The following is a 288,358-nucleotide window of genomic DNA, read 5'->3' as shown; positions in this document are numbered from 1 at the left end:
CCAACCACCAGCTATGAATGTTCTCACATTGAAAGTGTCCCTTAAATGTTAGAAATGATAGACCATAGAATCTACAAACTAAAGGATTGATAGAATTTCCTAACCTGGACAAAAAATAAGACAGACTAAAATACAGGGAAAACATATTCACCTGAACCTGCTGAACAGTAACTAGACAGATCAGTCTTTGATGTTACTGAAATCCTGGATAAATATTCACTTATTTTATAGGTGCAAAGCAAAGTCTAACAGAGTAGATTCAGAGGGTTATATTCCAAGGCAAAGTATAAGTAAATTTTTGAAAACTAAATTAAATAAAAATAATCATAAAAGAACTGAGAGAATAACATTACTTCTAAGGTGAACAGATATTGACTTACGAACAGTTTTCCCACCTGAAAGCAAAAAGAACCTAAGTAATGAAATGTTTTATAGATGCTGAAATGCTGACAATAATTGATATGTTACCTTATAAACTATCTTTTTTCAAAAAAATGATTTTACTTATTGTTTATGATTTTTACATGCTACATTTTTAGCATTCACTTCTCTCCTACCATTCCTTTCAGACCTTGCCATATCTCTCTATCTACCCAACTTTACATGTTCTCCTTTTTTTCTCTTAACTGAAAAGGAAAAGTAATGTATGGGAGTCACTTCGTGTTGACCGATTACTGTTGGGCAACAGACGTGTCCTGGCAGAGTATGGTCGGTGTAACAAATGTCGTCTTGTTAAGGGGAACTGAAGGCAGCAGAATTCACCTAGCAGCAATCAAATTTCAATAGCTCTGTAGATAGTAGAGTTATCTTTAAGACATGAATGGAAAATAATGCTGTACTAAAAAGAAAGAAAGATGAAGATATTTTCAGCAGCATATCTAGTCTTCTTCCTGTACTGAGCCTAAAAGAATTTCTTAAAACAGAGAGAATAAATGTTAAATAATAATACAGTCTTGAAACATAAGACATGCTGGAAGAAGAAATATGGGTAAACATAAATTTGAGAAAATGTGTTTTTTTTTTTCCTATGGAAAAAGGGAAGCTTATTTTTAAAACATAAGGTAGTAAAACTTTAGGAAAACTGGTGAGATCAGAAGTAAATATGTCACTTTGTAGCTGCTGTGAGAAGTATTCTAATGTCTTCAGAAAACAAAAACTTATCCCTATAACTATACCACTAAGAAAAAAATGATATCAGATTGCTGACTTGCAGGAAGACCTGAATGAGCTAGAGTCTAGCCAGTCCATACAGCAAAACACTGGTTATTAATTCTTGAGAGGTTTGAAGGACAGACATCTGCAACCAATGCTATTCACAAAAGCATAAGAAAATTACCTAACTGATGACAAAAATAATATAATAATAAGAGTAAATGGTGGTGTTTTGTTTTCTATTTTTTGAGCTCTGGGACTTATAAATATTATCTTTATTTCTAGAAGAGACAATCCTATTTATGAGTCAATACTAGACATCTGTGGCACTCTTCCAGCTTCATTTTGACATCAGAAGAAGTTTTTGTATGAGATTGTCTTGGGCTCAGTTTAACTTATGGAGCCAGTGGATGGGAACTGATGGGGTGAATAGGGAGGAGGGAATTAGGTTAATGCCCCATTTCTCTCTGGTTGATGAGTTATATCCTATAAGTTATAACTTGCATCTCCTCTTGACAATGGCTCCCTGTGATTTATATCATGCTAACTGCTTGTTAGGGGTTGTCTTGGGATCTGGGTTCTCTTTTCTGTTTTGGGGTCTAAAGTAGTTGCCATGCTTTTGCCATGTTATGGGTTATCAATATTCCCATGTACAACTTTTGTATAGCCTTTGAATCATAAGACTATTCTCTGAATTTAATTATTCATGTGTCTTATTTATTTTCTTATTTAGACCTTGTCACATATACCTTAAAATTATGAATAATCAGATAATAAAATCATTATCTAGCTCAATTCAACTTCATTTCCTGTAAAATGCCTTCTTATTTTTCTTTTGAACTATCTTTAAAAATCAAAGTTTAAACGAAGAAGCATGTATTTTAGAGTAAGAAAAAGTAAAGAACATGATATATTATTTGGTTATGCCTGGATATTATGAGATTTTGGTCAAATGATAAAATTTCATGCCAGAGTTTAGGTAGTCTACCACCTGAAATTATCTCTAAGGTTTTGGAGATTCTTTCATTACTCCAAAACCTTCTCATACTCAGCTATTAATGGTATGCCTCATACATGAACAACAGATTTATTCAATGATTATGAAAGAATTAATGAATGGCCAAAGTGGTCAATGAGTACATTTATATTTTACATTATGGCATTAATTTACTAACTGGATGGATTCAAACATCAGGATTTTGAAATATTACTAAAAGAAGCTCTTTGAGGACTATGAAAAGATCCCCAAACTACACAAGGGAGTGGAGAGCACTTAAAAGCTCAAAACAGCATAATCCGCACCGTGGTATCTCTGTGCACCACAGGGTATCTTGAGAAGTTGCTAATAAGAACTATTCCCAGGCATTAACATAAAATCAGTAGAACTGGAAAAGTTATATGTAAGCATTAGTGAACAGGTATTGGACAATGCAATACATCTAGAAATTAAGCAAAATAATATATGACAAACTGTATGAATGCTTTTAAGGCTGGCATTTTTAATGTTTCCACAATTGTCTTGAGTATCACACATAGTCATCCTTTTATAAAAATATTAAATTCAATTTAATTGTTGTCTTGAAAAATTGTTTGAGAGAGAAATACATTATAAGTCCATGGTAGTTACAGCTTTGCTCAGGTACCATACAATATTGACATGGGCAAAGTGATAAAATATTGTCTTCATTTTGTGAATGGGGGAGAGAAATACATAAAAATGAGGTATCCTAAACAATAAATGTAATTAAAAGATTTAAATATAAACATTGCAGGTAGATAAGAAATGCATGTGAAATAAAGTTTATGAGATTAAAAACCTTTTTATTATATATTTGAATAACAAAGAAACTCTTTAAAAATAGCAGACTGAAAACTGAAAACAATATATAAAAGCATCAGGTATACTTTTAAAACATGAACATTTGGTGGAAGAAAAAGGTAAGTTAATCTATTGACTTATTTACTATTTAAACGTTTTCTTCATAAAAGAAATATAATTAAGCTTAAAGGAACCCAAAGATAAGAGATATTTCATTTCTCTCAGAGACATTTCTTTAGTTGAGTTAGTTTTGAGCACTTTGTACATGAATCTATTTTTCAGCGTATAAGCTATAACAAAGTTAAAATCCAGGGCTCTCTTTCTCTCATTCCACTACCATTTCCATTTCAGTGCAGCGAGTGACCTCCCCCTTTCATCTAGAGATGTCCTGGAGTGCAGTCTTTCCTACCAGGAAGGAGGAATTGATAGTACCAACTACCAGGGGAGAAGAAAATTCATAGAAAAATAACTGTCTGATTGCAATCTCTGTAATTCTTTCCTTGAATCGGGAGGCTCACTAAGAAGAGGAATCTCTAACTGTGACACTGAGAGGAACCCTACAATCGCATAGCTTTTCAGGTGCTTACAAGCACTGCTCAAACCAACCCTGCAAGCTCATGCTAAAACAGAACAGAGCTTAGTTCCCAGAAAATCAGCAATGCCTTCACTTTTGAACATCAGGTTATGACTCTTAACTGGTGCTACCACCTTTGTAGAAAAACTACCAAACTGTGTGGTGGATTTGGATTTACATTTTATGTATACTCTAGACATTCTCTGATATCTATATGTACCACTCATACTTTGTATCTCCTCTAAGTCCTCAGCTACTTTTGGAAATTAAGGAATGATGCTATGGAAGCCTCAATTGACTAATGGTCCTTGAACTTCAACTGTATCATTTTCTCCACATTATTCTATATCCTGGATCACCCTTTTTAAAAGAAATCATATGCTAGAGGATGAACTACAAGAATATTCTTACTGTTCTTCTAATACATTAAACTGTACACTCACTGTTAAGGAATAACCTTAATTTTATAAGTTCTATATAAATACAGGGCAATTATTTAATTTGTATAGTTTTTAATTCTATAAAAAGATAATAGAGTTAAGTATTTCAAATAACTCTAAGTGTAAATAATATAATTATAACTGTACAAGCTTTAAATACTGTCTGACAAATGTATATTTTTTACAAAATAATAATTTATTTTTAGGATGTTTGTGAACATCCAGCATCCAGAAATTTACATATTCAAAATCCTCTATGGAAGAATTTTCTTTCTCATGAATAGGACTTTTTATTTGTCATTAAATACATCTGGAATTTCAACACGTTCTTGAACTGGTTGATTCCTATCCATCAACTCCTTCAGCTTTAGCACGTCTTTTGTCAGCAGCAGTCTTCCAAGAACTACACTTGTCACTGGGAAACTCCATGAATTTTGATAATGCAAAGGGTAGCTTCTTCCAAATTTCACTTTTCTAACAAAAATGCTTTGAAGAGGATCAATGGTAAGCGTTTCTCCATGCTTTCCCAAGGCAGACTGGATTAATTTATCAAGCACTCCTTTCTATTTAATAGTGTGCACTTAACTATCCACGATCTCCTTCATCTTTTCCAGATCTGGCAGACCCATGAGTGCTGCAAATAAGAGGTCTTCTACTTGTATTTGCTAATTTTTTTAGTAAAATCAACACAGAAAAGAAAAAGAAATAACTGTAGGTTGTCTTAACATCGACATGTGCTTAAACCATGGTTTGCCATTTTTTGACCATGACCACACAATACAACTTGTTCCAGGTAAGATCCAAGTTATGCACGGCAATCAGTAGGTTTTTATCATGGAATCCTTAGTAATTAGACTGAATTTTTAAACACAACTTTGTCATTTGTCGATCAATAAGGCTCACTACAAATACATCAGATGCAACTTTTGGTTATTTGAGTTTTTGTAAAGGTCTTTCTTCAGTGTTTGTAATATTGAATATAATTGGAGTTTTCATACCAATCACATCTTTCTTGGCTACCTTCCTGCCATTTTTCTCAGGGGCTTGTTCATACCAACCGTCACAGTGCCTTCAGAGAATCAAAAGGTATATAAAGGAAACATTGCTCCTATGCATCTACTTTGCTTGGTGGGAACTTGAGTACATTATGGAAGCCTTGCTCCTTTTTTTCCTTCCTTCCTTCCTTCCTTCCTTCCTTCCTTCCTTCCTTCCTTCCTTCCTTCCTCCCTCCCTCCCTCCCTCCCTCCCTCCCTCCCTCCCTCCCTCCGCCCCTCCCTCCCTCCCCCTCCCTCCCCCTCCCTCCCTCCCTCCCCCTCCCTCCCTCCCTCCCTCCCCCTCCCTCCCTCCCTCCCTCCCTCCCTCCCTCCTTCCCTCCCTTCCTTTCTTCCTTCCTTCTATTTCTCTTTTTTTCTATTTTAATCTGTGAAGCCCTGGCTATCCTGGATTTCACATTTGTACACCAGGATGAGTCAAGTTCAGAGAATCCAACTGTCTCTGCTTCCTGAGTGCTGAGATTAAAGGTACACACCACCACAGCACAACATAGCACAACACAGCTTTTTTTTTTCCATTACAATCTTGACCCTATTTGACTGGAACCCTTGTTTTTAGTATGTAAAGTTGTAATATTCAGGAAAATCCCTTTCTCCTAGGAAATAGGGGCAATTGGCGACATTATACCTACCATCAATCACATTTTGAAAGATCTATTGCTCTTATTTCATCCAACCATAGTGTATTAGCATTCATTTCTATTAAAAGATAACTATCAGATATATTGCTAGCTAATTAAGAAACAAAGTAATCAAAACTAACAGCAGGTAAATGTATAGTGCTATATTTATAATGATTCTTGATAGATACAAATTGGTTTGTTACTCTCTTCCTCCAATTCATGTCTATGTGATTCTAGATTGAATAACGATCACCCCCTTTATCCTCCTGAATTATTATATGGTAATAACTACTTCTAAAACACTAACATAATGGATGGTGCTGTAGCTCAGTGGTAGAGTTCTTGCCTAGCATATCTAAAAGCCTATGTTCAATCACTAGTATTGCAAAACAACCAATAAAATAAAATATACAAAACACAGTTTTAGTACTGAATTCTTCCCTTGTTGAATAATGAAACTGAAGTTGGACCTAGATTCATATTAATAGTGATGCTATGTTTTTTAGCAGATAATCTTGGTGTCTGAAACTCTGAAATTATGACAAAATGTGCAAGCCAGATTCTTAAACTCAAGCACCAAGTATAAAGAGTGTGTGCTTTCTTTGTAATGTTCATTATTTAAGTCCAATTCCTTCTCGGTGGTACTTCCTTTACTCTTTCCAATGGTGAGTTCATCCTTGTGAGAAATCAATAATAACCAATATTTGTGGGGTGCTCATTATATGCTAACATCTGTGATAAGTACTTGACATTGATTGCCTCATTCAGTGTTCAACTAGACTCTACAGGAAGAACCCACAGTGTTTTCAAGTACAAGGATGAAATTGAGATTTAAATTAGATAACTTATGCAGAATCTTGTGATTTGAAAGCTTTGAAAAGGATACTTAAATTTAGGTTCTTCAGTCTCCTAACTCTATCCCTAGCAGAGGCAAGATGTAATTAGAGGTTTCATGTTTTCTTTCAGATTTAAGCATTCTTTGTATCCAATACTTATACCATCTTTTATTTTATTAATTTGTAAAAGTACTCACTTGATAAGATGCTTGAATTTAATTTGAAAAGTGTTTAAATTTAAGTATATATTTTTTGCATAAATATTTATTTGTTTCAAAAATGCTTCATTAATTTCTTCTTAAACCTATGTCTTTTGAATCATGAATAGGTTGATGTATGACTGCATTTCATGGAGTTTAAGTGTAATTATGCCTATTTGTGTTTTCATTTATGAAGATAAAAGTACCTATACAAGTATATGTGAGAGCATCTATAATTTATGTAAACAAAAATTCCTCAAAAGTAAAATAAATTGAGGCATAGTAACATAATGAATTATAGACTAAGTAAACATCAACATTTAGAAGGGATTGTTTGGGTTTATAGTTTCCTGTTTATAGTTTCACAGAAGTCATAGCAGCAGGATCTGGGAGCAGCTGGACACATGGCACAGGCAGTCAGGAAGCAGAGGGTGCTGTGTGCAAATTCTCCTTTACTTTCTCCTTTTGATCCAGCCCAGGACCTAACCCATTCAATTGTTTAACCATTGTAAGGGTGTGTCGTTATAATTCAGTTTACCTAATCTGTATGATCCCTCACAGGCCTCACAAGTGGCAATTTTAAGCTAGATAATCTCTCACAGCTGTGTTGGATGTTTGTCTTCCAGGTAACTCTAGCTGTTGTCCATTAAACAATCAGCATTAACCATCACGTCAAACCACTAACCGAGAAAACACGAAACACAAAACATAATGGGGAGGGAGTGAAGGTGGATCTGGGAGAGGTTAGAAGGATAAGGGAGGATAGCTTAAATACGATCAAAATACATTTTATACATATGACATCCTCAAAACTTGAGAAAATATTATTTATTTACAAGGACAGAAAATAATAAGTAGGCAGAAATAACAAAAGCAACACGAAATAAAATGTATCTTTGGGGAAATGACTCAGTAGATAAACTGCTTGTGTATACAAGAAAGAAGACACGAGATAGGATTCCACAAGGGTGGCCAAAACAACTGTAACTCTATACTGTAGGAGGCTTAGAGGGTGATAGAATGATTCGGGAGAAGATTGGGGCATCCAGTCTAAGTAAAATGGTGAGTTCTAGGTATAGTGAGAGACCCTGTTTCTACAAAGAAGGTAGAGAGTGATAGAGGAAGATCCTTGGCATAAACCCCGGTGTCTATATGTGAAAGCATTGACAAGTGCATCTGCAAACATATATACTCATGTGCATATAACCACATATATACATTCACACAATAACAAATTAACTAATTAATTAAACTTATATTTAGTATGCTGCTCATGGAGAGATTTTTCATGTTGTATTCAATCCTCGTGTATGATTTATTTCCTAAGAATAACATAATAAATTACTTAGGAGTGGTCCTAGGTGATTTAAAGCAATGTAATGTTTTAGTTAAGGAGAGAATTCCAAAATCAATGAGTTAGAATACTTAGGTTTTTCCAGAAAGCTCTGAAGATGATGCCCCAGGTCAATTTCTCAGCAGGTGACTACAGTACTTTTTCTTCTTTGGTTGGAGATGCATCAATACAATCCAGGCTTTCATCCTCATTTAACTTCCTTCATTGAATGCCTGAACATCTTCACACTTTTCAGCGCTGTAAGTTCACCAGTCACTAGATTTAGAAACAGACCTCTTGTAGTCTGAGCTCATTTTAACAAATTGCAACTACAAGTAAGTATATCCAATTAAATTTATATTCAGTTGTTCCAAGGAGATATGAATTTGAAAAGGATGTTACTGAGCCCGGTACATTATGTTACTTGCTTTGATCAATAAAGTACATACAGAAGTGCCTCACGTGATGGTAAGCTTCAGTTTTATGAGCCAACCCTGAGTTTACCATCTTCTCATTTTTCTCCTGACTCCTCTAATGTGTTAAAATGCAATCACCATCAGCATGGAAAGAGCCCCTCTGCTAACCTGTGATGTAACACACCTCATCAGCAAGACAAAGACAGTCTCGTTTCAAGAAGATGAGATTTTCATTTTCACAGAATAACTGGGTCACTCATGACAGGCACAAGTCTTAGTACTTAGATCGGGGTCCTTAATTGCTAATCTAAACACGTGACATCAGGCTATAGGACAGATATTCATTAGCAATGATTTTTTTGTTAGAGACTGGAAAGATATCTACAGGGTACGGTGTGAAACACAGTCTAGTTGCTGGGACTATTTTAGCAAGTGGCCACAGAAATGGGACATACCTAAGGAACTGGATCATTGTGTGTGGGCCTAGGATAGTTATACCTTGTCCTGTGTCCCTTCTTACACCTCTGCACTTCACGAGATAAAGGATTTTCTCTGCCTTATCCCCACTATAATGATGATGTCATCCACAGTGCATGAGACTAACCAGTCATGGATTGAACACTCTGAAGCTCTGAGCCAATATAAAGTTTTCTTCAATTAGACTGCTTCTTTCACACATTTTGTTCCAGTGATTAAAGTACTCAACATATTACGCAGATTGAATGTAGGAAAGAGACGTATCTCAAAAAATCTTTGCTATACGCAAAGACATGGGTCTTTCACTGATCTCAAATTGATTACATATCAAATAATGTTTGAGACTGTGTAAGTCAATAAACATGTATCCAAACTAAAATCATTGTTAAACCGAAGATTGAGATTCCTATATTCTATGAATTCAAAAAATATTGATAACAACAAAGTAATACAACTTATCAAAATTATCTTAATCTTCTTATTGGCAAAATGAATTTGTCCTCTTCCTTCTTGTTAGTTATTTCTTTAATTTTTGTAACTGAAGATACACAAAATTAATTGCAAGCATAGACTTAGAATTCTTCAGAATTGTGTTCTTTTTAGTTTTTACATTATTAATAAAGCATAAAGGTGTGGAAATGCCTAAAATATATTTCAAAATAAAAAAACTTTTGGACAATACAAAAACTAAAAGTTCTTTCAAAGTTTCAACACTGAAAAAAGAATTCCTTCTATTTTCTTGTTCTTTCCTACAAGATAGCATCATCTCTCTTCCAACCATGTTAATTTTAGCAGCAGGTACATTAGAGTATTTTAAGGAGAATGTTTACATAAATATGCCCACAATGCAAAGTTGTTTCATGTTGCTAAGACTAACTGAAATGGTCTGTGAGCTCAACTCTTCTTCACAGCAGTAGATAAAATAATAAAACAAAAGACAATGGGGGGGGGGACAAAACATAGGACTTTATACCACATTGTGTATAAAATCAACTAAATCTGACAATGCATTGTCGGCTATTTCTGTACAGGAAAGCAATTTTGTAAAGAAGTAGGGAGTGATGAGGGAGTAAACATCAAAGAAAAGAAAACTAAGAAAAGGGTTTTAATTTTAAATATAAAGATGCCTGTTCAGACAGCATTCTGAAAGTTCTGAAAACAAGTAAACTAAATGTTAAGTGCATGTTTTTACACCCAAATAATGGTATGAAGCTCGTCAGCATTAAATTGTACAATTTTCATAGGTCTTTACTTCTTGAAAAACAGTAACTTAGAACAATACCTTTTGACATCATTTTAAAGTAAAATCTGTGGGTTTTGTTAAAATAATTATGAGCAATGTATCAAACAATGACTTAGTCAAACATAGCCATGAAAATAAATTTCAGAAGTACTGTCAAGAGTTCAAAATAAGCTTAAAAAGGACTCAGGGACTAAAATTAGTACAGGTAGCAAGAATCTGTAGAGATACAGTGTACTGAAAACTATGGCAAAATTGTCTGTACTTTAAAATATAATGCTTGTCATGTTTTGCCTAAGAAGAAAAATACATTGCTTGTGATAAACTTCATGTAAGGTTAAATATGATAAATGTTAGTATCAGGTGTGCTGTCTTAAAGTCTTCACCAATTTTATATTTAATTTTTATCATATGGCAATGAAATTGTGACTGATATATACAGGCAGATTAAAAAAAAATCCACTAGGCATTATCAGTTCCTATGACATTGCCAGTGTTACACTAGGCAGATGGAGTTAGAGGGTAATGGAGCAGTATTCAAACCACTGGAGTGGTGCACAACAGTTGTTGCAAAAGACAAGTGAGTGGAGGGAAGGGCTTCATGAATAATATTGGAAGAATTTGATTAAATGTCTTAGGTCAGTTTTAACCACAGGGAATACACATGAAGAGAAGCAAACTGCCTGAAGGTTCTGGGGTAAGTGGTATAAATACTCCCTATAGTTGATATAGTTGAATATATAGTCGAAGATATAGTTGAATCCTTAGTTGCTGATCCTAGTGTAAATGTTATCTTTGTCTGAGGATCTTCTAGGACTTCAGATTCTTAGTTTTTCTAGCAGCCCAGCGCTCTGTTGTACTTGGGCCAAGATGTAACTAGAATGTATGTGATCAGAAAGATTAGATCTTTGACAATGTGATGATTGAGACCGGTACAGAAATGTACAGAAGTGTATTTACTTCAAAGGAGTGGGATGAAGACAGAATCAGATGTCCACACTACAGTAAATTTAAAGGACTCAAGATAGATAACGATATGTAAACGTTATCAAAGATAGATCAAGGAATTGCAAAATGAAGTAAAATAAAACACTAAGAGTTGTATTTAATAAAATAAAATGTATTTTGTTTTCAGAAATATTTCATTCATTTTAGCATTCATTATTTTTGCTTTCTGTTTGTTCAGAAAGTGATCCAAAGACTGAAGAAGAAGGGAATTAAAGAAAGACTGCTTGAAAAGTCTGATCTATCTCAGGAAGTTATCCTGAATCATATGAGCAGGCTGTGAGAATTTAAGGAAGCTTTTTGTCCTCTGTCCTTTTTTTATTCTTTTTCTTTTCAAATGTCTATTGAGCCTCTCTTCTCTGCTAGGCATTGCAGTGGGGACTGAAGATGAAATGGCCTAGAAGGGAAGCATATTGCTGTCCTTATGCAATTGTGGAAAAGAAAAGTCAGGAGGAATTTTCAATAAAATGTTATAACTAGACTGTTAAAGGGTATTGAGTTGCCATGGGAAAAAAAGAAAAAAAGAGCATCTGTCTTAAGTTAAACAGTATCTCTCACGAATTTACATCTCTATGGAATTTCAGATTGTGACTTTATTTAGAAATAAGATAAAAATATATTTTATTATTTCATTTTAATTTTGGGTGTATTGAATTAGAGTATTATGTAAGTGGGGTTGGCCACAAAATCCTACCTGCTTCTATCTCCTGAGATGGTGGATAGTAGGTATGTTCTGTTGGGATTGAGAATTTTGTAGATGCAAGTAACATCAGGATAGGGAAAAAGTCATGAAATGTTTTCTCCCCAGGGCTCTTAGTGGGAAAATGGTTGCATTGCAGTGTAAGTTTGAATAATGGTCTGCAGATATGTGAAAGAACAGATCTTGAAGCAAGTCTATTGTGCTGTTTTTATTGTGGCTCTAGAAAACTCAGGGGGACTCATTAGAACCCGAGGAAAATTGAAGTAAATGGTTGTTAAAGGGATAATATTGGACAAAGCATATGAAAGTCCAGAATAGAAAGAATAATTTGGTTGAAAAACTAATTCTTGTAAGAAGAAATGTTGAAATGGGTGGTGAAACAACTAAGCTAAGGAGAAATGAATGAATATTCAAGGTATACATAAAACTGTATTTTTAAGGCAATTAGGGACTATTAGTTTTGGTTTTGTTTATTTTTATTTTGGAAAAGCAGTAAATCTTGATGATAGTTTGTGAAAAACAATGGGAAAGTACTGTGTTTTCCTTAATCAAATATGCATTGGGGAACAAATCTCATGGAAGGAATGTCAACAATGAAGTTGTCTCTCAACTCCGTACAAAAGTAAAAATTTACTCAATTAGGTGTCTGCCTGTGTGAACTAGAAGTCATGGATGTATCTGAAGGGCAGTTATGAAAGAAAATTTTTACATCACTATCTGCTGTGGTTTGAATAATTAAACAAATGTTCCCGAGAGGACTCATGTATTTGAATAGTTACCAACTAATGTGTCTACATGGGGAGCATATGGTCTTTTAGATGTGGATTATTGCTGAATAAAGTACATCTGTGGGACTAGTGCTCTCTCTGCTTTCTGTGTGCTGGTGCAATGCAACTTCCTTCTCTTTGTTCCATGCCTTCCTCATCATTGCACACTACTATCCCCTGAAACTGTAAGCCAAAATAAACTCTTTTGTAAGTTGCTTTTAATCATGATATTTTATAACAGTGTCAGAAATGCAACTCATACAGAATATTATTTATTTGTCCTGTCTCTGTGATCAAATATCCTGACAAAACCAATTTAAGGGAGAGTGGACTTATTTTGATCCAGAGCACAATTACAGTCCAGCATAGAAGGGAAATCATGGCACCAGGAGCTTGAAGCAGCTGTTCACATCACATTCACAGTTAAGAAGCGAGAGGGACATGCTGGTGCTCAGCTTGCTTCTTATTTTTATGTAATCTAGCACTCAAGCCCAGGGATGGTGCTCCTCACATTCAGGGTGGTCTTCTATTAAAATTAACCTAAAGAAGATACTCTTTCCTAGACATGATCAGAGGCTAACCAAACAAAAATACCACCTCATAGAAGAGCCCAAAGGCATTTTGTTTTTATTCTAGATCCTGTGAAGTTGTTAATCAATAGTAATCAAACAGGAAGGATAATTAGTAGAATGTAGAATGCAAAAGAAAATAAAGGATAAATACCCGTTTTCATAATTGCATTAATATATAATGGTGTGAGGAAGATATGATTTTAATTTGGGATATTTCGAAGTGAAGTTTGGGGTATATGGATACTCTAATGTATCGCTAAATGGGAGAATCTGAAGGCCAAAAAGAAGATATTTATGAAGTGGTGTTGGAGTGAAAAGTTGATGAGAGAAATATTCCAAAGATTATTGTAGTAATTATAATAACAAGTAGGAAGGAATAGCAGTAATAAGGATTTAAATGGTAGGACAGATTAGTGACATACTAATGTGTGAAATATACAGAACTTATTTCTTATTGGTAGCAAGAAACTTGTCTATTAGAGGGAGGAAAGTTCTAGAACACAAGTTCTGAAATTTTGTGTCTGATCTTGGGAAAAAGCTGAGTATATGTGTGATAAGAGAAGAGATAAGAAAGAAAATATTAAAAGGAAATTTGACTAATAGGAGATTAAAGGATCATAAGATGGGTTTTTTATAAACTAATCCTGATTTGTTGCTATAGCTCCAACAACAAAATGATATTTGGACTTTTCAGGGTTTGCTAAATATAAAAATTATACAGGGATTATTGGGAATATTTTTGTTTTGTACAAAGTCAGATCTGTTCCATTTATCTCTTTATCAAGATCACTTAATAGTGAAGATAAAATTTAATGATAGATTTTATGGGACTAGGAGAATCATATATGAAGAGATACTTAAACAAAGAACATGCTTATGGAAATATTTGTAGTGGATTTTCTAATAACTATGTTTGAACAGCATTTCACAGAGTTAAAGGCACTAGAAAAAATTTCAAATTTACCAAATTTTCAATATCGTTTGTGTTTAGCTCTTTATCCTATAACTCTATATGCCACCAGATGTGAGCAGGAGCGGTACTTGCTCTAGTTTTCAGTCACTCATAAAAAGAGAGACATACAGAATATATAGGTGAAAATTAAGATGGGTTTGAAGGTGTGGGATGTATGAATTAAAAAAAGTGTGGTCTGAGGGTGTACACTTTCTTTTCAAGGTAAGGTTAATTGCTGAGAATTTGTACAGCAGGGAGTGCCTACAGGACTTGAAGAGGATGGTGAACTCTTTTAATAACTCATTTATCATAAAAATGTCAATACATAGAAAATTGTAAAGAACTTTGGAAGACCTCATAGTAATCCCATAGTGGTGTGTCAGAACTAATAGGAGGTAGTAGTGACAAGATATTGTGATTCATAGGAAGCTAAGGATTTTAGGTCTAAGCCTCTGACTTAGTGAAGGAGTAAAGTTTGTTGTAATCCTTAAAGCTACTTTGGCTCAGTTGCCTTTTTTAGTAGATTATTGATTAAACCCAATGATCCCCCAGAGATGGTATAAAGTGATTCATGTAAACTTAAATTTTTAAAGCATTGATTTTTCTTTATAATTTTTGAGTATTTTTTTCTTACTCTCCTGTCCCTTCTCTTGTTTGCTGCTGCTATTTTAGTTTGGGTATTATAATATAAACCTATCACTATTCCTTCCTTTTGGTTCCTCCAAAACATTGCATATACCCTTTTGGGCTCACTTTCAAGTTCACTTCCTCTTTGCTATTGTTATTGCATGTATATATGTATATGCACATAAACATACATTTTAAGTATAACTTGCTCTGTCTGTATAATGTTATTTGTATGCATATATTTAGTGCTTATTGTTTGTTGTTGAATAACTAATTTGTGTACTCTTCCTTAGAGGAGATCATTTCTCCCACCCTTCACATTTCTTAGTTACATGTATTTCATTATGTATGGCTTTCCTCCATTTTGTCAGCATGTCTATTGCTGATTTTATTGATCAGCATATGTTTAGAAAGTCTTGTTGTTGAGACTTTATGGGTATAGCTTTTGACATTTCTAGGAGGCACATTCTCACAGCAAGCTACTATTCATCTGGCCCTTAAAATCTTTCTTCCCTCTATTAGACAACGATCCTATTAGGCATATAAACTGTGTTGCAGATATATCCATTGGGATTAATCTACACAAGGAGCGCTTTGAGTGACTCTGGTTGTCTTGTCCATAATGGTCTTCATCTGGTGCAAAGAAAAGTGTTCTTGATGAGCTATAAAGACAACACTTATCTGTAGCTATATGAACAAGTATTTAGAAGACAGTTGTGGATTATGGTTTTGTAAAGTAGTCCTTGTATTTTCTCTTCCAAAATCCATGACTTAATTAAACCTGTATAGTTAGCTATGCTTCCAGTACTAGGCATGATTTATATCTCATTAAGAAGGACCTCAATCTGAGACAAATATGCCAGCTTTATAACATATTCTTCCATGAATTTTTATGTTTATCATTAGTGACTGATTAGCTAAGTCATTCAGAAAAGTACTGATGAAGAGACCAGAAAATAATATATAAAGAACATTAGGTGATGAGCTTGAGAAAAACCTCAGGGGTTTTCAGCAGTCACGTAGAGTCAAGAATGTTTGTAACTCCAGATCCAGAAGATCTTATTTTCTCTTCTGAACTCTGCATGTTATAGTCTTATGGGTTATACATAGATGTAGATAGAGATACTCACAAATACACATAAGATAACAAGAGATTAACAAAAATAACATTAAAAAGAACAATATATAGACATACTCACTGCTGTGAAAGAGGATGTAAAAATAAATATAGTGTTTAACTGTTGGTCAAGATATGAAGATAGCTCCGGGCTGTCTGTGTGTGTTTAAACATGACAAGGACAATAATCGGCAGTAGTTTCTAGCTGGTCCAGTTCATAGTAAGTGAAGACTCCATGCCAAGAACAATATACATAGAGTGTTATTACCTTTTTTCCTACACTTCAAATTTGATAACTTAATTTTTTGTACATATATGTACCTAGTGTTTGTACTGAAACTGATTTCAAGGTAAAATAGACTTGGTATTTTATTTTATTTTTTTGAATGTATTTTTATTATTATTATTATTATTTTTTTTTTTTTTTTTTGGTTTTTCGAGACAGGGTTTCTCTGTGGTTTTGGAGCCTGTCCTGGAACTAGCTCTGTAGACCAGGCTGGTCTTGAACTCACAGAGATCCGCCTGCCTCTGCCTCCCAAGTGCTGGGATTAAAGGTGTGCGCCACCACCGCCCGGCCTAGACTTGGTATTTTAAAAAGTCTATATTCTGGATCTTCCCCTCCATGGGAAGGCACATGAGAGAATAAACAGGAGTAGGAGAGATTTAAGCAAATCTGTATGGGAAGAAAAAGCCAAGGAATATGAAAAACTGTATGCCTGCAGCCTGATAATGGCCTTAAAACAAATCCCTGACCCTCTGTCCTACATTCTCCCCCTTAGAACAGATCCAGGCTAAGTAAACATCTTAAACTAATACCTTGTAATCAGAGGTTGTAAATCTTGACTCTGGGGATATACTCCATAGAGGTTGTAAGTCCTGACCCCAGAAATGTACTCTTCTTTAGCTATAAATGCCGACTTCAGAGATGTACTTCCTCCTCTCGAAGTGCTATAAAAAGACACTTGAGGCCCCTCATCAGGGTCAAAGAGTCAAATGATTCTCTTTGGCCCTAACTAGTTAGAAGTTTTGGTACCCTGTGCTCTTTGAAATTAAGTTTGCTTCTGGTTATTCGATTTTGGTGGTATGGTCTCCATCATTTACCCAACTCCAGAACCCAAGTCAGGAACTGGTGCTGTCATTGCTCTTGTCAGACCTCCATTTTCCTAGAGTGTGCCTTTGCATCCTTACTTGCTTTAATTAAACTTCATTTATTATAGTGTTCTGTCTCAATTTCTTTAGGAGCTTATAATGTGAGACATCTGCTCCAGTCAATACTAGAGAAAACCAGAACCGACCCTCTCCCCACCATACCAGATACTTCTTGGCCTGCATGTTTTATACTCCCTGAGTATAGTTCAGCAAAAATTCTGAGATAGAAAACTTTGTTCCTTATAGTATATTGTAACTCATCTAAAAATGGCATATTTCTTATATGAGTTTAATGTTTTTGTTTCTCTCCCCAGTAAATTATTGGGTTAAAGCTCTAATCCTCAAGGTAATAGTATATGGAGGTAAGTAAGACCTTTGGAAGGAAATAATATTTAAATTAATTCATGAGAATGTGACCCTATAATGAAATTAAAGATTTTATAAGAAGAGACAAACAGATCTATTTATTCCTATTGGCTGAATCTTTCTCTTGTTTCTCCTGGCTCGCAAGGGAAGACCAAGAAAATACAGAGATCAGGGAGCTGTCTAGAAACCAGAACACGGAACATCACCAGAAACTCTTAAGTCTTAGAATTTCTAGACTCCCAAATTATAACTCACACAAAAAACGGGGGGGGGGGGGGGCTATTCCTTAAGTCACCCAATCTACAGTATTTAGTTTTTTGTTGAAGAATCTGAATAAATATGTCATCTCTCTCAACATATTTTGACAATCTCAGTTTCTGCAAAGGTCATCTTTGGCATTGAAGGGATCTAGCCATCCAAAGCATGGCAAAGATGGCTAAGACAGACCTTGCCCTTCTGCATTGCATCTCCCTTGTTAAAAACAGATTACATTCCTAAAGGTAGCTTCCAGGGTCTGTTTCCTTATTTGGTCACTTTGTCCTCCCGAGGCTGACTACCAAGTTCCAGAAATCAAAAGGCCCTTTTAACTCACCTAACCAACATGTTTAATTAAAGTTGAACATCTCATCCTAACATGGGATTTCCCATTTAACCTTTATAAAGCACTATTTTTACTATGTTCCATGTTTGTCTCCTCTCTATGGCAATCCTTATAAGTCCCCCTCAAAATATCCCTGCTCCTTGTTCACTTCCTGTTCTTCACTATCATCTATCTCCTGTCTCTCTGTCCTTTGTCACTCCAGAACAAATAAATCTCTTTGTGCTGAGAACTCGGCTTTGGGGTATCCTGAGCTGATACAGATTCTTTCATGTATTGTCTTGACGAACTGGTGGAGGTTTTATTTATATTTTTTCCTGGTACATGTCCTATTTTGCATGCTATGTCTTACACCCTCGTTTTTAACACAATCTGTAATTATTTTCTTGTTTCATTTCATATTGATTTAACTGAAAATCTCAATAAAAATAGTTTAATGGAGAAAAGATTGATGTGCCTGCAGTTCCTAGATGAGACAAACTTGAACTAGCTAGTTGCACTGAGAGCTATGAATTGGTGTGCATATTCGCATGCTCAGGCTGCTGTATCTTTGTCATGCAGTCCATGACCGACCAGCCCATAGGATGATGCTCCCACATCCGTGGACAGTCTTTTCAATTAACTCAGTTGGGAAAATCCTTTATGGACATCCACAGGCCTATCTAATCTAAAACAGTCCTTATAGACATGCCCTTTCTGTTACACCCAAATCTGTGAAGTCCCTGCAAAAGCCAACAAAAAAAACCGAGTCTTATATGTAAAAGCAAAGAGCCTTTATTTTAATCAGGTTTGCAAACTTAGTCTATCTACATGTCCCATATATTGGAATAACCAGAGAGCCCTGAGCTCAATTAGAATTGGGATTTTATAGTTGTAAAGATGGGGGTGAGGGGTTTCTGAGGTTTTAAGACTCAGGATTGGTTGACATTTGTTTAGGGTGTCTTGGTGAATGTGTACTGGCAGGTATTCCTATCTACAGTGCTTGGAATGCCAGGAATTTCCTTTGAATGGTCTGTTCTTGTGTGGAGTCCGGTAATCTCATTTTGTGGTTTCTCCTGTAGGTAGGCATTGTCTCAGGGTAAACTACTGAGACTCTGGCCTCCATTTAAATTCACTGATGGCCAGAGTCCCAGGTGATAATAGTTGGAAGTAAAGAACTTCCTTTGGGTGACCTGACCAGACTTAGCTTTTCATGGCTGGCCCCTACACTTTCCAGATGATTTTATTTCACATCATGATGACAATCAAAATTAATCATCAATTTCATGTACAGGGAAAAATCAAACATCTAAGATTTAAAGAAGCTAAGTAGACTGACCCAAATCTAGTCTGTGGCCAACTTCACTAAAACAAAGAAATTGAAATTTTTTCTTTTGAAAATTTGGTGAGGAGATCCGAGCCTGATAATTGGTTTTATTTAAAGGACAATTAACTCTTCATGCTTTATAGCAGGAAGTAGTTTTACAAGTGGGAGGAAGGCACCTGCTGGGAAACAGAGATAGGGATTCTTTCTTTTTTGGTGATTAAATCTTAAGGAGATGATTTTCAGACTTTAAGAAAGAAATTTCTGGACTATGAAAATGGTTATTCTCTTAATCAAAACGATTTATTTCTTAAGAGGGCAGAGAAATAATTCACAATGACAATGTTTCTGAAGTAAGAACTCTAAGAAGAAAGGTCAAGAACCTAGGCCAGAGAGAATATAAAAAAAGTATAATAGAGACAAGAGGCACATGAGGCCTCCCTCTTCAGTAGCCACATTGCAGTACTTTGCTTATGTCTAATAATATTTTCAAACTCTTTGAAATATAGCATTCATAGACTTGACTATTTTGATGTAGAATTTCAGATTGCATGCAGGTTTGCTCCAAACCAAGAGGACACTTTCTATTGCATTCTGGTGCTTGGAAGAAGTCAAATACTATTTTCAATCTGGACATTCTATATACACAAACTTGTCTCCTCCATTTTTAATTTTTTCCTCAAACATTACATACCCTCTGCAGTTTGCCCTTCCCCGACTCCTCCTTGCTCATCCACTTCCCCTTCCTGTTATATCCACTCTTTCTGTTTCCCTTCAGAAAAGAAGCATGCCTTTCAGGGATATGAAATGAACAGGGAATAAGAATAGGTAGAATTATACACTATATTTTCAAATGCATAAACACAGCACCCTCAACAAGAGTAGAACTATGCATATATAATAGCAAAATTAACTTTAAATTTATCTCAATATATGAAATCCATACCAGTATAAAATATTTTGAGATTAATAGTTGGTTTTGGGTTAAAGTAGATTCAATAATCTACCTTTAACCTCATCAATTCTTTATCATAGCTCTCTTTTTTGTTTTAGAAAGAGATTTTTGAACTTAGCTTTTTTTTTCTGACAATGAACAATAAGAACTTGTAACAAATCTACCTAAATGGTAACAAATATCTGTAATCTACCTTATCAGAATGTGGCTGCTTTTTTTTTTTTTTTCTAGACTGCTTCCTGCTGTCTTGGGGTGCTGGAACGTTGGGGGAAAATTTGAGAAAATCCAGAAAATTGTTAAATCTTGGCTGGAATATTCTTGAAGCTGTTATGGATACTGAATCACCTGGTCTACCCATTTTTAATGGTTTTATGGTCTCTTTGCTCTGAAAATATATAAACACAGCATACTATCTGTGTTAGTACAAGTATAGACTGCATTGTGCATAAGTCAGCCAAAGATGATTTTTCTTGTTTTGTTTTGTGTTTGAACAGGTAAAATGTACATAATGTGTTTTGCAGCTCTTCTAGGTTTATTTATTTATTTATGTAGTCAGGATTTTAAGGGGCTCTTCAAACCTGATCCATATCAAAGTAGAGGTTCCAATTTACATGAATATATGTAATAATTAGTTTATAAAGAGTTCTTTCCCATAAATATAAAAGAGTAATGGTAAGAAAAACTTAAATTGGATGTTTATGACTTAAATAATTGGAGTTTTAGTGAGTTAAATCTGTCTTAATTTATCATGATGAGAAAAGATGCTATTTGAAAATCAAACTCCTTTGAACATATAATAAAAAACAATTATGTTGAGCTCTTTTAAATAACAATCTTTGGAATGCATAATGCACGGAAGACTCATTTTCTATGGTCCCAAAGCAATACTCCGTATTCTTACTCACAGAATACTGGCTTGGGTTCTGTGACCGTTACTACTTCTAGACATATTGAATACATTTAAATTCCTCAAGGAGACACTCTTCCAGGTGTATTTATTGGGATGTTCCCAGAAAACTTCAACTGGGGAGGAAAGACTCACCCTGAATTTAGATATCACTATGCCATGGGATTGAGCCCAGGACTATATAAAAAGGAGACAGACAGAGGAGTAACCAGCTTTCATCTTTCTGTTTAATGATTCAGGGTACATTAGGACCAGCTATCCCATGGTGACCTAACTATAACTATAACTGTGAGATAAAATATTATTTTCCTTTCTTAAGTTGTTTTTTGTTTCAGCATTTTGCCACATCAATGATGAAAATAACTAATGTAAGCCTCGTGGAACTCTCAGAAAGAAAGATTTGTGATCGATTTTCCATGCTATTTCATCTGGTCTAAATTCATTTTTTGTTCAGGGAATTGGAACTCTTCAAGGGTCACTTATTGTAACACTTGTCCCATTTAGTGTTAGATTTTAACTAGTTAATCTTTTAACTCAATTGTGCTGTTTATCCTCAGCATGAATTCTCTATAAATAAATAGACATCCCCTCGTCTACCCTTTTGATATCCACTGCACTCTGAGGTATATGAGTGTGTCTACCCCTCTGTTTTGTACTTTTGTCTCTGGAAGGGTTGACAGAGAGGACAAGCGCATCCCTCACAATGTGCCTAGTGAAAAGCTCTGCAGAACTCTTTCTGCTTTCTAGTAGGTGGATGCCTCACCTGTCACACACTAGTGAAAGACATCAGTTCTCATCAGAGGATCTTGACAACACGGAAAGAATGAGTCACCTGAAGGAAGCAGAGTGCATAGCATTTCAAAAGTGATCTCCAAAGACTGATTATTTCTTGTCCGTGACATCCTGCCAAGGGCTAGATGCAGTGAACATTTGGATGGAACCAGGCCTACAAATCACAAGTTGCCTAGAGCCCCCAACGGCCTGCAACAGAATAGCATGCTTAACTTTTGTTCAGTTCTTTATTGCAAGTTGTAAACTTTTGACTGTTCTGATATGCCTTGCTATTGATATGCCAAGATTGAATTGTGACAGGATGTCCCACCTGATTGAAATCTTTTGGAAAATAATGAAAAAGCATCTATTTTAGGATACCAGACAGTAGAATATATTTTCCTAATCATGTCATTGAGAAATTACAGAGACTCATCTTAATAGAAATAAATAGGATTTTCCTGGCCTCGTATAATTAATATAAAATCACACACAATAAAAAAAATCACAAAACTATCAAGTCACAAGTTAAAATTTTTTATTTTCAGAAGTGCTAACTTTGCTGGTGAAAATATGTCTGTTTAGTCCTCACTGCTATCTGGAACTTGACTGCTGTTTTTACTGCGGCTGCTGTAAATGGTTTCTTTAGTAAGCAAGAGAAATCACAACAGACTTGTTATCAAACCCACGATAACCCTGCTTTTGTTATTCTAACATTCAAAGTGCTCACTTGATGATATTTTGAAAGTCCTTTATGAGTGCTGCATGAGATATAGTTTTGAACAATACGATCTCTCTCCATAAGAACATTATCAATGATAAACTGGCTTACCCTGCAGAGATCAGATTGGGGATCAAACTGTTTCTTTCTTCTCAAAAGAAATTTTATGGTCATCAAAGGTAGCATACAGAAAGATAAGAGTCTTATTTTAGCCAGAGAGAATTCTAATCAAAGCAACTAAGTTCTGGCACAATGGGGAGCTCTAGAGACGGCTTCACGCTGATTGTGTCCTGTCTCGGGACAGTGTCCGTTCCCAGATTAAAAGATGTAGTTTCTATCTCCCCCACAAATTCGAGATTTTGAAGAAGTAAACAACCATATCTCTCTGTTCCACTGTCGGAGAGTTTTCTCCAGTCTCCTGCTGGTGTATGAAATGAAAGATTACATTCCAAGCTTACATTTAAGGCATCTTCTCAATTAAAGCAGGAAACCCTGTGGATATAAAATAGCATTGCTCTCAAAATGCATCAATTGTCTCTGGTTTCTCAGTCCTGCGTGAGGAACCAAGAGTGAATCCAGGGTCATGTAAGATTGTTAAACAATTCATACAATATGGGAAACCACTAATCCTACATTTGGCCAACAAGGGGGACTGGCTTGCCATCCCAAATGCTCTGTCCTTCAGAATCATCTGAGTACACGAAACTCCAAAGTATAAGCAGTTCCAGACATTTTCCACCAAGTGATGAGTACATGAGCTTCCACTGGTGATACAATAAACACAAATTTAAGGAAAATTTAAGCAAAAACTCAATCTTCAAGTCCATAAAATGTATGGCCATGGGTCATGGATTTAATAAACTTTTAATAACATATAATTTATTATAAAAAGTTAATGTAATTCAGTGTTCTTCAGTAAATAGTCTTCTTTTCAACACCTCTTGGCTGGTAAAAAGAACATACCAAATACAAGTGGATTTCACTCACAAGTTTACCAACATTGTTTCTGGCATACACACTTTTACTGTATCAAATGCCTCTTTCTTTTTCTCGTTCTTTCGCATTTGGTTTTGTTTGTAGCTGCAGGTACATGTGTGTAGGCATGTTCACATGTGCGGCATATGGGGCAGTGAGTGTTTATGTACATCCTGTGAGTCTGGAGGACACAGGGCAATCTCAGATATTCTTACTCAGGCACTGCCCACCCTGGGTTTTTGAGACAGCGATTCTCACTTAATATCTCCGGTGATTTAATTTATTGTGCTGTGACAAAACACCCCGACCAAAGGCAACTTTGGTGAGAAAGAGATTATTTTAGCACACAAACGTAGGCTACAAATGTCTTCCCTACTATATCTAGGCGGAACAAGGTATCCATCCAAAGAGAATAGGATCCAAAACGCCAGTACCAGCAGTTGGTATAAATCCTGGTGGTCCTGCAGTCTGCCCGAGCCACACAACTATCACACTCCATTGAGAGGTTCTAGTTATGTTTGTTCCTTCCCAATCCAGCTGGAATTGGTGAGCTTCCATTAGCTCACCTAATGAAAGGTAAACTCTTTCAGTGGGTGTTGATTTTCTTTTCAATGATAGGCTTTTGTGATGCTTTAACACCTTCCATGCCTTCACTACCTGTACAACTAAGGATTTAATATTCTTCTTCACTGTCCTGACTGGTTTTGTTGTCAGTTTGACACAAGCTAGCTGCTAGAGTCATCTTAGAGGAGGGAACCTCAATTGAGATTATTTCCATAAGATGAACAAGTCTGTAGGTGAATTTCTTAATGAGTGAGTATTGTAGGGGGTCCTAGCCTGTTTCAGATAATTTCACTTCTAGGTCAATTGTCTATGGTTCTATAAACAAAAGAACAAACAAACAAAACAAAACAAAACAGACTGAATCTTCCACGGTCCCTGCATTAGTTCTTGTCTCCAGGTTGCTGCCCTGCTTGACTTCCTGTTGTAATTGTTTTATAAACTATTATATGAAAGTTTATGCAAAATAAACGTTTTCCTCTCCAAATTCCTTTTGGTGATGGTGTTTTATCATAGAAATAGTCACTCTAACTAAAATATTCACATCATTATAGAAATCATATTATGAAATATGTCTTTATTGTTCATTTACTTATTTATTATTTGCTTGTTTGTGTTTGTTAAGGGGGTCTGATGATGTAGTACTTGCTATCCTGGGACTTTCTAGATAGATCAGGATGGCCTTAAACATACACCTGCCTTCCAAGTGCTGGGATTAAAGGCAAGGATTACAGCCCCTGAAATCTTTTAATTGTTTTACATTCTCATTTCTTCTCTTATTGTGCCGTTCCCCATTGTCATGCCACTTCTGGTTAAACTTAACATTTATTCTTTTCTATGGAGAATTACTGTTTAAAATTTTACCTTTGCCCCACTGGAATGTCTACGAATAAATGAACAGTGGAATAATTATCTGTTTACAGGTCTCTCCTACATGCTGTTCATTTACTGGAGAAGGAAGCCTTGGCTTTCTTGGTGCACTTACTAATTTTATGTGTCAACTTGACAACTCAAGATGTGCCTACATTAAATCTTGTTTCAGGGAGTGTCTATGGGTTTTTCTGGACCAGCAATTGAATGAATCAACAGTGTAGAGAAAAAGAGTGTCTTCACTAATACAAGTAGGCATCACCTGACCCATTTAGTATCTGGCTAAAAAAGGGGGGTTATGAGATTTTCACTACTGCTGATTTTACTAATTTTGTTGATTTGTTATGTGTAATTAATGCACACTGTACCTATTTGCATATTGATGAACTTAGATTACTGTGTACACACCAATGTATGAATGTCATTTTATGCATGCTATATTACAATTTATATATATATATGTATATATACATATAAGTATATAATAATATATACATAATTTCCCTTCAAACCATTTCTTACATTATATTTCATTTTAATTCATGTACTTTCTAAAATATTGTACATTGTTACTAAATAATGTGTTTCTAGGGTATTTTAAGAGCTCTTCTAGTCTTTTGATCATTTCTGCTTTCAACGTATTAAATGCTGTCTTTAAAATACAGGATGATCCCCCTGAGTCTACATGGAGAGCTGAGTTTCTGAAATTGAAAGAGTATGTATGATTTCTATCAAGAGCACTGCTGCATGTGAATCTCACAGGCATGAGGAAGATTAACTGGAAACGCAGTGTGGGGCACAGGCATCTGAGGAGCAGTAAGAGCTCATACTTGACCTTTTGAGGTTCTTGGGGGGATTGAAGTTAAAGAAACTCCAGGTGGTCTTCAGAATCACTTGACATTTTCTGTAAGTGATGGACCAAACCAAAGGGAAAAAAAAAGCCAGAAAAAGTCAGTAAAATAAAGTTTCATTTCACCAGTTTATTGAATATATTTATTTCATATACCTCTTTGGCTCAACAATTTATGAAGCTAAAAGGCCTCCTGATGTCTCATCACAACAATTAACACGGCCTCATTTTTCTCAAAATTTACTTTAGTGTCTTTTGCTTCATGTTACTCTCAGAGCTTTCTCAATCCCAAAGTCTTAATGATTATGTCTGTGTTGATGACCTAAATCTTTGTTACCAACCCAATATTTGTCCTATAGGTGTCTGTGTACTAGTGTGTGTGTGTGTGTGGGGGGGGCTTGGATAGAAGGTAGATTTCTGGAGGTGGGTTTTGACAGCATTTTATGTATAGCCAAGACTTGACTTAACTCTTGATTCTCCTTCTTCCACCTCTGAAAAATGATGAGCTACGAGGAATAAACCATAATGTCCAGCTCAAGGCCATATATTACATGTCTGCTTTTAAACTGCCTCTTTCATATATCCATTTCAGTACTGTATTGGTACCCAAACTCTTCTCTCTCTCTATCACTATGTAGCCTAAGTTTATCACCAATTCTTGATAAGCCCACTTCAACCTCCTGAGCTCTAGGATTGTATGGTATGAGCAATGAGTGACTTATGTTCTCCTAATATAAGTATATTAGTTTCTGTCAACATAATTAAATCTGCAATTTAATGGGCTCACTGTGTTTCTTTGATAATCCTTTCTTTGAGGAGTTTGCCAACAAAGTCTTCTAAGAAAACAAAATAAAACAACAGATGCAACTTACAATAGAAGCTGATAAGCCATCTTTAATATATAGTGGCAGTAACCGGCAAACTGTCCCTAAGTCTAGTTTATATCACACAATAAGAACTATATATAACTAATTATTGTATTCAATAGAGTCTTAGACTTCCTTTATACTTGTGGCTGACTAACAGCAAACTGTAGACCAGGTCTCCAGAGAGCTGTCTTGACAACTAAATAGTATGTATGCCTAGTTTTTTATTAAGGGAGAATTAGTTAAGGATGGTGCCTAAATATTTACTATTCATACAGTTGCTGTATTATTTATTGTAAGGCCTGAAGAATTATGTAACATCACCATGAGAAATGATTATTTTGTGGGGCATTGTGCTTAGGCAGAGTCTCAGGAATATGGGCACAATTTTGTTAGACATTGGTTTTCTTGAATATTTTGTTGAGGATGATGCATCAAGATCATTCTTAAATTTTAGAATATTGTTTGAACAACCAAATTGAATAACTGGAAACATCTTGCACAATATATATCAAAGCATAATGCGAGCATGCTAAATTCTAGATTTTCATCTGAGATTTTATTTCTTCACTAGCCATAATGCAGTGGTGAGCTCCTCCAGGAAAATAAAAATTGCCAATGAATTTTGGTCTCTGCCCCATTAAAGTCATTATATAGTTTCCTTTAAGACTTCAGCACTGATGAAATAGACAGATTATGGTTACTTGTCTATTTGTCTTCTTCATCTACTGTAAAAACTTGATTTGTCCTTTCTTTAATTTAAAGAAAGAGAATTTTCCTGAATGTACATCATAGAAGTAAATGTTAAGCTTAATATTAATTAATTAATTTTAATTTAAAATTGTCTCTATGACACCAAAACCATGATTGAAATATACCCTCTCCTGTTTTTTTTTTTGTTTTTGTTTTTGTTTTTTTTTTTTTTTTTTTTTTTTTTTCAGAGCAGTACCAAGATAGTCTCTGGTAGTTTCCCTTTCTCAGTTGTCAATTACATATTAATAATGACTATGACTGGACTCAAGTGAAAAACCTCCTTCTTATATAGATATATGAAAACACTGTTTAGCTTATATAAATATATTCTGTCTATTGACACCAATTGGAAAAAAATTTAGATGCAATCATATTGACAGTTTCATCTTCTTACTACCTACTTTTTCCATTATAATTAAAAAAGCTTCCAAAGTCCAACTTTCCCTCAATACCATTGGCATCCTGACTGTCAGATCCTGAAACTACAGTTAACAAGCCTGACAATATATGTTAAAATCTAGAGTGAAATCTATCCTCTCTCATACTCTTCAATGGTAAAAGAACAGTGTGGAACACAGGAAGGCATGTTGCACACACTACAGTAAATGCACCCACATAAGAAATTTTATAAATCAGCTTGGGCTAAAGAGGATGCATGTGTGCTCTGGATAGAAGCATGAGACTGTTTTGTAGGGTTTCGGTCAGGATGAAGCAATTAAAAAATCGTACATCTTGTGTACTTTAACTAGACATCATACCTTCTTCGCAGTTCATCATACCCATATACGGCTACACTGTTTTTATATCATCATGTTCTTTCCCCTAAATAAACAAATGTGTGACATCTGACTATTGCTATGAATAGTGTTCAATCACAGAAAACTCATTAGATGAAAACAATTGCATTGGGTTTTATATGATACTAAATAAAATGCAATTTTCAATGTAAATATTGTTGGGAGATATTCAGATGACAATGATGTAAAGATATTTAACCCCTGCTCTCTTCACAAACACCCAGCAGGCATTTTTACTGCTTCCTAACTCTTAAGACAAATGTTGAATGTTTTGAAGTAACACAACTGCTGTGTTAGGTTATATATGTCTACCTGCATCAATCCATTCAGGCTTCTGTAACATAATACCACACCCAGAATGGTTTAAATAGAGCAGAAGCATATTTCTCACAGTGCTGAATGTATAGAAGCTCCAGAAAAGGCTCAGGATATTTGTCACCGGATAAAGACTAACTTTCAAGTTTATTTTTGTTATATCTTCATATTATGGAAGGTGAAGGGAACTCTATGGAGCCTCTTTTTGAAAGACACTAATCATATTTACTCTATCCTCATGACCTAAACACCCCACCGAAATCCTATCTCATCTCATGATTTTATATTATCAGTGTATAGGATTTTGACATATTTATCTACTGGATGGGTATAAGCATCCGGTCAACTAAACGGACTTAGACGTACTTGTGATTGTAAGAGGACCCATAAGAGAAACTTCTGTTGCTACTGATAATCACTACTCTACTTCAACTGGTTATTATTATCATGTCATGATTTTATTTGATTGAATTAATACATTTTCATGTAGTTTCAATGTTTTCCTTCCTTTTCCAGAAGTTAGGCCAAACATCCTGCAACTTTTTATCAGGGACTACAATTTAATAAGGAAGGAAATATGTACTATTTTTCCTCCTCTTGCAAACTTATACAAGCCTAGCCTTCTTCTCCTCTAAACCCAAGACCAACAACAACCTTGAATGAAACCTAGTTCTTCCAGGTGATTTGCTGACTTCTGTATTGTAGGTAAGGTAAAGCTATAATCTATAGTATGGAACTTGAAACCCCTGCATTTGCACTGGAAACCTATAGCAATCAAGAAGCTTTTTTCTTCTCTGGGAGTGAAGGGTGGGCCTTGCCCTTCAGGAGTCCTCTGTTCTGTCTAGAGTGAAATATCCTCATTCTTCTTGTATCATGGGATTTGAAGGAAAGTCTCTCCACTCCCATGAAGTACCAATTATGTATACCTATGGTTATGCGGCTACATGTCTTCTAACATTTTTCTACTTTAATTCTTAATTATGGTTCCCTGTGGTGGTGCTGCTAGCTCTCTTAACATAGCTCATCTGAGAATAAATTTGAGTCAGTCTCTTTCAATGATCCTGCTTATTAAATCCTAATAAATAGCTGTGGTGTTTTGTTTTTTATTTTTCTTGGTGGAGAGGGAATATATATTGGATGCCTCAGTTGCTGACTATGATGACTCCTCATTGTTAAATTCAAGACCCGGGGCAGCCTTCCAGTCACACCATCATTACCTCCCTCAGTTGTTACCACACAGGGAGGCAAGTGTTATAGTGTTATTCTTTACACACACACACACACACACACACACACACACACACATATATATATATATATGCATACACATTTATATATATATGGGGAGGAGTAACACACTGAAGGTTAGAACATTAGAATGGTCCAGAATGGAATAACCTTTGCAGGTTTTCAGACTGCTGAGATTTTTTTCATATTTTTATGTAAACATTTTCTTATAGGTTATTTGAGAAAAGATAGAACCATTTAGTTTTTTACATTCAGTTAATGTGGAAAGAGGTAAAATTAAGGTCAATCATTCATTTGGTGAGTATTTTCCTGCGTGGGGGAGGGGGCAGACAAACCAAACAGACACTTTAGTATCTCGGCAAGGCCAGGGAAGTCATAGTCTTGGGTTAAACAGAACTTCAAAGAATTCCTTACAGGAATAAATATAAATGAGAGAGAGAGGGATACACAGGATATGAATAGAGGGACCTTTAGCATGTCATTTGAAATGGTCACTGAGGTCAAAAACTATGAAGGTAAATATTTGGCATGTTAGAAAATTTTCTATCCTTTATTTGTAAAATTGTTAAAATGAATAACAGTAAGTATGTTTCAAGACTGACTTTGGGATTGCTAAATAATAAAGCAATCTTTGAGGAACTATGGAACACTTTGACACTCAATCTGTACTGTTCTAGCTCCTATTGAAAATGAGGGTATCTTACCCTGCACATTATGAGAGATTTATTCTACTTAAAGGAAACAAGAAGGAACACTGTTGTTCCTTGCATGTCAAGAATCATCTAATTGAATATTAGAAAGCACATTAAACTCAAGCATTAAACCCTGAGTTTATGAGGGAGAACAAAAACGAAGATCATATTGTATTTTCTACATTTCCAGGAAAAAAATATGAGCTAGGACTTTATTAATATAAAGATCCTAACGATTGAAATTCTTCAAATTAGAAGCATTTCTAAATTATTTGATGTTTTTTCTTAAAGAATCTTTATATCATTAAAATGAATGTTTCGGGATGAATTACCTATAAAAATGGTTTGTTTTGGTTCATGATTTCAGATGCTCCTGACGATGTTCCAGGGCATGACAGATTGGTCCTGTTGCTATGTGTCTTTGGAAATGCAGTCCTGGGTGGAGGACATGTGATAGAGCAAACATCACACATCACAATACAGGGGGTTTCTGTCTTATCTGTGGTGTGGCAGCTTCACCTGAACCTGATGCTGTCTCCGTTGATGACTATGATTTCCCAAGGCTGAGGTAAAGGTAAGGGGCAGCCTTTCAACCTCACCTCCGCCTCTTCTGCTCCCCCAGCTGTCACCACACAGGGCACAGGGAGGCAAATGCTGTTGTTGTTCTTTATTCTAAGTCTCTTTTTATTTTATGAAAAAAGACTCAGGAGTCAGGCGCCAGGCTGAAAGCCTACAAGCTCAGAGATACAGAGAAAGCAGCTGGCTGACTTTTCTCCTCTGATGTCATCTCAGGAAGAGGACTCTCCTCCATGCCATGTAAAAGAAAATTTCTCCAAACAGATGTCCCTCCCTACTACTTTCTCTCCTCTCTCTCTCTCTCTCTCTCTCTCTCTCTCTCTCTCTCTCTCTCTCTCTTGACATTCCCCTTACACTGTATGGTTACACTTCACACTTCACTGACCTAACTGTTTGCTTGCTTTGTGGTTGATTTTATTTAAATAGTGCCATCTTGGGGTTCACAGAGTGATCAAATGTCCTGCCATACTTATCTCATTTTGTCTGAATAAAAAGGAAAAGGTTTTACGTGTAACAGAGTGAAACTTTTATAACAATAAAGCTATTTTCCTACGTTTTCTATAATGTCCAGCACGGTTATTTTTGGCAGATTTAGAATTAAGTATTTCTGAGTTCAAAGTTCTGTAAAGTGTTTCTGTCAGTCTCATATGAGCTCAGCAATTTGAATGTCCTGTGCAGTTTGTAGTCTGAAGCTGATCTTTGTGTAGTGGTACTGTTAGGAACAAAAATCCTAAGATGAGTGACGCCACCAGCCCATAGGAATGCAATTAGGTCAGATCAAACCACATGAAAATTCCCATCCTTTATTAAACACGGCACTCTAGGGTAGCTGGATGCGTGGTGGGGAGACAGGAAAGCAGGGAGCACATGCAAACCTGGAACCACTTGTTTCTCCTCTGGGAGCCCACTTAAATACACTGTTGGTGTGGTCCTGACCTGGCATGCTGGGATTTGTAGTTCAGACCAATGCAACGCCCAGGCCAGGGGGCTGGGATGGATACCAGGGGCTGGGGTTACACTCCTACCTTAACAGGTACCACCATAATTGAGGTAGATTGTCATTGCATGGCCCCATCTTCCTGGAGACCTCAAAGATGTTGACTGTTTTTGCGCAGAAATGCGAGCAAATGGGGCTGGAGTTGGGAAATAACACTTGGCCAATTTACTCTTTTCCTGAGACATTTTCTCTGTCCTTCTTCAGATGTCTCCATATTCCTTAGTTGGATGCCTTTCTTCTTTTGTAAGGCCAAAAACAAAACCTTGCCCCACCCCTAAATTTCAGGAGTTCTTTTTTTTGGTCCATTACATATTTGCTAAAGCAAAACATTATTTTGACAGCCAAAAAATGATAGGCATTATTACTTCTATTAATAAATTGAGCATACAGTAAACAAAACAAATAGGGTAAACATTTTGAGTCCTATATAGAAAATATCTCTATTACTATCTAAAGAGATTAGATTTTGCTAGCAACTCCACAAACACAAACTGGAATATAAGATTAGACGATACTCTGGCGACATTATGTTGATCAATAGTAGGCACTTACTACAAGTTGTAATGCTACAAAAGAAAAAAAAAACATTTGCCAGATTTTATCAATTGTTTTCATTTATCAAAATAAATAACTACTTCTCTAAGGATCCTTCACAAATTTAAGTGTGTGTATGTGTGTGTTTGTGTCTTTGTGTGTGTCTTAGATTTGTTTATCTCATTAAAAGTTTGATTAAATAGTCACAATGTTAAAACACTAATTAAAAATATTATATGTAGATATATGTTATGAACAATTTTGTCAAAATTGATAAGCTAATTATGTAATACAATGTTAATGATTAAAAATAATTACCACTTACCATTTTTTCAATAATTTTAAGCAACTGCATTTATTATTGAGTCAGTAAATCTTCTGATTACTGATAGACTCATATCAGTAAGTCCAGATATGTAAGTCTATTTGCATATTCTCCATGGTCATAATACTCATATTCTTTAAAAATTTGAGATTATGGTTTCATTGAAAGATCTATTTGACAAGAACTTTAAGTCTTTGAAGAAAGAAATTGAAAAGGACACCAGAAAATGGAAGGATCTCCCTTGCTCTTGGATTGGGAGGATCAACATAGTAAAAATGGCAATTCTACCAAAAGCAATCTATAGATTCAATGCAATCCCCATCAAAATCCTATCAAAATTCTTCACAGATCTGGAGAAGACAATAATCAACTTTATATGGAAAAACAAAAAACCAAGGATAGCCAAAACAATCTTATACAATAAAGGATCATCTGGAGGCATTACCATCCCTGACTTCAAACTCTATTACAGAGCTACAGTATTGAAAACAGCTTGGTATTGGCATAAAAACAGAGAAGTCGACCAATGGAATTAAATAGAAGACCTGGACTGTAACCCACAAACCTATGAACACCTGATTTTTGATAAAGGAGCTAAAAGTATACAAAGGAAAAAAGAGAGCATCTTCAACAAATTGTGCTGGCAAAACTGGATGTCAATCTGTAGAAGAATGAAAATAGATCTATATCTATCACCATCACAAAACTCAAGTCCAAATGGATAAAAGACCTCAATATCAGTCCGAACACACTGAACCTGATAGAAGAGAAAGTGGGAAGTACTCTACAACACATGGGCACAGGAGACCACTTCCTATGTATAACCCCACCACCACAGACATTAAGGGCAACATTAAAAAAATGGGACCTCCTGAAACTGAGAAGCTTCTGTAAAGCAAAGGACACTGTCACTAAGACAAAAAGGCAACCCACTGACTGGGAGAAGATCTTCACCAACCCCGCAACAGACAAAGGTCTGATCTCCAAAATATATAAAGAACTCAAGAAACTAGACAGTAAAAGGCTAATCAAGCCAATTATAAAATGGGGCACTGAGCTGAACAGAGAATTCTCAACAGAAGAAGTTCAAATGGCCAAAAGACACTTAAGGTCATGCTCAACTTCCTTAGCGATCAGGGAAATTCAAATCAATACAACTTTAAGATACCATCTTACACCTGTCAGAATGGCTAAAATCAAAAACACCAATGATAGCCTTTGCTGGAGAGGTTGTGGAGAAAGGGGTACACTCATCCATTGCTGGTGGGAATGCAAACTTGTGCAACCACTTTGGAAAGCAGTGTGGTGGTTTCTCAGGAAATTCGGGATCAACCTACCTCTGAACCCAGCAATACCACTCTTGGGAATATACCCAAGAGATGCCTTATCATACAACAAAAGTATATGCTCATCTATGTTCATAGCAGCATTGTTTGTAATAACCAGAACCTGAAAACAACCTAGATGCCCTTCAATGGAAGAATGAATGAAGAAAGTATGGAATATATACATATTAGAGTACTACTCAGCAGTAAAAAACAACAACTTCTTGAATTTTGCATGCAAATGGATGGAAATAGAAAACACTATCCTGAGTGAGGTAAGCCAGACCCAAAAAGAGGAACATGGGATGTTCTCACTCATATATGGTTTCTAGCCATAAATAAAGGACATTGAGCCTATAATTCGTGATCCTAGAGAAGCTAAATAAGAAGGTGAACCCAAAGAAAAACATATAGGCATCCTCCTGAATATTAAACTTCGTCAGGCAATGAAAGGAGACAGAGACAGAGACCCACATTGGAGCACCGGACTGAAATCTCAAGGTCCAAATCAGGAGCAGAAGGAGAGAGAGCACGAACTTTCTCTCACTACTTGTCCTGTAGGATTGTATGGTACACCTGTAATATGCTTTTGTTGTAATATGCAAAAACTGTTTCATTTTCCTAGAGACCTCATGCTGTACTATTGTCAACTTTAATGTGCAAAGATATCCCTAATATAAGCATAACTTCTAAGAAATGAGTAATTACAGAGTCAGTCTTTTCAGAACTTAAAGCTGTTTCATTGAAATGCTGAATACGTATCTATGATATGATCCAATAGTTTAATTTTCTAAATCCTGAAAAATTTTATCAATTTATTTATCAATTTTACTTCTTGGGTACCTCTTGGGTTATCTCCTGCAGATAATGAAGTTTGGTTATCGAAAGAACAAGTAAAACATTTCCTTTGCTTGTTGCTAAGTAATAGAAAACTAGTTCTTCAAACTTTTGATATTAACATGTTGTTTCTTACAAAATTCTGAGCCTTCTAGCACATTTTCTATTAATAGAAGAGAAATTTCTTTGTTGCATTGTCCTGGAGGGCCTGGTAGACCTGTATGAAACCTGATATGTTTCATATACAATGGATGACTTCTATTTCTGCTTGCTTGTTGTAACAGAATAAATAGCAAAGTTATTTCTGAATCACTTGGAATAAGTTTCATGATTTCAATATGTAAAACAACTCTTTGCATATTGAAACTATGTAACGATATTAAGAAGTTCTAGAAAATCTAATAATACCATGAGAATAGGATATAACTCTGATTTTTGAACTGAATCATAAGGGATTTGGGTCACTTTTTAATTTTTTTCTTACTTGTAGTTTGCTTTTCCTGACTTATTTGCATCACTATAGCATGTTGGGACCCCAGAAACTGGTGTCTGTTTTACTATATGAGGAAGAATCCAATTACTTTATATATATATAAATATAGTGAAACTTCTCCATTTTGGGACATTTGTTGCTAATATCTCCAAAAAAAAAAAAAATTACTGCAAGCTCCTTGCCAATGTTCATTTTCTTCCCACAATGAGGCAATTTTAGCATTAGTAGAAAGGTACTACAATTTCTCCTGTGTCTATCCCTGCTAATAAACAAAGCCTCAATTATCCTTTCAAAATCAATTCAGAAACCTTTGCTATATATGTCTTTAGTTTTTACTCTTGTTTTGTGGTAAAATATCCTTTATAAGATATTCTTGGGACTGGAGAGATGGTTCAGAGGTTAAAAGCACTGGTTGCTCTTCCAGTCATCCTGAGTTCAATTCCCAGCAACCACATGGTAGCTCACAACCACTTGAATGAGATATGGCGCCCTCTTCTGGAGTGCAAGCATACATGCAAGCAGAACACTGTCTACATAATAAATAAATAAATAAATAAATAAATAAATCTTAAAAAAACATGTTATCTTTTCTGTGGGAGAATAAATAGAAGGTAAATTAGTTAAATACAATCAAACTTTTGATCCAAGTGGTCCACATATGTGTACTCTTATTTCTTTTCTACCAGAGCCAATTCTCTCTCAACCTTGGTTGATAATTTTGTTGGACTATTTAAGTTGTTAATACTTTTTAATATTTGAAATAAATTAATTAGCATTTGAGTAGTTAACTTAGTGTGGGCTATAGCCAATTTCTGTCTCCATTTATTTTTTTGAAAATTATTAAGAGTTTGTAACTGATGTCTCCTGATTTTGTTTCTGTGGTTGAATTTTCTGCAAGAATATTTTGTATCTTAGATAATTGATAAAATCCCTTTGTATTTTTTAGGAGCAATTTGTGTTGCCCCCAAAATCAAAATTCTCTTTACTTCATCAATCTTTTTAAAGGTATTTTTGTCTGAATTAGCCAGTAAGATATCATTATTATATTGATGAATTTTAGATTGAGGAAATAGTTTGCAAATTATTTTTAATGTCTGTTGTACAAAATATCAACACAAAGTGGGGCTGCTTGATATTTTTTGTGGAACAATTTTCCACTGATATATTTTAACAGGGTGAACATCATTATAAGTAGACAATATGATGGAAAAGATTTTTTTTATCCTGTTCTTGTAAAGGTACAATAAAATAGCAGTCTTTTAAATTAATCACTATAATAGATTATCCTTTAGATAATAAAGAAACAAAAGGGAATTTCTGGCTACAAATTACCCACTGACTGAATCACCTTATATAGCCCTTAAATCTGTTACCATTCTCTATTAAATTCATGACTACTGTATTTCATGCACTCAACCAATCTTGCTTTTTTTTTTTTTTAACCTGAGATAAAGTTCCAAGTCTGAGAAGCTGAAATATTAACCCCTTGAAGAGGCCAATCTGGATGCCAAGATTTTGCTGAAATTGTTGTTACATCTGTTTCTATGTCTACAAAATTTTCAATTTCAATTAGCTTCAGCTTTGGTCTCTGATCATTTACAGCAAATGTTTGTTTTCTGATCTTGCCAGAAGTCTTTGTTTTATCTATTGAAGCTCTTCTGCGCTTGATACATCCAGAGAAATATTGTTTTTAACAATAGGCAATAAAATCTTTGTTCTGTGGATGAGTTTTTTGAGATAGAATGATTGAGTCAAAATTGATATTGGGGTCTGTGGGAGGCCCCCTAAAGTAATTCTCAGTGGCAAAAGTTTACCTTGCCTGTCCATTATTGATCTGTACCCTTTAGTCCAATGCCTAGCTTTGCTACCCTTTATGCATACTACAGAAGACTAGGGTCTACTCTTTTTTTTTCTTTTAGAAAAAACAAAAACAAAAAACAAAAAAAACATTGTTTCTAGTAATGCATTGCCTAGAATCCCTTTTCAAATGACCTTGCTTACCACAATTAAACAATTAGCCATTTGACGTCTTTATTTTTCTCTAAACTATTAGAAATAACTTCTATTAGAGTAGTATCATAAGCATAAAATGCAATATCAGTTATATTTCTAATCAATTCATATATTGGTGAAGATCTTGCCTTTAAAGCCTAATCACTTTTTTGCATTTTCAAAACCCAGAAGTTTGATTGGTGCTTACCTGACTTTTCAATGTCATAATATTTTTTTTACAGTTACAATCAATCTTTGCAGAAAAAAAAATCACTGAATGCTTCTTTTGGGCCTTGTATAATTCGGTAAATGATCCCGCTCCCTTTTCTGATCTTGGGAAATATTAATACCTCTAGTCCTATTTTTTTATTCTATGATGCCAGCTTCCTCTTGCCACCATCTTTGCCTTTTTATCTGAGGACCATCTTTCAATATAGCTCTCGCCAAGTCTTTCTGGTATTTGTGGATAATTTTTCTTTGAGTTGCCCATAAATTTATTATCTCTTCAGATAGGGTGAATGCCTACTATATGAAATGACAACTTTCATAAAATTCCTATAATATTCCTTTTAATGTCTTTATTACTTTGGGGGTGTCTATTGTCTTCTGCTAGTTCTTGCATAGTAACTGGATAAACTAAGGCTGATTTTTTTAATAACCTTGCTTTGCACCACTTCAGTTTCATGATGAAGGGGCAAATTCTTCTCCAAATTCCTTTGTATGTGTCTGAATATCTTTCTTATTTTTATTTATAATTCTTTCTAAGGCTTGAATCTTACAAGTCAACTTCTCATTTTCGCCATAGAAAACTACTATGGTCATTAAGAACAAAATAGGAATTACCTTTTTTATAGTATTTATAATCAGCATTAGATCAATACCAGTTAAGTCAAATGTCTTCTCATTTTCTCATTATATTTTCAAGATATCTAAAATAGCACTATACTGGGTCCTTATGCCCTGCATCATGATATTTCCTATCCTTAATGTAGAAAAGTTTTTTTTTTAATTATACATAAGAACTTCCTAGGTGTTTTACCAAATCTGATGACTGCTCAGTTTACCTGCTGCTGGCATGATTTTTCATCATGTGTGTTCATGCCATGTTGTGGAGCACCAAATGCTGTTTTATCTGTGGCACAGCATTTGCACCTGACAAAACACTGCCTCATCTTCTGACTATGCTTCTGTAGCTGCTGCTACCTTGCTGCTGAGTTTTTGGACTGAGACAGCTTCCCATCTTTCTGCTGCCACCTCTTGTCTTTCTTCAGCTGCCTCCACATAGGGAGGAAAATACTGTTTTTGACTAAGTCTATATCATTTAGTTTACCAATAAAGATTTGGGAGTAAGATGTTGGGGTGAAAACCTATAAGCTCAGACAGGCAGAGAAAGCAGCCACCTGGCCTTCTTCTTTGACACCATTTCAGAAAGAGTGCTCTCTCCTATGCCACTTGAAACAAAACTCCTCCAACCAGATATCCCTTCCCTATCCTTCCTGTTGCCCCCCCCCCCACTCTTTTTGACCTCCTGACTTCCCCTCATTATCTATGGTTTCTCCCAAGGAGCTGGTTTCTTGCTCTACCACTTGACCTACTGTTGGTTCATTTTAAATAATGCAATTTCTGGGCTCATAGTGTGATCAAATATCCTGCAACAGGGAATGAAGGCAGATATACACATGCCCTCTGATGGCATGTTCAAATTATGATGACCTGCCACTCAACTTCTTCTCCAAATAATGCCACCTTGGGACCTAAAAGTTTAATATGAGATTGTGTAACATGGGGTAGTGGTGGCACATGCCTTTAATCCCCACATTTGGGAGGCAGAGGCAGGTAGATATTTGTGAGTTCAAGACCAGCCTGGTCTAAAAGACCTAGTTCCAGAACAGGCTGAAAGCTACAGAGAAACCCTGTCTTGAAACAAAAAATAGAAGAAGAAAAAGAAAGAGATAGTGTAAGATACCTAACACTTAAACAATACTGTGTTCCAAAGTATAAGTTGTCTTATTTTCTATGATAAAACTATATTGCCTTTTAATTAATTTTACCTTCATTTCTGTAATTTGTCATTCTTTAAATCATGATAATATTGACTCAATAATCTAAGAAATTAACTTTTCCCTGTAATCAATTTGTAATTGAAGTTGAAATTATGCCAAAACTGCTGATTAGAGATATAAATATAACCTGGGAATGACAGCTAGTTCATGTCTTTGCAACCAGCAATTTGGGAGTAGAGGCTCAAGAGTAACGATGAGTCTAAAGCCAGACTAGATTGTAAGACATCATCAAAATCAAAACTAAAATAAGTGTGAATAGCATCTTTCCCATGTATTTAGGAGAGTCACATTTTGCTTAGCCATAGGTATAATTTTTCTACTTCATATTTATTATATGTCTGAAACAGTGGCAATCTTTCTTCATTGCATAGAAAAGAAAAAAAGGTCAGTGCTGATTCTTGCATCTAGAAATTTTCCAAAAGAGAGGTTGTGGGGTAAAAGGAACACTCCTGCATTTCTGGTGGGAATGCAAGCTGGTACAGTCCCTTTGGATGTCAGTGTCGCAATTTTTCAGAAAATTAGGAAACAACCTCCCTCAAGACCCAGTAATACCACTTTTGGGTGTATATCCAAAAGATGCTCAATCATGCCACAAAAATATATGCTCAACTATGTTCATAGCAACATTTTTTATCATAGCCAGAACCTGTAAACAACCTAAATGCCCCTTGGCTAAAGAATAGATAAGGAAAATGTGATACATTTATACAATGGAGTACTACACAGCAAAAACAAAACAAAACAATAAAAAAAAATGACATCTTGAACTTTGCAGGAAAATGGATGGAGTGAGAAAACATCATTTTGAGTGAGGTAATCCAGACCCAGAAAGACAATTATCACCTATACTTACTCATAAGTGGTTTTTAAACATAAATAAAAGAAAACCAGCCTACAAACCACAATCCCAGAGAATTTAGACAACAATGAGGACACTAAGAGCGACTTACATAGATCTAATCTACATGGCAAGTAGAAAAAGACAAGATCTTCTGAGTAAATTGGAAGTATGGGGACCTTGGGAGAAGGCTGAAGAGGAGGGGAGAGGCAGGGAGGGGAGCAGAGAAAAGTGTAGAGCTCAATAAAAATCAATAAAAAATTTTTTTCCAAATGATAGTAAATACTGAATAGTGAAAAACTTTGGTAAGAGTAGGCTAAAAATATCTTCTTTCATATATGCTTTGTCACTAAAGTTGAGAGCATAGCATGTAGGTCTTTGTGCCAGTGGATTTTCAGAGAAACCAGGAATGTTAAGTACATAATATTGTGTTTCCTATGTGAAAGATGTAAAACCTGTTCTTCCACTGAGAAAGCTCTGTAATGGAATAGACTGGTGGTCTATACTGACTGTTGGTCCAGTTCATATCAAGCTCCTACAACTAGGACTTGAGATGGCTAGTAATCTAACTGACCCTTATAATCAGGGGTTCTCTTAGGTTGAAAAAGTGAGGGCTAATAGCCCAAATGAACTCTAGGCTATCTGTATGCCCAAGTCCAAGGCAGACCCTTAGACTTTTAAATCAATATAGCTAACATGTGTTTAGAACACATCTTTTTGGAAGAAATGATATGTACCCTGAGTTGAATTTCAAAGTAAATATGTTTTCTTGTACAACAGAGGTTCATTATACTAGAATTTTTTTCCAAACTACACTGGGGTTAAAAACATTGTGAATAAACTACCTGTTGTTAGACTTCCCGAAGTATGATCCAAGTTGATGAAGTCAATGTGCACAAGGTTTTTCTTCTTATCTCTTTATGTGCTTCTATTCTTCATAGGACACCAGCATGGCCCCCTTAACGTCAGGTATCTGTGGGCCTGTAACTTTCTTCTGCTACCTGGAAAACACACCTGACACTACTAGCCCTACCTTGATTCTTCCGAGTAACTTTTCAAAACTGAAATCATATGGAATATCCTCTGACAGCTTTTTTCTAGGATATATGAAACAGTAGACCTTTTGTTTTTCATATTGCTCCATATCCTTTTACAAAGTAGTACAAATGGTTTTAAGTACCATGGTAGCTGTTTATCTACTGAATTGATGTTCACTCTGAATTAGAATGTGCTTTCTGTGGAAAGAACTGAGTTCAGCTTGCTCATTTCTAAACTCTCATTATGCATCATAATGCCTTACCTAATAATAGTTGAAAGAATGAATCAATGAGAAAACCCGAAACTAAATGTAGAACTTGCTATTATTTTCTTCATACTACACATATTTACCCAATAGGTTAGGCTAATCATGTGAGCAACTTTTATAAGAGAAACACTTAATTTATCTGCACATAAAGTGCACTTTCTAATTCCAGAATGACTTTCAATTACTCCTGGGAGATTAAAGCATGAAGAAGCAAGTTTTGATCTTTAAATGCCATTATGTTAATCATTATCATAACTCTTTAGTACTCGGTGAGACCAAAGTGACATTAAATTAGCCATTGTACTGCCCTTAATGTATGAAGAATAAGTTGCTGGTATTAAGCATTGCAGAACTCTCCCAGTAGGGTATCACTCTTTTATTCAAAATGATTTCAGAAAATCAGTAGTGGATCAAACATTTACCAGTAATGTGTAGTTGCCTATGATTTTTGTTGTTGTTTATTGTGTGTGTGTATGTGTGTGTGGTGTTTGTGTGCATGTATGTTTGTGTGTTTTTAATCATACAAAATTTCCCATTCTCTAGCAGGGTTCTAATTGGCTAATGATAAAAAATGAAATACATATCATTCACTGAATAATATGATTACATACAATTTTAATACTTCAGGTCAAAAAGTAGTTTATGGCATTAGGATTAGTTGACAGACTTGAATTTCCTATATGTTACATCATAAAATGGTATTTTTATGAGTGGGTTTTTGCTACTAACATGCATTTGAAGATTTCTAGAGACTAAAACAAAAGACACAAATAATCTATTTATAAATATAGTAAATGTCAAACATAAAGGTAGATATGTAGTCCATGTCAATTTCATCTGGTTTCTGTTGGGACAGAGAAACCTTTCTAGGGCAAAGATTATACCATTTCGAATTTGGAGAGGGGAGTCATTAAAATGTCTACAGACTACTAATTCTAGCCTTCTAATCCTTTTTTAATGTTATATATCTTCTTGAAGTGCATGCTAGTTGTAAAAATGTGGGATGAGTCTGTGCCACAACAGGAGTGGTTTCACTGCTTAATGTGTGTATATAATATAGTAAGGTGATCGATCATATGATGTGCACAGCAATCATCGATATATTGCTTCAAATTAAATTTGCTCTCCAGTGTGCATACTCTGGGCAAAACAGCTTCAAGAATGCCATGTTTTAAAATAAGAGCAATTTTAGCTCTGTCAACAAAAGGCTCTGAAGATATGCTGCAAATGGGAAGGGCAGCCCATTCCTGGTTAGGGTATGTATTATTTGGCACTTTCCTGTTTTTTTTTTTTTTTCTTCTTCTTTTTTTTTTTTTTTTTTTTTCTATTTCTAGCAAAGTACAATTGCATGGGACATGTTTTCAGGCTCTTCTAGGAACCTAGAATACAAAGTATCATGGTCCACCCTGCACTTCTCCTCTCTGGCAGCCTTCCTGCAAACATAGAGATGCACACTATCTTGGTTTAGGTATAGGGACGTAAGGGTAGTACTACTGGAGAATGTTATAGCTTTATTCACTTTTTATTTTTTACTGAAAATTATGTTTTCTTTATTGTGTTTAGCTATTGTTCCTGTCTGTATGTCTGTGCAGGACATACTTGCTTGGTGCCTGGGGAGGTCAAGAGAGGGTATCAGATCCCCTGGAACTAGAGTTACAACTAGTTGTAACCCACCATGTTGGTGGTGAGAATTGAACATGGGTCCTCTGGAAGAATATTCAGTGAGAACCATAGAGCTATTACCTTAGTCCTACATTATGCTCTCTTATAAATAATATTTATTCTTCTCATAAATCTAGGGTGACGGAATGCATTAAGTCATTTTTTAATATTTTAATCTCCAATTTAGATACAATTCTCTGATGATCTGGAAATCATTGTTTACATTAAAATATCTCTACTTAAATTATTACTTGTCTGTCTCCTGATTTGCACCCAGACCAAAATTTTGACCATATATAATATATGAACTACATTAAAAAAATTTGCAAGTTTATTTGTAAATTTGTAAATGATGACAGTAGCTGGCATACATATTTTGTGATTGCTAAAACATCATTGGCCAGCAATCCAGCTTGGAATTATTAAACTTGTTATTTTTTCCCAAGAAGAAAACATCAAATTATTTAAGTTAATACTCTTTTTGTTTTATAGATAAAGTTAGTGTGGAAGTAGTTGTGTTCTTTTTGCATTTATATATAAACAATGATGATGATATTATTTAAGAGGAAGCATGAAAATAAACATTTTCACTTGAATAATATATGATTCTAAAGTCAGACATTTTGTAAATATATGTGCATCAAAGATATGGTGACTCACTTTGTGAGTCTGTGATATTCAGTTACTATTCTATCAAAGACTGGAAATGATGCATACAATATATTGGACTAAAATACATGGAGAGACATTTGAAAAATAGTGGTACAACTGATTCAAGATGCATTCTTATTTGTTTATTCATTTGTTTATTTTGTGTGTATGCATGTGTTCATGTGAGTATGTGAATGGGTGCACAAGGATGCATATTGTGTGTGTGTATGTGTGTGTGTGTGTGTGTGGTATAGAAGCTAGAAATTGTTTTATGACTCTTCCTAAAACATTCTCCTCCTTTATTACAGACATGGTACCACAGTGAACCTCCATTTCATCAATTCATTTAGACTGGTTATTGCCAAACTCTGTGGATCAACCTGTCCCTGTCTCTCCAACAGCTGGAATACAGATGTGTGCCACCACATTTGACTTTCATATGGGTTCTTGGGGAGGGGTCTGGCCACTTCTGTATCTTGAGGAGCATACATTACCCATTTTTCTGTTTACTATTGATAAACAATCAGGTTATCAGAAAGGGGCAATGTTATAATTAGATTATTTACTGCTGAATCAGAGTGTTGAAGCTTTTGAACAAACTTAATCCTCATCCTCAGGGTATAGACAGGAGTCACTGGCCTCTGGTTCTGTAGCTAGAGGCTATAAAAGCAACTGATTAAAAGTCTGGTTAGAAATAATTTGAATCTGTGTTGGAGAAATCTAGATGAAAAATTTATAAGGCAGGGTGTGACTAGGAGGATGAAGAAAGAATAAGAAAGGGGGTTAAGAAAGGTGATATTTGATTCCATTTTGGATTATCAGTGATCCACCGGCCAGAAGCACTGAGTTTTTCTTACATTTTTGGAGATCTGGCTGGTTTTCAGGTCTTGTCTTTTACTATATTTGACTGGTGTAAGTAGAAGCAACATTCTTCCCTGAGGAAGAGACAAAGATCACCTCCTTCAGTTGTTAGTAAATCTATTCCTCATTGATTTTGTAGCACATGTGGCAGCCAATGAATCTATTCGGCCCTGGAGGGTAAGGATGCCACCTGTTGGAGATCCTGGATGAACTGAGAGGAAAACTGATGGTAAATACCTGGGGACATAGTCAATCCTACTGCTCCAATAGTGATGCTGGTGGTTATACCAGGATTGCTAGAGAGAGCATGACCGGAACCACTATAAACCCCGTGGTGGGAGTCTGTAAGGGTTCTTCATCAGGTATTCCCTCTAGTTTTGAAAAAAGGAACCCCAGAGCATAAGTCCCCAGGCCATCCATTAGGCAGTGATACCTTTGAGTGCTGCAGAGAATTGAGGCATTGCGGAATTTTGGGCATAGAGGCTTAGTGGTAGCACTGTTAAGGAATTATTGCATTCTGCAGAATCCAGTGTGCGTCTAAAGCATGTTCCTGAGGAGTTAAAGCAGCCTGTGATATTAAAAAGAGAGATGTGGGAGAGATAAGGGGTGGTTGTAGTATTCGGCTTAGAGCAGTTAGCAAGAGGGAAGGCGAGAGAGCCTAATAAGACAATAGGTGAGACCACAAATGCTGATTGTGAGTTTGATTGAGGAGAGACACACAGCCAACATACTCCAAGGCGGTTAGGCAAATCATTATTCAATAAATACGCAGAGGTTGATGTCTGAACGAATAGATGGTGTGATAGGGATGTAGAATCAACATAATTAAAAAGGGGTGATATTTGGGTTGTAATATCTTTGCGGAACTTTGAAGAGTTTTGGATAACTTCTCTTGTGCTTATTCCTAGGAGTTAAGAGAATAGGCTGTGCACTCTGCATTTTGATTGTGCCTGATGGGCAGCTACAAAAAGTGCTATGGTAAAGTTTACTGATGACCCTGTCTCTCAGCTGGGGTGCCATGGGTCATTAATTAGAATAAAAAGATTGGTTATTGTTGTAGGAATTTGGTCCACTTAAAGAGTAGTATTGGGGTGACTAGCACTATTGGCGTGATCTGCTCAGGATATGTGACTGGATAAGAATGGAGGACAGGGCTCACACTCCCTCTTGACTTCCTCACTCCCTGGCTCAGTGACCTGGTCTAGAACATTCCTCACTCTTCCCTGGTGAATAAAGAGGTGGTGGTACTCTCTCATCCTATATTGTTGAGTGAGTTATTTCCATTCCATCTCTTAACAAAGAGACTTCTGTGGATTCTTGCATATAGGTCATTTGGTGTAAGATGTAGAAAGTCTTTCTGAATATGTACCATGTATCCTGCAGGACCAATAAAGGCAGCCTTCATAAGTCTTTAACCAATGTTGACAGAAATCTCTAGTTTAATCATCGAGAAAGCAAGCATGGGGTCAGGTGTTTTAGAAGTTGATGGAGAAGTTATAGGGACAAGTATCTAGTTTTGGCAGCCTTTTGATTACAGTCTCCAGACCCACCGTGCATGTGGTCTGGATTCAATCATTTAAGTGTGGGTTTCATTAGGTATAAGTTTCTGAACCTTTGATATCTTTACATAAAAAAGGGTGGAAATCTGAACATTTTTTATTACATTTAATCACTTTCCTATACAGTCAGAACTTTCACTTATGTGGCTTAATCATGTACTCACTCATAGGGGTGGTTTTTAAACATAAAGCAAAGAAAGCCAGCCTACAAACCACAATCCCAGAGAACTTAGACAACAATGAGGACCCAAAGAGAGACTTACATAGATCTAATTTACATGGGAAGAAGAAAAAGACAAGATATCCTGAGTAAATTGGGAGCATAGGGACCTTGGGGGAGGGTTGAAAGGGGGAGGGGAAAGGCAGGGAGGGGAGCAGAAAAATGTAGAGTTCAATAAAAATCAATAAAAAAAGAAGGAAAATTCTTTGATTAAAAAAAAGAACTTTCTTTTACCTTCAGAATTCACCTAAGATTTTATATCCTCAGACACTACTCACTTTCTTAGACTCCTGGAACTCGCTCATGGATTCACAGTCTCAGACCTTCACTAACATTTTTTAAGTTTTCATTGCAACTGGATTGTATTTTTACCAACAGTATGTCCTGGGCTCTCTTTAGAAATTTCAGTAGTGCCTCAAAGTGCCAAATCTCAATTTCTCTTTAAGATCCATTCATGTCTTTCTAAAACTAATACAACCTTGGTGACTCTCATATTACAAAGTTCAGCTGCCAATCTTAGGTACAATCTTTTATGAATACATGGAGGTGCAGCTTTAATGCAAGATTTGTTTAATATATCTCATAATAATCCCTGTTTTATGATTTTTGGTTTCATGACAGGAAATACCATACCAAACAATAACAAAACAGGTATAGGAATGAGGCCTGGTGAAAGACAGATGGACAAAGGCATTAAAGGAAACTGAATCATCTGACAGCCTGATATGTAACAATTTCCCAACTCTATTAAGTCAAGCACTTACTTAAAGGTGTGGTTCTCCTGAATAATAAGCATATATATGTAAGAGCTACCCTAGACAGATATTTTTGGAAGAAATGGAAGAAGAGAGAGCACGTTTGGGCATAAAAGATTTTCAAATCATTTTGTGTGTGTGTGTATGTTTGTGTTGCTACAAACTGAAAATTGAGCATTCCAATTTAGGCCACCAAAATTTACTTAGGCTAAGCTATTTGTAGTGACAGAGTAAGGCTTTAATAAAATCTGGATTTATGGAGAAGAGAAGACAGGGTCATAAAATGAAATACACTGGAGGCAGTTTCTCTAAGATGCAAGTGGGAGCAGACAGGCAAGAGAGAAGCTCAGGAGGACATAGTCGATCTGTGGGATTCCCAGGATGGAGTTGGCCATTCTTAGGAAGGATAGAATTCATCTTTGGTGGTGTGGGAACTGTGAGTGACTAAATTAAGTGAGATTTATCTATGGTAATGACCTTATGAGTTGGAGTGATAGCTAAATCAAGATAAGGAATCTGAAGGATTGACAGGTAGGCATTAGAGGGTAATACCATATATCCCTGACTAGAAAAAAAAAGTTTAATAAGATTGAGTTATCAGCCTGGCTAATACACAGGGATGGGTTACAAGGAGAATAGCATTTATGTGTTGTGTAAGTTTGGATTTAGGAAGAGACAGAGATAGTAAGTCAGGGCCTAGAAGCTGGTAAAATTGAAGTGGGATGTCCCAGAACCCCTGGGGTATGTCAATCCAGGAGTGTTGGTAAGACGATGACTATCCAGGTCAGTCCAAATACAGATAATAATATTTTGTGACTGAGGATTGAGAGGTATGGAAATGGAGGCATCCTTGAGGTCTAGGACAGAGAAAAACCAGGAGTGTGACTGCCTCTGCTTAGGCAAGAAACAGAAGAAAACTCAGCAGAAGACATGGATTACATAGCTTTTTGGGGGGGTGGATGGATCAGAATTTTCCAGGATGAAGCTTTCCAGAATGGGGATTTGTGGGATTTCAAGTTCAGAGTTTGGAATTTTTACTCTGCAGTGCAGGGACTGAATTGAGCACTTAGAACCATTAGAATGTTCTGTGGGTGGAATCTGGTAGCTGGTGGTCCTGGTGGGAGTGGTGTGACTTGAATGGCACATGTCTGTGTGTGTATGTATATTATATACACATACATATATGGAGAGACATATATATATATATATATATATATATATATATATATTCGTTCTACAAGTTCTTATTTTATTCTGGAGAAGACTAACTAATACAGTCAGCCTTGGTAATTTTGTAAGACATTGCCTCAAAGTAAAAATAAATACAAGGGATTGGAGATCAGAGATGGGGCTGAGTGCTACAGTACAGACGTAAGATACATAACCTTTCTTTTACCCAGAAAGAATTTATGACATCTCTCAGAAGTTCGTGTGTGTGTGTGTGTGTGTGTATGTGTGTGTGTGTATTTGTGTCTTAGCCAGAGGTAAAGAGAACATTTAATTGGGACTTGCCTATAGTTTCAAAATGCTAGTTTATTCTTATCATGACAGGGAGCATGGTGGTACACAAGCCAACATACATCTGTGAGTTCTACATTTGAATCTGGAGGCAGCAAGAAGAAAGAGATTCTGAAATTGGAATAAACTGTTTTGAGAACTCAAGGCCACACCCAAAAGACAGAGACACCTCATAATCCTTATATTGTCACTCATTATGAGGCTATGGAGGTCAAACTACTACAGTCTGTATATGAACATATACATGAAATTTTCTTCAAGTCTCCTATACTTGTCATCCCCAGGTTCCTCGATATATATATTTTATGTCAACTACACACAAGTTATAGTCCTCAGAGAGAAGGGAGCCTCAATTGAAAAAAAAATGCCACTATAAGATTTGGCTGTTGAAAATCCTGTAGCTCATTTTCTTAATATGTGATTGATGTGGTTGAACCCAATCCATTGTTGATGGGGCCATCCCTAGGCTGTGCTTCTAGGCTTCTCAGTAAGCCATGCCAAACAAGCCAGTAAGCAGCATCCCTCCATGGCTTCTTCATCAGTTCCTGCCTTCTGGATCCTGTCCTGCTTGAGTTCATGTCCTTACTGCTTTTGATGATGAACTGCTCCATGGAACTGTGAGTGAAATCCTTTCTTCCATTTATTAACTTTGGTCAGGTTGGTTTATCATAGCAGTAGTAACCTGATAAAAAATATTTCTGAAGCAATATTGAATTAAGAGTATATCATAATTTTGTTAATGATTGATTCACCAGCTCCAGATGAGTATTTTTTTTCATGTTCCTATAAATAAAGTACTTCAGAGGTCTCCGTTATCAAACTGGTTTCAAATTCACATGGAAGATGCCTTCCATTGAAGGGCATCTCAGTTGTTTCCACATGAAGCCTCTCTGAGAATAGCTAGAAGCTGGCCTCATCTGGAATCAACCAACCAGCATTCCTTCACAATCCATACTTATCACTTCTTCACAAAGAAGAACAAAAACAATTTTTAGTTCTTGTTTGAATGTGTTAGGACAGATAATTCCGAAAATATATCTGAAAAATGTCTTTCACAAACAATAAAGATTTAGCAAAAATTGTAAGCATCAAAAACTGATGAATATTAAATATTCTACAGTATTTAATGTCTCAAAAATTGGTTCCAAATGTAACCTTGGACCATTCAGATATTTATCAGAGAAACTTTTAGCAAATGCTTAAAAATATATAACCTAATATATATATTTGAAGACACCATGACTTATAACTTCTTGACAAGTTGGTCAACTGATTAATATAAGAACTATCTGATAGGATAGTTTCCAAAACATAAATACCATGGCATTTCTTCCTTGTTAATAAACCTTCTGTGGACTTCTGCCTCAATATAGAGTTAATTCTCCATAGCTACAAGTAAAGCTCCAGCGAATAACTAGCTCTCGTCCTGATAATGAGCTATTTTACCTAGGCTTCATGTACCCATCAGTACTGAAACTACATCGAGAATTTGCAGAGATTTACATACATTCATTTATATTACCCGAGGTTAACATAAGTGTTTCCTTTTTAAAATTTTATTCTGTTATATAATTACGTCCTGACTGCAGTTTCTCCTCCCACTCCTCCTCTCAATCCTACCCCTATTTCTTCTCTCCCCTAGACCCATCACTCCTCTGTTCCCCTTCAGAAAAGGGTAGGACTCCCAGGGATATCAAGTAAACATGGCATATCAAGTTATAATAAAACTAGGCACTTTGCATCATATTAAGGCTGGACAAGCGAGTAACCCATTAGAAGGAAAAGGACCCCCCAAATAGGCAAAAGAGAGACAGCCCCCACTCCCACTGTTTGAAGTCTCACAAGAACAGGAGCTCCACAAACTTAACACAAGTAGAGGACCTTGGTCAGACCTGTGCTGGCTCCCTCATCTTGGCCAGCCCTCAAGAGTCCCAGACAGCTGATTCTGTGGGTTGTCCTTGTTCCATCTATCCTCTATCATCCTTCCTCCCCCTCGTCCTTAGAATTCTCCAAACTCACTCAGGATAGTGTTTTCTATTTCCATCCATTTGCATGCAAAATTCAAGAAGTCATTGTTTTTTACTGCTGAGTAGTACTCTAATATGTATATATTCCATACTTTCTTCATCCATTCTTCCATTGAAGGGCATCTCGGTTGTTTCCAGGTTCTGGCTATTACAAACAATGCTGCTCTGAACATAGTTGAGCATATACTTTTGTTGTATGGTAGGGCATCTCTTGGATATATTCCCAAGAGTGGTATTGCTGGTAAGCCAGACCCAAAAAGAGGAACATGGGATGTACTCACTCATATTTGGTTTCTAGCCATAAATAAAGGACATTGAGCCTATAATTCGTGATCCTAGAGAAGCTAAATAAGAAGGTGAACCCAAAGAAAAAAATATAGACATCCTCCTGGATATTAACCTTCATCAGGCGATGAAAGGAGACAGAGACAGAGTCCCACATTGGAGCACCAGACTACAACCCCAAGGTCCAAACCAGGAGCAGAAGGAGAGAAAGCACGAGCAAGGAACTCAGGGCCATGAGGGGTGCACCCACAAACTGAGCCAATGGGAATGTCCTTTCGGGAACTCACCAAGGCCAGCTGGACTGGGTCTGAAAAAGCATGGGATAATACCGGACTCACTGAACATAGCGGACAATGAGGACTGCTGAGAAGTCAAGAACAATGGCACTGGGTTTTGATCCTACTGCACATACTGACTTTGTGGGAGGCTAGGCTGTTTGGATGTTCACCTTAATAGACCTGGAAGGAGGTGGGAGGTCCTTGGACTCCCCACAGGGCAGGGAACCCTGACTGCTCTTAGGGCTGATGAGAGAGGGGGAGTTGATTGGGGGAGGGATATGGGAGGCGGTGGCGGGGAAGAGACAGAAATCTTTAATAAATAAATAAATTAATAATAAAAAAAAGAATTCTCCAAACTCTACCTAGTCGTTAGCTGTGGGTCTCTGCATCTGCTACTTGAGACATGGTTTTAAGTTAAACTTTATACGCAAAATTGAAGACTAAGATTATTAAAGTATTTTCAATTATTCAGTTAGTAGAAAATACTAATGCTGTGGTTAAACATGTCGAATTACTTAAGGTAAGTTTACCCAAATCAATAAATTATTTATTGATATGGCATTATGTGATAGTTGAATTGGTAAATGTATGAAGATAAAAAACAGTCTTAGACATTTTGGTAGCTAAGTCCTTTTAGACACTGCTGAGAAAACTGAACTCCACAGGGAGAGAGATGCTTGTCTAAGGTCTCTTAACTGGTTAATGGGGAGAGTCAAGGGCTCTTTCTGAGACTATCATAGAAAAAGCTAACTGCACTCATGAGAGACATAAGCAGCTCAAACAACAGGATAACTCCCTGGCAGTTTGTGAGTTCGTTAATTTTCTTTAACTGTTCTTTTTTTTTTTTAAATCTGTTATACATAATTTTAAAGCCATGTTTCTCCAGTTAAAAATATTCTAAAAATATTTATAAAAATAATTAGACACTTCTAAATACAATATGGGCTCATTGTTTTATTTCTTAGAAGAATATTTAAGGAAGCTTAAGTGTCCTTATGAAAAGTTAACTTGAAGTTAGTTTGCCTTTTTACTTATGTTTGGGATTATAGTCTAATCTAATATAATGAAATACATTATATTTCAATGTATGAATATAATCATTTGAGAATGAGGCCTTCCAGTAGGAAAGTGTTCATAGTTGGTATGGAGTTTAAAATAAAAATTGGAATTGCTATCATATTCTAATATATCCACCATTTACATCTAATATCAATACCTCATATCTATTGCAAATCCTGTTTGGGTAAATAAAAACCTTCACCATAAATGTTGTTCCATACTTTAACTGTATTCTTTAAACACAAAGACAAGATAAAGTGATGTCTGTTTCAGAAGTTAAATGTACAGCTTTTCCAAAACTAACACAAGTCTGAAATAAAATATAAACAAATGGAGGAGGTATATGCTATATAGTACAATGGAAGAGGGAGGTAAAGTCATATATTTCAGAACCAAAACTACATCTCAAGCCTGTGATTCTAGCCTAGGGTGGTTGAGGCAGAAGGAAAAAGACCTCACTTAAGGTCATACCTGGTTTGTATAATCCTTTTAAGGCCACCCTGGGCTGTATATTATGATTAAGTCTCATAAATCAAAGTGATAAAATCAATTCACTACAACAGAAATAACTATGTATCTGAAGAGGTTTGGATACAGTTAACTTCCACTGTTCTAAAATGGTGGTAGATGCTTCATTGTAAGTAGAGACTGCTCATTCATTTCCCTGTTGCTCAGACCCAGATAATCATACAGACTACACTAATTACTTTTTTGTTTGGCCAATGGTTTAGGCTTCTTATTAACTAACTCTTACATCTTAAATTAACCCATTTCTCTTAATCTGTGTATCACCACGAGGCTGTGCCCTACCAGTAAGGGTCCAGCCAGTGTATCCTTCTTCAGCAGCTACATGGTTTCTCTTTCCTTTGCAGATATGGCCTCAACTCAACTCTGCCTATTTTCTGTATCTTTGTTTGGATTTCCCACCTGGCTTTACTCGGCTAAGCCATTGACCAAATCAGCTTCTTTATTAACCAATGGTAGGTAATAAAACATTGATAGCATACAGAGGGGAATCCCACATCACATCATTTATTTTACTAGCCCTCCTTTATCCTTTGTCTATGTACAAAACAGACTTCTAATAAGAATATTTGAGTTACAAAATTTGTCATATGAAATTGGAAAATATAGGGACTGATCTATTGGGAGCTCACCAAGGCCAGCTGGACTGGAACTAAAAAAGCATGGGATAAAACCGGACTCTCTGAACACGGCGGACAATAAGGGCTGATGAGAAGCCAAGGACAATGGCACTGGGTTTTGATCCTATTTCATGTTCTGGCTTTGTGGGAGCCTAGCCAGTTTGGATGCTCACCTTCCTAGACCTAGATGGAAGGGGGAGAACCTTGGACTTTCCACAGTGCAGGGAACCCTGACTGCTCTTTGGACTGGAGAGGGAGGGGGAAAGGAATGGGGGGAGGAGGAGAGGAGTGGGAGGAAGGGGAGGGAAATGAGAGGCTGGGAGGAGGAGGAAATTTTTTTTTCAATAAAAAAATAAAATAAAAAAATAAAAAATAAAAAAAGAATAATTATGCGTCAGTAGTAGTACCTCCCACAAAATTCCCAAACACACACACACACACACACACACACACACACACACGTATATATAAAACTTAATGCCTGACTTTTATGAATCAACAGATTTAAATTGGGGACTTTACTTGCATTTATTTGTTTGCATCACTAATTTTTAATATTTCTTAGCAAGTGAAACTTTCTCTTCTGGAAGGAAAATAGTTTGGAGCTGAGAGGGTAGTGAACTAAATTTTTATAATCTTGGTGAAATTATCTATCTATCAACATGTGTATACTCAGGCCATGCAATTCCATGTGAACATTGTTCCCATACTGTCACTAGTATTGTGAATCCCCTGTCTAATAACATTTTCAGACGCTCATTGTGTTGTGTGATTCTACATGCAATGGTTCTCTCTGATGCATACATTGTTTCTCTCAGTTCCCACATGCTTAAATATTATTTATATTTGAATGAATTCTCACATACTAAGAATTCCTTAACAATGAGGATATTTTATATATTTTTTATTTGTGTTTGGTTGTTTTGCCTGCATATCTTTATGTATATGCAGTGTCCATAGAGAGTAGATATGGATACTTGATGCCTTCGAGTTGCAATTACAGAGAGTTGTGAACCTGCGCATGAGCACTGGGAATCAAAACCAGATACTCTACAAGAGCAGCTAGTACTTTTCAACCTTTGAGTCATCCATCTAGCCTCTTGTGTACCTATTGTAAGTAAGTAAATTTAGCCATATGGCAAGCAGACCTCCATGCCAACTATTGTATTCAATTTTAATAGTTTGATACGATTTATAATCATTTCATTGTGTTGTAAGAGTAGAATGTTCTTCCTCCTGAGACCAGACCCGCATAGTGCTGTTCTGTCATGTTTACCTTTCAAAATATCAAGTATGTCATTCGTTTCACTTTAATAAAAATATCCCTACAATGACACTCTAAGTATCTTTGAGTCCCTATTATACCCTTCATAGACAAACAGACATTCGTTATATTAAAATTCTTTAAGTGTCAAGTGTAATTAATGTCTTTTCTTGTAGGGTTTGTATTAATGCCATGTTTGTTTTAGTTTGCTTTTCCATCAAAAGTGTTTTCAAATTATAAAGTTTTAATTTATCTTTTTAAAGTTAAAACCCGTTATCTAGAAACAAAACCTTGTCTTTTGCTTTCCTCATGTGTAATGTATTTCAGCATAGAGTTTGACTTTTTTGATATTGCTTTGCAAAGTGTGATATACATGAAATATTCTAAAATAAATGTTTGGTCCTAGAATATTGGATTTTTGGTAAATGTCAGATCATAGTGGAAAATAATATAGTAATTTGTGATTTATTCAGGACATGGGTTGAATAATTTTTCATTTCTATGCTCAGATTTACAGAGACATGTCTTTTTGGTTATCTTTAAAAATTACTCAAATATCTTATTGTAAACACATCTGGATATTTATTATCTTTACGCAAAGCATATCATGAGAACAGAAAAATTAGACACACTTATTGGGTTTTTGTAAAGTGCACCATATTCAAAGTCTTAGTTATAAGTAGTTGTCATATCAAAGTCAATATACGAAAAGAAATGATTCTATTCTCAAAAGATCAGGCTTTATATTTTTAGATAAGTACATTCTTCTATAAGTACCTTTCTCTAATAACATATGATGAATAGTTTTCCAAGTGGTATTTGTATGCATGCTATTTTCCATTAGAGTTATATATATTCAACTCTATATACACATTAATACCTTGAGATTTTTATATGTATTTTCTACACTACTGCACCACAAAATTGGTGTAATATCATTTCCCTGTTGTAGCCTCACAATTCTATATATTGATACCATTACTGAGATGGCTCTATTTCTCATGACTATGAGCCACTCTAAAATTTTCTTTCTTTGCACAATTACTATAAATGGATGGAAAACAATTTATCATAGATTCTAGTAGATGAGTAAAGTACTGTCATTTTCAAAGAAACTGTTTCTGAAATGTACAAGAGTTGCTTTAGTATACTATTCACCCTACCGTGATGATCATTATCTTCATCTGATTTTGTGTATGGCTGTCATAAGAAACTAAAAGGGGATACATCTAATTTTTTAAGTTGTGAAAGGCATTGTTCTTTTTGCTGCCAATTTATTCCTATAAATAAAATAGAAATTTGGAAATTTTAAAGGAATATACTTCTTTCAGTTAGCCAGACATAATAGTAGCCCTGCTGTATTTTTATTTTCAATTAAATATATTGGGCTGGATAAGAAACTGGAACTTCTAGAACTATAGCTGGTCAGATCAGAATTTTATGGCCTCATTTGAGTTCAATGAACTGACCTCATTTTTGTTTTTGCCTGTGTAAATTCTGAACATGCTCTGTGCTAGGAATACTTCCCAGTGCTCATGGATATTTAAGTCTATTCTTGTAATCCTCCCAGATCAACATTTTTTTTTATGTAACCTGTACATAATTTATAACATCACACATCTAAATCTTTTCTTGTTCTGAGGTAGCATAATTATAGTCCACAGTAATAATTATTTTATGTTTCTTTATGCTGCTGTGCCTATTTGAGTAAGATACATGGAATTAGAGTTTTGATTACATTAGATCATTCTGGTTTTGATTCCTTTTATTTACGCCCTGTTTCTAAAGGTACGTGATGGCCGTGTAGCCAGCTTCAATTTAATTATCTTCTGAAGTCCATCATTTTTCATTCTGTTGAAATTTACTTGTTGGTCCATGTCTGAGTTCCTTGCTACCATGACCTTTGGTTTTACCTTTATCAATTATTTTTTCCAACTTATCCTCCTTTTATGGGTCTTCCTCCTCCAAAAATGTATAATGATATCATCCCTTTGACTTAACATTAACTCTTATAGGTATTATAAGTATTGAGAAAAAAAGATGACAATGGAAAGACTTTAGACGTACATAATAATAGCTTCGCTTTTATGATGTTTATCCTTGGACTCTATAGTTAATATTTATGATTTTGCTGTTAATCATAGTCTTTTGGAGCTAACCTTAAATCTGAAGTCAAATGATATATTCAAATTTCTGTATTTTTATAAAGAATAAATAAATAATATTTAAGAGTTAATTCTTTTTTCTTTCAGAATATTCTATGTCTAAAGAAAATAAAAATAGAGATTATTAGAGATAATTATTCATTTAAATTGAATTTTCTTTGTTAAAATAAACCTTTATTAGACAGAAAGACTGTCATATTGAAAAAAGACTCTGAATTTGTTCATGTCTAGACCCACTGACTCTTTCAGTAGCTAACTAAATTGGCTACCTGGATCACCTTTCAGAATTTTCTTTAAACCCACTGTAAAATATTTTACATGCCATTAAATATCTAAAAATTCCTTTTTTTCTTTAACACTAAGGTACATATTAACTTTGGAAGAATAATGACAATAAATAATGAATAATAATAATAAATAATAATGACATTAGGTGACAGGAAATATTTGAGTCTCTATGTTTGAAGTATGCCTTTGCATTGTTACTTTCTTTCTATGGAGGTTTGTGTTTTAGTACATTCCTCCTTGACATTGTAAACTATTTTTCATTCAGATTCACAGGATAAAATAAGGGAATACAATTTTCTCTAACTGCTGATGCCTACTTACAGTCCATATTTATTAGCAAACTAAAATACAGGGACAACATTTATGTCCATTTGTTTGCTTTCCTTACAGCAAGTTTAATTACACATACAATTCTACTATTTCCTGAAATCAATTCTGTTTCCAAGTTTTCCACGAATGGATACCATTGTTAAACCAATTTAGAGGAGAATATGGCATTTTTTTTTTGCTATTGTTTGAAGCTGAACTTCCCAATACAACTTATATATTTGAAGTAGCAGAAACTTCTTTAGTATTTCCCCACATCCTGGTTTATAGCAAAATGTAGTTATGTTAACGACAGCAATAATTTAAATTTAAGAAAATTGAGAATTAGGGATAGTGAAGTAGGCAAAAAGAATCAGGAAGCTGATGAATCATGGGAGGGGACTCACTGAAAGCAACCTGATTCTGATTTCTTTTCCTCATTGAATTTCTACTTAGCCATGTTGTTAGGATACGCATTACCTATAAAAATTCAGGGATTTCATATGGACACACACATAGAGTTGTGCAATTAGTTATTATTTCTTCTCTTTTTGAATTACTTTGAATTTAAAAATTAAGCAGACCTAAAATTTTGTAGATAGAACAGTAGGAGACCAGACATCTGTTTTATTTTAAGTCCCATCTCTATTTGATTTCAACAGAGAAAAACGACCTCTGATAATGTGAAATTTATATGGAGATCTACTTTATTTTTCTTGTCCCTTGAGTGTGTGTCTGTGTGTTTGAGTGATTGCGTGTGAAGTTTGTTATTGCATATAATTTTATTTAAATAGTAAAAGCTTTTTATTATTTATCAGTTTTATAAAATTAATAGATATTGTAGAGCTTAAAATGTTTAACTGCTACACTAAATTACTTCCTTTATATGTATTTGATACTGATGAAATAACATAACATTTTAAATTGAGAGTGGGAACATGAAAAGTAACTAAAGTTGATATCTGCAGCATGTGATATTTAAGATTCTCTAACAACACGTATTTTGAAAACGGAAATATTTGAATGACTTTTACTTTATTTGAATGGCTAAAATTATATTATTATATTATATTAAATTATTATATTGTGATGTGGGATTCCCCTCTGTATGCTACGAAATGTTTTATTACCATTCATTAAAAAAAAAAAAAGCTGCTTTAGCCTACAGCATTGCAGAATATAGCCAGGGTCGAAGAGAGATATATATATAGAGAGAGTAGGTAGAGTCAGAGAGATGCCATGTAGCTGCCTAAGGGGAAAGACATGAGTTGCCAGCCAAAACCTTGCTGGTAGGCCAGGACCTCTTGCTGATGCACAGATTAGTAGAGATAGATTGATTTAAGATGTAAGAGTTAGCTAGAAATATGCATAAGCTAATAGGCTACGCAGTGTTGTAATAAATAAGCTTCTGTGTGATTATTTTGGATCTGGGTGGCCTGGAATGAACAAGCAGCCTCCACCCACAATTTGTTTTAAAAAATTGTATAAATAGTTTTATGGATTAATGATAAATTCAGGTAAAATCTACAAATGTCCATGAAAAGCCCAAAAGAGGTCTGGATTTAGAAGAAAGAAAAATAAACAACCAGTATTCTATAAACAGTTATTTTACTTGCTAAATAAAGTTTAATTCAGTGTGGTCCATGACCTTTCCATTTCACCTTTTTCTATTTATTATGTTCTGGTATGAGCAGCAAAGACCACATACTATTTTATTTTATAATTTTTGCACTATTACCACACTAATTACACAGACAATAAACAACACTATAGATATTTACAATAGCAGAATTTTATCTTTGTTATTTTCCTATTTCTCATACAATGCAGTACTAATTTTGCTTTGTATTTTTCTTCTTGAAAGTGATTTATATTTGTCTATTTGAAGCATAAATTAAACAGCTGTATTTACAATTATAATAAATTATCTTTTATTGATTCACTAGTAAGGGTGCAATATGATTCCAACTAATCCATAATACTCTCAAAGTTCTGTAATCTGAAAGCAATTGCAAGTTTTAAATAAAGCAGATCATATTTCTTAAATATTTTAAAAAGATAGATGATTCCATTTTTGATAATGAAACTTAATTACTCTAACTTTGTAACTTGAATTTTGTATAATTAATACATTATTAATTATAATAATATAATATTATTATATAATAACATATAGTTATATAACTATATATAGTTAATACAATTTTTCAATGAAAACTTTCAATTAATTTCCTACTATTGTCTTAAGTAAAACAGATGGCAGTTCTCTTGACATTGTGAAATTTTCTATAATTCTTTTAAAAAAGTATTCCATGTTTTTATAAGGAGTAGTACTATACTATACATGTAACCTCTCCTAAGAAAGCATATTTCATGATAAATGTTCTACTCAAAATATGAAATTAAAAAACTTACTTTCATGCAGACTTATAATTTTATATTTGTGATAAATATCCAAATACATAGAGGAACAACAGTGTATATATTTTACTTAATATATATTACATGTTAAATAGATAGATAGATAGATAGATAGATAGGACATATACTAAACATATCTCATATCTTTGGTTTAAATTATTAAAATAGAAGGCTCATGGACAATAAATAAGCCTAGCTTATTTTCTCTTACATTTGGGCTACAGAAGCTTAACGATTTTTGAATGGTCCAGGATAATTCAATGATTAATTGCACTATTCACTTGTACTTGTATTACCATGTAAACATTAATTCTTTATTACTACTAATTAATTCTGTGCCCCATGTAAAGCTCCAATATTACCTAATTTTTATTTAATAGTGAAACTGAACATTAGGAAAGTAATTAAATGTGTGTACTTGAGAAGTTTAAGTTTTTCAGCTTAACTATATTATTTACATAATATTTTATAAAAAAAAAATAAGGCATCCCTCTTAGTGAAAAAGCCTAAAACAGACAAAAGGTAAGGGGAAATAGCAGGACATATTTGATCTGCTGGGGGAAGGGAAAAAAGGATTTTTAAAAAATGATAGAGGGAGAAATATTGGCTAAGGAATAAGTGCAATTACACAACAATAATTTTGGCTGGAAAAATCACAGGAAATCACATTACTATTAACTAAAAGATAATATGCATAATTCCCTGCATGAATATACATAAATAGATTTAAGGAACTTTTATTATTTTGCCTGAGGTGCTCCTCCGAGAGCATGTAAACAGAAATCCAATACCAGCCATGAGAATTCTTCTTTTGAGTTTTTGGCTAGGGCTGCCTGAGAGACTCCACAAATATACAGCCTTTTGCTATTGCTCTTAATTATCCCTTAGACATGATAGTAGTTGTCTATTGCTGAAGATACTGTGCACTTCAAAAAGAGGGTATAGAGGACCTTGAGCTGGAACTGAACTGAATGCCCCATACATGAGAACCAGCTTTCATGACCTGAAAGTGCTATTCAAGCTTCCAAAGAAGAGAATCAACCAATAGTCCCACTCAGCTATGATACCTGTGGACTACAGCAACTACCAGCATGGCATGAAACCCTAAGGTTGCATAATGTCACACATATTATGTAGATAATGAAGTTATTTATTTGGACTCAATAACTGTTCCACAAGAGAAAAGTTATTCCTGTTATTGGATACATAGTTAACTAAGAGGGTCTGGTGAAATCCTGTTTCTTCAAAGAGAATGTACATCCAAAATTTTGCTAAACCAACATAATCATTAACAGTAATATATAAACTTTCATCTTTATACCCACAGGTAAGTATTATCTTCACCCCTCATCATCTTCTCTTTGCAACAGACAAACATAGAAAACCAAAGTCAATCAGTATTCAGAGTTGGGAAATCAAGTCCCAACTGATAAATTTATAACACGTTCTGAATATCTGACAAAAATCCTAGTGCTGGGCATCGGAATCTCCCTTTTTGTTGTTCACAAGTGGGCATCCAAGAGACTCTGAAAATTATAGAGGTTCTTTGTTGCACACCGTGCCCCCCATCTGCGCTCTATGCGCTAGAACCCAGTTCGCGAGATTCGGGCAAGGGGCTGGAGGTTGAGAATACACACGCAGAGACAGACAGACACACAGACCTTCCAACACTCGTACCAAAAATTCCTCTTTAATAGCTCCATGGGGGTTTAAATACCCTGCAGTCAATCGCCAACAGGTGAAAATCCCATCCTCTGATCCTCTAGGCAAAGCACAGCTTTTAATAACTTTCATTAGAAGGCTCTAGACAGGGAAGAGCAGCTGAAGGCCAGGACTCAATTAGTCCCAACAGTTCTTGCTATTGTCCATGATTGCCTCCCAGAAAAGCAGGATAAGTCCACATTGCTAAAGGATACCACATGATTTGGATGTGGAAACCTTCTCTCTGGGAATGGATTGTCATTGTAATGGGTGCTACCATTCACACTACCAAGGAAGAAAAATAATTAGGTGAAGTACTGTTTTAGCCAGTGTTTTATTGCTGGGAAGAGACACATTGGCCCTGGAAACTCTTATAATATCAAGCTTTTAATTGGGGCTTGTTTACACTTTCAAAGGTTTAGTCCATTGTCATGACAGCAGGAAGCATGGTGGAACAAAGGCGCGCGCACACACACACACACACAAGATACTGGAGGAGTATATGAGGATTCTACATCCAGATATTGAGGCAGTAAAAGACAGAGTGATTTGGGGCCTGACTTGGTCCTGTGCTATGTCAGTTCCATTAACACTAGTGACACACTTCCTCTAACAAAGACATATCAACTCCAGAAAGGTGACATGACACTATTTTCTCATGTAGTGTCATTCACTGATACCTAAGCATTCAAATATGTGAATCTATGGGCACATTCATATTCAAAGCCCCACAACCACCCAGCTAATAAAGCCTGTTAGCCATGATGACCAGCACAAAGATGTGTCTACAAGGAAACAAGGACAGCAATAATATTCTGGGGACTGTCAACAGTTCAAATTGGATTTAAACCCTGTTCAAAAGAATGAATTTCAAGTCTGTTACTGTAAACACCCATAGGTGGTGAGTATCTGGAACCTAAAAAAGAACACAGGAGAGTCACCTTCATGAACCAGTAAATTTTCCTAAATTTTTATCTTTATACCCCATATATGTATAAATGTCATCCTTCTCAAGTTACCTAGTTTTGCTGCAAAGATAGAAAAAAAAAAAACACAACTGGTCAAAATGCAGTGAATTGGCAAGCATGTAATGCCAAAATCAACGGATACATCTACAACACAAACCCTTTAAGTTGTGGAAGAGAGGGTGAGAACATTATAAGAGCAAGCTGTCTGCTCTAAGACATGACAGAACTACTGTACCTATGAGATCTCAACGATATAATCACCTAAATAAGACTCAGTTTCTGTTCCATGGCTGTAAACAGACACTTTGACCAAGTCAAAGAATAGAAGAAAGCATTTAACTGGGGGATTGATTACCATTTCAGAAAGTTAAGCTATTATTTTCAGTGTGGAATGTATGATTACATGCAGGCAAGCAGACTTGGTGTTAGAAAAGAGGCTAAGAACTACATCCTGGTATGAAAGATCCTTCTCTCTATGTGTTGCTTTTATTGGTTAATGAATAAAGGAAACTGACTTGGCCTATATTAGGTCAAAAGAATAGAGATAGGCAAAGAAAACTAAAGTGAATGCTGGGAGAAAGAAGGGTGGAGAGAAAGAGATACCATTGAGCTGCCCCCATAGTAAGACGTGCTGAAACTTTGCCGGTAAGCGATACACAGATTAATGAAGATAGGTTAAATTAAGATCTAAGAGTTAGCCAATAAGAAGATAGAGCTAATGGACCAAGCAGAAATTTAATTAACACAGTTCCTGTGTGATTATTTCAGGTCTAAGCTAGCTGGGTGGTTGGGATGAATAAGTGGGACATCCTCCTACAAATTGGCAGCAAAAGCAGAGCAAACCAAATCCATGTAAAACCTGAGAGGACTTGAAAAGAAATTCTAGACAAAGAAAAAAATACAGAGTTTAACACAGCTTCTTGATGTTTGCTGGTGATGTGCTGCAGCTCCTTTAAGAGAGACTTTGATGACACAGCTACAGCAGTAGAAAAAAATGCCACAGAGTTTTGAATTGCAGGATTTCTGGTACTTGTTGCCAGCGCGACCTCTGGCTCTTATGGGAGACCAAGTATTTGGATGGGGTTCATGAGCGGTGTGCTGCGTGCAGCTTGCTTGATGGCAATTTGCACTGGCTGTGTTCCTGGAAGTAGGATGGGGTGCATGGCTCAGAGGCACAAGTGGTTCTGGGAAGGGCAAGTATGCAGTACCATATTTGACCTAGTAATGCTGCTGCTTAAGTTTTAAGAAGGGCTTAACATTTTAAAAAGTGTTCCTGGACAGTAAAGAATTACAGATATGTAATAAAGACAAATCCAGATGAATCATAGTGTTGGATAAATGTAGGCTTTGCTGAGAGAAGAAAAATGTTACAGAGAGTTATAAATAGAAGTGAAAATAGTCTTTAAAGAAAGAGACAGAGTACAGACAGTCATAGATTAAAAGAAGTAAAGAAAAATAAGCCACATGAAGATGGGCTATACACAGAGAGCCTGGATTATGTATAATATTGTGTATATTTGAATTTTTGACTGTGAAGTATTTAAGTACATAGAGATTTCATTGTATGTGCTGCAAAGATAAACCAGCTTATATATTATAAAGGTATCATGATTTCCAAATTTGGCTCCAAAGATATGTTGCATTAGAAAAGAGGTTCTGCTCTTGTTTCCACAGAGGATGAAAACCTGTGGATTGCATCCAGATTGGTGTTTTTTGATGGAGCAAGACCCCCTGAAAGTTTGCTGTAAACACTCCCACGAAGAAAATACTTCATCCAATAAACAGCAGAAAGCAGTTTGGAGAAACTATGCCCATATTTCCAAATATTGTCTATTAATGTTTTTTTTTTTCACTTAAAGGGGGATGTGACATAGATATGAATAATTTGCATTGGTATAGATCTTGATTTATTGATATAAAATTTAAGTCAATCTTGTTATATGTATCCTTCTACTCTTGATTAAGGTGTTATGATTGAGTAGTTCATTTAAAAATGTAATGTATAATTAAGAATATATGTTAATAAATAATCATCAATAATAGTCAAGCTTGTAGTCATGTTAGATTTTCTAGATGTATAGAGAAAAATTTCTGTTAGATAAGTATTCTTCAAATCTTTCAGAGACTTTCAGAATATGGCATTTAAAATGTTTAAGAACTTAAGACTTTTCATGACAGTGAGACACATCTGCTCCTGGGAGCACCAGTTACTTCAAGAGGAAGATGGACATTGAAGAGGCTCCTTATGGAGTTTGCTAGCCATTTGGGTAAGAAACTGCTCTTGCCTGGATTGATAAAGTGCACATGCAAGACCCACATAGATATGACTGCTGAACTTGCCTAACCATGAGACACAATCCTTCAGGGGTTCCTGCTTCATGAAAGAGCCTGCCAGAAATTCTGCAGGACACAGAATAAAGTGACTGACAAACTGCTGATGTAGGTGGAACTTTCTTTGAAATTTCCTGCTTCATAGAAACGTCTGTTGGATACTATGGGCCTATAGGCTGAATATGCCTCCAAAATGGTACAGAAAAACTTTGGGTGACTGTCCAGGCAGTGAGATGTCTCTGTCAATCCTAGAGTTTTGAAAATTGCTTACAATGTACTTTCTGTTTACTTAGGTAACATCATATAGTTATAGTTTTCCTTACTATATAGTAGATATAAATATTGTAACTGTAATTCTTGCTTTATAACTGTTTTGTTATATGTAATTTTACTATGTTAAAGTTAAAGCCTTCCTTTCTGTTTAAACAGAAAAGGGGAAATGGTGTGGGAGGGTCTTTTGTCTATATGTGGCTTTTATTGGTTAATGAATAAAGAAAATTGTCCTGTCTTGTGATAGGGCAAAAGAACAGCACTAGACAGGGAAAACTAAAGTGAATACTGGAAGAAATAAGGGCAGAGAGAGAGACACGATAGAGCCACCTCTACAATAAGATATGCTGAAACTTTGCCAGTCGCCACTGCCACATGACAATACATGGATTAATGGAAATGGGTTAAATCAAGATGTTAGAGTTAGCCAATAAGAAGATAGAGCTAATGGTCTAAGCAGTGATTTAATGAATACAGCTATTTTGTGATTTTTTTCTGGTCTAAGATATCCGGGCAGCTAGGCTGAACAGGCAGAGAGAGAAACTGAGCATGGCTTTTGAAACCCAAATACCACCACCAGTGACATACCTCCTCCAAGGTCTCACCTATTCCTTCTAATCTTTCCCAAAGAATTCCACTAAATGAAGATTTAGAATTTAAATATTTAAAGCTAAGGTAGAAGTGGCATTTTTATTTAAACTACCACATAAGAAATCAACATGGATAGAAGAAACTTCACAAGGTTCTACATCTACATGAAGAGTTAAAGTAAAATAATGATGGTTTAGAGAAGGAGAACCAGTTTCTCCAGGGACAAGTCTTTGATAGACTGTTTAATCACAGGTGATTCATCTTAAAAACACACACACGCACACATATACACACATGCACACAGACACTTGAACAAAACTAACTATATGCATGTATCTGTAATAATAATAATTAAATAAAAAGAAGTTATGAATTTTAGAGGCAGTGAGAAGCATAAGAGACATTAGTGGCTGGTGAGGGGTTTAGGAGAATTATGTAAATATAGTATATGCATATATAATACTCAAAATTTAAATACATTTAAATAAAGAATAAGGCTACTAAGCATAGGTCTTAACCAATAAATATAGAGGCAGTGAGTCACAGGGACGATAAAATGGAGACTCCTGAGAAATTTTTGCACACTTTATCCTTTTTATGAATGATAAACTGTGTCTGTAGAAGTTTCTAAAGCAATTACAGGGCTTCTTGGACCAAAAGAAAGAGTTTTTTCATGCCTGTGTACAGCTGGTAACTTGGTTAAGTTGGAGATGTGGAGAGTTTCCCAAGGTAAGTAATGTAGCATAACCCTTGAGAAACATCTTAGGCTTAGGGTGGAAATACAGGCAAAGTTATAAAAGTACCTAAATATATGTTATGTTACAACATAGATACTTTTTAACACTTTTTATTCATTTTTTGTGACTTTTACATCATTCATCTTGATCCCATTTATCTCCCTGTCCCTATGTAACGATTCTCTGCCTTTGTAACTTCCCCATAAAATAAAATATATATTATAGTGATATAACATGAAATATGTTTTAATAACAGATTGTATCTTCATCATATATACATATTATGTCATATTACATAGACATGAGCCACATGCCATAGAAGAGCAGATATCTATTAAAAGTGAAATGGGATCCTAGTGATTTTGACGTAGGCTTCATTCAGCCTTGCATTGCTTTTGCTGTCAACAGTGTGAATGGCCTGGCTGTGAGCCCAGGCTTCTCACACAATGCTCAACCTGAGAATAGCACAGGACCGTCTGGTAGTGTCTCAGGTATGGAATACTTGAAAAATTTCTTCCAATTTATTCATTCAATCCAGAAATCTTAATAGTAGAAGTCAGTAAATAACAATTTCTGTGATGGAGCCATGGGCAGTCTTGCAAATAAATGAAATGGGTCATATTTGTTCTTGTTTGGTCAAAAAGTTCAAAAAGGTAAAATATAGAGAATATATAATGAATAATTATATATTCTCTACATTATATATATATATAATTTATATATATATAAATTTATATATATAATTATATATATAAATTTTTTTCATAGAATCAGAATTTGAAATTAACCACCAACTTCCAATATGGTTAGGCTGTGGTTTAGTTACACAACTAGGAACAGTCAAGTAAAAGATAAAAAAATTAATATTATTTGGTATTGTTTAAAAACAAAAGAATAAAAAAATAAACTTCTAATTTTAAATTAAATTTTTTCCAACTGAAACAGAAGAACTGTGCATAGTCATGAGATGCTATGCTATATTGTAAAAAGTGTGTGTTGTATACAAGTAAAATCAGTTAAAAATTAAATTAAAATGTGCAACTTCTCACTTCTCATAGTGAAAACTCTCAAATACTTTTTCTTAAGTCTTCTGTGTACATTTGTGTATTTGTGTATAATTGTGGGTGTGTTTGTGCACTTGTGCATGATTGATTGTGTGCACATTTATGTGCTGGCCAGAGATATAATTCAGCTGCCTTCCACCATTGCTCTCCATCGTATTTTGAGACAGGGTGTGTTGCTTCCGCCATCGCTCTCCATTATATTTTGAGACAGGGTGTGTTGCTTCCGCCATCGCTCTCCATCATATTTTGAGACAGGGTGTGTTGCTGAACGTGGTCCTCACTGAATTGCTGGACTGGCTAAACACCATGTTCTGTAGACACACCTATGCCCTTCACACAAAAGATGGGATTGCAGGTGGCATCCCTATGGCTAACATTTCTTCAGCCCTAGAGATCTGAACATGTGTCCTTAATCTTGCATAGCAAGCACTTTACAACTGGAGCCTTTTCCCAATGCATTTGAACTTTTTGAAATACAGAGTACTAACATAATTTGAAATACAGAGTACACACAGTCTACTGTGGTGTAGTAGAACTGGTCTTCTTATACCAATACAGTTAAAATCAAATTTCCATTTGTCCTCCCATCTCTCCAATTTTGACTTATCTGGCCAGTCCATGGGATTACTATTTCATGAAATTAAGTTTTTCTACATACTACATAAAGTGGCTTCTAGGAAAATTTCTATTTTTTATCTATCTTACCTGGCATAATTATCTACATGTTTTCAGAGGAATGAAGAGGAGTAGGAAAAAAGTATAACTCAATAAAAACATATATTTATTGCCTTCATGTTATTTTTGTAGGGATATTTTATTTATATTGTAATAAATAAAGCTAGCCTGAAGATCAGAGAGTGAAACAGCCCCACTAGTCAACCTTACAGGCTAGGTAGTAGTGACACATAGCTTTAACCCAGTAGCCACACTAGTTTGCCATTGAACCATGACAATAGTGGAACATGCCTTTCATCCCAGACCTAGAGAGCAATATAAGACGGGAGAAGACAACTCTCAGACATAGTCTCATTCGGAGATTCCTGGATGAAGGAATGCCATCTCACACTGAGTTAGTGGTAAGAACAGTAGCTTGCTGTTTAGCCTTTCTGGCTTCAAGTTGAACCACAATATCTGTCTCTGGGATTTTATTCATTGTGCTGAATTATATATTTATTTAAATAAGTATTTATCTACTTTTCTTGCTTGAACACATGAGAATATCTGATCCAAATAATGATCTGTTCTTCCTCTGTTTCATTGCACAACTATTATGTGTTCAACATTTCACTTTATACCAGATGATTAATTATTTATATATTTTTTTCCATTATTTTAAAACATTTAGGGAATGACAATCTTTTTCTGAATCTGTTGCAGTGAAGATACCAGGAACATGACACAATCAATTATCATAAAAGAAAACTTTTATTTGAGGGCATGCTTACACTTTCAGAGGCTTAGTCCATTGTCATGTCAGAAAGCAAGGTGGCAGGCAGTCAGGACTGGTTCTGGAGAATTAACTGACAGCTACATCCTGATCCACAAGCAGAGAGAGGGAGAGCTAGGAGAGAGACAGGAAGGGGGAGAGATGGAGGAGGGAGGGAGAGAGAGAGAAAGAGAAGAGAGAGAGAGAGATATTGAGATTGAAATTCTGTGCTTGCATGGACGTTTAAAGCCTCAAAGGCCAACATTTGTGATATACTTCCTCCAAGAAAGCTACGTTTTCTTGACTCTAAAGCCAGGCCAGTGTGACTGAAGCTGCCAAGTTCTACTGCTTTCTGGGGCTGGTACCTGGCCTCCTCCCTCAATTACATCTGGATTAGCTTTCTGTTGCTGACAGTTTCTTCCACTGCCTAAGCTTTATTTAATTCCCTTTCCTTCAGGCTATAGTTCCCTTTATTTGATTTAGCATCACTCTTTCATTGTATTTGGTTGGTGTTTCTTGGAAGCCTACTCTTAAGAGGAAATGGAAGGGGAGTGGATCTGGGGAAGGAAAGACCTTAGAGAAATAGGAGTGGAAAATGTGGTTGGGAGTTTCATGAGAATCTTCATTAGTCTTTTTATTTTTAGTAATGCTTGTAGCAATTAAAAAGCACTATGACCAGTCAAGGTATCAGTAAATGATTATCATTCATATGGTTCTATAGACATAATTAAAAAATATCTTCTTTTGTTTATGTCTTAACTTATTCGTACTTGTGTAAACAATTGGACATCGGGGTATGCATAACATGGTCAAGACCATACTAGCTTGCTGTAGGTTAGAAAATGTTGTTACTGAACTTTTCCTTGTATTTTTCTAATAAATCCCATTGGAGAAATTTTGAGATAGAAAGACCTCAAACAAAAATTTTCCTTACTAGGTTATGTTATAGTAAATACAGGTCATTTAGATATGAATTTTTCAGTTTACTGTTTCCTTTGTTTGCCAAGCTATAGAGTTTCTCCAAACCAGAAAACCATTTTCCCCAAATCTACTGTTATATCAATTTTTATAAAAGTTGAAGGTTAGCCAAATCTCTAGCCTTGGTGGAAATGATGCTGTTGGTACAGTTTTCTCCATTAAACTCATAATATTTATCTCATAGTTTTCCAGAAGACTTGTGATGTTAGCTACTGCTTCCAACTGTTTGGAACACTTTTCAGATACATACACCACCTGGGGAAATCGACACTATATTTAATGCTGAAATTTTTTAAATTGTCTCTTGTATGGTCTATGCTTTCATGTAACACTAGAAAGTTTAAGCAGTTTTTAACTTAAATGGGTCATTTAATTAAATAATATCAATAGACAGAAATAAAACAAAAGTAAACATTCTATATACTTTAGAAATATATAATGACATTTTTATCCTAGAAAACACAAAAGTTTTAATTTTGAAGATTAAAATGAGATTGTAATTCCTATAAAAACATAGCATTCACTTTAATTAGTTTGGTTTTGTGTTACATGTATTAAGATAGTAAATTGTGTATTACTATCTTATAAAATTTAAATATTACCTATATTTGCAACATTTTGCATGGGTGGGTGTCTCATCTGCAACCCATGTTAAGTTTGTCAAATTTTTGAGAAAATTCTAGTTCATCTTCTGAGAAACTTTCCTTGCTTCTATTTAAAATTACTGCGCAAACTGATGGAAGTTGTCATGTTTAACTGACAAGGGTCTCAGAACTGTAATTAACATTGCAGATAAAAATGGCAAAAGACAAAGTTCCGCTAAATCTATATGGTTATCCAAACTTTTAAATAGAAATTATGGAAAGCTTGCTTCTCAGTTGATGTTTAATTTCACTGTAAGGGAATGGCAAGAGCACAAGGAAGAAAGTTATTTTTTTTTTAATAAATCTATAGATTCATTTTTATTTAGAGTAAAAAAAACTTTGAGGTGAAAAGAAACATTTGGTTTTGTCTTTTTAATAGTCTTATAAGTACTTCACCTTTCAGCAAATGATGATACTTTGGAATTTTACTAATTTAATAAAATTTTGTGGATTATCCTTGAGGTTTTATACAGGTGAATGGAACATTAAGAACACAAGCAATTTCTATGTGGAAGCAACTCTACCCCTTTTAATATGAAAAAGACTCATTCAGGAAAGGTCTGTATTCTAGTATCTGTAAATATACAAGGCAAATAACAAAGCTGTTCAGTTCAGATCTACATTTTATTGTTGTGTGGGTGCTTTCTATTATCCAAACAAATCAACATGCTGGATGCCTCAGATATTTTAAACTGAATATTGCAGGTACACATCACTGTAAAATACTGTTTTCATTTTAAGCTCAACACCGATCTTGTATACTTTTTAGTGAAACACACAATATTTATAGAAAAATAAATTTTAAAGAAGCTTAGAATCCAATCCCATTACTGGTTAAAGGAAGTTATATCTGATGTTCATTATTATTATGGACACTAAAGAGTGCTGAGGGACCATAGAACACACTTTTTTATATCCCATATCCAGTTTGCTGTGGAGTTTGGGCAATTTTCTAACTTTTAATTTATTTGTTTAGCTAAGCTAATAATAATTTAATGTTAGACAATAGGAAGAGAATAAAGAACTGTTTTAATTCTCTCTCAAGATTTTCAAAATAGAGATAAACCTGGCATATTTACGTAGGTTTTCAGCTACTGTTTACAAAAGGTAAATATTTCTTTCCAAGTAAGCAAAAATTTTTTTTAAACATTATGGTTTTCCCCCTATACCTTTTAGGGTATTGTGATAGTCCAACTCAGTTGGGTACCTTTCTGCACAGTTACAACTCTGTAATTCATCTCCAGCATGCCAATCAGTCATTGCTCTTACAAAATAAGATACATTAGGAAATCATGGTGAAACAACTGGATAATTACAATACTGAAAGACAGCAATTGTTTGTGTGGATTAACTCAGTACAATAAAAATGATAGGCATTATTACTTCTATTAATAAATTGAGCATACAGTAAACAAAACAAATAGGGTAAACATTTTGAGTCCTATATAGAAAATATCTCTATTACTATCTAAAGAGATTAGATTTTGCTAGCAACTCCACAAACACAAACTGGAAAATAAGATTTGACGATTCTCTGGTGACATTATGCTGATCAATAGTAGGCACTTACTTCAAGTTGTAATACTACAAAGGAAAAAAAAAACATTTGCCGGATTTTATCAATTGTTTTCAATTATCAAGATAAATAACTACTTCTCTAAGGATCCTTCACAAATTTAAGTGTGTGTATGTGTGTGTTTGTGTCTTTGTGTGTGTCTTAGATTTGTTTATCTCATCAAAAGTTTGATTAAATAGTCACAATGTTAATACACTAATTAAAAATACTATATGTAGATATATGTTATGAACAATTTTGTCAAAATTGATAAGCTAATAATGTAATACAATGTCAATAATTAGAAATAATTACCACTTACCATTTTTTTCAATAATTTTAAGCAACTGCATTTATTATTGAGTCAGTAAATCTTCTGATTACTGATAGGCTCATATCAATAAATCCAGATATGTAAGTCTATTTGCATATTCTCCATGGTCATAATACTCAGATTCTTTAAAAAGTTGAGATTATGATTTCATTGAGAAACTACAATCTGTGAAGATTATTTATGATAGACTATGATATGGTCATCAGTGAATAAACTTTGCTCTCTGTATCTACTGAAAATATTTTTGTAACTACCGCCTGACAATTCTATGCATGGTAAACCCACAGGAAAGTCAAAGGACTACTATAACTTCTTAGACACAGACAAAATCAATCACAAAATAGATATGAGTGATAATAATATCTTTTACTTTAAAAAGATTCATATAAATATATTTAGCTTTAGATTACAAGGGTAAATATGAGTTTGAAGAAATTTATATACGGCAGATCTCTAGTATGAAAAGCCAACAAAATACACTAATTAATACACTAATTAATGTATTAGTTACATTAATTACACAAAAGTGCTTCAGTTACACTAAGGGGGAATGTGACACTAGGAAAATATTAATTACATTAATATATTTTGTATAAATTTTGGGACTTGAGTCAAAATTTTGATTCTACAACCATATGACATTAAATAATTCATGTCATTTTGAGCTAGATATTAGAGAACAGGCTGGGCAGTGGTTGCGCATGCCTTTAAACTCAGCACCCGGGAGGCAGAAACAGGCAGATCTCTGTGAATTTGAGGCCAGCCTGGTCTACAAGAGCTAGTTCCAGTACTGGCTCTAAAACTACAGAGAAATGTTGGGAGCTGTGAACCCCAAGATCCTTAATTTCTTCTAAACAACATGTTATGCTTGCAGCTGCTCTGAGCACGAGACCCTCAGGAGTTTCTGATGGCAGGGGAGTGGTTTCTGGTAGGTTTGGCTGGGTTGTGGCTTCAGTTAAGGATCCATATATAAGCTGCCCCTGGACACAATAAAGGGGGCATTCCTGTTTCAAGGATGACCATGTCGTGTCTCTGTCTGTGTGTCTTTGTGTGTTTAAATCTCCAGGCCCTTGCCTGGCTCACGAATGATCCTGTAGCTCAGGCACCGCAATACAGGAGTAGTACCATAATGTCACATAGTTCAGGCGGGTGGTATAGAGAAACTCTGTCTCACAAAACAAACAAAAAGAAAGAAAGAAAAAAGAGAAACAAACAAACAAATAATTAGAGGACAGCCATTCTCTGACTTTGGATTTGTATACTTCAAGGAAAATAACATTCAATATTTATAGTTTTTTATTACAGTTTTAATGTTTAAAAGTGATTAACAAAAATGAGAGAAAAAAATCTTTGCTTCATAAGCTCATGGTTTTTTTTTTTTTTGTAGAGATTTCCAGCATTTTAACTTTTATGATTAAGAGGTCAAACTTGAGGCATGCATAGAAAAACAAATTCTCCATGCAGAAAAGTAGTTACAACACAATATTTCAAAATGATTGTTAATGTTAAATTCACCTTTCAAGTTGTAAATAGTAGAAAAATGTTTGTTGCTTTTGCCTCTTCTTTTCCTTGTATTGAAAATGGTTACTATTTCATACACTATATAATGATGAAGGTTTTCCCTTTACCAACCTTCCTAAGATCCTTTCCATCTCCCTTCACATCACTATCCAGTCACTGTCTTTCTGTCTCTCCTTGAAAAAAAGAAAAAGGTTGCCCTTTTGTCTTATTGTTTATGTTGTTTGCCTTATAGAAGCTTCTCAGTTTTAGGAGGTTCGTTCCATTTATAAATTGTTGCTTTCAATGTCTGTGCTACATGTGTTATATTTAGGAAATGATCTCCTGTGACATGCATTCAAGGCTCCTTTCCAATTTCTCTTGTATGAGTTTCAGTGTAACTGTACTAATGTTGAAGTCTGATGAGCTTGGACTTGAGTTGTGTGCATGGGGGTAGATATGAATCTATTTGCATTCTTCTACATGACGACATCCAATATGCCAACACCATTTGTTGAAGATGCTTTCTTCCCCACTGTATAATTTTAGCTTCTTTGACAAAAATCAGGTGTTCTTAGGTGTGTGAATTAATATCAGCATCTGCAATTCAATTCCATTGGTCCACCTGTCTGTTTTTTTATGCCAAGACCAAGCTGTTTTCATTACTGTAGCTCTATAATAGAACATGATTTTAGGTTTGATGATGTCTCCAGAACTTTCTGAATATAACACCACTAGGGAAAACGCTGAGATTGACAATTTATAAGTGAGACCTCCTGAAACCGAGAAGCTTCTGTAAGACAAAGTACACAGTCAACAAGACAAAACAGCAGCCTACAGAGTGGAAAAAGATTTTTATCAACCCTACATCACACAGTGGATTGACCTCCAAATTATAACTGAGAAACTTCTATAAGGCAAACAACACAATCAATAAGACAAAAGGCCAATCTTTTTCTTTTTTTCTAAAGAGAGACAGAAAGACAGTGACTGGATACTGATGTGAAGGGAGATCACAGCTAGACTTCCTCATGTTCAATCAGTTGTGTAGTTATTGTAGTTATTGTCTTAGAAATAGGGCTTCACCATCAGTTTGTGGAAAGCAAACAATAGTATTGGTAATAGCGTTGATTGTTTGGAATTCTCCATCAGTCTCTTTATTTGACAATAAATCAATTAAGTGTAATCCATTCCTGATACTGGAAGTATCAGTTGATATTAAGAAGTATCTAATTGTGGCTCTGTCTCCCCCATTATTTGGCTATTTCATTTAGCTGACCTTCAAATATATATGTTATAGGAAGCTAATACTGTATTATGGTTTTATATGACCCATCAAGTGGCCTGTAGTTTCAGTTTTTACTCCCTCATGGTCCCCTCCCACCTCCCTTTTCAGTTGCTTCCCTACCCATGTCCAGCCATAACAATCAATTCTATCTCAATCCTACTTGCTTACTCTAAAACTAGTCATTGTGGCTATATACATTATAGCATTATAGTGGAAGTCATAATAGCTAATGACCATCTCTAAGAGAATAATGTCATATTTGTCTTCCTGAGTTTGGTTTATATCATTCATGAGGATTTTTTTCTTGTTCTATCCATTTTGTAACAAATTTTATGATTTTACTTTTTCATGATGGAGCAATAGTTCATCATGTAATTATATCACATTTTTATGATGAACATATATTCTGTTTTGAATTTCTGCCTATTTTGAATTGTGGAGCAGAAATGAACATGACTGAACAAGTGTTTCTGTGGCAGGATGAAACATCCTTTGGATTTATGTCCAAGAGTCATACAGCTTGATCCTGAGGTAGATCAATTCCCAGTTTCCTGAAAAATTGTCACACTGATGTATTTAACGAATACATAAGTTTGCCCTCCCACCAGTAATGAATGGGTGTTACAATTACTCCACATCCTTACTAGCAGGAGCTGTCATCCAGTGGTTTCAGGTGTATATGATAGCACAGTTTTTAATCTTAGCACTCACAGTTGAGAGATAGTGTCAAGTGTATGTCTGTTATTTTTGGGAGAGCCCGCTATATAGATTTCTAAACCAGTCAGAACTACACACTGTGACTCTATCTCAAAAACAAACAAAAAAAAAATAAATACAATAAAAATCCTCTCTACTCTTCAAGATATTGAAGGATTTGACTTCATTTAAACAAATATGGGTAGAAGTCCCTTCAAATATAAATAATTCTCCCAATGATAAATATTAAGCAGTATGTCACCATTGAAAATAACATTCCTCACGACAAAGCATATAGCTCCTGGACACGTGACCTAGCACGTGCAAGGGTCTGGGTTCAGTTTTCAGTTTTTAGAAAACAAAATGAAAATGACACCATTAAAATAATATTTAAAACTGTGTGTCAGAAGAAAAGGGAAATAGAAGGAAAAAGGAGGAAGAATGAAAATTAGAATCTCAGCAACCTCCAACAGTAAACTCATACATTTGTATCATTTGCTATAGATTGCACACAGTGTTGTATTTCGCCATAGTGCACATCACGAGTTGCTTTCTAGCTAAACTTAAGGAGCACCCTTAAAACATGTCAGCTTCCTTAATTTGGCACCATTTTATATAACTATAAATTCTCACAGCTTATTTTTGACATACTTCACATCACAGAAGTCCATAGAATGCTGGTCTAGCTTATTATAAGCAATGATTAGAGTAATTATTGCTAAGAGTAAATTTTATAAATGAGTAACAAAAAAAGCCACACGTAATTCAACAGAGTTTTCATGATACTCTGTTGTTAATCAGGAAGCTCCATTAAAAAAAAACTTTACCAAAATACTTATAATCTAGAGTCCAAATGATTACATTGTGCTCAAAAATTATGAAATTCAAATTCCATTAGAATACCACTAGCAGAATGGATTTGCTTTTCAACAGCTTATTAACTATTTGCTTGGGGTTGATTTGCTTTAAGAAAAGGGGAAAACTCAACAACCCATTTTGTGCCAAAATTAATTCTAACAGTAATACATTTTGTGCTCCACTGACTTTCAATTTATTACCAGTGGAGCTTGGTTGATTGTTTTGATCTTCAGTTTATTAGCAATGAAGTAGGATTTACTGTGCCATCGCCTTTCAGTAACATAAATGTTACTTCACTGAGCTGGGGCCTCATTGTCAAGCACTACAAGAACATAATTTAATTGTCTGACTTTGCTTAAACTCATGATTCTTTTGAGTGAGGTAGAATGTTTGATGTCAGATTTGTCTTACTGAATATTTATTTCTGAATTTCAGCTATAAGCATGAGAATGCAGTCTAAAGAGCTGCCTTTGCAGTTCAGGTATCCTGACACCAGAGGGAGGTAAGTCCTAAGGTTGTAGATACTGAAACAGAGGAGCCGTTATATTCAAAAATCATTTATTTTTTGAAAGATATACTAGCTATTTTTGGGAATTCATGTACTGTCTCAAATACTTTAATTGATAGCTACTTGCTTTCACAGACAAATTTAAAACTGAAGATTTTTGTTATAATTACAGATTTTCATGATAATACAATTTTTTTTACAAAGATTTTCTTTTGAAATGTAGCTTGAGAGGCCCAAAATAAACTTTTAATATTTTCTCCTTGTTTGGAATTTTGATTAATTTTCTATTACTTCACTTCTTCAGTATCAACACTATGGTAATTCTTCACTAAGTTCAGACTTGGGCTTTACCTTTTCCCTCTCAATTTTTAGTCATGATTTTTATCCAGTCTAGACACAAACTAATGTAGACAGTTTCACCTTTAGTTATCATAGGCTTCTTTCCAAAATTACTTTATTTGGAAGGTGTTTTCAAGTCAGCAATTGTCTGGAAGGCAGAAACATATTTTTTTTCACATATTCTAGCACAGAGCTGTTATGTCTCTAACAAGAATTCTAGAAAAAATTCTCTTAGGTAAAAATGGAACTGTGTTAGCAGTTCTACATGTAAAAGCTGGGAGCCCAAATATGAACAACTCACAGAGTAGATGCTTGGTAAAGGAATAATAAGGATTCCCTAAAAATCTTAGGTAGGCAGACACCTGGCTGATGTTCTTAGTAACTCAGATAGAAATCTATGTAGAAAAATAGAATGTAAGTGTTGAAAGACAATAATAGAATATCTGTGATATTTGATAGGTTTACTTTTTCTGTGATTTCTATTCAATACTATAAAATAGTTTGTTTTTTTTATTATTTTAAATGTTCTGCAAAGGTTCTTAATTAAGAGTAAAAACTATTGGCCTGGAGAGATGCCTCAGTGGTTAAGAACACTGGCCACTCTTTCCAAGAACCTGCCTTCAATTCCCAGCACCGACATGGCAGTTCAGACCTATCTGTTGCTCCAGTTCTGCGAAAGGTGGCATCTTCACACAAGCATATATACACACAAAATACCAATGTATATAATAAAGAATAAGAATTACAATTTAAAATAAGGCATCCATGAACATATAGGTAGAAAGTGATCTTTTTTAAGGTAGATAATAAACCACAGCTTTTCATGAACAGAAAATGAAAGGAAAGTAAATAAAAGAGATCAATTAGTAGTATCCTAGAACATAAATTCTATAGGAGAACAAATTTTTAGGCAGAGGAAGTAACTGTACCATTTTCTATAGAGTACTGAAGTATGAAAGGGAAAAATGTCATCTTTTAAGTTTATCAATAAATGATTCATCTGTTGCCTCAGTAAAACTTGTGTCTTTGAAGTGGTGAATATGAGTGTAATAGAAAACAAAAATACTGAAGTGAGAACATCAGTGGGAGGACCTTGCTGTTTTATTTGTTTATCTTTGAGCACACTGCAGACCATACAAGAAAATCACGGTTGCATATGCAGAAGTACAAGCTGCTGAAGCCCCTCTTGTGTCTGAACGTGGCTTGTGGTGAGACTCATGTTACGTTAATTTGACTTTTTGTATGTTGGAAATGTTCCGTTATTTCTTGTATTTTCATGAAAAAATGGTTTGAATCTCTGCTGAGGTTCTGTACATGAAGGAAGTTACATATTTTTGGATAAGTTTATTCATCATTCATGCATTTCATAGTATCTACCAATATTTCTGTCCATTTCTGTGCTGACATCTTTGCCTTGATCTCTTTCACATACACACATGCATATGCAAATGCATATACATATAGTTGTCCATACACACACAAATAAAATGACATACCCAAAGCTTTGCTTTAGTTACCCCAGATTATCTCTTACTCCATGCTCTATACCACATCCCTGTCCCTGAGGCAGCCTATATTTTTATAACATTTCTTCCAAATGAAAACTAGGTAATTGGTAGTTGAGAATTATAGGTAGAAATGACTTAAGATCTCACATTTATGTGGTATTATCTAAACCTTGGTAGAAAAGATAAATTTTTATATGTAATATTCTACATAGTCTCAAACTAATCTAAAATTCTGGAGTAGAAATGTGCACATTTAGTAAAAAATAAAATAAAATAAACCTGGTATTAAGGATGGTGGGAGTACTGTTGATCCTTTTCTGTATTTTGTCAATTTATGACTTTGCTGAGGTGCAGCTATAACTTGTATGTAATTTCTACACACACTGGGAGTCGGTCTTCACAAGTCCCTTAGTCATCCTATCCACATTCGCTGCCTGCCGCTGCTCCAGAGTCCAAAACACTGCTCGATTTACACATTCGATGATAGAGTCTGGTTCCCAGAGGGGGCCACAGAAAGGTGTTACCTTTACCTCTCTGAGTTGACATGTTCTGTATTTTATATAACACATTTCAGAGACTAATCCTCAATAGCTGTGAATTCATGTTTAATTCAGTTATTCTTTAAGATGCTTTTATAAATAGATAAATGATTCCTTTTAACTTATAAATTCACAAAAATAAAATCAGTAATTTATATATCTGTCTCTATCTATCTGTCATCTCTATATATCATCTATCTATATTCATGTATCATCTATCTATATCTATTTAACTATATCTGTCTATCTACTTACCTACATCGCTCTGCAAGCAATGTTATGTATTTATTGTTGGTTCTGAGTCAAGATCTAATACAATATAGCCTGCCTTCCAGGTCTCTGTTTAGGTAAGGTGATCATAAAACTCTTGAACTTTCTCCCTCTGGTTTGTAAGCCCTAACATTATAGGTGTGTGACACCATGCCTGGATGCAACAGCTTTTTAAATAGGAATCTGTGGTGGTTGGAGACTTCAGTATATTGGGATATATGATTTCTCCACACTTTTGAAAATCATCTGTAAAATATCAGTTTGCCCCAAAAGGAAGAGTTTGTAGAACTTTTGGTGTGTGTGTAGCTGTGGGTGTGTGTGCATTGAGAGCATGTGTGTGTGTGAGGGTGTGTGTGTGTGTGTGTGTGTGTGTGTGTGTTTGTCATGGTTAATTATTAGGTGAGTTCAGCCGGGCGGTGGTAGTGCACGCCTTTAATCCCAGCACTTGAGAGGCAGAGCCAGGCGGATATCTGTGAGTTCGAGACCAGCCTGGTCTACAAGAGCTAGTTCCAGGACAGGCTCCAAAACCACAGAGAAACCCTCTCTCGAAAAAGCAAAAAAAAAATTATTAGATGAGTTCTAACTCTTAGTCTTGACCAAAATAAAGCTGTAAATTTGATAAAACACTTCTTACCTTATCCCAGTGATTTGGGGGCTGACACTGGAAACTTGAACAAATGATGCTGTTTCCCAGTGTTTCTTTTCTTTCCTTTTTCTCATTTCTTTCAGTTTGGAGGTAGGTTTACTAGAGCTAAAAATGCAGTACCCATGGGATACTCTTTCAAACCTCTTTGTGTCTTTCCTTACTTAACAGGATATGAAAGAAATATTCAGAGTATAATTCCTTCAAGATAATTGATTATCCCCCTGCCTCTCTCTCTTACACACACACACACACACACACACAGAGAGATAAACAGAGACAGAGATACATAGAGACACATAGAGACAGAGAGAGGCAGACAGAGAGAGAGACAGAGAGGGGCAGAGAGAGAGAAAACAAGAGGGACAGACAGACACACACACAGTTTTAAATGTTCAAGTGATTCCAAAATTCCTTTCTGAAGTAAATTTTTTTTTTTTTTTTTTTTTGGTTTTTCGAGACAGGGTTTCTCTGTGGTTTTGGAGCCTGTCCTGGAACTAGCTCTTGTAGACCAGGCTGGTCTCGAACTCACAGAGATCCGCCTGCCTCTGCCTCCCAAGTGCTGGGATTAAAGGCGTGAAGTAAATTTTTTAATTTTTTGTTTCTTTTCATTTATTCTCTATGTACTCACACAAATTTTTAAGACTCTTGTCATTTCCCTTATTCACAAGAACCACCTTGTCATGCTAAACACTGGCAAATATGTTATTTTCATTTTGTCATAGAGCAAACGAAGTTCTCTCTCTCTCTCTCTTTCTCCATATGTATATATATAGTGACAAAACTGTGTGTCTATTTTCCTTTAATTTTTTGTGATATCCTTGATGAAGATTTTAGCCAGAGCTGATGTGAATATTTTACAGTATGTATAGTTGGAGAAGCCCACTGGATATTTCTTAGAAGCACATAGAACAGCCCAGAAAACCATGTCATTCTCATTCCAATATTTTTACCTGGAAAGAGGCCTAAAATATGGAGCTCGTTAGAATTACTAGTGGAGCAACTTTGAGCAGTTCTGTCTGCACAGTGAGATGTCTTACACCCAGGGTCAGGACTTCAAGAAAGGGTATCCCAAGGATACTGCATTTTTAGCCATCTTCTGAGTTCAGAAACTTCCTAACTTCTGCAACATTTATCACAGATGCTGTTAAGGACTTTTGCACAACGTCAAGAGGAATGGAATTAATCTATCTGTTATGTCCAAATCTTCAAAATCCCCTCAAGGCCAATAAGTAAACCGAGTCCCATATGTGAAAGCAAAGAGCCTTTATTTTAATCAAGTTCGCAAACTCGGTCTCTCCGCACGTATAACGTATTGGAATAACCGGAGAGCCCTGTGCTCAATTAGAATTAGGTTTTTATAGTAGTAAAGGTGGGGGTGAGGGGTTTCTGAGGTTCAGGACCCCTGATTGGCTGACATTTGTTTAGTGGTGTCCTGGTCAGGCATTCTGGCAGGTGTTTCTATTTACAGCGCTTGGAATGTCAGGCATTTCCTTTGAATGGTCTGATCTTGGGTGGGAGTCAGGTTATCTCAGCTTGTGGTTCTTTCCTGCTACCAGGTATTGCTTTAGGGTGAACTACAGATACTCAGTCCTCTTATTAGATTTATTGAGGGCCAAGTTCTACTCTGGCAGGTGATAATGATTGGAAATAAGGAATTTCCTTTGGGTGACCTGTCTATACTTAGCTTATCATGGCTGGTCCCCACATCTACAGCATCCCTCTTCCCTCAAAATTATTTTGATGTTTATCTTCTTTAAAAATTTTCAGATGACTATGCTCTGGCTACTTCAACCCATCTTTTTTTGAGGGGGGGGCTAAAAATCTGTATTTCAGAAAACTTAGTATCCTGACTTCATTTTTATTTAACACTTATATAGAAACTATTCAAAATACTCCATATGTACCAATCAAAACTGTCTTCATTATTACCTCATCATAAAAATAAGAAAGTGTGGCATATAGAGTTTACTTAACAATTCCCAAATTTTGGCTTAGGAAGTTGTAGAGTTGCATCTTAATCTATAGCATGTGGTCTTAATACATTTCCTCCTCAACTATCTTTAGCAGCTGAAAACTATCTTTCTAATTAATATAAATTCTAATCATTGAGTTAGTCATGTCTGAAAGTTAGAGTTTTTGCAATGCCAGCCTTAGTATTACTTTCTTTTAGAGTTGTCCTTTGAATATCTCGTGTACAGCTCCTTTAACAATGATCTTCTTCCTTTGTTTTATACTTTGTCTTTGTGTAGGTTAGAGAATAATAAGTACAAACTTGCATTTTCATCCTTCAAATCCCAGAGTGATAGCAACCATGTGATTGACACCTATATAATTATGGAATGAGCGGATGACTAATGATATCTTAAATCAATGTTCATTTTTCTATGGATTTTGAATGATAATGCTGAAGTATGGGCATATTTTTGCTGTTATAGTTATACTATACCATAATTTAAGAGTACTTATGAAGAGATGGGTAATTTCTCTGCTTTGGTTTGAATCATAGTATACACATTTTATAAGTCTTATACTATTTCTTCATGCTAGGAATACTTGAAATGTTCCATTTTGAAAGGAATATTTTATTTTAGGAGCTCTCACTTTGTGTAGAAAGATCATAAATGTCATAAGTGTCTAGCTGAGCTTTCACAGTGAGACACTGACTTTATAAAAATTCAATGGCATTGGAGAATACTAAGACTATTATTATAGTTAGTGTAGCTATCTAGAGAATGAGTTAAGTAGAAAAGAAAATCCATATTTAATTAAAACTAAAATAGCTAGGCATTTTATGTGCAAGAATGAAATGATATCCATGCATGGTATTCATTTAATGCTTAATGAGAACATCTGGTCAGATTTCTAGATTTTACATTTAGACTGCAGAATGGGGAAAGGCCTTCTTTCCCAGAGGCTACACTATAAAGTCAAAGCTTAAATGATATAATGAGTAGATTTATGCAATTTAATTGTAGTGTCTCTAAACCTTAACATAAAATTATACTGCGTAGGATGAAAGGTGCTCAAAGAAGATAGGAACCATTATTTATCTGGTAATCAAGGAACTGGGAGAATGAACAATGAATAACTAAGAAAGAAAGACCCTCATCAGATCATTTCTTTTGGCTGAAAAGCCTTCATATAAAGGGCATAATTTCAAAAAATTTAGTAAAATATAAAGAGGAGAATTCTGAAGTATATTCCAATAATAGTGATGTAAAAAAATTATTGAACTTACATGTTTGCAAAGTATATATTCATTTATACTCCAATAAGCTCAAGGGGGATGTCTGTAAACACCAAATAAATTTTAGAAAAAATAATTCATGTAATTACTGTTAATTTACATGTAGAATAAAAATGATGGTGGCACATACAAGATAATTTAATATGAGTTGACAAAATCTTATAATTTTTTTCTCAAGACATCTTATATCATTTAAAGCAAAGTGTTAATTTACAAAATAAATAAACATTCAAAGATGACTTTTCTAATAAATAATCTCTCTCAAAACAAAAAGGAAAGCAAAGAAGCAATCAGTAGCCTTCTTGTATCTACATGAAACCATGAAAGAACACTACAATGAAAATTTGAAGATACAAAGAAGGCTTGAGAAAAACTCTGGAAAAGTTTTTTACCCACTTTCATGCACCAAAAATAATCATCTGTAAAAAAAATGACCATCCTACCAAAAGCAAATTACAGATTCATTACAATCACAGTAACAATTATAGATAATCTCTTCAGAGATGTAGAAAAACATCCCAAATTTGTGTGAATGTACCAAAAAGAGCCAATGCAATCATGAACAACAACATCAACAAAAATGGAACAGAGGGTATCAACCTGTCATATTTCAAATTATAGTACAGAGCCATTGTAATAAAACCAACATGGTCCCAGCCCAAAAAAAAGATATAAAAATAAATTAAATAGGAAAGAAAACTAAATGTAAGTATATACACACACACACATAAACACGCATACTCTCTTTCATGCACACACACACATAAACACGCATGCACACACACACACTCACACATTGGAGATAAGATAGAATCTTCAACCAATTGTTTTGCAAAATTGGCTTTGAAAACACAGAAAAACAAAATTCAATTCTTATGTCTCAAACTGCACTCAATCCATAACTGCAAACAGATCAAGACTCTAAACCTTCAAACTATCACTGAAACTGCCAGAATGAAAACTAGAGACTATGATTCAGCTCATAGGCATGTGTAAGAACTTTCTTAATAGACTCCAACAGCACAGAAAATAAGACAACAATTGTCTGATAGAACTCAAAACTAAAAATCTTCTGTAAAAGCTAAGGAAGCTATTGACATCAAAAGGCAACATACAGAATACAAAAGAGTCTTTAACAATAATCCATTCATGTAAGAGATGATTATGGTCTATAATATATAAATATTTCAAAACATTAAACACTAATGTTTTGAAACATTAAACACATTTACAGTTGTGCTAGGTTGGAAAACTAGGAATGAGATGTATGTTTCAGTGAGGTTGGCATAGAGTATAGATAGTATGAAGGAGGGATGAGGGATAATGGTGAAAGGAGAGTTAAGTGGAGTGGGGAAATGAGAACAGATTAAAGAGAGACATCAGGATAGACAATGGAACCGACTACTGCATAAACCTACGATTGTTGTGTCACTTAAATCTGACAAATATCATAGGCTACGTCACTGCTCTTGACCACTTTTCAGAACTTGAAAGTAGAATTCTACTGAGGGATAAACCTCTCACCTGCTTCATTATAAGCTTTAGAAATCAAACTGGTACTGACTAAAAACTTTATCCTTAATGGTTAGGTTTAATAGCAATGGAATCGCCTATTTAAACCCCCCTGGACAGAAGAAGAATCTATCTGGCACAATAATGAAGTTTGGGTGCCACACTAATGCGACATTGACAAGATATGACTATTGGGAATATATTGGCAAATGCTCCTTCAGTAACCAACATTTTTTGGAACAAATATAAGACCTTCTTTTCTGATTTAATTCATGCTTGGTACCCTTAATAGGCCAAGATCTTATGACACAAGGTAGGTGCTAGATCTTAGGAAGTAGCTGTAAAATATATTCCGTTAGATGTGCATAACATATAACTGATCCATAACGATTTATCATAATATCCTAAGATCAATGCATCTCTTAATTCTCATCAGACAGGATTTCGTTTTTAGTAGATGATGATTAGCACAGTGTCCTACACCTGGACAATGTGCAAAGAATAAAAGACTGGGAAATGCTCATCCTTAAATGCAACATTTCTCATACCAATGTACAGGGATCATTGAAGACTATGAAGCAGAAAGGTTATAAGAGCCATAGGCAGTCAGATAAATGTAGTGAAACAATGTTTTGTCAGATACAACAATATATATATATATATATATATATATATATATATATATATATATAAATGTTTGAGATCACAGTGGTGGTGACAACATGAAGAAGACTTAAGATCAAGAGAGAAAAAGATCACCATGGTGGTAATAGTTGGTTATATATTCTCATTCCTATCTAATACATTTTTTTGGCAATTGATGATTTCTTTGAGATTGTATACATAATTTTCTTCAAGAATTTAGCCACTGAGAAGCAAGTCATGACACAGTGGATGCTCTAAATCCATGCACATAGTGACAGCACTAAGTGAACTCAATGAGTTAAAAAGTCAAGACATATTCAATAGGGAAGGAATAGAAAGGTTTTTGGAAGATAGGCAGTGGGGTTGTACAATGAATAAAAATTGTACAAGCATGAAATTCTGAAGCAGTAAAAAGATAAAAGAAATTGGCTATGGAACTGATCAGAAAATTCTTTAAAAAGGAAGAAATACAAATGGCTAGTAGAAGCTTTAAAAAGTGTTCAAAATCCTTGGCAACGAGGAAATTGCATATTAAAACTAAGATGCCTTCTCACTGTAGTCAGAATACTAATCATCAGGAATAAATAAATACTAGATTGGATGATGTGAAATGAGAAATACTTATACACTGGTGGTGAGAGAAAGACTCTTGTAGCGACTTTGGGAAATCGTTTTGACTTCTCAAATACTAGAACAAGAACAAGTGGTGACTCATAAGTGTCATATATCCAAAGTTTAGATTCTACTATAGCAATGCTTGCCCTGGTGTTCATTTGTAGGTGAAGTTTTTGGCCAGGACTGCAGACTCCCGAAATAACCACACAGAGATTTATTATTAATTGTAAATGATCTGCCCATAGCTTAGACTTGCTACTAACTAGATCTCACATTTTAAATTAAATCATATATTTATCTATGGTCTACCATATTGCAGTACCTTTTTCAGCATGGCATGTTCATCTTCCTGTTTCCTCTGTCTCACTGGAGATTCTGCCCTCCTATTACCCAGAATTTTCATAGTTTGGCTCTTCCAACTAACCTCTTCCTACCTAGCTATTGCCCATTCAGCTATTCATTATCAACGAGAAAAACGCATCTTTACAGTGTACAATATTATTATTCGACAGTGTTCATTGATGCTCAATCCAGAATAGCTGGGAAATGGAATTGACATAGTCATTAGCAGATAAATGGATATGCAAATTGGGATACATATACACAAGTGAACATTATTCAACTAAAAAAAACTTAAATAATGCAATTTGTAGGTTAATATGGGCACTTGCAAAAACTTTTTTGCTGAGTTAGGAAACTCAAACCTCAAAGATAAATGCCTCATGTATTCTCTCATTTACAGATCTTAATTTTTTATTGTTATCCTGAACAAAGGTAGAAGTCAAGAAATTAAAGATTATTGTTGTAGGAATAACAATACATTTATTATTTAATAAATACATTAAAGGAAGTGGGATAGCAGATTGTAGGTGAAGTAAGAGAAGAGACATGGGGTAATAAGGTTGGAAGTAAATAACCTCTAAGAGTCAAAGGAGGATTTAATGTAAAGGAAGAGGTACAAAAGACCTCATGACCTCTTACGATCTCAAACTCAATAAAAATTCTTAGTAAAACTATAATTGGTGTTTGTAAACCATATGTGGAATGACACAGGGGATAAAGGTTTAAATTAGTGGAAATGGGTGTAAGGGCAGGGGAAAGAAGAAGGGAAGGGAATATATCAACACTAACATGCGTGTATTAAAAGTTAATCTATTAAATTGTAAGCTATTCTCAATATATAATTTTGGCAAATCGAGTGTGAATAGAGGTGTCTCACATTGGTACTCTTAGCAGACTATTGTCATTGCTCTTGGTTCCCTACCATAACTAAATGATGCACCCCTATCACTGAAGACACACCACATATGCTGGCAACTGTCCATAACAAAAACAGTTTCAAACTGACCTGGAAATTTTTCCCCTTCTGGCTAGATTTCAGAGTGTTCTTTGAGAAGAAAAACCTTAGTGGTCTTACCTAGCATTAGACCCTGCATACTCCAATACAGATAAACCAGGAAAGATTTTTCAAAAACAATACAGTAGTGGAAAGACTCATAAAGCAACCAACCATTTCCTAATTGGATTTGAAACCTGTTTCCCAGGAAAGAATTAATATCTGAATACATTCATCACTAAAAATAAAATAATTCTCTAAAAAAAACTCCATTAGTAAGATTTTGACATTATGTTTCTTACTGTACATACTAATTTCCTAGCATAGAGGTTGGAATCTTTTCCAACAGATATTCTCCATGGAACTACTATCAATGCTGCTGTTTGTAATACTTATGAAGGGAAGATATACTACCCAAGTGTGGTATCACTGCAACCCCAATTTTAGTGGCCACATAAGATGGGACATTTCTAATTTATTTCTCTGGCCCATAGGAATAGAAACTAGAAACCAAAACTGGCATTTTCATTATCTATATGAAAGTGAAACTCTATCTAACAGGGTGAGCAATTTCTCAAATGTAAGTACTCAGAAGCTGGCAGACAAATGATCTACATTCCTTTATTGCCTGGACTTTACAGTCTTCTTTGCATCACTTTGACCCTACATCTTCATAGAAAGAAACCTAGTGGGAGTTTATTAGTTTCACGATGCAGTACCAACTTTCGGGTGATTTACTTGAAACTGTGCTTCTGAGAGGCTATTGACAACCTATCAGATCAGTTACCAGTCCAACAGCAATTGAAAGGCCTGGTAGCAAATGAGTGAAGTGTTTTTAATAAGACTTCTTTTGCTTATTGAGTGGCTGCCTGCATCATTTATTTTAAAGTGTCTTCCGGACCCTTTAGCTGCAGGTGTACTTTATATCGGAGGAAGAATAAAGAAGACAGAAGAGGGCTGTTATCTCAGAAAATGTGTTAATATCATAGTCCTATTGATGGAACCTGACACATTATTTATATTTGATATACTTAGGCTTGTCTAGTCTTAAGACTTACCTTGGAAACTTGTCACGAAGACATCCACAGTGATTTCCAGCATAAACACAGGGCAGATGAAGCAATTGCTCTGAAGAACTTGCTGTGTTTATTTTCTACATTTCAATATGTGCTCAAAATGACTTACACTTAGGTTAATTTAGCAAGTTCTGGATAGACAGAATATAGCTGTGAACATTAGATTTCTGATTGCAGACAGTTAACACAGTTGTTGCTTCCGTATGTGGCTCTGTGTTACTTTTCTCGTAAGTAGACAGCTGTCATTGAACAGACTAAAAGTTGCCTCTTTGGCTAATACCTTAAGAAAGTTTTAGCTTAAACAACTTCTTTTAATACCCAAATAATTCTCTGAGAGACATATTAACTATGTTGTCCATTAAGATATATTACAAATTAACTTCTGTAGGAGTTACAGCTTAAATTCCTTTCTGACTTATCAGCTTTTAAAACCCTTCAGCCATGAAAGCATGCTATATGCTATATATCTGATTAATAAGATTTTAGTTTTCTGACTGACTATTTGCCTCTATAACACATTTTAAAATGTCTTCCATCTATTGATCCACATACTGAGGCTAAAGATATACCTTAAAAATCATAAGGGTAAACATGTCATTAACAGTTTATAGCTATTTAATATTCAGATATAGAAAATAACCGTATTCTACAAAAAAGAGACAATGAACTTTTTAATTGAAATGATTGATTTGATTTTACAAACAATTCTCTTTCCCTGTACAGTTGGAATGAACGGTATATCTGTATTTTTGACCCTTAATCATTTTTGAAATGGCCAGTGTGTGCAACGTGATATGATAGTTTTCCCTTTGTGTTGAGTGTGCAGTATATGCATATTTGAGTGATTCTGACTTCATTTGAACATGGTGTGTATGTATGTGTGTGAGAGAGTGTGTGTGTTTGTGTGTGTAACACGTGTCTCTGTTTTTCCTCATATTTTTACACAAGATTTTACACAGTCTTTGCTCCCAGTACTCACAGGGGTTGACATGTTACATCTGGCACTCTTTCTGTTCTTAATAGATCCCCCAGGTGTTTGCACAATGTTCACCTGTCTCCTTGGCACAGACAAGAATTTCTGATTTCTTTGTTTTCCTTTATTGTTCTTTATCTAGTTGATTTTTAAGAGCATAAATAAAAATTACTGGGAATTATGTAAAGATCTTGAGATATATTAAGCAAGTTTCATTTGAAAAAGACCTGCAAAACTTTTGATAGCTTATTTGTAGCCACAATCCTTGCTTCAAATACTGGACACTTTTACGTTTTAGCTCTAGTGAATCTGTCCATTGTTTCAGTTGTGCTGGAAAGCTTTTACTTGGTTCTGGCTATGTCATTTCCATTTGGTGACACAGTGTTGTTATCTTTATCCTTGATAACATTTTGTAATATATAATCTACATAATGACTACTCACTTAAATACATATATTAATGCCAATAGTTTGACTATGTTTTTATGGCCATGTTTTGTTTTTCTGAAGTAAAATAGCAAATATATTTCAAGAACATAGACTTCCTCAAGTTCTGCTTTGATTAACTCTTTCATACCTAAAAAAGTGAAGTGTTAAGCATGAACTATTCTACCAATGCCTAATGATGGCTCTCAGTTGTAAGGATGAATTATGCTTTCTTTTTATATATGTATGGATGACATCTTTGGCCTGGGTTCATTGAAAAGTATGTGTGACTTATAGAACTCTGATAAACTACCTTTTTATCACACACACACAAAAAATCTCCTTGGAGATAGATGCAGTGTAGTTCAAATATACACCCTGTAAAATATAGGTTTATCCAGAATAAAAGGCACCTCCTCATGAATTTTCAAGCATATTGATAATAAACTGAAATAAAAAATAAAAGAATATTATAACTATTTGAGTGAGGGCCAGGAAGTTTGTTACAAGATAGGGTCTTCTAGATGTGACAAGGAAGTTACACCTTAAATTCCAGCAATATTGCTTTATAAACATAACCTGAACAAAGATAGCACGAGTTTACATGCCAATATGAATAAAGAAAGTCTCACAAATCTTTATCCTCTGATGAGGAGTTATAAACATTTAATAACTACTCAGACAGGGAGAGTTAGGTTTCCCTCTCTAGGATGTGTTTTGTAAGTGATTATACTATATATGTCTTACAAACATCCTTAAAAGCAATACTGTATAGAATCAGCAGGTTGGACTCACATATTACATGTATGAAATAAAATTTTTTAAAGAAAAATAGTCCATGAATTTGAGAGAGTTACCTGGAGAAAACAGACATGGAAGAGTTTGGAGGGAGGAGAAATATAGTGAGATGATGAGTTTTTTTAGATTTAGAAATAAGAAAAAGATGAAATACTTATTAAATCATAAGAGAAAACCAGTAAACAAGAAACACAGGCAAGTCAGGCTGGGAAATTAGCTTCAATGATAGTGTTTGCACAGCACATGTGCAGCCCTGAGTTTGAACATCAGCACCAATATAAGCCAGGTGTGGTGGTACATTCCATTTATGACAGTACTCTGGAGGGGGCACAAGATTATCAGACACTCAAAGTTATTTCAAATATGAAGTTAGCTTTAGGCCAGCCTGGAATGTGTAAGACCTTGTCTGCAAAGAGAAAGTATAAGGAAGAAGTTGGGAAATTTAGTATCTAAAACCTCTAATGACAGAACCCCAAAAAGATTATCAAACTATACATTACTTTGAAGAGTACCTGAATAGTTCAAAGAAAATTAAAAGTAACAACTTGGGGTTGTTACTAAGCTTAAAGGATTTGAAAGAAGCACCAATATATTGATTGATTAATTAACTAATTAAGGGAATTTCAGATGAAAGGACTAGCAAGATTAAAGATATGACAGCTTAAAATAGGTGGGGTATATTGTCTGTTTACGTGAAAAATTCATACTTTCTTTTACTTTTTTAATTGAAAATTTTTCATGTATTATGTCAAGGTTTCTAAATTTTCATTTCTCCCAGATCTTTACCACTCCCCAGCTACTCAATTTCATGATTTTTTTTGAATTATCTTTAGAAAGCAAACATGTTGAGAAACAAAGAGACAAAAAAGAAAACCAGAAAAAAAAAATAAAACAAAGAAGAAGAATAAAAAAATGTATGGTCATGTCCACACATCCACAAACAAAACACCTAACAATAAAAACTTGAAATCGAATTTTTATAACTTTTCTTTTGCTGTTGTAACATTTGATGGTTTTTTGCCAATTTTAACATTTGATGAAGCTCTCAACAGGACACTGGCATTACTGTGGCATCCAGCATGGGGAAGTTTTAGGGAAAGGCATATTTTTCCTGCATAGGAGATATTATGAGGCCACAGAATACCTGAAGGATGTCTCTGGAATTCCCCATCATTCTCTTCTCTATATATAAACAAAACAGAAAAACTGAGGACCAGATTGATTGAACTACACTGTTATGTCTTTTTAAAATTGTCAATAACTTTCATCAATAAACAAAGTTATAAATTAGAATTGGTCTCCTTGAGAAATGATAGTGAGTAGGGAAAAATACAGAATTAATCCAATTTTATCTCTTCCCATTGTGTGTTTGATATAAGAATAATTAAAAATATATACTTAATAGGCCTGCTACTCCTCCTCCTCAGTAACACGTAAAGAGAAATTGGCTTTGGTTTTGGGCATTATCAGGATTTTATGAACATTTAATCATATTAGAGCAGTTTGATGCTTTTTGTCTTAGTCAGGGTTTCTATTGCTGTGAAGAGACAGCATGACCATGGTAACTCTTATGTAGGAAAACATTTAATTGTGGTGCATTCTATGAATTCGTGTTCTTTTAAACATGTTTTGAAATGTAGTACAAATATGTACATAATAAATATTCATGTGTAATGCTTTGAAGGAAATCATATATGATAAAAATCTACATCAAACTTCCTGCATTTATTTTCTATACTGTCTAGAAAATTAAAAAGTTTACTGTTTGCACATGGCCCACCTAGTATTGCACATTTTTTGTGACTGTGAAGTCTAATCTCATAGCCTTAGTTAGAGTTGCAATCAGGATGACAGACAACACAAGAGCCTCATGTGGAGGCTCAAATTAGATACTCTGTGTACAATTTCATATAAGTTATTGATTAAATCTTTTTTTCCAGATTTGATCATCATGACATTCTCCTACAAAACTAATAATGACAACACAATTAGACATTGTACTAAAATGGCTCTTTTGTAGCATTATAACTTATAGTTGCAGAAGTAGTAAGAAGCATGTCCCAAGTATCCATCTACAGTTAGCAGTATCAAGGGTTGTTCAGGAGTGAATATACCAGGAGATCAGCTTCATGGGAGCGCTTTAAAATCTGTCTGCCACATCAGCTAAATAAAATGGTTAATTTGTCTGTCTATGCTAATGAAAAGGTGTAAATATAGGCTTACATAATAGCTGGTCACGGGAAACTTTGTCCTTTTCAAAGATGACTGCAAGTTAGGTAAAGAAAACTAGATTAAAAAGATGTGCATGCAGATGAAAGATTATCTGAAATTCCAGCAATGGAAGATAGAATAAGACAGATCCCTTGAGCTCACTAACTACTTGTTTGTAGCTTATCAGTGAGCTCCAGGTTACGTGAAAGCTTTAAATCTAAAAATAATGTGAAGAAACTGAGGAAGTTCCCCAAGTTCTTACCCACCTCAAATCATCTACAGAGGCCACCAACCACACACATACACAGACATATATACTACACATATACACATAAGCACCAAGTTATGTTCAAATTTTGTTTTCATTATGTTTAAATTCCATTGTTTTCATAAATAATGTCACTTAGTTCACTTAGTATTCTGCTGTTGAAAAATACAAAAGATTTGTAGCTCTTTTTAACCCACGGATGATAAATACATGGGAGGATTAGCACCAGAAAGAAATCAACACATTCTCAAGAACTGCCTAGCAATGTCCTTTCTCAACCCACTGATTTCTTTCTCCATCTGAATTCTGAGACTTATAGTTTGATAAACCATGTCTTATTTTCAGACATGATAACTCCTTGCCACTAGTTTACTGAGGAGTGTTTTGGTACTAGGAGTTAGTCATCATCACCAATGAGTCAGAGTGAATTGTTAAACTGTGTCTCTCTCTATACTCGAGGCCACTGCTTCTAATGGAGCTTGGATTTTAAACAGATATTTAAAATTCATCTAACGGGAAGTCATAAACAATAGTGCCAAGAGCGAAATGCTCTAAAAGATTTAGACCAAGATGGGACCAGGTCTCAGGGTCCTGAAAAAGAAAAATCTGTCTTTATGAAAAGAGATTCTGTGGTGAAACATACTAGCTTGTAATCAACTCTATTCAAAAGGAAACTCGAGCATTCTGAAAATGCAGAAGAATAATGGAAAAAGAGATACCATAATCAGTTTACTACGGTAAGGAAAAACATCCTAACAGAGAATGTGTACTGACCCTAGAGAGATACAAAATACAACCCTTCTGAATGGGCAAATGGTTTAATGAGAAACTACTGAGCTTGGCAATGAAAGCTTATGGATAAGCTTATGGGAGTATTGTGGTTACCCCTAAATAAATCTCAGGGGAATTCTCAATGATAAAGTGCAATTTGTGCAGGTGCTCCCTCATTTTAAGGTCCCACAGGTAAGCACAAATATTTACCAAATGTACCAAATGCTGCAGGGCACTGGGACTAGAAACCTATTTCAGTTACTAGGAGTTTATTGATAAGAAGTTAATGGATGCTACCTATAAAGAAAGCTCACCTAAATGCTGGGGTGGAACACCTCTGGAGTATGAAGTACAAGTCTCCTGGAGAACCCTTTAGAAAACTGTTTTATAAGAGAAACTGAAGCCTGGTCCTTAATTTAACCCTGCCAAAGACAACACTTATTGTACATGAGCAAAGATGTATTTCATTAGTGTAATTGTCAAACTATATTTGATTGATTTTAGCAAATGCTCTTTTACTACTATTGAACAACAATGAAAAGAAATAGAAATAAAAATAAAAATACTCTCCTGTGATCACCATTTTCCATTTGTTGTAGCAAATGTGGATGAGTATGTGTATCGATCTAAGTTATTTGTGACACTTTCTAAATGTTAGGGATGTAGGCATCCTTGACAGACAAAACCAATATTTCATAATCATCAGGTGGCTCTAATAGAGATGTTAAATGTTTGCCATCTTTGGCCTCCAAAATATACGATGTGGAGAGTGGTGCTTGTTGGCACGGCAACTGCATAAAATTGGGCAACTAAAGATGTTTTGAGCTCTAGGGACCTTCAAAGTGAAAAAAGGAAAACAAACAAAAAGTTACAATAGTTTGACTCATAGTCAAGGTAGAAACTGTCATACATGGTCTTGAGGACCTTTCCAATCAGGCGCATGCCATTGGCTTTTTTGTGCTTCACAGCATTGTGTGAGGCAACAAAGCTGAACTGGAGGGAGAATTGTTACACCCTGACATACTCTCAGAGTCCCATTGAGATGGTCTTATTATAATAAAGGGAAAAACATTGACCTGTTGATCTGCTTATTTTCTTTGTCATTGGGAACAGCAAGTGAAAACTGGAAGCATTTTAAAAAGATATCCTTTACAGTATTATACAAATAGGGCAGAGATAAAATCGTATATAAAGCATAGGACCTAATTCTAAGAAATAAAAGAGGTTCATGCACGTGACTATGCAATGAGACTAATTACATCAATTAGACAAGATGGGTTATGCAGAAAAGCAGTACGGCTAGAGAAGGAAAATAGTAGCCAAGACGCACAATTCTCTATAGTTGCCTGATTTGTACTTGAAAAGCAGACTTGCATACAGCTTAGAGATTTCCAGATTCCTGGGTTTTAGTTAAATCAACTATCCAAATATCATAAAAATTAAGTAGAAATAGAGATAAACAAAATCACAAATTTGAACTATCTTTTGGATTTTAAGTCTCTGTTTCATTTTGTATACAAGATTTAATAGTCAGGATATATTTTAAGAATACATTTTGGGAATTTTGGAAGAAAAAAAATTACTAAAAGCATACAGTGCATATGCACCTTGATCTCTAATAAAGCAAATAATTAAAACAAAATACTAGAGCTGGGTGGTGGTGGCGCATGCCTTTAATCCCAGCACTTGGGAGGCAGAGGCAGGCGGATCTCTGCGAGTTCGAGACCAGCCTGCTCTACAAGAGCTAGTTCCAGGACAGGCTCCAAAAACCACAGAGAAACTCTGTCTTGAAAAACTGAAAAAAAAAAAAGAAAAAAAAATACTATTTAAGCATACCACTTCTAAAGGTCATTAATAGTTTATTTTCTAAATTATCATTTTCAATAATTAGTCACCAGAGAAAACATAAAAATTAGAAAACATTCTATTTATGTTTCAGTTTTATTATCTATAATAATTATTAGTATTTTACATTTCAAAAAAGTGCAAAGCTACATAGATATATAGAGATTACAGTTGCTTAACGGTGAAATAATTAGAATAATTACAGCTGTATGTATGTTTAATTGTTCGTGAAGATGTTATTAGTGAACAAACATGGACAGTTTTATCAGTGTGTGGAGTTTCATTTCAGTTTAGCAAGATATTTTCATAAATCTGCTTGCATTTTAAAGTATTTGTTTTTTTTGTGTATGAATGAATGTTTGTGAGAATGTATGTATGTGCACTTCATGAATGTTTGGTACAGTCGTAGAATTAGAGTTAGAGACAGTTATAAGCTATTATGTTAGTGTCGGGAATCTGGGAATGAAACCTAAGTCCTCCACAAGAGTAGTAGGGTTACTTAACTACTGAGACATCTCTCTAGCCCCAAGATGATGAACTTTTCTGATTAATAAAATGAATCAAAATGTATCAAGAATAAAAGTAGGCAATATACAGAGTATACATGCTAAAAGACTCTTAAGCAAAGCTGTGCATCATGCTTTATCTTGATTTCATTATTTAAAAAATCAAAACAATATTCCTATACCATTTTAACACCATAACTTCAGTTTTCATGGAAATGAAGAACATGAATATGGTTGGTTTGAGTACTTAGAATGTAGAGATAGGAGGATACGAATTGAAAGTCATTCTTGGATACAAAGAGAGTTCAAGGTCATATGAGAGAATGTGTGTCCAATTTCTTTCCTACCTCTACAAAAAATCTTACTTTAAAATGAAATAATTTCACTAGTTGTTACTTTTTAATATTATGGATTCATATTTACCAAAAGTATTTATATTTTTGGAAAAATCTAGAAAAACAAATATATCCTAGATCATAGTTCATCGATTTAGAAGCCAGTGAAACAAAGAAAGAATTCTTTATTTGGATTTGGACAAAAAAAAGTCTTATGAGATGTATACTGTTTTATAAATCTTGTAGCAGTAATCATTTAAAATAATAATAGAGCTCCAAGACAATGGCCCAAGTATCATACCTATGCAGTGTCAGAAATTCTATGTGTCCTGGTGTCTCTATGTGCATACAGTCATGGTGTATGTATTTGTGTGTGTTTGTGTACATGTGTGTGTATGCATACATGTCTTTGAGGATGGAAGGAAATTATTTTAATACAGACATTAATTGTGTATAACACCACAACTAACTAAAGATTTAGGAATAATCACTTTTTTTATGCAGCTATTTTATGTGATTGAAATATGTCATTTAGTGTAATTTTTATGGTGCTAGAGACACTGACAGGAAATGGTTATGCATTGTGCTTTGTTCTGTATAAGGCCCACAATTCATTTAACTTACCTTGCAGTCACTTCTTTCAGATCACGAAGTTACATCATATAAAATTAAAACAAAGACATTAGATGGAACTCACATGTAATATGTTCACTAAAAAGATTAATAAAGCAGTACACACATTCTCTCCTCTCCTTAATCTATCATCTGTTATATTATTATGGAATTATATAAAGAAAGTAATAGAGATGCAAAATCATCTTAATTAGCAAACATTATTTCTATTTCTGACTTATTTCAAGAGTCGTCAGAACTTTTTTGTAGATAAAACTATATTTTGTATGTATATAATATTCTTTTCTCTCTAGCGATCACTACCTTCTGCACATTAATGCCATTTAAAACATGTCCGGAAAAAATGTTAACTACTCCATAATTATAATATTCTTATCATTAAGAAAAAGAATAAATTATGTGTAGCCATCATCCCCCATGAAAGATGCTTCTTTATGGAACTGAAGGAGACTCTTACAGAGATCTACGACTCATCAAAATGTGAAGAATATGTGTCCATATTGTGTAGAATGTAAATATACACATGGGCAATAAAACTCCTACACCCAACGCCAGGGAAACAGTGTAAAAGAAGTGGCAGAAAGATTGTATGAACCTTCACCCTGGAATTCCTGCTGCCATATAATGACTCATTTGTCAAACTACTCTGGATGGTGCACATTCCACAAAGTCCCGATTGTACACTAAGGACCATTAAGAATGGGAAAGTTCAGTTTTTGTTTTCATTTTTGTGGATGAACTCCCACAATGCAGTCCAATTCCAAGTGGTTAACTCTGGACACATGGACATATAAGCAATGATAAATGGACTCAATAGGTTGTATATACATTATTGTGTGCACATATACACATGTAACAAAGAAGAAGAGATAATGAATTTTGGAGGGTGAAGAAAAGAGGGAGGGATAAATGATGTAAATGTAGAACTCACATAAAAAATTCTCACTCCCACTTCTCTAATTTATTTTTTTATTATTATTTTTCGAGACAGGGTTTCTCCATAGCTTTTGGTCCCTCTCCCGGAACTAGCTCTTGTAGTCCAGGCTGGCCTCGAACTCACAGAGATCCACCTGCCTCTGCCTCCCGAGTGCTGGGATTAAAGGCGTGCGCCACCACAGCACAGCTTCCACCTCTCTAATCTTAGTAGACTAATAACATCAATGGAAGGAGGCTCTCTAAAGTCAGCAGAGCAAAGCACATATGAACTCATGGAAAATAAAGTAGCAAGTACAGACTGACACCTCTGAACATGTCTGTACCAAGTCCTCTGTATAGTATATATTATAGCTTTCAGTTTAGTACTTTTATGGGATTTCTGGATGTGTAAACAAGTGGGTCTCTGATTCTTGTGCCTTCTCTTGAGGCTCTTTTCCTTCTGTTGGCTTGCCTTCTCCAGTTTTGATATGATAATTTTGTTTTATCTTATTTTATTCTAAAAAAAATACTGTTGAGACAAAAAATAGAAAAGCAACATGATGACAGTAGAGCAATGTTAATACTTGTTATATTTGTAGAAGAAAACATGCCTACATATATGGATATATGCATGCATAAATGTATATGTATATAAACATGTATACACTGAATGTTTTGTTTAAATTTCTAATCACTTGAGAATACAATTCTGAGTATATAATTTATATATTTACCTTGTAGACTGTGGAGCTAAATATAAAATTAGACCATCAGGCTAGTACATACATCATATTCCCAGATGTCCACACATTTATGAACTTGTTAAGCAGTTCAAGCCAATTTTATACTGAACTATTTGCAGTTTACATAGGCTAATTTAAACTTGAAAAATTATACTCTAAACAATTTCAAAGGCCAAACCTTTAAAACTATCAGTTTTTTTTTTAGATTTTTCAACCTGTTTCTATATATGTGTTTTTACTGTTTTAGTCCTGTTAATTTAGAATTTGAATATCAGATCATGTAATTGTTGATGGATTCATTTAAGCAAATTGGTAGCCACACCAATATTCATTGATAATTCAATCAGCCCTATGATTGAATAAAAGTTAGTTTCACTTTGCCATCTATGGCCCTGGTGCTTATATTTTGCTAACTTTATTGAAATATAATTTCTGTGTCTTGGAATTCTCCCACTAACGTTTAGATGTAAATATTTTAGTGGATTCTTGGCCATGAATCTAGCTTCACAATATTGTCCAGTTTCAGAATATACCCACAATTCCAAACTAAGTCCCCTAACCTTTGGAAATAATCTTTATTCTCCTCTTATATTAAAAAAATAATAATATTTCAAACATATTTTAAAGTTAAGATAGCAAAATATTTTGTTTAAAATACTAGACAAATAGCCTATCCCATACAAGATATTTCCAAAATATTCTTAACAATGTGCAGTTATTTGTACTAGGTCGCATGCATGTATAGATACACATTTCTTAAATAATTTCTTGTGTCTCGTTTATGGGCTGTTAGTTATTATTTTTAAAGTGTTGAAAGAAATCAAAACTTTTTTTCTGAATTATGTTTTGTATTTTGTTGGAAGAGTTTAAATAAGAACCTACTTTATAATTTCAGGCAAACAGCTCAGATAGTTAAGTTCTTTAATAAGAGTCTGAAATTCCGCATTGTATTGAAAACTATAATGTTGACAGTTATTGTATTAGAAAATGACATAGTTGCAATGGTTTAATAGCATACACATGCTTTTATCTGTTTGCAGATAACTACTATTAGCAGTTATGACATTCACTAACTCCATTTTTTGTCATTTTTTATATTTTCACTATTGACTTTCTCATGATCTTTCCTCTCTGTCAAGTTTCAGCCTCTGTGAAGTTCTTTCAAGTTTACTCCATTCCTAACAACTGTTCTCTACTGTTTGAAATCTTTAAAAGCAGATAGATAAGCCTTCCTTTTGGACTTTATGTTATAAAGTACCATTTATAGCAGGCTTTGGAGAGGTGAAGAAGTTCATAGTACAGTCTCAGGAGCAACTCACAATTGGGTACTTGACGTACATTTAGCTTCTAAGCTAGTAAACCTCTTCTGTTTACTTGAGCTCTGCCATTCAGTCCTTTCTACTTTTATCGCCTTTCTTTCCTTTTCCTTGTCTTTGCCCTTCAGCTCTCCCAAAACAAAAGGAGATGATGAAAACAAACTTCCCTATCATATAGAAAAACAACTCTTAAGATCTAGGATTCTAAGCATTTGAACTTAACAAATCAAAACAAACTAATGTCTTAGTCCATGTTTGCTGACTTTAGCTCTCAATCCTTCCACACTCTTTCTGTAAGGAAAATGGGACTAGGAAAAGAGTACAGGATCTCTTCTTTTTTTTTTTTTCTGTTCTGATTTCTCTGTATTTAGTATTTTAAAATTTATTATTTAAAACAATCTCTTCTCATTTTACATACTAAACCAGTTCCCCATCCCTGCTCTCCTTCCTATCCCCTCACCTTCCAACCACCCAACCACTCCTCATCCACTCCTCAGAGAGGGTAAGGCTTCCATGAGGAGTCAACAAGTTCTGACACATCAATTTGAAGCAGGACCAACGTTCTCCCTGTTGTATCTAGGCTGAACAAGGAGATTGTAACACTAGAGATAAATTCTGCTCCCCCTTCCAGTGTCCCCACATACTGCACCAGCCACACACTGTCACCCATATTCAGAGGGCCTAGTAGTTTGCTCCAATGCAGGCTTGCCCCCTGTCAGTTCGAAGTCAGTGAGCACCCAACAGTTTAGGTCAGCTGTTTCTGTGGGTAACGTCATCATGGTCGTGATACCTTTGCTCATATTATCACTCCTCCCTCTTTTTTCGTGGACTCTGGGAGCTCGGCCCAGTGCTTAGCTGTGGATCTCTGCATCTGTTTCCATCAGTTGCTGGATGAAGGTTCTTTGATGAAAATTGAGGTAGTCATCAACCTGATTATAGGGAAAATCCAGTTCTGGTAGCTTCATTGCTTAGGGTCTTAGCTGGGGTCATCCTTGTGAATTCCTGGGAATTTCTCTAGTGCCAGGTTTCTTGCTAGCCACATAATGGCTCCCTCAATAAAAATACCTCTCGCCTTGTTCTCCATCTCTATCTTTCCTCCATCTTGACTATCCATTCTCCTCCACTTTTCCTTTCTCCCCTCCTCCTCTCCTTCCATCCTCCTTTCTCCCCTCACCCCCATGCTTCCAATTTTCTCAAGAGTTCTTGTCTATTTCTCCTTCACAGAGGTATCCATGTATGTCTCTTCTAGCTCCTCTGGTGTCGTGGACTATAGGATGGTTATCCTTTGATTTATATTTAATATATCCTTATGAGTGAATATAAACTGTCTTTGTATTTCTGGGTCTGGGTTACCTTACTCAGGATGGTTTTTTCTATATCCATCCTTCAAGATGTGTTGTTTTTTTTTTTTTTTTTTTTTTTTTTTTGCTTTTGAGTAGTACTCCTTTGTGTAAATGTATCACATTTTCATTAGCCAGCCTTCAGTTGAGGGGTATCTAGGCTGTTTCCAGGTTCCAACTATTACAAATAATGGTTGTATTAACACAGTTGAGCAAATGTCCTGGTGGTATGAGTGTACATTCTTTGAGTATATTTCCAAGAATATTATTTCTGGTTCTGGAGGTAGATTTGTTCCCAATTTTCTGAAAAACTGCCATACTGATTTTCAAAGTGGCTGTACAAGTATACATTCCCATAAGCAATGGAGGAATGTTTTCCCTTACTACACATCCTCTCCAGCATAAACTATCAGCAGTGTTTTAGATCTTAGCAATTCTGACAGGTGTAAGATGGTATCACAGCGACAATTTCCATTTCCCTGATGGTTAAGGATTTTGAAATTTTCCTTAAATGTTTTTTGGCCAGTTGACATTCTTCTGTTGAGAATTCTCTTTTGAGATCTGTACCACATTTATTGAGTTATTTTGTATTTTGATGTCTAGTTTCTTGAGTTCTTTATATATTTTGGCAATCAATCCTCTGTCCCATGTGAGGTTGGTGAAGAACTTTTCCAATTCTGTAGGCTGCTGTTTTGTTTTGTTGATTGTGTCCTTGGTGTTACAGAAGTTTCTCAGTGTAAGGAGGTCTCATTTATTAATTATCGTTCTCAGTGTCTGTGCTACTAGTGTTATATTCAGGAAGTTCTGGAGACATCACCATCCATGATATGATGTTCCATGATAGAGCTACAGTAATGAAAACATCTTTTTTTTTTTTTTTTTTTTTTTTTTTTTTTTTTTTTGGTTTTTCGAGACAGGGTTTCTCTGTGGTTTTGGAGCCTGTCCTGGAACTAGCTCTTGAAGAGATCCACTTGCCTCTGCCTCCCAAGTGCTGGGATTAAAGGCGTGCGCCACCACCGCCCAGCCGAAAACATCTTGGTATTAACATAAAAACAAATAAGTGGACCAGTGGAATCAAATTGAAGACCCTGGCATTATCCACATACTTATGAACACCTAGTTTTTAGCAAAAAGGCTAAAATTATATAATGGAAAAAAGAAAGCATCGTTAACAAATGGTGCTGGCATAACTCGTTGTCAACATGTAGAGAACGCAAATAGATTCATATCTATCTGTTATATCATATCTATCCCCATACACAAAGCTCAAGTCCAAGTGGATCAAAGACTTCAACATCAGTATGGTTACACTGAAAGTTTTGAACACAGTGGCACTGGAGACCACTTCCTAAATATAACTCCAGTACCACAGACATTGAGAGCAACAATAAATAAATGAAACCTCCTAAAGCTGAGAAGCTTTTATAATGTAAACAACACAATCAATAAGACAAAATGGCAGCCTTTCTTTTTTCTAAAGAGAGACAGAAAGAGAGTTAATAGATACTGATGTGAAGGGAGATGGAGAGGATCTCAGGGGGTTGGGAAAGGGAAAACCTTAATCATTATATAGTGTATGAAATAGTAGCTATTTTCAGTAGAAGAAAAAGAAGAGAAGAAAGCAACAAACATCTTGAAGGGTGAATTTAAAATTAACAATCATTTTGAAATACTGTGTTGTAGCTACTTTTCAGCATGGAGAATTTGCTTTCCTATGCGTATCTCAAGTCTGACATCTTAATCATAAAAATTAAAACACAGGAATTGTCTACAAAAAAGAAGCCATAAGCTTCTCAAGCAAAGATATTTTTCTTTCTTTTTGTTAACCACTTTTAAAACATTAAAACTTTGACAAAAATGTTATAATTTATAAAAAAGCATTGTTTTTTCAGAAGTACATAAATCCAAAGTCAGAGAATGTTTAATATCTAACTAAAAATGACATGAATTACTCGAAATTGTATGACTGTAGAATCAGAATTTTGACCCAGATCTTAAAATTTACATGAGGCACCATTTATTTACTGTTTAAGGCTACTTTCTACTTTCTCTTTAATGAGGGTAAGTGTGGCTGGATTTATGTCAAGGTCTTTGATCCATCTGGACTTTACTTTTGTGCGTGGGGATAGATATGGATCTATTTGCATTATCTACTCCTCCTGGGTTAGTCTGTTTCTTTCTGTTCTATAACTTTCAGGTGTGCTGTTAAGTCGCTATTGTGAGGCCTCTCCTCTTTCCTTCTGTAGCCACTTTAGTGCTATGAAATTTCCTCTTACCACTGCTTTCATAGTGTCCCATAGGTTTGGGTATGCAATATATTCAAGACTTTAATTTCTTTTTTCATTTCTTCCTTGACCTAGTGTGGGTTCAATTGAACATCGTCCATCTGTTGCTGTGATGAAGTATTCTGATTAAAAGCATCTTAGGGAAAGGAAGATATATTTGACTTACACTTCCAGGTTCAAAGCCACCATGGTAGGAAGTCAGAATAGGAAAACAAATGATAAATGGAACAGAAAGCATCAAGGACTTCTCTTTACTGGCTTAATTTTTGAGCCAAGATAACCTGAAATAGACCAAGACCCTGTGCCTAGAGATGCACATGGTGGGTGATACGTCCTACACCCATTAGAAATCAATACAATAGCGCATACACATGCTCACAGGCCAATCAGCACATCTGATCCAAGTACTTCTTCAGTTGGAGTTTCTTCTTTCTAAGTTCAGTCAAGCTGTCAATAAAAACTAATAAAGAAAGCAATCCAAATGTAATCACACACACACAGAAGGATTTGCACTCTTAAGCAGAAATCAACTGCCAATTGCTCCTCAGTTAGGAGTGAATCCACAAGATCATCTCCTCAGTCCTTGCTGAAATGCAAGCTGATTTATTTTCTGTTAGTCTTACATAGGTAGCACAGTTGTAATACCAAGATTTCAATGGTCATGGCATACCCAGAAGACCGCTTTAATAGCATTCTTTCCTTTCCTCTTGCTCTAGAATTGTTCTACCACCTCTTCTACTATGGTAAAAAATTTTCTTTTAGGGAAGGGCACTCAAAACTGTTGAATCTTAACCTTTGACCTTAAAATGAAATTCTGCTTTAAATTTATGATTATTTTTGCTTGCATTTCACTTTAAATGGAAAAAAGCTTGCAATCCGATCATTTCACAGTCCTTTTTGCTTTTATATTATATTTGTTTCATTGTGTATTTACCATATTAATTATATATTAATAAGCTGAATATAAATTTCCATACAAACATATGGCGTGCACAAAAAAGAATTCCAACCCGCCCCTTTTCCATCTACTCATACCCACTCTTAAAATCAATATCTATTAATCACTACTTTCAGGTTGACATATTTTAGACTCTGTTTTAATTACTTTCCTTATCGCTGTAACAAAATACCAAACAATAGCCACCAAATCAGTCAGCGAACATGCGATATTTGTCTCTCTAGTTCTGCCTTACTCACCTGATCACAGCTATTTTTCAAGTTCATATGGTTTGGCTCATAAAACATCCTTCATGCTTATTTTTGGATAAATAATACTCCTTTGTCTACATAGGCCATTTTCGCCTTTATCCCTTACTTTCTTGCACTCCAGTATGCCAATCGCACATATAAGCTCTTGTAAAGACTGTCACGATGAGAATCATCTTGAGAGTGTTTCTTGGTGGATTACTTTTCATTTGGGCATATAACTCAAAATTGGATTGCTAGGTCTTTAATATTTCTAACTATAGTTTTTGAGGACTTTTGAAATTGTTCTCAATAATTTTCATACTTATTTAAATCTCTGAGGATGACATGATAAAAAGCTTCCCCCCTTTTTTTTTTCCCTACTTCTTCACTAGGATGTATTAATTTCTGTAGTTTTTGTTAGAACAGATAGTCTACCTGAAAAAAGAATAGTCTGCTGTTATGGATCTTAAATGCTTATCTGTGACCGTTCAAGAAATCAATACCCATTTTAGTTCATAAGTTATTTAATTCTTTTGTGAGGTGTCTTTCAAATCCTATCTATTTCTTTTGCCAGAATGCTTTTTCTCTTCTTAAGTATTATTGAGTATAATTATTGATCAACAATTCAGAGTGCTCTATATTTACATCTGGATAATAGTTTACTTTTTACTTGATTCTATCCTAAGTTGAATTTTAAATGTTTTTATATTAACATATAGAAATAAATTCCATTGCACCTACAATTTTGTGGGAATAATCTTGGATGAGTGATAATACTGAAAACTGCCATGTGGCTTTGCTAATAAATACTAGTACTATCTTAAAACATCAAAGAGAAGATCCCAGAGATGGCATGAAGAAAGAAGTTAGAGATGGCCCAAGACAAAGATCAATATAGATCTATATAGTCCAAGCTAGCCTTAAACTCACAGAGATTCACTCACTTCTGCTTTCCAAGTATTAGAATTAAAGATACTTGCCACTAGAACCTGCAAGTCTTTCCTCTCAAAACAGATAGGATGATTTCAACTCCATACGAATTCAAAACAGGGATTTTCAATAGATTTAGCCTCTTTTGCCCTCTTCCTGAATGTGTATATAAGCCATGTTATGGTCCTTTTTCTTTTCCAAGACAGAAGCCTTTAACTTTGCCATTTTTCAGATTAGAGAATTGGGGTTGTAATGGCTCCAAAATGTTAAAAATATCAGGAATCACTATTTTGAAAGACTGTTTCTGGTTTTCAGAATACTACATGGAATGATTTTCTTTATGAGTACAACCCATTGAGAATGACAAGCGGAGAAAGTAAATTAAAATTTTCAGTTATTAGTCAAGTACATTGATTTTATTTCTGTTAGGATATATGTTAGTGACACCACAGATGGAGTTAGCTCGAATATGCAAATTTGTTTTAAATGATAGTTATTTATAAAATTAAAAAAATAAATGGCATTAATATAATCATGTACCAGTGAACAGTAATTAAAACCAGATCACTGACACTATTTAAGCCAAAGACATATGGACATCTAGGGGGATGGGTGGCATGTGATGTCAGTGACGGTGAATGATCTCCAAGGCCCACTTTAGTTTCATGATGATAACAACACAAAACTGTGAGAAGAATTGTAGTAAGACCTGTACCAATTGCCTCATACAAAATATTCAATTTTCCAGTAAAAGAGTCAATGTTCCAGATAATTAACAGATAAGTAACTAGCAAAATAATCAACCTGATCCTCTGTCATTTTAAAGTTACACTGCCACACAAGGAGAACTGCAATGCTCCAAATGTTATGTTATATATTTCTACACACTAAAGGCAAATGTAATAAAGGTATAAATCCTCTTGAAATCTAAATATTAAATTCACATTGAACCTAGACAGCCCTCTGCAACAGGCTCACTTACAAGGACAAGGAATTGTGCTTAGAAGCCCATCCCACTGTTTCCAAAACCAAAAATCACCACTCTCAGTCTCCCCTGCCTCGATTCAGCTATGTGGCACCCGGTGCTCTTTCCAGGTACACAATATACAGTTTCCTGTACCAGGTCCCGCAGGCAGCATCTTATGGACCTACTCATATGCACAAAGCAGAAGTTGACTCTCAGAGAAAAGCTATTGACCGGAGTTTAGGCAGTCCAGAAAGGATAAAAATATCTCAAACACAATACTTAGTCCCTTCATGACACTCTGCACACTTGCACTGAAAGAAAGGATGAAACAACAAAGAAAAGAAAAGAAAAGAAAAGAAAAAAAATTTGTAACATACTACCCCAGCTACACAAGTATAATCCCAGAAAGTAAAAACAGCACAACAAAATACACAACTTATTTATGAATTTAGGAGTATATATGTATAGTAAAATTTTCATACACACATATGTTTGTACACACATACACACATATGCACATATATGCAACAACAGTTAAGGGAAAAAAGACCATGAACTTGAAAGAGAACAAGGAACTCTATCTGGGAGAGTTTGGTGGGAGGAAAGGGAAGAGTGAAAAATGATATAACTACAGTATAATCACAAAAAATAAAAGAGACAATAAAAAGTACAAATTCTTTAATAGCACTCCCAGTGAGAATTACTTGGAAGAAGTTCCAGAAAAATAATTAAAAGGAATGATCATAGCACATTCAAACAACGGAAAGAATGCAAGAATATTCCAAAAAATTGCACATAAAAAGATGACTGAAACAAGGATGTCAGAAAAAGACATTAAAAATTCAATAAAAGCTAGAATTACTAAAAAAAAAAGCTCAAGATAAATGATAATAGAGCAAAATGATCATACATAAAATATATGTAACAGACATCTATATGAAATATGACCAAGACACCAAAAGAAAACCCAAAATCCTACTTCTAAGTAGTCTATGGAAATTTTACCAAAATTGAGCACATATTAGTACGCAGAATGAATCTCAACAAATGCAAGAATATTGAAATAATATCTTCCATTTTCTCTGACCACAATGGAATAAAAGTATACATCAATATCATTACATGCTACAGAAAGTACTCATAGAGACTGTACAAACCACAAATTATTGATAATTTTGTCACTGAGAATGTTGAAAAGAAAAAAAACTTTGTATTTTAATGAAAGCATAATATAAAAGAAATCTATTGTGCCCGTTTGTTGCATTATTCATATACACGAGAAAAAAAAACAAAAAGAAGTTTCAACCTATAAAGGTACCTAAAAACTTTAGTAAAAAATAATAAATAATACCCCCAAACCGAGATGAAACAAGAGAAACAAAAATGACCAAAAACAATAAAATAATACAAAGAAGCAATTACATAAAGATTTTTTATTTCTTGCAAAGAATAATAAGACCACACTTTAGCCAAACTAACCAAAAGAAAGATAGAAGATGCAAAGTTATGAAATTAGACATGCAAATGGAGACAGTACAGAGATACCAATGAAGTTCAGAGCATCAAGAGGGCGGTAGCAGAACCTCCTGGGCCTTCTACAGAGGACATTTTAAAGAGACCTCTATTCAATGGCACCAGTGGAAATGCTAGCATGGAACGGGGCGCTTAGATGAACTCAGCCTTAGGCAGAGACCTATGGGCAACCGAGGAGAACTGAGAGGAAGAAAAATGATCACCCCCAGGAAAGACTCTGGCATTTGTTATCAAACATCAAATGGTTAGCCCTGAAAATGTTTATAATATGTATTTGATACTTATATGCATTTTAATGGACAAGCCACATTAAAGTATCTCTTTGTTTTTATGATAAAATCAATCATATTGTCTTCATTTCTTAAAACTACAAAATTCTATCACTATATGCAGTTACCAAGCTGTGCAGTAACATAGCAAACCTTCTGATTCCCTATTATTATTTAGTACTCATTAACCAACATTTTTCATTTTCCCTCATTCCCAAGTATGTTAAACACCATTTACTGTTGAAGTCTATATATCAATTTTTCTATATCCTATACAAGAGTAAGAATGTATGTCTGTTGCTGTGCCTGGTTTATCTCTGTAAATGCAATGATCTTAGTTCTGTTCACATTGTTGTAAATATTAGCATTCCATTCTTTTATATCTAAATATTATTCTACTGTGCATTTGCCCGGAATTTACCTATAACATTTGTCAGTTGATACACATTCACATTCTTTCTAATTTTGATGAGTGTGAATAGTGTTGAAGAAGGAGGAGAACAGTGTGGAGGTCCAAAAATGTGAGCTTATTCCATCTTATCTGAAGGTCAGAGAGTTTGAGTTTATTAAAAGTTGTTGACAACAACTGTGGCTACACACCCTTACCTAGGGTGTGATTACTTGACATTTTGGACATTAAGATGGCCCACAGAAGTAGATCCACTCCACCAAAGGTCAGACAATTCAAGTATACTTCTGTTTTTTCTTTTGAAATAGGTGGGTTGACCTAGCAAGTGGTTGTCAACAGGATTCTTGGTCTAGGGTGCTTTCACTGCATACACAAAAGTATGCTTTTCTCAAGAATTAATGACTTGATCTCTCAAGTATTGGGGCAAATAATTGTTCTGGTTGTCCTTTGTATCATGTTAAAGCAGTCTTTTGCTTTCCTCTCCTTATGTATTGGGATATAAAAGTATAATGAAAACAAACACAGGTGAATTCAACTTTCAGGATCTGCTGAGTTACCTCCTGATATATCCTATGTGCTCCCACAGGTGGTAGTGATTCAAACATTGAGTGAATATGCATTCTATGGCTGAGATTGATAAATATGCAGGATTAGTGGCAGCACTGCAGCAAAACTCAGGAATGCATCCCAATTAATCAATTTCAACTGTTCTAAACAACTTTAAACACATTAGAACTTATATTTTATGATGTAATATAGAACATATACATAAAATTTGATATTATATGCATCTAAATGAAATTAAGTTTAGTAATTCAATTTTTGTTCATATTGTGAATTATCCATTCTGATAATTTCTGTTCCATCTTGTCTCATTCTCTCTCTCATTCATATATATATATATAGGAGACAGGGTTTCTCTATAGCTTTGGAGCCTGTCCTGGAACTAGCTCTTGTAGACCAGGCTGGCTTCGAACTCACAGAGATCAGCCTGCATCTGCCTCCCGACTGCTGGCATTAAAGGCCTGCACCACCAGCGCCCAGCTCTCTCTTTTTATGTTGCTATTTATGACTCTCAATTATTCACAGTTACTATGTGATTAAACAACCGAAAAGTCTATTTATTCTCTCATATGAATCAGCTGAGATTGCAGCAGTATAGTTTGATTTTTGTTGGCCTTCACTCAAATCTGGATTTTGTATCTAGTCTACTCCATGATTTGATGAATCTGTAACTAGAACTGATGGACATGATGAGAATGTTTTATTAATAGCAAAGAAATAAAGAAGCAAATGTTCTGTATCTGAATAATCTACGTAATTATTTTTTTATAAGAGTGGCAAAAGATTAAAAGTTGACTATAGCTGCACAATATATACTTTTGCATAAAAAATTTACTAGAATCTCATTCATCAAACCACATATCTGGGAAAGAGTTAGAGTTCAGAAGTCTGTTTTTCTTGCCATATAGCCAAAGTAAGTGTAATATCATTGGCAGAATTATATTCCCACTGTGAAAATGTTAAGAATAAATAAATGTTTGTGAAATGACATCTCATATTTTACCCCATCAAAATAATAACACAATTAACAATGGGTAGTTTATGAGATATTATCAACAGGTCCCCACTGATGCTTATCAGGGATTAACAGCTATGAAATTATTTATCAAAACACCAGAAAGTGTTGTAAATTAATTCACAGTAAGCCACTGTCATGACATATTGACATATTATTCTTGATAAGTTTGTACATTTATACAATGGCTTAAGATCTTAAACACCATTTATTCATCTCTTCACTATTCAATATGCTCCTCCCACTGCCCCTCTAAACTCTCTTTAGTCAATGTCATTTGTTTTATTGCTCACTAAGTGCAGTTAGGACTGTCCGCATGTGGATAGGTTTGGGGCCACACACTGGAGCATGAGAATCTTACGAATGGCTACACCACTTTAGTACATACAGTTCTCTCCAATATCTCATATATATCTAATATTTTGTTTAGCAATCTTTTATAAAAGCACAAATTACTAATGTGGTTACATTTGAATCACATGTGCTTCAAGTAAAGTGACTCACTTAGCTTTTTTCTCGTAAAGATTTTGCTACCCTTAGCTCCCTTTTCAAAATGTCAAGTTCAGTGCATCTGTATTTTTTCCATTGGAAAATGGATTATTAAAGAAAGTAGGCAAGTTTTCAAATGAGAACTTAGCCACTTTTAATGTATATTTCTTTTTTACCTTGTTGAAATTATAATATAGATAGACAATTAAAAATGTTCTAAGCATGTTTTCTTGATTCTGCTGTAGTTCTTAAATTTGATGAAAAATATTAACAAGGTGTTTGCAAAAATTTTGATTAATATAATTCATGTTTTTCATAATGTCTATTTTTGATATATATGTAATAATTCTGTATATAGTGCATAATACATTATTTTTCATGTCTACATATAAGTGAAACCTTGATTCTATGAGTGCTTAAATTTATTGTGATCATTGCTGCTGAACAGATTTGGTAACACACTACAGCACATTTGATGTATTGGAAAGTGCTTAGGAGATACATTTCAATATTGTATTTTAGTTTGCTTCTGTAAAAAGTATTTCTGGTTTTCAATAGAAAAGAAAATGCAAAATGTGGCAATGAATTTCCCCCTGCATAATGGATCACAGCAATCAGTCAGGTTGAGAGTGTGAATGGTTTTCCACAATGGAGTGATGTAAGTGACTGGAAGTTTAATGTGCTGGTTAGTGCCTAATAGTTACCTTATATGTTTTTTAGTAATATATATATATATATATACTTGTATATAATAAAATAACAAATAAACATATATATTTTTATATAGATCAAGAAAACTGTGTGAATAAACTTGGATTTGTAGTAGCCATAAATACCAACTTTGGATGTCAGTTATAAACAAGATAAGCAAAAAGGCTAGATTCAGAAAGTTTCATTAGATAAGGCATGGTCTGATTGGATGATTCCTCCATACTGCTGTAAATATGACTCAGCAACAGTAGGTTTTTATATCAGAAGCATTATAGTCAAGCTCATTGTAGTTTCTCATTTTTCAACACTGATGATTCTTGTGTTATTCCATATCTCTACTTGTATTTTTTGCAATGTTTCTGAGACTGCAATATAAATTCCTATATATAAATCAATATTTTCACACGTACGCACACACTCTTTCTACTATGATAAGGATATTGACTTTTATTACCACTACAACCCAGGTCTGAATTTTTAAGATAATACTGGTGTAGGAGGTCCTTCTTTCTATGTATTGCTTTTATTAGTTAATGAATAAAGAAACTGTATTGGCCCATTGATAATGCAGAACCTAAGTAGGTAGGGAAGATCTGGATTGAATATGTGAGACATTTTGCAGGATATAGACGAAAGTGACTGGTGAACTGCCAATATAGGCATTCCTGTCTTTGAAATTTCCTGCTTCGTGGATAAGTCTGCTGGATACTATGGGTCTGTAGGCTGAAGATGGATGCCCCAATGGTACAGAAGAATTTGGGGTAAATATCCAGGCAGCAAGATGTCTCTGTCAATTCTAGAGTTTTTGAAGTTGCTTACAATGTACTTCCTGCTTACTTAGGGTATATTATATTCTTCTGGGATCTTTGATGGGGTTGAATAATTTATAGTCATAGTTTTCTTTAGTTATGATAAAAGATAAAGTAGATATAAATATTGTAACTGTAATTCTTGCTTGATAACTGTTTTGTTATATGTAATTTTACTATATTAAAGTTAAAGCCTTCCTTTTTATTTAAACAGAAAAGGGGAAATAGTGTAGGAGATCCTTCTTTCTATGTGTTGCTTTTATTGGTAAATAAATAAAGAAACTGCCTTGGTTCATTGATAGGGCCAATTTTAGGTAGGCAGGGAAGACAGAACTGAATGCTGGGAGAAAGAAGGGTGGAGGGAGAGAGATGCTATGGATCCACAGGAGACAAATGCCAGGAATTTTACCTCATAAGCCACATGGCAATATAAAGATTAATAGAAATGGGTCAAATTAATGTAAGAGTTAGCCAATAAGATGCTAGAGCTAATGGGCCAAGCAGTGTTTTAATTGATGCAGTTTCTGTGTGGTTATTTCAGGGCTAAGATAGTCAGGCATCCGGGAAGTGCAAGCGGCCTGACTCTCCTTGCAACCATTGGCACGGGGCTCCACCTACATAATATGATAATACTTATTCCCCGGTGTGTGTCTGTGTGTGTGTGTAATATATTTACTATATGCATTCATATGTTATACATATTCATAATATCAGGAGTACACATTATATACAACATGAGTTGAAAAGTATCATCTTATTTCAGCCTCTGATTTCCTCTTTTGTGATATATTGTTCATTCTCTGTTCTTAAATGTTCTTCAACATGATATTTTCTGTCTTCTTTATTATTAGGTTTTAGAACTTAAAATAGCTATTTTCTCCACCTTCACTTATGTTGCTTATAACACTATTTCAATGTTCAGGCTACCTTGTTTCCAGGCAAAATTGTTGTTGGTCTTTGAGAAAAAAGTAATTTGATTCTTACATTGTTGTGATGATCTTCAGTTATGGCCAAGAGACTGAAATACTAGTCATTGACATTTCGTATCCAACCACTCATTTTCTCAATCTCATTTTTCAAATGACATATTTGAGTGTCTAAAGTGTGTGCCTCGCATTCTTACACTTCTGTAAAACACAAAGGAAAGCTTGTGTTGTTGTCCATGATGCTGTGTCTAATAGGAATCCCTTCATTCTTTTCGCATGAAAATCTTTCAAAAATCCCTATGACTCAAAATATTTTACTTTTTAAAATCTACTCAACATGCTGGATTTTCCAGTTTGTCACTATTAAAACATATCCTATTCTGAAAGACCTCCACTCAAAGACCACTTCATCTTTAGCTCAAACCCAATCAAGTCTGTCTCTACTGGTTTACCTGCTCACTCAAGCAGTAATTCTTTATTTGTTATAACCATTACTCCAGAAAACAAGTACTATTCATGGCCGATGTGCTGTGTTTGCTGTACAGATCCTTTTCATGTTTTCAAATAACTGCCTAGATTTGGAGATTGTAAGAAATGTTGCAAAAATCCTTTATTTAAAATATCTGCAAATTCTTCAATCCTCTCAATTCCCTAACGTTTTTCTCCACAGTGATAAAACTTTGGAATCACTCCAGTTGCTCATCTTCATAGTCAGACGGACACTTTCATTTATCCTATACCTTCACTTCATTATATTTCATTATTAGTCTAATTCTTCACATGTATGTTTTTTTTCTTTCTCTCATTCTATTCACTTAGTTAAACTACCAACCTGGATAAACTCAATTCCATTTTATTTTGTTTCTCCCATAATTATGATGTTTAGAAATATAAGACCACACATCTTTGGATGCTTTTTTAAATAATAAAACTTGTGTAACCATGAAGATTTCATATTGCAAAACAAAAACTACATTTTCTTTTAGAATTTTTTCAAAATTCAGTGTATACATTCTTCCTCCTCTATAGAATCCTTAGCTCACAAGTGTGCAGGCTCAATTTCTCCTGTTCAATTAACTTGTTAACATAAATAAAATTGATGAGGAATCTGGCTCTATGATGACAGTTCTCAGGAAACAGACATGTTATGGTTAACCTGGAAGATTAGAATTCATTAAAATTTGTGTACTCATGATGTGTGATAAACAACCATTTACTACATTATTATAGTGTAGTTGAAAACTAATTTGTATCTAAAATACAATGTATAGCTTTTGAAGAAACTGAGATGCAAAAAGGTCAGTGGTATATCACTTACATATTGTGATAATACAGGAAAATGTATTTACTAATCTTTATCTGATAAATACATGTATTTTAAAAGAAAATAAATTATTTTGTGAACAAGATTTGTAGTAAATACTTTATGAGCATTCCTAATACTTGCTTCTACACAAAATATTTAAAGAATCAAAGAAAACTGAAATTTCAAAATTTACTTACACAAATAGTTTACATAAACAACAATTGACACAAAATTGTGAAACTTTTATATCAGTTATAATAAAACAGAAAAGTCATAGGCTTTTATAATAAAAATAATGGTTAAAAAACTTATAAGACCAAATTAAAAATGAAACAAAATGTGATAAATGTGCAGGTCAAAACATAAATCAAATAACCTAAGCATAAAAACAAAAATAACTAAAATATTAAAACATAAACTCATAGTTCAAAACAATTAGTTTGAAACTATAATAAACTCTTAAATCTATTTTATTCCAATTATGAAGTAGTGATAATTTCATTCATTTATTTTATGAGTATTAGTCATTTTCCTGTCAACAGGGAAGCTAGGGAGACATTGTCATGAATGAATAATGAGAACTGCACACAAAAACAGACATCAAAATTGGTATTGCCTGTGCAAGCTTCTAATACCGAACTTAATGCAGAATCTAGAAATGCATTCAAGAACAATGCAGTCCAACAATGAGCATCTTCCATCTATGGGAATTTTTCATTTTGGAAAGTTAGAAGAATTTTTAGGAGACTAAGAAGGAAAACATGTAATCATCTTCCAAGAGGATGCAAACTAACTTGACAAATTTTAAAACCTATTTTCTTGGCTTTTCCTTTAAACACCAGCATTATTCAAAGCTGTTGCCACATATATTTGTCTTATTCTCCATCTTTCATCACTTTTCAGCATTTTGGAACAGAGCAGATTGCCCTTTGAAACAGCTTGTACAATGCAATAAATGTAATTTAAGTGAAATAAGCTGGAATGTAACTAGATTATACAGAATTTAGTATGCATGCCTTCTAATCTTATCATTTTTGGCTCCATAGTCTTTCAGTTTTACCCTCCAAATATGTCAGTGATAGAATAAATTATTTGAAAATCTTTTTGTCATATTATTTTTATTGATTATTTGTGAATTTCAGTTCATAAACCCAATCACACTCACTTCTCAGTCCTCCTGGGTCTACCCCTCATCCTTGTTATCTAAATCCTTCCCTCAAGGAGAAAACGTCTAAAAATCTTTTTGATAATTTTACATGACAATTGCAAATTAAAACATAAATATAAAATATACTTGTCCAATTCTGTTTTGGAAGATGGTCTCAACAAAGGCCAGTACACATAAATGAGTCTATCAGAACTTTACATATCTTGTCTATTACTTACGCTTGGAATTGACAAAGACATGTTCATTTTTCTTTATGTTTAATTTGTAAGAGTGCCATCAGGAGATTTCTGTGTTTAATTCTGTCTTCTGAGTAGTTATATAGCTATCAAAGCCTTATAGGCACTTGAACATACTAATTATACATTATCTCTATGTCATTGGTCTTTCTTGTAACATGTATTTGATTTTTTTCTATATATTATCTACTAAGAGACTGATCTGTTTTTCATCATGACTCATGCAAATACAAAAGAGTTTAAGTCAATTTAGTTACTTTGACCTTCAAAAGTCTCTGACATTTTGTAATACCATAATAAAAGACAGTGACTACCATTGTTTTAATTAATGTTGTGAAGAGCTGGACTATGTTATAGTTTGTTTAACATATTTCTGGCTGTTTGACTCTTTAAGCTTGGTATTTTTAACTGAGACAGCATCTTATCAGGAAACTTATCGGTTTCAGGGAAATCGGTTTCATGGAAATGTTAATTGATTTCTCAAAGAAAATACAATAACATTTCAGATATTCTTCTCATAAATTTATCTGTAAATATTACAGATTTAAAATTTCTCAGTTAAAATTCAATTTTTTTCTAAGCTTTAAAATGCATATTTTTATTTTTCAAGGACATTTTGTCTCATTTTTATTTGTATAAAATCTCACAAAAGTTTACCTTGTTATTATCAAGTTTAATATTTTTACTTATTACCATCGAATTGCTCAACTCTGCTAAAAACTCATGATTTATAGAATCTGGTGTTCCAGGATTAACATATTTTCCACATGCAAGCTGTTTTGTTTCAAAATACCTACATGTCCGGGATGGTGTTTCATATGTTTAGAGCAGTTTCAGGCCTTTTATGCCACTCAGGTAGATGGCAACATTACAAATATTTCCCAAGAACTTCTGTGGGCTTCAGAGTTGCAGATGGCTCCCAATGGAGGTTTTTCCTCTTCAAAGCACAAAATAAACTTCAAGAAGATGGGCAAAGTCTTATGGATAGAAGAATCAAGAGAAAGAAAATGCAATAAAATCTGAAGACAACATTGATTCAAGGTGTTTTGGGGCTCCCAGTTTCACAGACTTATTTCCTCTCGTTTGCCTAAGCCGTATAACTTCAAAAGTTGTTGTAAACCCGATAAAGAAAGACATATAATCAAACACAATATGGCAAATTTGTTTCCAGGAAATTGATTCCACAGAGTTTGAGGGGAATGGAGAATTACCTGGTTAGTCGTCCAAATTTCCCCATGCAACTTATGAGAATATGGACATGTCCCTTCCATGGAGTCACCTTATGAAAGGGCAAACCACTGGTTTTAAGGCTCAGCATTGATTAACCTGAGCTCACTAAATTCTTTGAAGCCCTAGGTCCTTTTTAAAGGGGAATAATTACTATGGTTTCATATGTTTGCCAGGACTACTGATTTAGGAAATTTTGCCATTTACTTAGAATAAAGCCAACAAAGATTAAGTGTTCAATAATGGCAATTATCATTTGAAAGCTTGAAGAGTTTGGTTTTCATAAAAATCTGACTCTTGCTCCATGCAGACATTCACTTTATAACTTTTCCACCAGGATCAGCCAAACTGGTTCCAGGATTAACTGGATGACGATGATATCACCATTTCATGAGATCGTGCAATATATTCCTATTCTATTTTCAGCATTGCTCCTCAAAATTTGCCTGCCTGTCACACCTACTGCTTCTGTTTCTTTGTCATTGTCTATGAAAGGCATATAGAGCATAGGCTAATTTGAAATGAGTTTGCATTGCTTGACAAATATATATTTATAAATGTCAATTTTATCTGTTGCTTTTAAATTTTTTATTACCTAAATTAATAAAATTTAAATGAACACAAAACTCTGAGTCACCTTGACTTGTCACTGCCGTAATGTCAATGCAGAGGTGTTGAACCATACACTGTCACTCTGGATTCTCTAAGGTGGTTCTGAGTCCTGCAAAGATGATTGAAGGCTGATGTGTGTCAGGTTCTTAGGCACCAGGCATTTTATTACAGAGATATGAGGAAAAGCGATGAATGTCAAGGTGGTATAAAGGCTATGTCATTGCTCTAAGGAGCTTAAGGTGAGGGATGTCTTCAGAATCCCAGCAGCATCAGGTCCTGTAACCTCTCAGCCACTACTGACTGTTGACTTGGACAGTGCAAATAATAGTCATTGGACACTCTTGCTTCAAGGATTTGTTGAATGCTCAGAGTATAAAGAGCTACAGCTGATACTGAATCATCACGTGTCTCATAGATGGAGAAAAAGTACTGGACTGTTTATTTTGTCATTCTTTGTAAGTGCAGGAGAAATATGTTTGCAAACCTTTAAAACCAGCCACTCAAGCAGAATGACAGCTTCTACAACTGTGATTTTGTTGCTTTTGTCTCATCCTCTGTCTCTTGATCATATGTGATCTTCTTTTATTTTTGCTTGTTTGTTATTAGAATAACTTGTTTGTTGGGATAACTTGTTATTAGAATAACTGTTATTTCTTAAAGCACACAGCCAGGTTTACTCAAGATGACCTACGCTTTCCTTAAACACACATTTTCCCCAATTTTTTTTTTGTTTGTTTATTTGTTTTTTCAAGACAGGGTTTCCTGTGTGGTTTTTGAGCCTGTCCTGGACCTCGCTCTGTAGACCAGGCTGACCTGGAACTCACAGAGATCCATGTGCCTCTGCCCCCCGGGTGCTGAGATTAAAGCATGTGCCATCAATGCCTGGCAGTTCCTCCTTCTATAAATCGATTGTGCCCCTGCTTTCTCTCTCCCTTCCTTTCACGCTAAATATGTCCTGACTACCTTACTTCTATCACTTTGGTCTCATTGTTTCTCCAGCACACCTTGTACTCTATCATACATGGCAATAACTTCAATAGACTTTCTTGATAAAACACGGAGCAGCTGTCATGATTTTAGTAGATGTTGTCTTTTCTGCCAAGTGGAGTTTCTAACTGTTGGGAGTTTTGTTTTTTTTTTTAATGAAAAAGTGGTAGAAATATGATTGAACTTCAGACTTCAAAAATTCATTTCTATACTACTATGTTATAAAAAAAAAACAACAAAATGGCAATATCACCTGCTCAAAAAATAAGAAGAATTCAGTAGCCGGGCGGTGGTGGCGCACGCCTTTAATCCCAGCACTCGGGAGGCAGAGGCAGGCAGATCTCTGTGAGTTCGAGACCAGCCTGGTCTACAGAGCTAGTTCCAGGACAGGAACCAAAGCCACAGAGAAACCCTGTCTCGAAAAACCAAAAAAAAAAAAAAAAAGAAGAAGAATTCAGTGTGTGTAAACTACAGACTCATTTAAAATGGCAATGGTTCCTTTTGTGGAAGAATAGAGAAAATGATAGCAGCCCTTTGTTTACAAAGTATTGTGCTAGTCATCAAACAGGCAGATAATTTCACAGACACACAATATAGAATTACACACACACACATACACAATGTAAAATGAAAATGAACATTGAGATGACTTTTGACAAAAGAGAGTTGTGTTCATAACATTTGGAAGTAAAACTTCATCATTATTCCAGAAGCTCCCCAACATTAACCACATTTGAACTCTCTTTTATCTTATATTTGAGTTTGGTCTTCTGAACTAACTGTGACAGAGAACTCATTACTCGTGGTTATTTTTATTCAAAACAGTGATTGAAAAGTTGGTTAAAAATTCCATGTGGGAGTTATTCATTCCCACTTATTGTTTTGTTTGTTTTCTTGGGGGAGGCTGCAATGTATCTTTATTATCCCTTCTATTATTGATGCATATTTATGGTATGTGCCATTTGAATTCCTTTGACTAATGCTGACACTCATGAGAAAAACAAACTTTGTGTGCGTGTGTGTGAGAGAGAGTGTGTGTGTGCTATAATTACAGAAACAATCAGATTTAATAGATACCATTAAATTCCCCCAAAGTAATTATATCATTTACTTTTCAACAGAGTATGAGAGCCTAATGTTCAAATGTTACTAATACTTGGCATATTTCATATGGTTTATAAATTTCTCCATTTGTGTAATATTTACAAGATTTTTTTTCTTCTGCAACTTGTATTTGTACCTTTATAAGGGGGTTATTGATTATTTCCTGTTTTAATTGAATATAGTGTAGCTGTTGATTTTGTAGACATTGCTTAAACAAGTTCCATAAGGACCCACAATGTTACCATTTTTTTTCCAGAATAGATTCTGACATCAACACTTCATATTCGATACATATTTATTCATTACTTTAATAATGACATTTTTATTTTGAAAATATTGCCATGTACAATAATTCAAGACTCTGAAATTATAATTTCTAAATGTACAGAGTCTAGTCAGCCTCACCTACCTGAAGTTGGAATGACAAGCACATTGGTAAATGAAACAATCCAGCTGCTGTTCCTCTTTATATGCAACACATTCACTGAGATATCAGAACGTGGAAAATATAATGTTCCTACCAACATCTCTTGTTGAATTAATGCCCAGGTGAGTTATTCTGCAATACTGCAGTTGTATCTTAGCAAAAACAAGAAGCGCTAAATCATCATCCTTATTAGGATCCAATTTGCCACAGCAGCAGTCAAGTGGTTCAATTTCTCCCAGTGGTGACTGGAAGGGAAGAGCAGGGCTGAAAAATTTTAAATTAAATTCATAGTGCAATGCACATGTGGAATTAAATATTGACAGCTCTAATTAGATCAGCCTTATTATCACAAGTTCATTAAGTGACAGTAAAGAATTAACAATTACCTTACATATTTACTTTTTAAAAAATACCATTCTCTTAATATTTAGGTTTCATCACGCATTATCCCATTATTTTAATCTCGATGGAGATGATTTGAGTTTTGAAAAAGTGTATTTATTATTACTTATATATATGCATAAAAATATATACAAACCAAAAGAAAGGTATCCTATAGACAAATATGTGGTTACAAAACTTTCAGCATAAAATATTAGCTCAGATATCTGCCAATCTTTATTTGAATTTCCATGGATTACCCAGTGTAAAAAACAACCCATCAACTACACTGCAGATAAAAATTATTCATTAAACAAAAATCTCAGTTTTTTTCCAAACTAAAAGCATAACTGTTTTGCAATAGAAAACATTACACTACTCCTACATATAAGTCATCAGGCTTAAACTAAATATGAGTTACACTGTGGCTCAAGACTGCTTACCCTGCAAAAGTTCTTATCTACTATTAGGAACCCTATATAATAATGCCATCTCAAAACAGCAAGGCAGATGCTACAAAGTGCGTCTAAATCATAGGAAAGTGTGATCTATTAATTCAATCCATTTTGAGGTCTCTAGAAAGTAAAATATATTAAAGATTTAATATTTGATGTCTATAAAATTCTGGCATTGGGGTTTTTGATCCTACTGCACGTACTGGCTTTGTGGGAGCCTAGACAGTTTGGATGCTAACCTTAATAGACCTGGATGGAGGTGGGGGGTCCTGGGACTTCCCACGGGGCAGGGAACCCTGATTGCTCTTCGAGCTGATGAGGGAGGGGGACTTGATTGGAGGAGGGGGAGGGAAATGGGAGGCGGTGGAGGGGAGGAGGTAGAAATCTTTAATAAATAAATAAATAAAAAAATTCTGCCATTGGGATTCTCAGAGAATAATCACTAAAGTTTTCAAACCTCTAAAATTTTCCAGACCACTGTACAATGTTTGGAGAGTGAGTTCTCAGGAACTTGAGTCTATTATCTGTACAGTTAAATAACTTAAAAATATTCACTTTCTAGATATTAGCATATGTCAATTGATTAAGAATCGGTTTTCTGATTGCCATGGTGTGAGATGGTGCATGAGAAGTGCTGAAAATCCCATAGTCCCTACCTCCATAGAATTTGTGAGGAAGGCAGATGATCACACGTGTACTTTTAAACAATTTTAATTTCTATTGCAGTACGAGACCAGCCTGGTCTACAAGAGCTAGTTCCAGGACAGGCTCCAAAACCACAGAGAAACCCTGTCTCAAAAAAAACCAAAAAAAAAAAATAATAATAATTTCTATTGCAGTAGTGGAAATAGCTTGAAGACACATATGCAAGAGACCTAAAAGGTAAGTACAGTGATCAGAGAATTTCATTTGGAAGATGAAACCTCTATCAGGCCTCAAGACTGAACAGGTCGGGGATAAGCCATTGGAAGAGACTGTTAAAGAGCAAGCAGCATTTCGTTTCAAAAAAGAAGTACTTGACATTAAATGAGAATACTGCACATTTGAGAAAATAAGCTCAGTAGAACTGTGCTTAGTCTCCGATATGAAGAGAGACAAGATTAATAGTTTGTAACAGTGAACAATCTAACCTGGCACAGCACTTTGAACTGATGCCCCCAGAAAATGCTGGATGTCAGCAAAAGTTGAATACACTTGTTTTCAAAAGAAGTCAATACATACTGTGTGGAAGAGGCACGCCCTTTGATGAAACTATGAAAATAAAACAGAGGAGTATCTTAGTGAGAAATAGCAGGCAAAACAAACAAATAAACACACCAACTAAAACAGAACTGTGGTATATAGCTTTACATTGTGTAAATATATATATCACTATCTGGCTTATTAAAGAAGCTGACAGTCTAAGAGCTGGACGGGGTAATATTAGGTGGACAAACCAGACTAAAGACACCGGCAAGAAAAAGGATGGAGTGAGAGGAGTCTCCAGCCAGACATGGAAAGAAAACAGGAGATGCAAGATGGAAGAGAGGTAATGCCACATGCCAGAATGTAGATAAATATAAATGGGTTGATTTAAGTTGTAAGAGTTGTTTAGTAATAAGTCTGAGCTATTAGCTGAACATTTATAGTTAATATTAAGTATTAAGTCTCTATGTAGGTTATTTGGGAACTAGTGGACAAAAAGAAAAGTCTATCTACATTGAACTTTATAATTTATTTTCAAATTTTAAGTGAATTGAAAAAATTCCCCAGAGTTTTCAATATTGCCTTATCAAAAAATATATCAAACCATCAATCACTTTCAGTTACAACTGAAGGAAATCAAGAATGTGAATATTTAGGGAATAAGTTTACATGAAGAAATAACTTATTTTCTCTAATTCAATTTGAATTCAAATTGATCATATTATATCTATCTTTGTGGTTTGTTCTAAAGTGTTGCAATTAGGTACAATTTGTAACAAAGGTCTTGATACTGAACACAATACATCAAAGGTAATTATAAAGTCATTCACTATCTGCTACTTAAAAGGTAAATGAAGCATCCTCCTTATAACGAATATGGGAAAATATGTCTAAATCTAGTTGTTATTCAATATTTACTTATTTATTGTGAAATTTTCCACATTTAGCTGTATTACTTTAATAATATTATTACATGTAATATATATTTAAATTTTTCTTCTATTGCTTAGAAATATTTTTCTTATTAGGAAATAAACTTATACAATTAATCATAGAAATCAAATCTGCCAAGTTATATTTATTTAATAATTGGCAATTTTTTGGTTTTTTTGGCAGGTTCTCTCTGTAGTTTTGTGGACCAAGCTGGTCTCAAACTCAGAGATTCGCCTGTCTCTGCCTTCTGAGTGCTGGGACTAAAGGCATGTGCCACCACTGCCATGGCCAAAATTACTGATACATAACGTTTCCACAATTGTATTAATCTTAGAATAAAATTAAAAATCAATAGTATCTGATAAATCACATTGTTTTTATTTTAAAATAGAAATGACTCATTCACAGCAGCTACATAGAGTTAACATATCTACAGTTAAATTTACCAAAAGAGATGAAACAATTCTAAAATGATCAATATAAAATGTCCTGGACTAAATTAAGAAATAAAAAATACAGACCCATACATAAACATGCATACACACACAAACAATAACAAGTCATTGTATTTCTGTGCTTTAAAATTTCACTTTTGTTAAAATACTTTCAGTACCCAAAGCATGGTATAAGTGAAGTTTCTATAAAACATCAATAAAAGACCTCAAAAAATCAGCTTAAAATTTGCATGAAACCATGATAAAGCAGCCAAATCATTAAAGTAAATAAATAAACGGGAAAGATTATATTATCTTGACTTCAAAATGTACTAAAAAAAGCATAGTAAAAATACCAAAACATTGGCATAATAACATATATAAAACAAAGAAGAAACATCAGACCAGACAAATATCTGAGGTTATTACCAAAGTTATCGGTAGCCTTCCATAAACTTATGGTGAGGCCTTATTGCTGAAGACAACACATGCATTTCTCATTAAACATGAAGACATCAAGCTGGTGCCCAACAAGAGCCTTAATAGTGTTCACAGAACTGGAAGGTATGCTCAATGTTACCAGAGAAAAAAGAGAAGTAGACATCAAACAAGCTACAGGCTCTTTGATTTACAATGGTGACATACCAGCACTATACATGGGTGCAATGGAGGCACAAATTCTGTGGGAGCAACTGGCCCTATCTGATTGGATATAAGGGCTATCATGAAGTGGAACTCATGCATGACACTACTTGGTTGGACAAGAACCTGAAAAATGGCCAAGGACCTAGGGAAAAACCAAATACTATTGTGTGGCAATATTTCATACTAAATGGGATGTCTTCATCGTATTCCTCCCCTCAAGGTTTATGTGTGTTAAAAGAATTAAACACCAAGGAAATAGTGTGTTTCAGACACAATGGAAGAGATGGACATATGAACTCACAGATAATGTGGTAGTATGCACAAGACCTTCACAGGTAAGATGGGAAGTAGACACAGCCTACCACTCCTATCCAAGAAGCTATCTCGAATTAGCAAACATTTGCAAAGGAAAAATCAATTTTCTTCAGTAGATTCTCATAAATAATACAAACCATACGTAGGGCAGGCAGCAAATCCATCAGTCAATATTTAAGACAAAGTAAATTCAAGGACACTTTTGTAAGTATAAACTGTGTTTTCATTTTTTGGGCAATCCAGACCCAAATAATCACACATAACTATATTAATTACAACACTGCTTGTCCAGTGGCTCAGGCATATTTCTAGCTAGCTTACATCTTAAATTAAGCCATTTCTATTAATCTGTATATTGCCCCAAGACTATGGCTTACTGGTAAATTTCTGGTGTCTTTTCCTTTTGCAACTACATGGCATCTGTCTAACTCTGCCTTCTTTCCTCCTCTATTTCTGCTTTGATTTCCTGCCTTACTATATACTACCCTGCCATAGGCCAAAGGAGATTCTTAATTAAACAATGATAATAAAACATATTCACAGCATACAGAGGGGAATTCCACATCATATGTTTGGAGACTTTTTTCCTCAAATTTCTTTGTTTGTGTGTTTTAAAATTATTTTTATCTTCCTGGTATTTTGCTTGTTTATTTTTGCTGATTGCTGTTTTTATGGTTGCGTTCATATGTATGAATGTGAACTATATGAACATATCTATATGTATTTCTTATACTTTTTTGTTTATTCTGATTTACTTACCTGTTTGTTTTTATTTGCATTTTTGTTTTTTTTTTTTTAAGAGAGAAAGAAAAAATGGATTTGAGTGGGTAGGGAGGATCTGAGAGGATATAAAAGAAAGGAAACCATAATCGGAACACATTATATAAAAATATTTTCACTTAAAACCTCCCATATTCATAACTCACACAGCCCACAAATTTTCCAAGACTATTCTCTGGAGAAAGAATAGACTTCAAGAGATGATGCTGTGAAAATTGACATTTATTTTCAAGAAAATGAAACTAGCTTACTGGTTTAAAAAGATCAATTGAAAATAGAATGCACACTTATAGTAAGATGTAAAACAAAGAAACTACTAGAACACACTATTGAGTAAACATTTCCAGACACTGGAGTGTGAAAACCATGTTATTTGGACAAGCTGCCCATAGACAAGGAATATAAGCAGCAATAGATAAGATCCAATTGAAAAGCTTCACGTAACAATCGAACTAATTAAGTCAATCAAGAAGTGACCTACAGAATGTAATGAAATATAAAAAAATCAAATATCTGACACTGGGCTACTTGAGAGTATAGTAGTAACTCCTATGACTATGAAATCATTATAATTATGTTTAAAGGAATACATACTCATTATTATGAAAGTTTCACAGATAATAAAAACATTATATAAAAAATGAATAAATGAGCAATAGGTTTGTTTTAGTTAGGATTTCTATTGCTGTGACTGATATCATAACCTGTTGGGACCATTTGGACTCCTGGCCTCCAACTGCTCTTCCCTGCTAGAAATCTTTACTTCTAATTTGAGTTACTGAAAGCTGTGTCAAAGTTGTTTACCAGCTCTGCTTCACGAGTACGTGTTGCCTTGGCTTTGAGGATCAGAGGATAAAGTTTTCACCTGTTGGTGAACCTGACTGTTGGGTATATAAGCTTCCCTGGCGCTACTGAATAAAGGGCTTCTTACCAGTGACGAGAGGTCCTTGTCTCTGTCGGTGTCTTTGTGTGTTTCAACCTCCAGCCCCTTGCCCGAAGCTCACAAAGTGTATTTGTAGCGCATAGAGAGCAGAAGGGCTCTGTGCACTGCAATAACCAATAATATCATTAGTATAATGTCCAAAAACAATTGAACAGGAAATGGGTTTATTTCTTGTCAGGCTACATTCCATCACTGAAGGATGTTAGAACCGAAATTCATAGCAGGAACCTCAAAGCAGGAACTGAAGCAAAAGTAATTAAAGAATACTTCTTAGAGGTTTGCTCACCATGGCTTTCTCATACAATCTAGGACTAGCCTCCAAGGTTGAAACTGTGCACATTAGCCCAAACTCACACAAATCAGTTACAAAGTAAGAAAAATGTCCACTGAACTGTCTACAAGAAACATGATCGAGGCATTTATTCAGTTGAAGTTCCTCTTCGCAGAGGCTTCTATCTTGTGTTAAGGTGACAAAAACTCACAAGCACAAGATGCACAGGTATATTAAAACATTCTCAACATCAACAACACCAAAGGAATAAATCAAAGAGTGTGACAAGTTCTTGCACTAGCAGGAATAAACATTGTTAAATAAACGAGATCAAGCACATGAACAGATGTAGCAAAAGTCTATACATTGCTGATGAAAATATACCTTATTATACTCATTATTATAAAAGTTTGCCAAATAATAGAAATGAGAAACTAGTGTTAATTTTATGATAATTATATATTTAGACTGAATAATAACGCAACCAGAAAAACTATAGGTTAGCTTGGCATTAATTGTGCATGTTTTTAATCCCAGCACTCGGAGGCAGAAGCAGGCAGATCTCTGTGAGTTTGAGACCAGCCTGGTCAAGAACTAGTTCTTGTTCCAGGATAGCTAGGACTGTAACACAGAGAAACACTCTCTCAAATTTAAAAAAAGGAAAAGAAAAGAAAAACTATAGCCTAATTTCTCACAAAAACATGAAATGAAAAGCTTCAACAAGTATTATGGAAGTTTCTATATATAAAGAACTCACATACGTTTAAACTAAATACCTCCTTCCCTCTGACTAAGTTTGCCTCTCACTGAAGCAGCGTGGGATTGTGTATCGTGAGCAAGTGAGTAAGTTTAACATGGCACAAATGGGATCAAAAGCAGACATTGTTACACAATCGTCATGCAATTACTAACAGTAATCTTAAAAAATAGGAACAAAAGGAAGTTTTTTTTTTTTTTTGCGGGGGTGTTGAAGGATATTTACAACCTATAACGAGTACTATACTTAATGTAGGGTATAAAAGCAAACTTTACTCTAAAACCAATAATAAAACACATAGACTCAGTATCTATTGTTATTTAATATAGTTCTTGACTTCTCAGCCAGAGTACTTAGAAAAGAGAAGTAAATAAAATAATTAAAGTAGGAAAGAAAGGAGTCAAATTGTTTGTTATTTTCATTTAATATAATCCTATATGCAAGAGACAGTAAATACTTCATCAGAAAATTCTTATAATTGAAAACTACTTTCACAAAGTAGTGGTTACAGCATCAGTAGTGTTCCTAAATATGAAGAATAAACTGAAAAATAATTCAGTGTAAATCATCCCATTTAAAAATATTTTAAAAACTTCTTTGCTGGAGCCTAGGCTGTTTGGATGCTCACCTTACTAGACCTGGAAAGAGGTGGGAGGTCCTTGGACTTCCCACAGGGCAGGGAATCCTGACTGCTCTTTGGGCTGCTGAGGGAGGGGGAGTTAATTGGGGGAGGGGGAGGGAAATGGGAGCCCGTGGCGGGGAGGAGGCAGAAATCTTTAATAAATAAATTAATTTAAAAAAGAAATAAACAAAATGATATACCAAAAAAAAAAAAAGAAATAACACTAATCATCAAGGTAAAAATATAAATACTAAAAAGCCTCTACTATTAAGTCTTTAAAATAACAAAGAGAGAAGATGAGGAAGAAATAAGAAGATGGAATACTGCACATTGAAGGTGAAGGCGTAAGTCACAAACAATCCATTGATCTGCAAAATTAATATTGTGGATATGGCTATACTTCAAATGCAACTTATAGAGTCAAATCAGACCCCTCCTAAATTCTAAATTTCAATGCCTTTCTTCACAGAAATTGAAAGAATTTCTAAAATTAATAAAAGCACAAACTTTAGATGTATTCAAACCAAACTTGAATAAAATAAAATAAAAAAGAATGCAAAATGAAGTTATCAATATACCTGCTGTCAATTTATGCTGCAGAGTCAGAGGAACAATAACAGCATGGTATTGGTTCAATCACACACACGCACATACACACATACTGGGGAGAAGAGAAAGAGAAAAGGGGAAAACAAAACTCTATGCCTATTTACCTAATTCTTAAAAAAGGTGTCAAAGATATACTTTAGGAAAGACAAACACAAATGGTGTTTAGCAAACTTGCATACGAATGTGGAATAATAGAATATCTCTAATTTTACCTTGTAGAAAAACCAAATTCAGAACAAAATAGAGAGCATAATGTACAGCATGAACAGTTGAATGCAGATGAAAGCATAAGGAATATTTCAAATTGTAAGTATAGGTATGCAATTTGTGATAAGGGTTCCATTTGCCAGGGAAATAATCACGAAGTCGATCCATGAGATTACATAGAATGAAACAATCATCAGGGTAAAGAAAAAGATTAAAGTTTTGCTAACCTCATTAGGCAGAGGATTAATGTCTAACAGAGATACAACAATGAAATATATATGGTATATCACACATATGATAAATAGCCAATATATGTATAAAACAAAATTACTATGAGACTAAACAATCCAGTAAAGAAATGGAAATCTAATATGAAAAACAATCATTAAAAATATGAAAGATATCTAGTTAAGATGCACGGAAAAAGAATCCTGATAAACTGTTGTTGTGCATACAAATTAATTCAGAAATTATGCAAATCACAATGGAATGTCCTGATGAAACTGAACATTAAACCTTCACAACATTCAGTGCATGTACTCTTGGACAAACTCAAATTAATTTAATTCAGCAAAAGAGGAAGAGAGATGTTGATTCTTCTAATTCTATATTTTTCTCTGGCACTCTTTACTATAGCCAAGTTGTGAATTTAATCTAGGCTCTAATAGTTAGATGAAAATGGAAGTTGAGATCAATATACTCAGTAAAATAAACCATTCTTCAAGAGAAATATCACATTTTTCAATCATGGCTGGTCCCTAAAAATCTCTCTCTCTCTCTCTCTCTCTCTCTCTCTCTCTCTCTCTCTCTCTCCCTCTCCCCCCTCTTTCTACACACACACACACACACACACACACACACGTGTGTGTGTGTATATATAAAATCAGATATGTGACATAAAATCATATGGAGACTATTAAATAAAATGGAATATTTAGAGTGGAAACAGCCAACGTACATTATATACCAAAAAGAAAATGTCTTTATGAAGCTTATAATTAGGTACAGTGAACATATGCTAATAAAAACTACAATATGATTACTCTCAGAGCCAGTAGATCATTTAGCTAGAGAAAGGAAAGCAATGTGTCTAAGATGCATTTGTATTCCCATGTTTGTTGTAGCACTTTTCCCAAAGACAAGATGTCTACCATCAGAATATGGATGGAAAAAAAAGTGTTTGCACAATGTAATAATATTTAGAGTTAAAAACAAATGAAATCCTGTCATTTACCATATTATAGCAAATGAATGCATATTTGAAAATGAAAAAAATATGTTTACAATTGTCCTCATTTTTCAGTTAACGACCCTAAGGCTGTGAGCTTGGAGGGTCCCAAGGTCACAAAGATCGTGAGGAACTTTGGGTAACATGATACAAGTTGTCTTAGCTTCCTAACCTGCACCAACAAGATATAAGAAAAGAAAGTTATAAACCCAAGTGTTTTTCAAATGCTGTATATGAAAGAGCACTATGTTCATGATGAATAAATTAAAACAGAAAGCAGGAAGCAGGAAGATGAGGACATGTCTTTCTATGCCCACATCTTCTCTTCATGTGGAGCCAAATGAACACGCAATTAAATTCATGGGTTTTGTAGAGTGTTGCTGATTGGTTTATAAAAAATGCCTCTGAAAATAATTAGACCAATTGGACCAATTTTGGTCATGATTTATGTCGTATTTGTCCTGTAATGATCATTGAATACTAATCAAAAATTTGGACAAATTGCTTTAAATGAAATCAGAAATTAACTTAATGGTGAGATAGGACAATGGATCACCACTCATATTAACATAAAAATCATGTATATGCCAATTTTTAATTTATTTTTGCATGGGGTCAGAGCATATTAGCCTTATATCAGGTTATATTTCAGAGAAATTATAGCTACATATAGTAAAGCTGAAGTTTATTATTCTTACTGTACTATGATGTAGAAACACCACTTTAAGATATTCATTTTTTCGATAACATTTCTTCAAGGCACAATATTTTCAAAAGATTTAAGCTTAATGTAGTATTTCTACAAAAGACCGGAACTGCTAGCAAAAATGCATTCATCATTACTTATTGTGTGTCATTCTCATGAAACAAATTTTAAACAGACTTTGGATTTCAGGAGACACCTGCGAAGTCTGAACACAGGGGAAACGAGCTATCTGGGTCACCTCCCACCTCATTCAAAGCAGCTCTTCATCTGCCAAGAAAGAGGTGGGCCCTCCTCATTACTGCAAACAAAGCACATTCAGGATCACACAGAATGTGTAGTGCAATTGCAGCATCCTGTTTGCTCAGGTCACAGCTAAATGCACAATGTTTTTAAGCACCAGTTTTTGTTTTCTACCTACTTCTGCTTATTCTCCTGTAACTTTCCCCCAATAAGCTAAGAAGTGTAATGTAGATAAAATTAAAACAGACAAAACAATAGTTCATCCCATTTATTGTGGTAATTCATTGTAGGATGTTCGACCAATTTGCTATTTTCAGTGGGGCAATATATTACAAATGTACACAGTGAAATGTGGTTAATATAAAAAGCTGTATGTAAACATAGATAATTGAAAACACCTAAGGTTAGTCTTTCCCCTCCCTCAAGATCAAGACATGCCTGACACATAGCTCATGTAACAAAAAATGGTGTTAAATACCATCATGGAAAATGAATGAAAAACAGTTCTTTCTGTGGGGAGACGAGGGTGGGAAATACAAAATCTCAGAATGCCAGTGTTTTCTAAATTAAAAAAAAAATCTCAGAGAACAAGTTTTATATTATGTTTTATTACCAATACAACAATACATTCAAAAGTATATTTTCCCTCAAAAATGTATCCATGCCAATAGGATAATGGATAATTTAAGTATATTCTAATTTCACTGAGCACAAATAGAAGCATAAAGAACATTTTTATTAATAATCTTGCATCTCTCTTCAGGATTTTATTAATCATTAAATGTATCACACATAAAAGTACATAAAAGTTAACGTAGCAGTAATGAATTATAAAGTGAACTGCTACAGAGTGAACCAACACACAAAACATTAAATTGAACAATGCCAACACACACACATACATACACACACACTATTTCCAGTGCACACGCAGGTACACGTAGATAAATAAAATGGTAATTATTTATTTTTCTAAATTTCATTATGTTCTAAAGACTCTTTAATTTCTAGTTTTTTAAGTTTAGATTTTGTATTAAGTTCTTTTGATTAAGCAATTTGTATTTATCACTAGTTCATCTGTATTTTTATAACAGACATTTTATAAGTTTTATTCTTAGTATTTCTAAGAATATTTCATATATCACAGTGCTCTCTACCTTATACATGCAAAATAATATACCTTTAAAATCTCTTGATGTTTATGTCTGCCACACATTTTGTGTTTGATGACTATGCTATGAATCTGTGTATGTAGGCATACTTTTTCTGTGTACACATTATTGGCCCATATATCTTATCTAGCACAAATATATTCTTGTGTCACAATTACCTGTTTTTCATTTAGTAGAAAATATTTTAACCTGTCTTCCTTTGAGGGGTTATTAGTTTCCATTTGGCTTGTGTGTATGATATTTATTCTGTTCCACATCCAACAACGTTTATCTGTATGGACATATTCTAATTACTTGGAGAATAACTACCTAATATTCAAATGTATACATCCTAAATTTTAAAATAAACTTCTTGTTTTTGTTCCAGAGGAAATTGTATGACTACATATTCTTCTGTATCACACTTACCAAATTTCACTAATTTCAGCACTTTTCCTACTTTGTAGATGTATTAGCTACCTATTCTTTGCAATGTGCTTGTTGATCATTTATGGGAAAAAAATTCATTGTACAGGAGTGTTTTGGCTATCCTGGGTTTTTTTGCTTTTCCGTATGAAGTTGAGTACCGTTCTTTCAAGGTCTGTGAAGAATTTTATTGGGCATTGCATTATATCTGTAGATTGTTTTTGGTAAGATTGCTATTTCTACTATATTAATTCTACACAACAAAGACCATGGGAGATCTTTCCACTTTATGGTGTCTTTTTCAATTTTTTTCTTCAAAGATTTAAAGTTATTGTCATACAAGTCTTCCACTTGTTTGGTTAAAGTTATCTAAACTAACAAAATCAGAAATGAAAAGGGGAAAACAACAGACACAGAAAAAATGCAGAAAATCATGAGGTCATATTTTGAAAACCTGACATCTAATCTCAGTGTTTTTCAGTTTTGTTAACCTACCCCATCTATGGTCCATTTATTGAAAGACTCTGCTATCTTATGTTGAAGAGATTTTCAAATTGTGTCTGAGTAGAAAGTTCAGTGTTTGGAGTCAATAGTCAGTCTTTGACTTGGTAGAAAAACATCTGGTAGCTACAGATACCATTTCCTCTAAATTGCATTTTTCCTCTGAGGACATACTTTTATGTTTGTTCCTTTAATGATTCCATGCAGCTTGCTATGAAAAGTTTTCTGAACTCTATTAATTATTTTTATCAATTCTCTAAAATATGTATCAAATATCATTAGAAAATGTAAATTTGTCATAAATTATCATGCCTTCCTAGACCAAACCTTTTCAGTGCTTTTCAGGTAGAGTATGGTTTTAAAAATGGACTGTTCTTTTTCTTCTGCATCCACAATAGCAATTCCAGGTGCATATGAAGATAAAGGTGACTAATTAGGTTGCTGCTTATTCTCAAGGAAATAATTAGGCATCATTAGGGCATTATTTTTTAAATTAGGGCTTGCTTTCATGTGGAATTTTTATAGTACTCTGTCTTTGTAGAGACAGTCTTGAAACTCATTCATTTGTACAAAAAGAAAAATTAAATGTCATTATTAAGATCTACTTTTCTGAAAACATGGCCAAAAGCAATTTAATCCTGAATTTGTCAGCTTCACACAAAAGGTAATTTGAACATTAGCAATCAATCTCTAAAGGTGATTGCTATCTGCATTTAGAGGCGTGGGTAGAAAGAAAAATACAGGAAATAATTGTCCTCACGACCACTATCAATGAGAATTTCTACTACGTACAAGTTTTTGGAAAAGTGAAGAGTCTAAGCTGTACATACTGGACCTGAGGAATTCTTCTGAAGTTCTGTTTGCTAGACTGTTTCAGACATGTGAAGTGCTTCATGATGAACACTGGCCCTCACGGGTCTGGGTTTTTATTTAAAAATAGATAAATTCCTTAAAGGGAGATCAAGTGTGTGGATATTTCTAAGATGCGATTTGAGGCTTTCCAATAAAGCTCTTTGTTTCCCCAGGTAATCACATTGAATACAAAAGCAGCAGGAACTTCCACATTGAATTCCTTCAATTTCTGATTCAATCGAAAATTTATTCAAAGACAAGACAATTTCTCCTTTCAGTTTAACCAGCTGTGCCTTGTATTTATTATCAATGGGAAAATGTGACTTTGTAAAATCTTTGGGTGTCTTTGTCTGTGTAAAGGGGCTCTTCAAGTATATTCCAGATTTGTTGTAAGGTTAGGATTGCTATCATTATCACTGATTGCTCTGTTATAGATGGACTTCATTCACAAAGAATGTTGTATATTAGTTGTCTTCGTGATGGTAAATGTGGGGCTTCTAAGAGTTGAATGTGTCCTGAAGGCTTGTTTGCCTTGAATGAGGTTAAGACTTTAACAGAAACAGGCTCTGCACAACATTTAGCAGCTTTGCCCTTCCACCTTCCATCTCCCAGTACTACTCTTTAGAGTCCATGGTTCTTTCCAGGCTATTGATCCTGCTAACACTCTGTCTTTTGCTCCTAATCACCAGAACTGTGAGATTTACTTTTCCCCACATAAATTACTCACCCGAATATTTTGTTATAAGGACATTTAAATGCACTAGCCAAATAGATACCTAATTTTTATGTATGTACATAAATCTGAGTATGTAAAATTAAGTGTACCACCTATGAGTTTAACAAAATTTCAAAGAAGTTATTGCATCCTCACAACAAATGCTCATTTACATATTGTTTACTCTTTTTAGCTTTATTCAAGATAATGAAATTACTTCTCTTTTCACTTTGGGTAAGATACTGAAGGGAACACCCCTAGTGACTATGATTCTAATCAGCATTTGGGTATTTGCTGGCACATTCTGAGAGATAAGTAGAAATTGGAAATGAAATTAGTGTTCTGTTTAGCATTTCAAGGGTATTTGAGGAATGGGGAGAGATAGAGGCAAAAGGAAGACAATCAAATTCTGTTTGTGTGCATTACTGGCATTTGGCAGAAGTATGACATCATCAGGAATTGTGCTGGGCAGCTAGGGACAAATAGTGAGCAAACTAATGCCAGAGGCAAGTGTGGCCTTATGTGGATCATTGCTAGCCAGCCTGGGGCTGGGGAAAGCCCTCCCTGAAATTAATGATGTATTGAAAAGTTACTGGAAGACAAAAAGGGGACAGAAATCGAAGTTATTGATATGTGTTACTTCTAGTTTCCCATAAGAGGTATGAGCTTTTAAGAAAGACATGGGTGAATTAAGAAAATGGAAAAAAATTGGGGATTCAATGATAAAAAGAAAGAGAAAGTTCTAGAATTTATCACTTCTTGGAGAATCCAAACATTATGATTTAAAATAGAAAACATATGTAAATAACATCAACATATGAAATCTAAATAACCTTAAAGCACAAGCGAACCAAAAATGCCATTTCAGCTGTGATTACTTGAGAGAGCATGTTAATAAATGCACATGGAACTAAAGATCCAATTACATAGATTCTTATCCCTGGAAGAAGAGACTCATGTATACATTTCAGTGCCAAATGCACTAGAAGTCGGTCTGAAACAGTCTTGTGTTGCTTTTCCCTTTATGCTGACAACATGATAATGAACTGTGGTGATGGAACCTAAAACTTTGGCAAATCAAAAATTATGCATGTCAGAAGGACCAACTGAGGCAGAGATAGTTAATCCAACTTTATTTCCCTAAACTTTGTTGTCAAGAGTTTTAGAAGTAATGGTTTGTTTTCTTCTTTGCTATTTATTTATTTATTTGCTTACTTTGCGTCAAGGCCTTATGCTATAGGTCAGGTTGGCACATGGATCTATGTGTATGGCTGGCCTCAAACTTTCAATCATCCTTGCCCAACCCTTCCAAGGTTATAGACTCTGTGGGGCCTCCATACTGGGCTCTCTGAGACCAGTCTTGGCCAGGTGAATAAACAAATGGTTTTGCAGAAGGGTTTCGTGAAGACATTTCCCTGAAGTACATCATGTAATTCGATGACATTATCCCATTCTTTCTCAACTCTCCACCTCCTTCTGGTTCTGTTAAATCCTTTAGAACAGTGATATTCAGTCTTCCTAATTTCCTAAGGAAAATTGTTTTTGTTACAACTTCATAACTGTAATTTTACTACTGTTAGGAGCTGTAATATAAATACCTGTGTTTTCTGATGGTCTTACATGATTCCTGTGAAGTTTAGCCAAAAAAAAAAAAAAAAAAAAAGACTTTTTTTTTTTTTTTTTTAAACATAGTCTCAGTTGTTCAACTTTACAGGTAAAGACCCAAGACCCAGATGCTGGGGTGGAAAGTCTGCTAGGTCAGCGAGGCAGAGAAAGTACCCAGTTGAACTTCTTCCTCTGCCAACATTCCAGAAAGGGACTTTTCTCCTATGCAGTCTCAAACAAGACTCCTCCAAACTAGAAACAGGGAAACAGGCTTTTCCAGTAAATAACATAATCTCAGGTTTCATAGTATGATCAAATATCCTGCAACACAGAGGAGTTGTGACCCACAGGCTGAAAACCACTCCTCTAGACATTCTCACTTCGGCTCCTACTCCATATATATTTTAATAACATGTAAATATTTCATGAATCACACTACATGAGCATAATTTTATGTGTCTATTTAAACTTTGACATGCTGCCTTTCTGAGTCTACCTTGTTTGCTTAACCTGATGATCATGCATTGTATCATTTTTTTGTGAAAATAAGATTTAGCTCTTCTTATGCCTAAACAAAACTCCATAGCGTGTATGTACTATGTTTTCTTCATCGATCTAGTGACTGACACCTAAACACATTTAACAACTGTGGTATTATCAGATGTGATTTAGTAAACCAAGGTGTGCAATTATTTCTAGGATATATCGACTTTTGAGCACAAAGCCAAGAAGGGTGGCATAATCTATATTCCGGATAATCTATAATTATATTTTTGGGTTTCTTTCAAATTTCTGTACCAATTGTCACAGTGGTGGGACTAGTATTCATCTCCACAGCAAGACAGAAAAACAGTTGTTGCTTTATCTTCATAGACACTTGTATTGATCTATCTATTTATGTATTTATTTTATGCTCTCTTATGGATATATACTCTTTATGGTGTGAAGCAAAAAGTCAGTTTTCATTTTAATTTGAACTGTCATTTTAATTTGAATTTCCCTGATGACTAAGGATTTAAAATATTTCATATTCACTGAACATTTTCTTTCAGTTTTTAAAATCTTTTATTTTATTATGCCACTTATGAAGGATTTATTTATTTATTTAGATTTTGTTTGTATGAGTGTTTTGCCTACTTGTAGGTATTTTTACTATGTATATGCCTAGAACTTATGGAAGTCAGAAGAACGTGCATATTTTCAGAAACTGGAGCTATAGGCAGCTATAAGTCACCATGTGGGTACTGTCAAATGAATAAGGGTCCTCTGAAAGATAAATAAGTATTCTTAACCACTCCTCTAGACCCTTTATTTTCCAATTTATCAATTATAAATTTGGTATCCTTTTTAAAGTTCTTTATGTACTCTAAATAATAATCCTCTGTGAGATACATAGCTAACAAGCATTTGTTTACTCATTCTGTATTCTATAAGCATCACTTCTTGTTTTTGAATTTACTATTGCTAGGAAGCATCACTTATTAATTTTATGTTTCATTAGTGCTTTGAGAAATCTGTACAACACATTTGGTACCATATTTTCAAGGTATGCTTTTAGCATCATTGTGAAAAAGACACAGAGTCTAATACTAATGAAGGCATACCTGAGGAACAGGATAGATGTACTGGCCAATTGAATTGAGTTCAAGCAGGCAAAAAGCAAAAATTTCCTTTTTCCTTGTCCTTTAAATAGGCGGGCGCCAGAAGTAAGCAGTTTTAGCTCGAGGTTTCTGACTTCAAATGCTTCAGATCTGAGCTAGGTGTCTTCTACTTCAAATGATCAAATTAAAAAAAAAATCCTTCACAGGATTGTACATCTCATTTGGTTTTAGTTAATTCTGTACATATATATTCTAGTTGTCACTAAAGCATAGCTATCTCCCATTCTTTCATACCTCTCTAACCATTTGAAATGTTTGCCTAGTTCACTTGGGAGAATTTCACGGTGCAAACACACACCTTACATTTCATATGCCCCAGTTCTGAGATCTGCCTCAAAACCCGCAAGTCATTATATATAAGCAACAAAATTGTTCAACTATGTTAATAATTAGAGTTAGCCTTGAGTTCTTTTTCTAAACAATTAAGAAAGAGACATAAAAAAAGAATGAATGAAAAAGAGATAAAAATGAAGTGAAGAAGAGAAAGAAAGAAAAAAGAGAAAGAAAGGATAACAAGCTGAATTTTGGAAACGTTAGCAATAGGTATCTATATAAAAAGTGAGAGAATCCTTAGAATATTTACTTAATTCATTTGTTTAATGCATTGTTTATTATATACATTAAGTATATGAATTTAAAATAAATAATATATGTATGTTTCAATATAACTAATGCCCATAAATTTTAGACACCAAATTATTCAGAAAGAGTACTGAAAAACTCATGCATTGCCATATCTCTTAACAAGAATACATTCTTTGTAAGATTCCTTTGTGATGTATGTATATATGTGTGTATGTGTAATTACTTTCAAGTTGCAAGTCAGTGTATTGGTTAATTTTACGCAGCTCTCACCAACTATCCAACAGATAGCAATTTTATAAAGGAGGGTGGGTTTATTTTTATTATTGCTTGAAATAATGTAGTCCATCCAGATGGGGAAGGCAACGCAGCATGACTGTTAGTTCGTTAGTTGGTCACATAGGTTCCAAGTCAGAATTTAGAGACTAGAAAAGGGGTGGGCCTAGCTTATGAAACTTTAAGGACTGTTTTCGTAACATATTTCCTAGCAAGAATCTACCTCTTACTGCTCACACAACTTTCCAAACAGGGGTACTATCTGAAAAGCAATCTCATGTTTACATTTGTGGTCCCACAGGGGAGATTTCAAATTTGAACTAAAATGAATAGTATTATTTCTAGAAAATTTGGAATTATTGGTGAGCTGTTTCCCAAGTAAGATTTTCTTTCCACAATATCATTATAACTATCTCAGCAAAATTTTGGTTTAGTAATGTTTTATATATATATATATATATATATATATATATATATATATATATATATGATGTTTCAGATGATGTGATCTTATCTTTAATATTTAATTCTATTTATTGCTGTAGCATACCTCAGACGTTGAGTAGGAAGTAGTATCAGACTATTTAGTATGTTTCATATTCAATAAGATTTTCTATCTTTACAACCAACCACAGTTAAACCACATAATCTTATTAATGTTGTCTTGCTTTTCTGTAAATTAAATCTCAGACCCATTCATGCAGGATTTTGAGAGTGATAAGACATTGCATATACTGCTCAAGCAATTGGGGGTAGTTGAAGCCTCTGTCTGTCCATCTTTGACTCTGACTTTATTAATTATTGACCTTGGCTATTTACTAGTTGCTAGGCACTTGACTAGCTTTTGCACCCTGTGAATTTGCAAGCCACCAAGATATAAACAAAGTCTGGGATATCACCTACTTAGCTCCTTGTCTCTAATGTGGTTTGGAGTGGTACTCAAAATAGAAGCTTCGTGTTAGATGGCATCTTCACTTATAATTAAATCTGTTATAACCAGCTGGACTAAAAATAAGGATATATGAAATGACAATTTCATATAATGTTTTAAATATGTTTCTCAAGGGTTTTCATGTAGCCAGTCTGCCTGCTGTCACTGGCCTATAGCCATGTCTGCTCTCCTATCTGTCTAGTTTGATTATCTCATACCCAACTAAAAGCCCCATGGCTCATTTTCTGCAGTGCTTCAGGCTTTTCCACTTGTACTCTTGGTCTTCCTTTCAATTCCATTCTCTGTTCTCCCCTTAAATATCTTTGAATAGCTTGTAGTCATCCCCTGACATCACCCTTCCTACTACCTACACAGGTGTATCTGCCTCCTGTCTTAAAGCCACTATTAATTTGAATTGAAAGGTACTTTAATGTTTTTAGAATATGGAATTTGTATTTTGCATAAAACATCATAAAATGTATTTTTAGGTTTACAATAAAAGAAACAAATATATAGCAAAATACAGACAATAAGACAATTTAAAATTAATCTTCAATTATAATATAAAACTGCAAATTAATTTTATATACTAAAGCATAAAAATATGGCAAAATGCACCAACTGGATAAATCTATTGTGGAAAAAATGAATCAGATTTGCTATTCAAAATCCAGACTTTTCCATGAAGGGTAAAAGAAAACAACTTTCTGACTCAGGATCTTAGATATCATTAGTCCTAATAATGTTGGTGATTTCTTCTGGGAGTATTTAATCAGTTTGTTGTGACATGGTACCAGCAACTCAATCCTATAAAACAATTGTGATTGATTACTGCTGTCCCATGTATTGGCCAGAAGGGAGCCTGCGAAAAACATACCCACAGCTTGCTTTTCAGAGTGAAACTTCTGGAAATGGTGGCCTTTTAGAATTGGACTTTTTATAGTCTTATCAATATTATTAAAAATATCATAGCCTAAAGTCAATTTCATTATTTTTAAAAGATAAATATCATTTAGGATTGTGATCAATGTTAGGCATTACAGCATATTAACTAATTACAATGGCATATGGTGAGTGTAAATCTTTTTCTTAAACCTTGACCTAGTTAAGTATTGACATCTTCTGACCTGAACACAGCAGGCATACTTAGAAGGCCACTTGCAGGTCTCTTAAAACCACCATGGCAACACAGAGGCTTTCCAAGTCAATAAACTGTGACCACTAAGGCTGAGATCAGCTATTTATAAATGATCAAGGATATTCAAAGTAGAATATACATTTTCTAAATTTAATTTTCTCTCACTACAATTATAAATAACAAAGTAAATAAAACAAATGAGAGCGTAATTCTTGCTATCTCACGCTTAATTTTATATATATATATATATATATATATATATATATATATATATATATATATATTTTTTTTTTTATGGCAAGGTACCAAGAAAGCCAACTTAGAAGAGACTCAGGGTTTTTGGCTAGTGTAGGCTTATTCATCTTATGGAATAGTGGTAAGGGGATTCATCATGGCAGAAGGGCATTACAGAGAGAACAATTCATGTCATGTTGGCCAAAACCAAGAGAATATGAATTTATGCTATTCCTCTTTCCCCATTTTCCCCTTCACTCTATATAGGTTCCTGGTCTACTGTGTGATGTGGTACACTTTCTTGGCAGTACTTCCTCTTTTAAATGATTGTCTCTGTGAATGTCCTCCTAGAACCTCAAGGAAATATGCTTTAATAATGTACAAGGGATCTCTCAATCAGATTAAGCACACATTCAATATTAACCATTAAAGATATACTTGTTAATTTAACTACCAAGCATATCTCATTCAATTATATTTAAAATTCAAATACAGGTAGGATGAATTCCCTCATAGGGTATATAAATGCAAATGAATAACCTTAAACACACGTATATGAACAACAATACATGGATTCAGTATGATATATATATATGTGTGTGTGTGTGTGTGTACTACATATATATTTTTGTGTGTAATTATAGAATTCAAGAGGAAAAGATTATGGATTTTAGAAGTTGGGAAGACACAGGAACAAATTGTTTTGTGGGTGTTAAAAATGGTGCAACTATAGTACTAATGAATGAAATTATTAAAAATATTTTAAAGCAAATTTTAAAAATATATAAAGGTTATATTTTAATAGACTGAAAATTCAGTTGCTTCTTCCCCAAAGTAGTCTATTATTTCTCGTATGTTTTCAATCACATCTCCTCTGAGATGCAAGGAAAATTTACCTAGGACTTAGACTTCATCGTCTCTTTTGCCCTGCAGCTTTCCTATACAAATATTCCAAATTTCTAGCATTTGGTACCTTCCTTGGTTCTTTACTTATCTTCATATTCACCCTCATTTTCACAGACTTTCCACTAAGGAACTGCAAGCAGATACTTCAGCCTTGCCACATGTTGCCTTGAACATAAACAGTAGCTTAAAATTGGAGAAGGTTCCCTCACTTCAAAACTCCTATATTTAAAATGCCTTCAAGGATCACAACCTGTAAATGACACCAAGGAGTATTACCAGCTTGGGCAGTAGAGTATATCCTAGAAAACATTTGTAAACTGCCGAGAGGCTTAGCATATTGAAAGAAATTGAAAGGCTTATACATACAGTGTGCCGTGTTCTCTTCAAAGCAAGGTCTTCCAAATAACCTAAACCTAAATCCAGCCAATAACAGGTGGGATATGTTCAGTTCCTTAAGGCCAACATTTTTTTCTAATCTTCTTAGTAGTACAAATCTCTTCAAAGGACGTAATTTTCCTGTCCAAATTTGCAAACGATTCTTTAGGAGGTAATGTTAAAGTTTCTTGACTACTTCTACTCCGATTTTGTTTTTACATCTCACTATGAACATATCTAATCAAAGACGTGAACAAAGAACCAAATAAATAAAAACCATGCCACAGCCCAAACCCTGAATTTATAGAGAGGGCAATTAGTTGCTGGGAGCCAGGTAGGCTAGTTTCAGATCAACAAATGGATGTTTGTCCAATAGGTCTCTGAAAAGCAAAACCAGTGGTTATGGTCTCTCACTATGCGAGGACCGATAGACAACAAGACAACACAGAAAACTGCTGATACCAGGTAGTGTGCATGCACTCTCCTCTCTGATAATTCTCTTGGTCGTTTTTAGTGTCACTTTGTCAGTTATGGATTGGATAGATGTCATCATTCCATGAAATCGCATTGTATTCTCCAACATTTTACCCTAGTATTCTTTGGGAACTGATGTTTCTCAGGCTTTTGAGTGATATTGTTTTTGGAAATGCATTCCCACATTTATCATCTTTGTGTTTTGTGAGAACAGAATGTGCCTGGCTTGATACTTAGTCAAGCTAGCAAAATGCTGAGCTTTGCTTTGTTTGTTTGTTTGAAAATTGTTTTGCTGTAAAATTTAACGTAAGAAAACAAATATTTTTTCCAAAAGTTAATGCTGAAGGGTGGGAAAACACATGCTTATTTTATTTTTAAATTAGAAATTCAGGCAAGTCACTTGCCCCTTTGCTGTTTCAGGACCAAATTACGCTTCAGTGGGACCATGACAATTAGTTCCTCAGCTTTAAAATCTTCCTTCCACAAAGTCTAGGAATATGGACAAAATGGACACAGGTTACTGGCACAAAGTTATATGAACATCCCCCAGTCCAATGAACAATAGTCCCCATTCTATTGAATCCTGTGAGTTGTGCCTTCTCTGTACATATTCTTGCCACCATACTGATCTTATGAATATTGCCATATTATCCATCAAACTCTCTTTAAAGAATTCTAACAATTCCCCAAATTACTTTTTCCATTGTTCCCAAATATTTCACAATGCAGATACAAGGCATTATGAGTATTACCAGATACCCCAGCCATGACTCTACTGTTCTGATACAAATTTTCTTTACTTATTTATTTATTCATTTTCCACCATTGTGAGTAGTACCTGAAATTCATATGCTTCAGAAGTTCAAGTCTAAAATCAGAGACTGTGTGGTCAAGGATATATTATAGTGCAGTTTACCGTGGTAGTAGAGTTGTGTGCCAGAGGAAATTGCTTATGGCATATAATAGGAAGTAGCTACGCAGCTACAAGATAAGGAATAAAATAAATCTTTCCATGTTAGGATCCTATGAATCCAGTCCCACAATCTAAATACCACTTTCCATCTTTCACCACCTCCCAATAGTTATATTCCATTAAGAATTAATTGAAAGATTTTTCTATTGATTAACTCAGGTCCCTCAGGTTCCAATCACTTCTCAGTCCCTAACACATGATATATATAATATATTTCACAAGTTAAAAATGTTATTTATTTATAATATAAAACTAACATTTTCAGCTTCCTATTAAAACAAAGCAGTACCAGAAAAAATATTCACTATTATTTAGGAGGAAAAGTTCATTACTATCTTTTAAGGTAGACATGCCACTTAAGATACTTATCTAGGCAAATTACATTTTGTTTGCCTACCTATTACAATTGAAGACTGTGACATTTTGAATAAGAAATCTACTGATACAAACATGGCACAATATTAAACTTTTTCTCTGAAACCTCTTTTTTCAAAGCGATCCAATATAACTATATCAGTTAAAATATCACACATTATCCCCAATCATCCTGTTTCCCCAAGTTCCCCTCATCCTCTCCTTCACATTTTTCTCTCCCTATCTCCCCTTACCCCCATCCCACCCCACCCCCAAGATTCCAATTTTTTGCCCGGCAATCTTGTCTATTTCCCATAGCCAGGAGGATAACTATATGTTTTTCCTTGGGTTTACCCTCTTGTTTAGCTTCTTTAGGATCACAAATTATAGACTCAGTGGCCCCTATCCATGGCTAGAAACCAATTATGAGTGAGTACATCCCATGATCTTCTTTTTGGGTCTGGGTTACCTCACTCAAGATAGTATTTTCTATTTCCATCCATTTGCGTGCAAAATTTGAGAAGTCATTGTTTTTTACCGCAGAGTAGTACTCTAATGTGTATATATTCCACACATTCTTCATCCATTCTTCCATTGAAGGACATCTATGTTGCTTCCAGGTTCTGGCTATTACAAATAATGCTGCTATGAACATAGTTGAACAAATGCTTTTGTCATATGATAGGGCATCTCTTGGGTATATTCCCAAGAGTGGTATTGCTGGGTCCAGGGATGGAGGGGGGAGGTCCTTGGACTTTCCACAGGGCAGGGAACCCTGACTGCTCCTGGGACTGGAGAGGGAAGAGAAGAGGAGTGGGGGGAGGGGGAGAGGGGCGGGAGGAGGGGGGAGGGAAATGGGAGGCAGGGAGGAGGCAGAAATTTTTTTTCAATAAAAAAAAATAAAAAAAAATCACACATTAAAATGTGATTGCAGAGAAGCCTAGATGGTTAAGAGCAAATATAGGCAGAGACTGCTCAATTAATTCTTGACTGTCCTGACCCAAAATAATCAAACAAAAACTGTATCAATTAAAATACTTTCTTGTCTATTAGCTTAAGATTTTTATTAACTAATTCCTACATCTTAAATTAACCCATTTATATTCTCCTATGTATTTCCATGAGGCTCATGATTTACTAGTAAGATACAGTGTCTGTCTCCTTTGGCAGCTACATGGCATCTCTCCAACTCTGCCAGCATTTCTCCTCTTTCTCTGCTTGAAATTCTTGCCTGGCTCTATTCTACACTGCCATAAAACCAAAGCAGATTCTTTATTATCCACTGGTAATAAAACATATTTACAGCATACAGAGAGGAATTCTATATCAATTACATCTATCATGTAGTAAATTAACTTCCAAATTAGATTAGAAGAGAAAAGAACATTCACGGTTTGTGCTCAATTGGCATAAATATTTTCACATCACATGCCTTTTCTTTTTGTTTGGATTACCTGGTTATACTCGTTCAAGGGAAAATTTCTTTCGCACAAGCAAGGTAGAAAATTTTTATATTTTTCAATTCAACTTTTTCCTTTTTAAAATTCATTTTACATACCAATCACAGTTTCTCCTCTCTCTCCTCTTCCTGTTTTTCCCACCTACCCTCTCCATTCTCACCCCTCCCACCCTCCACAACTGTCCAAGCTTGAAGTCCGTGCCTCAGGGAGGACTTCCTCCTATGGGGAGTCAACAAAGACTGGCATATAGAGTTAAAGCAGGACCATGTCCCTTCCCATTGCGTCAAGGCTGAGCAAGGTATCACACCATAAGGACTGGGCTCCAAAAAGCTAGTTCAGGTATCAGAGATAAATTTTGATCCCGCCAGGATTCCCACAAACAGAGTAAGCCACACAACTGTCACCCACATTCAGGGGGCCTTGTTCAGTCCCATGCAAGCTTCCCAGATATCAGTTCAGAGTTCATGAGCTCCCACTAGCGCCCTTTATTTGCCTCTGTGAGTTTCCCCATTATGATCTTGACACCTTCTCCCCCTAACCCTCACCCCTGATTTACTCATATAATTCCTCCTATCTCTTTTCAACTGGACTCCAGTAGTTCTTCCCAGTGCTTAGCTACAAATCTCTGCATGTGCTCTCATCAGTTACTGGATGAAGGTTCTATGATGACAATTAGGGTAGGACCTAGAAAAGCTAGGTAATGAGGAAGACCCTAAGAGGGACAGCATGGATCACCATAGGAAAGGGAAAGAGATAAGATCTCCTGAGTAAACTGCTGGTGGGGGTGGAGTGGGAGAAAGAAGGGAGGGGATGAGAACAAGACTGAAAATTTCAACCACAAAAAAATTCATTGATAATTTCTATTAGATTGATATGCTAGCTCTTATATATAGACCTTTTTATTGATGTATTGGAGGGAAGGAGGAATAAGAAATCTGATAGAGCCCGTGCTAAATGGCATGAGTCTAGAAAATTAATATAAGGAGAATATAAGGTAAAGACAAAAAATAATAGAAGAAGGAATACTGGGTAAATGCAGTTTAGAAGGTGGATTCCAGCCTTTTCCTCTTTAAAACTTTGAATGTTACATTTTCCAGAATGGCTGATGAGAGAGAGAGAGAGAGAGAGAGAGAGAGAGAGAGAAATCAAGCAAACAATTTGATGATGATTTGATCATTTATGCTTGCAGTATCCCTTGTTCATATTAAATCCACTGAAGTTAATTTGAAGAACATAGTACTACCAAAGTATAATAATTAAGCTATGACAGCTATTCTATTATGAAATATATTTAACAATTAATGTCATGAGTTAGATTAATTGCACATCATTTAAGTAGAACTGTCTCGAATTTCAGCAAACTCATTGTTAAACTTTGAAAGAGTTTTCTATTTATGTTTAGTTATATTTTATGCATTAAATGGAAAAATATTTTTAAAGTCAACTTTATTATCGGTAGTTCTTTTGTTTTCTAGTATTTTCATAAATCCTAAAGTTATACAAAGTATTCAGGACACAATATAATGTCACATGATGGAAATTACAGTTTGTGTCTTCTTAATACGTATGTTCATTGCAATGTCACTGAAGTATGTGACTGTTTCATAGAAAGAGGAATAGCTAAAGGAGTTAATGGTAGCAGTATCTATATAGGTCTAGATTAGAGCATTTGCCTAAAATTCACATAGCCCTTGATTTGATTCCAAGCCTCAGAAAAAGAGTGGATAGGGCAATATGTGAGACATAAGAAAAAGGGAAATAGAAATAAGGGAGAGGAATGGAGGGAGATTAAATAATAATTTAAGTTTAGTTTAGTATTCTTATCACCGAACATCATTCTAAAAAATATTAGTTTCAAAGTAAGCAAAATTTGTATTGGCAGATTTAATTGAAATTTTAATCAATATTTTATTTCTTATATTCACTTGAACATTAAATTTGAATTTCAGAGCCAGCATTAATATAAAAAAATGGTTATTTACTTATTCAGAAACAATAAATATCTTTGATATATAAAATATGCCTATACACATATATTATATACATATAATGTGCATAATTGTCATATTCCATCATCTTGCCTAAGACATTTAGATGTAATAGTCAATGTACCTGAAAGTTTTGAACCATGGAATTATTTCAGAGAAAAGTATTTGGCTCCTAGGATTATACTAATTCCTTTGTATCATATAATTATATTGACTGATTCTATCTTAACTCCATATGTGATTTCAAGAAAATGTTTCAATAATACAAATAGAAAATGTCACCTACTAAACAAGTGGAGATGTACTATGCTGGTCAATGCATGCTATGTAGCCAGCACTTACCAGCACTCCACTGACTTTATCCATATGGCACTATTCTTAAATACTTGTTTTTGGTAACCACAGTATAAGTTTTCTGAATGCACTTAACACGATTTTATATGGTTTATATGTTTAATGTCTAGTCTTTGATTTATACATTTTTATTTCCAGGCTACCATCAACATACTAAAAGGTTTTGTGTCTATATACATTACACATCTTATTAAATTTACAAGACAAAAACTTTCATTATTTCCCAAAATATGGCCAAGAATTATGCTCACTCTTCCTTCCTATTTTCTAGTGGATCGAAGAGAAATGGTATGAATACTTATACCTTGATAGGAGTGGGAATGTAGAGCTTTTGGTACTAAGAGGAAAGTGTGAGGACAAGCATAAAATTGTGCTGAAATACATATCTCCTAGAAATGGCGGTGTGAGGATATCTATCATCAATCAATCAATAAATCTATCTATCATCTATAATCTATCATCTATCTATCTATCATCTATCTATCTATCTATCTATCTATCTATCTATCTATCTATCTATCTATCTATCTATCTATCTATCTATGTGTATTTATATCTATGTATATTTAGAATTAGAACTTTAACTTATGAGTTTAGTTTTCTTTCTTTTTTCTTTTTTTTACATTTAGCTATTGAATGAAAGACAATATTCAGGAAACTCAGTTTCTAAGTTTTGATTGGTGGTAAAAGAAACCAGGGATAAATTGCCTATGCAGTCAGTGAGGCATGACATAAATTTGGTAACTTCAACTTTTCCATTCTGTTCCATGAAAGAAATATTAGAAAGAAAATGTGTTAAATATGCATGCAGAATAGCATGTAATATTTCTATTACAATATTACACCTATTCGTAATGTATATTTCTAATATATTTATACCAAATATATTTGAGTAAAAAATGCCATATGTTGATGTGAATTTATATTAATTTTAGACATTTTCCTGTTGTGTATTTCCAACACATATAAAGCAGAAAATTAAATATCATGACACTGAGTCTGAGAAATAAGCAGTGTGATAGGATCTCTGCCTCAGTTTTTTTTATGAGGATACATTTGTTGTCTTTATGTAGATCATACATTTAATATATTGGGCAAATCATTTTTAACGTGCATTTGATTTATACTGAAAGTTCCTACTACTATATTTTGTAGTTTAAAACATGGCTGCAGGTGTCCCACTATGAGTAATAATTTTTAATGCATTTTTCTAAACATAAGAAATGAGCAGTGGAGTTGGGAGGTTCAAGAATAATTCCAGATTTTGCTGAGGTATTGAAAATATAGTAGTTCTTATTTGTTAAATGCTGTTTTAAGAAAATGTTCCAAAAATGCTGATGATAAATGGCATACGCTGGCATAATCTCTCTTACAAGGTAGTCACAGATGTGCTTAGGAAAGTCATAAATAGAAGGGTACTTTCTATTTGCAATTCATTTTATAAAGCAGAAGTATGGTAATCATAATGTTTCAATTGAGTTGATGATTTGTATGACTGCAGAAACAGCTTGCTTCTTCCATGTGAATCTAGCAGTTTCTAAGTTTTGATTGGTGGTAAAAGAAACCAGGGATAAATTGCCTATGCAGTCAGTGAGGCATGACATAAATTTGGTAATTTCAACTTTTCCTTTCTGTTCCATGAAAGAAATATTAGAAAGAAAATGTGTTAAATATGCATGCAGAATAACATGTTGATTAACACAGTGCAGGACAGAAAAGTGAAGAGGGTAAGAAATAGTTAAATAATATTGGCTTAGGCCTATAAAAAGTCTTGAACAAAGATATTTTGTTAATCTCTCCACTAAAATCTATTGTTATATATAACACACATGTGGAATAATGTGAGAGGGACTGTATGCATGGGCCAAAGTCTGAGACCTCAACGATAAGTTAAATACTGAGTTTCATCAGTCCAGTGATGGACAGGAGTATTTAGAATAAGTTATTATCAATTTCTTCAATGTCTGAAACTATCCTTATACCTTTTGCACACACACACAGACAAGGACACACACACACAAACACATCCTCTAGCATGGACATTGTTCAAGCGAGGGGATGAAAATTAAGAAATTCTGTTGAGTTCCATTTCTGTCTTTCCATGAGCAGTTTTGAGTTTTGGTGCTTTAGGAGCCATCCTTTAATGTGACGTGGATAATATTAAATACAGAGCAGAGCAACTATAATAAGAGGTAAGAGGGTTGACTATGGAGGTTTGATGTGGACTAGATATATCATAGAGGTCAAATCCAAAAGTCCTGTGGGCATTTGTGTATACTCGCAATGTCCAGAAAGTGCCCATAGTTGGCAAATAGTGACAATGACTCCAGACTAATGATTCTAGGAAAGAATTGCAATAATTTATGAGTAAAAGATTAGTAAGATAAAATACTGAATGCTCAGACAAAGTATGAAACCAAAAATGTGAAAAATACCACTGAGTTTATATTATGTTAGCCATCTACTACTGGATATGAGTCCTGCCCTACACTCTGGCTTGTATACCCAAGGAGACTCTGCAGGAAAAAAAAAACTATATTTTCATTTTTGGAATAGCGTTTAGCTTAGGGATGGAGGTTTGTGCCCACTTTCAAGTTGAGAACTAGAAACTCATCTCATTTAACAGTGTGCTGGCTCTGTGTATTCTGTTGTAGTCTCTGTGAGTTCACACGTGGGTCAGTTCTCTTGTGACTAGATGACCTTGTTCCCTTGGTATCTTCCATGTTCATTGGCTCTTATAATCCTTCTGCTTTTCAGAATTCTCTAAAACTTGAGAGGAGAAAATTGATGAAGACATCCTATTTGGACCTGAGTGACCCCAGGTCTCTCACTCTTCACTTTTTGTACATAGTCCAGCTGTGGATTTCTTTATTTTTTCTCATCTCCAGCAAGTGGGAAGCTACTGTGATGGTGGCTCAAGACTGATCTATAGGTACAGCAGACAATTGTTAAGAGTCTTCTTATTTCTACTGTCCTTTTGAAGTACAGTAATATTTGTTTTTCTTTTAGGTCTATCTAATCTCAGGTTCATGGCCACCCTGGCAGTGTTGGGCCTTAAATTTTGTCTGACTATTCACTGGTGTCTTCGGACAGGTCACCATTGTAGCTTGTTTAGTGTTCTTTGGTATCCAGTACCCTATCAGTAAAGGTGAATTCTCTAGATAGGAAACAATTCATAGCTTTTCGGTTCTGTGAGTTTGGTAGATACTGTCAAGAAAAATAGGGCCTTACCGTTAGTTTGGGAGGGCAACCAATAGGCTTGGCAATAGCATGGGTTGCTTGTGGATTCCATTCATTTGTCTAGCTGGAGCTTTGTCTCTCCTGTTATTTGATGATAACTTTTTTGATCACCTTCATATATGTATACACTTTGGAAAGCTGTAGTTTACAAGCGTAGTATATTTTTATATTACCCTTCATATGAACCATAGTTTTATTTTTTCCTCCCTGTAGTCCTTACCTTAGCTCCATCATCTCTTTATTCCAGTTGATCCTTTTATTCTAGCAACCCAGAGTTCATCCACAACTATATGTTATATTTCCTATTTCAGGAAAATCACTTCCTTCTATTTTAGTCTCTTAATCTAGCTAACCTCTTTGGTTGAAGATAAAAATTGTACTTACAGAAATTTGAATTAGTATTGGAAATAGTCAAATAAATGTATAAGCCTATGTATATATTCATTAAAAAGAAAAAGTGAATTATTAAACTAAACATTTTAGCAATAAAATAGTATTGAAATGAAATCCAATCAGTTTTATGTCATCAGACAATAACTTAGAAGAGTTTTCATAAATAAGTTAGATTTCTTCAAGATAAGATATTAAAAATAATGAAAATATGATTAGTAGATTTGTAAAATGGCTTAGGTGATCCAATATAGGCCACACTGATATATTAATGGGAAAAATGTTTACAATACCTGAGAGAAATTTAAATAGAATCAATGTGACTTAAAGGCAAATTCAGATCACCAGACTGAAAATTTGTTCTAAGAAAAAAGTGATAGCAATAAAAATGTAATTTTAAGAAACTAAAAATGACTTAAAACATGTAAAATAATGTAAAAGACACTCAAAAGAGAAAACTTTGACCATGTGTGATTGAATCATGCTTTGAGAGACTGTAGATTAATTGTATATCTAGAAGACAATATCAAACACTAGAGAAAGGACTCAAAGAGCTAGGGCAAATGAACAGCTGAGCTTGAATATATATACAAAGAAAGTGCTACACTAAGAATGACATGGAAAATAGTAGGGGGAAGTGCACAGAAGTCTGTCATAGCAGGACAGATAGGAGGACCAGAGTGTACAAAAGGAGAAGGTTAAGCAGGCTCCTAACTATACTCCCTGATTTATATTTGACCTAAATGGCATTGTGCTACTTTGCAGTAGCAATAGATAGTAGGTCAAAATTGAGACTTCTGAACATAATCATGAGGAAAGTGAAAAATCTGGGCAAGGAGAGAGTATTTATTATTTTCTGTAACCAAAAAAGTCACCCAACTTTAAACTTACTAGATTTTCACACGGTTGATTTCAAGGAGGAAAGATTCATAAGAATATTTTATAGTGTGTAATTCATTCTAAGATTTTATAAAGAGGTTATGTTAAGATATTTTATAAAATCAACTTAATGATTTGAAGTGTGATGTCCAACAGGCACAGAAGTTGGTAGCAGATACACACACACACACACACACACGAGAGAGAGAGAGAGAGAGAGAGAGAGAGAGAGAGAGAGAGAAAGAGAAAGAGAGAGCACTAAAATATGGGATACACATTCAGTTGAGAGAAGCAATAAGTAACAGTTATTTAATAAATTAGTGAACATAAAATAGAAGACATCAAAAAAATCAAGTATAAAGCAAACACATAAACAACTTGAAGATCAAAATCAGAGTAATTAATTATACCAGCGAGAGAAAACAAAGACCATGCATAACAGCATCACGCTCTGACAGATTTCGGATTTCTTATGAACCTAGCAGATGCAAAGAAGCACGGGGGAAAAAAATCACAGCACTGTGGCAAGGGAAGAGCTGAGCTAAAACTGAATATGCAAGTAAGCTGACTGGAAACTCACTATGCTAATCAAGTTTTCTGATGCCATGTGGCAATCCTCCTGCCTCTGCTTTCCAAGGGTGGCACTACAGGTAAGAACTACTACCCTTGTCTCAACCAATTATTCTACCTAATAATTATTATATATCCACTTGCTGTTTAATACTATCCTAAAGGAACTGTAGGAAACATTCTGCGAGTGAATAAAAATACATAATTCATCATGTATTAGACATTCTAAACAAAATTTAAGATGAAAACAGAGAATAAACAAATAAATAGAACATAGTGCCCATGAGACAGCGACTGCTACATCTAGATATCAAAGCAGATAGAAAATGAAGAGTATCATGAACGGCGAGGTAAGACTTAACACAGAAATCTTCACTGGATAATTATCAAATTTTTAACCCAAAAAAATAGACAGTCGCCACAAGAATATTGGTTATCTTTACCATTATTCTTTTGGGTTCCACAAAATCTCAGAAGATCTTCCACTGCTCTTACAAGATGCTTTTTAAAGAGATTGATACTTTTCTTGTAATTTGTACTTTTCTTTGTTTCAGTAGTTTTCTTCACGGTTTATTAATATTCTGCTCTGGCTCCATGCAATTTTTAGTTTATCCACATGCCTCTGCCTTCTGAGTGCTGGAACTAAAGGCATGCACCACCACCAACCCATTCTAAATTTATCATGTGATATACTTACTATGGTTTAACACGTAAAGAATTGCGTTAAAAGTATCTATTAATGTAATCATTGTTCTAAGAATCATTTCAAAGCCACTTGCCCTAAAACATACCAAGTGTTCCTCTTTGAGAGTTCACAGTAAGTTGTTTTACTGGGTATTTCTCTGCTGTTTTCCACATTAGATTGGAAGGGTTATCCCTCAGTTTTCTTAATATTTAACAAAATATAGCATTGTACTCTATTATAAATAAAAGACAAATTATTGTTGGTCAGAAAAGACAAGTTAAGAAACAATCACTAAACTCTAAAGAAAACACTGAACCAGCTTACCTGAGCTAATGGGAGCCCTCCGACTCAGGCCTGACAGTGGGGGAGCCAGCATAGGACCAAACTAGGCCCTCTGAACATGGGTGACAGTTGTATGGTTGGGGCAGACTCTGGGGCCCCTGGCAGTGAGACCAGGATTTATCCCTACTGCTTGTACTGTTTTCTTGAACCCATTCTCTTTGAATGAATACCTTTCTCAGCCTAGATATAGCGGGTAGGGCCTTGGTTCTGCCTCAAAGAGATGTGCTAGACTTTGGTGACTTCCTGTGGGAAGCCTTACCCTCTCTGAGGAGTGGATGGGGAGTTGGGATAGGAGAGAAAGGTGGAGGGAAGAGGAGGAGGGAAGGGAGGGAGAACTCAGATTGGTATGTAAAAGGAGAAAAGATAGATTTTTAAATAAATACATTTTTAAAAGCTTTATTGAAGATGGCAAATAATGTTAAGTACACAGATTCAACATAGGAGATGAGAGGAAGTGAGTTCAGGGCTTTATTCCTTACTCTTCTTGTCCTTGGTGGGGATGCTGCTTATTTCAGTGGTATTTGGAGCAGAATAACAGAGGTTCATTGGTGCAGTCCACTGGAGTCAGTGTCCTGAGCTCACAGCGGGGTTGAGAAGCAGAGTAAATTGACACAAATGGAAAACAAATATAAACACCATGTGCCCTTATTAAACAATGAAAGTAACTCAACAGTGAAAGTAAAACAAAACAAACAAAACAAGAAATCAACTAATCATTCTAAAGTGCTGTTTGAATACTTAGAGCAAAGTAGTATGCAAAACCACTGAATTTAACTAAGGATGTCTTTCCGTATTTCTAGTATTAGTGACACATATGATTCTTCAATATCTTCTCTTGCAAACAGTAACACTTTTCTATGTTATATGAACAATCTTGCACTTAAATCTGGTGATATTCTCTTACCCATAATTTGCCTTTAAAGATGATTTAAAACAAAAATCTAAAAATACATATACAGATTTATCCATGAATTTTTCATTATGGTATTTTAGCATTTTCTTGGACTACCTTTGAATGAAAAACAGTCTACCTGAAGTTACAACAGATTTAGATTACAGATTGCTTAATATTTTTTAAAGTACATGGCAATTTCCTATCCTTTCTGTTTGCAATAAATGGCAATCTCTCTAAAAGATAATTTATAGGTATTATTTATACCACTTTCGCTTTGTTTCAAAGGTGCATTTTGAAACACGTCACACAAATATTGAAAAACAAAATCCTTGTTCTTCTGAATATATTAGTTTTATTAGCAGTATCTGTTACTTGCAACATATCACATGTATTCTTTGATAGACGTTCAAGAGCAGAAAATAAATCAATTGTAATTTACTTGACGAAATTAGTCAATTTGACCATACTTACAGAACAACTCCACAGAGTAATTACAGGCACATGATTTAGACAAACAGGGTTTATATTGTGATGTTGACATTAACTAAATTTCTATGAGCTGTGTAAGTCAATGAGAATCAAATTCCTCATCTATAATACAGGGATATAAAGAATAGCAAAATTCATTGCAAGATTAAATTGCATATAAAGTTTGGGTATGTCAGATTACATTTTACACAATTGGTAACAGCAATAATTCTTAGCCCATATATCCATCTGAAATCTTGACATCTTGATATTCATTTTTAAAATGAAGTAAAATTGATGCTTAGTTTTCTCAAATTGTTTAAAAGTGGTGATGCAATCCCCTTTTGTGTTATCGTGGTCCAGATCCCCAAAGTTGGAGCTTGATTGTCTTTAATAAAAAGGAGGAAAAGTCATATTGTGAGTACATTTTGGATTGTCTTGTAAGAAAATAACAATAAGTAGAAAAGCTCCAAATATTTGAATTCTGCAAGTCAATCTAAAGGAAAATATTCAATACATAGAAAACTTAGTAACTCTTGAGATAGCTGATGGTAGTAGGGGTTGTAGTTGGTTTGAAATCCCCGTAATTTGGAAAAGCCTAAAGAGTATATAGTGGGTGCTTCTCCTTTTTCTCTTTGTGGTTTCCATTTTGGCAAGTTACTGGGAGATGATCAAGTGACTATTTCTTGTGAAAAATAAATTATAGGGCATAATATCACCCACTGTATGATGTCATACAATAGAATAAAACTGAGTGCCAGTGAAAGAAATAAAAAAAATGCTGAACTGTATTTATGGCTAGAAACCAATTATGAGTGAGTACATCCCATGTTCCTCTTTTTGGGTCTTGCTTACCTCACTCAGGATAGTGTTTTCTATTTCTTTTTTTTTTGATTTTTTTTATTAAATTAATTTATTTAATTATTAAAGATTTCTGCCTCTTCCCCGCCACCACCTCCCATTCCCTCCCCCTCCCCCAATCAAGTCTTCCTTCCTCCTCAGCCCAAAGAGCAAGCAGGTTTCTCTGCCCTGTGGGAGGTCCAAGGACCACCCACCTCCATCCAGGTCTATTAAGGTGAGCATCCAAACTACCTGGGCTCCCACAAAGCCATTACGTGCAATAGGTGTCCATTTGCATGCAAAATCCAACAAGTCATTTTTTTTTTTTTTTTTTTTTTACTGCTGAGTAGTACTCTAATATGTATATATTCCATACTTTTTTCATCCATTCTTCCATTGAAGGGCATCTTGGTTTCTAGCCATAAATAAAGGACATTGAGCCTATAATTCGTGATCCTAGAGAAGCTAAATAAGAAGGTGAACCCAAAGAAAAACATATAGACATCCTCCTGGATATTAACCTTCATCAGGTGATGAACGGAGACAGAGACAGAGTCCCACATTCAAGCACCAGACTACAACCCCAAGGTCCAAACCAGGAGCAAAAGGAGAGAGAACACGAGCAAGGAACTCAGGACCGCGAGGGGTGCACCCACATACTGAGACAATGGGGATGATCTATCGGGAACTCACCAAGGCCAGCTGGACTGGGTCTGAAAAAGCATGGGATAATACTGGACTCACTGAACATAGCGGACAATGAGGACTGCTGAGAAGTCAAGAACAATGGCACTGGGTTTTGATCCTACTGCACATACTGGCTTTGTGGGAGCCTAGGCTGTTTGGATGTTCACCTTAATAGACCTGGAAGGAGGTGGGAGGTCCTTGGACTCCCCACAGGGCAGGGAACCTTGACTGCTCTTAGGGCTGATGAGAGAGGGGGAGTTGATTGGGGGACAGGGAGGGATATAGGAGGCGGTGGTGGGGAAGAGACAGAAATCTTTAATAAATAAATAAATTAATAAAAAAAATGCTGAACTGGATTTCATGTTCACAATGTTTCCTGATTTTTCGTCTTGTAAAGTTCCTTCTTCCTGGTAGACTTTATGGGAGATTAGGAGGCAGATAACCTGTTTATTCAGTGCACAGTTCTTCAGTTCGTACAGAGATGTCAGGATTCCTAGTGCACACCTGCCAAGCCAGCTCTTGGAAGAAGCAGTATAGTTTCCATATAACAGAAGCAAGTCTAATGAGAATACCAAGGTCCCATTCAGCCAGGCTTGTATAAAAAGGACTTGTTTTAAAAATAAAGCATACAAGAGCAACAAAAGAGGTACAAATGAGTTATTGCACCAATGAAGTATCTACCAGGGTGTACTGTAAAAGGTATAGAGAACTTGCTTTGGAGTCTATGCTGATATGTAATGGGATAAGGTTTGATGTGCTATGGAGTAATGAGTAAATGTACTTCATAGATCAAATGACTATGCCAGAGTATGATAGGTGGAAGAGTTGACACTCCTACTATGTGTGATCTTCTGGAGCATTGTAACCTCTGCAAAAGAAAAATCTGTTTTCCTTTTTTTTTTCAATGCTGAATTATTTCTTTTCTTTCTTTTTTTTTCTTTTTATTTAGTCTTTTCTTATACAATAGAACAGACTGGAGCCTTTTGTTCATCACTCCTCCCATACCCTCACCAGCCTTTTTTTTCTCCCAGATCTACTACTTTTTCTTTTCACTTCTGGAAAGAGCAGGCATGTGAGGGATGTCAACCAAGTAAGCTCTAATGCACGACCCTGCTCCTGGATTCATCTCATACATGCTTATCTCTTTGTATGCTTACACTTAGAATCCAAACTGTAGTTTCAGTGAATGTCTTTCTACCTGAGGGACCTCTTTGCAATCTATCAGATACCAGCCAGCCTCTACTCCAAGGCATATGAGTACAAAACAAACTGACCTATAAGTCTGGTTGCCCAACCTTTCAGCTGCATCAAATGATAGTTTACAGAACAGCAAATTATTTTCCCTAAGCAGTTGTGTTTAGATCCCAGGTCTAAAGAGAAAGCAATTGCTGTTGTTTTAAGCCATTAGGTTTGAGTGATTTAATTAGATTGTAATAGATAAGCAGCGCAGTGTATATAGTGTAAAAATTGATAAATATTAGTAGTTATTCTTGAGAAAGAATTAAATTTCTAGTTCAGTGTGATCTGAATTCACTTATTTTAAACCCTATTCTAATACTGGTTTTCATAGTGTCTTTGAACCACATTTATTGAGTTCCAATTTGCTCTATTTTCATATATAATATCATTGACTATATTGATCCAGATGTTAGTATTTCCTAGTCAAAAAGGAGAGAGAAAATTAAATAAATTAGCTAATGACAGTATAAAGCCTACAGTTCTCCATAATGGCAATGAAAACTCTGTTGATATCAATTTAAAGAGGGAAAAATATACAAAAGTCATAAAATGTTTTTAAACAAATAGACTGGGTTTCATTAGAGAATTTTCCATCATTATTAAACACATTTGCCTGGAAATTAAGCTTAATATTTTCTACATAATAATCACAGAAGATACAGTAAATAAAGCAAATTTGCCACAGGCTAAAGTTTGAATAATAAAAGTTTCTCCTAAAAGGCACTTTGTATTTCAACTCATTTAAGCCTCTCACAAAGAAATAAAATAACCCATCAAAATTGGGGCTCTTGCTTAGTTTACTTTGGTTGGGTCAATGTTTAAGGAAAAACATCTCAGCTCTGAGCCTATTTGTTAGTATTTATCTTAAGATTCCTTCAAACCCAACAGTCTGTGATTTTCAGTCCTATTACTTGTATTGCATTTTCTTTCTGCCTTCTTCGTGCAATTAATTTAAGAGAAAATTGTTGCTATTTGCTTTCTCCACAAAATAATTTCATAAGTTCTGAAGTTTCAGATGTATTGTGCTAGTACAACAATTACTTGGGGCAAATTTTAGCAATCAGCCTCAGACCCCCTCTGTGATAAGGCTTTCAATGCTTTCCCCTGCTTTTATAATTCTCTGAATTTTAGTCTTTCTTTCCCATTTTGCAATTGTTTGCACATTCTATAGACCTGTGATGCTTAAATGCTCTTGGGAACCAACATTTCTGATTACTTTGCTGCTGCATTAAAAAAAAGTGTATGTGCTTTCTCTTGAAACATTGAATTGACTTTTCATTCTGCTTGATATGAATGAAGTGTGATTATTTCTTTTTGGTCATTAGTGATATTGCTTACTCCTTGATAGGTTCTCTTTGGTTTACCCTCTCACACAAATTCCTTTCTACCTAATTTTAAGAAAAAAATATTTGTTGGGAGCAGTGAGACCCCAGATCCTGAATTTCTTGTAATCCCCTGATCTGAGTGCCTACAGCTGCTCTGAGCACGAGACCTTCAGGAGTTCCTGATGGCAGGAGAGTGGTTTCTGGTGGGTTTGGCTGCGGCTTGGCTATCTCTATATAATCTGCCCCTGAACACAATAAAGGAGCATTTTTGCGGAATTCAAGGATGACCCATGTCGCTGTCTCTCTGTCTGTGTGTGTCTTTGTATTTTCACCTCCAGCCCCTTGCCCGAAGCTCGCGAACTGGGTGCCAGTGCACAAAGCGCAGACACGGGGGGCTTAGTGCACGGCATTTGGAGGTCTCCACTGAGATATCGGAATATATTGGTTACTAGTTGAGGATTACAGTATTTAATATTTTCTTTTTTTATTTTTGGAAAAGAGTTATGTTACTCTTATTTGTACAATATCTCCAGAGTTTCTTTTTAAATTTGTTTTGCAAAACAGGTACTTTTAACTTTCTAAAGTATTTTTATCAGCTTTTATTTTAGAGTGAGTATTTTATTTACTTTAAGCTTATGAAAATCAATTGAAATATATCTGCCACAGCATGAATGGTACCTGCCAAGATTTAATCCAGACGGAGACCAGTAATGAAAGAGGCATGAAAATAAGCCCCATCTCTAAACCAGAATCCACCTCCAACTAATAATGACCCACAAAGAAAAAAAATATTCTTTTCCTGTGGAATCTCACTGGATTCTCAAGGCATTCTTAAGTCCAGGTCCCATGCTCAGCTGTAAATCACCAACTCAAATTGTGTCTTTGGAGAGTTTCTCTCTTCTCTCTCTCTCCTCTCTCTCTCTCTCTCTCTCTCTCTCTCTCTCTCTCTCTCTCTCTCTCTCTCTCTCTCTCTCTCTCTCTCTCTCTCTCTTTCTCTCCTTTTATCCCCCTCAAGATGCTTGTCTGGGTTCTTTAAAATGTTTTTAATCTTAAAGTTTTTGTTTATATATTATGTTTTCCAGTTTTGTGTTTTTATAGGATTTCTGTGTGTGCAAATATGTTTGTGTATGTACATTGCTACATGTCTTGTATGCTTTTTCTTTAACTCTCCATTTTCTGTTTGATTGTTTTTATTTATCTTATTGCCTACATTTTTCTTTTCTTTTCTTTTTTTTTTTGATTCCTGTTTGTTTTCTATTGAGACAAAACAAGAAAATAATGGTGTGGATTTTGGTGGGTGTGGAGGTCAGGTGTGTACAAGGTGTTAGTAGAGGAAGAAAACGTAATTAGAATATGTTTTATAAAATCAGTTCTCAATAATAAATAATAATGTTTATGGATGAGCAGGAAGGGGGGAATAGAGCTGACCCTGAGATTTTGCTCGGGACACCAAGCTTCTGTGTGTCTTTATTTTTTTTTTTTTATCTCTTTTCCCCTCATCATTCTATGTAATTATTCTTTCTCATTTTATATTACACACTGGACTAGCAACTGCTTTAGGGAAAATGTTTTCTTGATGCAACAAACAAGCAGCCTCCGCCAACATTTTAGCAGTCCAACGTGGTCAACTATATCCACGTAAAACCTGACAAAGCTTACAAAGGAATTCTAGACATAAAAGAAGAGAGTTAAGTATAGCTTAAGACAGTGGTTCCTTTAAGAGAGGTTTTACTGATTCAGCAGTAGCAGAAACAAACAAACAAAACAAAACAAAACAAACAAACAAAACAAAACAAACAAAAAATGTGTGGTTTTGAAATGGCAGCTCCTGGGCAGAGTTGCCAGTACAAACTCTGGCTCATTCAGGAGACCAAGCATTTAAATGGGGTCTTTGAGCAGAGTGCTACAACTTGCTTAATGGCAACATAGACCTGCTGTATGCCTGAAAATGGAGCAATGTGCATGGCTCTCAGAGACAATGAACATGTCTCTGTCATGTTGGACTGGGTGGAGCCAAAAGGCAAAGCAGCTTTAGTTGCTGCTTAGCATTTTAAGAAGTGCTCCTGAACAGAAAAGGATTTCATATATACAATAGGACATATTCAGACATAAAAGACCTCTAAACAAGACATAGTTTGTTTAAAATATGTACCTAGACTTGAGAGAGAGAGATGAAAAAGAGTAAAGAGACAGTAAATGTAATATAAAAGAGTACAGACAATCATAGATTAAAGGAGCAAAGATAATAAAATAAATACTAAACTTGTATAAAAAGTAATAAAGTAAGAAACATGAGCACAAAAAGACGCAATATACACAAAGAGACTGGATTGTTTTATTTGAACTTTTTTTTTTTTTGACTGTGAAGGAGCTAAGTTCAGAGGAAAGCCCAGTCAAAAGACCGTCTTTTGGAAACAAATCATTTTAAACCATGTTTGAGATGCAAAAAGGCAGAAATGAAATATATTTCCAAAGAAACTTATGTTAATAAGCTGAGTAAATAATTTCCAAAATGTATTAGTTCATATATGTTCATTGTGAAGGAAGTGTTAAGGAGATTGAAAATAAAAAGTTTCTAGATAGTCGAATGTTTTCTATACATTACAGAAAGTTTCTATATATTATACAGATGCTCTTTGGTTTTAGAGAGACAGAACTACTCCACACTTCAAGAATTCTGTTATTTGAGTGTGGAGTTTAGATTAATTTTAGTCATGTTTGACAAGCATGTATCATTGTTAAAGGACAACTTTTAATTTTGCTTTGATGCTGTTGCTTTGCTTATTGCCTACAATCTGTTCTACCCTCTACTAATTGTCATTAACTTCCTACTTCTACATTAAGTCTTTTCAGTTTTCTTTGACCAGTGGTTCTCAACCGTCCTAATGCTGTGACCCTTTAATACAATTACTTGTGTTGATCCCCAAGCATAAAATTATTTTCATTGCTACTTTATAACTTATTTTTGTTATGGTTATGAATTGTAATGTAAGTATTTGTGTGTTTTCCTATGGCCTTAGGATGACTGCTGTGAAAGGTTTGGTTGACTTCCTATGGAGGAGCAACCCACAGGTTAAAAACCCTGACCTAGAATCTCTTCCAATGCATATACAACTCTGGTCAGCCTGTCAAAAGACCAAGAGCAATATTGCGTATAGAAAAGTAGTAGCAATCATGCAGGAAGCTGTGGCACATTTGTCCCCTTAGCACCTTCTTTCTATTTATTTATTTATTTATTTATTTATTTATTTATTTTTTATTGAAAAAAAATTTTCCCCCGCCTCCCATTTCCCTCCCCCTCCTCCCGCCCCTCTCCCCCTCCTCCCACTCCTCTTCTCCTCCCTCTCCAGTCTGAAGAGCAGTCAGGGTTCCCTGCCCTGTGGAAAGTCCAAGGTCCTCCCCCCTCCATCCAGGTCTAGGAAGGTGAACATCCAAACTGTCTAGGCTCCCACAAAGCCAGAACATGAAGTAGGATCAAAACCCCATGCCATTGTCCTTGGCCTCTCATCAGCTCTCATTGTCCGCCATGGTCAGAGAGTCCGGTTTTATCCCATGCTTTTTCAGTCACAGTCCAGCTGGCCTTGGTGAGCTCCCAATAGATCAGCCCCACTCTCTCAGTGGGTGGGTGCACCCCTCGTGGTCCTGACCTCCTTGTTCATGTTCTCCCTCCTTCTGCTCCTCATTAGGACCTTGGGAGCTCAGTCCGGTGCTCCAGTGTGGGTCTCTGTCTCTATCTCCATCCATCGCTAGATGAGGGTTCTATGGTGATATGCAAGATATTCATCAGTATGGTTACAGGATAGGTTCATTTCAGGTTCCCTATCCTCAGGTGCCCAAGGAAGTAACTGGGGACATTGCCCTGGGCACCTGGTAGCCACTCCAGTTTCAAGTCTCTTGCCAACCCTCAGGTGGCTCCCTTAACTAAGATATGTGCTTCCCTGCTCCCCTATCCAACCTTCCTTTAGCCCCAATCATCCCGTTTCCCCAAGTTCCCCCCATCCTCTCCTTCACACTTTTCTCTCCCCATCTCCCCTTACCCCCATCTCACCCCACCCCCAAGATTCCGATTTTTTTGCCCTGCAATCTTGTCTGCTTCCCATAGCCAGGAGGATAACTATATGTTTTTCCTTGGGTTCACCCTCTTATTTAGCTTCTTTAGGATCACAAATTATAGACTCAGTGGCCCCTATCCATGGCTAGAAACCAATTATGAGTGAGTACATCCCATGATCTTCTTTTTGGGTCTGGGTTACCTCACTCAGGAAAGTATTTTCTATTTCCATCCATTTGCATGCAAAATTCGAGAAGTCATTGTTTTTTACCACAGAGTAGTACTCTAATGTGTATATATTCCACACGTTCTTCATCCATTCTTCCATTGAAGGACATCTAGGTTGCTTCCAGGTTCTGGCTATTACAAATAATGCTGCTATGAACATAGTTGAACAAATGCTTTTGTCATATGATAGGGCATCTCTTGGGTATATTCCCAAGAGTGGTATTGCTGGGTCCAGGGTTAGGTTGATCCCGAATTTCCTGAGAAATCGCCACACTGATTTCCAAAGTGGTTGCACAAGTTTGCATTCCCACCAGCAATGGATGAGGGTATCCCTTTCTCCACAACCTCTCCAGCAAAGGTTATCCTTGGTGTTTTTGATTTTAGGCATTCTGGCAGGTGTAAGATGATATCTCAAAGTTGTTTTGATTTGCATTTCTCTGATCGCTAAGGAGGTTGAGCATGACCTTAAGTATCTTTTGGCCATTTGAACTTCTGTTGAGAATTCTCTGTTCAGTTCAGTGTCCCAAAATGGGGCCCTCAGCACCTTCTTAAAATAACCAAGACATTTGCTTCCCCTCCCTTTCCACATAAATATCTGTGTGATCTACTTCCTTCCATTTCTGCCATCTGCACATATTTCTATCCATTACTCCTTGTTGAAAATATACTTTTGTTTACATTAACATTTAGATGTGTTTTTTTAAAAGGGCTTCAACACCAACTGGTCAGCCATGAAATATACATACAAATAGCATAATACACAATGCACATGTTTTATTTATGTATTCAGTGATATATATGTACATATGCATACATGCAAGTACATAAAAATAATTACTCAAAAAGGAGACCATGAATTTGAAAGAGAGAGTGTTATATAGGAGGTTCAGAGGGAAGAAAAAGAAATAAAATTGATAAAATTATCACATAATCTTAAATCATGGTATATAATAGATATTATACTTATATAAAGCAATATATATATAGTATTCATATATTTATCCAGACTGAAAGAGTCCTATTCAGTATCTACTTTTTTACTTTTCCTATAGTATATTCAATTTTTACTATAAATAGATCTTTGACTTATAAACTGTAACAATCATTGCTCTGTGCTGACATAATTTGTATAACATATGCAGAGATTTGGTTAAATGTTTAATGATTGAACCGATTTTACCTGATAAGTTCTGTATGATTTAGAGGAGGAAAAGAGTTTTCTCATTGCTTTTAAGGCCTTTTGGGTGGGGAAGGGGGAGCAGGTTTCTTAATCATGATAAATTTCAAAATTTTATTCTAAACATGAGAGATAAAAATGAATAATTTTCATAAATACTTTTCATTAGTAAATGATTGCAAAGTGCTTTTCAAGTACAAAATACTATATTGCATGTTGTGAAATAATACTCAGGATAATTGAAGTGGCATTCAATTACCTAGGGCACTGCAAAACAAAGTGATGTTGGAGGTTAAGACACCATCTTAATTCTCCATATTTCCTTTGAAACAGCATTTGAGTAATCAGGCATTTTATAGTTTTTAAATAGCATATACTTATACTTATCTATTTTATGCATATATAGCTGCTATTAATTTACACTGTGAATAATCTCTTCAATTTAGAGCCACATAGAATTAAACTCCTTTTTTTAATAGTGAAAACATTTTTATCTTTCCTAGAATAAAAAAACATGCCAATCGAATAACTTTCTTCTATGAGTACTCAGTGCATTAAAATTAAATAAAATTTTGTATTTATATTATTTTCATATTACACAGAACATGTTAATCTGAATTTACCTCAATAAATCAAAAGCTATTGTCAAAAATAAACAAATATTCCATACAGAGAGAACATCTTATTTTCTTGAAAAAATAACAAATAGAATAATTTTAGGACCTTACTGTGTGAAAATTTTAGATTAGGAGAGTAAATGTGCAATCATAGTTCTAAAAAAAATTTGAAAACTAAATTTCCCTGAGTGAATTATATTTGCCTTGTACCATTGATATTCTCAGTTTCACAAAGAAATACTTAATTTACTTTAAAAGGAACATAAGTCTTGTATAAAAGTTTTCAAAAATGCACTGAATTAGAAAATAAAACAATATTTTAATTGTTACTGAATAGAATAATATTACCAAATCTGATACTATACTTAACATCGAATTTTCATAGATAATTCGATCAGAAAAAAAAACAACTTTGACTTAATACTTCATCTACAAGGAATGCTTTTCTGTTTTTACTATTTTATTTTTGTATCATTTTTAAGCAAATTATGTAATTACAACATATTTTCCATTTCTTCCTCCCCTGTCATCCTGTATACTGCTCGCTGACCTCTGTCATGTTCAAGGCCTTTTTCTGCTCTCTCTCTCTCTCTTTTACACACACACACACACACACACACACACACACACACCTATACTTCCTAAATATAACCTATTCAGTCTATATAAGATTGCTTGTATATATGTTTACAAGTCTCACCACTTGGAACTGTACAATCATTTAGTGTGATCTTCCTTGGCAAGCACCACCTCTCCTGCTCCCAGCTTTATTCAGGTGTCTGTAGTACTTTCTGTAGTGTTGATTGAGGTTCCAAGAACTTTTTGGAATACTCATTGTTTGGGAAATTCTAAAGTTGGAAGTCCCTGTGGTTATATTGTTTTCCTATACATAAATTGTTATATTTTTCTCTATTTTGTGAATGGTGTACATTTTAGTGAATTCTCTGTGTCATGATATTTGCTCAGTGTGTGTTTCTGTACTTCCGGAATTATATATAATAAGTCAGGCCTATTTGTTTACATAGTTTCTTCAATCTACAGAGTATTAGATAAAGAAAACAAAAAGGAGTAATGCATTTACATGAATTTAAACTTATTTGGTTTAAATAGCAAATAACCTCAGAAAAAAACTTGCCTAATGTGTTTTTCTCATGCAAGTTGGAATATTTATCCATCTAATGCTGTTTTTATAAAAGTTAGACTTAAAATACAATGTTTTTATCTGACAGAAGTTTCTTATAAAAAGTTTATTATTTTAACATCTCTTGTCTCCAAATTTAGCCAAAAAAAAATACACATTCAGCTTATTTAGAAATCAGTCTTCCATGCTTTCAAGACTCACAGTTACTTTTGAAAAATTGCACGTTTGACTGCTGAAAATAGTAGCAGTCTTCCTGTATAACTGACATAAAAAAAATACTGTGTTCGCCTTCCTTCATAATTGTACTTTAATATTCATCATGTCTCTTTATTGTTTGCCTCTTTGAATATCTGCTGTCACATTGTTGACTCAGATTATGCTTCTATTATCTGAATATTTAATGCTACTTATGCTTTGAGAGTATCTCTACCCTTTCTGTATACTTGATTAATGTATATACTTAACTCATACCAGATATTTGTAGAGAAAGACTTTTACCATTACTGAAAGCGTTATCTGCTTTAGAAGAATTTATTGTATCTCACTTTATACAGATTACTCAATACTTACTTTCAAAATATGATAAATTAAAAGTTTTTTTTCTCTTTACTCATGCTTAGAAACATGTTTCAACACATATATACCTTAGTGTCATGATTCCATAAATCAAAGCCAAAATATAGTTTTATCATCATACATTTTATTACCTAAAATTTTCATATTTGTTGAAGAATTTTATAGGATTAATGCTATGTGCTGAAATACAATTGTTTTACATATAAAACTTTTATTTTATAAAGCATAGTCCCTGACAAAACACCACATTAATGAAAATCTAAGGCTTTATATAAAAGTGAGCTAGTTTAGGAAATTAATGAAAGCATTTATTTTCTTAATATTGATATATACATATTTTAATAAATTGAAGGAATTGACTCATATGTCTAAATGGATAATAAGCTTGAAAATTTGTTCTCTAATAAGTTGAAGTAAGAGCACATTTTTATGGCATGTACACCACTCAATATATAATTATGGGGTAAGATAAAATAAATTGCAAATCCATATATTCAGCTAATTTCTCATTCAACATAATATTTAACACTGATTTTATTAAAACTAAAATTTAAAATATTTACTTGACAAATAAAAATGGAATCCAAGATTTGATTGTGTAACATTTTCTAGTTACACAGGACTGAAATACAATGAACTAGCTTGATATCCTTCACTTTGCCAAAAAGGCCTTCTACTTTTTTAAAGTTCATTGCATTTTGTGAGTTTATTTCATTTCAGAGGATACACATACCACAGCATGCATGTGGGCATCTTCGAAGAACTTGTAAAGATTGGTTCTATCTTCCCATCATGTAGGATGGAAGGAAAATTATTAGTTTTGGTGGTAAGTTCTTCGCTCACTTGACCCATCTCATTAGCTCCCTTTATAAATAGTACGTTAATAATAGTTTCAAGTTACCATATCTGAAACATCAATACAAAGAGAATCTTATATTGAAGTTTTGAGAAGGTGAATATATTTTCTATCAGTTAATCCCAACTTCTAGTAAAAATTATCTCTTGCTGACATGTAGAATTCTAAAACTTTCAGCTTTTAGAAATATTCCAACTGTGTTGAACTATGCCACAAATGACCATATTTAAAGACAGTAACACACTAAGTGTCATTGTCTTCTTTAAAAATTTGCCAGAAACCTCTACAGGTTCAGGAGCAAGTCCGGGACCTCCGAGGGAGTATGCCTGAGCCAGAGACCTTTGTGGTACCAGGCCCAAGCCAGGGACCTCTGCGAAAGTGGTCCCAGGCCAGGAACATATCTGGAAACAGGACTAAGCCAGTGACCTACGTTGAAGCAGGCCTGAGGCAGGGAACTCCACAGGATCAGGTACAAGGTAACACCTGCTGAAGAAACAGGCCTGAACCAGAGACCTCTACAGGACCTGGCATGAATCACCAACCTCTGAGGGAGCAGGCTTGAGCCAAAGACCTCCAGTGGAGCAGGCTTGAACCAGAAACCTTCACAGGACCAGACCTGAGCCAGAGACCTCTGCCAGATCAGGCCCAAGGCAGCAACCTCAGCTGAATATTTGCTTTATAAATTTCTAAACTTGATACCATTTTAGATACCCAAGGATACCATATTTAATGATGGTTCAGTTGTTATTCAATTCAAAACAACCTTCTTAATGTAGAAAATAAAATTTGAAAATTAACTATTTAATTATTATATTTTATTGGAGTTTATCATTATTTGAGTATATCAATAGTTTAGAAATACCATTTTTCTAAGACAATTTTGATTCATCAGGTGACCTCTAACAGGCATGGAAGATAACTAGTGAGACAGACTAGTTTTAATTCAAATGAATCAAAGAACAGTAGGGTAAACCAGTGGAAAAGCATGGAGCATGGAGAGATTTTGAAAATGGTTCTTCTATTTTCCAAAAGACATTTCATTGGAAGTCATCCAGCTCACCCCGAAAAGACATTCTTGGCTTGTAAATAAGGCAAATAATTTTTAGGAAAATAGCTATATCTATCTTTTTAGGAATAAACTATTTAAAGTTGTATGTTTTCTAAAAAACACAGTTTCAAAAACATGTGACTTGGAGCAAAACAATGATGAAGATTATTTCAAGGTTGTTTAATATGATAAAAATGTAAAACTGTCCCTTAATAATATTGTTTTAAAAAAGAAAATGATATCCCTCAAATCCAGTGATTTTGACACCCACAAACGGCTTATGTCATAAGGCTTTTCCTTGAATGTCCTAAAGAAACACCTATTCCTTCAGATAGGCTAACAAAAGATCAAAGAAATTATTCCACTCAAGACCAATTGGTGAATCAAGGATTGGTGTTATAAAGGAACAAAAATGTGAGTTTCCTTACCGGACCCTAAACTATTTGAAACAGCTACAGCACTAAAATGTACCTCGTGAGCAGATGCAAAGCTCGCGACATCAGCACCTCTTCAGAGTCCTAACAGCCTTTATCTCTTCCCACAGAGCCTGGTGGATTACCTATCCAATTCACACGAGGCTTGGAAACATGTACATGCTGCAGAAGATATCACAGGGACTGGTGAATAGAATCCAAGTGAGGGTTCTCTAGACAATATAAACAGCTTCATTGCTGTGTGGTACATGAAAACTGCTTTCTGTACTTCAACGCTATTATCAACTGCCAATGGAATCTATGCTTTACATCACCAATTCTGATTCAGGATAATTAATAATCATGTCTTACTCAAGCAAATATCTCCACTGCAATATCACACTTATTGCTCTAGCTCTTACACAGACATGCATGCATAATTACTTTATGTGCAGAAGGCCATTAGCCCATAGGAACAGACTCTCACTATCAGCATTCTGACTGCTTATGAGTCTAAACAGTAATTTGGGTCACTGTACAAAGAACCCATTCTTAACAATGCCTGATAGCAGCAGTAATAAATGAGCTAGACATACAAATGTTTAGAGGGCAGTTATATGGGCACTTTACATCTGTTTGACAAAACAACAGCAGAAGCCTTTCTGCTAGGGCCCACTTTCTATGTTGCAGGTTTTACTTTTGGATTGCAACACCCAGCATAAATTGAGTTCTCATCTGTCAAACTAACCTTTAACCAAATGGGAAACTAGTTTGTTTTACTGTACTTGTAGGCACATCTTTATTGGCAAACCAATAGCCTAACACACAGAGTTCACATACAAGTAAGAATATTGCCAAAATTTCCCCCAAAGCAACTTACATTGGCTCTTTTTGTATTAATTATTGTTGCCAGTTAGGAATGGCTTTGTGTCCTTCAACGTTAACATGCTGGGTATTCAGCAACAAAGAACAACCATCTAATTCTAGAATGCAGCTGACAGCCATAGCAATAGCTTGTATGGTGTGTGTGTGTGTGTGTGTTTGTGTGTCTATATTCACTAAATATCAAATGTCTCTCTGCAGTTGCTTCATCATAAATGTTGGGTGATAATGAAAGAAAGATGCTCTACTAAAGAGTTACCACATCTCTAAATCTCTACTTTCTACAGTCCAGCAACCTAAAAGTTATGTTCATCTGGGAACATGACAAGAAGGAATGTTGCCTGGAATTCCAGGAGAATATTTGATGAATATCCCACTTTGTTCTTTGAAAGACTTCTCTACTTTCATCAACCTTATCACAAATACAACTATCTATTTTCTTTCTACATTTTCAAAACAATCCAGGTTTTCCGGGGGTTATCATAGCAAATCTACCCTATAATAGCCCATGGCTTAGAAAAATGCTAGCAATATTGCAGTACAATATTTTATTGCATATAATTATTTACCTTTCTAATGAATATGCAAAAAATAAAAACATAGTGGATATTGATTTATTTATTTTAGAAATTGGCTGTTACTAATCACTTATAACTAACCATTTTAAAATATAAACAACCATTTATAAACATTCATTTTGGGAATTTGGGCACGGTGTTCTTCAAATTGCTTCCTGTTTTTTGTTGGGAAAAGTATTTTGTGGGGTTCATAGAGACATTTTGGGGCCTTGTTCCATCAAACCATATTAGCCTATAAGGAATCCACAGGTTCTCATCTCTGGAAAAGAATGCAGAAATTCTTTCCCAAAGTAAGATATCTTTAGATTCAAATCGAAGTCAAGATATTTTTAAAATATATACATTGGTTTAGCTTATCAGCCCCCATAATTAAATGTCTCTCTTCAGTGAAAAAAGTTAAAGAAAACACAATAATATACAAATTTAGACTCTTTGTGTTTATTTCATCTTTTGTGGCTTATTTGTCTTTACCCTTTTAATCTTTTACTTTGTATACTCTTTTATATCACTTTTACTGTCTCTTGAAAAATTTTGTTTCATTTTTAAAACTATTTATTTCTTTTTATAAATGTCTATACTCTTTTTCTTCTCTCTCTGAAACCTACATACTCTTTAAACACACTGTCACTCATTTAGAGGTCTTTAATTTCTGAATCTGTCTTTATTGCATATCTGTAATCATTTTCTGACCAGCAGCACCACTTAAAATGTTAAGCAGCATGGGTAGGACTAAGGATGGTTTGCCTCTTGGCTCCATCCAGACCAGCATGGTGTAGGTATATTCACCACCAGCTCTGTGAGCCATGCTTACTGCCCAAGCTCCAAGAATTCAGTGTGTCTATGTCACCATTAAGAAACTTGTAGCACTCTGCTTACCAATACCATTTAAATGCTCAATAATTAGACTTCCCAAAAGAGCCAGAACAATACCGTGATGCCAGGACAAATCAGGAAGCTGGCTTTTAAAGAAGCTGTGCTGTTGCTTGCAGCCAGCAGCCAGAGACTATCTGCAAAAAAAACATGGCTACCAAGAAGCTGCACTTGGTTCCCATTTTTGTGGATCTGGGTGCCCTCATTTTTTTCCCTTAAACTCTTTGAGGTCTTATGTGGATCATGCCACAGAGGGTGGATACCAATTTGTTGGCATACAAAAGAGTTCCACAGTAGTCTGAAATGGAGTGTAACAAAGATTTATTTATCTAGGCATAAACTCACAGAAAAAGTAGCAATTTGCAGTCCTCTGCATGTGCCGGGAGCTGGAACCAAATCCAGCATCCAAGAGGCCTGCACATGCTTTTCATCTGTATTTTTAGTACATGAGACCATGCCTAAAGTGGGCCAGTATCTTAAAGCCTATTGGGTGAAGGAGCTCCCATAGCACTATTTCTCCCAGTTTCAGCATTCTCTGGTTGCCTTAGTTTCTTGTGTAGAACTGAGGCCTAGTGACCTTTTCTTCAACCACTTTTGTCTATTGGTGTCGCCCTTAAGGTCATATTTGGGCAATCATTTTGATGAGACTTTATGGGTGTGACTTCTGACATTACTAGGAGACACAGTTACACAGAACAGTCCCTGAAATTTGAGGTCTTAGAGTCTTTCTGCTCTCACTATATTCCCTGAGCCTTAGACGTGAGACTGGTTTTTACATACATTCATATAAGTAACAATAAGCAGACTATGCATGCAACAAAAATGAAGAAAGATGACAAGAATACGATAGTTTAAGAAGTATTATGTGAAGGGAATTAGAGGATAAAGAGAGAGGGAAAAGTTGAATCATAATATTGACAAAGTAAAATATATGTATATACATATATGTATAATCATTATTTATGGAATAAGGTAAGTATTACCAAAAACAAGAAAAGTGAAATGATTTATTGTATGGTGTCTAATCACAATAGAATAAAACTAATATTAAGGTCAACTGAAAATGAAAAATAAACATTCCCAAAGATCAAGGAACAAGCTGTTGAATGATAAATCCCATCAAATAAATAATACAAATCAAATTTAAATTAAAATATTCCCAGGATCTAAGAAAAGTGAATTCACAACATACTAGAACCTTTAGGATATAATGAAATCATGTTATGGAGAAGTTTAGAGCTATAAATGCCTGCATCAAAACTCAGAGAATCTCAATACCTAACTTAATGATTCACTTGAGTGAGCTAATGAAATGAGCAGAAAGTTCTCAACAGATGAGGCACAAATGTCCAATAATTATCTAAGAACATACTCACTATCCTTAGCAATCCATGAAATGCAAATTAAAGCAACAGTGAGCTATCCCAGTTTAAATAACTATCATTAAGACAACAAGGAGAAACAAATGCTGGCAAGATTGCCGGGGAAAGAAACACTAACACACTGCTAGTGGGAAAATAAACTCCTGCAGCCACGTTGGAAATCAGTATTAATGTATAGCAGACAAACGAGACTGGAAGTAGCATATGGCTCGTCTGTGTTACTCCTGGGTATGTACCTGACAGATTCTCCGTCAACAAGAGACATTTGCACATCCATGCTTATTGCAACACTAACAATAGGCAAGTAAAGAAATCAGCCTAGGTGTCTATCAACAGATGAATTGATAAACAAAATGTGGCATATATACAAATGGAGTTTTATTCAGCCATAAAGAATGAAATTATACTGCTTGGTAGAAAATGAATGAGACTGGAGATTATATGAAGTGAAATAAACTAGACTCAGAAAGATAGCCCACATTTTCTCTCATTTGTGGATCCTAGATTGCACATAGAAGCACAAACCCATGAATTTATATGATGTGAAAGCAATTTTCAGACTAAATAAAGAAGTGGAGAAATGAGAGGACTAAAGATCCGGGAAGAGTCAAATGAGAGGGTAATTATGGTCAGTATGCATAGCACAATCGAAGTGAATCACATTCATGAATTCCTATCATCACGTACAATGAAATACAGAAAAGTTCTGTGTCTATAACATCTTGGTTGTTTATTTGTTATTTCTTTTACATATATTAATGGTATCCGCACATGAATGGTCATGTGTGTGTTCACATGTGACAAATGCATATAGAGTTCATTAGATTTGCTTCTTTCTTTCCACTATCTGTGTCTTGGGTACTGAACTCAGGTCATTAGACTTTACAGCAAAGTCATTTGTCTGCTGAGCCAACATATGGTCAAAGGTATTCACCTTGAAAAGTGATTATCACCAAGGAGGAAAACAATAAAATTAAGAGGCAAGCATAAAAATGTATCAGGAATCTATTCGAAATTTTTTTTAAAAAATGAGACAGTACAGCAAAATACTGGTTAGATTGTGGCTATTTTGGAGGACGAAACAATCAAGCATAAAGCCCACATTTCTGAAATAGCAATAGAAAGTAGATATGTTGTTTTACCCCAAGAATATGTGAAAATGTTCAGTTGGAGGAGGTGAATGTGAGAAGCGATCATTTAAATTTTATAAAATTTGAGTTTTACGCTCATGGGTGAGGTCCTTATATTCTATGTATTAGGGTATACTGGACATCAGCAGCATTTCAACATGAAATATGTGCTTGTAAGTTACAAGAATGTAGAAAAAAGAAAAAAAAACATCAGATTACTATGGTATAATCTAAACAATTCACCTTTGAATTGAATAAAAAGAACAATCTAGAGAGGAGAAAGGGAATATGCGATATTGAAGGATGGGGAAAACAGTGACTTCTAATGTATGGAAAGGAGAACAGTGTACACCATTGAGGACCTGTTAATATCTGTGCTCTGATAATTTCTTGTGTTTGAGAATAAAACATGATGGAGGACTCTGCTACTGGCATCTAGATAGAAAAGGCCAGGAATGTGCCAAGATATTGATAAACACTCTACAGTGCTTGGAAAATACTTGACAACAAATAATTAGGTGGTCAAAATATCAACAGTACAGATGGTTAAAAATTGTCAACCCATAAAAAAACACTGATGAGTTTTGATAAAGCTATGTAATAGCTGAAAGCAATGAATTCCATAGATTTAAAGAAGAAAAAAAAGGATGCAGCTGGACATCTTTTCTCTGCCCCATCTGGTCCCACTTGACTGATTCATGCCCCTGGCTTACAGGTAATGCTGCGATATATTAACCCGCTGGTGGCTGCTGGGCTCTCCCTCGACTCTGTCATCTCTCTCCCTGTATTCAGTTTGCTTTGCTGTCTATCTACATTCTGTTCTGCTATAGGCCAAAGCAACATCACTCATCAACCAATAAAAAACAACACATATTCACAGTGTACAGAAGGACACCCCACATCAGAAAGATTAGGAAATGTTTGTATTTTCTTAGTGTAGCAGTGGTAACAAATGCCTTTAATCCTAGCAATTTGGGGAGCCAGAGGTAGGAATATTTCTTTCAATTGGAGACCAGATTGGTCTTTAGAAGTAGGTGCAGGACAGCCAATGCTATACAAAGAGATCCTGTCTTAAAAACAAACAAACAAACATAAAATATAAGGAACCATTGAGAAAAATAAGTTTAAATAGATTAGGTCAGGTTTTTGGCAAGAGGTTTAGATATTAAGGGAGTCTTAGAAAACTGAAAAGGGGATTCCCAGAAGATTCCTCATGGAAGAGTAAATGATGGGGAAACGCTAGAAGTAGACCACAGTATCAGGAGGAAAATTGGATCAAAGAAAGTTTTTAAACATTCAATAGATGAAATCAGCTAAGGGATCAAGTGTAACCACAGGGGAGGAAGCATGCAAGTACAATGGAGTCAAGCAATAAATAAGTAATTTATGAATGCAGCCGTGGACAAGGGGAGGGTCAACCTATACAACTTGTGAAAGACTCTTTCTACTAAGGAAAGAATGAAAGTGAAGTCAACCATGACAGAGCATCATGAACTTAGCTGAGGTGGTTTATGAGTGTGAGAAACTGAGCAATAAACTGTCAGCTGAAAAGAGGAACTAAAGTGATGAAAAGCAAACTAGATTAGGAGAGGATTTTCCGTATTCTTCCTCCAGGAAGAGGGAAGTATCTGACCAGAGAGACACAATTTTGTTTCATAGCATAATGATAAAGTTGCCAAAGAATATGTGATATTAAAAGAGCATATGCCGTCTCACTTCTTCATCTTCTAGCCTTTAACATCTGTGTATAACATCTGCTATATTATGCATCCTTCTGCTTCTTAAACTCTCCATTCATCCCTTATTTTATCTGATTGCTTTTTTCCCTCCAGTTGTAGTGAATATACTACTTGAAGGGAAATAATGGGAATAAGAAGTCAACTCCTTCCAGGAATATACGTTTAATAAATCATAGTTTATTGCTGAATATCTGGAGGCAGTTTAATGCTCACCATCCTCATAGATTTTCATTAACACCTCCGTTAAATTTCAATATAGATGATCATTCCATTCATAGGCAATCCTCATTTTGAAAGAGCCTAAAATTTGATGCTTAGTAGAGTTTAACAACCACTCTTTTTATCTGAAAACACTGTCCAAGTATTATTTAAATAATCAGCCAATCTTTCATTTACAGAGCTACAGGACTCTGCTGTAAATACATGCATAACATTTGTGGTACCCTTCAGAGGCACTGGACTTGAGTTCTTTTAGAAAATAATGTGAATTCTCTTCTGCAACACATGATAAAGAAAATTAAAAATAAAAACTACGTTGCTTGTAGGGTGCTTGACATCACTAAGCCTCATGATTTATTAACTGCCTTTATAATCTCTTATCATTATTATTTGTTTTGTGCACTACCACTCATCCATACTCAGCACTGTATCTGACTTTCGTTGTGATGTCTCTGAGTCCATGCATTTGCCCTCGGTTTCTTTTGTGAATCCCTTTGGAAGATAATGATAGCATTTCAAATTCTGTACCACTAACCACAACACCCACCACAGAATACAAATGTGCATAAGGTGGTGGTTTCATTATCTTAGGGTCAGTAGAATTTCAAGAGCTTTGAAATTACCTCTATCGGTGATGAAGTGTCAGCTTGGTTTTAATAAATCTTTAGGAATAGCCACAAGTTACTTCTAGGACATCTCCCTATTTCCAGAAATGCATCATTCAGCTGCCAAATCTACTATCAGTGCCTCACTAAAGATTTTTTACTATTAAATGCAATGCTGTACTCCTGGTGTATGCAATTGCTTTTTGATAACTTAAAATATGATATACCCAAAGTGCTTTCAGAAGCAGCCTGCATTTATGCTCCTTCTACCAAAGGAGATAAAGAGAATGTGGAATAAGCAAAAACAGATTCTGAAACACTCAAATGCATCTATCTTAACAACACATATGAGACCCTAGAATTTCAGCACCTGTTCAATTTCCATTATGAATGTGGGCACAATTAAAACCCATGCATTTGGCAAGGTGACCTGTTCGGGATGAATTAGAGTTGACGTGTAGTGAATTCAGCCAACTAATAAGTATAATGTAAAATTTCTCATAATATGTGGCCAAATTTAGATGGTTCCCTTTTAATTTCCAATAAACTTGACCATATGTTACCTTGTAGAAATGCTAAATTACAGAGACTTACTTTTTCCTCTTCTTTTTGGTGAACTTCCATTACTATTTAAAGTGATGATACTTTTTTTGTGTGATGTAACATGCATGAATCTTAAATGATAATGTTGCATTTAAAAGACAAAATAACTCATTCGTGTATTAGGAAATAGTATCTATTGAAAGAGTCGTAAGCTCTCCAGTATTCACATCTCATCCCATAACCTTCTACTAGGGGACCTCTCTCAACTGCGTAAGACTTTATCTGTAGATTTTTGTAACATCATTTTTCCAAAGTGATGTGCTCATCATGGGACCCTCCAGCTGTTTTGTGTTTGTTTGTTCTTGTTTTAGATTCAGTGAATGAAGTTTGTTTAAACTTGAGAATCATCTTAGTAGTTCTGGATAGAAATAGACTCGACAGCTCCAGATCATACGACTCTATAACCTCAGTGTCACAAATCCTGTCAAAAACTGGGTTTCAAAGTTGAATTAAAGAAAATATATTTGAGCTACAAATCTTTGATTCCAATTTAAAACTCCTAAGGCACACACATACACACACACACACACACACACACACAAAATTCAAAGGGGAGAGAAAGCCCAGACATGTAACAGAAATGAGTTTTTCATGTGTGAGAGAGAAGCTTACGGAAGAAAGAAAATGGCACCACCAACACACAGTCGAGTTCCGTTTTCAAGCTTGATGTAATTTAGTTTATCTTCTAATAATATATTTGTGTTTTGTTATTAGTATGTCTCTATTGGAATTTCATGTGTGTGCATGGTTGTTTCTCTGTGAAGTGTACACATGCAGGTCATAATAAGTAAGCAGGCACATAATACCTTGTGTAGACACATGAATGTCCATGTAGAGGATAAGGCTTCTTTCTTAAGCTCTTTACCTTATTTTTGAAGATGATATCTGTCTATTATTTTAGAGAGCCCCATTGTGGCTAGATAAAGGGATGCTTTGGTGTGATTTCCCTGCTCCTCTCCCCATAGCATGCTGATTGCAGACTCCAGCTTTTCCATGGTTGCTTGATACCTGGCTCAGGTTCTCAGACTTTTACAACAGGCACTCACATGAAAAACCATCTCGTCAACCTTGCTTTCATTTCTGTTGCCCTTTCTTTGTTAGAAGAATAAAGTTTATTTTTCCCATAACTTTTATTTCCTACTTTCAAAGGGAAATTATGACATTTCTCTCTTTTTTAATGAAAATTCCTAATATTTTGATATAAATAGTTAAGTGTCTGCTTTCTAGTTTCATCTAAGCTGAAGATTATGTTTGGCCCCCTCTCACACTATTTAATGTTTTCTATCATAGTGCTCATTATATATCTTTTTAAAATATTTTGACATTGTGTTAAGTTATTTTCACTTCAAGTGAAAAATTAAGGACTGCATTGATGCAATGGTTGCATGAATGTTATGAGAGTAATGAGTCACTTTCTGTTTGGTCCTAAAGCCTACTTTATGAGTTGGGACTCATACCTGGCAATGCTAAAGAGGCCAAGAGCTTGAGGCTATGTCCCTTTAGAAAGGCTAGAACCATCATGCGGCTAATGAATTTCAAATTAAAACGACTCCTTATGGCTTACTGCTGTACTCAGAGCTGTACATCTCTCATCCCTCCCCAGAGAAACATTTTCTTGAAGTAGATGACAGTTACCAGAGACCCCCAATGAGCCAATGTGTAAACCATAAGATAATATTCAAACCTAATATCCTACCAAAGCCTCCTCTGCATGTCAGAGATCTTCAAAGAAGATTGGGAAGAAAGATTTAAAAAGCTGCATTTCTGGATAACGTTCAATAATACTGGTTTCTGGACGAACAGAGAAGATAAACATAAAAACTCAAAGCAATTTTGGCATCAGGTGAAATGCCTGCCTAAGCTCAAACCAGACAAAAATCCCAGCGTGTAGGGAGGATGCACACAATTTCTATGGCTGCCTGGGAGCTTTGGCATTATAGCTTCTGCGAGAGGTGGAATTAGTTTTGTTGTTGTTGTTTTGCTTTGCTTTTAAATGGAGCAAGCTTGATAGGTTGATCTCACTCTATTGCTGGCCTTATTCCCATGAGTATTTCAGGAATACAAATTAGACTTTATGGGTTAAAAATAAAAAAGTAGAAAACTTGCAGTTGTGTATGTCAAGATTTGTGAGTAGAAAGAGGAAGGGAGAGAGGTGTGGTGTGAATAGAATGAACATGCAAGCATTATTAAAAACATTGGTGGGTCTGTAAAGACAGCACAGCAATTAATATCATGGATGGCTTTTCCAGAGGACTCAAGTTTTGTCCCCAGCACCTACATCAGGGGTCTCAAAGACACTTGTGACAACAGGTCCATGAGATCTGAAGCCTCCTTTTGGTTTCTGTGTGCCTTCATACATGTGTGCATCCCCACACACCTTGACATGTGATGAAAAATAAAATAAAAACTTCAAAATAAACAATATGAAAAATTCATCCCATGCTAATTTCCACAGTGACTGCAGTGTATGTTTTGGTTTTTCTCTCTTTCTTTGTTCTAGCTTACCCTTTCCTCAGAAGCAGTGCCTGAGGGCCCATTTAATTATTCAGTTTTGTTTCTTTCCCTAGTGTTTAAAATTTTAGTCCTTAAGCTTTGTTTTGCCGTTTTCTCTTTTGGATAATTCTTTTTGCATAAACCAATGAATTTATTTCTGCCTATTATTTGATTAAATATTAGACATGTATGTTTTAGGTACTGGTAATATGTCTCAATGGGTAAAGATAGTTGTTCAGGAAGTTTGATGACTTGAATTTAAGCTTCAGATCCCACAAAAAGGTGAATGAAGCAAACAGACAACTCAAAATCAGACATTCACAAATGCAGCATTGCAATATACCCCTTCACACTGGGTAAAACTAAAGAAATATATTAAATTAAATATACTTAAAATCACGCTGAATTTATTATTTTGATATCTATTTATTAGATATAAATGCAAAAATAAAATCTATATCATTTATAGATATCAAATTTTAAATCAAAAGATCTTTAAATCTGTTGATTTTTCTGATAGTTTTTCCATTCTTTCCAGTGTGTTGCTTTATGACTCATTTCCTTGTTATTGTTCAATTTGTGAGATTCTACTTGTGATCTGGATTGATACTAATATTACAGTGTAATACTTTTGCAAAACCTAACTTCTCAAACTTTCAAAAATTCATATTATCACATTTCTTTCTGTGATGTATAATTGCATTTAGTATTGTTTGAACCATATATAACTCATTTTCTATTATTTAGTATTTAATATTTTCTTTTTTCTTAGGCCTGGGGATTCAACTTTAACCTAAACTTGAGAAACAAATTTTATCTAAATAAATTATTCCAACTGAATATATACTTGTACAGAAAAAATAAAATATAACATTTAGCTGTGGGGTTAACAAATAGAGATTTTTCTACAAGCTTAACTTCTGATACATGAAACAACATGGGTTGTATACTATAACAAATGAGTAGTAAAGATACCACAAAAATTTTAAAATTTAACCACATATATGTAAGAATTCATATGGAAAAGCTACATTTTCAATTCATGAAAATAATGGAAAAATAATACTATTATCCTGGTTTTCTCTGTGGAAACAAATGTTTACACCTCACAGTATTATGCCATAACTTTAAATAACTCATAGACATTGATTTCATGAAAGCATGACTATCTTGTGGCAAATTTGGACAATGGACTAGTCAAAGCTAAAAAGAAATTAGTAATGAGCCATGAGAAGTGGTGGAGAAACATTGTATGTATAACTGGATAAGAAAAAGCAGTTAATGGAAAAAGGCCAACACAGTCTGATTCTGATTATATTGCACTGTGGAAAACAGAAAACTGTGCATAGATTAGAATGTTTTGTAGATTTTGGGAGTTGGAAGAAGAAAATGATAATAGGCATAGGAAAGAATATATTTAGGGTATAGAAAAGCTTTGGTGTGTTATCATTAATGATGGATCAACCATTATACCTTTGTGGGACTCCATTGGCTATGCAACAAGTGTGAACCCTAATGTGAACTATGTTACCTGGGAGAAAATGCTATGGCAACATAGTTTCTTCACTTGTAACAAATGTACCACTCTTATGGGGATTTTAGTAAGGGGAGATGATACACATGTGTGGATACAAGAGGTAAGCAGAAACTGTAACTCCCACTAATTTTTCTGTCTGAACTTAATCATTTCATGTCTGCTACTGTAAACTCTGAAAAAGTACAGTGCTGAAGCTGTCTGAGGCCTTAGGGTGGGACTTAATATTGTCTTGTAGCTAATTTGGCATGTTTCAAACTGTCTTAAATGCCACTCTTAGTCTAAACCAGAGAAGCTTCTCTTTTGATTTTATCTTAGTTGGGGTTTCTATTGCTGTGATGAAATGCTATTACCTTATAAGAAGTTGGTGTGGAAGGATGTTACCTAACTTGCTCTTCTACATTATAGTCCATCATTGAAGGAAGCCAGGGCAGGAACTTAGGGCAGAAATGGGGAGGTTGGAGATGTTGAGGAAGCCCATTTACTCGTTTGCTCTCCCATGCCTTGTTCAGCCTGCTTTCTTGTAAAACTGAGGACCAGCAACCCATAGATGGCTTCACCCACAATAGTCTGGACACTCTTTTTAATTGCTAATTATGATAATAAATACAATTGTATATTATGAGGGCATTCTCTCAATTGAGAGAATCCTTTCAGATGACATTAGTTTATGTTTAGTTGACATAAAACTACCCACATTTGTTTTTGTTTCTTTCTCTGTTGCTGGAATACAACAGTGAACAAAACAACTTGTAGTTGTAAGATCTCTATTTGCTTTATATGTCCAAACCACAGTCCATCTCAGGAGGCTGAAAGGCAGGAGCAAAAGTAGGAACCCAGAGGAAGGAACTGAAGCAGAGACGGATGCTTTCTCACATCCGTCACTAGTCAAGGAAATTTCCTAGAGACTCACCTACAGGCTCATCTGATTAGAATAATGTCTCAATTGACATTTCTTCTTCACAGATGTCCCTAGTATGTGCTAAGTTGACAAAACACTAACTCAACAATGCCTGGTAGTGAATCCAGAGGCTGATGATTCCTGTAGGTTCAGAGAGTAAGTAATGTTTGAGTGTTAAATCCTCGATAGAAATTTTATACTACAAGTCTAAGACTCATGGAATATCACAGATGAAGGGATAGAAAGTAAGAGCCAGAAGATATAGAGTGAGGTTATCAAATGTTACACCCTGGGTCTAACATAGTTGTCACAATCTTGATCTTACATAGGGACACCTACAGGACTAACAGAAGGCTGGTGGTATCAGATGTCAATCACTGATTGTGGACGGGTATGTCACAAGTCCCTAACATTCCTTGCTGAACAATTAGCTGCTGGTGGTTTGTAGGTAAGGGGCAGTCAATGTCATCAATTGGGTACCTACAGGTGAGCTCAACTGACACTCTAAATTCATTGGCCGACACATATCAATATATCAAAAAGATTTGAAAATGTATGCATGGAAGGAAAATTTGCTGGGGTGAGAGGGAGTTTAGAAAGTGTGGAACTGTGCCGGGCGTGGTGGCGCACGCCTTTAATCCCAGCACTTGGGAGGCAGAGGCAGGCGGATCTCTGTGAGTTCGAGACCAGCCTGGTCTACAAGAGCTAGTTCCAGGACAGGCTCCAAAACCACAGAGAAACCCTGTCTCGAAAAACCAAAAAAAAAAAAAAAAAAAAAGAAAGCGTGGAACTGTATTATAATCTGAAACTAAAGTTTAGAAAGAGTAATTGGATTGCAAAATTGCCAGCAAACATATTTAATAATAAATTATAAAATCCTGGAAAAAATTTAAAGACAAAAATAAATGACTTAACAGATTGGAAGAAAAACTATTATTTTTTTCCAAAATCTGCAAAACATTTTGAAGAAATTATAGGAGTGTACTTGTAGCAAATGGTGTGTTGATACCCTGTCCAGACATGTGGTGACTTCATATACCATCTGCTGCTAATAGCTCACATCTGCCCCTTCTCTGAAGAACTATGATTTTCTGTGAAAACCCAGTTTGTTTTAGGAAGTCCAGGAAATTCTTGGATTTATGCCTCTCCCCCAGCACAGAAGTCAGAAATCAATTACTGACACTGAGTAACAACTCTCGTGTCTCCAGCAGAACAAGTTCTGTAGCATCATTTACAGTGAAGACCTCTTTATGGGAATGTTTAGGGATGTCAAGTCTTCTCTTAAGCTATGACTCTTTATTTAAGCTAGTTTCTTCACATCTTTGAAGTCCTCAACCTCTTTAATTAATGGCTCATACTGAACAACATTTCTTAGAAGCTCCATACAGATAGCTACAGGCAAGATGAAATTTTAAATCATAAAATGAAAAGAAACATCACATAAGTGGCTTGAAACAATGAAAACCTAAGGGACAATTTTATTCGTCAGAATAGAAAAATCATTAATGTAATAAAAGACAAATTAAGTGAAGTAGAATATACATGAGGAAATATTTGCAATGTATTTAACATTTATATTTTTAATATAAAAACCTTGAAAAGTCAGAAGAAATAGATGTCTCTTACAGCTATGTTGTATTACTATGGAGAAGATCTGTAAGGTGGAACTGGAAAAATAGTTAATGAATATTGGGAAATATCTTAATAAAAAGCAGATCTACCTACTAAAGGTTTGGAATTGAACCAGGCATGGAAATGCACTCTTGTTATACCAGCACATGAGATTCTGAGGCAGGAGGTTCATCACAAGTTTTGCTAGCCTGAACTACATAGAGGGATATTGACTAATAGATTTTAAGCAGGGGCACATTTGGGAGTAGCTGATGTGTGGAAATGGTGTGGTAAATATGTTCAACATGCATATTCTATGCATGCATAAGAGTCTCATAGATGCAAATAATATATTAAATGTATATGTGAACTTAACACAGGCTTTGTCCCCAAATGTTCAGTTATGCATTTAAAGATATAGAGTGTACACCACTTATAACAGGAAAAATACCTAAAATGAAACATATTCTTAAGTAGTATTCTTTTCATATAATTCATATGAGTCAATATTTCCAAATGCTTGTCGTACAAATATATTTGAGAACTCAGTGAATCTAAATTTTAGTGGATTTACCTATTGAAAAAAAACAATTAATAATGAAAAATTAAAGAAGCCATATGTATATTTACATTATATCTGCATTACAGATGTATAATTAATAAATATTCAGTTTATAAACATGCAATAATATATGCAATGTTTCAAATTTATAATACAGATTTAAAAAAAAGAGGCATTGAATTTTGGACCTATTTTAAAGTTTTTTAATTTTTTTAAACAATCATTGCTAATTTAACTTTTGGAAATTAACTTAAGATATTTATTCACAATAATTAATTTTCTGGAAAGCTAAAAGTATGATGGGTACTATTCTAGTATTTTCATCTAAAGCTCTGTGAGCCACATACACTTTGATATGGGGGATAAAGTATCTAGCAATTGATCTATCATCACTCAAATGTATGTGAATGCATAGGCATATTTGTATAAATATATAAACTCTTTGACAAAGGAATGGCATACATAGTTATTCTACTATTCTTTATTATAATATATAACTTAAGCAAATTTTAATATTATATATTTTGGAGGTTTAAAAGAAAATGTCCCCAAAAGGGAGGGGCACTATTAGGAGGTGTGCTTTGTTGGAGGAATTGTATCACTGTAGTAACAAGTTTTGACATTTCTTTCTCAAGCTTCCCTCAGTGTGACAGTCAGTCAGTCTCCTGGTACCTCTAAGTCAAGATGTTTGACTCACTCCAGCACTACGTCTTCCTGAATACCAATATGCTTCCCATCCATATGATAATGGACTGAACTTATGAAACAGTAAGCGAGCCACCTCAATTGTTATGCTTTTATAATAATTGCTGTGGTCATATTGTCTCCTCCCAGTCATAAAAACCCTAACTATGTCTTAAGTATACTCATGAACTCTAGACAAACAGCTGGGGAGCCTGAATGGGACAGAACTGGGCCTTCTGCATGTGGGCAATAGTTGTGTAGCTTGATCTGTTGGAGGGGCGCCTGATAATGGACCAGGATCTATACCTGGTGCATGAGCTGACATTTTGGAGCCCATTCTTATGGCATGGTGGGATGCCTTGTTCAGCCTTAATATAGGGAGGAGGGGCTTTGTCCTGCCTCAAGTTAATGCTCCAGGTTTGTTGACTTCCTATGATATGCCTTATCTCTTGAGGGAGTTGGGGCAGGGTAGGCTTCTGGGAGGTAGTGGAAGAGGGAGGAGGGGGAGGAGGGGAAGTTGTGGTTAATATGTAAAATAAATAAAAATTTAAAATAAAAAATGATTTGAAATATAAGAGCTGGATCAAGAGGTTTCAGACAATAATTTTAGTATGCTGCCAAGAAATCATTTTTGTGACATTTTGTTGAGGGAAATGGCTGCCTTTTTCCTTTGTCCAAAGTGTCTGTTTGAGGTAATGTGAAGAATTTTGGATTAATTTCCATGATGGAAGAAATCTCAAAGAAGCCAGTATGGACTCTTTCTTGTGGATATTAGTGGTGATTCTAATGAAGATATATAATGAAAGAAGTAGGGTGAGCAAGGAAAAATATATGAGGAGAAAAGGGGCAACAGAAAGTGGAATAGGGGTAACTCCTCTGTTCAAGGAGCGAAACAAATTAAGGAATGGAATAAAGGGAATGGTGAACTCAGAAAGAGATGACACATGCCTTTAGTTCTAGCACTCTGAAGTCAGAGGAGGCAGAATTTGGCAGATATCTGTGAGTTCAAGGACAACTTGGTCTACAGAGCTAGTTTGTGGACAGTCAAGCTTAGTCAGTAAAAAACAGAAAGCTGGTGAAGATAAAATTAAGCAAGGGGTATTTTTCCAGCCCCAGCAAGCAGCAGAACTAGGCAGTTTTTGCCATGTGGTTCTGGCTTTAGTATTAAGGACAGAATAAGAGGATAAGATCCTGTGGTTGAAGAATCAGCTGTGATTAACAAGATACTTTAACTACTAAAGCAAAATTTTGTTCTGCCTGGCTACTTGATTCTAGATACCACTAGCTTTCAAGAAAAGACGAATCACTGAGATGAAATCCTCTGGGAATTGTTTGTACACAGAGAAACTGTGTTCCACAGTTGTGCCTTGTGCAGTCAGTCAGACATGATGATGTGCAAGCATCACCCAGGTGGTACCGGTTTTGAAGGCATGAGAGGGTCATGGAGAACAGCTAAGACTTGGCCCTATGAAAAATCAGGAAAGGTTACTGGTGAAGGCACAACCTCAGTGGCAGTTGAAGGCCCAGTGCTGAAGTGATTATACAAAGAAGTTGAGGCTTGGCACCGTGAAAAGAGCCTATGAGAGTCTACTGGGGAAAGTGTATACACATACATACATACATACATACATACATACATACATACATACATACAACAATACTTCAAATTACATTGTACCATGAAGACAATCCTGTTGGCAAAAAGTCCCTGTAGCATAAAGATCACATACACATTGAAATGTTGATGCACACAGCATGTAACCTCCTTGATATTGGGCTATTTGGCTCAACATATCTTTCTTTTATATTTGGAAAGGTACAGAATATTAAATTGTGTATAATGTATAATACTTATTAATCATGAATATTGGATTTTCTTTTGTATACTAAATCTACAATATTTTAGTAATTATTTCTGAGTATACTTCTTATGCAAGTATTTATTGTAAACAGTATGCAATATTACACTGGCAGCAGGAGGATGTATGTTCTGTGCTTCTTACATCTTGACTGTATCACAAACTTCATTCTGTAATTGATCCATGGCATCCATGTTTATTTTAACACAGTGTGATGTCCAAACCAGCACCAACTTACTTATTGTTAAGGACATAGCTCCACTGCCAAGACTCACTTCAGTGCACACACCTTCATTACTGTGTCTCCTCCCTCCCTTGGACAAGATTTAGATCTGTACTCAACATGCACACAATGCACTCTATGCATCCCCTAAATTCTCGCATATTTTCCTACTTTATGGACATATTGAATGATGAAAAATGTCAATAATGTGGAGTCGCATAATGCAGAAAGTTAAATATTCAAAGAGTTCTGTCTGCATGATTACACCACCTCTTTTACAATTTCCAAAAATAATAATGCCATGTTAAAAACATTCTACCGGTTACTGAAGGCAAGTTAGAAAAAGAACTCCATATAAAATAAAAGATGTGCTACCTGTAAAAGCATCTAGATTAGAAAACAATCACTAAATGGCCAACTGGAACACAGCACAATTAAGACAAATTAGGTTTTCTTGTCTGTAGCTGAAAGGAAAAAGATTTCAAATTAACCTATATGATGGCTCATATTATTCTAAAATGTGTGTGGCATTATCCTCTGAGCTCATAGCAACATGGTTAGCTTTTTAAAGTAACACAACACCGAGACCTCCGTTACTCCCCTCTTCTAATTCTGCTTATTTTGCTTATTTTTTTTAAATTTTGTACTACAACAGTTTTAGCAAGATTATATTTTTAAAGCAGCATTACTTTCCTATTGTTATTTCAGTACGGAGACAAGATTTAAAACATTTACAGACAACTCTGAGGCTTGGGGAGAACTTAGTCAAGATCCTGCATGAGAGAAGCAGAGGCCTCAGAGTTCGAACAGTTTGGCCACAGTACAGCCAGGCGTCCAAACTATACATTCTGGGGAAATTAACTCTGTAACATTGGAAAAGAAAAAACCCTAACTGGAACTGGTAGAGCCTTTGCAATACTTTTCAAAAAATGGGGGGAGTGGGGGCTCCCATTTAATCTGTTAATTTGCTTCTGACATTTGTGAAATTGAAGTCCCCTTCTCTTAGCCCAACATCTTCTCCCTCAAAAATCTAACCTCTTCTAAGTTTTCTTAGCAAACAAAACGGGACTTTCTATGTTCAACTTACAATGGTGAATGCTAACTGTCCCCCACTGTACCTTCATATTATGTTGAATACATCACGTATAAAGGGAAGCAGATTGACATTTTGATACCCTTATCCATAAATGTATGCTTTTTTAAAATCTGGATTTAGGCCACCTCTGCTGGCTACTGTGTTATTTTGAATGTGGAAGCTGAGATACGCCAAAATTGCCTGTAAACTGTCTTGCCTTTTCCAGCCAGCCATAAGTGGTTTGTACCAATATGCTGCTCATTTGTATAGATATTTTTCTAGCAGGTTACATTCAGCATATTTATTCTGGTCTATCGGAGATACGTATAGTGAACCAAAGCCAAGTATGTTAGCTGAGAGTAGTGGCTCACATTTGTAATAAAAGTAATTTTAAGACTGAGATAGGTTCATGGCTGTAGCTTAAGACTTGCCTGGGATATAGGGTGAGACTCTTTCTCAAATGAAACTGAAGAAAACAAAAAATAAGTGCTATAAACTTCCATTCTTTCCACTATTTTATATGTAGAATTAGGTTTTGCAAACTCTTATATCTTGTCCATCTACTTCATCACGACAGAAGTGGTAACTTGATTGCATGTTTATGTTGACAGCAAAGAAATCCTATTCTTTTATTGAGTAGGGAAAAATAAAAAAAAAATAGCTTTGTGTCAGTTTGAGAGGTTTAAGGTATTTTGCATTCTGAATTGACACTCGAGTTTAGAGGCTTTAGGATTTCAAAGATATTACTGTAAGACTAAGTTTATGGGTTGGGCACTGGGCACTTCCCTGTGTGAATTATAGTTGATTGCCTCACCTTGCACTGTGACTGGTGGAGCCTTGCTGGAGTGCTGTGATCCTCATGCTCGGCAGGAGGCTCGGTGTTATCCAAATCCCAATGGTACTCAACTGAATTGATGAAATGACCGGGAAGGCCTAATTAAAGCTGTTCAGCTCAAATGTATTGATGTATTACATCTATTACAGCTTGGTTCAATAGGTCCACCCTGTGGATGCTGCCACAGCCTGTAAAGCAAACTAAACAGATTGAATAAATAATGCTGTGAGGAGAGGGAAAAGCAATAGAATCAAAGCAACAGAGCACAGAGGGAAACAGTACGACCTGTGAACTCTGGAACATATTATCTCCCACAGATTCTTTTAATCTTTATTATTTTACATATTAGATGCACAAAGTGTGGACAATTTGTGACTGAAATGATGTATCAGTGTATCATAAGTGTTGATAGACAGCGTTCTCCTTTAATAACAATTGCAAAGCAATGTGCTCATTCCAGTAAAGCTCATGCTTGTTGCTTTTTTCTTAATTTTTTGTCAGAATTCGGGGTTTGCATTGGCTTCTCACTCAATTCTCTTTTTGAAACATTAACTCTGTCATCTTCCCTTACTTATCCTGTTCCAAGATGTGTTAAATACTTGACTACAGTTGCTGGATTTTAATGATGTCAGGTGGTCATACCTTGTATATGATCCTGGAGAGTAAAATCTATCGACAATGACATGTTAAGAGATTTACATTCATTTTAGTGTGAGATGGCTCTACATGTATCACTCATTTGATATCTCATCTAAATATGGGAGAGAATATTATACTCTTGTTATAGTAACAACAGGCTGACTCTAAAAGAAATAAAACTGTATTTTAAAAATACACAATATAAATTTTCACAAAGTTATTTTTGTTGGACAATGAAATGTCAAAGCTCTAGGAAATGATATCTTTTAAATGTAGATTTTTCTCTAAACTCACACTGAACTTTGGATATGGTTTCCTTGAATGTGTGCTGATATATTTAAAAAGATAGCTCCTCAGTGTAATAAAATTTAATTCCTAAGTTCCCCTTCCTCTGCTTTTACTTTAAAGCTGCCGCTTCTCCATTGTCTCCACCTCAGCAAATGCTAAGTCTAAATTTTCCATTTGCTTTGGGTAAAATGTTAATGTTAACATTGACATATCTCTTCCTTTTTCATACCTCATTCAAATGTAGCACTAAACCTTGTTAATTTTATCTCCTAAACACATTCTAAACCTTTCTGATCAAATTCATTTTTACTATTGTGGTTCAAAGCATAATTAGCTTTAATTAGGCTGCTATAATATTCTTCTGGGCATCTTCTCCTACTCTCCTTTTGTTGATTGATTTACTAAGTGCTCTTTCTGTCTATTCTTTTTATTATTATTAATTAAATTTTATGCCCAAATGCAGTTTCCTCTCCTTCCTCACCTCTCAGTCCCCCTCTCCACCTCCTTTATGTCCCTAGAAAGATTACACAATCAAAACTTTAGTCTTCCTTATGGAAGAAACATACAATTTAGTTATTCAATATTAAATAGACCTGAAAACATACATATAAGTAACATTATACAGAAGAATCAAGTTATATTTAGTAATAATATATATGACATATGTATACACATATACAGACATCTGTGTCTTATATATATATATATACACACATATAAGACATCTGTGTCATATATATACACACATGACACCTTTATCATATATACATATATGACATATATCTTATGCATGTGTATATATATGACTTAGAGTTTTTATTGCTGTGAAGAGATACCAAGACTATGGCAATTCTTCTAAATAAAAGCATTTGACTGAGCTTGTTCACTTAGAGTTTTAGAGATTCATTCTATTATCATCAAGATGGGGAGCACAGTTGCATGCAGGCTGATGTAGTGCTGGAGCTAAGAGGCTTATAGTTTGACTAAGAGGAACCAGGAAGCTAACTGATTGTCACACTGAGGGAAGCTTGAGCAAGAGACCTCAAATACCACTTCCACAGTAATACACTTCTTCCACAAGGCCATGTGTCCTAATAGTCCCACTCCCTTTAGCGGCCATTTTCCTTCAAACTACCACTAAACACACACACACACACACACACACACACACACGTAATAAAAAGTAATGGAAGGGGGCCAGGAATCTGAAAGAGCATAAGAAGGGGTATATGACAAAGTGTGGATAGAAGAAAGCGAAGGGTAAATGATGTGATTATATTATAATTTCAAAAATAAAAGAAATGAATTTAAAACTATATTTGTCAGACTCTGTTGTACTTATGTTTATTTGATCCCCTAAATTCAATTCATAAAGCACATCTGCAAGACTAAAAATGAACATATATATTATATTGATATTTCATATGTATGTGTACATACACACACACATATACACAAACACTCACACACACTTTCTCTTTGTCATTTTAAAAATCTTTCATGGCTATGACCATCTGAATGTCTTCAAATCATCTCCATTCCTTTCAATGATAGAAAAAACAATGTAGTGACAGACACAAGTAGCAGACTGATTTTTCTGTGCTCTTTGAAATACTTGTTAGTATCAGCTCACCACTGTCATATAGACCAGAGGAAATTCTGATGGCGAGATTCTTTGAAGACATTTTGTGCTGTGGATCCCATCATAGTTTTGATGGGAGCATTGACATTTCCCTGGTAAATTATTACTCTATCAATGTAATCATCATTTTTGAGGTCATTCCTGAGACAACTGACAGTATCACCGACTTCAGCTTTTCCACTAATTTCATTAGCATTAAATTCTTCATAGAGATTTGTTTAATATTCCTGCAACAATATTGTCAATAGTATTATTATCCCATATGATCTTAGGAATGTTAATTGTTATCTGTATGTTTTAGTGCCATTGCCAATAAAAGCTTCTTACATCAATGATTTTAACATAGAGTATTCTGAAGATTTGTGAAAAATATTAAAGCACTTGCCATGTCTCTAAATATATAACAAATAATGAATGTTATCCACATTATTAGGGTTCTTTTTACTCCATAATAATATTTCAGTTTAAGTAGCAGTCTGTAGTAACCCTAATTATAGGTATTGACTGTATATTACTGGATTATCCTCTTGCTATATTTTAATCCATTTTTCTCTTAGTAAAGAAACCATGAATCAAAATTTATTCCAACATATACTTATTTTAATGACTTAAGTATTTCCTGTTGCTCATTATACTACAGCCTCACTACATAATTAATCTTATTGTCGTTTCACTATCTGGCCCCTTTCACTATCCTATCAAAAATGACAACCTTGCGCACCTCAATAGGCGAATGTTATCATTTACTTTCCCATGCCTTAGAGTTTTTAACTTGTCATTGCCTAACAGATCCTTTATTCTAAGTTCACATCATTGGTTACATCTCCTTCCATCCTAAAACTTGATCTTAAACTTCATTTCTTCCTGAAAAGAATCCTGTCTTTGCCCTGGTTTAGCCGATACTTCCGTACATATCTATAGCAAACCACTCCTTGCCCAACAAGACATGGAGCAGTGAAGTCGATACTTCTGCACACATCCATAGCAAACCATACCTTGTCCACATGACATGTAACAGCATTACAACAATGACTTTTATCTAAATTTCTCCCTGGGTAGAAGTTACATGAAAACATGATTCATGTTATCTGCTTCCCCTGTAAATTCTTGATTCCCACTCCACAACATGGTAAATTGTAGCTATATGACAAATATGAGTTAAGTGTATGATATATGAGATGAAGCTGTGCTAAATTTAATTGGGTTTAGTCCTAATTGGAACTCACCGGAGTATTTATAATAGTCTCCTTCATTTTCTGCCCACCCACCTTGTCATTCCTAAAATGTATTATTCGCTACATAAGACAAACTAATCCTTCTAAACACAATCACCCTCGCTAAAACCCATTAGTGTCTTGCAATAGTATGTGAGTTAAATTCTAAGCTATGCTTTCATCCATCAAGTATCTATCGATCAAACTTCTGTGCAATGCCCTGAGGTAACTTGCTCAGCATTTTATCAGTGCTTCTACAGGGGAAGCTGATGAACCTTTCTCAAGTCCTCCTCTTCTCTCTACTTAGCAGTCAATGAGACAAGCTCTTCTCATCCAACACAGAGAGTCAATACACTCTGTTATAAAAAGCCAAGGAAAGAGGTGCATTACTATTCATAATTAGCATACATTATAGGCATTTTACTTAAACAAATGAATTTTCAATTACTTATTACGTAGTATGGTTTCTAATTGCTTATCTTTTAGTATAGTGTTAGTACATTTAAATATAAGGAAGTTGATTTGAATTCTGATTATAGTATTATTATATAATTTATTATTGTAAAAGAAATGCTTGTGACAAGTATCAGTCTTTAAATTAGAGCAAGAGTTTTAATAAATTTGGGAAACATCCTAAATTATTATTGAATGGCTCTAAAACAACTTACATTACTTTTTACACATTTTGTTTTCATAATTGTGTAATAGTTTCCATCATGCTAGTTATAATCAACGAACACATATTTTGATTTAGATTCTTTATTCAGTACCTGTATTAGCACACAAAATTATAATTGACTTTAAAATAAATACAACTGACTCTGGATATGTATAAAAGTCATTGGTTGAAGCAGTCATGGTCAAGTTATCCAGATAGAAAGATGAGAATTGCAATTTATATATTGCTCTGAATGCAACTTTTATTATCTTAGAATGATTCTGTTCTTAAAATTACTTTTTGTGATACCTTGCATTCTTCCATATATATATTTATTTATCATCTAGAGTCAGGAAATACTTACTAGTGTGATTTTTCTTTCATTAACCACTCAACAAATTCTACTTCATCTTCATCATCAATCAGAACATTTCTTACTGCAATGTTTACCTTCTGAAATCTTGAATTCTAACCACAACAAATTCTTTAAGTTTATTTTCCTATGCTCAGTCAACTTTCCCTTAGTTCACTCATGCCCACTCATGCTGTTTACTTTCTGTTCCATCATTTAATATTTATGTTAAATTCTCTAAGCCCCCAGAGCTTTGTGCATTGTATTTGTTTATTTTTAAAATAATCATAGCAGTAAATTTACCATTTGATTTTATTTTTTCTTAAAACTATCTTACCTAAAGTCAATAAAAGTTGTGTCCCGGTCATTTAAGACTATGTGCAAAACTGCTTCTTTCCCTCATTTCCTTGACCAAGATCCACCATTCTTCATTTTCAAAATTCAGTCCGGCTGCCGACTTACAGTTACTTACTTCTGGAACTTGCTCTATTAACATTCCTAGCTCTCATTTGGATTTTAAAGTCTTAAGTGTCTTTTGGCCATTTGAACTTCTTCTGTTGAGAATTCTCTGTTCAGTTCAGTGCCCCATTTTTTAATTGGGTTAATTAGCATTTTAACGTCTAGTTTCTTGAGTTCTCTATATATTTTGGAGATCAGACCTTTGTCTGTTGTGGGGTTGGTGAACATCTTCTCCCAGTCAGTGGGTTGCCTTTTTGTCTTAGTGACAGTGTCCTTTGCTTTACAGAAGCTTCTCAGTCTCAGGAGGTCCCATTTATTCAATGTTGCCCTTAATGTCTGTGCTACTGGGGTTATATGTAGGAAGTGGTCTCCTGTGCCCATATATTGTAGAGTACTTCCCACTTTCTCTTCTATCAGGTTCAGTCTGTTCAGATTGATATTGAGGTCTTTAATCCATTTGGACTTGAGTTTTGTACTTGGTGATAGATATGGATCTATTTTCATTATTCTACAGGATGACAACCAGTTCTGCCAGCACCATTTGTTGAAGATGCTCTCTTTCTTTTTCAACCTTTTACTGACACTATAGGCCGTCGTTTATTGTATACTGTGATTTTTCCTTTATTACAATACAGTGTTTTTCAATTTCTTTCATGAAAAGTTTGCTAAAATATTTTTTGTGAAATATATTTGACCTTTTAACTCACTAACCATCTTGCTATCTTTCAATAATATAATAGTTTTAGTAATAATTTTTACTATTTCACTATAGTGAATACTAAAATATTCACTATTTTTGTCCTGTGTTTTTTCCACATTTATTACTATTTAAAATTCATTAAATATCTCAGGATGTTGTGCTTAATCTTAATGAAGGCAGAAGGGGTTTCGTCCTGCCCCAAATTCATTTGCCAAACTTTGTGGACTCCCCAAGTGAGCCCAGGGAGAAGTGGATGGGCAATGGGCTAGAGGTAAGGTGCAGTGGGAGGGATACAAGGAAGAACTCTCTTTGAAATGTAAAATAAAGAAAAAATACAATAAAGTAATAAAAAATGAATAAAAAATACCTCAAATGTCCTTTGATTACATTGTATCTCTGCTAATTCATCTTAACAAATGCCTTTCAGCAATCACTGGTTATTTTGATTTTTTTTATTTTGTTTTTTGTTTGTTTGTTTTGATTTGTTAATGACCCCTTGAAAGTCTTTAACTGTGTGTTATTACGTATATTGTTCGTATTGTACACATGTTACCTCAAACCTCAATACTCCTAAGCTTTGTCAACTTCTCTAAAGATGATTCTATTCCCGTTATGCTCTAGATTTCAAGTCCTCCCTCCCATCAATCCTTGTTAATTCCTAATATGACACCAGTATTGATGAATTTATCTATTTTGTATGTTTTGTATAAACAGATTCCTGTTTGAACATATTTCACTTTTCATACTACTTTTAGCGTCTATCTTGTAACTTATCAGTGCTGAATTGTATGCCTGAGAACAACATTCCGATGTAATTCTCTAATACATTTAGTTTGCTGGTTGATCTATTTGTTAATATATGCATCGTAATGAATTTTTGGCTATTATTGAAGTATTACTATGAAAATTTCTGCAAAGCTTTGTGAGTTAATACTGGCATTTCCTTATTCATGTACTTATTGGCAACTGTTTCTGCTTCATGTAGTAATACTAACTTTCTGAATGGTTCCAAATTACAGCTGCAATATGCATATCCCTATAAACCAAATACCAGGATTTCAGTTTCTTCACATATTTATCAACACTTATTTTCCATACAAATTATAGTAATCAATTAAGTAGCATTTAATCATAATTTTTGTTTAAAACTGCTAGTGATTTAATATTATAATAAATTTTCATGCGCTTTAACTTATTATTATTTTGTATAGGAGTTAGTCTTTATGTTAAATTTTAAGAAGTATTAATATATTCCATCTCCAGAACACTTATGGAATATATTATAAGCAAAAATTTTCTCCCTTATTAAAGTTTTTTGTTTATTCTGAAAGTGTTCCTTGATGTACAAAATGCTTTTGTCATTAAAGGACCTGGTTTTCAGATTTTAGTGTTTATGCTATTAATGTTCAGGATAGGTAGGAAATCATGGCCAAGTTCAAAATTATGAAAATTATGTACTCTATTTTTCAGTAAAAGTTCTTTTAATTTGGTCTTACTTAATATGAGTCAAATTTAAGAGGCTTGAAAAAGTTCATCTTTGTGTTTTACCTATAGATATTCAGAAGTTCCAATACAATTTGTTGAAAAAAACAAGGATTTTCTAGTTCTATTGTAATGGAATCCTTGTCTGAATTTTGTGAATATGATTGCAAGGATAATTTCTAAAATCAACCGCATTCCATTTTTACATATTCCTATTAGAGTATCACTGTTGTACAGTTTTGAACTATGATAAACATTTTTAGTATCTTTTTAATAAGTAATTGTGAATTCTCAAACTTTTTTTTTATCTGAGAGAAATGGGAAATGAGTGTGATCCATCCCCACATCACACAGATGGCTGATTGACAAAATGTATGAAGAACTCAAGAAACTAGACATCATAAGATTTAATAATCTAATCAAAATTGGCTATAGATCTAAGCAGAGAATTCTCAACAAATTATCTCAAATGACTGAAAAACACTCAACATTTTTTCCCACCCAGAAAGAAACCAATTAAGGAGAAATGAGGCCATATTTATTGCATAAATACTTTAGGACCATCTCAGACATTCTTAACAGTAAAACAGTTTAGGAAGACAAAGCACACTATGATACCTCTCAAGCATTCAACCCACTGGTACATTGGGTAACAATTCTCAAGAACACAGTAAAATAGTTAAGAGGATTAATGAGAAAAGCTAAGTTAATATGGCACAACTTTCTCTCACAAGGACTAGGCTGCAAGTTTCAATCCACCATATGTTTGGTGGTTGTGTAGCATCAAGTATTTTCCAAAACTGTGATACAGTTGATGCTGGTGTGTGTGTGTGTGTGTGTGTGTGTGTGTGTATGTGTGTGTGTGTGTGTGTCTACCAAATCTTTGACCTTTAGTGCTACCTACTCTGTCATCTCCCTATGAACTTTTTTTTTTTTTTTTTTTTTTTTTTTTTTTTTTTTTTTTTTTTTTTTTTTTTTTGGGTTTTTGAGACAGGGTTTCTCTGTGGTTTTGGAGTCTGTCCTGGAACTAGCTCTTGTAGACCAGGCTGGTCTCGAACTCACAGAGATCCGCCTGTCTCTGCCTCCCGAGTGCTGGGATTAAAGGCGTGCGCCACCACCGCCCGGCTCCCTATGAACTTTTTGATATCCAATTCTTACCATCTCTCTAGAAATCTGAAAACTCTAAAGCATACTCGGCTTGTTGACCTCATTCTTGCAGCCCCTGGCAGCCACAACACTGAAATGAGTGCCTATAGATTGAAACAAGAACATTTTCTTCTTTTCAAAACAATTTACTTCAAATTGCACACTGCATTTTTTTTTTACTTTTTTGTGTTAGACAATTACATTGTTTTCTTTGCTTCTCTATTGTATTGTCAATGGACTCCAGAGGGGTTTTTGTTTGTTTAGCAGCTGCTGACAGACAAATGAGAGACAGAAGTTGGTAAAAAGAAGCCTTTTAATTCAAGTCCAGATATGAAGGAAAAGATACAGAATTAAATACTAAAATGGCCATTTTGTAGTCTGGCTAGGGTTTGGTAGCTGTTATATGACAATAAATTGAAAAAAAAACACTCATTTCTTTTGAGTCAGTAAACATATGTAAATATCTTATGCTCATAGTTCATATATTCTGTTATTTTTGTATATATAATCATAATAATTTTAGACTTTACCATGACCTTTTCTAACTCTATGTATTTTCTGCTTACTTTCCCCTTATTTTTTCTTTTCCATATAGGTTTACCATTTTAAATCCATTATGAAAGAGACTATAGGTATTTTTAGGTAAAATAAATCTGTTACTAAGGATTATAATAGATTATCGAGAGATCTATCAATTAAATGATTAGAATACTACTTCAAATTATAATAGCAATTAGCATAATATTACATGGAAAATCATAAAAAGTTGTACACTGAAGCCAAGAAAGCAAGTATCAACTTATGAGGGAATGCATATGAAGTCAGTCCAATACAAATATAAGGATTTGTTATCGTAAGTCAATAAGGACAAACATTTTGGTAAGAATAAACAGAAGTAAAGAGAAAAATCTCCTGAGTATTGTAGTAGTTTGATTGTAATTTCCCCCTTAAGCTCATAGGTAATGTCACTATTAGGAGTTGTTGCTTAGCTGGAGTAGGTTTGGCCTTCGTTGAAGAAGTGTTTCACTGTGGGGATGAACTTTGAGTCTCCTTTTCTTCACTCAGTGTGACACACAGATCACTCCCTATTGTCTGCAAATCAAGATCTACAGCTCTCAGTTCCTTCTCCAGTACCATGTCTGCCTGCACACCATGTTGCACCGTGATGATATGGGCTAAACCTCTGAAAAAGTAAGCCATCCCAGTTAAATGTTTTGCTTTCATAAGAGTTTCCATGGTCATGGTATCTCTTCATAGAAACAGAAACCTGAACTAAAATAGAAGTTGGTTCCAGGGATTGGAATACTGTTTAATAGACCTGACCATGCTTTTGTTCGAAGGAATATGGACCTTGGGGCAGTGGATTAGAAAATAAGGTCAACTCTTCAAGTGTTGCTTAAGTGCTTAGTCTTACCACAACATGATATGCCATGCTTTGATACCCATAGAAAACCCAGCAGTGGAGAAGTGGATTTGGGTAGTGGAGAAAGGTAGGGGAGCAAATGGGAGAAGAAAAGGGAGAGAAACTGCAGTTAGGAGTGATAGATAGATTAGATAGATAGATAGATAGATAGATAGATAGATAGATAGATAGATGATAGATAGATAGATAGATAGATAGATAGATAGATTTCTAGAGAAATTTCTAGAAATCCACAAATATGACCCCACCTAAGACCTTAAGCAATAGAGGAGAGGGGACCCAATCTTGAGTTGTCCTGTAGTCAGACTGATGAATATCTTAAATATCACCATAGAACCTTCATCCAGCAACTGTTGGAAAAAGAGGCGCTGGACTGAGCTCCCAAAGTCCAGTTGAAGAGTGGAAGGATTGAAATATGTGCAAAGAGATCAAGACCATGATGGGTTCACAGAGTGAAACAATTTGCCTGAGCTAATGGGAGCTCACCAACTCCAGCTGAACTGAGAAGGAACAAGCATAGCATCAAACTAGTCCCTCTGAATGTGGTTGACAGTTGCATGGCTGGGGCAGACTGAAAGGCCACTAGGGGCCACTAACAGTGACACCAGAATTTATCCCTGCTGCATGTACTGACTTTTTGGGATCCTATTCTCTTTGGATGTATACCTTGCTCATCCTAGGTATAGTAGAGAGGGCCTTGAACCTTTGACAAAGCAATGTACCTTACCCTCTCTGAGGATTAGATGGGGGGTGGGTGGGAGGGTGTGTGGAGGGAGTGGAAGGGGAGGAGGAAGTGGGAATTTGGATTGGTTTTTTATTAAATAAAAGACAAAGATTCGAAGTCATGGATATAGTTTGATGATGAAAAAAGGGCCTACTGAGAAAGATTTAGTGATCATCTATTGAGTATATTCTTTACAAATCTTGTAATATGAAATATGTTTTTATTATATTTTCTACATTTTAATATGAAATAGATCATGTTAAGGAAGCATTTTAGTGAGAAGGATATGAGAGATTAATCATTTTTGACAGGTTTATTTCATTTTATTTAGGTCTATATTTGTGAGAGATAGTGTTTGCCACATATATATTAGTGCCCATTGGAGCCAAAAATGGGCAACAGATTCCTAAGGGTAGAGTTACAGCTGGTTGTGAACCATCTGAATGCATACTGGGAACTGAACTCAGGACCTTTGGAATACCAGTGGGTGCTCTTAACCACTGCATTTTCTTTCCAGGCATAAATTTAATTTTTTTTAAATTAAGAATTACTCTATATAAGGGATTTTACAATGGGCATTCTATTCTCATTTTATTTAACATATGCAAAGTAAGTAAGCTGTGTGTGTGGGTTGTTAAGAATACCTACTAAATGATCTCAACATTGCAAGGTACGTTGTCATAGCTCTGGGGTTTAATTATATGTTTTGCTGACCTTAGTTTTATTTGTCTGTCTCATTTGTCACAGAACTGACATTTTCCAGATGCAAAACACAGTACACTAGCAAAAATACAAAAACGTTGCTTCATAACACAGAGCAGAGTTTTAAGTATTATATGATTACTGACATTTTGTTTCTGAGTTAAATTTGTTTCATTATTTTTTCATAAGATTCACAAAACATTTACAGTTCTTTGCTTCTGAGATATTAATAATGTCTGCAAGAAACATTCCAAATGCCAGTTTTGAAATACATAGAAAGACGAAGTCAACAAAGCAGGTAAGCATTTAGGTAACATAAATTTAGCATCCAAACAATAAAGTTTAGGAACTCAATTTTAGAAGAGTAATAGAGAATGCCATTTAAAAAAATGCCCATAATTCTTCTGACTCCTAAAGTGTAAAATTGTTATTATACCTTTTTACATTTAATAATATGTACAGCAGTAAATACTAACATGCAAGATTTGGAAAAGTTGTTCAGACTTTTGCTTCAAGCAAGTGAATAAAACAACACATATATAGAACATGGATTATATGTCAGTTAGGGCTTCTTTGAATTGAGCTTTTTGAAAAACTGATAGAACCTGTCACAATAACCAGCCTTACAATGCAAAATGCCTAATTCAATTTGAAGATAAATACAGAAAGACCAAACTTAAATTATATTTTGTCATATTCTTTAAATAATACCAATAATTAATTTTTATGTTTAAATTAAAAATAGCTTGTAGTACTCTTAATATTTTTTAAAAGACAAATTTCAGGAAAATGTTTAAAACTGCAACTGAAGTGAAACATACTTCTGAGTGTATCTGTCATGTTTTATTTTTAGAATTTCATTCGGAATGTCAATTGTACAGATTCTTCTAGTTTGTAGAGCTTTTACTGGTTGTAGATTTTATTGTTCTAGTCTATTGGATGTGTAGCTTTTAAGTACCATATCCCATGCTACCCTATCTAAAATAACTTAGTGACTTACTTCAGTAATTAATGGCTGCCTACAGCACATATCACTAAATCAGCTACCTTGGTCAAGAATGGCCTTTGATGCCAGTGGCCTTAACCTTTCAATTAAGTACACAAAGGCTTCCAGTTATCTTCATGTAAAACCACATATGTTTTATTTAGATTTCCCATCGATACCCTTCTCTTCTCATGTAAGATAATATGAATTGAATGAAAGAATGTCCAAAAGAGTATACACACACTTTGCCAGGTCTGAAGCAAAAATCTGTTCATTTTTGATCAAATTTACTTACAAAATGTATGACAGATAAAGTTCATTCTTTAAAATATGAGTTTTAGGGGGCTGGAGAGATGGCTCAGAGGTTAAGAGCATTGCCTGCTCTTCCAAATGTCCTGAGTTCAATTCCCAGCAACCACATGATGGCTCACAACTATCTGTAATGGGGTCTGGTGCCCTCTGCTGGCCTGCAGGAATACACACAGACAGAATATTGTATACATAATAAATAAATAAATAAATAAATAAATAAATAAATAATTTTTTTAAAAAAATATGCGTTTTATAAATGGATATTTTGTAAGTAGTCAACTCTGGCAAAGGAGGCAAGGTATTGAGAAAGAAAGTGGCTATGTGGTTTTGAGTGGTCACATTCATTAGCTAAATATAGTTATGTGAAATGAAAGACAGTTTCTGCCTGACCCAAACAATGAACTATTCTTAGTAAAAAGTCATTTCTCAAGGATATATTAACAATTGTGGAATGAGTGAGAATATCAGTCAACACAATATTATTGAGAAGCTTGTGTGAAAATTCTAGAATAATTTCTTTTTCTATATTCTTTTTATACTTTCATTTGGGCCTAAAAGTAAAAAGACAATCATGTGGTTGAAGAAGTAGGAGATAAAGAGACAAATCTGGACTCTAGTTCCAATAAAAAAAAATCACACCAATTATTCAGTGTAGGAGTTTTATGTTTCAGTTTTTTCATGTACATGATGTAGAAAAATATGCAAATATAACATAATCAGCTTAAAAGATTCAAAATTACACATGTAGAAATCTATTTGGAGATACAATGGTAAGGTTATCTGATATTATCATAGTTCTTTGGGAATACAGTCAACTCTTATTAGCATACTAGTATAAGTCAATCACTATTTAATATATGAGGGGAGCTAAGTAGCAAGTCACTTCCAATTTAATTCCATTCTCTCCTCGCTTTTAATGTTGATGACAGATTCATAAATATTGAGAGTCAAAGTATAAATGATTCCAAACTACATATGTAATTTACCAAGAATTTAGATAATCCATCATTTCCATTATTTGCAATGTCTTCAAATGATATATTTTAATCATATATTTCCCCTCCCCCAACTCCTCCCAGATCGACTATACCTCCACTTCATTTAATTTAATTTTTTTTCTTTTCATCTCTCTCTGCTCCAAAACAACCCCAAAACAAAAACAAAAAGCAAAGGTAAACAAAAAGTCCAGTAAGAAAAAAACACTAAAGCAAAACAATTAAAGCACACAAAAATATGGAGTTTTTTTTGAATTGGTCAACTATTCCTGGGCATACACCTTTAATCCCAGTCCTCAGGAGGTAGATGCAGGCAGGCTGATCTCTGTGAGTTCGAGGCCAGCCTGGTCTACAAGAGATAGTTCCAGGCCAGGCTCCAACGCTAAAACAAAACAAAACAAAACAAAAAAAAAAGAAGAGAAAAAGAATAAAAGAATGAAAGAGCAAGGAGGTTTGGTAGAGACACAGAGCAGTTTAGTCAGTCTGAGCAAGGCCCCTTCAGTCTGGGCATTGCTAGGGGTAAAAGTTCTCTTTAGTAGCTTACTCATCTGATTCTCTGATCTTCTGAAACTGATGGAATAGTTTATTTAGCTTACAGTTACAGAGGGATGAGTTTATCACCATGGGAAATTGCAAGCGTGGAATAGAAGAGGAGAAAACAAAATTATTTTAATCTCAAAGCCTATTCTCAGTGACATACTTTCTCCAGTAAGGTCATGCCAATTAAATCTCCTCAAGAAGAATCAACTCTGGGAACCAAGTGCTCAAACTTCAGAACAAATATAGATATTTCTCATTCAAACCAAGATAACAGGCATCTTATAGTGTTCATTTTTAGTAGTAAAATATACACTTTTGGCTCAGTATGTAAACAAAGTTTGATACATACTAGATTTAACTCACCGATATCTTAGTCTGTGTTTATCTCTGCATATTTAATGCTTTGGGTTAGGAATTTATAGTTTTCTTTTTTCATTTCTCAACTGCAAAATTGTTAATTTATTTAAAGATATATGAAAAATATATGGTAAGTGAGCTATATAAATTGCATATTATTAAATTCAAAGAGATGAGATGATGGTGATATTGATATTTGAGAAGTAATTACTTTAGAAACCAAATTGACAACTTTTATTTGGAGATAAAATTTTAATCAAATAAAATAACCAGAATATGGTCTTACTGGTTGACTACCAATATGATTCTTTCTTTGTGTATATAAAAGGAACTTGGAATCTCATATATTATATCAGATGAGCCTATTGTTTGCTATGACAATCTGCTCATGTTGAATGGGAACAATGACATCCACAGCTGGAGCAATTTGTGGCCCAAGAATCATAGACCCAAAGCCTCAGAACTCAATCTCTCTGATCATGACAGCATTCTGACCACAGCCCAATGTGGCCACTATTTAGCACACAGAACTAGCTGTCACACAATGAAAAGTCTTTTGTCATATTTAGATGAGAACATCCATGATGTGGCTTGGAAGGAAACAGCCGACATAAGGTAGAATCATCTGTGAAAAGAAAAAAGGTCATTGTGGGCTATTTCTGTGAGGTAACTTGAAAGGAGGAGGGGAAGGGTGTCACACTCTGCATGGATCCTTGAAGTTTTTCAGGCTCACACTCCATTAGCAGTGACAAGCCGCCATCTGTTAGTGAACTCTTCCAGAAGAATAAAAGCAACCCAAGAACATTTTGCTACACTCACAACGGTTCTCCACACCCAGCGCTTGGTTTTGTTAGATGTGCCAGGAAACATACATGGTCACTAGCAAAGTTCTTCGGTTAACTAAATAAGTGCCCAAGAATAAATTATATGTATTTCTAAATTACAAATAGCTACATGGATCGGTGCTAATTATTCAAGACTAAAAGGCCATATGGGTTACATTTTAATAACTTTGCGGACAATTTAGATTCAACATCTTGGAGTTTTTATTATTTTCTCCCAAATTTTATCTTTCCAAGGCAGTGGTCTGAGCTGTGCCTGGAAAAAATGAAACTGGCCAGTTTATGTATTCACCTTAAATTATATCTCGCAGAGATTTCACGATAAACATTGGGGAAGTACTAAGCTGTAAATCATGAGAACCTCTCCTTTTCATGCATGTTAAATTTGTGAAATGTCAGAGAATGAAATATTTTCACTTGAATATATCAATGATTTTGAATATATATGAATCATTAATAAATGCTATATTCATTTGTTTGCATGTGCTTTTTATGATCTCTGAATACATCCAAATACATGTTTTTTCTGTTTTCAGGGAGATACAATTCCAAGACTTTTAGAGAAACAAACAAAAGTAAAGGTTCAATTAAGAATACATTTTACATCAAGAATTCCTGAACCCAAATGAAATATAGTAGTTTTTATACATATATATGCACATTCTGGATTAATTGTCTATACTGAATTTTAACTAAACCTCTTGTTCTTAGAAAGTTTTGAAAGCTAACAAATTTCCAGATCATCTTATGTTCTGTGAAGCATCTTATTATACAGAATCAGTCTTCTGTATAATTTATTAGACCTAAAAGATGCCCTTTATTACTCATGAGCAGGGCAAATAGAGCCTGCCACTCTTCTCTGTCTCCAGTATGATTGGCTGAAATATACTGTCAGTTCTCAATTGTGAGAAAATTCTTGTTATTCAACCAAACTCCTCTAACTTTCTCCCTCCCTCCCTCCCTCCCTCCCTCCCTCCCTCCCTCCCTCCCTCCCTCCCTCCCTCCCTCCCTCCCTCCTTCCTCTCTTCTCTCTCTCTCTCTCTCTCTCTCTCTCTCTCTCTCTCTCTCTCTCACACACACACACACACACACATACACAGACACACACACAAACACACATTCCTCCAACATCTGTGTATGCATGCCTATGCGTTTGTATGTCTGTGTATGTGTGATATTTCTTTCCTTTTGTCTTAACACTGAACTTTTGATTATTCATACCCTGAGTGGCACAAAATTCTATTAGAAAAAAGATGGCCCCCAAACCCTTTCATCTTTAATATTGTCTAGTCTCCAGGTAAAACAATGTCTGCCCTACTGTCTGATCATTACTCTTATCTTCCTTCCCTAAAACCCCTAGATTAACTTTGTTCATTTCTTATGAAACAAAATCTTACATGAGTGTTCTTTATGATGTAAGGAACTGTATCTTTTCTTATTCTATTTCACCTTTGTACAATTCTTCCATCACATAGGTAACAGTGTAAAATGACACTTTTCATTTATAAGTTTCATTTTATAATTCTTTCAAAAAATACAGTGAAGATGAGCTGCTCAGAAATACCTGTGATCCATGATACTCTGACCGCATTTTCCACTAATTTTGTATGGCTACCCTTTGACCCAAACTCTAGAACAAATGTTAGCCAAAATTACTTACTAAAGTTAGCTAGACATTTTTATCTTTCCAATGTTTTCATCAATATCAAATTTGTGCGTATGTGTGCATGTGTGATTATTTTGTGTTCTTTAGAAGGGTTTCAATGTGTCAATGTGTCATCTGGCTAATCTTTAATTTTTGACAAGTATATTTAAAGAATTATAAAAATAGGTCATTTTTTCACTTGGCCAATTTACCTGCAGTAAGTCATAAACCATGCATGTTTTATCATTCACACACACACACACACACACACACACACACACGTACATTCCTGAATCAAATAGAAATTTTATTCTTGGTATTTGAAGGGAAGTTCTGTATTATTACAGTTATTATTCACAGTTTATGAGTCATTACCTATGTATATTGCCAATTTTTGTGGTGATAGGACTGGAAACCAGGGCATTGTCCATGCTAGCCTAGCATTCTGCCTTTGAGTGATATTTGCAGTCTCTGTTACCTACATTTTGAAAGATATCACCAATTGATATAGGATATCAGGTTGGCATCTTTATCACTCCATGGTAATGATATCAATCTATTGTGTTCACACTCTACTTCATCGGGACTGAAAAAGCATCTGTCAAAATTATCTTTGCTCTTTTAAATCTAATAGTTTTTGCATAGAATATTCTGATGATATTACCTGCCTTCCTGAATTGCCCCCTAAATCCACCTATGTCCCCACCCACCCAAATCTACATATCTTCCCTCATCAGAAAAGAAAGAGGAATTTAAAGGGAAATAAAACTTAAATAAGATAAACTAAAACCAAACAAACCTCAATAGAACAAAACTAATACATGACCAGAAAAACAAAAAGCCAAGCAAAAAACCATAAAAAATACAAATAGACACAAGGTCACACATAGTGGCAAGCCCATAAATCCCTTAAGAACACAAAATCCTAAACCATAGCGCTTAAGCAGATATATGTATGGTAAGAAAAAAATTGTCTAGACAAAGCATCATAACAAACAACAAACAAAACCTTTTAAAATTACTACTGAGTTCATTTTGTGTTGGTCATCAACTGCTAGGCATGAGACCTGGCCTTAAGAATTGTTTGCGTTTCCAGTGATACTACATTGGAGAAAACTAATTGTTCATTTGTTTGTGGTAAATAATTGGATATATTTTCTGTGTTAAGATTATGATCTTGTGCCCATTTCCACTATCAGCATTAGGACCTAATCCGCCCAAGACCTGTGCCGTGTCTGCACATACAGTCAGTTTTTGTGAGTTCCTGTGCTCCTTATTCCTGCTGTGTTTAGGTTTTGGTCCTTTGGTGTCATCCATTCCCTCTGACTCTTAGAATCTTTCTCTCTCTTCTTCTTAGGCTTTTCTAAGCCACAATGGGAGGAAATTTATAGAGACATCTATTTAAAACTAAGTGTTCCAAGGTCTCTCACTCTCTGCACATTGTCTGGTGTCAATCTCAGTATTCATTCTCATCGCTATAAGAAGAATCTCAGACTATGGCAGAGTAAAGCACTAATCTATGAGTGTAGCAAGAAAGTCATTTGAGTCACTTTGTTGCTATGTTCCTTTAGCATAACAGTAGTATTTAGTCTGTACCTAGGTCCCTGGCCTATTTAGTGTAAGTTTCTTAGGCACCCAAATAGTGTTGGAGATGGGTTCCATCTCAAAAAATGGACCTTAAATCCAATGAGATATTGATTGGTTATTCTTACACACTCCATGACATTATTTAATGACTGTATCTTACATGTTGTTCATAATTATAAAACAAAAGGTTTATAACTTTGTTGGTGTTTAGGTTTTTTCTTTGGTGATAAGCAAAGTACTTTCCAGTGTCGTGAGTGCTAGCCAGTCAATAGGCCTAAAAGCTCCACGGAAGCACCTACCAGTTAGGCTTTTCCTTCTTCAATAAGTTGGGTTGGAGGAAACCCTTACCATCTGTTTGCAGAGAAGTAAGCAATAGCATTGGCAAAGATGTGAGTTGTTTGGCGTTTCACACAGGGTCCCATTGGCCAACAACTCAATTCAGTGTAACACATTTCCAAAAATGAAGTCACAATTTGGTGGCTAGAGATGTTCAGACAGGACTTTATCTCCCTTGTTTTCCAAGTAATCATACTCTGACCAATTCTATTCTTTAACAAGATTATGTGTTTATGTATGCTCATTGCTATTGTTCTACGGTTCCATGCAGCATGTGAATTCTGAATGGTCACAGTTATCAGTCTCTCTGTCCTCATCTTATTAATAGAGACAATGATTGACAGGTTTGAAAGTTTTAAATGCTAATATTATCTGCATATTACTATATTATTGCTACATTTTGCTGTAAAATAAAAGAATAGTCAATCATGGGAAATTTGCAATTATGAATTAATTATTAAAAGTACTAACCCTGAGATAAATATAATTTTACTCATTTTTTTATTTAATAAAGCTTTTACTAATATTTTTGCTATAAAACTGAAAAATATGAAGAATAGTTCTATATTTTATTACTTTCTTTATAATCATAGATTATGTACCATACCAATTTTAAATAACCCATAATGATGAAAATTAGAAGCTTTTAATCCTATGAAGTGCTTTCAATAGCAAAAATCCATGTTCTCTTAATGTCTGCATAATGCTTGACCATGACCTTCTGGCCTTCATTGTCTCCAATGAAAAGTCAGGTGTAATTCTGATAGGTCTTCCTTTATATATTACTTGGCCTTTTTCCTTTGCAGCTCTTAATGTTCGTTACTCTGTATGTTTAGTGTTTTGATCATTATGTGGCAAGGGGACATTTTTTTGGGTTCAGCCATAAATAGCATCACATAATTGCTTTAGGAATCTTACTGGCATATATATTTAAAATGAGACTTAATTTATCTCAGTATTGGCCTGTTGCATTCTGTGTTCTGTGCTCAAAGCATTCACATAGGAATTAGGAGTCTTTCTTCATGCTATGCCAAGTTTTCTGGTGGACTTTTACTTTTTATTTCAAAATGTCAATCCCATTCCATCTGCCTTTGTAGTAACTCATGTTACCTGGGGACAGAAAGCATACTGAGCAGCTTCCGCCTGAGTCAGGCCATGGGTCTTTCACAATCTGCTCTGCAGGATGGTCTGTGTGAAGTTTGCTGCTATCTCTTCCCTGAGAGTTAGCTCTAAAGCCATCTCTTGACTCCTGAGCTCAGTTCTCTCAAGAAAGCAGGGAATCTGCCACTCTCTCATACTGAGGGGCTGCTTTGTTCAAGCTTAAGTCCTTCTGAGTTCTTATTTATTTTTCAGTGTGAATGTTTTGCAGTCTTCTGTGATGCTTAGGATTTTAGAAGCTCAAAGGAGGGTATAAACCAAACATCCTTTATTTTAAATTTTGTTTCCATGTTTTTTTTTTTTATTTTGTAACAATGCTCAATTAAAAGGATTACTTCATATTTACAGATTGTTGTAACATTATTATAAAAAAAATACACCTGAGAAGGAAAAGGAGTTTCTTATTTCTTTTTGAAAAACAAAAACAATTTCCCATAGCTTTTCTTGCCTCAAAGTCTCATTAGTCCATTCTCAGACTCTTCTCAGTGATGCCTTCACTGCGTTCCTAGTTAGAGTTCAGTTGATTATTTAATGTTTATCCTTCAGAGACTTATTTATTTTATAACTCAAAGTGATCATATATCTTAATTTTGTGAATCAATAGTGTTTGTATTTTAATTCATTTATAAATTGGTACATATATCGCCATGTACATTATAACACTTTTCTGTAGAAGGCAAGTTGGGGGTCTGAAATATGTAAAAATGAGACTTTTAGTCTGTACATAATTTTTAAAATATAAGTTTTCTTTTATGAGAAAGTGATATTTGATGAAGGGTCAAGAGAAAATAAGAATTGGACATAGGCATACATGAAAGAAATAAATCTAGGAAGAGAAAATAGAATAGACAAAGTCAATTAGAAGGATCAGGATTGATGGTCCCAGAAAGAGAAAGAATATAGTGTAATTAATTAGAACATAGAAGACAAAACCAATGGTTGTTGGTACATGGTGGTTTGGAATTGCATAAGGAAGTCATGAAATGGCTATGATTGAAAATAGCTGTGACAGGAAAGGATATGTTGTTTTAATGTGTACAATAAGACAGAATATAAGTAGAACAGGATGAAATTTTCATGTCTGTTCTGAAATATATATATATATATAATTGATTTTTTTATTGAGATCTATATGTTTCTCTGCTCCCCTTCCTGCCTCTCCCCTCCCCCTTTTCAACTAAGCAACCCTTTCTCACTATGATGATATTTTAATGTTTTTAGAATATCTGGAAATGTCTACTAAAACAGCTTTTCAAAATGTTAAATCTCTTTGTGAAAGCATTTGTCTACACAGCTCTAATTTTATTCAATATTATGTAAAAACTTTACTCTCTGTTTATATATTTGATAAACTATAAACAAAATTAAAGACTTGCATATCCAGTTGTTACTACTGTCCTATACACTATTTGCAAATTTGAATATAAAGGATATTGTAATATATAAACTTCTATAAATAGGACTGATAATTATGAGGTATAATATTTTTGTCAAATTATAAAATACCCATAAACAGCAACAAATATGTTATAATCATTATTTTTAGTAACATATATGAAATGAAATTGCTATATCCAAAAGAGAAAGCATAGTGTGTATTAATATATTAATTACAATCTTCCAACCATGAAAGAAGTCTGCTTTTCTTTTATGAATTTGATTGATATAAAGTTTTATACTTAAGTCTTGAATTAACAGTGGTCTTTGATAAAATCATGATTTCACTCAGATATTTATATTTAAAATATTTCCTATGACCATCCACTAGAACACGAGTACCCTTTCAGGGGCTATGTCCCTGTGGAAATCAGCTAGTTGTGGAACTTCTTTTGGACATACTCACAACCTTTGTCAGTCCATGTGTGCAATAGCCCTGCCAAGTCTAGGAAATACTGCTTTATTTCAAATGACTACTACTGACGCTATTTTTCTCCCTACCTCATCAGTGATGATGCCTGCACTTTGGGGTAGAGGTGGTGGGATATAGACATCCCATTTAGACATGAATTCTCTACAGTGTCATTGCATTTGCATGTTAACCTGGTCTCTGTCAATAATTTGCATTCAAAATATAAATATATTGTTTCCAGTTTGGAATGATGTTCTTTTTGTTTTCATCTTACTCAGTCTGATCACTTAATATTACTAGTTGATATGTAAGGAAGCTCTGTGATTTCTTTCAATTTCTCTTTGTGTGTATATCACCTAGTATATGTATATTTGTGTATATATGTATATATGAAAATTATATTGGGGAGTCAGAGATATTTTCACACTATATTTATCAAATAAGAACTGGAACTAAAAACTTCCGTGGTTGCTTCGGACCCTAGGGCTCAGTAGAAGCTTCCAGAAGAAGACTGGTGTCTGGGAAGTAAATTCTGATTGCTCAGGGTGAGAAACTGGGGGTGAGAATGGGTATTAAAAAAATTCCTAAGGACACCCACACAAAAGCCAGATGCACTGGAATTGGAAATGCATTTTCAAAGTTGGGAAATAAAGTAGAATATCAAAGCAGATAATTACATGAGTATTTTTTATATTTGTTAAATATATTTAATTAATAGTCATATTCAATAATTATATTCAGTTCTTATTCATAGAATATATTCATTTAACATTCATATTCAGAATACATTAAAGCTATATTCATGTGCAATGAATATATATTAATTCTACCAGTATATTTCATCATTTCTGTTCCTCTGGGGAACCCTGACTACTAGTAGTAGGCTTCCATATTGCTTTTCTGTTTTTTTTAATTTATTTATTTCTTTATTAAAGATTTCTGCCTCCTCCCCGCCACCGCCTCCCATTTCCCTCCCCCTCCCCCAATCAAGTCTCCCTCCCTCGTCAGCCCTAAGAGCAATCAGGGTTCCCTGCCCTGTGGGAAGTCCAAGGACCACCCATCTCCATCCAGGTCTAGTAAGGTGAGCGTCCAAACTGCCTAGGCTCCCACAAAGCCAGTACGTGCTGTAGGATCAAAAACCCATTGCCATTGTTCTTGAGTTGTCGGTAGTCCTCATTGTCCGCTATGTTCACCGAGTCCACTTTTATCCCATGCATAATTACATGAGTATTAAACTACATTAAATTCTTTTAGCAGTTACAATTATCGCTGTCTGTGTAAAATTCACAAAAAAGAAAGATCAGGTTGGTATAAAAATTGAAAAATGGCACAAGTGTAAAAAAACTGAAAATTCTTGTAATTTGAAGATGTTTAGAATATGTATTTAGACCGTGATAATTAGGACACAAGTTTAAATCCCCAGGAAACCATTTAAAGATGAGACAAGCACATAACACTTAAATATCATGACATTAAATAAAAATGTGAGAAAAAAAAGAAAGGAGAGTCAATACACTCATTAAGCATTAGGTGGATACTATTTTTATTTTACTTTAAAAATATTCAACTGAAAAGCTATTGTGGGAAAGACTTGCAATTCAAAGCTTGCTCCTCCAAAGACTGTTGCCCATGGGATAAAGCAAGATTGAGCTACATAATAAGAAAGTCGCTCAAAACAAAGCAAAGATCTCCTCTTAGAAAAGAAAATTACTGTGAAATATTTAGTAAAAAAAAATACTGTGAAATATTTAGTAAAAAGAAAGCTGGTTTATGAATCTAAAATAGACAAATGAAAGGTTAAGGACAGGAAAGTTAACTACTTGAACAAGAACTTCATTTTCGGATATCATATATACTTTGTCAAACAACTCAAATCTAGATAAACTAAGAAATGATAAAATATTATATAATTGTAACAGAAATTTTATTCAGTTAAGGCAAGTGCATCAACTATGTCAGCAAAATGGAGTTAACATAATTTGCTTACCAAAGAGCCATCAATTAGAAAATTGCAATTATTTTAAGAGAATGAACTCTATGCTGTTAAATCTGCAGATCAGTGTTTTTCAATATTCCTAATGCTGTGTCTGTTTAATAAATTCTTCATGTTCTGGTGAACCATGGAATTAATTTGCTGTTAGAATAACTATAATTTAACTGTAGTTAAGAATCATAACATAAATATTTTATTTGCCAGATATCTGAAAACTGACTCTTTTGAATTAGTTGATCAACCCCCAAAAGGGGTTGTGAGACTCAGATTGAGAATCCCTGCTAAAGATACGTTCAGTAACAAAAATTAATGAGAAAAAAGATGCCATGAAATTGAAAAATATTGAGGGAGGAAAGAAAATGGACATAAGATACAGTTATATAGAATCTTAAATAAAGGAAAGAAGAGACAAGTTAGTTCAACTTTTTAAAAATACTTTTTTTTTTGCCATAATGAAATAGCAAGAAAGCAGAATCTATCATGGTCTTGATACTTAGAAAAGTATAATTTCAGTCAAAAGCAGAAATTGCCTAGATTTTCATGACATTTTAAGCAACTTCTTTCACTCTGATCACCCAGTGCCTCAGCTGTCCCTTTGGTTTTATTCTTTAATGGATTGTGTGAGCAGGAGTGTGGGAGGGGAGTGAACAAGAGTAGATAGGATGCCATTTGACTGATGCATCAAATTTCCCTGTCTCTGTCTCTCTCCCCTTTCCTCTCATCTTCTCCCATCATTCCTTTCTCCCTTTTATCACTATTAGTCACTATTAGTGTATCTTATATGCTTATTCATATTTGAAAAGTCTCTTGAGAAAATTCTTGTAAACTTCGAGGAAAGAGGAAGAAGCAATGAAACCAAAGAGAGTTCACTTGGCTATTGGAAGGTTGAGAGTGTCGCTGAATTTCCAGGAGTCTGTGCACATGACCCAGTTGCTAGTGTCTTTTTTTTTTTTTTTTTTTTTTTTTTTTTGGGTTTTTCGAGACAGGGTTTCTCTGTGGTTTTGGAGCCTGTCCTGGAACTAGCTCTTGTAGACCAGGCTGGTCTCGAACTCACAGAGATCCGCCTGCCTCTGCCTCCCGAGTGCTGGGATTAAAGGCGTGCGCCACCACCGCCCGGCAGTTGCTAGTGTCTTAACTACTGGAATTGTCTGGTATCAATCCATTGCTTCTATAGAAAAAGCCTATCCTGTTTTGGTCACCGGACCTTTTGGTTTATTCTCTGCTGTTGGCATTATCAATAGTGAAAGAAAGTGCAGAGTGGCTGACCTCTTCCAGCCTTCTATTTCAAGGATGTCTTGCTAGAAATACTATCTAAAATAAGAGGGCATGAGAATCTAAAAATTGCACTTTTAATGTGTAAGAGCTTGCCACATTGAGAGTTACTAGAAAAAAAATATGAGACTAACAGAAAAGAGATCAGTGTAAATCTAATTGACTGTTTGTCACTATAATTGTCATCTATGCAGGCCATATTCAGAAGCATAATCAGTAAAATATCATTCTTTTAGCATAAAATTAATGGTGAGTTAAATATGTTGATTCATTTTCATTTTATAAATGATTTTTACTCTATCTTTCTTTAGACATCTCTATCAAACTAATTAATTGGTATGAGCAAGGAATTAGATAACTATAAAATTTTTATATATAATATTCCTATGTATAACATATGCAAGTATGGATAGGAGAAAAGGGATTTGGTTAGAATTATACTTATATATGATTTTATGTAATAACACAAATTAATTTTATAACTGAGAAAAATCAATTAAAAGATAATTATGTACTTAAAAACTGATGTCATTTTATCTACTAATTTACAGAAAGTTTATTATAAATATTTATTCTGATTTGTTGTATCCTATAAGTTTTGAAAAAATATAGTATTAGTTGTATGAATATTCATTTTAACAAAATGATTTTAATATCATTAGGGATCCATTTTAGATTCAATAAATTCAAAAGTGTAATCTTATTTTATGAAAAATATTGAATTTTTATTACTGTGTTATATGAAAAGTTATATGTATATTATAATCCATTCCTAATGTCATTATTGCTAATGTATGATTATTGCATTTGTAATTATATATACCCAAAATATCATGATGAAATTTTTCTAGTAATATTTAGCTAATACTTGATTTGATTTGAGAAAAGATCAAATATTTACTACACATTTTAAAGTAATTTTTAGTAGGCTATCTTTTGATAAATTTCTCTATCTAAGTACACTGTTTAATACCTTTCCAATTTTTGTTATGATAACATCTTCAATCATGTACAACACTGCACATTTAGGAATTGTCACATGTACTTGGATAGTTCTTTTGAGATCATGATAGCTATAAGATAAATTTGTTTGGGGATTATAATAAATTCATGCAAGGTGATCATTCAAAGTGTGATCAGTTTTTAACAAATTTTCTGATGTGAAGCTCTTTTGACTGCATGGAATTTTAAGTATCTCAATCTTGGCTCCTCTTAGGTTCATTCCAGTCATGCTCATTGTCAAGGCACCAGGCTATTGGTGAATCTCAGCATCATTTGTTGTCAGAGTTCCTGCAGATTCTGCCACCTGTTTGAGGGTGATCTCCTTTCCCTGTGTTTGCCATGTTTTAACTTTCCATCTGTTAGCTTAGTGTTTTCTGGAGGCACTGTAACTTCTCTTGTAGAACTTTTGCTTTTTGTCTACAGATCTCTTCCATCCTCTGGGATCAGTGTTTTGTATTTACATATTGAATCAGCCTTGAGTTCTGTGTATACAGTGTTGTACTTCCTAAAACTTGGATATGAGAACAGTGCCCTTGTTTTCCAATAACGTGTCTACAACCTAACATGCGACTATAAGTTAGAAGCATCATAGCATGTTTCTTAGCCTCATTTTTTGCCCTTTTGTCAAAAGTTGCTAGTTATAGTGTATACTGAATACATAAGATGTGACCTTTAAAATAGAATGTGGTTAGAACTTTGCATTATTATTGCTCACTAAAGTCTTTCAGCTCAGCTTATCTATTTTGAATGAGATCATCCTTGCATGTCCTTTCTAATCTTATAGAATCTGGAAGATACTTGAAAAATATTTCCTCTACAACAACTTGTAATTCAAAACTTCATTCATATTAAATTCTATTTTAAAAACATTCATAATAATACTGACCATTTGCTCTTTTGTTAACCTTTAGTAATAGTTCATGTCATACCCAACAACTTTTGAATTGGAAATATGCCTCCATGAGACCGAACTAGGTCTTCTGGATGTGGAAGACAGTTTTGAAACTTGGACTATCTGAGAGGACCCTGGCAGGAGGACCGGGATCTAACCGTGGTTCATGAGCTAGGATTGTGGAACCCACTACCTATTATGCACGGGGGAGGTGCTTGGTCTTGCACCCAGTTAATATGCCAGACTTTGTTGACTTGTTATTAGAGCTCTTACCCTTTGGAAGGGGTGGATATTTGGTGGGCTATAGGAGAGGTGATGTGGAGGAGGGGTGGGAATTAAAACTGTGATTAGGATATAAAATGAAATTAAAAAATAAATAAATTATAAAACACATCACATTCAAACCACGAATCTGCTTTATGAACTAATATAAAATATGTAAGTAAGGAAATTGTTAAACTGCATTATGTCATTTGCTATTAGCACTTGTTTCTTCTTACATATATTGGTAAAAATGGTCAGATCACCTCCAACAAGGCTTCCTCTGAAAATACTTCTTCAAATTCGCTGATCGGAAGGGAAGGCCTGCTATCCTTCTCCAGTTCAGTGGGGGAAAATGCATATCTCAACACTTAAGGGATGATGGTAAGATATTGCATAGTTTTTTTAATTCATTCATTCCTTAACCATTAAACAATGCCAGAAACCACATCAGGAAATGGTTGCTCTATATCATAAAAGTTTGAGAATATGTTCTTCCTAAACTTCCACTCATCTGGCAATCTTGTGTGTGTGTGTGCTATCATTCTTTCAACAGCACCATACGCTATTAGAAGTGTTAGTGGAGACCACACTATGTCTATGAATTACATTCTTTTCTTTTCTAAATAGCTCAGTTAGTATAAATACACACACACAAACACACACATAACACTATAATAATGTAATGAGTGCCATTGTATAAGAGGAAACACAAACAATTAAATATGTATTTTAGCTGTGGCCTTATTGTCTGTTTTAATACTTTGCTCAGTGTTCTTATTATAATGCAGCCTAAGTTCACCTGAGGAACTTTATGATATTCTGTATAGTTTCTGATGCTACAAGAAATGTAAAATTCAAATATGTTGCATTGTAGTATAAACAGCCATGCTCACATACAATGGAGCATTTTAAATTAGTGGCAGTATATTTGCGATGAAATATGATTCTGCCAAGTCACAGTTTACTCATCTTTCCTGGCATCCTATGCCAGCTTGCAGTGTGCTGACAGGTCACCATGGCTTGAATCCTCTTGGTCTATTCTTTGAGAATATCAGTAAACTGTCACTATTATCATGGGACACTTGGATCAAGTTCAAAGATGGAAATCAATGTTTTTGGAAAGAAATGGCCATCTGGAGAGTGATATTTGGCACTTTTCCCACGGATCCTTGTGGCGCATGTGCCTCTTTGATTCAGTGAGTGTCCTGTCAACAGCAAAAGAGATAACAGAGGTAATAAATGATAAATGAGATCATGCTAGCAAAACGCTTCTGCGTGACACAATGTGATAAATATGGATAAGGATAAAAGTTACTTTGTGGAAAAATATTGAGCTTATTCTTAAGATTCTCATGACTAAAGGAGCTGCTCTTTTGCAGTACTTGGAAAAGTCTGCCAATCTTCAAAAGGCATCAGTTAACCAACCAAGAAAACAAACTCCTCTGGAACTGAACAAGATCATCCAGGGTCTGTAGATGAATATCATCAGTTCATTCTCAAGGGGTACTTTTCTGCATTCAGAAATTGTGAAACAATTTCACAAGATCCATACGTTTTCATCCATCACTGACAAGTATAATTCTCAGACAGTCTAAGACGATAAACTGTATTCTTTTGAAATTTGAAATGTTTTGATTACATACAAATGAGATACATACATATGGAGAGAGAGAGGGAGAGAGAGAGAGAGAGAGAGAGAGAGAGAGAGAGAGAGAGAGAGAGAGAGACTGAGAGTAGGAGCTCTGTTCTATAGTACCAAAAAAAAAAAAAAAAAAAAAAAATTAGAGCATTCTCCCATAGGATTCTCCAGTTTCTTCCACAGACATTTTCCAACTTTGATTTCTGTTGCTGTGAATAAACACTCACCCAAACCTCCATGGGAACAAAAGAGTTTATTTTGTTTAAAGGATATAGTCTATCATTCAAGGGAAGCCTCCTCAAAAACTCAAGAAAAACTTAAGGAAGAGACTCAGAGGAAAGCTCTGGATCAGAGAGTAACCCTGCCTGCTGGCATTCTTTCCCAGTTCCTTCTGAGCTATCATTCTTATACAACACAGGTCTACCTGTCCATGGGTGGCAAGACCACAGTAGAGCAGGCTTTCCTCCATTATTTAGAAATAAAAAACATAGCCCCTATTTGTACACATGAGGCAGTCTAGTTAGTCATTTCCTGAACTGAATTCACTTCTTCACAGGTATATCATCAACTTGGCAACCAAAAATCACCAGGACAACTCACAGCAAGCTTTTCATTCCCTTCTTTTCCTTTCCCTTCCCTTCCCTTCCCTTCCCTTCCCTTCCCTTCCCTTCCCTTCCCTTCCCTCCCTTTTCTTTCTTTTCCCTCCCCTACCTTCCACTCCCCTCCCTCCCTGCTCTTGCTCTCTTCTCCTTCTTCCTTTGAGATAGGTCCTCTCTATGTACCTGGCCTGAAATTTGACACTTAGACCAAACTGGCCTTGAAAACTCAGAGATCTTTAGTCTTCTTTCTCTCAAATGCTGGGGTAAAAGTTCACACCACCACACTGGGATTCACAACAATTTTTCAGTGTGAAGGTCGCATTAGGATCTTAAAATATGCATATTTTGACAGTTCTTGTTATTGAATGAGTTCATAGGCAGTCTGATAGGCCCATAGCTGATAAAGGGTTTAAGAAAAGAGTAGTAAGCTGGGCGGTGGTGGTGCATGCCTTTAATCCCAGCACTAGGGAGTCAGAGGCAGGCGGATCTATGTGAGTTCGAGGCCAGCCTGGTCTACAAGAGCTAGTTCCAGGACAGGAACCAAAAGCTACGGAGAAACCCTGTCTCAAAAAATCCAAAAAAAAAAAAAAAAAAAAAAAAAACGAAAAGAAAAAAAGAAAAAAAAAGAGTAGTAACACACATCTGGAATACATTAAAATTTGTGTTGGATATTTGATAAAATGTAATCTATAAGCTACACCAGTAACAAAGAATAAGTGTATCAAAATACAATATTAAGTTTTTATATTGTATTATTTTGGTTAATCTAAAAAATGGAAAACAAAATAATATAAAACTTGCATGATTTTCTTAGAAAAATCTTTATATTACACACTACATATATGTATATCTTATCAAACTATCTTTTGACCTGTTGAAGAAGTATGATATCTCTGATGCCCTTAGACTGTCCTGTTGATCTATATTTCTAATAGTGTATTTCTTCAAATGATGAAATATTGACATAGCTTAAAAACAAAAATCTAATGAGATATTGTTAAACTATGTCAAGGTGAATGGTTTATGATATTCAGCTCTCACTTAACTATTAATGAATGTCAATACAAAATAAACAGTCACATATTTATAAACTTGTCCTAGTAATGATACTACATCCTCATTCATACCTTAAGTTAGGGCAAATAATTGTTTGAGTTTCTGACAGCCTATTATTTACCTAGGATTGTTATTTTTAAGTATAATGATATGTTTTGCTTATCATTCAGTGAAGATCTCTTATTTCTGAGACAGTTATAAGGATTATTCAAAATAACCTTATATACTAGCTTTAATCATTGTTCTAGGAACTAGAGAAAGACCACTTAAATTACGTAGTCTTTTGAAACTCTCAGCAGGAACAGCAACAAAGCTTGATTTCTCCAAATATCAGATCAAATCAAATTTTTCTTCTGATGTCTTGCAAGAGTCTGCTCATTTTCTTCCTGTGCATAGTGACACAAATAAAGACTACTTGCTTATTGAGTTTTGACTCAGAACATCATGACATATAATCATTATTGAGTTGCAAGGAACTTTAACTTGAGAACCTAACTCTTCACTCAATAGATTTGAATGTTTATTCAAATGAAGACACTGAATGATCTCTTTCTTGGTGACTTGCAGTATCCAGTAGCCATTTAATAGCTAATTTTGATCGTCAATGAAATCACTGTGAAAGTACCTCCAAGAAGTATAAACTGTAGGGAGAACACAGTCTTTGAAAATGGACAACATCTTTATGTGGTGAACCAGATATAAAGATGTCTGAGTAAAAAGAAGTCTAGTGAAAAAGAAAAAAAAATGAAAAATGGTGTTTGCCTGTTTTTTTTTCTTACTCGCAGATGTCTATTCCATTGATTTTGCTGCCATCTTCCTTTGTCATTGTGCATACGCATGGACAGGAAACCAGCTTCTCTCTAGCACTTCATGGTCACATTAGTTTGTTGAGGCATCTAGCCTCTTAAACTTATCATCTACCAAATTCTCATCTTCTACAGCACTCAGAGAGCAACTTTTAGACTACCTATCCCAAGTAATCAATTGCTTTACATAATGAATTCTATCAGTTGTGTTTCTTTAAAGAACCCTGACTAATGCAACCTCTTTCTTTTAGATATGCATTACAATATTTTTATATCACAGTAAAAGTAGCAAATAACTTCACAGAAATTTCAGCTCCTGTCTTAAGCAGCCTCATGTATGTAAGTCATGATGAACTTACACAATGGATACTGTCTTTTGTTGGATTCTAAGGGATCAACTTTTATTTTAGTAACTGTCTCTGCCAATGTTTTTTTTTCTTTTGCCATTAGGGCTTATTTATTCTTACACTATATTACTCAGTATTTTATACCTTGACATCAAATGTTTATGATCTCTTGTGTTTATTTGAGAAAATATTTAGGAAATTATACATCTGGTCTTTAGGAATTCTTGTTCATTCACCATTGAAATCCTTCCAATGCCACTTTCTAAATGTATATCTATCAATAAGACAAATAGCTATGTTTTAATCTTTCGGTTACCTTGCAACATCTGAGAAATTAATTAAATTCCCCTTTAGCAACAAAATTTTTGCAAATTTTGAGAAAAAAATAAAAGTACTAACAATTGTTTCTTGTGATATTCAAAATAAAACAACATTGACTGGAAAATATTATCCATATGTAATAAAATAGCAGTAGAAAAACAATCTAGATGCTACACAACAAGAAGACTAATATTTAAATTTTTGATCACAAATCATGATGAAGAGGTAAAAATATACACTAATAATTAATAACAAATCAGATAATATTTTTCTCATATAAAATACCCTTCCCTACTAATCCAACAGTGTGTGTGTGTTTCTCAACAGTAGCAATTTGTATTTCCATAAAATTCTTATATGTTTGGTCTTCCACTTAAATGTGATCAACTAATTAGTAACTACAATCTCAGTGAAAACCATCTTTCAATCTCCTAGTACCTAACGGTTGCCTTAGCTCCATTACTAGCAGTGAGATTCAGTTTCAGTGCCAATTTTGCATCTCCATGCATGAATTTGGTATAGTCTGGGCTTGCACAGGTATTGTCCAGGCTGTCTTATTCATATGAGTAGCTTCTGTTCTGTCTCCAGAAAACACTGCATCCTTGCAGTAGTCCTATACTGTTTCTGTCCCTCGCTGTACAATTATTCCTGTACCTTTGAAGGAAGGGATCTTTTATATGTTTCATTTATGGTTGAGCATTCTGCAGTGTCTTATTCAATATAGCCAGACAAACTGTTAGTCATTATGTCGATCACTATTTACTTCAAATAGAATCCTTCCAGATGAGGGCTATGAGATGTATTGATTTTAGATATAAATGACACATTATTAAGGGTCAGATTGATGCTGTTTCTATTTAGCAAAATATAGACGTAGACCCATGACCTATCTAGCCACAGATTCTCAGCTAGAAAATAGTGTCAGGTATTGGCTTCATCTTGTGGAACAGGACTTATATCTAATTATAAAGTGGTTGTTTAAGCCATTACTTGCATCAGAGGTCATATCCTACCGAGCTAGGCATTATTAGAGTTCAAATGGTACACATCTGAGGTATAATAGCTGAATTTTACTCTCCTCCAGCAGTCTTCATAGGACCTCACAGAATGTTAAAAGATAGCTTGTAGGAATGCAGTATTGAGGTCAGACCAAGGATGATTTCTCTATGCTCTATGACTGAAGTATGTGATATCAGTACGATCTGAGGGTCAAATTCTGTGGATTACCAAGAGTAATCACAATTGCCTGGAATTGTGGTGGTCTACAAGAACTCACTGGCAGATTGCTCCTAAAGTAGTAACTCATGTCTTGTACTGGGCTTTTTATTTGTTAGTCTTGTGTCTAGTAGGAGTCTTGTTATCCTGAATTGGGGTGATGACTCTCTCTCTCTCCCTTTTTTTTTCTCCTCCCCCCAGGTGTGTGTGTGTGCAGTAGGTTAGTATATTTCCATGTGACTTTTGTGAAATCATTGCTGTTATTTTTTCTTCAGCACACTCATTCCTCTATAGACTCTTTTTTTTCTTCTTTTATTTATTTTTTATTCTTTTTTAATTAAAATTTCCACCTGCTCCCCGTTTCCCATTTCCCTCCCCTCCTCCCAAATATTGCCCCCTCCCCCCACTCCCCTCTCCCTATCCCCACTCCTCTTCTCCTCCCCCCACACCATTCCCCCTCCCTCTCGATACTGAAGAGCAGTCCAAATTCTCTGCCCTGCGGGAAGACGAAGGTCTTCTATCTACTTCCAGGAAGGTGAGCTTCTAAACAGGCTAAGCTCCCACAAAGCCAGTTCATGTATTAGGATTGAAATCTAGTGCCATTGTCCTTGGCTTCTCATCAGTCTTCATTGACCGCCATGCTCAGAGAGTCCGGAATCAACCCATGCTTATTCAGTCCCAGACCAGCTGGCCTTGGTGGGCTCCTAATAAATCAGTTCCACTGTCACAGTGGGTGGGTGCATCCCTCGTGGTCCTGATTTTTTGCTCTTGTTCTCCCTCCTTCTGCTCCTCATTTGGACCTCTATAGACTCTTAACCCCAATCCCTTCATTTTCAAGGTTGTTTTTGCCACTGATAGTAGTGCATACTATCTACTCTCTCTTGGATACCCTTTCCCATAGATCATTAACAATATCTTGACTCTATAGATATGCTAAATGGTTGTCCTTTTAATATTCTGAAAGAGAAAATGTAGAATAATTCTGCTTTCAACATGATATATCCTTCTAAAACTAAGAACTTAATGATATAGAACAATATAAAATGTTTAGTTGCATTTTTGTTATAGTACAGAAAGTTAATTAGATTTAACAAAATTGTATCAGATAGTAACACAATTGAAATGTCAATTCTATGGGAATTGCATACATTTAATGTACCACATCTGCATGACACAGATAAATTTAAGAAAACTATATTATTACAACTTTCCTGTGATTCATCTAAATGAGTGTATTAGCTAAACAGCTCTTGAAAAGTAGGGCAGCATATTATAATCTCTAAAATGAATGTTGCATTTTACTTTAAAGGCAGAGATAAAGTTCAGTTATTAAAACAAAATGCAATGTTGAAAAATACATTCTACAACAGTTATAAAATAGATAGAACATAGGTACAATGACAAATAAAAAGAGAAGGATAATGAAATGTAAGCTGTGATTCAAATCATACCAATAACATATTTCAAGGCAGATGGACTGGACATTACAACCAGAAACAGGTGTTAATGGAATAGATAAACATAAAACACTATTCTGTCTACAAAAATTTCATTTAAAATACAATGACATAAATTATTTGGAAACAAAAGCAATGAAACTAATACAAGTACATAGTAAATAAGAGCTATTGTGGCTATATTAATGTTAGACAAAGAAGATTTAAAAAAGGATGATTAGATGTGAGATTTGGAACTTTATAACACTTAGCATATGAATGATTTGTGAAGTTACTATGTATATGAATATGTATACCTAAAGGAACCTTAAAATACAGGAAGAAAATATGTATACTTTAAAAGGAGAAATAGACAATTTCACAACTGCAATGGAAAATTTTAGCATCTCAAAAAAACAGCTGGATGTTTATATAAAAAAATTAGGCCATGATAGATGGGAACGTTCTCTCTCTCTCTCTCTCTCTCTCTCTCTCTCTCTCTCTCTCTCTCTCTCTCATTTTAGCTGTACTTTCTAGAACATTTACACAAGTACAGCAGTATGGACATGACTTTGTGATGGTCATAAAATGTTCAACATAATCAATCCAATGACTAGAACCTGACAAAAGTTTAAATGTTTTCTAAAATGTGTAAATCTTATGAAATTTTACGTCATGAAAGAGTTTTGACAGAGATCATGAGTGTTGGACTTTGAACTTTCTCCAGACAAAGGTAGCACTGATATGCTATTTCCAGTATTTAGGACTGATCTTTGAGGTATGTGAAGTATATCAATAAGGATGGTATAAATGTTTCAGTAAAAATAAATAATAAAAACAGCTGGTTGTAATTGTAAACTGAAGAAAACATAATTACAATAAATGCTATCTTTTAAAAAACACTTACCTGTAACTTTTCCACAGATAAAATATGAAATGAAATTTAGGAATATTGTAGTCGGGGTAATTATTAAAGCACAATAAATCTGTTTATATGTCATGTGTTTAAGCAAGGGATATTGGTCAAATCTGTAATTTTAAATGCTTATCTAATAAAAGTGGACAAAATCAATGACTTACATTAAAGAGGATAAAGAAACAGTCACTAGGAAAATCATGTCACCAAGTCATACACCACTTCAGTACACCTGATACCCAGATTGTCACTATTATCCCTTTGCTTTCACAGGAAAAAATATTTTTGGAAGTAATGAAATAGATCAAATAAGAGTATTCAGAAAAAGAAGTCTAAAATCCACCCCTACAATGGGCATTTCAGCTATCCTTCTAGATGGCATCAGAAATAAGTATGAGTGTTGTCAGTATTAAGAAAGGAGTCTGTTAAATGGTAGTTCATATTCTATATTAATATGTGCTATTTAAACAATCTGTTTAGTATTTAGAATAATAAAGTTACAGCTATTTTCATTTGAAATTATTTTATTAATCTACACAGCAATAAACACATGATATTTGACAAAGAAGCAAAAAATATCAAATGGAAAAAAGAAAGCATCCTTAACAAATGGTGCTGGAATAACTGGATATCAACATGTAGAAGAATGAAAATAGATCCATATCTATTACTATGCACAAAACTCAAGTCCAAATGGATCAAAGACCTCAACATAAAGACAGCCATACTGAACCTCACATAGAAAACAAAGTAGGAAGTACACTTGAACACATTGACACAGGAGACAATTTCCTAAATATAACCCTAGTAGCACAGACACTGAGAGAAACAATTAATAGATGGGACCTCCAGAAATGGAAAAGGTTCTATTAACCAAAGGACATGGTCAACAAGATAAAATGGTAGCCTATGGAATGAGAAAAGATCCTCACAATGGTGTGGATGGTTCTTCTGTCAATGTGTTGATTTTTTGGTTAACGAGTAAAGAAAACTGGCTTGGCCTAGAACATGGAAGCAGGAAGGCAGAATTAGAGAGAAGTCATGGATCAACGGCCTGAGATAGACATGGGGAATTTTAGCTGGTAAGCCACTGCCACATGGCCAAACACAAATTCATAGAAATGGGTTAAATTAATACAAGAGTTAGCCAATAAGAATCTAGAGCTAATGGGCCAAGCAGTAATTTGATTGATACAGTTTCTGTGTGATTATTTTGGGTCTAAGCTAGCCAGGCGGCCGGAAGGGAACATGCGGCTTTCTTCTACAACACACCAACCCCACATCAGTCAGAGGGCTGATCTCCAAAATATGTAAAAAATTCAAGAAGTTGGTCATCAAAAGAACAAATAATCCAATAAAAAAATGAAATGCAGACTTAAACAGAGAACTCTCAACAGAGGAATCTAAAATGGATGAAAGACACTTAAGGAAATGCTCAACATCCTTAGCCATCAGAGAAATGCAAATCAAAACAACTCTGAGATTCCATCTTACACCTGTAAGTATGGCCAGGGTCAAAAACACTGATGTCAGCTTATGCTGGAGAAGATGTGGAGTCAAGGTAACATTCCTCCCTACTGGTGGAAGTGTAATCTGAAACAGCCCCCTTGGATATCAGTATGGCAATTTCTCAGAAAATTAGGAAACCACCTTCCTCAAGATCCTGCAGTACCACTTTCAGGTATATACCCCAAAGAATGCTCAATCGTACTACAAGGACAATTGCTCAACTATGTTCATAGCAGCATTTTTTGTTATAGCTAGAACCTGGAAACAACCTAAATGCCCCTTGACTGAAGAATGGATAAGGAAAATATGGCACTTTTACACTATGGAATACTACAAAGCAATAATAATAAAAATAATAACAACAACAATAATAATGACATCTTGAAATTTGTAGGCAAATGTATGGATCTAGAAAATATCATATTGAGTGAGGTAACCCAGATCCTGAAGGACAAATATCATATATACTCATTCATAAGTGGGTTTTATGCATAAAGCAAAGAAAACCAGCCTACAAATAACAATCCCAGAAAATCTACACATCAATGAGTAACCTAAAAGAGACATACATGGATCTAAACTACATGGGAAGTAGAAAAACACAAGATCTCCTGAGTATATTGGGAGCATATGTACTATCCAAAAGGATTGAAGGGGGGGGGGGGAAAGGATGGGAGAGGAGTAGAGAAAAATGTAGAACTCAATAAAATCAATTTAAAAAGAGTAGGCTTATCCACATTTGTTTCCTGTATTTCATAGAAAATAACTTTAGTGAAAATTGAAAACTTAACATATATGTTCAGAATATTACATCAGTTCACTTGTCTATCCATATGTCAAATTTCTGCAGAATATCAGAAACAAAACAATTGAAAGATCCAGTGAAGAACAACATTGAGGCCTGGCATAGTACTTGAAGAATTAATATGGTGGTAGTATTTGAAAAAGAGATAGTTAAGAATGACTTTTGATCAGAGAAGAATAGAAGAAAATTGAGGAACACAATGAATAAAGCACATCGTTAATATGAATTTTAAAATATAGTCCGTGAATCTTAAGTTCTAAACTTGAGTCTCTTCATTTTCTCAATTTCCTTCTTATAAGAAGGCATAGTTATGTTTCTCAGGATTTGAACATTGAATGAAGAAAATGAAAAAAAAAATAATGCATGTCTTCAGCATGAAATGTCCTTAAGTGACATTGGAGCAATAAATGTTTTCATCATGAATCAATGGATTTATAGTCAAATACCACCTGTGCATACTGCCGTCAATCTTGCTCTGTAATATTACAATTACTCATACCAGTGTAAGTAAATCAATGGCTAGACTTTAGAAATTATTGATGATTGATGAAGGGAAATTTAGAAGAAAATTTAGTTACTTGGAAAAATCAAGATTATGTCATTACCTAGAAGCAGTATATTCTACCTAGAAGCAGTATATTCTCATAATTTTCTGTAATTAGAGAACTTTGCATTAAAAACCTTCACAAAGACTTGCATTACAAAAATAACTTTGTAAGTCAAAATCAGGGTGTGTCATAGCTTTTTAAAATATAAACAATATTTATATATGAGTGTATGCATATTTTCATTTTCAGGTGTGTATAAATTTTCTTGGTTGTTTGTTGCTTAGGGTTTTATACACAGCAATATTTAGTAGAGCAGCAGACTGAAATAACAGAAACAAAGATTGCATGGGAATTCCACCAATATAATACAGAAAGAAAAAAAAATTGAACTCATGAACTCATTTATATCCAGATATGGTTTAGAGACAAAACCATTAAGGTACTGATGAGAAAATATGGTTGATGTAACTGAAGGTATTAGTAATTATCAAGCAAAAAATAAGGAAGAATGAGAACAAAAAAGGAAAGGGAGAGTAATATATGAAAGGGAATGAAGTTATTTGGGCTAGGTATATGAAAAATAATGGAGAAAAAAATTACGGTGTAGGCACAAGCAAACAAGCACAATCCTTTTCTATTCAGGAATAATTTAAGCTAAAAGAAAACAACTAAACAATTGGAATTAAAAGTGTAAAGTTAAAGACATACAAAAATAAATAAGAAATAACATGAAATAGATACTATTAAACTGTCAGTCATTATTTCTTCCCGATTGAGACCCACATAGTTTTCACATCTCAAAAGATAATGTTTAGTGTTTGTAGCTGTCTTTGCAGCTGGAGAGAGAGAGGGCTGTGGGTCTCAGATATCCAAATGAGTTTGATGGCTATGTCTCCCCTGCTGGTAGGTGAGTCTTTCTGTAGGAGTTTCCCCTTCTGAGAGCACCCCCTCCACACATCTGCCAACTATAGTTTTGCCCCTGGTGGTCTGGAGACCTTAGATTCTATGCAGCACTTTTACCCTCTGAGCATGTGATGCTGCAGCCACACTTGCATTTACATTTCTTGCAGGCTCTTCTCCCATCCAGATGCCAGCCGCTGTGTTTGTTTACTTTGTTTTTATTTTTCCCAGTGTCCCAAAATCCCATTTGAGAACAGTTGCTTCCATCTGCAAGACTCCGGCAGGTCTTATATTGTCCTATTATTGCTCACTTAGGCGGCGCCTGGGATACTGTGATCCATATATTCTTTAAGCTAGAAACTAAAGCAAAAGTATGTTAATTTTAACTTCTGTTGCAGTGCCACTCCTCCCTAAACCTTGAATCACTCAGTTCAGAGTGCTTCTGGCTGCTCATCACATCTCTACAATCCATCTTTTGCTCCCCACCTTGCCGTTCTTACGGTGTCCAAGCTGAAGAGAAGACAAGACGTATCTGACTTCTCACTGTTCTTGGGGAGGTGTTGGTCTTGCAATAAGGGCTGGAACAAATGAGTGGCTACTCCAGGCTAATTCTTCTGATGAAATACTCACTACATCTCACCTTGGCTAATTTTATTTCTCTGTGTATCCCTTGTTTTAACCTATCCTACCTCCCTCCTTTGTGGCTGTGATGCTTTCCCTCTTTGGGTTAAGAGTAGAATCTGCTCCTTTTTAAACTTTACTCTTCTCCTCCACTAACATCGAATCCCCTCTGTTAATTGGAACACCACAGTATTTTTTATGCACTACAGATAGAACAATTCAAAACAGCTCAACAACAGAAGTATTATTTTTCTTTCATGGGTAATGGGATCTGGCTGAAGCACTCCATTGGATAAGAATTGGAAAGTGACAATGGGACCTGACACAGGGACAATGTCTTATCTGATTTGTCCCTTCTCTGATAGATTGAAAAATTTTAGTTGTATTGTCACTTGTTAAGTCTTTCACCATTCAACGGATGCTTATAAGTTATTCTTTTTCACCAATAGGCATTGTCAGAAATACTTACATGACAAGGTTTTGGCATATGTTCGAAAATCCATAAAATACTTTGTTTTCCCTCATTCTGCAATTTTGTTTGATTCTTTTTTTTCTTTGCTAGAAAGTACCGATGTTGAAGATTAAGTATAGTACTCAACGATAGCAAGATTTTGTTCAACTCGAATCTACAAATATCTATGTGTCAAGTAGACTTTTAGGTGGAATTTGCGAAAAATTGAGATGCCACATTTTCTCTGCTTCTGTAGAATCATAGTTTATGATGGAAACATAATTGCAACTGTTGTGAATCTTATGAAGTAAGAATTTCAACACAGGCTTGAAGCAAAATATTGCTTTGGAGAGCAACCCTTCAGGAAACTGGGCAAAAAGATAATTGTTACAGAACTAACTAACTATGAGTTCAGCGTCAGAAGTAACTTTTTTGATTATTCCTGAAAGACATTTAATTAAGTGACATGTTTGTTTCAGCACTTGCAACAGCTAGCTAAACTTCATTGGCCAAGTAACTTTATAATAGAATACAGAAAAAAAACTAGAACACAGAACATCATAGAGTAATCTTTATAGCAGGCTAAGAAATGACATAGATGGGTTCCAAGGTTATCTAGGGAGTCAATGACACATATCCAAGTTTTAAAATAAGAGAATTATTGAAATATGCTATCTTCAAAATAAGCAAATGAATAACTGAATTATAGCTCAGTTACTAATATGTCTGACAGATAACTGACAAACCTGTGAAGATGTATTAGGTCAGAGAACCAAATTGGTACAGATAACACAGGGCAAGCCTCAATTTTGAAGACATAAAGGAAAAGAGCTTTCACCATCTTACAGTACTCTGTTTTATTACCATTACCTTTGAACCCCCACGGTATTTTTTTAAAGGGGAGTTTTGTGCTGGAAACATAAACACTACTCCCCAAACAATCAAGTTTCATTGGGTAAGAGAGACAACACTGTCTAACATGTCTGACTACACAGAAAAGGAGTATAATAAACAGATACCTAGTCTTCAAAGAAGACTTAGATAAATGGAGAATTTAATTTTTCATATGTTTAAGAATAAGAAAAGAACTAGAAATTGAAAATGCAGACTAGTATGGATATTTTCAAGGAATCAGTTACACATTTTTGAAAACATTACTCCCACTCCATTTACCTCTTCACCTCTCAGCTCCTCCTAAACACTTTCCGTAGTTCTCTTGCTGAGAATGCCTGTATTAGTTACTTTCTGTTACAGTGATAACACTCATGACCTAGGCAAATTATAGAAGAAATAAAAAAGATTTGGGGGCTCATGATTTCAGAGGGATGAAAGCTAATGATGGCAAGAAGGCACAGAAGTAGGAACACAAAATTAAATGCTCTTGTTTTCAAAGGAAAGCATGAAGCAAAGAGAATAAACTGGAAATAGAAGGAGGCTATACATTATCACTGTCCACTCCCATTGACACCTTTCACACCAAGAGTGCATGTAGTAAGCATCTAGTAATTGGAACACAGCCCTCAAATATTCTAGCCTATAGAGGATATTCATCATTCAAGCCACATATCTTTCTTCTTTTTATTTCCCAGATGCTTAATTAGAACTGTTTCGGCTTCAATCTCTCATATTGGTTTTCTTTCATTGAATAGAATCAAAAGAAAACCTTTTCTAAAGATGTACATTCATTGCTGAGTGCAGTTGTGCATGGCATTAATTCTAACAACTGGGAGTATAAACACGTGATCTCTACACATTGGACACGAGTTTGATCTACTTCGTGAGCCATAGACCAGTCTAGTCAATATAGTAAATTCCAGACTATCCATGACTTCACATTGAGAACTTGCAAAACCTTAGTTAATTACTAGACTCATTAGCCATCAAAATTTGTATTCAATGAGTAAAATGTATTATGAATATTTAAAAGAATAGATACAAAACTATACTGGCTATTTGTATGTCAACTTTATTCTAGTTAGAATGCTCAGAGCAGAAAGACACTTAATTGAGAAAATGCCTCCATAAAATTTGGCTATAAGATATTTTCTTAATTACTGATTAATGTGGGAAGGCTCAGTTTTTTGAGGGTAGTACTATCTGTGAACTAGTGTTCCTGGGGTCTAAGAGAGAGCAGAATGAGCAAGCCTAGAGGAGCAAGTCAATAAGCAGCACCCCTTCATACTTTCTGCATCAGATACTGCCTCCAGGTTCCAACTGTGTTTAAGTTCCTGTCCTGACGTTTTTCAATGATTAAACAGCAATAAGAAGTATAAGTCAATTAATCCTTTTCTCTCTAACTTGCTTTTTGGTAAGTGTTGTTTCATTGTATCAACAGAAACTCTAAGACAAAAGAAAAATCTAATTGAGAAAATGATAAGTTCAAACGAACAAGAAAAGATGTCATAAAGTAATTCACAAAGCAAGCAACCAGGGAAATATGTTCTGTTTCACCAGAAATGGTGAATTGTTAAACAGATTTTATGACATTTTCTCATATTTTTATAAAAACAAAGTAATATTCATAGAAGATGTTTTATAATAATATCAGTAAAATACACAAAATATTTTTAAAACACATTGATGAAATTATGGTGTTTATTAGTAAAATAATTTGCCAAGGCATTTTGTATTTTTCAGCATCTTTCTAAAATTAAAATGTACTTAACTATGACTCAGTAGCTCTCTTGCTTTTATATATATATATATATATATATATATATATATATACATGATATATTTTATGTACAAGAATAAATGTCTGTTATGGTTTCTATAAGAAAGAACCAATAACCCTATGAATTTGAACTCTTGGTGAACAGGAAGTGGTACTACATGAGAGGATTTAGGAGGTATAGACTTGTTGAAGTAGGTGTGATGTTTTTGCAGAAAAGGTGTCACCGGGGGGTGGGCTTTAGGATTCTCTCATATACCATTAATATCTGTGTGTTGTCATGTTCCCAACCACAAGAATAATATACTAAACCTCTAAAACTGTAAATAGTCCTAATTAAATGCTTTTGTTTGTTTGTTTATTTAGGAGTTGCTGTGGTCACAGTGCCTCTTCATAGCAATAGAACATTGACGAAGACATTATGCATGTCTGATAAACTTAAAGTATCATGGCTTGTAGACATTTACAACATCTGAATGTTCACATGAAGGTGAAAACTTAAATGTTTGGTCAACTGGGCTGGCTCAGCTTTATGTAAAATATGCAGCTGTTTCAAAAATTATGTAGACATTCATGGGTTATCTTGAAAGAACCTTGGAACATATGAAGGAATTTCATTGTTTTACATAAATTAAATATGTTTATATATTCATCTACTGCCCCAATTTTATTGAAAAACATATACCACAGTTAATAATCTCAGACACTCAGATTTGAACATTCAAAGTTAAGGAACAGAACATAATTTTTGCCACTGTGGAATTTAAAGTTTTGAGGTGAAAAACACACGAATATAAGCAGCTACTACAACAAATCAAAAATTTACAAGAGTAAAAACACAGGTGTATAATTGGATTTCTGTTAAAGCATGTGATGAGCTTGCAAATGACATGGAAATAAATGCAAAAATACTATTATCTGTGTGACTGAAAAGAAAAAGGGGGCAAAATGGATTGATCATATCAGTCTCATAATTTTACGAATTATATACATGGATATGAATGCAAATGCATTTACATAAAATTCTGCAATTAGAAATTCCCTCACAACAAAGAGTACAAAGCTATAAAGTGTACATTTTATTTCCACATGCTTGCATATTTAAAGGCCAGCAAAGAAGTTTTTTTTTTTTCTGAAAGACTGAACTCTTGTGATCATTGTTTCATTTTCCTTTCCTTCAGAACATTAATAATAAACTTTATTGTGTTCATAGTTACATTAGGGAATCAGCAAATGACATTTTCCAATGCTCTTTGCTTTTGTAACCTATTTGTATAATGTATCCAAAAAACGACATTGTATGGACTAGAAGCAAGGTAGAAATAGGACTGCTGGCCAAAGGGTAGCTTCACAGACTAATAATTACAGAATTGTAAAGTTGATGATGTAAGACGATGAATTTACGAACAGACTAAGCTACATAGCAGGAATTCAAGAAGAGAGGGAGAGGAGAGAGAGAGAGAGAGAGAGAGAGAGAGAGAGAGAGAGAGAGAGAGAGAGAGAGAGAGAGAGAGAGAGAGAGAGAGAGAGAGAGAGAACAAGAGGAATGATGAAGAAAAACAAACCTCTAATGTTGTCTGCAACTTTTTCCTCATTTCTTAACAAGTTTCTTGATTATTTCATACAATTTACATTGGTCATTTTCAACATCCCCTTTCTCAGCTCCTACCAGATCCATACCCTTTTCATTCCCTCCCTACTTGGTTTCCTCTTACAAAAAGAAAACCGAGATAAAAATACCCAGTTAATTTTTTCTTGCCTTAGACACGTGGGTGTGTGGCCATCCACGGGTGCATAGTTTAAAGAACAGGGGTCACAAACTTACTTAAAACAGTCTTCCTCTCTCATTGGTTATCAATTGTCAGAGCTACTCTCCCAGGAGTGATATTTCGTACCTACTTTATCTCTTCATATTAGAAATTTCTGTACTGAGTGTATGGTGCCCATACATGCTGCCACAACTGCTTTGAGTTTCTAATTCCAAACTGCCCCAGTCTTTCCACAAAACCTTGTTCCTTTGTTTTCTTCCATCACCTCTGGCTCTAATTATCCTTCTGTCCCATTTTTCTTAATAATCCCTGAGAACTGGAGGAGAGATTTGTTACAAATGTCCCATTGAGAACTGAACACTGTTTACTATCATATTTCTGTATGTTGACCAGTTGTCCACCTCTGAGTTAATCCCCAACTATTGCAAAAAAAATCAAAAAATGAGCATTTATGGTGATTATTGAAAGATGCACTATATATGAGAATTAAGGATAAGCCATTAGGAGTCAGTTAATATTTGCCCATTTATTTGAATAATAATGGAAAATTCTTACCCAGGGCCTATGTCCTATAAGGGTAGTGAACACATAATGAATAAATTAATGTATTCATATTAGCTTACACTTTCTTGATGTGTTACAATTTTGGATTTTTCTCACGTGTACCATCAGTTTATTTATTTACTATTTAAAGTCTTTGTCCTCCCTAATTACACATTTTAGAGACGTTTTAAAGTTAATGTTCATTAATATTTTCAAAATCTAAAATAAATGTAATTTTTAAAAAACTGTAATCTTTATACATTATTAAGTACTATGAAAGGGATAATTTCATATTTTGAAAAGTAAGAACATTTTTAAACACAGGAAAAAACATTCTCCTACTTATTATCACCTCTGATAATAAGGGACCTACATCTTTTCAAAACCCTATGTGCATGGGTAATTGTAACTACATAATACTTAACAGAAACATTGTTGACAAATGCCAGTGCTGAGGAATCTGTTATCTTTGCTTTGTCTTTGTGAATAGTCTACAATGAAATGTGTATTTTAGGAGATAAAATAATATTTTTATATTTCTAGAGGATAATTATTATATCATGATATTTGAATTAGTTTTCTGGCAGAGATACTGGATGATGTTAATAAGAAACTTTGTTGGACATGTGCAAAATAGAGATGTGATTTATTTACCACATTAAACTTAATAGAAACAGAGCTAATGAAAACAGTAAGGCATTTCTTCTTTTCTTGCCTTTATTCTTCCCTTAGTATACAGAGGTCTGGAGGGAAAGCATTAAAACTTGCATCTGTTGCATGTATTTGTTTTAGAATTAAGATAAATAAAGTTCTACTCCTTTCAAAGTATTTCACTGGGAATTTTAAACAATGAAATTACTCTACTATGTAAAACATACCTCTATGGCATTGGATTGAGTATGCAACTTGGATATTGACTTCTTAGAAAATATCAGTCTCCAGTTCTAAATACATATAGTCCAGACTCAATACCTAGGTCTAAAGTGTCCTCCACACCATCCCCGTGTGTGTGTGTGTGTGTGTGTGTGTGTGTATGTGTGAATGTCCATACATTCATGTGGAAGATTAATACCAACCGTAATATCATAGGGTTGCTATTTAGTGTTCTGATATTTGGGGTCATCCTTGGTAGTTCTACATCTTACTATTTTAGACTAGGTCTCTCACTGAACACAGAGCTTGAGGATTAGAATAGATTAACTGGCCATCAAGTATTCGGGACCTTTTTGTGTGGCTCTCTCTTTAGCATTAGTATTATAGTTGTATGCCTGGAAGACTCAGCACTTTGGATGGGATCTAGCGATCTGAAAACATATCTTCATCCTTGTTTCATAAGCACTTTGCCAAAAGATCCATCCTCCAATCTCATTTTCTTCTTCTTAAATTGTATATTTACAAATATAAAAATATTTGAGACAAAAAGTTTCTATTTTCTCCAATTTATTTTCTTATCTGGCTAAAATAACAATAATCAAGGTATTTTACCATGTTCTCGGTATATTAAATAGTATTTTATAAATTATTATGCTAGAATTTCAGGTTTTCCAGAGGATTTCATTATTTTAAATGGAGGAGATTCCTATATTGCATATGCAACTTTCTTTTGAGTCTAAAATAGTGCTAGTTTGTTTCACTATAACTTGTGCTATAGATTAAAATGGAATAATCCATTTAATTCAGGTAGACTGACCAGTACATGGTCAATTATTAATTGGTAAGATAAAATAAATATATTTAATCTTTTTGAGGTCTAGTCATTTGATAGTGATTCTAATAAATTTTTAAAAGCATTGAGACTCCATAAAACTCTTGTCACCAACTATACTGCTTGGGGAAAGGTAGTGAAAGGTTTGTATTGAATTAGTTTAAAGCTGTTTAGCTAAAAACTGTGGGTTGCACTAATGTAGAGTAAGCTCAGTTCATGGTGAATTCGATTAAGCTGCCTTACGTCTGCTTCTGTTAAATTTTTGACTTAATGTAAAAAGTGGTATCTGCCTTGTGCTTCTAAGTTGTTGGACTTGCAAGACATCAGTTAATTCACAGGAAGAAGAATCAGTAGGCATAGCAGAACCAGGCCTATAGAAAGCAAAAATGGAACCACACTGATAGAGCTGGAGACTAAATAGAAGATAAATATTTTTCTTTCTTTTCTCAAAAAAGCCTTACCTGGAGGTGAAGAAGCATCTCATGTAAACACCTGTATTAAGAGGCATTGTCTTTATATGGTTTATTGCCAGGAATGGTAGCTCATTATGTGCAAGGCCATCTCATTATACAACAAGTTACTCTAGCATATTAAAAACAAAATACAAAAAGCTTAAAAGAAAACATGATTGAAATTAAATGCAAACAAATGTTGCCTTTTATTTTAGAAATATTGATCCTCTGTAAAAGAGTGACATGTTTAATGAATACCCTTAATGATTTTACAGTAGTTCAAATCATCTATGAAAGTAACGTGGTTCACAGAGAATGTTATAATCTGGTGCCCAGTGAAATCCAATATCCTTGTAAGCACTACAGTCACTGTGTCAAAATTATCTGGGAGCAAGTGAGCTACAAAATCAAGAAGGAAAATAAAGCTCATTTATTTTAGCTTTAGTTTCAAAGTCAACTAAAATGCTTACAGGGGTTCCATGAAAACATTTCCAAAACTAATCTAATCCTGTTTATAGTAATTACTTTCTTCCTTTCAGGCAAAACACAGTTGACAGAAAACAGCAAATGGGTTTTGAGGGATTTAATAGGGATGAGGTATCATACTCAAAGAAAATTTCCATTACTTTAAACCATACATCTTAAGATTTTATTTCCAGGAATACTTCCAAATGTTCAAGAGCAGAAAAATTATCAGAAACTAAGAAAAATTGGGCTATAAAAGATTAGGCTGGAGGGAAGTTGAGTTAGCCAAGGCTTTGAGATTGGTGCTAACAATATCTATAAAAATCCAAGGATTTTTAAAATAAGCACATAGATATGTGATATATATATATATATATATATATATATAATATACACATACTGAAAATATATTAATTAATTTGATTTATACTCTAGCACTATTTCCCACATGGAACAATCAATTAATATAGGATTAAAGAGACGGCTATCTATAAATGATACTATTCTCTAATTCTAGAACCTAATAGACTTTTTAGGTTGATGTGTTCAAAAGAAATGTAAGTCTGAAAATATAATTCATTATTTCTGAAGAGTATTCGTTCTGTATAGACTATGAAAAATAGGACTTTTAGGGTTTGTTAGAAAGTCTTGTCATTCTCCTGACCTAATCCAGATTCTGTAAATACATACACTGAAGTTAGTTATGATGCTCAATTTATAAGAACGCTGTCAATTCAAACTAGAGACTGCACATCACTTTTTATTCCTATACAATTATGGGAAAATTAAATTAAATAATAGCACTAATATGGTTTTATTTTTCATACATTAAAATGAAAATTATCTTCCCTTGAGAATATGCATGTTACTATAGTATATATTATTTACTCTTTAAAGAAACATTGTACTCTAAAGAGTTTTTCATTTTATTGAGAAAATACTAGTTTCTAAACAATTAAAGGACTTGCTATGTGTCCTTCATCAGGGTAAATGCTAGTAGGTTTGCAATCCAAGCTCAATATTGGTAAATGATACCTTCAATACCACAGCAACTTAAGAAAAATATGGGTGTGTTGCTAAAACACTTGCAGCTTAATGATTTTTAGTTCCCAGGAAAGATGTTTGTTGACTTGAATTGAAAAGCATTAATTCTAATTTTATTTTGTTTTTTAACCTTACTACTCTATCAAATACTTATATGAATGCAGAGTAGGTTTTGTTTGTTTGCTTGCTTGCTTGTTTATTTCAAAATATATTTTGAAGAAAAAATGGTTGACATATTTTGTGATGGTCCCATATGTGTTTATATATGTTCAAAATACACACGCACAATTGTGAGTGTTGTTTTTTGTTTATTTTCTATTTCAAATGACATCAGGAAAGAATTTTCAGTTACCACCCATTTTAACATCTAGGGAGCCACGGGAACAACTGGGAGTTTGGAGATAAGCAGAGAATTGAAGGAGAGAGGGAGGTGTCTTGCTAAGAGACCTGTGCTACTTTTAAGTTTTTCCCTTTACCTTTTCTGTGACTTTAAAAGAAGGTGAAGGTAACTCAGCAGGACAGATAATGATTTCCATCTCTTTTGGTAATCTCCCTTTGAGCAGAGAGAATTTGTGACTTTTTACTAACTTCTATTTGACAAAGGTGATGGGATGTTAAATCTCTTATCGGGCTAAAATACATAAGATACCCTCCTAACTACGTAGAATCAGAGACCCTACTTGTATCATAAAAGTTAGTTGCCTTGTTGAAGTTTAAGAATTTCATGTGGCAGAGAATCAAAAACAGCCTCTGGTATCAGAATAAAACCAATCCCAAAGAACAGCTGCAAGGAAATGAATTCTACCAACTAGAATGAGCTTGTGAACATCATCTTCCTTGTACAACTTCCAAACCTATTCTGGCTTGTTATGCTGCACCTGCACTTGTGACTCCAGAAACACAAGATTTAAAAATGTACTGTATGGTTATATATTCATTTTTCTTCATTTATGTATGTATGAATGAATGAGAGAAAGGGGAGAAGGAGAGGAAGAGAGAGGGAGGGAGCGGGAGGGAGAATGCAGCAGTGATAATAAAAATGAGGCCATGAATTTAAGTCAGAATGGAGGGAAAGGACAGAAATGATATAATAGAGTCTACCTGTATACAATTTAAAAATAAATATTTAAAAGTATGAACATAGTTGAGTATATACTTTTGTTGTATGTATGTTCATAGCAGCATTGTTTGTAATAGCCAGAACCTGGAAACAACCTAGATGCCCTTCAATGGAAGAATGGATGAATAAAGTATGGAATATATACATATTAGAGTACTACTCAGCAGTAAAAAACAATGACTTCTTGAATTTTGCATACAAATGGACGGAAATAGAAAACACTATCCTGAGTGAGTTAAGCCAGACCCAAAATGAGGAACATGGGATGTACTCACTCATATTTGGTTTCTAGCCATAAATAAAGGACATTGAGACTATAATTCGTGATTCTAGAGAAGCTAAATAAGGTGAACCCAAAGAAAAACATATAAGCATCCTCCTGAATAATAACCTTCATCAGGCGATGAAAGAAGACAGAGACCAACATTGGAGCACTGGACTGAAGTCTCACAATCCAAAGGAGGAGCAGAAGGAGAGAGAGCACGAGCAAGGAACTCAGGACCGCGAGGGGTGCACCCACACACTGAGGCAATGGGGATGTTCTATCGGGAACTCACCAAGGCCAGCTGGCCGGGGTCTGAAAAAGCATGGGACAAAACCGGTCTCGCTGAACATAACGGACAATGAGGACTACTGAGAACTGAAGAACAATGGCAATGGGTTCTTGATCCTATTGAACGTAATGGCTTTGTGGGAGCCCAGGTAGTTTGGATGCTCACCTTAATAGACCTGGATGGAGGTGGGTGGTCCTTGGACCTCCCACAGGGCAGGGAAATCTGCTTGCTCTTTGGGCTGAGGAGAGAGGAAGACTTGATTGGGGGATGGGGGGAATGGGAGGTGGTGGCGGGGAAGAGGCAGAAATCTTTAATAATTAAATTAATTAATTAATTAATAAAAAAGAAAAAAGTATGGATATTTTAAACCACCCTTTTGACATTATCTGACTTAGTAATTTAAAGAAATAAATAATGGCATTATCCCTATTTATTTATGCTTAAGTTACTTCCCCTAATATATGGTCTTGCATTATTTATTTTCAGTTTTATTTCTAGATCTTTAGCTAGGTAGGCATCATTGTTTCATTTTCTGAGATTTGATCACTTTAATCTTTAAGATCCAAGTCAACGCTCTCATTTGAGGGAGCAAACTAAAATTTTAAATAATAACTCATGCAGAAATACAAATTCAAGTTATACAAAGTAGAAAAATTTTGGTGTCAACTATGTGGATTGGAGTGGGAGGACCTTGGTCTTCCTGCAGGGCAGGGTATTTGGACTGCTCTTCAGTATCAAGAGGGAGGGGGAATGGAGGGGGGGAGGAGAAGAGGAGTGGAGATAGGGGGAGGGGAGTGAGGGGAGGGGGCAATATGTGGGAGGAGGGGGAGGGAAATGGGAAACGGGGAGCAGGTGGAAAATTTAATTAAAAAAGAATAAAAATAAATAAATAAATAAATAAAAAATCCTGGTTCAGTGGCTTTTGTAATGAACGATGGAGACTTTCTTCCTATGTTACTAAGATTTCCTAAATGAAAGACAAAAGTTTACAACTCTTTGGTTTGTCCTGTATTTATCCTGAGCTTCTGGAAGACGCCTGGAGACTCTGAATCATAATCCCCTGAAGAGCAACAGAGAATGAAACCCTTGACTATGTAGTTAAGTGTGACTGAATTACTTCCCTCACGTCACTCTTCTAGCAATAAATTACCCCCCAGTGGGCAGGTGCAGAGTGAAACTTTTAAGATTGGTCACATTTTCCTCAATATTACAAAGCTAAAATGTTGGTATCTATGCAACCAATAACATGAAAGTGCCTTCTGTTTCCACAAGAAATTACCCACAGAATAACAAAAAAGGGTCTTACTCTTTCAGAGTGAGACAATACATGCAATTCAAAATGCATGGATTTGAATTTAAAAATTCCAATTTATACTTTCTGGTATAAAAATATGGTCGGCAAATATTTTGTAGCCTTTAAGAATGATTAATCTGTAAAAGCAAGGACTCACAGATGCTATTTTGTAGGCACTGTGTTTTTGCTAGTATGTGATAATATAACATTTCATTTGCATTCTGATAACCCTGGCATACTAAGATACTTAATGATATTTCTAGTAAAATGCCAAAAGAATTGAAGCATTTTGGAATAGAGAAAATAGACTTCTGTATATATTCTCCTTTCACAGTGACTTAAAGATAGATATTCCTTCTTCTTATTATTTGAAAATAAACATGTTCATTTAAGAAAGTCTTATCACCATGCCATTAGGAATGCATAGTCCCCTTTTCTGTATCCCTGCCATTTTTGTTAGCCCTCTTCTTTTTCTTTTTAACCATGCTTTCTCCAAGCACTGGGACCGAGATCCTATAACCTGCATGTAATTTTATCTCTGCTTCTCTTTAACAGCTCTGCAGGGAGGTTGGGGGAGAGCAGAGTTTTATACTTATGAAAATTAAAATGTGAAGTGCCAGTGTGGAGTTCAGAAGAGAGTCTGTCTACTTATGGGAAAACAGGAAATGAGTTTCCTTCCCGAGATTTTAATTTAGAATATTTTATTTGAGGTGCCTGGAGCACTTGTTAGTATTCATATCATGGAAATATGATTTGTCTTATGTGAAGAAGATGAACCAGGGTGGAGAACCTTTGGAAAAAGTAGTATGAAATAAATTAGGGGGGTTGTGTGTATGTATGTGTTCCATCTTTTTTTTTCTTGTACGCACAAACACAAAAAATAAATACATACACACAAACATATGCATATCCAAACACACATGCAAGAACAAGTATACAACATCATGTCTATGGTGATTAGAATGAGAAGCCCCCCACCCCCCATAGGCTCAAATACAAGAATCTGTAGTCCCTTGTTGGTAAACAATTAGGAAGTGTGTCCTTGGATGAGGTGCATCACTAGGGTGAGCTTTGAGAGTTCAAAAGCCCACATTAGTCCCAGTGGGCCTCTCTGCAAATTGCCTGAGGATTAGAATGTAAATCTCTTAGCTACTTTCCCTGGCCCACGTCTCCCTGTGGGCAAACATGTTCCTTGCCATGATAATAATGGAAAACGTTTCTGAAATTGTTAGCCAGCCTCAGTTAAATGTTTTCCTTTATAAGATTTGCCATGATCATGGTTTCTCATCGCAGCCAAAGACAGGCCTTAGCAACTCATTCATGCTTTCTCTTCTCTTAATGATTCTCATTCTCTGTTTTTGTCCATACTGTTGAGAAAATTTCACACGTATATATAATGTGTTTTAGTCAAATCCACTTGCTGAAGCACAAAGTCCTTGTAATCACAGATAAAGCAAGAGGGAAACCAGGAATGTTAAACACAGGATTGTTTCTCCAATGAGAAAAATGTAATACCTGTTTTACTCTGCTAGATCCTCAAGATAACACATGTAGAGTCTCTCTCAAGAACTAATCTTCATGAAAGAAGTGACGTGTATTTGGAGAAGAGTTTCCATGTAATTATTCCTTCCTGTGCACACAGGGGATTTTTTTTGTTGTTGTTGTTGTTAAACAGAAAACTTTTTTCTCCCCAAATTGTGCTATACTCAAATATGACTACCATAAATTGCCTGGGGTCAGACTCTAGAAATTCAAACTGATATGGGTTCCTGAGTCCTGCTAACTGAATTTCCTTCTTGACACAGATGGATCATAACTCTGCTGGCCCTGGTCAGCACAGAGACTACCGCCTCCACTCAACACTTCTTTTCCTCTGTCCCCACTTGACCCGAATATATATGGGCACATGCCCATTCACTGGAGTTAATTTTCAGCTCTTGCGTACTTTATGTTTAGTTCTTTTCTCTCAATACCTATTATGAGCTAATTCAATGTTATACATTTTAGACTATCTTACCAGCCCTGGGAAAGTATATTTTTTATGAACATATTTAAATCATCAACACATATTTCCAGACATGATTTCAGGTTTCTCTACCTATTTGCATTGATCTCTTCATAAAATTTCGTCAAATATCCTTCTCGTTTTGTATTCAAATGTTTTTTCATACTCAATATATGTGCATTTGGGAGACACAAAAAATGCTAGAAGGTTAACTTTTCTTCAATATTCAGTTTGCAGTTTTGTAACAAGGAAATTTACAGTTTTTATAAATCCAGTATTTGTTTATAATACACATTATCTTTCTCATATTTTAATGAATATTTCCCAAGATTGAATTTTAGAACCATCTTGAAAGTATTCTCAGTATTGATAATTTCTTTCTTTTCTTTTTTTTTTTTTTTTTTTTTTTTTGGTTTTTCGAGACAGGGTTTCTCTGTGGCTTTGGAGCCTGTCCTGGAACTAGCTCTTGTAGACCAGGCTGGTCTCAAATTCACAGAGATTCACCTGCCTCTACCTCCCAAGTGCTGGGATTAAAGGCGTGTGCCACCACCGCATAGCTGATAATTTCTTATAAACAGAAATTCATTGTGATTTTCCGAAGAAGCTCTAAGAAACAACAAGTCTAGTTAGTTTATTCTGAATCTCAAGTTTATCTTTAGTTTCCTGCTGAATTTAACTGAGTCTTTAAAAAATTAAACAACAACAAAAAAGGACATTTCAATGAGGAGGACTTATCAGCCAAGGTGAAATCTGGAATTAATTTACATTAATGTTTTCATTGTGGTCAGGGGCACATTGGTATGTCTCTAAAATTCCATATCATAGTGATAATTTCATTAAGAGTTTCTGTTATCAGTTTTTAGTAGTCTATACCACAATAAAGAGGCAGATATCATAATTCTAAAGCTTCTTTTAATTTTTTTTATTTAAAATGAATTAGCAATATGTAGGATAGCCACAAATAATAAAGCATTATTCATCTCCAATAACAACTTTTGCAAATAAAAATAAATTTTCTTGAAAGATATATGTAATTCTTTAAAATATATTGTTTCTTAAAATTTAGGGCAGTTCAGCATGAGAAATAGTAACAGATTCATAATGCCATCTGCTCAGTACATGTGTTCAGGATGAATTTAAATATCAGGTTTCTTTGGAGAATTTTAAAAGTTTCCTATTATTAACTAGAAAAATACCTCTGCTAGTATTGTTAATCCTTTTCTTTAGTTTTAAAACAATAAATATTCATTTGGAGCTGAGACTAGCATTGTAAATTAATAGTGATTTAATAAAGTTTATATTAATTTTTACTCCATATGTGTCTGAGACTGGTTCATGGTTAAGACTGCTTATGCCAGGAATATATGACTCCAGTTGTATACGAATTATCTGCATGGTTTAATAGGTAGTGATCATGAGGTACTTAATTTAATTTTAACAACAATACAAATAATCATAATACATCTAACGATGGATATCTTTCTTCACTAACCTCTTTTCTTTTATTCAAAACTGAGTCTATAACAATAACAATAAACAGATAGTAATTCAATTTTTGAGATAATCTGTGAGCAACCCACTTTCTTGAATGCCTTATAAATTCAAAAAGTGACATTAACATCATAATTATTGACATCACTTTATATAGCTATTTTGATAATTTTGACAAATTCCACTTTCATTTAAATCAAAATCAAATACACAAGAATAATTGGAACTGTTTGTAAGTATAGGATAAGGTATCTCCAGGTACACTTTTGAATTTAGCTAAAAGGAAAAGTCAATACATATTAGAATTTTTAAATTATTATAATATACGTATCATTTTAGAGTATTTTAAATAAGTAAGTCTAAGTATGTCATACTTGGTTAAAAGACATCGCAATCTTTTTTATATTTTATATTACCAAAATGGTAGAGAAATACATATATGTTTAAATATTATCATCAGTGTAAATCAAAGAAACTTCCTGATTTTTCCCTCTGCGTGTAAACATCAGAATTATATCCATTACAATACATCTATAGTCAATCAGAGTAGTGTCCGTAATAACACATTCAGTCAATCAGAATAGTATTCATTACACACATCCCATAAATCAAAATAGTGTTAATTACAACATATCCAGTCACACACACACACTATATTTCCAGTGAAACAGAGGAGATTGAAAGATTAAACCCATTTTTATTTGTGTGACATAATAGAACACGAGCAAAAGAAGTTCTAAGCTTTTTAATACATTGAAAATATCTTTTCTTAATAAATGCCACCTTGCAATTATTTTAACACTTGAAAAGTTCTTGTTCAGGAACTCTTAAGTACATGAATGCTGACCAATCTAGACAGCCCTCTGACACAAGTTATGTCTTTCAAGCTTGGACAGTTCAACAAGTTGAAAGCATTTCTTAAATGAATATAATTGGCAGCGTACATTGAAGCATAACTAATCTCTCTGTTGTCTGAAAGAGTTCTGAGTAGATCAATAGATGATGAATGTTTAAAATTTAACAGACAACTACAACTGGCTCTGGCGTGAATTCAACTCAGAGAAACAAAAATACTCATACCGCAGGTAGCCATGCTTGTGCCAAAATGCCAACATATGTTCAGAAAAAAAGACTTAAATATAAATAAAAAAATTCAATGTTAAGAATTCAATGTTAGTTTTTGGTCTGATAAGAAATAACTTGATTATAGTATGAAACTATTTACCCATAAAATATAATTTAAAAGAATACATGAGACCTTTAATTATAGAGGTCATTACCTCCTTAAAAATATCTCAAATGTATACAGTAAAATTTGAATTTACCAAGATAATTCTAAATTTTTAGTATTTTCTTAGTATCTTAACTATGTTCTTGTCTGGTGTTTATAGTAGGAATAAAAATAAGCATTGGCATGTATTTCCTATTATGAACCCCCAAGTATATCTATTAAAAATAATTAAGGATTGAGGGATGGCTCAAAAATTAAGGCTGCACACTTCTCTTGCAGAGGACCCGAGTTCAGTTCTGATCCCTTCATTTCTACCAGGAGGGTTACATATAGTTCAGCTTCAGCACCAGAGTGCCTCACATCCTCTTCTGGATTCTATAGACAACTGCAATCTTATTACCAATATACTATTAACAAATATTTATGCTGGGCCGGGATAGCTCACACATTTAATCCCAGTACTTCAGAGAGAGTGGCTGGTGCATATCTCTGAGTTCGAGTCCAGCCTGGTCTACGGATAGCATGTCAGGACATGCTCCAAAGCTACAGAGAAACCCTGTCTTGAAATTAAGAATAAGAATGAACAAATATTTACAAATGTCATTAACTAGGTAAAATTTGAAAATATTATCTATTAATTAAATATTTCCCATATGAATATGCTAGTGGCAGCGTGTGATTTAGGAAGTTTGCCTGTGCCAATGGTTAGTTGAGTATTAAATATATTAACAGAGTATGGAAACAGAACTTGGATCAAATGTTAATTCTGTTCTGCTTTTGCCAGTTGACCTATGAATTTTTTTATTACTTATTCCAAGATGATTTCTGTTTTCTAATATGGTCTATAAATGTTGATAAATTGGCTTATAATTGGGAATCATTTAAGACTTATATAACTTCAGTAGTCTTGATACAGAGGCAGAAGGATCACAGGATGCCACAGGTCAGACTGATCTAAATAGAGAGATTTAGTTTAAAGGTGAAACAAAAATATAATAAAAATGCATGCATGCAAGAAATTTAGGTATGGATTGTAATTGTACAATTATTGAGCAGAACTGTAGACACAGAATAAAACCTTATAGTAGAACTCTACTGTCTATAAAACTGTATCAAGGTTCATTAATTCTTAAAGAAATAGCATAATTAAAACACTTGATGAGCTTGTGCTTCTACATACAGGAGCAGTACAGACCCTCCTCTGTGTTATAATTACTCATAAAATTTAATTAAAAATAACACTGTGTTTATGACTGTCTGTCTCTGTGTCTGTCCTTGCATACAGTGCCTTTGGAGGCCAGAAGTTGCCCTGGATCTAAAATCATAGGATGTTCTGAGTCACCTAATGTGGCTTCTGGAAAATGAACCTAGATCTTCTAGAAGTATAAGAAATAAACTTATTATTTAGCCACCTCTCCAGGCTCCTACTTGTTGTTATTATCCTTGTGGTTATTTTATGAAAACCTGAATGGCTCAACTATTGTCTTATTTTTGTTTTAAAATAAGGTTTTGAAAATTAAATTTAAAAATGTAGAGAATAACAGAAGAGAATGGTGGAAGAAAAGGATGTCTATGATAGTATCATGAACTTAGCATGAAATACAAGTACCTATCGTTGGCATATATGAAGAGAAAATTCACGTGATTGTTTTTTACTATGAGAATGTATAGAAGGGCTATGCCCTTCTCTTTTTTTATTTTTTTTTATTTCTTTTTTTAATTAAAATTTCCACCTGCTCTTCGTTTCCCATTTCCCTCCCCCTCCTCCCACATATTGCCCCTCCCCCCACTCCCCTCCCCCTATCCCCACTCCTCTCCTCCTCCCCCCACTCCATTCCCCCTCCCTCTCGATACTGAAGAGCAGTCCAAATTCCCTGCCCTGCGGGAAGACCAAGGTCCTCCCACTTCTATCTAGGTCCAGGAAGGTGAGCATCCAAACGGGCTAAGCTCCCACAAAGCCAGTGCATGTATTAGGATCGAAACCTAGAGCCATTGTCCTTGGCTTCTCATCAGCCTTCATTGTCCACCATGTTCAGAGAGTCCAGTTTCAACCCATGCTTATTCAGTCCCAGTCCAGCTGGCCTTGGTGGGCTCCCAACAGATCAGTTCCATCGTTGCTGGTGGGAATGCAAACTTGTGCAACCACTTTGGAAATCAGTGTGGCGATTTCTGTGCCCTTCTCTTAACAGACAGTGTCTTACAACCATATTTACTTTGTTTAAGCTCATGAGGATGACTGAATAGTGCTGGTACATGTACTGCAACATACATGTAATGAGAGTGTGAGCTAATTTACTGAGACTTTACTTCATGTTAACCTTTCAATGATGTCATCACGGGATGCTAGAATCTAGCATTCACAATAACAATGTGAATTTTCACAACAGGTAATGCAAATAGGAAACTAAAGACAGATAACCTGCAGGTTAGATAGATTCAGACTCAAAACTCAAAACCAAGATGAAAAGAGAATTTGGGGAAGAGATTGGAATATGTTTATTACTGAAAAGTTTATGCTATCAAATGTTATCTTACATACCTAATTCAAGACAGTTATATAACTCTTTCCTCGACTCCAAAAGCATTTCTATATGAACAGTGTTATTAGCTACTAAAATGTACTCTCCTGTCTTAACATTTTATTCTTGTTTTATGGTGTTAATTAGTTTTCAATCAGACTCAGAGTTTACATATCCTGAAATAATAGATGCTATTAATTTATTCCATATTAGCTTGGATTAAAGATTGAATACAAGGATAAGGAATATGCAAATAATATTAAAATGAAACATGGAAATTAAAGGAAGTTATTAAAAATCATTAACATTGTCCTTAGAAACTGTTTTGTTTGATTACTGTTTTAGAGTCTAGGAGCCTCAAAGAACAGTAGAAAACTTTAGCAATCTATGATGGAGACAATGGGTCCTGGTTCCAAGCCATGTCATGACTACTTGCTGATTGTGTGGAACTGGGTAGGTGCTGAGTCTTTAGAATGTGTAAACTACTTTATTGTAAGATTTCAATCTAGCACAGACCTCATTTTTGTCCAATAAGGGCTGGTAAAGTTTTAAGAAACACAATAAATTTTCTCAAAATTGTTTTTGAATATACAGAAGTCGTTCACTAAGTTTTCTTATTTGTAATTCTATTAATTTCACGAGAAAAGTTAAAGGAAAAAGTTATGCTTACATATTTAGTATATAACAAAATTAAGTGTTTAGGATTGTGTCATTTTATCACAATGAATTTTTAACTGAATATATTTACTCTATCTTGTATTATTAATATTTTCAAATATATCTGCACTCTTGACACAGTATTTTCTATTGTTTATTACCAGTGAATACACTTTTACTTCCAACATTTTCTCAAGTAATATTACCAAAGTAAATATAATTTCATAAAAGGGATTTTAATTCTATATTCTGTGACATAGTATAGTTTTGATATACTAAATGTTGCTAACTTTTAATTTCACAACCTATGCCCTATATTTCACTAGCTGCGGATTTTATTGACACACTATACTCAATGGAACAGCATTTTCAAAAGCACACGTAAAAATTATGGCCACAGGAAAGTGCATATCTGATATCATACCATTGCCACATTCAAAGTTACTCTGCCAATAGTGAGATCAAGAGAATTAATCGTTTATGCTATGGATCCCTAATAAGTCCATTAACCATGTGAAATTATTCTTTGCTTGCTGCCGGCAAAATACAATAGACAGAGATTGGTTGAATTTTCAGCTTGAAGATGAATGCAAACAGGAAAACAATAAAATTTTCTAATTATACCTTGTGAAAATAGTACTATTCTGAATAGTTCCTCTTTCCTCAGTGCTCCACATATATGAGTGACTTCCAGTGAATTTAGTTTTGATTTATTACTTCTCCCATCTTTTTCCTTTATTAATACTTTATTCTACCTAACTCACATATTTTACAACAGATGAATAGTCCATGTCCTAATAAGTGCTTATGTACATTCAAACTCATTTTTATGGCCTTAAGATTTGAACTCTGCTAATGTTTTTAGATTTCTTACTCTTCATCTCTAATCACAGTTCCCACTGTTCAAAGCAAACTTTTTCTATCTCTTTGCATTCATCTTCATAAACCTCTCCTTTGGGTCTTCTTGTACTTCTGGTATGACCTTTTCCCCCCTGAAATTAACCTAGTGAATTCTTACAAATGATTCAGACTCAGCCTAGACATCATGTTCGGTCTCACCCTTGCCTGACCTCGTAATTCCTAGACAGATGTTGTTCCTATGATGTCTCGTAGAACAGCTCCACTTTTGCACACATGAATAATTACGAGTTTAATTCACCTTACCAGATGGTGAAACACCTTTTCACCTTTGAATCCCCTGCAAGAGAAGAGTTCCCACCACTGCCGCTGTCATAAATAAAATTAATAATAACCATCTAATAAAAAAAAGATTTGTTATATATTTTCATTTTTTGTTGAAAAAAGAAAAAGCAAACTCTTTAATGGAATATGTTCTTATTTAGTTACCTAAGAAAATGTGAGAGGAAGAAACATCACCTTATTGAATACATTTCTTAAAAGTAGCTCTATGATCTCGGTTTATTTTTGAAAATCATTCTTAGACTCAAACAATATTTACAAATTTTAAAGCAAATTATAATATGCAAACTAAATAGGCTCAGTGAGCATTCATAAAACAAATATAAGAAAAGAAAAAGTGAAGAAGTAAGGAACTCGTGGATTACAAAGATATATGTAATAAATGGTTTCTACATTTAGAATTTACAAATTACTATAGACAAGAAGAAAAATTTCCATGGAAGATCAGGATGAGGTTGACTGCAGTATTTAAATGAATGGTATAGACTGAAATAACTGTCCTTTTAATTTTTTTAAAACAGGGTTTTTCTCTGGCTTTGGAGACTGTACTGGAACTTGCTCTTGTAGACCAGGCTGATCTTGAAATCACAAAGATCCACCTGCATCTGCCTCCCAAGTGCTGGGATTAAAGGTATGCACCACTGCCACCTAACCCTTTTAAATATTTTAATTTCCTACTTAAAATAATGAGTCTCATTGAGGTGTTTTCTTGTATTTCTTATATTCACTCTCAAATCTTCTTTTGCCTGTCTTTATCTATCATTCCTTCTCTCATCCATTACCTATCTGCTTGTATACACATTGCACACAAATGTATTTTGCATGTTTAAGACATTCAATAATCTTTTGAGCTTGGTTGATTTTGCTTATTACAATAATGGTGCAATGATATTTAAATGCATGCCACTGAAATCACCCCCAAACACCTGTTTTGGGGAGCCCAAGCCTTGAAACTTGGAAAGAGGGAAAGACATGAAGCATCATATAAAAATAATATAAAATACAATTCGAAAATGAATGATTGAATCACAACAACATTATTTATAAAGGACCCAAAATGAATTGGATTATGAAAGTTAATAAAAATATCATGATTTTCAAAATAAAGTTTGTAAATGAGCAGAAGTGAGGCATATAGCAGGAATCATGTGAAGTATTAGGCAAAAAGCATTTCAAGAAAGTTTAATTATCTGAGAGACGAAACCAAAAGAGACCCTCTGAAAAAAGAAATTAAAGGAATTGAGAAATGTCGTTGATGAAATAAAATTATGACAGCTGAAGTTTATGAACTCAGAGAAACTTTTGCAGTTCAAGCTAATTTCCAAAGATTAAAATTAAAGACCTGAAAGGTGAATAAGAAAGTGGAGAAGATTAAATAGGTAAAATTAAAGATAAATTAAAGAAGAATATGTGAAGAATTTGTTAATGATATATTTGAAGAACTATAAAATTTATATCTGTAGCAAGAAATAATCTACCTAATCCAAATACAATATTTATAAAATAGGCTTAGCCTTTTAAATTATTTTTGAGAAAATATACTAAAATTATATTTGGGAAAAAGTACTAAGTCACATGGCAAACCATAGACTAGACTTACGAGTTAAATTAAGTTGTAAGAGTTAGTTAATAATAATAATAAATCTGTGCTAATTGGCCAAACAGTTTGTAATTAATATAAACCTCTGTGTATTTCTTATGGACTGAATGGACCAGGTGAGACAGAAATTTCCATCAACAGTAAAGATGAACTCACAATAAACCAAATAATATGGGTGCTATCCAATAAAAATTTGCATCATTTTACTACTAAATATCAAAATATTTTATTAGTTTGATTTCAATATTTTTATTGTCTGCATTGTAAGTAATAATAAGAAAATAAGAATAAGAAAAATATAAGAACTTGGAAATTTCAGGAAAAAAGAATAAGAAAAATAGAAAAGCATTAGAGTTTTGTGTATTGCACACTTTTGATATCAGTATTTGTGAGACTGTGACAAAAAAAATCACCATTAGTCAAGTTCAATATGGGCTATATCAAGAGAACTAGTCTCAACTACAACAATACAAATTTGAATTCCCCAATATCTGAATGCCAAGTTCAACTAAAGAGCCTCTTTTTAAAGATTTGGGCACAAACACTTTTAATTAAGCCAATCAAACTATAGAAGACATAAATAAAGGGGGAAAGTAATGGTTTTGAAAATCCCTTTTTCCTTTCTTTCTTGAGAACATATAAAAAGATGTTACTAAGCAAAACAGGGAAATAAGTCAAGCCAGACGAGCAACTAGCTTCCTAAAAATATTTTGAAAGAAAGTAATAAGAGAATAGATAATATAAAAGCATTGTGAATGGCTAAAACTGCATATAATTTTAAATGAATTTATTTTGCATGCATAGGCATCCCATATATAACAGTTCTGTTGAACTTGTATATAATTGTTTTCATGATACAAGTTGATGAGGACAACTGACCAGATCTCTTCCTCAAGAGAGCACCAGACTTCATTATGATAGTTGTGAGCCACCATGTAGTTGCTGAGAATTGAACGAAGGACCTTTGGAAGAACAAGCAGTGCTTTTAACTGCTGAGTCATCTCTCAACACTTTTAATTAAGCAAATTAAACCATAGAAAACATAAGTAAAGGGGGGGAGTAATAGTTCTGGAAAATCAAACATTTAAAACTTTTTCCTCACTTGCTTGAATATGTTTAAAAAGATGTTATTAATCAAAGTAACAAAGAAATATGTCAAACTAGATGAGTAACTAGCTCCCTAAAAATAGTATGAAAGAAAATGAGAATAGATAATATAAAAGCATTGTAAATGGCTACAACTGCATATAATTGCAAGCAAATAGGGTAATAAAATTAGTCTTTCCCTCCAATTTTTAAAAGTGCTTGGAAGAAAATGACTGAAGGACAGAACAAATTGGTTTAAGTTTGTTAGAGAATGGAGGGCAATAATACTGCTGTATTCTTTTACCAGCTTTTAAAAACATTTGCATTCAAATACTTAGAATGTGCATGCAAAATAAAAATTAATTACAAGGAAAATTACCCTTGTTGGTTTTGTACTGTTTTTTCCTAAGGACTCAGAAGTCAGATAAAGTGATTCCTAAAGAAAAACTCAAAATTCTTGTGCATGACTAAAGTCCATATACTTCCTACCTTCATTATTTGAGGATAAATGATAATTTGTCAGCATGCTGTTTTCTTTAATGCAGTGGTTGATTGCTAAAGTGCCCAACATTTTTCTGTTAAAATTTCTGAAGTAATAGGTTTCTTGGTTTTTGTCCAGTAACTCTTAGCATTGTACCATGACAATTATGAGTGTAGAAAGAATTAAATCATTTCAACTTGAAATTCCAGGACTCTAGTTCTGCCACAGAAGGCTCTTTCTACATAGCCAGTGTAATAAACTGACCTGGAATCAGCTATGTTGTTATGTGCCATGAAATAACCAACTACTTCTATTTGATTAAAATATTTCAATTGAAATACAATTACAACACATTCCCACATCCCTTTCTTCCTTCCTATTTCTCCAAAGCAAAGCTTCCCTTTTCTTGCCCTTCCCATTCATTCCTGCTTTCAAATTGATTCATTTTTTTATCATTGAACATATGACTATTACCCAATGATTCTTATTTGTTTGTGTGTATGTGTTTAGTGCATTGAACCACCAATAAGGGTGATAATTCCTGGGAGAGGTGAATTTTTCTGCTTGCAATCTTTAATTTTCTTGTAGCATTTGATTTAGGGGTGGGACTGCCTGAAATTTTGCAGTTTCCAAGTAAAGATATCCATTGGTATTGCCATTGTTCCAATCTTTTTATGAAGCCTTTCTGGAAAGAGACTGTTTCACCACACACTTTCTGGTATTCTGAGACTTACAGTTTTTCTTCCTTGTCTTTTGCTATTTTCCCTGAATCATAGATTCAGAAACTGTGATAGATATGTCCTTTTGGGCTAAACTCCCCACAGGGAAGTCATCTCTGTATTGTGCCCTGTAACTGGAGGTTTCTTATCCCACCTGGTCTCACAGTTGCTTTTAAAAATAACCAAACAGAGGCGTATTATTATGTACATACTGTTTGGCCCATTAACTCAGGCTTATTATTATTTTTTTTCTATTTTTATATTTTATATAATTAATAAAACAGTGCTTGTATAAAAATTCACACAAAGTTGCTAGAGATCATACAATTTCCAAAAATGTCCTGGGTTTGTGTTACATTCAGTTTTCTAAGGGTGCACTCAGATCAATACTCAGGCTTACTATTAACTAGGTCTTAGAACTTAAATTAGCCCATTTCTATTAATCTATGTATTGTCCCTTGGCCATGGCATTACCTCACATTCTGCTTCTCTTGCAGTTGCTTGTGTTTCCTTTGACTCTGTCTTCTTCCCCTTGTATTTAGTTCAGCTTGCCTGCAAAGTTATATTCTGCCCTGCCATAGGCCAAGGCAACTTTTTTATTGACCAATGGAACTGAAAACATATTCACAGCATACAGAGGGTTATCTCACATCAGTGTCCAGCTGTATTTTCTGTTGTGGTCTCTGGTATTATCATCAGAGACTTTGTTGATGAACAGTAATAGCTACACTTTTCTTTGGGTATAAGAATAAGATTTAGAGTATATTATGGAATTACGCTGGTCTAGAAAATTGATGATTGTAAATAGTTCTCATTGACTTTGACCTCAGTCACTCCAGAAAGCCACCTAAGCTTTCAGAACAGGTCTGATTTCTCTCTTGTTGAGTAGGCCTTAAGTTCAACTGGACAACTGTTGATTACCACTAGCAAGTCATTGTCACTACCGCCCTTCTACAAATACTTTACCATGCTGGACATTGTTGCTATTCATGGGTGTTACAGCTGTGCAATGATATTTTGCTTGTACTCAAACAAATAAAGCTTGGCTGATGATCAGAGGGCAAAGCTAGCCACTCATTAACCATAAAATTCTGGCGGTCTGTACAGATAGACAGGAAGTGACATGACTGGATGGAGAGAAAAATATAAGGTGGGAAGAGACAGGAGCTCAGTCTCTTTTAGGTCTGAGGATTTCATAGAGTCTATCAGCAGCAAACTCCACAGGCCCCAAACTCCAGAGGCACCTGAGCTCCAAATGCTGCAGCTCTGCTAACCTGCCTTAGCTAGCTGTGCCTTCAGGCAGCTCCCACCAGAACCTCCCACCACATTGTGTATCTTCCACAGGATCCCCTGTGTGAGTTTTTCAGTCAACTTGCTCCCTCTCCCTGCAGGTTCTGGGGATACGGGAGCAGCGAAGTATATATCCTATCTAAGGGAGCCATCTTAGGGTTGGCAAGAGACTTGACTCTTGAGGGGTTCGCAGGTGTCCAGGAATATGTCCCCAGCTGGTACCTTGGGCAACTAAGGAGAGGGAACCTGAAATGACCCTATCCTATACTGATGAATATCTTGCATATCACCTTAGAACCTTCATCTGGCGATGGATCGAGGTAGAGACAGAGTCTCAATTTGGAGCAACGGTCTGAGCTCTTAAGGTCCAAATGAGGAGCGGAAGGAGGGAGAACAAGAGCAAAAAATCAGGACCACGAGGGATGCACCCGCCCACTGTGACAGTAAAGCTTCTACTGTTATCGCAGCTGCCACACACTCTCAGTTTTTGGCTTCATGCTAGCAGCTGCCACTGTCTTCAGCCAGGCGGTGTACCACCTGTGTACTCCAACCAGAAGTACTATGCAGCCTTATGATCCATCATCACAACAACAGATCTGGTGAGACAATTGAGAATCCTTAAAATAGGGAATTACTTTAAAAGAGAGAAAGAGAGTTTTTATACCACATTTAAAAAATGGGAAGCATTAGCCGGGCGGTGGTGGCGCACGCCTTTAATCCCAGCACTCGGGAGGCAGAGGCAGGCGGATCTCTGTGAGTTCGAGGCCAGCCTGGTCTACAAGAGCTAGTTCCAGGACAGGCTCCAAAACCACAGAGAAACCCTGTCTCGAAAAACCAAAAAAAAAAAAAAAAAAAAAAAAAAAAAAAAAAAAAAAAAAAAAAAAGGGAAGCATTATTACAATGGAGGAAGTAAGGTCTATGTATGATAACATCCTGGATGGTTTGAAAAAGAAGCAATTAAATAGAGGATAACTAATCTAGATGGAATTCATATAATGTCAATTATATTAATTATCAATTTTATCATTTTTGTTTCAACATTAAAAATTGTATTAATAATTATTACTAAAATACAAGTTATAGGAAAATGTTTTAAAACAGATGGTTGAAACATTCAGAACCAGACAGAGGAATTTGATTTAAAGGAGAACCAATCTCAGCATTTCATTGTATGGTTAAAGAGGAACAGCCTCAAGATTTCAAACAACCAACTTTAATTTATCCACTCCCCTTAGATGAAAAACTGCTAAGTGATACAGACCCTCAAGGATATGCAAGAGCTAAATGAACTCTGAAAATGTTAGACTTAAGGAGATTCAAGGAAGTGATAGTCTCGGATGGCTTTCACATTCACTTTTTGTGAAGCAGCTGTTAAATTCATAATCAACTTGTAATAAAACTATGCCTCAAGACAGGAGAGAATTGGTTACAGCACTCTTGGAGCCTGGTCCTCAATTTCAATGGAAGACCTAATGAAAAGATGAGGCTAAGTCCTTTGAACAATGAAGTAGGGTTAATGTATAGAAATCTTCTGATATCAACTTTTTAGTGAGGAAAATTATGCTAATGTAAAAAGGCAATCTCTATATGCTGACCATACCCTGGCTTTATGCCATGCAGCAGTTTTGAATGCTTGGGGCAGAACTGAAAAAGGAGGAAAGAAAATCAAGTCATTTATTAAAGTTCTACAGAGCCCAATAGAAACCTTCACGAATTTTGTACAAAGGTTGACTTTAGATGTTAATAGAATGATATCAAATTTAGAAGCTAGACAAATAATAATTGAATCTCTGGCTTTTGAAAATGTTAATGTGAAATGCAAAATGATAATTATGTTGTTGAACTCAATATCAGAACCCTTGGAGGGATTGATCAGAGACACAATCAACATTGAATCTCATGACCATGATGATTCTTGGATAGAAGAGGTGATTTCCAGAGGTTTGAAAAAAAATTAAAATGTCAAGTGTTTCAATTACAGTAAACAAAATCACCTTAAAAGGGATTGTAAACACAGCATATCTAGAAACATATTTGTCTAAGCATAATCCAAACAGAATGTCCCTCTCTTCTGAAATGTGAAGAAAGTATGGCAAAGGCAGGCATTGGACTAATGACTTTCAATCAAGAAACGACAATCAAGGTAACCCTTTGCCATTGAAGAGCTTCATGTAGGCTCCATGCCAAATTTGGCTCAGTTGCTTCCAACAATTAAAGAACATAATTCCTGCCGGGCGGTGGTGGCGCACGCCTTTAATCCCAGCACTTGGGAGGCAGAGGCAGGCGGATCTCTGTGAGTTCGAGGCCAGCCTGGTCTACAAAGGGAGTTCCAGGACAGGCTCCAAAAGCTACAGAGAAACCCTGTCTCGAAAAACCAAAAAAAAAAAAAAAAAAAAAGAACATAATTCCTATTGTAAAAAACCATACTGTTCTGGATGATAAAACAGCATTAGAAGATAAAACAAAATTTTAGGAGAAAGCATAAAGCAAATATTAGGTTTGATTTGAACAAAAGAAACACCTTAATTAGAAGAGATGATAGTTCATTAAACAGAACAGCCATTCGATCTAAACTACCTTTAAAACAAACAACCACTTTTCATTTGATCAGATATTTCTTGCCGTAAGGCAATCTTCCCAACATTAGGGTTGGGAAAAGGCTTTGTTTTAGTCTTTTCAGGAGAATGAAGATATCCAATTTCTCAGCCTCCACAGGATTCTGAAGATCACTTGACAAATAAGACATGTGAAGAAAAAGGATAAATCATCCAAAAAAAGTTCCAAGAAAAAGAAAAAAAAAATGGCCTATTAGTATATCACTTCGCCAAACGTATAAAATTTCTTAAATCTTCCCAGTTATTTTTTATGCTGCTCTCTACAGACATATAATGCAATTGGTCTTTTTTTAGTTCCCATCCAACTTAAAGCTGGCTTTGGAGTTGGAATATGACTCTCTCCTCTACACCCAAGCATTCTTGTTAAAGGAAAACTCCAAATCTCTGGGTCCTGTCAGAAGAACAATCTGATTTGGAACAGAAGAATAATCAAAATTAGTGACTATTCTATTGCCATTAATCTCGCAATCCATTGGTTTTATTTTGACTCTTTAAAGCTTTTATTAAGTTATAAATATTATCTCAAAAATTTTAAGATTTATATATAAACATATATTAATATATAAACATATATTAATAGTCATATAGACTACTAATTAATTCTAGGAAAAGTTTTTACCTAGCTTCCTATAAATGATTTTTGGTTTGAGTCTCTGTCAAGTAACTAGAAATTAAGTTTTTATAATCTGAATACACAAAACAAATACTGAATCTTTAAACTCTTTGAGATCTGCTGCATATGACATTTAAAATGATACATTTTCTTCAGTGATCCAGAACACACCTAACAGTGATCTGTGACCTTTACAGTCTCCATATGATGATGAAACTCTACAACAACGATTCCTCCAGGACTATGATAGCACCACTAAGTTGAAAAATACCACCTAAAGATCAGTTTTGGACTACAAACTTCTCAAAACAATTTTGAGGTAGCTACCGGAGATGATTCAGCCTCACAGACTACTTCAGCCAGTAATTGAGACAAACCCTGTACTTTCCCAATGCACAGAGACTAGACAATGAATGATATAGTTACCTTTCCCGGGACTTGACAACTAACCCATTTTTTTTTCTTTCCAGGATCCTCTAAAGATACAGTTGTCCCCCAGACAACAGGAAGTAAATTTAGAAACATAACACCCACATTCCCAAGAGGTGGGATGGGTGGTTTTTGTCTTTCATTGAGTTTTGGATATTTGTCATTGTTTAGGGGGATAGATTTCAAGCTGTTATTGGTAATGGTCAGGAAAAGAAAATGAACAAAGCAGATTAGATTTAGATACTTTATTTAGCAAAGGAAAAAAGGAATACAGATATGATAGGATATAAGGGTAGATTATTGAATCTACTATGAAAAGAAAAAGTATATAGAAATAGGATGAGAACATAGTTTATTGAATCTTCTTTTAAACCAAAAAAAAAAACAACTAATGGTTTTAAATATTTTACATTGATATGGTTTTTTGTATATTGATACAAATTTAGATTATTTTTGCTAGAATATACATACATTTCTAATCTTGTTCATGATATTGTACCTGTGTAACTGATTTAACAATGTAATCCAAGTTTTCACCATTGAAAGGAATTATCAGCAATTATTTAGGATAATGAGGAAATTCGGGTTAGTAATTAGTCAACTATTACAATCAAACTGGCAGTCATATTAGGTATTTTTCAAGGTCAAACAGAAATATATTTTAGATAGACAGAAAGTCTTTAAACATTTCAGAGATCTACAGATTATGGCATATAATATGTTTTAATAACATACTTTTTATGACAATGACACATGTTTGTTCCTGGAAACACCAATCTACTTCAGAGTAGATGATAAAAATCAAGGAAACTACATATGGATTTTACTTTCTTTCTAGCAAAAGATAGACACTGGGCAAGAAAGTATTTTTGCCTTGACTGCTGACAGCATGCTGTCCAAATTGGACAAGCAGGGCAGAAAAGAACGTGATTGCCAAACTTTGCCAAAATAAAGTAGGAGAATCCTTCAGAATATTCTGCTTCACAGAAAAGTGTGTCAAATGCACTAAGCCTATAGGCCAAAGATTGATGCCCAAACATTGCAGAGAAATTTTGGGTGACTGTTCAGGAAGTCAGCTATTTTTGTCATTTCTCACAATATTTTGAAAGTCACTTGGTTGCACTTCCTGCTTACTCTGGTAATATTATTTTCTTCTCAGGTGTCTGATGGAGTTGAAGACTTTATAGTTATGGTTTTCTTTGTTATAGATTCAGAAAAGAAAGTCACTAAAGAGGTGTATATGTTGTAACATTGAGAGTCATTAAAAGATAGTTTTGGTAATGCAAGTTAGGATAGAATGGTGAATTAGGTACAATTTTTTGGACTCACCAAGATAGAATAGATAATGGAGCATTTTTTTATGAATTAGTCAATTGCAAATAGGCTAGACATTGCTGATATATTTATTGTCTATACATATATATATAGTCATTGTTTTTATTGTATATAATTTTTCTTATATTACTTATAACCCTCTTATTTTAGACAAAACAGGGAAATGTGGTGAGATTTTTTTTTTGTGCTCTAACAAAAAAGCTTGTATGGAGATCAGAGTGCAGACCTAACTATAGATGCCAGGAAGGGCTGGCATATAACTTTAAATCAGCACATGGGAGGAGGAAACAGGAAATGTTAAGGCTGGTAGGAGAGAGTAAGGGTGATGACAAGAACTTGGCCCCTTTTCAGATGAGAAGCTGATGAGTAAAAGGTGGCTGTGGTTTGCTGTTTTATCTCTCTGATCTTTCACCATTTACCCTGATATCTGACTCTGGGATTTTAATTAGTAAGAGCAATTAGGATTAGCACTATACAGGTGGGTAGAGTGAGGTTGGTCATAAGCTAAGAAGGGGTTAAACCGTGACTAAAATCCTGGATTTTCTGATTCTGAGAGAAGTAGGAGTTTGGATGCTCCCCTGCCTTGGTTAGACATCAACAGATGGGAGCAGATAGACTTCCCCAGTCGCAGACATGCTGTGGTGCCTGTAGCCAATGATAAACTTATGTCTTCAAGGTTAAGAGAACTGGTTGTTGTTTTTATCTGCTAGCTGAAACATCTCCAACTGTATTCTTTTCCTTTCTATATGAACTTATAAAGTTCCTTCCCCTGGCCTCTACTGCTCCTGGGTATGTTAATGAAAGCCTTTGATGTTCTTGCCCCAATACCACCACATATATATCCATCTGGCCATTCTTGATGGGTATAACTATGCCCTGCTTTCTCTTAATAAATGAGCTGTGCTCCTACACAGTGTCCTGGGTTTTCTTTCCCATCATACTTGTTAATGTTCAGGATGCTCCTTCAGTCCTTTCCGTGCTTGACCACACTTCTCCCACACACCCACCTCCATCTGCCTAGTGTACAATAGTCAGAACATACTGAGATGAAGCAGTAATGGAGTCCATCAGGACAGGACTATTTCAATGATCTCTTTGCTTTGCACTTTGCATAATATTTTCTGGTACCATGGAGAGTGGCTAACAAGAAAGAGGCTTTCAGGACAGATCCAGTTCAAATTACCCCTGTCTTGTATCTTTCCTATATGGTTCCAGCCCTAGGAAATGACCTCCAACCCTTGAAAGGCAAGCAAGTGCTACATGGATAGTCTATCTTGTTGGGAAAGTCATGTGAATTACCCTCACCAACCACTAGAAAGAAAGTTTCTTGTTCTTGATAGTAGAAATCTTGCTAACCTATGGTTGCTGTGAGGAACATTTTCAGCCCAAGTGACTTAACAACCTTTGAAGACACGATATATATACATAAGGGAAGGATTCAGATTTAAGGAGCTAGACCAGGGATTACCAGGAGTTACACCCAGATAAAATTAGAGTTAAAGATGTGGTCAAATAAAGCAAATTATCACTAACCAAGTCTAGTAAATTTGAAACGGCAAAGGCAAATTGAGGCAATCAAATTATATAGCAAAAATCTTGGAATTGTTTTGATAGAGCATACCTTCCATTGCCAATTACAGATCCTCATCCTCATCACAGGGAAATATTGTAAGGAATTAATCTATAGGGAAAAACACAGAATATTAGAATCATGAATCTAAAGCAAAGGTTGTTACTTTTAAGGAACAGGATTTTAAGTTTGGCAGGCTTAATATTTACAAAAGAATAATTCTTTTTTTAATTTTTATTTTTATTCTTTTTTAATTAAAATTTCCACCTCCTCCCCGTTTCCCATTTCCCTCCCCTCCTCCCAAATATTGCCCCCTCCCCCAACTCCCCTCCCCCTATCCCCACTCCTCTTCTCCTCCCCCCACACCATTTACATTGTCCCCAGCAGAATGAATCAAATGCTACAGAAAAATGAGAGTAAACTTATCATTTAAAGCAATCACTTAATTAGTAAATTGACAAACGGGAGGTATTTGGATACAGTTTTCACGTACAAATCTCTTTATGATAGGAGAAATATTTGATTCAGTAGACCATTCTCCACTATAACACTTGGAGAAAGCTGGAGAGGAATGCAGAAACTGAGTCAAAATTGTCATGTATTCCAAGACGTGGTATGCTATGTTTGAGAAGAGAAAAACATATACTCAAAATGCTAGGTACAGGTGACATTATATTGCAGAAACATAATTCCCTTCTAGAGAATATTGACAACCTAGTTGGAATATAAGTACTTCCTGGTGATTAAGAGATGAAAAGATGTTTCTTTAAGTAATAGATCAAGTCTTTTCAGAAGGACACTTAATTTCTTTTATTTTGAGGACACTTAATTTCATTAAATATTTCTCCCTTTCAGATATCAGGAACAGTTATCAGGCAATGAGAGGAAACAGTCACTTTACTGAATTATGATCACCTATAGGAAAGTCCTGAGTTATTAAGTTATCTGCAAGCTAAGAAGCATACCTGTCTTGATGCCTTTGTGACAAGTGAGATGATGGTGTTATATTTAATGTACTTATTAAAAGGGATATCCTTAGGAATGTGTAGGGGATAAATATAAATACATTTATAATCTATAGTGATGCTACTAACATTCTAAAATGATATCTATAGATTGGATGACAGACTAAAAAGAGACTGACCATCCAATTATACAACTAGAAATAACCCCTGCAAGTAACATGGCATCAACTCCAACACACTGGTGACAGCAGTGAAGATAAAGAATCTGCTTTGACAGATGTTGGAGAGATGAAACTGACCAGACATTTTTTTTAACTAATTAAATTTGGAAGTTAAAAAATTGCATAAGTTTTTAAAAAGTTCTATTTTTTCATTAAGTGACTTCAATATGGCAAACAATTAATTATTTACAGCATTTAAAGAAAACTACGGCTTCTTTGAGTAAATCTGTAATTTTGCTTAGATGATAGTAACACTCTGTGTATATATGAATAGAGTCTTGCTTGATTACATGTGAAAGTCATCCCAGAAAGAACATAAGATTTTGCCAGAAATTCTCATTACATTTAATGTTCTTTCATAAATAATGTTATGAACTTAGTTATAAAATACCTAGGAGCAGACAGAAGGATGTTAAACATGTAATAGGTGATTAATATTAGTCATTTGGTGTATCTAGTTGGTGAGACAGTATGACCAATTTTTGATTTGTGAACTAAAATTATCCTATTATTCTAGGTAAAAAACAAAGAAATGTGTGTTTTTGTATGTGACTAGGGACATATGTTTTCTCTATTTGTATATATTATATAATAAATTCTGTTCGGAGCCATGTGGCCTAATATTGAATCAGCATATGAATGCTTGCAAAATGGGTCTCCATGAGGCAAAAGCCATGGAGATGGTCTCTCACTTGGCATGAATTAATGGACCTTGGAGTAACACAGAATACTTCTGGAACCATGTAGCCCGCATGATCTCCTTTCTCTCATAATATCAATGATTCTCTTGATGGCTTTTAGTGTCACTTTGTCAGTAATGCATGAGACAGATGTGATCATTTCCAGAAACCCCATTATTTTCCTCAAAAAGATTCTTTCTAAGTTTCTTGAGAACTGATGCTCCCTAGGTTTCTTATCTAGAAAAGCAGCTGTTACCACAGTCTCTGGGAACCTTTCGATTTGGCACTGACAGGATCACAGGCAATAAAAGTTAATGGGCAGTTAAAGAAATACAAGCTAATTGCATGCAAACAGTATATGACAAACACTCCTATTTCTGTAAATATGCTTTGTTAAGTTTTAAACCATACCGTTGTTCTTGAGAATGTGCACCTATGTTAGGACTGGATGTGCCTGACTTGATATTTAGCTAATCTAACAAAATGCTGAGTGTTGTTTTAGGTTTAAAAGTTATTTTTATGAAGAATTGGGGGGGAAAAACGTATTTGTCTTTTTTTTCAAAATTTAATCCTGTAGGGTCGAAAAAAAAAACATGCTTGTTTTTGAAGTATAAATAAGGATGGCTTGGGGTATTCAGGCCAACGACTGATTTGAAACACATCTGGTGTTCTGGCAGTTCATCTTCTACTCATTCCCCTTTCCTGTCTGAGGACCTGAACCCTGGGCTGTGATGGGACCTGTACAAGATAACAGATGGAGAAAATAATTGAGCTGTAAATATACAAAACACAATGTATTTAATCTTTGTATTTAAACTATTATATTTTGCCAAATTTCATATTTTAAGTTTAAATTGATTATGTTTAAGATTTAACATAAGTTGTGTTGGAGAAAATAATCATTTGTTGATTATATCTAAGTCTTAGATCACGAGATAAATCCCATATCTGAACCTGTTAAGAGGGCAAAGAACATGAGTCTAGATGGGTCCTATGTGGATAAACAATACTATTATTCTGATTAATTGACATATTATTAAAATTATTACTGATGGCTTATTGCCATACCCTTAGACCACTGTATTTCCCACCCCTCTTCCAAGAAGCATTTTCTTACAAGAAATAGAAATCAACAAATAATCCCACAAATCATCCATGTGCAAGACTAAGAGATGATGGAGAGTTCCTCCCAAATAAGGACCACCATACATCACACCACTACCATAACTATTGAGACATCTTCATCAGAGAAGACCAGGAAAGGCTGTAACAAGTAGGAGTAGATGCTAATATAAAAGTCCTATAGTTTTCTGGCCATAAAAAGAGAGTTGCATGTATGAACCCATGGCAATTGTGACATTATACACAAGACCTTTGCAAAAACAAGCTGGATAGAATTCCTGTCTCAAGAATAAAGGTGGGCATGGAATCCCACCCCTGACAGAGGAGCTATTGGCATTTTATTGCTCCTGTGAGAAACTTTAGCTTTCTTTAATGTTGTAAACCCTGGCAGAGAAATCATACCCAGGGCAGGGACTCCTCAAAAGACATATGTGTGATACAAACAGAACTGGAAGTATGGGTAGAGGAAAAAAAAAAAAACCCTCAAAGATGGGTGGGTAGGAAAGGGAGTATGGATACCATGGTTATTGAAAATGTTGTGAGGGGTGATGTGTTCAAAACAAATAGTGTAGAAATCTCTAAGTATTAAAAGATACTGTTTAAAATGATTTGGTATCCTATTTGCCTTTGTATTGCACATTAGCAGAATTTTAACACTTGAGCTACTTTCCCATTTCCTTTTCCTAATTTCTTTAATAATGTCCAATATGTTTTTTTCCTGTAATTAACTATATGAGTTAGTTTGAATGAGAATGGACCTCAAAGGCTAATGTTTAAATATTCTTGTGGAATTAAGAATTAGAAGTTTCTGCTTTGTTGGAGGTATGTCACTGGGGGTGGGCTTTGACATTTCAAAGTCACCTGAAAATCTCAGTCAGAACTTTCTCTTCCTTGAGCTCATTCTATCAGTATGTAAGCTCTCAGCTATAGCTCCATTGCTGTGCCTGTCTGTTTTCTGCAATTATAGCAATCTACATGGGTTCATGATAGTCGTGCAATCTAACCCTCTAGAATAGAACTGTAAGCCCCAAAGTTAAGTGTTTCCTTGGTTGTTGTATTTTATCAAAGCAATGTAAAAGTAAGATACAATATAAATATTTATATTATTTTTGAATGTTTATTATATATCAGATTTAATTTTAATGACACACATGATTTTTTTGTTTAAGAAATAAGGCAAAAGGAAGGGAAGGAGGAAGAGAGAAATGGAAGGAGAGAACAAAATATGTATGCCATTGGGAAATGCTCATAAGAATAAGTTTGAGAATGAACCTGCTTTTCTCAATGTTTTAATAAATATATACTAGATGCTATTGCAATATATATTTTGAAAAATATGCAGAGGAGTATGCCTATTGCCTTCTAGTATATTTTTATTATCTTCCCCATTGCAACAGACTCAGTGTGTACACATTGTTCAAAAGGACAAAGCCTTCTCATAATTTCCATCTCCAATCTGAAAATCTGGCTATATTTTCTTTGTTCACCATCTATTTCTACTCCCTCTATCGAATTTCTTTTCTATGTGTTCTCTGTCACTTACAGTCTGACCATAAGGATTTAAAATCTACTTGTGTTTTCACTTTTATAATTACTATCTCCCTAGTTCCACTACTGATAATATATTATCATTGTGTTCTTGGGTGAGGATTTGCAGACAAATCAGACTATGGCACCATATTCATTATAGATCTTGAGGTAAGTAAAAGAAACCAGTGAACATTTATGGGTTAAAATTTATATTATTCCCAACACAATTATAAGGGTACTATGCAAAAACTTCTGGAACTAAAACTCTTCTATACTTGGCGGATTCAGTGTCCAGGGCATTCACAACATTAAAATTGTCTGACTGTAGAAAGTTGTTAATAAATCCCTGAAGGTATCTTCCATATTCTGGGAAACTAAGCACATACAGTACCAAGCAGGATAATTCTGTCTCGTTTCAGTAATTGCACCAATTTGTGTGAAAGATAGAAATGTGCCCTTTACTCTAAGAAAATGAAATTGAACATCCTTACCCAGTGCCTGTAGCCAATTGGCTTTGTTCTGGGAAAGATCTTGACAACGTTTCACAGTGCCCCAAGTTATCAGCAATGTCCACTTTCCTTTTTTAAGTGTTAGTCTTTTTCTTATACTTTTTCATCCAAATTCCTTCAACATTTTGAATATAGCAAGTATTTCTTCCAGCCCAAGAATGTGCTAGATACAATACCTGCTTCCATGAATACTAACACAAAGAAAGACCTGGTACTGTATTCAATGGACTCATGCTCTTTCCACATGTAAATATATATGGGGCACAACATGATGCACATGACTTGGATTAATGAAGCAGGGTATAAGAACAATTCCATGAGGTGGGAAAGGAATACACAGTGCTGATGTTGCAAAGACTATGCACTTTTGTGGCATGATGAAGAGGAGAGTATCACAAGAGGGTGGACAGTGAGAAGAAAAAGATAGATACAAAAACACAATTCAGACCAAAACAGAAAGCATCATATCTCCATCTAAAGAGATAGTTGAGTGCTAGAGCAAGCATATTCTCCTTGGATTCTTAGGCTTTTTAATTGTTCCTGACACTTTAAATCCACTTTCCTTCCCAGATGACTTCACTAATAATATTCTTTTTTATAGAGGAGAATGAGTCAATAAAAATCTTCTTTGAATTCTACATGATCTGCCATTCCTTTCCTGAAATTATTTAAGTGTATTTAAAAGTATTCTCTACTATACAAGTTATCATATGTGCTTCACAATATTTGGGATTGGAATAAAAAGTATCATAAATGTTATAGTGCAGGCATTGTTAGCATGGTATTTTCTCTCTGGCTTACAAAAAGTAGTATATGCAACTTGGAATCTCCAATAGTGTTACCAGTGTCTAATAAAACACACAAGTTAAGGCACGTTAAAATGTGGATTCATTTTAAAAATAAAATGTCACATATCTTTGAATATTCTATGACAATTAGAATGGAGTATCATTGACGAATTTGTCTTATATGAGCATTTTAAAATATACTCTCAGTAAAATCTAATAAACCAAAGATTTGTGCATTATTCCTCAAATTCAACTATACAGTTGACAAACTTATTGATGGTAGTATTGAGGCTTATTTTGGGGTTAAGCAACTACTAGAAAAATAATAAGATATATTTATGTAGACACAATAAGATAGTAGAGATTTTATATGACGATAGCCTGTCAGCAACTTTCTTATCATTAAGAGTCTAAAATGAGAAAAGAAGAGATCACCTAGATTTTACCCAGCACATGGGGATGGTAAACATGAAGACCGGTGAGTTGACTGAAAGAGGGGCCCCAGAACTTGGGAAAAGGCCAGGAGAGGCTCCCTAATCACTTCCTTATAATAAATGGACATTTTATGCAGCCTACATCTATTTAACTTAAATTCACAGTCTAAAATGTTACTTCATATGACCTTGTTTTTGCATTCTAGACAATTTGAATTTAAATTCTAATTTCATTTGAAATTAGGTTTTCTTTATATAATCATGCATTTTTAGGGACTCATCCATATTGTAGCATGTGTAAGATAAGCCTGTTTTTCTTTTTGTTACTGAGTAGATTCAGTTGTATTAACATTACTATTTCTTTTAATGCAGTCACCCAAGTGCAGGTATTTAGATTTTGTCCATCTAGAGGTTACCACAAATGCCCATATTAACTTTGTTCAACATATCTTCTTATGAACATATGATCTTTCTTTTTGATAAATAAGAGAAATTCCTGGGTCCTGTTATAAATGAGTGCTCACTTTTACACAATTTATCAAATAGTTCTCCAAGGTGACTATTTGATTTTGTCTTTCCTACAGCAATAGATGATGAATTCAACTCACCACTTCTTTGTCAGCATTTGCTGTTATCAATCTTTTAAGCTGTCTTTTTGTAACTATCACGTGAACATTGTATTGTGAATTCAATAAATGTTTCTGTAATGATGTGGATTTAATTTATATTTCTGTAATGATTACTTATTTTGTATATTATGTATTTTCCATATACTGATTAATCATTTATATATTTATTCTTATTTATCATGCTACTAATTTTTAAAATGTAGAATTTCTTATTGAACTATAAATGTTCATTTGTTTTTTTCCACAGATACATATGCCAGATAAATTTCTTATATATACTATGACTATGTGAGTATAATTTTATATATCTATAGGATATATAAACCTATATTGTATATATTCAATAGATAAGTCGGTATACAGATTATTCTAGGATTGGCAAATATTTTCTCTAACTAGGAAGCTATCTCTCCACTCAGTTCACTCTCTTAATGTGAGCAATGGCAGTGAATTGGGACAAAGTGCAAAGCATAAAATCTATTCTGCCTTTAATGTAGGGAGAAAATAAAAATGAATGTCTGATATCTACTTCAGAAATTAGTTATTCTTCTTCAATTGCACTGATATCTACATATTCTTAGTGTATGATCATGAAATCTACCTGTAATCACTCTTGTATAAATGAAATCTGATGGACAAGCATTTTATGTACATCTGTCACAGAATATTTGGTGGCTTCTGCATTGTCTAAGTTAGGCTTTATTTGCTGTGAAGACAGAACAAATTTTGCCAAAGAAAATATTTAATTGGGGGTGGTTTTTACTTCAGGGATTTAGTCTATGATTGCCATGGTGTGAAGTATGGTGGCATGCAGACAGACATGGTGTTGGAGTGGTGGTTGAGCTCTCCATCCAAACAGAGAGAAAAAACACTGGTTTGAGCACTTGAAACCTCAAAGGCCACCCCAATGACACACTTCTTTCGAAAAGGACACACCTTCTCCTTGAGACCTCACCTTCTATTGGTACCATTTCCTATGCGCCTGTGAGAACAAATCCTATTCAAGCTACAACACCCACTTTCCCCCAGATGTTTTTAAATAATTTTTTTTTTTTTTTTTTTTGGTTTTTCGAGACAGGGTTTCTCTGTGGTTTTGGAGCCTGTCCTGGAACTAGCTCTTGTAGACCAGGCTGGTCTCGAACTCACAGAGATCCGCCTGCCTCTGCCTCCCAAGTGCTGGGATTAAAGGCGTGCTTTAAATTATTTTTTTAGTGAGTCATGCTTGACTGAGAAAATTTTGTTTTTTCGATATCTGAGAGTATCAAGGGTATTTCCTTAATATCTGCCTGGATTGCAAGAGCTTATGACTACTTATGCCACCATCATATGATTTGACTGAGCACCCTGTTCTCAGCCTGTTAACTTGTTTTGGTCTTTAGGTATTTCCTCAGGCTCTCCTCGTGAGCATTACTACACTTATCCTGGGAAACAACTAATGAGACCAGGTTGCTCTTGTGCTCAAAGACATGTGACACTTAGTCATAACTTGTCATTGTGGCAAAACATTTTAGTGACTGTAACCATTGTGCTCTTGGAGTCCTAAAATGTCACATTTTCTATTCCTACTTTTTCCCTACATGAGAAGTAGCTGATTCTAATTCGGTTTCCACTGGCATAAAGACCATGATTAAAAGCAACTTTAGTTACTATTAGTCCTGATCACAGAATATCATAGAGTGAGGCCAAGGCAGGAATTCAAACAAGACAGGAGCCTGACAGCAAGAACTGAAGCAGAGACAGTCGGGGAATGTTGCATACAAGCTTAGTCCCCAGATTTAACTTTAGCTACCTTTCTTATACCTTCTAGTATCACCTTCCTGGGGTCAGCACTACCTCCATTGGCCTATGCCATTCCACAATAATTGTTAATCAACTAACTATATGCCCCCCCACCAGTTTCACAAATGGCCCAAACGATATTCAATTGTTCACTTGTTATTTTTATTTTATTATCTTACCTAAGTTTCATCATTAACTTGTTCAGTTGTACATTTTGCTTTCCTTCTATGCCATTCTTCTTGCATTAGTATTAGCTCCTGTGTATGGTACAGATGGATCTATCTAACCCACATTTTTCATTGAGTTTTTCCTTCTCGGAGCATATACCACATCCTACCATTGAGTCGTTATGCTTGGTAATTTACTCTTGACATTTGATGCTATGTGTATTCTTGAGGCTTTTTTTCTTTCTCTGTGTCTGCATGTCTTACTCTTCTTTCCAGAACTGTGAGACCTGGTTAATGTTCCAAGTGTTGCTTTCTCATATGCACCTAACCATCTTTATTGAGTCAGAAAAGCTTCCGGGTTTGAGAGTTGTAGTTAGTAATTCTGGGTAAGAGATCTGAGAATTTTTAGTCGCCTGCTCAATCTTTGGGGGAAATATTTGAGAAAAAAACAGTTTCCAAGGAAAATTACATCTGTTGCATGTGTGACTGACAAAATAAAACTAAAATTGCCCAAAGAAACAACAGTATAATGAGAGAGTAGAGGCTGTAATCTGCATGATTTTTTTGCAAATTCTAATGCTGCCCCACAGGTTTATGGGTCCTTGCTAGCAATGTGATGTGGACTATGAGAGCTGAAGTAACTATCAAGGCTTAAGCCTGAAATGCACCTAGTAGAGGGATGTGTAAATGTCATGGATCTTGTGAAAGTCTGGCATAGTAGATAATATCAGAGAAGTCAGGGAGTGAAGCAGAGAAAGAACAAAGAATCAAAACTTCCAAGGGGTTCTTTGTGAGAAGCTATTTAATTATATTTACTTTATAATAAAGCTATGAACAAATTCTAACTGGGAGTTGCATGATGATTGTAGTGGACATTATTTTGTAAAGCTGACTTCTAAAGACCAGGTTCAGTTTTTTGTACTTATACAGGATTTTTTAAAATCTAAATATTAAGTAACTTTTGGTGAAAAGATCAATGCTATTTCCAAAAGGATGTGATGAACAGTGTTACTTTGGAACTTTGAAAGTATAGTTTGACCTCATAAGAAATGGGAATAAAAATGGGCATCATAATTTTTTTGAAGTTCACTAACAAGTGCCTTGCCTTAGGGCAAGCTCCAGCCCAGTGAGAAATTCCATGGCACAGAACAAACTAATGTTCTGAGGAAGGACAGCACCTGGAGTTGAGCTCTGTCCTTATGCTTATTCACACACATGTATGCACACATGTACACATATGTCCCACATGTAAAAGCATAAACATATTACATATACCCACATGAAGGAAAACACACAAAGAGAAAGTCAATTCATTAAATAGCTTATAGTTTGTTTCTCTTGACAGTTTTCAGCCATTTAGTATAGCAGTTGTTTTTCTAAGGAGCCGTCACAGTAAATTCCTCTATTAATAATGATAATGTTGCATATATTTATATTATTTTACCTTATACCTAATTGCTACATTGTTTGGTATTTCTGAAGAGCTCTTAACTTACAAATAGTTTCATTAACTATTTTATTGTAAGCACCCTGTACCAAACAACTAGTAAGTAGCAGATAAGATACACTGATGAGATCCATGAAATTAAGCATCACTCTATTTGCTTACTAGCATCAACAGAAAACATGGACATATTTATAAAACAATAGAGTCCATGGTAATTTGCAAAGGAATCTGAATTCAATGAAATTTATGTTGCATTTTTATGGGTAGCACACATTTTTTTAATCCAAGCAGGAAAAGTATTCAAATATTTAATCATCTGTAAAAAAATATTTTTTAAGAAATGCATGTTTTTGTCAATACAGCAGAATACAAATCTTTCTTGTTATGTAAACATAGATTCTTTTATTGTTTAATTTTTAATGATGACTCATATAACCTTAGGAGATAGATACAGGATAAGTTTTATTCATTAAATAATATGCATCTCAGTAATGTAGACCAAGTGAAGTAAATTTACTCTACATATGAAAAAAATCATCTAGAAGAAAAACATAATAAATCTTTGTATTATAAATTATAGGCTTATTGTGTAGGGTTAGTTGAGGGAAATCAGTTTTCAGCTCTCTCCTGCACACTCATATTGAGTCAGCTGTCACAGTAAACTAAAATTTCTGAGGAGGAATATAAGTCAAAAAAGTTCCCGACTTTGATGAGCTAATATTAGGCAACGTCTGCTTAAAATCGTGGTGTAATTGAAAGAGCCTGTACTATGATAACAGAATACAGATTTGATTTCTCCTTCAATCATGGTTAGTAACTACAGTCCTTCATGGCATGACCTCAAATAAATTCACGACACAACAATTGGTTTGAATATCAGAATTAGATTCTGTTACCCATTTACTAACTCCGCAGATGGACTTAATTGTGCTCTTTCACCGTGTCCTGTTTACCTATTGGGGCTTTCTTTCCGAATTGCATCCAGCAATTACTAATTATATGTAACCTGTTGGCTTCTAGTCCCAAATTATTTCCTTGTGCTGGTTTTCTTGTCATCTGGGGCATGATTAATTCTTATTTGTCCCTTATGATGCTTTCTGTGTATTTTTCATAAACATCCTTCAAATGCTAAATAACTATGCTTCTCAAGTTTGCCACCAATTTATTTAAAAGTAGAATCTAGTCATTATGAAACTAGGGATGAGAAAATGCAACCAATATCCTGGCTTCCATTTCTGCAGCAATTGGGAAGTGTTATTGTTTTATCAGCCATGTTTCCTACCAAAATGTGCTTAAATATCAAAATTCCACAACTGTCCATCCAGCTCAAATCTAAATTCGAATGTAAGTGAGAACTCGAACGTGAAAAGAATTTGAATACTCAACAAATCAGAAGAAATTTTAAAGAGATAAATTCCTTCTCTGGTTCTCTATGGGGATTTTTGATCACATTTCTAGTAATTTATTAGTTCTGTTCTTATTTATCATTTTATACTTATTATTAAGTCTGCAGTTTGATTCTGAAGTTCCTTTGTTTTCAGAAATGAATCAACAATGTCAATTTCTGACTTCAGCCAGCTTTGTATTGCTTTTCAGTTTTTCTCGCTATGTTTCCATTTACGTCAACATGTTGAAACACTTGGTCTAATTTTCTCTTAAGCAATGTATTCTCTATCAATAGTAATGATTCTCAACAGGGACGTTGAAAGACCCTGTCATGGGGGTCACCGAAAACGATGGGAAAGCAGATATTATTTATATTAGGATTCATAAAATTAGCAAGAATATACTTCTGAAGAAGCAATAAAAATAATTTTATGGGTGGAGTTTACCACAGTATGAGGAAATGTATTAAAGGGTTGCAGTGTTAGGGAGGTTGAAAACGGCACACCTACAGTATCCAGAGTCAAACTGTTAATCTTGTACTTGAAATGTTAGAACAAAGTACTATATAGTCTAACCCTCCTTAATTCTCTCTCTCTCTTTTTCTTGCTACCTATGGGTTGAAACAGTCAGAATCCCTGTGTACCCATACTCAGAAAATACAATCCATTTTGTTATGGAAAGGAGAATGAATGGCGATAACCTGGTTGCTTTAGATGGAAATTTTCATCTTAGACTTCTGAATTACTAACTACAACATACCTAGACTGCTTCTCCGGACACCCTCTGCATTGGGGCAGTTCGGATTTCTACTGCATTAGTATCATTCGAAAAATGTTATCTGTGCTAAGTGACCTTAAAAATACAAATAAAAAGCCGGGCGATGCTGGCGCATGCCTTTAATCCCAGCACTCGGGAGGCAGAGGCAGGTGGATCTCTGTGAGTTCGAGCCCAGCCTGGTCTACAAGAGGTAGTTCCAGAACAGGCTCCAAAGCTACAGAGAAACCCTGTCTTGAAAAACATAAATAAATAAATAAATAAATAAATAAATAAATAAATGAAAAAGAATCAAAGCCCAGTGGACAATAATTATGATATCCAAAAACAACATATAAACAAAACAATATTAGTACCTATGAATGATAATAAAGAAATGTTTCAATGAACATAAAGGATATGGAATAAATCCTCTGATCAGGTGCCAAAGATGAACTTATTTTTCTTAAGCCAGCATAGCATAGGACCTAAGGACATAAAGATTTGGGTGTAATGTACCACATGGCAGTTTCTACCTCAATGATTTAGATAATCAGTGTTAATCTTGCAAAGAAATGCATTTAATATCTACCAGTGATGTGTGATTCCCCTCTTAATGCTGTGAATACCATTGATTAATAAAAGTTGCTTTGGGCCATTGGCTTAGCAGAGCAAAGCCAATGGGGAAATATGAACAGAGATATATAGAGTATGTGGAATCAGAGAGAAGCCATGTAGCAACTCAATGAGAAAGACATCTGTAGGAGCTTGTTGGAAACTTGCTGGTAGGCCACAACCTAGTGGCGATACACAGAATAATAGAGATGGGTTGATTTTAGATATAAGAGTTAGCTAGAAATATGCATAAGGTAATAATAGGTCAAGCAGTGTTTTAATTAATACAGTTTCTTTGTGGTTACTTTGTGTGGGTCTGGGCCAGGAACAAATGAGTAGTCTCCATTTACAAATTGGTGCCACAGTAATATTGTTCTTAAATAGAATAATGTTCTAAAATATTGCATTGAATACAGATAGTTAATTCTATCACCACAACGTTATCAGAATCAGCATCATTAGATTTAAGACTCTGTTTGCTCATATTTTTCTAAATATGGTGCATTTTATCTTCAGAATCTTCTAATTATAGGAGTATGCATTTGTCTTTCTGAGAGTACACACACACAAACACACACACACTTACACACACATATACTATTATTCTAGAAACTTTGTGAAGAGCACATTTAGTGTCTTTTAAATCTAGTAGAGTCTAGTCAGTACCTAGGGAAAGCTAATCTTTACAGACTTTTATCACATGCATGGGAAGCATTGCTACTGAAACCTTTATATTGCTTCCAATACAGCAGCACCAAAGTGAAAGCAATAGAGAATGATAGCTTAATCGAAGGTCATCTACTTAAATCATATTTGCAGTGAAGAACTCATAGCTAGAGAGAAACCCCCAGACAAACAGAATTTGACTTTATAGAACCAGTATAACAGCAAGAAGTTTAGAGGACCTATGTGGTTTTGAGATTGAAAAGGATCTGAAACTTTAGCCAGAACAATCAAGATAGTTCAGTATACATGTCAGAATGATGCAAAATTTTTGAATAAGACCAGTTATTTTAGACTATAATGCTATTTCAAAATCATATCAACTTCAAAACTGTATGTTTTTTCAGATTCTTATTGTATTATATAGATAAAAATGTCAATCAGAAATAATTATATTGTAAGTAGTTCCTGTGTTAATAATATGTCAGTGTGATTTCTTTGTGATTTCTACAAGTTTATTTGGCTTCATAGGTATGAATTCCAGGAATAGCTAAAGCAAGCTTCACTGATGCATCACTTTACAAACAAACAAACAAAAAATTGTCATGGTAAAACCACAAGCACATGATATGCTGCAAATATGTATCCTTCAATTTTATTAAAAGAAAGTAGTTAAGATTCCTTGTCTAGACTCATGATTCCTTTTTCGAATTAGAAACATAATGAACACAAAATGTGTTGTGTAATGAATGTAACTTATTGTGTTCCCGTTAGAGGGAATTCAGAATTTAACTTAATAAAAGCAGAATAATCCGAAATGTGATATATAACATAGCTACCCAAATAATTTTCAATATAACGTTTTATTGATTTTTTGATGGTTTTACCTCATGCATCTTGACCCCAACTCATCTCCCAATCCCTGCCCATTGCCCTTAACCCTTGTAATCTTTATCTAGGATAAAACAAAGCAAAATTTAAAAGAAAAGATGAAAAATGACAAAAAATGAAAGAAAAAGCTGTAGTGTGACACAGTGAGTTACACAGCAAACCCTTTAGTCCATATATCATTAATCACAAGTGTTCATTGCAATGTCATTGGTCTGGCTCAAGGTCTCTGATTTTAGGTATACTATAGATAAGAGGCCAGCACTGGGGCTCCTCTTGGATATTCTACTGTTGTCCTGTGTCATGGATATTCCGCAACTTTTGATCTGCAGATCTGGCCCCTTTGTTTGCTGCAGGAGATCACAGATGGGGTGGATGATGGGATAGCACTGGATCTCAGTCTGAATGGTTGCTGGGTTGGTCAGTTCGTTAGCGCTCTCTCGCATCCTCAATACCAGGGTGAACTCTCCAGTACTGCCCAGGCTAACTCACTCTATGCTGTATAAGTAGCAAGTTTCAGGGATGAATTCCCATGCTCTCATGTCTCCTGGTCAGTTTGTCTATACCTATACCACCAGGGTCTGCTTTACTTTGTTGCCAGGTGAGGTGTAGGGGTAACATCAGAGTGCTGCAGCTCATGAGAAGGCCCAACTCTTTCACTTTTCTGACTTCAAGGACAGCTTTCCCACCTACCACAGACCTCAAAGGGTGTGTCTGGGGGGATTCAATCTCTTGTACACACCACTGTATGGCAGATGAAAGACGGAGTCGATGTCTCAGCCTTACATTCTCAGGGCCCGCTCACCACTCTCTCGCCAACAGGGTCAGCTCTGCTTTGTTACCCAGGCAAGGTGCAGGGCCTGCTGTATCTGGTAAGGGCGAGGGTCAGCTCTCTCCCGTGTCCAGGTGCCAAGGGGCAAGGGGAAGGGCATCTTTGCCTTGCCATTGCTACCACAGGGCAGAGGAAGGGTGTGGGGCCAGCTCCTCCCATCTACAACCTCAGCTCAGGCTAACCCAAGCTACCACCCACTGGTCAGCACTATTGTAGTGCCTAGGTGAGGTGCAGGGCCCACTCTCCCTAGTGTTGTAGTCAGTGCAGGGCAGGTTCAGCCCTTTTACTCTCATGACCCAGGAGTCCTGTATTCTGCCCACCACAGAGCGAAAGGAGCTAACAGCAAGGGGGAGACATCTCTCCCTTATCATGACACCGCATGAGAGACAAAGGGAGCAGTACCTTTTCTCCCACTCTCACACCCTCAGGGCCAGCTTCCCCACACCCCCACACCCGTGCCCACAGAGTCAGCTCTGTCATGCTACCTACGTGAGATGCAGGGACACCTCTCTCTCGCAAGTCCACCAGCGGGTGGGGGCCAAGACAAGTTCTCCTTAGTGCTGCAGTCAGTGAGTGACTGGTCCAACTCTGTGCAGCCCTATCATCTCAGCCTTCAGTGGAAAGAGATAGCACAGAAACCAACAATAGACTAGAGCTGTGGCAGGACCACTACTGCAGACATGGTCTGTGGCAGCAATTCAGGTCCAGATATCACCATGTTCTTGGGTAGCAACAGGCCACCGATCTCAGCCCGCTCCTCATCATTTTCACCTCTTTGAATCTCTCTCTCTCTCTGTCTCTGTCTCTGTCTCTCTGTCTCTCTCTGTGTCTCTGTCTCTCTCTCCGTGTCTGTCTCTGTCTCTGTCTCTCTCTGTGTCTCTCTCTGTCTGTCTGTCTGTCTGTCTCTCTGTCTGTCTCTCTCTGTCTCTCTCTCTCTCCCCCTTACTCACCAAAATAGAGTTCCTGTTTTCTCCTCTGGGCCAGGGGCAGAGAGCCTCGCACCAGGACTTGGATCTTTCTTTCTTTGTTTCCCGTTCCGTCTTAGAGCACTGAGAAGGTTTCTATCTTCTGTTTTGTATACTCAAATCATTTTAAATTGGGAAAATGGGAAGGTATCTCCAGAAATATCTTAAAATCATGCATTATTTCAAAAGAGTAATGGAGAAGAAATATACTAATTTTCATCTTTATTACTTGGCTTTAGGGAAATAAATATGACTTCAGAGAATAATTTAAATGGAATTGGAGTTATATTTTAATATAACTATTTCAAAGGAGACATGGAATAATGAGGGTGGAAAAATGGATGGATGGAAGGAAGGAGAGATGGAAGAAAAGAACGAAGGAGAGAAGGAAGAAGTGTAGAAAATGCCAAAGTCACAACCAATGGTATATTTTCCAGTTGTCCTATAGGATTAGAGCAGCAGTTCTCAACTTGGGGGTCATGGACCTTTCACAGGGGTCGCACATTAGATATCTTGCACATCAGATATGTATACTGGGATTCATAACAGTAACATAATGTCAGCAATGAAGTAACAACAGAAATAATTGTGTGGTTGGGGGTTACTACCACATGGGGAACTGTAAGACAGGGTCACAGCACTAGGAAGGCTGAGAGTCTTTGTATTAAAGATCTCACCTTGACAAAGGCTCCTTAGGGTTACTTGCATTCCTTCCTATTTTTCTCCCTTGGTGTAAGATAAGGAACTTTTGCTTGGGTCTCAGCAGCACTTCAGTAGGAATTAACTGCTGTCTCTTTAGATATACTGCCACAATCTCTATCAATTGCACTCTAGTTTTCTACTCTAACTTAAAAACACTTTGGAAAGAGGTGAGGAAAAATCCTAAGCCCATGATTAAAACTATTAGAACACGGGCATCAGTAAATGACACATTTTTTTAAGAAGGGAATTTTGACTGAAATTACAGTTCTATAAGACTTTTCTTCAAACTCCGTGCTCGCCACTTAGAAGAAATTCTATACCTTAAATGATATCAAATGTGATTTTGTAACTAAGAAAGAGTGACCATTATTCTCCAATTGGGAGCTATTTCTGTCTAGAAGTTATGAAATCAGTGCAACCCATTCCCTGCTGGCTACTATTGAGATTGCCATAGTCGTTCTAAGTTTTAGCATCTCACTTAAGACACATGTGCTACATGATATATAGTATGAATACTTAAGAAAATCCCTCCAAAATAAATATACAGTATCAAAATGAATGGAATCGCCTACATTTTAAAGGGATTTTTGTTGGTTGGTCCTGAGCATTCCCTGATTCTTCTCAGCTTAGTCTGAAAATGTCACCAAGTAATAAGTGCAGAAACTTGTTAGAAGTAAACAGTTCCATAGTGCTAAAACACGAGAAAGGTTTTATATTAAACCTCAGAAGTGAAAAGGCTTCTGGATTTTAAACCTGGATGAGATGGAAGGAAATGACCCCTTGAAAGTCATTTTTTTATTAAAGCTTTTCTTGGACTTTCTGTGTTCCTGGGAAGAGATTGCAAGAATGGTCACAGGTAGGTGATAGTCCTGGAATTATATCCTCATGGAGAGTTTCAATCCCAGTGTTCTAGAAAGTAGATTATTTCTGATTACTTTTCTTTATACAAAGTTTTCCAATGGATTTTTCTATTATATGGAGAAAGAGTGAAAATAGTAACAGTATGTGGAATTTTCACCTAGACTCCAATATTCAAGGATTTTAATTAGTTGCATTTTTATTTTGTAAAGCAACCCTTCCCTCTGTGTGTTTTATTCATTAGAACAATTTACTCTGTGATTTCTCTGCTATCATCTCCATGTAGCTAGTTATTTTAATTTAAATTATTTTTTCAAGCGTAATATATTTTAAAAAATAAAACAAAAGAGTAAATTGCCTATTTCATATGCACTTGTGAGTTTAAAAATCAATGGGAATAATTTTACAGTTGCCGTTTTGTTTCAATAGTTCCAAAGTATGCATTTTAAAATAAATTTTCTTAAAACGTTCTTAAACTAGGAATATTGTACATTCTTGACGTGAGTAGCCAAGTAGCTGGTGCAACAAACATTTGATGTGATTCTTACTAAGGAGACTTCATGCGTCATATTAATGAAGAACTAAAGAAAAATAAATCTGTGAAGTAAAGGAAGAAAGGTTAAATTTTACCCGAGGGACAGTCTCTCGGGAGGCATCTGAATACAATATGTAGAAAACTAAAGAGTCATATCATACGTTTTTTTTTTTTTTTCTCTTTGTAAGACAAGGCTAGAAATAAGTCAAAGTACTGGGACTAGCTAAACATTTAAAATTCTCTTTTGTCTTTTTACGTAGAGATCAAAATTTACTCAAGTCACTAATTAGTACAGCTATTTACTCAGTAAATTTGTCATAATATGTCATATTTTAAAACAAACACGGAAGTAAAAGTTGAAAAGGCACAGAAGTAGATTCCTGGGACAGCAGCCTTGTCCCAGCTTCCTTCATCACTGACCTGCGATCCAGTTTAGGAGGCAGTCATCAGGGACTACTGTCGTCTACACATGAGAGAAAGTGTAAAAGTTTCTGACGGATGAATTTACTCAACACTTTCTGACTTAGTTACTCGGAGCTGTTTTGTATTTAGCTGTCCAGCCTGGAAAATAAGTGTTTGTGACGTTTTCTGGATCATTTACCTGAAATATCCATCAGCCTAGGTTTGAGAATTAGACCAGGACTGTTTAACTTTGTTGTGAGAATTTGAAAGGTGTGTGGTGTTCATAAACTATGAGTGTGAAAGGCACAGACCTATGAAGGGGAAAAAGAAAATTATCTAGTAACAAATTAACTATTACTGGAAAGCCAATGCTAGATAGCTGTGATGCGATGTGATTTGGAGCCTGTCAGTGAATGTAAAGTATATGTCAAGTAGTGTGAGATCAAGTTAAATGATGTTGCTAATTTCTTTAATATTCTAATAATTTTGGTATTTACATCATACTCACTAAATATTCATGACACTTGTGTAGTGGTCCAACTATGACGATACAGGAGTTGAGCCTATGCATTGTTCATTGTCATTAAATCTCCCTTACTTCCTCATTCATAGTCACACTCTCTGCTTTCTCAAAATATTATAAGAAATAAATGAAATAAGGTATATTGAAAAGTACAGCATGTCACATATAATAAATGCTCTTTAAGTGTTATTGATCTCTTCCTTACTATTCTAACTCACTTATCTACAGGAATATAACAAGAAGAAATTGTAATAGGAAAAGAAAGCTCAGTCCACTTTCTAATCGTGTGCTCATATTCAATCCAGGATTTCACATTGAGTTCAGAATCTATCATACTAGTTGCTCACTATATTTTGTCAAATCATTGCATACCATTTATTTTCTGATTACCCCATACATTGCCAAAATTCAAACTGGTCCCATTTACAAATATGTCCACTTCAGAAAAGAGATGAATTCAGGCAAATTAATGAATTAATGAAGCATTCTTTCTTTCTTCAATTGTGCCTTCTAGCTATTCTGAGGAGGAAAATCTAAGACTATCTTCAAATGTGTTGTCACATTTTCAATCTTGAAAAACTTTTAAAAATACAAAACTTGCGTAATATTGAAAATACAACTACCCTGGATTAGCTGTCCAGGGTGGGCACAGAGACATGCCAGGGGAAGAACATCTGCTAGTAATGTGGACAGGGCAAAAGACTCTGTAATGGAGCTATGCGAAGAAAAAGATTCCTAATCTGCAAACGAGGTTATAGAGGTGGATGTGCGTGCCTACACAGGTGTAAATCAGCACCCGTCTTTGAAAATCAGCAAAGAAACTCAGTTTGCTTTTGACTAGAACATGAGAAAGGAATCTTTCAGAAAGTTTAGGGGCAACAACCATAAAAAGAGGCAATTCTGCTTTTAGTTCTTGAATGATGTTGTGTTTCCCACTTGCTAAATCACAGGGAGTATTTGGTCACTCATCTGTGAACTGAGTAAATTTCCTTTGGTATTTATGAAACTCATTTAATTAGCATATCTCTCAGATGAAATCTGTCTCCTTAGCACCTACTGTTTTATAGTCTGAGTTTAATAACCTTTTCTATATTCTTGTAGTTATTCTGTGTCTGCATTTATATTTTTAAGTCAGTATGTTGATCTGTAAAATACTGTTTATATTGTGAATATAAATTTAGAAATTTAAATATTAATTATTGAGTCTTTTGAATCTTCAAAATTTAAGCAGCATCATTTATCAATACTGCACATCTCTTTATTTACAAGTAATTTGTTTATTCTAGTATAATGTTAAATATTCTCCAAAGATTCTTATCTATCACTAATTTAAACCTCCGTATCTTACAGTTTTCAGTTTATGTACGACATTTAAAAACTTCATGTACAGGAATGGCAAGATAATTAAGTAGATAAAGGAATCTTCTGCCAAGTCTGGTCCCTGGGATCTATGTAGTGTAAAGACAGAACTACATTTTAAAAGTTGGCCTCAGACATCCACACAGGTGCCATGGCATATATAAACATAGGCACATGCATGCATACATGCCTATACTCATATACATACACGTACCCTTCAAGCACACAAACACATGCACACACACCATAAAGGCATATAAGAAAAATAATAATAATGTTCTCCTATCTAATTATAATTATTCTATATTTAAATCATAATTTTATACTGAATAATATTAATATTATGTCTTAAATTCTGCTATGTTTTTCATGACTGATGATATTTTTTTCTTTTTATTAATCTTTGTAGTATACATTCATATTTTTAGTTTTATTAAATTTACTAGAATTTGCTACCTGTACATTCCATTTACAAAATAAAGTGCGAATAGTGCTATTTACCATCCATCTAGTCTAAGTTTATTATATGTATCTTTAAACTATTACCAATAAATGTTCAAATTTGCTTATTTGTATATTTGATTGATTTACTCAATAAATTAAAAGCAGTTTTCAAATTAATTGTAGTTCTTCCAGACTGAAAATTGTTTTTTATCATGTCTCTTTTTCTGAATTATTTTGCCAGACTTCCTTTGTTAGTGATTCTCAGCATGGGGTTCTGACCTTTACACAGGAGTCACGCAAGACAATTGGAAAAATATAGATATTTACCTTAAGATTCATAGCAATAGCAAATTTACAAATGAAATAGTAACAAATACATTTTATGTTTAGGGGTCACCCCATAATGAGGGTAACAGCATTAGAAGGGTTAAAAACCACTGCCCTATGCCACTTCTGGTTTGGAAGTGACTGTGAATTGATCACCTCATTTCCTTTACATTAGTGCTTTCTTGTAAAGACTTTTCACTGGTTTTCCACAGATGTCTTTGGAAACAAACCAATATGGGAAGCATGGAATATCGACACGTTATCTAACATTTACAATTATTTTGTGATTGATATGATTGTAAGACAATTGCTAGCTATGTTTATTTATGTATTATTTATTTATTGTTTTGCTCCATAAATTATTTTTGAAATCCTTCTAAACAAACAGCACCAACTTTTATACATTTTAGCTATTCAGCAAAGACTTTTTGGATATTTGCTTAGTCTTCTTTCACCCGTTCTTATTAAGTTTCACATGACTATACCATCTACTTGAAAAAGCAGCCTCAGAAAAACATTTTGATTAAGCAAAAGATACCTAAAAAGAAAAAAACCCTACAACTGACATAAATAATAATGGGAAAATAGAACTGTATATTCCAGAAAAAGTCTACTTTTATTAATGACGTGAATATTGTCATGAAAAGAGAAATAGTGGATAGCAAACATGAAGTTATGATCAGAGGTGCCTTAGTAAAGCAATTATGTTATGATCTCATATTTTAGGCATTACTTTTAACAGTAGAAAGAAAAATAATTTAGACTTGGTTAATACAACAGCTGGTTACTAAGCAAATGTCTATTAACTCTTAAGTGTTCAATATCACTTCAATAAGCAAACAGAAGCAAAGGTGCATTGATCCATTCCGTGAAGAGTTAGTGAAACTTCTAACTTTTCACACTGGACTTTCTGCTTTCACAGGGAATGCTTGAACTGGTTCATAAAAAGTTGTCTGTGCTTTTGTAGCCAGGAGATATTTACAGCATTCCATAAAAAACAGCAAACCGAATTTTCTGATAAAAGTCTGAGTGGGGCAGAGCCCTTTACCCTGTCAGCGTCTGTGACAGATCAAAGGAAATACTGAAGAAAAATATCTCTGAGAAATCTTTGAGCACACACATACATACACATGCTCACCCATGTAAACATGTCACTTTTTCCAGAACTACAAATGATACATAATAATAAACAAAAATCAAAATTAGGGGTGATTAAAAGATTAAAGAAAACTTATTTGTGAGATAGATGCAAGGATTAAAACCTAGAATGCAAGGATATGTTTCACAGTAGAAGGAGTAGAACTTATTAGGATGTGTTGATCTACTTGCATGACACAAATGTAATTAGTATTAATTCTGTGTGTAAAATATTGAAAATTGAAATATTTGAATTAAGTATTCTGTGCCTATCTCTCTGAACAGAAGTCAGTTTATGATGCATTTTAAAAAATAAACAAAGCCGGGTAGTGGTGGCGCACGCCTTTAATCCCAGCACTTGGGAGGCAGAGGCAGGCGGATCTCTGTGAGTTCGAGACCAGCCTGGTCTACAAGAGCTAGGTCCAGGACAGGCTCCAAAACCACAGCGAAACCCTGTCTTGAAAAACCAAAAAAAAAAAAAAAAATAATAATAATAAAAAATATAAATAAACAAAAATAAATAACAAGATTAAAATCTAGATTAAATAGATTATTGTAAGATAGTTTGCACAATGGAAGATATAAACACAAAATCAAAATCTATACTACATCTAAGAAAAAAATATTTACAAATTGCAGAATATTTAAAAATGCAAAATAGCAAGAGATTATATATATAATTACATATTATGTACAAAATGCTTCTATATAATTATAAAAATATATATACATATATATAAAAGATCATCATATATATTGTATGTACATGTGTATATCGTAAATAAGATATATATTATACTAAAGAGCAATATCTCTTGAAAGATGGTTCAGCTGCTAAATACACAAGTTGCTCTTGTGTAGGACCCACCTCCATTTCCCAGTCTCCATTGTGACTACCCTTTGCAACATACAGTCAAAGGGATCCAATGCCTTCTTTTGGCTTTCATGGGCACTATCCACACATGATGCATAGATATACATGTAAGAAAATAATTCAAATACATAAAATAAAAATAAGTAAGATTTTAATACAAAAACAATATTAGATATAACATATCATAAATTTATAAAATTGTAGCCAAATAGAAACATCGAAAAGTTCAGCATGAATTTAAATTGGTCTTAATAATAAAAACCCAGTGTTTGATATCAAGGGGCCAAAGGCTGAACAGTCAGAGAATCAGAGCAGTCAGTCAGTAGTTCTTACCTCTTCAAAACCCTTATATTGAATAGGGTATCCTATCTCTATAAGTCCTCAGATTGATGGGCTCGTGCTCCTGTGTCGTCCTGTCAAGTATTCTTCTCTCTGCCCAGTCATATCCCTTCCTGTCTCCATCTCCCTAGTGTTAGGATTAAAGGTGTGTGACTAGCAAGCACTAGGTTTAAAGGTTTGAGCCACCACAACCAGCTGTTTCTTTTTGAGACTGGGCCAGCCTGGTGTAGCTCAGGGTGGCCTTAGTCTCACAGAGATCCATTTGCGTCTGTCTCCCCTTTGCTGGGACTAAAGGTGTGTGTCACCCCCACCTGGCCTCTATGGCTAACTAGTGATTTGCTCCACACTCTGGTCCTCAGGTGACCTCTATTTGTTATAGCGCAAACAAAATATCACCGCAGAAAAGACTATGAGATGAATTTTTAAAGTGAATATTTTTTAAATGCAATTTAATATAACTTTATAAAAAGATGTTCAACCAAGTTATCAATTTGGAAAAACTTAATAAATGA

Source organism: Chionomys nivalis, chromosome 12, assembly GCF_950005125.1.
Source record: "Chionomys nivalis chromosome 12, mChiNiv1.1, whole genome shotgun sequence".
Taxonomy (NCBI): Eukaryota; Metazoa; Chordata; class Mammalia; order Rodentia; family Cricetidae; genus Chionomys; species Chionomys nivalis.
Note: the sequence above shows the minus strand (reverse complement) of the source record.